Source organism: Halichoerus grypus, chromosome 5 (genome assembly GCF_964656455.1).
Source record: "Halichoerus grypus chromosome 5, mHalGry1.hap1.1, whole genome shotgun sequence".
Lineage (NCBI taxonomy): Eukaryota > Metazoa > Chordata > Mammalia > Carnivora > Phocidae > Halichoerus > Halichoerus grypus.
In genome coordinates, this window is record NC_135716.1 from 74,866,771 (window position 1) to 75,098,659 (window position 231,889).

General features: G+C 39.7%; 5 protein-coding genes and 3 long non-coding RNA genes across 15 annotated transcripts; 4 read left to right on the forward strand and 4 right to left on the reverse strand.

The window, feature by feature from the left end:
* Window positions 1-34,596: 34,596 nt before the first annotated feature.
* Window positions 34,597-40,416, reverse strand: MRPL15 (mitochondrial ribosomal protein L15). Its single transcript, XM_036068671.2, has 5 exons — window positions 40,226-40,416; window positions 39,059-39,213; window positions 38,300-38,465; window positions 35,580-35,703; window positions 34,597-35,124 (listed from the first exon to the last, which is right to left on the reverse strand). The coding sequence occupies exons 1-5, from the start codon at window positions 40,331-40,333 to the stop codon at window positions 34,787-34,789; spliced, it is 891 nt and encodes a 296-aa protein (XP_035924564.1). The 5' UTR covers window positions 40,334-40,416; the 3' UTR covers window positions 34,597-34,786.
* A 10,684-nt stretch (window positions 40,417-51,100) lies between these two features.
* LOC144381741 (uncharacterized) lies at window positions 51,101-52,009 on the reverse strand. Its single transcript, XR_013447523.1, has 2 exons — window positions 51,888-52,009; window positions 51,101-51,383 (listed from the first exon to the last, which is right to left on the reverse strand). It is a non-coding gene; the product is annotated as an uncharacterized LOC144381741 (long non-coding RNA).
* A 2,902-nt stretch (window positions 52,010-54,911) lies between these two features.
* Window positions 54,912-85,518, forward strand: LYPLA1 (lysophospholipase 1). Of its 2 annotated transcripts, XM_036068672.2 has the most exons (9): window positions 54,912-55,164; window positions 56,218-56,249; window positions 69,434-69,499; window positions 71,076-71,123; window positions 73,244-73,314; window positions 76,073-76,146; window positions 78,380-78,481; window positions 80,085-80,261; window positions 83,737-85,518. In XM_036068672.2, the coding sequence occupies exons 1-9, from the start codon at window positions 55,096-55,098 to the stop codon at window positions 83,788-83,790; spliced, it is 693 nt and encodes a 230-aa protein (XP_035924565.1). In that variant the 5' UTR covers window positions 54,912-55,095; the 3' UTR covers window positions 83,791-85,518. The 2 variants fall into 2 exon arrangements, with proteins under 2 accessions (XP_035924565.1, XP_035924568.1); XM_036068675.2 differs by lacking the exons at window positions 54,912-55,164; window positions 56,218-56,249; window positions 69,434-69,499 and adding an exon at window positions 70,862-70,970.
* Window positions 85,519-85,851: 333 nt separating this feature from the next.
* LOC118520577 (large ribosomal subunit protein eL42-like) lies at window positions 85,852-86,252 on the reverse strand. Its single transcript, XM_078072382.1, has one exon. The coding sequence runs from the start codon at window positions 86,250-86,252 to the stop codon at window positions 85,938-85,940; it is 315 nt and encodes a 104-aa protein (XP_077928508.1). The 3' UTR covers window positions 85,852-85,937.
* A 20,443-nt stretch (window positions 86,253-106,695) lies between these two features.
* Window positions 106,696-152,884, forward strand: TCEA1 (transcription elongation factor A1). The gene is made up of 10 exons (XM_078072381.1): window positions 106,696-106,963; window positions 116,384-116,446; window positions 121,491-121,596; window positions 133,787-133,874; window positions 136,908-137,053; window positions 138,496-138,552; window positions 139,548-139,702; window positions 142,720-142,866; window positions 149,509-149,580; window positions 151,292-152,884. The coding sequence occupies exons 1-10, from the start codon at window positions 106,901-106,903 to the stop codon at window positions 151,298-151,300; spliced, it is 906 nt and encodes a 301-aa protein (XP_077928507.1). The 5' UTR covers window positions 106,696-106,900; the 3' UTR covers window positions 151,301-152,884.
* A 9,030-nt stretch (window positions 152,885-161,914) lies between these two features.
* Window positions 161,915-208,322, reverse strand: RGS20 (regulator of G protein signaling 20). Of its 5 annotated transcripts, XM_036106270.2 has the most exons (6): window positions 206,710-207,445; window positions 178,989-179,154; window positions 176,518-176,666; window positions 168,901-168,987; window positions 165,797-166,031; window positions 161,915-162,930 (listed from the first exon to the last, which is right to left on the reverse strand). In XM_036106270.2, the coding sequence occupies exons 3-6, from the start codon at window positions 176,661-176,663 to the stop codon at window positions 162,742-162,744; spliced, it is 657 nt and encodes a 218-aa protein (XP_035962163.1). In that variant the 5' UTR covers window positions 176,664-176,666; window positions 178,989-179,154; window positions 206,710-207,445; the 3' UTR covers window positions 161,915-162,741. The 5 variants fall into 5 exon arrangements, with proteins under 5 accessions (XP_035962163.1, XP_077928510.1, XP_035962144.1 ...); XM_078072384.1 differs by lacking the exons at window positions 178,989-179,154; window positions 206,710-207,445 and adding an exon at window positions 208,237-208,322; XM_036106251.2 differs by lacking the exon at window positions 178,989-179,154 and having other exon boundaries at window positions 206,710-207,440.
* On the forward strand, window positions 168,792-191,620 carry LOC144381860 (uncharacterized). Its single transcript, XR_013447895.1, has 4 exons — window positions 168,792-169,069; window positions 170,058-170,172; window positions 190,403-190,512; window positions 190,814-191,620. It is a non-coding gene; the product is annotated as an uncharacterized LOC144381860 (long non-coding RNA).
* Window positions 208,323-208,343: 21 nt separating the features above from the next.
* LOC118544465 (uncharacterized) lies at window positions 208,344-227,617 on the forward strand. 3 transcript variants are annotated; one of them, XR_004921616.2, is made up of 3 exons: window positions 208,344-208,461; window positions 226,273-226,498; window positions 227,526-227,617. It is a non-coding gene; the product is annotated as an uncharacterized LOC118544465 (long non-coding RNA). The 3 variants fall into 3 exon arrangements; XR_004921612.2 differs by having other exon boundaries at window positions 208,449-208,574; XR_004921617.2 differs by lacking the exon at window positions 208,344-208,461 and adding an exon at window positions 208,568-208,699.
* The last annotated feature ends 4,272 nt before the right edge of the window (window positions 227,618-231,889 follow it).

Below are 231,889 nucleotides of genomic sequence, written 5' to 3' on the forward strand. Positions count from 1 at the left end.
AGAAGTATAGTTTAGCTGGGCAGGTGACCCTTACCTCCACCCCAGATTTAGTCAGAAACTTCATTTCATCACCATTATTAATAGCTGGGTGTGCTAATGTTTCCTGAACATGATAAGAACCACAGACTCAGAAGGAAACAAATCCATGACTCGGCACTTTTCCCTCCTGTTCGGCTGCATTAGAAAGGTTTCTACTGGACCTACAGATAGCTGTGGGGCCCTGGACTCTTGGCCAATGCCTGCTTGAAGATCTAACACTGTGTGATAAGGATGTGCAGCCACTAAAATTGAGAAAAATAGTAGATAGTCTCTGTGTAATACTACTCTCTCCCCCTCTGGCTACCTAAAGGTGATGAGCAGAACTGCTTAACTTAATTACAGTGCCAGTTTCTGTTTCCTGAATTCCAATTGGTTTGCCAAAGGGATGGAACCTAATGTTTATACTGTGAATTGTGTACAAGGTGTGTGTGTGTGTGTGTGTGTGTGTGTGTGTGTATCTCAGATTAGCCTCTATTTCTCCCTGTGAGATAAGAAATATTCCCCTATTTTAAAGATGGGGAGGCTGTGTTTCAGAGAGGTGAATAATTAGCCCAAGATCACACAGCTAATTAGAGAGAGCCAAAATCCAAACCCTGATCCATCGGTCTTCTAGTGCCAAACTGCCACCCAGGCAATATGTGTGCCTGGAAGCAGGGCACCCACTGTTATGGACCGAGTTGTGTCCTCCAAGACGTATATGTTGAAGCTCTAACCCCTAAAATGAGTGTATTTGGAGATGTGGCCTTTAGAGAGGTAGTTAAGGTTAAATGAGGTCATAAGGGTGGGGCTCTAACCAGATAGGACTGATGTTCTTTTAGGAAGAGAAAGAGACATTGAAGATCCCTCTCTTTCCAAGCACACAGAGAAGAAGCCATGAAAACACAGAAGAGAGTTGTCTACGAGCCAGAATCCAACCCTGTGGGCACCTGATCTCAGACCTCCAGCCTCCAGAACTGTGAGAAAATAAATGGCTGTTGTTCAAGCCCCCTGGGCTGTGGTTCTTTATTATGGCCACCCTAGCAGACTAACAAGCCCAGCTTGGGGCCTCCAAGACTTTCTCTTCAAAACTCCTCATGTAACACTCAGAAAGATATCATACCCTAAACCCATATCCCACAACGCCTTCCTTATCACCTACCTGTCCTCCAGCGGGGTCAGAGCTAAGGTGAGGAGGGTGAGGCACTTTCCCCAGGCACAAAAAAAAACCCAGTAATTTCCCAGAGACACCAAAAAACTCAGTAATTAAGACAAATAACATGTTTTAAATCAGTTAGTGCAAAAAAGCCATGATGCTTTTGTTACCTTGCACATTCGCTCACAGCTAGCCATGGTTGAGAGATATTTGTCCCTGGCTTTTCAATATAAGTGGTACCCCTGTGAGTGAATCCCAAACTCCATTTTGAGATAAAGGAACTACCCTTTTTTTCCATGATAGATTTTTTTAAATTATTTTTTTAAGTTTTTATTTATTTGAGAGAGAGAAAGAATGAAAGAGCACAAGCGGGGAAGGGGCAGAGGGAGAGGGAAAAAAAGACTCCCTGCTGAGTGAGCCCCACACGAGGCTCCACCCCAGGACCCTGAGATCATGACTTGAGCTGAAGTCAGATGCTTAACCAACTGAGCCGCCCAGGCGCCCCATGACAGATGATTATTAAGCTGTCAATAATAGTCAAGTTTGGGCTCATTGTTGACTATGTTGCAGACTTTGTCCTGGGTGCAGTGTGTTCAATAATGAGCAAGGGAGATGAAGCCAGCTCATAGGGAGGGCAGTTGGCAGGGGCACAGAAACAAGTAAGGGACAGTATCAGTCTACAGTGCTTGGGCTGCAAGGAGGCATATGCGAAGGAGAGCGATGATGGAAACACATAGAAGACTCCAAAGCCTGACGGAGGGCATCAGGAAAGAATCGTGAGGGAAAGAGACATCTCAGTTTGCCAAATGACAAGGGCAAGGAAATCTGGCTCCAGGCATAGGAGAAACGTGTATAAATCCTCCGAGAGGCTGCTGTTGACAAGTGACAAGCATCATGGCATCAAAAGCTCATGACATCGTGTAAGGCGGGTGTGCTTCTTTCTTGCATACTAATCCATCAACAAATTCTGTGGGTTCCACGTCAGAACAGATAGTCCAACTACCTTTTTTTAAATTTTATTATGTTATGTTAATCACCATACATTACATCATTAGTTTTTGATGTAGTGTTCCATGATTCATTGGTCCAACTACTTTTGACAAGTCCATTCCTACCCCCCAGCCTGAGACTCCTGATAAATCTGATCATGCCACTTCTCTGGCCCAAACCTTCCACCTGCTTCTCATTCTTACTTGGAGTAAAGTCAAATAAGTCAAATAATCTGCCCTGCAAGGCCCCCTTCCCATTAGCTCTCTCACCTCATCTCTTGATAACAACTCTATAATTTATTGTTTATTGTTTGTAACCCTAATTGACTGCCCAAACAACCACCAGAAAAACTGGATGGTCAAGTCAGGTTTATTAGACTTAATGCAGTAAGGGAGCAGACCACCTTGACAGAATATAAGTAGTATTTAAAAATGAAAAGTTAAAGCAGGGTATTTATAACGGTTTCAGGCCTGAGCTAGGTGATGTCAAATATGATCTTGCAAGGTGGTAAATTGGCTAGAAGTGGGCAATTTATGACATATTAGCCTAGACCACATGGCTGAGGACCAGATGGCTTTACTGGGAAAAGCAAAGTGAGAGTCTCATAGGACTTGGTAAATGAACTATTAGTCTTGATAAATAAGCCACTATTTCCTAGTACTGTTTAACACATGAACTGAGAATTATTTCTGTTTCAGTTCTCACACCACAGAATGTAAGCTCCATGAGGGCATAGATTTATTTCTCTGTTTGTTCATTTCTATCCTATCTTCTATAAGAATGCCTGGCACTGAGTAGGTATCAATAAGTATTTATTGTATGAAAGGATGAATGTTATTATTCTGATTTTTAAAATAAGGAAACTGAGGAGTGCTTGGGTGGCTCAGTTGGTGAAGTGTTAGACTCTTAGTTTCAGCTCAGGTCATGATCTCAGGGTCATGAGATCAAGCCCCACATCAGGCAGAGCTGAAATATTATTCAGCCTTCAAAAGGAATGACATTCTGATACATACCACAACATAGATGAACCTTGAAAATGTATGCTACATGAGGCAAGCCACACACAAAAGGACAAATATTGTGTGAGTCCATTTATATGCAGTACCTAGAATAGTCAAATTCATAAAGACAGAAAGTAGAATAGTGGTTACCAGGGGCTGGAGGGAGAGGAGAATGGGAAATTATTGTTTCATGGGTACAGAGTCTCTGTTTGGGATGATGAAAAAGTTCTGGAAAAGGATAGTGGTAATGGTTGCACAACATAATGCATGTACTTAATGTCAATGAACTGTACACTCTAAAGTGGTTGAAATGGTAAATTTTATGTTTTTTGTATATTTTACCCACAATAAAATAAACACCCTAAGTGCCTTAGTCTTTTATTAATGTTATCCTAGCCCCCAAATAAAATCTTGCAATCACCAATCACTATTGAGCCTGTTCATGGCGAGCCCAGATGGGCACCTGCACACACAGCAACTTGCATTACAATACAAAAGAGAATCCTGAGTTTAGGGAATCCTTTATACTGAGCAGTAGGCCTGCCTGCCCTTTGCTCCCCAGGGAGACATTATCTCTATCATCCAAGGATATCTGCTACGTAACTATCCTTGAAAAGACAATCTGGAACATAGGGCAGTTAATACTTCTGCAGGCAAGATTTGCAGGAACTCGAGATCCATGGAAAACTGTTTCCCCATAATATTCACTCCTCATTTCTGTACCATCTTGGTTTCTGGTAAGTTTTCCCGTAAATATGCCGCTCTGTCATCCTCTCCAATTTATCTGACCAACAGAGGCTGGGATAAAACCCATTCAATTTATCTCATATGGCATTTCGTTAAAACTAATGCCTACAGGACTCTAAGCAGCAGGATGAAGCCAGTACTGACCTCAACCATGCCCCTTAGGGTCTTGGATCCAATGAGTCTGAACAAATCCCATATACCACCTGGGTCTTCCATCCAAGTGGCTTTCTCTTTAACTTACTATATTGATCTTTTAACTTGGCCCAAGGCATTAATCCAGGTACAGAAGGAGGAAATCTATGGTAATTCTGTCAATCATAACAATCTTGGCCAATGAGTTTAGACTGGGTTTCAAGGATGAGGTCATATCATTATTCACTCCAGCTAAAATCAGGGGCGGATCCCTTGCCACTTCTAATTGGATGTCTCCCATCATAGGAAAAACTGCTTGTGGGGTGCATATAAATAACAAGCAAAATATCCTCCAAGACACTCCCTTGAGAACCAAGTATGGCTGTTTTGGGAGAGATCTCCCCAATTGTTTGAGGGCTACATGACCCCCTGATGATATTTCCTTAAATACTGGAAAGTGTCTTATGACCGCCCTTAGATGTGAAGTCCCCGTGTTTTCATGAGAAAGGCAAATTAACACCTGGCTTCCAGACTAGATGTACAATACTAAGAGTGCACATAGTGCCCCCAGAAAGAAAGTTTATCATTGTTGGGGCCATTCACATGAGACCTACATCATCGGGGTGTATGTGAACATTTTGACAATGCCAATGACACAGCCTTCTGGGCAGCTCATATGGGTCTCAGTTCAGTTTGAATAATTGAGTCCAGTCATTATTTTTAAAACGAAACTTGTCCTGTTTGTACATGACACCAGAAGAGCAGTATTCATTCACCCCACAGAATGATGGAACAATGGCTCCAGGAAATGGGATGCGAAAGCAACCCACTGGTGCCAGCAAGTGTTTTGCATGAGAGAGTCTTCCTCTCCTGCTCCCAATAAAGTTCTCAGTAAGATTAAAGTAAATGATGATCAATCGTGTCAGAATCACCTGGAGGAAGGTGTCAGACCCAACAGTCTTAAATTTAAGTAAGTTGCAACAGTACAAAGAAGCTGCACCAGGACATTTTCCTTTTTGAGAGAGCCTCCAGAGAACAATCACTAATGTCACTCATCCCCCCTCAGGAGGTTTCAGGTGTTCCCTCCCCCAAGCGCCCGGGTTTTTGCTCTCCCTCTATCATTACCACAAAATCAGTGTGGACTCATTCTAGTACCTATAACTTCACCCTTTTTTCAGATATTTCACCATTCAAACCAAGATGATTCTCTGGAAAAGTCAAGTACAAGAGGGACACGGCACTTTTATAAAATGTACAAGAATACTTGCATTAGTCTGCTAGGGCTGCCATAACAAAATACCACAGACTGTGTGGCTTATACAACAGACATTTAGTTTCTCCCAATTCTGGAAGCTGAAAAGTCCAAGATCAAGGTGCCAAGGTTGTTTGCTGGTGAGGCCTCTCTTCCCGACTCACAGACAGCCACCATTTCAATGTGTCTTTACATGGTCTTTCCTCTGTGCTTGAGCAGAGACAGATCTTTGGTGTCTCTTCCTCTTCTTATAAGGACACCAGTCCTATTGGATTAAGGCCCACCCTTATGACCTCATTTAACGTTAATTACGTATGTAAAGGCCATATCTAAAAATAGAGTCACACTGAGGGTGAGGATGTCAACATATGACCTGGGGGGGTGCAGGGTGACACAATTCAGCCCATAACAACACTTATTCCCCAACTTTGGTCTGGATGGGCCACTATAGGAAGAATTGGTAAGCAGCGTACTCAATCATGTGACCATTATCTTTATCATCTAGGGCTGTGTTAATCCAACAAGAGAATCCAGGTGGAGGAACCAGAATTATGTGTGTATAAGGTCTTCCTTTTGGCTGGCCTGCCCCCAGGAAGTGTGCCACCAGGCCAGCCTAGAACTGCCAATAGGTAAAAGGAAGGAGCATGATACCCAGTTATGATAGGGGAAGTATCCCAAATTTTTAAAAATAGGTCTATATAACTATTGGGAGGCATCTCCCTAGGGTGTCTCTCTGCACACTTTGTGAGCAAAGGCACTGGCTCTCTTTGTTCTGGATTCTTTTGTCCAGAACATTTCTCTAGCATACAGCTCTGGAGGATGAAGATCATGTCTCCCTCCAGAGCAAAGGACAGCTATGTTAACTTTCCAGTATAATAATGCTTCTCTCTAGGGCAAATATCAGGCAGTCTCATTGCCCATTATTAAAGACTGGGGCTCCTTGAACTTGGGATTCTTTTCATGTATGCAACCCATTGCATGTGCAGATTTCACCTGCCCCTCATCACATTGTGGGAATTGGGCTCAGGTACTCTGACAACTGCAATTGCCATAAGAAGTAAGTCCTTCCCCTCTGGGACCCACGAGTCTCACATCTTCTGCCAGCATCACTAAAGTGAAAGCAGGCTAAGTTTTTAGTTTGCAAGTAGGATAAACCCTTCACAGTTCTTGATGGTCACCCCCACTACCTTTTTGTCCTGATCATTACCCAGGAAGCAGCCGAGGAGAAGACCACTCCTCTCTGGGGACTGCCAAATTCAGTGACCAGACTGTCTCACTAAGGTGTGTGGACCAGGTAAAGGGGAGGGAGCAGAGTCAAAAATGTTTTCTGTCGATTTTTGAGGAGGCTCTTTCAATACTCAGCCACACAGGATGCCTATGAGTGGTGGAAAGCACAGGAGGTCCGACAAATCCTTGACTGGAAGCACGGTGTTGAGCAGCTTTTGCAATAAAAGGCTCACCATTGTCCCAATGCAAATGGTCCATAAAGCCAAACACAGGGCATGGATCAGTTTCACAGGCCACAATGCTCTGGCAGGGGTTGATGACCGGACTAGAACAAAAACATCATAACCTCAAAAAGTATCAACGGCAGTGAGGCACCACCAACAGCCCTGAGAGGGCTCAAGCTTCCAGTGTAGTCTATCTGCCAGGAGCAGTCAAGGGCAAAGGTCCCGCATGATACAGTCTCTTTGTAAGGGGAGAAAAGTCGGGTGGTTAAAGGGTGGAAGACTGAAGGTTATTCTGGAAAAGTTTCAGCAAGGCTGACAGCGAGTCCTAGAGGCAAAGTAACCCATCAGAGGCAACCCAGGAATGGGTCTTAGAATCCCTGGTGTGCTCAGCCATTGGCTGAAAGCAGCCATGGCCATTGCCTTCTGTGCGAATGTAGACATGAATAGCAGAGCTCAGCAAATAAGGCTGTGTCCAACCACACTCTCTGCAAGTAGAAAACCTAAGAGGTGTATTTTTATAGCCACCACAACCAGTTATGGTTAATAAAAAGGATTCCACATTAAATCACATTATAAGGGAAAAGGGGACTAAGACTCTGAAATAGAAAAAATTGAATAGCAAAACTGCAGATGCATATCAATATCTATATGAGTATTGTGAATATGTAAAAGGAAAAGAACTAGACAGATTGTCATATATAGTGTCAATCTATAATACATAAATGCTTATACTTTAAGAAGATTCCATGAGAAACTAAAAACCATCTTTAAAGCTCCAGAGAGAAAGGTACATTAATATGTCTGTAAGTTTTTTCAATGTGATAGATTACTTTTTTGGTTTCTTGGTAACCACAAATAGCCCAAGGGATTTCTTTTGGTCTTTTCTATTTCTGGGACTCAGACAAGTAGAAAGAAGGAGCAGGAAAACACAGCCCCTCCCCTTCTCACGGCCCAGCTGGAAAAGGCCTCCCTTGGGTTGCCTGGGACCAGGATCTGGTGGAGGGAGAAAAGGGGAGCAGGGGGCACAGCAGACCCAGAGAGTGCAGGCACATCATAATATCTTATCACATACCCAACTACGTGTCAATTATTTTAAAGACCTATTGAGATATAATTCATATATCATAAAATTCACCTATGTGAAGTATACAATTCCATGATTTTAGTATACTCACAGAGCCGTACAATATTACCATGGTCTGAATTTAGGATAATCACATCACCCCAAATATTGAAACCCATTAGCAATCATTCCTCCAACTGCCCTCACTAGCCCCAGCCCTAGAAAACTACTAATGTACTTTCTGTCTCTATAGATGTGCCCATTGCGGACATTCCCTATAAATGGAATCATAGGATATGTGGTCTTTTGCACCTGACTTCTCTCATTTAACACAATGTTTTCATGGTTCATCCATAGCGTGGCATGCATCAATATGTTGTTCTGTTTTATGGCCAAATAACATTGCATTGTATGCTATATTTGGGTACACCACATTATGTTTGTCCGTTCATTAATTAGCGGACATTTGGGTTGTTTTCATGTTTTGGCTATCATGAATAACGCTGTTATGAATGTTTATGTACAAGTTTACATATGCTTCGAATTTTCTTGGGCATATACCTAGGAGTGGAATTGTGGGCTCATATGGCAACCCTATGTTTAACATTTTGAGGAACCACCAAACTAATTTCCACACCAGCTGCATCAGGTTACATACCCACCAGCAGTATAGGAAAGTTCCAGTTTCTCCACATCTTTGCTAACACTTGGTACTGTTGTCTTTTTTATTACTGTTATCCTGGTGGGTTTGAAGTGGTATTTCTTTGTGGTTTTAATTTGCATTTTCTTAATGGTTAATGATGTTGAGCATATTGTCATGTGCTTATTGGCCAGTTATATATCTTCTTTGGAGAAATGTCTATTCAAATCCTTTGCCCATGTTCTTAATTGGGTTACTTGTGTTTTTGTTGTTGACCTGTAAGAGTTCTTTATATATTTTAGATACCAGTTTCTTATTAGATATGTGATTTCTAAATATTTTCTCCCATTCTGTGGGTTGTCTTTTCACCTTCTTGATATATCATTTGCAGCACAAAAAGTTTAAATTTTGATATAGTCAAATTTATTTTTTCTTTGGTTCCTTATGCTTTTGGTGTCATATCTACACAACTATTGACTAACTCAAGATCACAGAAATTCATTCATGTTTTCTTCTAAAAATGTAATCATTTTAGCTCTTACACTCAGGTCTGTGGTCTGTTCTCAATTAATTTTGTGTATGATATAAGGAAGCGATTCGATTTCATTCTTTTGCTTGTGGGTATCCACTTCTTCCAGCACCTCCTGTTGAAAAGATTATTTTTACCCTCATTGAACTATATGTCAATTTTAAGCAGAAAACAATGTTCTGTTTCTATACGACCACAATCTGAGAGGAGGACAATCAGGCTCATTAATTCAGTCTTCTCACATTCCAGAATTCCTAGTACTTGGTATTCTGTGGGACAAACCTCCTCCAAATACATTTGTTAACTAAACAAATACAAGAACCATACTTAACCTTGCTGAACTACCTAAGAACTTGAACCACTTCTGTTTGCTATAAATACTCAGTGCTGTGAAGGAGGCTGCTGGTTTCTATTGAAACTCGATCCCAGAGTATTTGTCTGGGAAGCTGGGGGACTGATTTTCCTGTTTTACCCATGACCTCTCCCAATAAATGCATTTATTAATTTCCATGAATTGTTGCGGCTGGTGGGAGGTGTGTAGCAGCCACCAGTTGTGTGGCTAGAAAATGCCAACTGCCAACAGAAGGCCACAAAGACTATTGAATCGCTCCTTCCCAACTTCATCAATGCCTTGGCTCCTATGAATTTATGGCACTTTTTGGCCTTCTATCTTGCCACAGAGAGAATAATGAAGGCATCTAAGTGTTCTTTGGGCCAATCCTACTGCGGCAGGGCAAACACATCAAATGAGATTTTTGCCATCAAGATGGACCAACTCAAGCAAGCTATTTGGCACGTTGAAGGCACTCAAAACATATTGATAGAGAACATTAAAGCTGTAATCCAAAGCCTACATCTGTACCATGGGACTCCAGAAAAAATAGCTAGAGAAGTGCTCTTCAAAGAGCCCAGATTCAGCCTCAAATGGAGGGTCATAATTATTTTTGGGAAGTCAATTTTTTTTCCTTTTTTTGAGATTTATTTATTTATTTATTTATTTATTTATTTATTTAGAGAGTGCAAACAGGGGGGAGGGGCAGAGGGAGAGGGAGAGAGGGAATCTCAAGCAGACTCCACTCCGCTCATGGAGCCCGATGTGGGGCTCGATCCCAGGACCCTGAGATCAAGATCTGAGCCAAAATCAAGAGTCAGATGCTCAACCCACTGAGCCACCCAGGCACCCCTAGGGAAGTCAATTTCTAATTCAATCTGTACTGTTCTTTCAGTGTTGCTCATTCTAATTCCTATACCCCAGTTGGAGTCACAGATATTCCGGGAAAAGAACACTTGCACTACAACATTCTCAAGTCCTGGGCATGACCCAGAGAAACACAGTTCAGGCTCTGCACCAAGTTAGCACAGCAGTTGCTACCCGTTCCTCCCCTAGCAAGAGACGTGGGAAGGCTTAGATCACAGGATCTTCACTCTGAAAGAGCCCTTAGAGATTCATGACACTCACTTTGTTACAGATGAGACAACTCAGGCCCAGAGAATTTAGGGATTTGGCCTGTGTCATGCCGTGAATTGAGGTTGATGGAGAACTACCCATCAAGTATTTGGGGCAGGTTGACGTTTTGAGTCAAAATCACTGATGGAAAATAGTTTTTCGTTCAAAATCTGATGCTTCAAACATGTCACTGTTTTATCAAAATTTTCAAGCTAAGGTTTTGATAATTAACATCAAGTGTTAGGTAAGGGTGGGGAGCAGTTACTACAGTTTCAAAGAAGCCAAATCTAAATATAATTCCCCCACTACCTTGTTAGGATACAAAAGACATCCTCCAGTACCTTTTTCTCTGCATTAAATGCATTACAATGAGAGGTCAGTTGACCTTTGTTCCTTGGATTATTTTGACATTGTTCAAAGAGCCTCCAGTGTGCATTTCACAGAGCCCAGGTGCTGGGCCACCCTTGAACATGGGTCCCCAGACCTTACTGTCAAATTCAGCAATTATTTTCTCTCTCTCTGCAGCTGTGCTCAGAAGACTGCTTTTGTGGACCACCAGGAATTTCCTGTGATAGAATATCAGAAAGCTACTGGTGACTCGGAGGAGGTGACTTCACAGGGCAAAAGTTCCCTTTCTACAATAAACATTCTCAGTGTGGCCATGTAGGAGACTTCCTACACAGACCCCACACCTACGAGCCACTTGTCTTCTTGACACCAAATGGGCAGAGAAAGAGACAGAACCCTTTGTAAGAGATTATCTTTTTTTTCCAAAGTGAACTTGCCTACAGGTTCCTAGTATATCAGCATCATCATAAAAAGCGGTGAAGAGAAAGCTCACCTAGAAAGGGTTTTAAGAGATGAGAGTTTTATAAAGCCAGCAGGCAAGCCAGTTCACAGTTCCTAGGCGAGGGATGGAGGCTTTGTCAAACGACTCTAAGGCCCTTCAGGATTTGGAAGGGGGAGGAGAAGGGCACCTCCCCGGCACACTGACCAGCCTTGGGCCCCACGGGAGGCCTGGGAGCAAGAAGTCTACCTCTTCAGCAGCCATAGCAAAAGCCACCGTTCAGAAGAGAGTTACTAAAGAAAAAAGCCAGACCTGCTCAGTCAGAGCAGGTGCACACCTAAGACCTATCTGATCTTCTATGTATCTGGGGAGACAGCGGTCCAAGGGAAGGGGGCAACCAGACATCTACCACAAGGGGAGGTGGCCCTGCAAGCCAAGCTTCCTTGACATTTCCTCTTCTATCTCTCAAAGACTGTACTCTCCTCCCTAACTTGCCTTTTGTGACGGATTCTCACCCACAAAAATCTCATTCTTAGGAGCCATTAGTATTATCCCTGGTAAATGAGAAAAAATGGCTTGCTGGCATGGTAGAGGATGGATCCATCAAGAGCTGAAGGTGAGGGGCTCTTGGGTGGCTCAGTCGGTTAAGCGTCTGCCTTCGGCTCGGGTCATGATCCCAGGGTCCTGGGATGGAGCCTGGCGTCCGCATCGGGCTCCCTGCTCAGTGGGAGTCTGCTTCTCCCTCTCCTCTGCCCCTCCCCCTCCTCATGCTCTCATTCAAATAAATAAAATCTTTAAAAAAAAAAAAAAAAGAAAGAAGGCTGAAGGTGAGCTTTGGAGGGTCTTTTACAACAATCCATATTCTTAGCAAGGACGCTTGCCCTCACACTAAGCTGCTTCCAGCTAGTTGACAGGGTTGACTTCCCACTTTCACTGGTTTCCAGTGGTTAATATTTCCCGTTCATATGATTCGTCTCCTCGGGTAGCTATTATAGGCTCCTCTCCTCTTTGTAAAATAGGACTTCATCGTTTGATCAGTTCGTGTTTTCCTAGGCATGCCCACACGACAGTGGGGGGTCTAGAGGCCTCACTGGGCTTTCTGTGAAAAGGTTGATTGCCGGTGGAGTGAGCAGCCACACTGGCCGCCTCCTCCAATTCCTGTCCCGAGCATCCCTGAGGCCCCATCTCCGCCAAGGGCCGAGGAGAGGGCAGTCCAACCCCTTTATCTTCATGGGGCTGGATTCATTAGTTCTCCTAAAGGTTTCCAAGTGTAAGAGAAGAGCTTAATCCATTTCTTTCTTTTTCCCCTGTTTCTGTATGAAGTGGAATCACAGCAGGACTTTGTGCACCTCTCACACCTTTCCTGAGGCAAAATACAGTTTGCCTTTGGTGTCACTTCCACTGACTCCTTGGAAGGATTCGACAGCGGCTGCCTTCCAGACCACAAGTGTGGGTGACCCAGGCTCCCTGTGACCACCATGCCTGGGCATCATGGTCCAGCTGACATCCTGGGCAGAGGGCACATCTGCCCGGGGGTGGGGACTCCAGGGACACGGTCCAGGAAAAGGAGCTAGCAGGTACATGCACGACAGGACCCCGGACTCCATCTGTATCCAAGGGCCTCATAAATCTTCAGAGGTGTCTCTGTGAGCGATCCCCACATTCAGTAGGCAGCCCAGTCAGAACTGTCTCTGGCAAGGGAACAAAGTGCATATTGTAAGGTTTAGGGAACAGTGCAAAGAGGCACACTAGTCTCCCCGCTTCTCAGAAGCTACTTAAGTCACTCTCTGAGGTTGCTTTGTCCTGAAACACAGGCTCCTGCCCAGTTCTGGGGAGGCTCCGCTCCTGAGCTGCCCCTCCATTTCTTACTGCTGTTTCTCCTTTCCCAGGATGCCAGGGTTCAACCTTGACTTTCATCCATTGTTTTGCTTCCTTCTAGCCCATCTCCTAACCCATGGCTGAACCACTGCACATTACCATTTACAAACACATTTGTTTAGGTATAATAAACTGGCATGACTTCTCCTCTATAGAATATGCAGGAAGGATATATACAATGGGACCCAGACAGAGACCAGGCCTGGAGGACTGAAGGAGGAACTAGGAGTGATGTAATCTCTATCCAGGGCAGACGGCCCCTCCCCCTCTGTGACAGAGAACAAGGTGCATCATCTCGCCAGACCTCAGCCGGCTCCTCATTTGTAAACTAACAGTATATAATCAGAGGGTCTCTCAGGCCTCAGGCTCTAAAAGTTCAGGTCAGTAAGATGATTTCTGAGCACTTACCTAATACCAGGCATAACATGGCCCAGATCCTTATCCCCATGAGCTTAGCATAATGGGAAGGGCAGATATCAAAAAAAAAAAATAATTATAAACAATAAACCTACAAGTGTCTAAATTACTACAGAAGAAAACTGAAAGTGCTCTAAAGGCAAATAATCCAGTCTGGGTATTGTGATGGCATAAATTTTTGCAACTACCCCGTAGCACTCACTTGATTAAGGAAATGGCTTCAATGTACATGTGAAGGAAATGTACAGAAAATCACAAGTTTCAGTGGGAAATATGGAAGGCCTAATGATATCACCAAGACCTTAGAACTTGAAGAAAAAAAGATGAAAGCAAAGGAGCCCATTTAGGTTCTTACTCCCCATGCCCACAGGGCCCGTTCATTCTCAACAAACTGAACATCCCCCTGGGCATGGTCACTTTGTGGTGCAATTTATCTATAGGTGATCTTTTAAAGGGAGTGGTCATCAGCAAAAGAAACTGAGGGTGGCTGATTCAAACAGAAGGAGGCACACTGAATTGCTCAGTGTGGAGGCTGGAGAACTGGGTTCACAAAATGGACAGGAACAAAGACAAGCCAGGCCAGAGGAGGCCAGCCAAAATCACAGCACTGAACCGGGCCCAGGTGGATAATGAGCACATACCTTGGGAGTCAGGGTTCACATCCTAGAGGCAGACTGTTTTGTTCTCATCCTACTACCAACTAGCTGTGCAGCCTTGAGCAAATTGTTTAGCGTCGATTCCTTGTCTGTAAAATTAAACTAAATAATTCCAGGGGCACCTGGCTCAAACGGTTAAGGGACCGACTCTTGATTTCAGCTCAAGTCACGATCTCAGGGTCATGAGACTGAGACCCGGGTCTGGTTCTGTGCTCAGTGTGGAGTCTGCTTGAGATTCTCTCTCCCTTGCCCTCTGCCCCTCCCTCCTTCCCCTCCACCCACCCCCAGCATGCTTTCACTCTCTCTCTCTCTCAAATAAATAAATAAATCTTAAAAATAAATTCCATATTTTAACAAGTCTAAAATGTTGTCGGTTGTAAGATAATACTGCTTTTTTATAAGCCACTAAGAGAAAACGCTGCCAATTAAACTATGCCACAGGGCTTTCTCATCACTTCAAATTTTTTGTTTTATGTTTCATTAAAAATCCTTATTAGATCTATTTAGATACAGGTTTTTATTGTGTCACTCTTATACGTACATAAAAAGGAAAATATAACAAAAATACATTAGGATACTTCTAGATCTTTCTCAACCCAGAGCCCAACTCTCCCAAATGGCTCGTTGGTCTGGTCATTTTTGTTTTGTTTTGTTTTGTTTTCATTTCAAGTGGGCTTCACGCCCAGCGTGGAACCTAACTTGGGGCTTGAACTCACGACCCTGAGATCAAGACCTGAGCTGAGACCAAGAGTCAGCCGCTTCACTGACCCAGCTGCCCCAGGCACCCCTGGGCTGGTCATTGTTGTCCACATGTGTCCACCACTGGCTGCTGATCTCTGGGCCTTCACGGTCACTGGTAGCATTTCTTCCAAGACCACTCCCCCGTTTCCTCCTGGAGCTGCGGCAAGCCTCCCGCACCCCTTCTCCAAGGTGTGACGCGACTGCTTTCTTGACCTTCACAGAGGCGTCAAGAGGCTTTCAGAACACACACACACAGTCCTTTCCAAATGCTCCTCCAGGGGTTTGTTGCCTGAAACAGCAAGGATCTGTGGGCATCTTCTTATGCCACCGAAGACAAGTAGGTGTGTGCTGTCGGACGAGCATAACCACCACCAGCAGGCATGACCTGAACTCCCACCCCCTCACGATGCCTCAGAGCTCACGATCAACAGCCGACAGTCCGCCCAGGAGGCAGCCTTGAGACTCGTGTTCATTTACAGGAAGAACTTAGCCCTGCTCCAGCATGTTGTCAGCATTCCACAAATGTCAGTTATTTTCTACCTTTAAGAAATAGTTGTAGTGGGGCACCTGGGTGGTTCAGTCAGTGAAGCGTCTGCCTTCAGCTCAAGTCATGATCCTGGGGTCCTGGGATGGAGCCCCAAGTGGGGCTCCCTGTTCAGTGGGGAGCCTTCTTCTTCCTCTTCCTCTGCTCCTCCCCCTGCTTGTGCTCTCTCTCTCTCTCTGACAAATAAATAAATAAAATTTTTTAAAAAAAGAAATACTTGTAGCAAATTAGGAGTGTTTTATAAAGGTGCACCTGTTTATCTTAGCTTGAACAGGGCACCTGGAAGACAGGATAAAATGAACCACTCTCCCATTTGCAAGCTTTCAAAAGAAATCTGTGAGGGAGTCCGTAACTATCAGGAGCGGGATGAATAAGTGAAACAGATTTTCTTTTTTTTTTTTTTTAAGATTTTATTTATTTATTTGAGAGAGAGAGAGAGAGCACAGTGGGAGAGGGACAAGCAGACTCCCCACTGAGTGCAGGGCTCAATCCCAGGACCCCAGGATCATGACCTGAGCCGAAGGCAGACGTTTAATGGCTGAGCCACCCCCAGGCGCCCCTGAAACAGATTTTCTTTAGTAGTGCCAGGGAGCCTGAGATCTGCTCTCCTCTTGATGACAAAGTGTATAGCCACTTAGCTAGGATTCAGACCAGCAAAAAGGGCTGGTGGCAGCAAGGGAGGGACATTCCTTATGGTTCACTGCAAGTAAATAGCTTTTTTTTCATCTCTATTTAAACTTAGCTCATTAGTATGTTGTGTACTTGGGAACCCCAAACAGCCTCATTGGTTTTCTTTTGTGTTATAAGACTTGGAACACTGAATTCTATTTCTGGCCGCGACACCTAATACACCTTTCTCACCCAGGGAGAGCTGGAGCTGGGGGGGGGGAGGCGGGGGGGAGGGGAGGAGGATGGAAAAGGTTCTGGCTGTGAAGGAGCTGTCAGAGGAGGGCGTGGAACAAAGACCAGGAACCCCTTTCCAGTTCTGACCACGTGCCACATGCATCGTCAGAGAGCAGGCGAGAGACAGTGGCGGTGGGGGGGAGGGCAGTCAGCTGGCTGATGGGGTTACTCCACCCAGCTGGAAAAGCCTTTATTTCACAATCAAAATGTATATATATATATATATATATACCATCAGTCCCATTCCTTTGCATTTGCTTTTGGTGCAATTTGGTATTTCTAAGGGAAATATCTGAAGAATATTTTGAATCTTGATGTGACAGTTCATTGGCTCCAGGGACTAAAATTCTGCTCTCCTTGGTTTTATCTATATAATGAGAACAAATAGCTTAGATCTGGGTGGCAGGCGCACAGGCAAACAAAAGTAATTGGGGGCCCTTGCCTTCTCCCTGCATTTGTAGGCCAACATGTCAGGCTCCTAGTGGTAGAACACCATTTCTAGCTTAGTATATTTGGCTTTGAGCGAAAAAGTATGACTATTTTTTATCTTGGCAAATACTCTAAAACACTGTGCCAAAATACAGCCCCAACAGAGAGAGAGAGACCAAGAGAACCCAGCTCTACACATTATCACCAACACTGGATTCTTTGGGGATTATATTTCCTCATTGATAAGCTTATGGAGGTTTCAGACTTAAGAACTTCTTCTCCAGGGCGCCTGGGTGGCTCAGTCGTTAAGCGTCTGCCTTCGGCTCAGGTCATGATCCCGGGGTCCTGGAATCGAGCCCCACATCAGGCTCCCTTCTCCTCAGGAAGCCTGCTTCTCCCTCTCCCACTCCCCCTGCTTGTGTTCCCTCTCTCGCTATCTCTCTGTCAAATAAATAAATAAAATCTTTAAAAAAAAAAAAAAGAACTTCTTCTCTGAATTTCTCACGTCTCTATCCGATGGCTTCATGAATTGACAGTCATGCATACCTTACCATAGTAACTTAGGAGACGAGTATCCATGCTAACCGACCGGGGTGGGGAGCACACAAGCTAATAAACTGATGTCATAGACAAGATTCTCTGAATGCTCCAAGTGCGCTGAGGCCCAACACAAGCTGGGAACCTCTTCCCAAGAAGCCTGCTCCTGAAGTCTGGAGGCAGAGAAGACAAAAGTGCCTCAAGGAGCTACTACAGTGTTTCAGCCTCCCTAAAAAGGTAGGGCAGCCCTCACTGGGTGAAGACTGAAGCCAGGGGAGCATGGCCCTTGGCAATATGCTATGTGGCCCCGGGGTGCAGGGCGAGCAGTTATTACAAGCTCTCTATTTGGTCCCTTAGCCTCGCCTTACAGTTCCCTGTGGCTGGTAAGCCTGAAGTCTCAATTTATAGATTTCTTTGTTTATTCTAAAGGAAAGAAGCAGGAAGTTCATTTTTACCGGTGACCTTGAACTAGATGTCTTTGATGATGAAGTTTAATGGGTTAAAGGTTCATTGTAGTTTATTTATGTCATTATAAAATGACGCCATCCTTGTTTTTATATTTTTTCACATTTAATGAGCGTACTTCTTGTAATAAGTTATACCATACACACACACACACACACACATTTAAAGCAAAAATTTTTCCATTTACTTTTTTTTTTTAGTTTTTAGTTTTTTAGGTCTTTTTTTTTTTTTAAGTTTTTCCATTTACTCATTTTTATTGTCGCTCCGCCCCAACCTATAGTACAAATAGTGTCATATTATTTGCAAATATTTGCCAGAACTTTTAGAACAGTAATTGATTTTAGTCTTTCTAAAGTGTTTTAGACTTGAATAGAGGTTTAAAATATGTCCTCTCTACAGTCATTCATCAGATACAACTTGTATGTCATACATAACATCTTTTGTATCAGCTTTGTTTTGTCTTCGTTTAAAGAGCAAAATGTTATTCCAATGGGGAAAAAATGCAGGAACCACCGACAGTGACGGTTCTTAAGTCACGCTTTAGAAACCCTAGGAAATATGAAGAAATGGGTCTCCCTAGCGTTCTGCGTGTGCTACTGCAATATGCCGGCGCCCTAACTCGTAGCAGAGCTTCTCCAACTTTAAAGCTCACAGACACTATCTGGGGATCTTGTTAAGATGCAGATTCTTACGCAGAAGGTGAGGGGTGAGGAGTGGGATTCTGCATTGCTAACAAGCTCGCAGAGGATGCCAATGCTGCTGGCTCGCGGAATTTCCATGAGTGACGGTGTCGAGTTGTGTCAATAGAATCAGGAAGTTGTAATTACATGTAAAGATCTTTTTAGATGTTAAAAATTCAGAAGTCAAACTCATTTTCCCCTTTTACCAGAGGCCATATATTAGTTGAAATTGGTGAAATTAGTTGAATTGGTGATGTTGAATTACGAATTTCAGAGCAGCTAATTGCCCTAAATGAAATTCCTTTAATGATCGACCATTACTTTCATAACTACAACATCTAAGAACATGCCCGCTTACTGATTTGCCCATGCTTTCCTATTAACAGTTCTAAAAGCAATGTTCCCATGTTCTATTTTGTCCCCCTAGCAGCTGGCAATGGCTAAATTATAGCGGATGCCCGGCCTATTGGTCTAGAGAGATGAATTTTCCAGGTGAGAGAACAAAAAGCAGGTGGGCACGAAATGCCTCACTGCTGGCCATACGATCGCAGGGACATCTAGCCCAAGCAGAGCTTATTATGAGAGTCACGTAAGGGAAGAAGTCTGTGTTGTTAGGGACTGTCTTCCCTGAAGCCATCCGTATGATGGCTTCACCAGAGTGATGAGTGTTCATGCTTATGGGACCTTCGCTCTGCTCAGCACTTACTAAATGATCTCTGTCCCTTCTCCATCATACTGAGCACCACAGCTGTACGAGGAATTCACTACTGCTCCTACCACTTTGTCAAGGAAGCTGCTGAGGCTTAGAGCTTGAACAGCCCTCCCGGCTAAGCTGCTGACTCAGGACACACACCCAGGACCACCTCATTCGAAAACTCTTGCTTTAAGCCACTTTGTTACCACATTTAACACTAGCTTGTGAATGCACAACTTCTGGGCTTCTCTTCCTTAGAGAGTTTGCAGCTGGATTTCAAATATGTATGCATAATATATAATCTCAAAAACTAAGAGTTTATCTATTCTGTATCCTTAAAGTGCTAGGAGGTACTGTAAATGTCAGTCTTGGAAACTTGGGAAAGTCAACATCTAAACAGCTTTATAGTATCTCTGGGAGACGTAAGTGAAAATCAGTGTAAAAGCCATTGTTGCTACTTTTGGTTTGCTTCCCCCTGCATCCCCTCCCTGTGCCTCTCCCCCTCCTCCTCCTTTTTATGGTCACTAACTACAAGCAAGGAAGAATTTAGGCTTGCCTAAGACTGAGGTTCCAATTCCTTTAAAATTAAAGGCGAACCAGAGTGTTGCAAGTAAGCCACTTACAGCATTTACCGCACTGCAATTTAATTATTCATTCATTTAGTTATCTGTTCCCTCCTACAGGTCTGTGTGTGCCTGTAGGACAATAACTCTGCCTGTCTGATTTTAGTATTCCAGTGCTTAGCATTGTGTCTGGTGTGAGCACTTCATGCTTGTTGAATAATTAATGAGTAATTAAGTCAGGCCAAGGTCAAACGGGGAAATTCCCCGAGAAATGCTCATATTTGGTCACTAGGTGGCAGCCTTGCCTAATCTTGGATGGCTAAATTGATTTTTTTTTTTTTTTTTTTTTTTTTTAATGATGTTGAGTCTCCACTTGAGGAAAGGAGAACCATTTGGAGCCACTTAGAGCTGCAAAGAGCTTCAGAGGTCATTGTTCATTACTTCTGTGGGTCCTTCACTCCGTTTGTCAAAGTAGAAGGCTAACATCTCACTCTCAATAGCTATGGCATACACGTGGCCAAGAGATTGTTAGATAAATGAGGAAAAAAGCATGGACAACCCATTCAGCTCAACATTTGAGAACTGACACCAGCTTCTCCAACTTCAAACAATCTCTCCAGCAACATCTCATCCTTTCTCTGAAATTCTTCCTTCTCATTCTTCAGTCAATACAATGAAATTACAGGGATGCTACAAATGACATTCACAAATGAGAAACAGTAAGTGTACATTAGCATGACTCCCCACCCCCACCCCCCACCCACATCCCTCTCAGGAGTTAGTTTTGTTCACGTCAATGTGACTCTACAGGGACACTAGCCTCGGTACCAGCGTCACTGCATGGCAGGTGGACTGTGCCCAAATTCTCATCAGCTGTAATTCCTGACGCAAGGCAGAGTGAATTCCTACCTCTCCCTTAAGCAACTTCTCTGCCCACGGGACAAGAATGATAATCATGACCTATTTCCGGGGCAGCTCCTACCTGAGGTGTTGTCCCTACCTATACTGGAGAGGGAATAAAAAGAGACCCACCTCCCTAAGAACTTCCCTGAACCACAGTCATGCTTTATGTTCAAGATAAACAACTGACTACATTATAACACCTACTACATTACGAGTCTTTGGCCCTTGAGACCTATGGTCTTGTGTTATAAAATCGTCTCTGAGTGATGACTTGATGTTGACATAATACTGGAGGCAGAGAAGAGAAAGACCAATAAGCTTCTGGTTGATATGAGAAGGCATCGCTAAGAAAAAGTTTTAAGACTTGTAGGAAGTACACAAGAAAAAGAATTCTTACACTTTAGCAAACTGGATGCAATTTTATGGCATTGCATGTAGTATGTCTACTATTCTCATTTTAAATGTATTTTACACTGAAAAATGTCTTGATTTTAAAATATTCCAGCACAGTCAGTACAGCATGCGACTCCTGATCTTTGGGTCATGAGTTTGAGCCCCGTGTTGCGCATAGAGATTACTTAAATAATATTACTCAAAATAATAGGAAAGGTAATTTTTGCCACATGCTGAGTAAACTACTAAATCAGAAATGAATAAAAGACATTAATGCCAACCTTACAGAAATAAGAAGGATTATAAGAGAACACTGTAAACAATAGTATGCCAACAAATTAGGTAATCTAGATGAAATGGATAAACAGCTAGAAAGACAAACTACCAAAATGGATTCAAAACGAATAGAAAATTTGAAAAGATGCCTAACAAGTAAAGAAATTGAATTAATAATTTTTAAAACTTCCAAATTAATTAATTAATTAAATTTAAATTTAATTTAAAAACTTCCCACAAATGAAAAGCCCAGGATCAGATGACTTCACTAGTGAATTCTATCAAAGATTTAAAGAATTACCACCAATTCTTCATAAACTCTTCAAAAAAAAAAAAAAAAAACAGAGGCGGGAACACTTTCAAATCATTCCATTTGCCCAGTATTACACTAATACTAAACCAGATCAAGACATCAAAGAAAAACATCAGACAAATATAATTATATATGCAAAAATAATCAACAAAATACTAGCAAACTAAATCCAACAACATATAAAAAGGATTATATACCATGACCAAGTGGAATTTATCCCAGATACACAAGGTTTGTTTAATATATCTGAAAATCAATCAAAGTAATATACCACATTAATAGAATAAATGACAAAAACCACATGATCATTTCAAAGAACAAAAAAAGCATTTGGCAAAATCCAACACCCATTCATGATAAAAGATGATAAATCCAACACCCATTCATGATAAAAACACTCCAACAAAATAGGAATAGAGGGGATTTCCTCAACCTGATAGAGGGCATGTATAAAAAACCCATATTCATTGTCAATGGGGAAAGATTAAAAGCTTTACTCAAGATCAGGACCAAGGCTGACTGAACCCACCACTGCTGTTCAACATTGTCCTGGAAGTTGTAGTAAGGACAATTAGAGGAAGGAAAGGAGAGGAGAGGAGAGGAAGAAGGAGGAGGGAGGGAGAGAGGGAGGAAGGAAAGAGAAGGAAGGAAGGAAGGAAAGAAAGAAAGAAAAAAAGAAAGAAAGAAAGAAAGAAAGAAAAGAAAGAAAGAAAGAAAGAAAGAAAGAAAGAAAGAAAGAAAAAGGGAGAGAGAGAGAGGAGGGAAGGAAGGAAGGAAGGGAGGGAGGAAAAGGGGGAGAAGGGGGAGGAAAGGAAGGAAGGAAGGAAAGGGAGGGAGGGATGAAGGAAGGAAGGGAGGAAGAAGGAAAGAAAGGGAAAAGGAAGAAATACGAGGCATCCAATTTGTAAAGAGAAGTCAAAGTATTCATAAAGGATATCATCCTGTATATGGAAAATCCAGGGGTGCCTAGGTGGCCAGTCAGTTAAGCATTCAGCTCAGGTCATGATCTCAGGGTCATGAGATCGAGCCCCACATTGGGCTCCTAGCTCAGTGGGGAGTCTGCTTGAGATTCTCTCCCTCTCCCTCTGTCCTTCCCCCAACTCATGTTTTTTCTCTCTCTCTCTCAAATAAATAAATCTTTAAAAAACAAAAAAAAGAAAATCCAAAAGAATCCACAACAACAACAAATCAAAGCTAATGAATGAATTCAGCAAGCTTGCAAGATAACAAGAGCAATATACAAAGGTCAAGTGTATTTCTATATACTACCAATAAACAATTCAACAATGAAATTAAGAAAACAATTTAATTTACTATGGCTTTAAAAATAGCAAGATACTTAGGAATAAATTTATCCAAAAAGTATAAAACTTGTACAAAATATTAAAAGGAATTAAAGAAAATTTAAATAAAAGACATTCCATATTCATGGATTAGAAGTTTTAATATTGCTTGAGGTGGAAATATTACCAAATTGATCTACAAATTTAATGCAATTGCTATCAAAATCCAAGCTGTCTTTTTGCAGAAAGTGACAAGTCAATTTTCAAATGTATATGGAAATAGAAGGGACTCAGAAGAGCCAAAAGAACCTTGAAAAGGAACAAAGTTGAAATTTCTGGACTTCAAAACTACTATAAAATTATAGTAATTAAGACTGTGTGGTATTAGCACAAAATTACACATGTAGCTTAATGGAATAGAATTCAGAAGCCAGAAATAAACCCTCACATTTACAGTCAATTGATTTTCAACAAATACCCTTGTCAATGAATGGTGCTGAGACAACTGATATCCACATGCAAAACAATAAAGGTGGACTTTTACCTCACACATATTTTGAGTCAATATACAAATGTCAGCTTAAAATAAGTCAAATACCTAAATGTGAAAACCAAAACTATAAAACTCATAGAAGAAAACCTAGGATTAAATCATGATCTCAGATTAGGAGATCATTAAATATGACACCAAAACACAACAACAAAAATAGATAATTTGGACTTCAGCAAAATTAAAAACTTTTTGTGCATGGAAGGATACTCTCAAAAATGTGAAACAATAACCCACAGAATGAGAGAAAACATTTGCAAATCATATATCCAATAAGGATTTGTATCTTCAGTATATAAAGAACAGTTACAAGTCAACGATAAAAAGACAAATAATCCAATTTTAAAAATTGGCAAAGGACATGAATAGATATTTCTCCAAAGAAGATATATAAGTGGCAAATAAACCAATGAAGGTGATGATTAACATCACTAGGTATTAGGGAAATGCACATCAAAACCACAATGAGAGATTATGTCACACTCACTAGAAAGGCTACAACTAAAAAAAAAAAAACAGACAATAACAGTCTTGGCAAGGATGTGGAAAATTGGAACCCTGGTACATGGCTGGTGGGAATGTAAAATGGTACAGTTAACGTGGACAACAGTTTGGCAGTTCCTCAAAAATTTAAACATAGAATTAACAGATGACCCAGCAATTTGATTCCTAAGTATATACCCAAGAGAACTGCAGAACAGATACTCAAACAAATCCTTGCACATGAATGTTCATAATAGCACTAACCACAATAGCCAAAAGGTGGAAACAGCCCAAATGTTCATCAGCGGATGAATGGATAAATAAATTGTGGTATATATGTATAATGGAATATTATTCAGCCATAAAGAGGAAGGAGGTTCTGATATATGCTACTACATGAATGAACTTTGGAAACCTCATGCTAAGTGAAAGAAGCCAGACACAAAAGACCACATATTGTATGATTCCATTTATATGACATATCCAGAATAGATAATTCCATAGTGATAGAAAGATTGGTGGTTGCCAGGGACAGGGAGAATGGATAGTGACAGCTTAACAGGCGCAGGTTTTAGAGGGATGAAAATGCTCTGGAACTAGACAGAGGTAGTAGTCACACAACATTGTGAATGTACTAAATTGCACTGAATTGTTTAAAGTCGTTAATTTTGTTATGTGAATTAACCTCAATTTTAAAAACTGCTGTGAAGGGGCACCTGGGTGGCTCAGTCAGTTAAGCATCTGACTCTTGATTTCAGCTCAGGTCATGATCTAGGGTCATGAGATCGAGCTCCATGTGGGGTCCACACTGGGCATGAAGTCTGCTTAAGATCTCTCTCTCCTCCTCCCCTCACATAAGTGTGTGAGCATGTGCGCTCACAAGTGCATGCGCTCTCTCTAAAAAAAAGTAAAATGAAACAAAATAAAATAATAAAAATACAAAACTGCTGTGAAGACAAAATGGAAGAACAAGTATTCTCTGCAGTATCCATCCCTTACCTCATTTCCTATGACCTTCCCTTGCTTCTTTGCTCCAACAAGAGTTCACAAGGTCTTGGGAGAGCTTTATAAATGCAATACTTCCTTCCATGATGGCAACGCAATGCCCGCTGCTACCTTTGCATGAGAGGATTGCTCTCATGGCCTCACTTCGTTCACTCCTCACAGGGAAGCCTTCCCTGACCTCCCTGATGAAATTAAATACTTTTTATATGTTGTCACTGTCCCACATAATTCTCATTTCCAGCATTTATTACCACTATGATGTAAAATTAATTTCTGTCAATTAGACTATAAATTGCAGGAAGGCAAAGATTATGTTTGATTCAGCATGGCCATACTCAGGGTTCATTACTTAGCAGGTGTTCAATAAACAATTAAGCATTTGAATGTTCAATAGAATAAATGAATTTTTGAAAATTCATTTGAAAATTGCACAGTGCCTTGCATATATGAGGTTCTTTACCTGTAAAAAAATCATTTTAGGAAAACAGTTTGGTGCTTCCTCAAAACTTAAAGAATTATCATATGATCCAGCAATTTCACTTGTACGTATGCACCCCCCAAAAAAATGAAAGCAGGGACTGAAGCAGATTCTTGTACACCAATGTTAATAGCAGCATCATAAAAGGTGAGGTCAACCCAAATGTCCATCAACAGATGAGTGAATAAACAAATGTGGTATATCCATAAAATGGAATATTACTCAGCAATAAAAAGGATGAACTACTGCAGCATGCTACAATGTGAATGAACCTCAAAAATATTATGCCAAGTGAAAGAAATGACACACAGAAGATCACATCTTTATGATACAATTTATGTGAAATTTTCAGAATGGGCAAATCTACAGAGACGGGAAATAGATTGGTAGTTGTTTCAGGATGCGATGGGGAGAAAAGAATGGGTGGTGGCTGCTAACGGGCATGGTTTCCTTTTGTGATGATGGGAATGTCCTGTAATTAGATTGTGACGATGGTTATATAACTTTGTAAGTATACCAAAAACTATTACACACTGAGAATCGGTAAATATTATGATATATAAATTACCTCAATAAAGTTGTTTTTAAAAAATAAGAATACCGTATACTAGTAAAAGAACAAATTAAATCCATTATAGGCAGAAGAAAGGAAACAATAATGATAAGCAAAAATCAAGAAAATTAAAAACAAAAAAATAGAGAAAAATCAATGAAACAAAAAATTCATCCTTTGAGATGATCAGTAAAACTGATAAACTTCTATTAGTTTGATCAAAAAAAGTGGGGGAAGATGAAAATTACAATCAGGAACTAGGGAGAGACATCTCTATAGATCCTACAGAACAAAAAGAATATTAAAGGTATATTAATAACTCTATACCCATAAATTTGACAAGGTGGATGAATGACCAAAACCTTAAAAGGTACAAATTAACAAAGCTTATTTAAGAAAAAATAAATAACCTGAATAGTCCTGTATCTATTAAAGAAATTGAATTTGTAGTTAAAAACCTTATCACAAAGAGAACTACAGACTCAGATAGTTTCACTAGCAAACTGTATAAGATATTTAATATCAATTTTATACAGTCTTCCAGACAATAAAAGATGAGAGAATTCCTCCCAATTCATTTTTTTTAAGATTTTATTTATTTATTTGACAGAGAGAGACACAGCAAGACCAGGAACACAAGCAGGGGGAGTGGGAGAGGGAGAAGCAGGCCTCCCGCCAAGCAGGGAGCCCGATGCAGGTCTCCATCCCAGGACCCTGGGATCATGACCTGAGCCAAAGGCAGACGCCCAATGACTGAGCCACCCAGGCGCCCCTCCTCCCAATTCATTTTATGAGACAACATTATCCTGACACCAAAACCAGAAAAGAAAAAAAAAAACAGTACAAGAAAAAAAATTACAAATTGATATCTTTCATGGACAGAGTGAAAAAAATCCTAATAAAATATTAGGGATCTTGGGATTGAAAGATTAGTTCAACATTAGAAAATCAATGTACTTCATCATATCAAGAAACTAAAGAAAAAAAAATGATCTCAATAAATATAGAGAAAGCAATTGACAAAATTCAACTAACATTCATGACAAAAACTCTCAGCAAACGAAGGATTAAAAAAGAATTTTAAAGAAGTTCCTCAAATTCACAAAGGTTATGCACAAATAATTTATAGCTTGCATCATCTTTAATAGTGAAAGACTAAATGCTTTCTCCCTAAGATCTGGAACAAGGCAAGGATGTATGTTCTCATCACTTCCATTCATCATCATACTGGTGGCCCTAACTAGTGCAATAATACAAAAGGGTGGGGGGGACATACAAACCGGAAAAGAAGAAATAAAGTTGTCACTATCTGCAGATGACATGACTGTCTATAAAGAAAACACACACACACACACACACTACCAAAAAGCTGCTAGAACTAATAATTGATTTTAGCCTGGTTGCAGGATAAGAGGTCAACATTTTATAGAATCAATTTTATTAATATATTTTAAAAATAAACAGCAATTGAAATTTGAAAGTGACATCCTTTATATTAACACCAAAAAAATCATATACTTTGATATCAATATAACAAAACAGGTCCAAGACCTCTACACTGAAAAATACAAAACACTGATGGAAGAAATCAAGATCTAAATATAAAAGGAGAGGTATACCATATATGTAGTCGGAAGCCTCAATAGTGTGAAGATGTCACATCTCCTCAAACTTGTCTATAGAATCGAACACAAACCAAATCAAAATCCCAGAAGATTGTTTTTAATAGAAACTGACAAGCTGATCCTAAAATTTATAAAGAAAACAAAAGGAATTAGAATACCCAAAACAATTATGGAAAGACAAAAGTTAGAACTCATACTGCCTGATTTAAAGACCTACTGTAAGATAGTTCTAGTCATCAACACCATGTATATTGATAAAAGGATAGACACATAGATCAATGAAACAGAAGAGTCCAGAAATAGACTCAAACACATTTGATCAATTGATTTTTGCCAAAGGTGCAAAGGGGTTGTCATTTCAACAAATGATGCTGGAACAATAGGAAATCCATGTGTCAAAAAAAAAATTTTTTTTAATAACTTTGATGCATTCTCACACCCTAAACCAAAATTAACTTGACAAGCGTCATAGAACTAAAAAGTAAAACCTAGAATTAAGGAAACTTCTGGAAGAAAAATAGGAAAAAAAATCTTTGTGACCTTGGGTTGAGCAAAGATACCTTAGATACATACCAAAAGCATGATCCATTAAAGAAAAAATTGATAAACTGGACTGTATCAAAATTAAAAGCTCCTCTTCAAAAAGCATTGTTAAGAAACTGAAGACAAGTCTCAGACAGAAAATATTTGCAAATACAAACCTGATAAGGGACTAGTATGCAATATATATTAAAAACACTCAAAAGTCAATAATAGGAAAACAATCCAATGTAAAAATGGACAAAAATAGGAGGATACTTCATCCAAGATATTTGAATGGTACTAAGCACATGAAAGATGTTAGAATCATTAGTCATTAGGGAAATACAATTCAAAACCATGCATGCCTATTACAATAGCTGAAATGGAAAAAGATGGTCCACCAAGTGCTGGTAAGAATGAGAAGCTTCTGGAATTCTCTTACATTGTTGGTGGGAATGTAAAATGGCACACCCACTTTAGAAAACAGTTTGCTATATGATCTACGCATTTATCCACAAGAGGAGAAAGCATGTATCTATACAAAGACTCACACACAAGGGCGCCTGGGTGGCTCAGCTGGTTAAACCTCTGCCTTTGACTCAGGTCATGATCCTGGAGTCCCAAGATCAAACCCCTATTTGGGCTCCCTGCTCAGCAGGGGGTCTGCTTCTCCCTCTGCCCCTCCCCTTGTGCTCTCTCTCTCTCTCACTTTCTATCTCTCTCTCAAATAAATAAAATCTTTAAAAAAGAAAATAAAAGACTCATACACAAATGTTCATAGCAGCTTTCCTTCTGATAGACAAAAACTATAAACAATTCAAATGCCTATCAACAGGTGGATGAATAAACAAATTTCTTAAAGGAACACATACTCCATAATAAAAAAGAATGAATTACGTATTTACACATCGACATGGACAAATCTGAAATTATCTATAATTATAGTGGCTTTACTAACAACCACTAAAAACTGGAAACAACCCGAATGCAAAGAGATGAACAAACTGTGGTACATCCATAAAATGGAACACTACTCAGCAAGAAAAAGGAAAGAACTACCTATAGGAGCAACAACATGAATAAATCTTTCAAATGCACTGTGCTAAGTGAAGAAAGCTAGACTCAAAAAGCTCTAAGCTGTATGATTCCATCTATAGGCAATTCTAGAAAAGGCAAAACGATAGGGACAGGAATCAAATCTCTGGCTGCTCGTTGCTAGGATTTGGACGAAGACACTGACTACAAAAGAACAAGAGGCGTCTGTAAAGGTGACAGAAATAGTCTGTCCTCACTGTGGTGGTGATGGTGTTGGTTGTAGGACTGTAGAGTTGTTACAATTCAGGTGTACACCCAAAGGCCTTTACTAGATGCAAATCACACCTCGATGAACCTGACCTTTTAAAAAGAGGGGTATCAATGCTTCCTGGAGAGGCCAGGCCTTAGCCAGGCCAAGGACACAGAGCCTCTTTGAAGAGGGTGGAATCATCTTTACCATGGACTGGGGCTGCAGCGGAAATGGTTTGCCGGCGGATCAACAAACGTGGAGGCTGCAGGGAAGAGGAGAGAGGCAGACCAAAAGTACAAAGCTGTGAAGCTATAAAATGAGAGATCTGACAATAATGACACATAAACAGCTCCTACTGACCTCTTCACTTAGGAAATAAGAATTCCTTTCTTGGGACGCCTCGGTGGCTCAGACGGTTAAGCGTCTGCCTTCAGATCAGGTCATGATCCTGGGATTCTGCCACTGCCCCAGCTCGTGCTCTCTCATTCTCTTCTCTCTCAAGTAAAAAAATAAAATCTTAAGAAAACTTTTTTTTCTTCCCCTTTTGTAGTTTCCAGATTTTTTATTTTTCCTCTCAATTTCAGTACCTTTTCCAGATGGGTAGATGCCTTTTATAAATTAATGGCAGAGCAAATCAGTGGCTACATCACTGAAATTCAACTTAATCCTCCTGGTTCTGGGTCTAATTCCTACCATGCTGACTCTTCAAAATGTACTTATTTCAGCAGATCCTGACACAAATAAAGTTCAGCAAGCCTTTCATTAAGAAGATACTGACCCTACATGAAAATCTTAAGGAGAAAAGGAAGTAACATGTACAGAGTGGCTCCCACATCAGAGGGGCTGTAAGAGACTGAATTCACTAACCCAGCCGCTCATGTGCCAGGCGTTGTGTTAAGTGCTTTACAAGTAGTGATTTCTTTCAACCCTCATCGTAACCATGTGTTCGGATCTATCATTACCCCCATTTTTCAGGGGAATCTGAGGCATGAGAGGTTAAATCGTGGCCACAAGGATGTTACTGGGATCTGAGCCCAAGTAAACCACTCCTGGTGGCTCTGCAAACCAGCTCTGTGTGCTTGGTGCCTCTCCACAGGTAAGCTGGTTGAGCCCCCAAGCACAGAAAGAGATGGGTATTATGGGGCACCCGGCTGGCTCAGTCAGGTGAGCGTCTGCCTTCAGCTCGGGTTGTGATCCCAGTGTCCTGGGATGGAGTCCCACATTGGGCTCCCTGCTCCACAGGGAGCCTGCTTCTCCCTCTGCCTCTCTTTCTCTCTGTCTCTCATGAAAAAATAAACAAAATCTTTAAAAAAAAAAAAAAAAAAAGAGGTGGATATTATGATCCCAGCTTCACACCTCAGACAACTGAACACCCATGTCAGCCTGTTGTAGGAGCCTGGATTCCAGGCCCATACTAGACAGAGAAAGTGGTGCTAACTTCCACCATACTATATGGCTCTCCAGCAAAGCATCTAGAGACACAGCCAGTCTGGGATTTGTATTAACATTAGCATACTTTATTCTCTGACACAAAGTTGGGTTACTCTGCTGTTAGCTGACATTTTTTTCTACTATTCCAGAGCCACTCCATTTTCCAATAAATGAAGAGTAACATTTAAAAAAGAAAACTCGGGAACTCAATAGTAACAGGAAATCCATAGTAATTATTTGAGGTATCAAAAAAAAAATCTTTTTTAATGCATATTAGCTCCAACTTTTCTATAGTCTTGCGTGCAAATAGGCCATCCTATATACTGAAAACAGGCTGAAGCCACACACCAGGTAAGGACTTCAATCTAGACGCAAGGCTTCTTGTTTTTCTACTTAAGATTTCCAAGTGATGTGATCTTAACCAGATAAAGCTACTAGCATCTGCCACTGTGTTCTTGCCCTCATAATCCTTGTAAATGACCAGCAGTAGACAGGACCTGGGAATCCAGCGTTGTTACATAATTAAAATAAACTTGTGTCTCCCTGCTATACAGCAATTTAGAGATTGCCTTGAACAGATTTTGTGGAACGTGCCTGTTTGGGCTGAGAATTATCTGCACAGTTATAATATTAAGATCAGGATACAGCTGTTTGTGACTAAGCGCAGGCTCAGTGAATAAGTACTATCCAAGCATTACATCACCAGACATCTGTTTCCTGTTTTCATTCTTCCCTCTATCGTTCTATCCCGATTTCCCTTCACCTGTAGGCCATAGCCACAATTAAGCAAGTCTTGTGTTTGCCTGTCTCCTTTTCCATCTTTAACTCAGGGTGACTTAGTCATTGTGCACGGACGGGGAGGGGAAGGAGAAGAGAACCTAAGGGCCCTCAAAAGTGCATTCTGAGACTGGAGTGCTTTTGCCCAGGGAATTCATCTTTACATGACTAACTTCTAATTATTTCTAATTACAAACTTTTCCTGTTGAAGCAATACCAGCCCCTCCAAAAGGGCAGTTGTGAACTGAATCACAAAAGGAAAACATCCAGCAGCACAAATAAGTTGAGGCACCAACTTACCTAGAGCAATGTCCCTACACTCTGGTACACAAAAAATGGTATCTCTTGGCTTTGTTTCCGTATCTCATGCCCAGATACAGAACAGGATGTGTTTAAATTTAAGGAAGTTCATTTCTTTTTTTTTTTTAAGATTTATGTATTTATTTATTTGAGAGAGTTCGGGGAGGAGAGAAGCAGACTCCCCGCTGAGCCTGGAGCCAGATAGAGCCGATCTCAGGACCCTGAGCCAAAATCAAGTCAGACACCCAACCGACTGAGCCACCCAGGCGCCCCTAGGGAAGTTCATTTCATTTTTTTTTTTTAACATTTTATTTATTTGAGAGAGAGCGAGAGCACAAGCAGGGGAGGGGAGCAGAGGGAAAGGGAGAAGCAGACTCCCCACTGAACAGGGAGCCCAACAGGACCCTGGGTTTATGACCTGAGCCAAAGGCAGACACTTAACAGCTTAACCAACTGAGCCACCCAGGCATCCCATCAAAGCAACATCTTTATCATCAGGGCATTAGAGCTGAAAGAGACCTTAGAGGCCACTTTACACATCTCTTGGATTATACAGATTGTCATTGCATTTTACAGTTAAGAAAGGCAAAGTGACTCCTCTAATGGACCCTATTTCAAATGGCTTAAGAATAAAGGTACAAGTTTGAATACCCTAATGGAAAATACTCAGAAAAAGTGTTTTTGAAATTTTTGTACCTTGCTATCTTTCCTTGCAACCTATCATCTCTTCCTCCATACATTATATTCAAATATAACTGTTTAGATACCTAACATGGCAAGTGTAAGATAGCTTTATTGTTAAAATGTTTAGAAAAAGCAGGCACAGAGAAAAAGTAAATGACTCCTTGGACGCTTTCTGGTGCTTTGTCATCATTCCTTTGAAAACATTGTCCTTACCAAGGTTGATGAATTAATCAACTTATTGACTTTAAATACTTCTTACCGAACTCAGCATTCCAGAATGGTGAATATACTATTAAAGAATTTAAGAATTCTGAGTTTTATGTTGTCTAAGTCTGTTAACCTTGGGGTTGAAGTTTGGTCAATTCCAAAACAGGTGTCAACCCCCTGCTGGTTGTCCAACACATCCACTCTTAGTCACCCATCCTAAAGGAATTTTTCAGCTAAGGACATAAGCTACCAAAGTAAAAAGTTCAGGCTCCCTTGCAGAAGAGAACTGTATCCAAGTTCTGGCCAATGGGATGTATACAGAAGTTTTGTGTGGCAGCTATCAGGACTCTTTCTTAGGAAAAGCTGGCTCTTATTGATCCCTATTTGGATCATGAAGATGTACAACTCACTCTAGGGATGGGAAAGCTACACAGGGAGAAGCCATAGGCTCTGAGATTGTGGAGCAGAGCCAGCAATCAGCTCTGAACAGGTCTCAGCACTTCAGTGAAAAAAATAAAACCTTTATCTCATTCAAGCCACTGTGCTTTGTGGTTCCTATCAATGGAGCCAAAAGTAATCCTAAAAACCCAGCTCACTTGGAGTATCTGAAAAATAAAAAAGTTCTTAAAATTTTTGCCTGTCCCTTGAAATTCACATGTGATTATCATAGAAGATGGTCCTAACAGTGATTCTTAAAAGTTCTGGTTTATTAAGAAATGGTTCAATAAGCCAAATTATATAATCCTGGATAGAAATTTAAATATACATACTCTTGGTACATAAATTACTTTATAAATTCAATCTCAGATCAGCAATATAGAAGGCAGGTAAGTTAACAAAATAAAATATTGCATCATTTAGGCTTTTAAATTTTTTATTTTAAGAAAATAAACAGCCAGGAATAATTTATTTTTCCTGTGGAAAAATTATCATGAATTATTCAAGATTTAATTGCAGCAGGATAAAGTGAGCTTTTGTATGGTTCAGGTACAACACATCTTTGCAAAGCTAAATAAGCTGACCGCTGAACCTTTTACATTAACTGAGTTAAAGTTTCCCATTACCAGTTGTTTTTATGGCTTATATAATCACTGAACAATTTTTCAAAAATCATTTAAAATGACTGAAAAACAAAGGTCTCCAATATCTATGAAATAAGTAAAATATCAGAATTAGAACACTTCTTCAAGAAGATGGTTAATGGCTTAATTATCATTGTCTACTCTTATCAGATGAGTTGAGAAAATGAATTCACTTGGAATTTTTGCTTGTTTTTCTAGTAAATACTGTACTACTTATTTACTGTATTGAAACCTTAAGCTCAAACCCCACATCTTAATAATCCAGAGTTGAAGGCTTTCCACCTTGACACTGGATAGCAGAGCTTCCTGAGGCTATTAAGATGGGCCACCATTAGTAACTGCTTTAACCTTGACTGAGCAGGCTTAGCAATCAATCCCATTCCAGGGACGCTTGGGTGGCTCAGTCAGTTAAGCATCTGCCTTCAGCTCAGGTCATGATCTCAGGGTCCTGGGATCGAGCCCCACATCGGGCTCCCTGCTCAGCGGCCAGTCTGCTTCTCCCTCTCCCTCTGTGATCTCTTTTGCTCTCATTCTAATAAATAAATATCTTTAAAAAAAAGTCAATTCCATTCCACCTGCATATTCATTCTGATTTGCAACAATGATAACACAAGACCTGGACAAGAAGATCATGAGAAAACGAACAAGAAATACCCTAAAAGTTACCATCTTCCTCTGGCAGAAAACCAGGGAGTCTGTTTCTTTGAGAAAAAACCCGCACAGATTCAGTTCCCCTATGCAGCCCTTGCTTATTCCATTTTTTATTTCAATTTTAGATAAAAATGGATATAGGGCTACATGGAAAATTAACATCAACATCTAGAGAATCACAAATCAAGACAAGATGATGAGAAATAAGCATGTTTCAGTCTGTTTTCTTCCAGAACTCTTTTACAACTCTGCTTTCCTGGAAGGGAATTCATGAGCTATAATACTTGATGAGATTTTCATCTGTAGGTTTGAGGATTTTCTTATCTGCCATATTCACCACCCATCCAGGGGCAAGACCAAAGAAAATCTGCCTTGGATCCTTTCGAGTACTAAGCATTTTGAAGAGTTCATCTTTAGTGATATCAGGTAAAATATAGCCATACTTCTTGGCAAGCTCAAGTCTTGCTTCAGGAAATTTGGCAGGATCGGCCAGGTAACCACGATTCTTTGCATCAGTATAATACGGTACCAGTGCTTCAGGCGGAAGCATTCGTTTTGGAATGGGTTGTCCACGCAGAAAGAATGGAACGGGTTTACACAGAATTTCTGAAAAAATTTTAAATAAAAAAGAGAGATACAAATAATAGCTATATACATGATTTTCTTTTAATTAATAATTTTTAAATACTCCCAAGCTGAGCACTTCAATCCAAGAACTTTTTTTTATTAAATATATTTATCTTAAGTAAGCAAATGGATACACTTCATTTTCAAAAATTTGCATCTTGAAAATCCAAGTTATCCCTGGGTTACCAATAATTAGTGAATTTCTAAACATAGGTAACATCATATGTAAGCCCCATGTTTAAAAACAAAAAACCTTCTTATACATACTGACTGAGGTATATTACAAGAGGTCACACCACTAACAGGAAGCCCTAAAACAGAAAACTGACGCGTCCAAACTGCCAAGTCAGAGAGCTAGGAGGACTTTTAAAATCCTCATATGGCAGCCAGTAGGAGACAAAGAGGGAAAAGAAAGGGACTGCAGGACATCTTACCTAGACTTCTTGGGTCATAGAAGGCCGTAGTAACAACACCACCGTTTTTTTCAATTGCAGCAATGGCTAGTTCTGAAGCCAACTGTACTTCAATATTAACTTTTGCCTTAAAGGTGTCAGCACCCTGTAATAGGTCAAAGCAAAGCCCGTTTGTAGATAGCTTGGCTAAAAGTAGTCATGGCAAGCTTCCTTTTTACATTGTATTTTCTCCTCCAAAATGCTTATAATGCAACAGTAATTCCAACTCTAAATACCTCTGCATTGAGGTCCTATCAAACAACATGCAATTTTTTTTATGCTTTTAGGCCACTTTGTTTTACCAATTTTATTCTCTGTAAGCAGGGATGACTACATTTTCATTTTATATATTTATTAAACAGCAATATAAGCATCCATCCCCAATACTTCATTAATAGACTGTTTAATCCTCCTAACAACCCTATGACAAAATTACTGCTATGCCAACTTCATAGATGGGGACACCAAAGCACAGAGAAGTTAAGTAACTTGTCAAGATCACACAGCTAGGATTTTTTTTTTAAGATTTATTTATTTATTTTAAAGAGAGAGTCTTGAGCAGACTCTGTACTGAGAGCCAAGCCCCACACAGGGCTCAATCCCACGACCCCAAGACCAGGAGGACCCAAGCCAAAACCAAGAGTCAGGAGGCTTAACAGACTGCACCACCCAGGTGCCCCTCACACAGCTAGGATTCTAACCCAGGGAGTCTAGTCACAGCACCTGTGTTCTTAAACACAACATTCTGCCATATTGAGATGGAAAAAAACTTATCTTCCTTATCCTTAAGTTAGCAAAAGACCAAGAGATTGTTAACAAGGGAACAAATGTGCTGGAACCTTCGGGAGAACAAAATATCTGACAACAGGGGCACCTGGCTGGCTCAGTCGGTAGAGCATGTGATTCTTGATCTTGGGGTTGTAAGTTCGAGCCCTGTTTTGGGTATAGGGATTACTTAAAAATAAAATGTTTTAAAAAAAAAATCTGACCTTGGAGGGATCAGCCCACTCTAGGAAAAAAGGCAGAAGAGCACAACAGAGGTTCACTTTACATTTACTATTGATTTTATTACAGCCTCTAAAAGGACAAAAATATAAGTCTACTCTTCCCTAGTATAGTCAATACTAAAAAATGTAGAACTGAACTTTCTAAAGTTCTGTTTTTGGTCACTTTTATTAGGATGTACTACATTTTACTCTTATTTCAAAACAGATTCTGAATTAAAAGATGCTGGTATTACCATTCTTTTTGTAGTGATAGAATTTTTCTGCTATTTTGGTGTGGTTGAAACAAGCTGGCTCCTAATCAAGTTCCTTTTATTAAGTTTTCATGTATTTCAAAAATATTCCATCAATTCTAAGACACATTTTCTCACATTTTTTCGATCTATGAAACTGGTCTACATTTTTATAATCAATGGCAACTTTGACTCAATAAGGTCTTGCCATATTATTTGTGAATTTTAATTACTATTCCAGATTGCCCAACTATTTCCCTATTCTTGGGCAGTAGAGTTAGTTCCAGCATTTTCAGTATTATAAATAGCATTTTTAGGAATGTCTTTGTATCAGATAGGTTTCTTTTATTTTATTATTCCTTAAAAACATATATTCCAAAATTGGTAATTTTGTGCTGAAGGATTAAAACAGTCTTACTACCCATTACTTATTACAAATCTGAAATCCAGAAAAGGTCAACCAATTTACAGAGCTACAAATGATGTGTAACTAACTGTACTTACTCAACTGTTGCCCTGGTGTAGTTTTCAGGATTATTTTCCTTGTTTAATATAGACATATGCCTGAAAACTGTTGGAATGTGCCATTTATTGGCTGATAAAGTCAAAGATTTTTCCATATTAATTTACATGTGTATTCCCTTATATACCCAGAATAGAATACTGAGACTTGAAAGTGTATTTTGTATTCTCTTTCCAAATCATTTTATTTGGAAAACTTTTATCCATGAGGTTCACTTTTTTAAAGGAAACTAAAAGGTTTTTCCATAAACACATGCTTCCCTCTAGTGGACACTAAGTTACTTACATAGCTGTATTACTGACAAGAAACAAAAGTATTAATGAACAAGTTTAATTGTTGATGAAACTCTTGGCCAATTTCTATAAATAGAAAACTTTGCTGCAACTGGAATTGGATTTGATTCATTCCTTTTCTCCATAACTAATTATCATGAGCCAATACTTCCAACACTGAAAATATAGCAATGAACCAAAGTACTTGTCCTCAAAGAACTTACATTATAGTGAAGGAGAGAGTGAAAAAATAAATGCACTACTTGGTAATAAAGGTCAGGTGTTCATATATTCAAAGAAAAATACTTTGGGCAGGTTAAAGCAGACAGGAGTATGACTGTTGGTGGGGCGGGGGGGCGGTGAGTATTCTTTTATAAAAGGATGTCAAAAAAGATCTTCCTGATAAGACATTGGAGCAGAGTATCAAAGGGAGTGAGGGAGCAAGATGAATGGATACACTGAAGACCACCCCAGAACCAGGATACAAAGGCCCCTCAATACAGCATGCCAACTTCCTCAAACTACAACTGACTATAACACAATTAATCGCCACTATGTAATAGTTATATGACAACTCAAAAGAAATAAAAATTACAAAGGCAGAGTGTTGATTATATGGAATTCAGATATAGCCTTCTATGTAACACTAAAAAATGTAGTCCAGACTTACCTCCTCTACCAGCTGGACACCATAATCCCTTTTAAGTGGCTGGATGGTCACACCTCTTCCATTGACCAGCTGAGTTAAGTCAATAGGTTGAGTAGGATCCACTCGACCCAAATCAATAAGATACTGCAATCTATTGAGACTCAAAGGCTGATACTGGCGTCTGAAGCTACAAAACAAAGTAATAATTGGAAAACTCAGTCAAGCTTATCTTCCTGTAAATTCTTCAAATCAACTCAAAGCTCTGTCCTGTATTTTCCTCCATCAATTTAGGTGACTTAACAAAATAAAACTCTCCTGAGTACAACAGAAACATAATATTGCTTGACTTTTGCTAATGAAACAAAACTAGTACTTCATTTCATTAAAATAATTTGCCTCTCTAAGCATTTACTTCACTCACTTAAACAAATATGTCAAAAATGTAACCCTTTATTTAAATGATGCATTAATGGAGCTCAAAGTAACAAGATAGTTTTCCTTTACTAAGTGACTATAATTGTCCAGATTTTCATATATATTATTGCTCAGCCTCTAACCAACCATAAGAGCAGGCATTATTATCTCCATTTGCAGGTATGAATACAAAGTCTGGGCTTTTTTCCCTACTAATCCAGCCTAAATTTCATTACCAAAAATGTTTCAGAGAAGCAGCAACAAAAGTTTGCTTCAGAGTGAATTCAAATTTCTACCACGCTACTTTTTTAGGTGACTGTCAGTGAAAATTAGAGATTTTTACTTTAGAAAGCAAAGCAACCTTACCTATGACCTTCATTAAACCCGTATTTTGGGATTCGAATGTAAAATGGAGTCTGGCCTCCCTCAAAGCCCAGTCTGGGCCGGGTTCCTCTCTGACGCTCTCCTTTATGGCCTCGGCCACATTTTCTACCTCTTCTCCGACCTCTTCGCCGTCTTTCCTAGGACAGAAGAGAGTTTTATGATCTGCAGGTGCATTTTTTTTAAATTATATTTCATCTTTTCGCTGTATATTTTTTGTGATGCCATTCATTTATCCAACCAACCAGTACTGGCTAACACTGCTATATGTCAAGCACTGTTCTAGTTGCTCTAACCCCCAAACACTCTTCAATTAGCATCTTTGCTTCTGAAGATGTAGTGAATTCTTCTAACTGTGAAGTCCAAGCTGTGTTTCAAAGACAAAGTGGATTCTGTGATGGACTGGAATTGAAAGAAAATCCTAGAATCAAACATCCCCAACAAACAAGGTTTATACCATATTCCGGAACATTTATTTTGGAATTGTAAATACATTAGCGTTATGCATTAATTTGTAAAGACATTTACAAATTTGTAAATACATTAATTTGTAAAGAAAGTATTTTTCTTAAATTAACTTCCTCTCACTTCTTGAAAACAAGGAACTGATTTCTTAAAATGACAGTATATCCCCGTGCCTGGCTGGTTCAGTGGGCCAAGTAAGCGACTCCTGATCTCAGGGTTGTAAATTAGAGCCCCCACAATGGGTGTAGAGATTACTTAAAAATAAAATCTTTCAAAAATTAGATAAATAAGTAATATGACAGTATATCAACAGCTTTTCTAGCTGTATTCAGTGATTTGCAGAGGAGACATCTATCATAATCAATTAAAATCTTTCCCACGAAAATAAAAATACTGAGAAAGTGCTTCATTTTAAATACAATTTTCATTGAGACTATCATTTTGTAGTTTCTGTGACTTCACTCCTCCGCCCTAACATAATTATGCTTTAAAATATAAAACTTACTAAGAATCGGGACCATATGGGAAGACTCTCCTCCGTGCAGTTAAGGAGAACAAGGGCTCGGCAACCCTAGTTCATCCCAACACCCTTCTGGAAAAAGGTGTCCCCGAAAACGACGGGGCGTGAATGGCCGCTTCCATCGCCCCATCCCCCAGCGTTTCCCCGCACCGCCACCAGCTATTTACCAGTTTCCTGGAGCCTGGATTCGGCTTTAGGTTGGCCAAGCTCACACGGGGCAGGGCCCGGAGCAGGTCCAGAGCCCTTGCCCCACCGCCCTGCACGGGACCGGTCATTACCCGCAGAGCCAAGACCCTCCAAGGGCGCCGGGAGTGGCCTCAGAGCCCACGTGGTCTCGCGGCGCTGCTTTACGGCCGCGGCACCGGCCCTGTCGTACCGCAGGAACTGCTGAACTTTCTGTCGCGGGGCGCGCTTGTGTCCGGGAGTAACCCGATAGCGTCGGAAATTTTTCTACATTGTTGTCTCGGTGTAGCTCAACATTTTTCTCTTGTTTTTAGTTCACTGGGGATGTGAGCATAGTTAGAGGTCGTGCGTTGACCCCGTCTCTGAACGTACAACGTTTTCTCCCGCTTCGTGAAAGCACGCATTGGGAAAACGCTGTGCGGTAGGGAATCTGAGTCAGTGTTTGGCCTGACATGTTTTGTCCTGAGGTCTTGCAGTCCTTATGAGGTAGTGTGTTCTCTGAGCATATGATGAAGCATAATGAATAAAATAACGTGAGCGCTAAACCATTTGTTTTAAGCTTCGTTTAATTACACGCCATGAGATACGAAAATAATACCCAGGGTCCAGCTTTTTAAATGCCTGGCTGGGGGCGCCTGGGTGGCTCTGTAGGTGGAGCACGGGACTGGTGGTTTTGGCTCAGGTCACGAAATCCGGGTCCTGGGGTGAGCACCGCCCCCCACCCCACCTTGGGCTCCGTGCTTAGCGGGGTGTCTGCTTGATTTTCTCTCTCCCTCTGCCCCTTCCCCCGCTTGAGCGCGAGTCCTCTCTCTCTTGAATAAATAAATCTTTAAAAAAAGAAAATGCCTGGCTAATACCAACCTGTGAAAAAGACTCAAAACTATGCGTTCTCTTCCCTGTGTATCTACAGCTATTGCTTTGCCGGAACCACTGAGATAACTACACTTAGTTCACTTAATAATGTTAGCGCCTATGGGCGCTCTGTATATGTCAGACGCGTTGAGTCAGCCTGATTAGATTTCTCTAAACCATCAGTCCTAGAGGTAGCTGTTTGTATTTTTTACGGTCCGAGAAGGTAAGGCTCGGCAAAGTCAAGTAGTTGGACCAAGGTCTGACAACAAACTGCAGAGCCAGGATTCACTTATACTGCCTTACAAAGTAGTATTTTTTTTTAAATATAAAATTGAATATCTACAGCACGAAACACACACCATTATTTTCACTCAAAAAATATCAGCTTCCCTATTTTTGCCTTAAGGGAGTATAATATAGAAGACCATATTCCTTTTTCTTTCTTTTATTCTTTTTACATTTCACTGTCTTGCTGTGGAGTTGTTCTTCCTGATTCCTGTTAGTGATACAAATAGTGAAGGTGAGAAATAAACTTTTTGAGGTTCCTACTATGTTTGACTAAACCTTTTTGAAGTTATTTTAAATCAAATATAAAAGAAAGAAGGTGCATTTATTCCTTTAAGCAATATTTATGAGCAAGTCACTAACTTGTTACTAAGAAATATACATAGATGAAGTCAAATAGGATCTTGCTCCCAGGTTTTTTTAAATCTAGGAGAGGAAACTTAACAAAATTGAGTATTTTTGTAAAGATTTTATTTGTAAGTAATCTCTACACTGAACATGGGGCTTGAATCCACAATCCTGAGATGAAGAGTTGCTGGCTCCACCAACTAAGCCAGCCAGGCGCCCCAAAATTGAGTATTTTTTAAAAGGTAAAGGAGCACCGGGGTAGCTCAGTTGGTTAAACCTCTTCCTTCTGCTCAGATCATAATCCCAGGGTCCTGGGATTGAGCCTCAGGTAGGCTCCCTGCTCAGCAGGGAGTCTACTTTTCCCTCTCCCTCTTCCCCTCCACCTTCCCCTCCCCTGCTCATTCTCTCTCTCTCAAAAAAATAAAATCTTTTTTTAAATGAAAATAAATTTAAAGAAAAATACAAATATGACTATAAAACAATACACAGTACAGACTCTATATGGAGGTACAAAAGAAAATACAGAAAAAAAAATAAAGCTAGTTCCTGACTTTAAGGGTTTCAATTCAATATATTTCATCATTTTTTGCTAGAAATTTCATACACTTCTGGGAAGAAAATTGAAAAATATGTTGCACAACATGCCCTAATCACAATTTTTTTCTCTACCTAGAAAATCATTGCTTGCATTAAGTAATGAATTTCTGGATGAGTGTTAATACTAATAGCATTTTTTAATCAGACAAAAACTTTTATTGAATAAATGAGATACAGGAAACATAAAACAATGTGCTGCATTTCTTGGAAGTAGATGTTCTTCATTGTGTAGGTTACATAATGTTATTATTAGGCATCAGTTGGTAGTGGAAATAATTGTCATTAATTGTAGGCTACCTGTTTATCCCATATCCAACATGTTGATGAAGCATATAAAACTGTCAATTTGATGAGTATCATCTGTGTTGTAAAAAACATAAATTAAGGTTGTGTATTAAATAAGTCATTCATCCTTACCTCAAGCCTATATAAGTTTTACAGCATCATTATTGCATGAGAACATTTGTTAAGCACCTGCAAGACTATACTTTCAGGAATCATTTCTATAGTTTGTTAAGCACCTGCATGATTGGGATATTACACTATACCCTGTTTACATCTTTAAGTAGACCTTGTAATAAGAAAACATCTCAATAACTATCCTGATTCCAGCCTGGGTTAATAATGACTACTGAATCATTATATAAAAAGAATGAAATGAACCCTGTAAAGATGGTATAATTTGAAATCCCTTGGGAAGGGCTTTTTCCCACACTTCTAAATAATCTTCCCCCCACTTATCCAAGTGCCTTTAACAGTCCAATACAGATTAATGCCTTTGAACTCATTTAAAATGAAAATTCTCCAAGTGAGTAGAGAATAAGAGTAGGGGGTGAAAATAAAATGGGATAAATTCATCATGCAAGGTACTTTATATGAGCCCATAATGTAATATACTATGAAGTGAAGAGTTTGATCCACTTAACTTACCTTTCTGAGATTAAAAAGCAACAAAATAAAAACATGCACATAAAATTCTCTTCCTGAATGAGATCACACATTAAAGAATATTTTGGTGGGGATGGAAACAGGAGGAAAAGAATTTAGTTATTAGATTATTACTGATTTGTACCATGAGCCATGAACAAGTCATTTTTAGAATGAGCCCAAGAATAGGCTTATTTTGTGTTTACCAAAGTTGAGAACCGGAAAACAACTGGAGACGAGATTTTCCTTAGTGAAGAGGGGAGGAAGTCAGGGCAGGAGAGCAGTATATCCCTTTGATATTGGGAGGAAACAGTACCCAGAGGGATAAGAAGAGGGCATGGGAAGGGGATAGAAAAAAATGTCACTTTGATAAACCTACCTACTTTTATCAAAGGTTGATCCAGACATAGATCTTCATTCACACTTGAATAGTTTTTGTTTTAATTTTATTAAAGTATAGTAAGGCATACATTTGTTATGAGAAAAATCAAATAGTAGAGTCTCTAATGAAAAACCATAGGCAATCACTTTTAACTTTCTGTTTTTATTTCATCTGGTGATTGCCTCCATATTTATAATTTAAAATATCTCTATCATTAATTGATCAATTTTTGACATTGTATATTCACCTGTCTTTAAGATAGATGAAGATTTAGATCATTTAAACTACTTTCTAGTATTTCAGTGCTCTCATGGTAAATGTGTAATTCTTTTTTAAGATTTTATTTATTAGAGTGGTGCCTAGATGGCTTGGTTGTTGGGCGTCTGCCTTTGGCTCAGGTCATGATCCCGGGGTCCTGGCTCAGCAGGAAGACTGCTTCTCCCTCTCCCACTCCCCCTGCTTGTGTTCCCTCTCTTGCTGTGTCCTCTCTGTCAGATAAATGAATAAAATCTTAAAAAAAAAAAAAAAGATTTTATTTATTAGAGAGAAAGAGAGCGAGCATGAGCGGGAGGGGCAGAGAGAGACTCTCAAGCAGACTCCACGCTGAGTGTGGAGCCTGATTCGGGGCTTGATCCCAGGACCCTGAAATCATGACCTGAGAGGAAACCAAGAGTTGGACACTTAACCGACTGTGCACCCAGGTGCCCCAGTAAATGTGTAATTTAAATAATGTGTGTACTTAAATATCTATTTCTTGAATTTTCAACTATCAAAAGTATACAGTAGCTTCTCACTCTATGTAAGATGAAGATACTGACACATCTAACCTCTCACACCTTTTTGCCCCCTCTACTTATAACTTCTTTTAGCCATATATTTCCTTTAACATTGTCATGGATATAAACAAGAAGCCACAATTACTGTACTTGCTCTCTCTCTAGAGCAATTTTCAGTATTTCTCTCTTTCAGGGCCACAAAGAACTGGCTTTCAGGTTGACAGGCTTTCTTTAAATTCAAGATCACAGACCCCTAATTGGTCATCTTATTCCAGTGTTCTAGAAAACTTACTTTTTCACTCTCCACAATGACTATTTTGTACCTTCTTTCTCAGCCAATGATTTTCCCTTCTACTTCAAAAAAAGAAGTCATGAGGTAAGGCATTTTTCCGCATCCCGCTGCTAAATTTAAAATCCTTCCTATCATTGCATACATCCTCTATATATTAATTATACCTCAATAACGCTGAAAAAAATTGAAATTCTCTGTTCTCTTAAATGAGTGCTGTGGCGCCTGGGTGGCGCAGTTGTTTTAAGCACCCAACTATTGGTTTCGGCTCAGGTCATGATCTCAGGGTCCCAGGATCTAGCCCCGAGTCAGGCGGAGTCTGCATGAGATTCTCTCTTCCTCTCCCTCTTCTCCTCCTGCTTGTGTTTCTTCTCTCTCTCTCAAATAAATAAATATTTTTTTTAAAAAAATGAGTGCTTAGAAGCATTCAAGGCAGTTGACCACTTTGTCCTTGAAATATTTTCTTTGTTGGTTTTCTGGATAGCCCACATTTTTGGTTTTCTTCTTCCATCCTGTTTGATCTTTTTCACTTTTACTGGGTCCTCCTAAACTATCTGCCCTCTAAATGTTTAAATTTATATTTTCTATGCAGATATTCTCTCAAGGTGATCTTAAATGGTTTATAAATTCTCAGATTTATATCTGCATCTCAAATATGAGTTCAACCTGTATGTATCCAGCTGATTAATTGATACCTTGACTAAGATGTCAAAAGGGGATTCTAGATTTCCAACTCTCTGCCACAATCTCCCCCAAACTTCTTTTCCCTTATATTCCCCACCTCAAAAATGGCACCTCCATTTCCCTTGTTATTAAAGCCAAGAACCTCAGAGTCATTCTTTATGCCTATTTCTGTATCTCCCACATTAACAAGACCAATCTCTTTGACCCACAAACACCATGATGATTCAACCCACCACCATCTTGCCTAGAATAATGCTACAGTCTACTGATGATCTCTTTTTACTTCCACTGCCACCCCCTTCAGTCCATTCTCCAAAAGTAGTCAGAATGTCATTACTTTTCAGTGGCTTTACATTGCACCTGAGTAAAATACAAACGTCTTACCATGGCCTATGAGAATCAGGCTGATCTGATTCCTTCTTGTCACTCTATCCTCAAAGTGCTGGGTATACTTCAGTGAATGAAATAGGCAACTTATGGAGTATTCTGGGGTTTTTGAGGGGGGATACAATATATAAGTACAAATAAATAAAACTATTTCTGAGAATAAGGAGTACCATGGAGACAATTAAACAGGGGAATGTGTTACAGATTAACTGGTATTTGTGGTGTCTTTTAGACTGAATGCTCAAAAATTGCCTCTCTGAAGGGACACTTGAACTGAATGACACAAAACAATTTTTAACATTTTCTAAGCAAAGGTTTATTTCTTGGTTATATTATAATCTTACTGAAGATCAGCTGGGGTCTCTGCTCCTTATCTATGTAATTCTAGGACTCAGGGTGAGACAGCAGTCACATCCTGAAACTTGCAGGTTGCTGTGACAAATGGAAAGAGGATTCTGGAGGGTCTCACATCAGGAATGGAAAACTCTAGTCTGGAAGTGATACTTGTCTCTTCCACCTATTGATGTATGACTGGAACTACTCACATGACCTCACCCAAAAAAAAATCTGGGAAGTGCAATCCGACCATGTCCTAGAACATAGAGAATCATAAATATTTGTTATTTATTTATTTATAGCATGAGCGGAGGGAGGGGCAGAAGGAAAGGAGAGAAAAAAGTCTCCAGCAGACTCTGAACTGAGTGTGGAGCCCGACTCGAGACTCAATCCCAGACCCCGAGATCACGACCTGAGCCGAAATCAAGAGTTGGATGCCCAACAAACTGAACCATCCAGGCACCCCCAGAAATATTTGAAAAAAACGTTAACAACTACCATAGGCTTTCATGTTCACAAAAGAAAATAAAAAAGAGGGAAAGGCACAGATGCATGCTTGGTAGTAGCAAGAATTCTCCTACAACTATAAATGCCATGGTATTGTTAGGTCTGGTCCCTCTGTAGGTGTAGAATAGAAACAGAAGATGGTTTGGTGAGACTTTCCAAATCTTGCTGGTATCCAATCCTAAGACTGAGGAAATGGTTTCCTACTATTTTATAGAGCTGGAAGAATGAGCCCATAGAATGTTACCTAATTCTCCCTACTAATGATTCCAGTTTGCTCAGCTTCAGTCAAGCTGCCTTAAACTATTCTAAAAGTCAAGAACAGTCTGGAAATATGTATACTCTCCATACCAACATTTCAGAGCAAAAATCAAATAAATGGGCACAAGACTGGCTCACTGATTTTTTATGACTATTTAATTTCAAGAGTATTTCTTGCATATTACACATACATTTGGAAAGAGAACAAAAGGTTCATTCAAGGTTATAGATGCCACTAAGACATACATGTTGTTTCTTCTAATTTTTTCATGGTTTCTTTGTCTTAAAAAAAAAAAAAAGACCTTAACCCTTTGTCCTGTTTGAACTCTTTCTATTGTGAAATATTTCAAGACTGATGTTAAATATAACAGTAAGCTGAATACCTATGTACACACCACCCACCTTATGAAATAAAATAGTATATATATATATATATAGTTGTCTCTTTTTATAGTCACATTCCTCTTTCTGCAAGCTTCCCCAGAAATAGTCACTATTCTGAATTTAGAAGTTATCCTTCCTATGCATTTCTTTGTACTTTTACTATATCTCTATATATCCATTATCAATATATAATATTTTGAGATTTTGGCTTCTGGAAATGATGGGGTAAAAACAACTGAATAATAATTTTAAAAAAGAACAAGATTTATCCTCCCAGCACATACAACTAAGCAACCAGACAAAATACACAGCATAATGGTTTTCAGATATTAGACAACAGGCACTTCTCTGAGGAAAATGAAACAAAAGATTTGAACTATGTTATTGCTCCAACGTATAGCCTGGAAAGAATTTGCAGGGAGGAAGTACCCAAATAGAGCCCCTGGGTCTCCCAGAGGTGAAGAGACAGAGTTCGTACAGGGAAAGCCCACTAGCATTTATAGAATCAAGTATGAGAGAAGAGAAAGCTGCACAGGGAGAGCTCCAAATGAGTATTGGTCACACATATGTTTGAAGAAACTACTTAAGACCAGTAAGAAAACAGGAGAAAGATTCAAGCAGAGCCTTTCCTGAACTCAGACAGGGCTAGGAAAACTTTATGTTATCACTAGCACACACACACACACACACACAAATCTCCTCCCACAAGGACTTTCTCAAAATGGTATTGCCTAAGTGTTGGGACCGAATTAGTCCTACACTGTAGTGGACCCAACTAGCAAAGCAAAAAAGCAAGCCTCAAACATACCAACTGAACAAGTGGCTTAACTGCATTCCAAAACAAAGACTAAAAATATTTTAGGTAAAAAAATGCAGAAACTCCAACAACTAACAAAATAACAAAAGTAAAATCCATAATATTCGGCATTTTGTAAAAAAAAAAAAATTACCAGATATGCAAAGAGGCAAGAAAGAAATGAAATTTAAAAACCAATCAATATAAATAGATCCAGAAATGACAGAGATGATAGAAATAGTTGGCAAGGGGCACCTGAGTGGCTCAGTCGTTAAGTGTCTGCCTTTGGCTCAGGTCTGAAACCAGGGTCCTGGGATTGAGCCCCGCATCGGGATCCCTGCTCTGCAGGGGGCGGGGGGGCTGCTTCTCCCTCTTCCGCTCCCCCTGCTTGTGTTCCCTCTCTCATTATCTCTCTCTCTCTGTCAAAAAATAAATAAAATATTAAAAAAAAAGAAATAGTTGGCAAGAATGTTTAAACAGTTAGAATAAATATCTTTCGTACGTCCAAGAAGGAGGAAGGATGAGCATTTTAAGGAGATACGAAAGATGTTAAAAAAATCTATTGTCCAACAATGTAAATATACTTAACCCTACTGAACTGTACACATACAAATGGTTAAGATGGTAAATTTTATGTTATGTGTTTCACCACAGTTAAAAACTTTGCTAATCTAAAAGACAACAAACAAAACCGCAAATAAATGTCTAGAGGTGAAAAATATAATGTTTGAAAAGAAAATGGTATGGATAACATTACCAACAAGTTATACACTGTAGAAAAAGATTAACAAACTTAAAGCTTTAATAGAAATCATCTAAAATGAAACAGAGGAAAGACAGGGAAAAAATATATCAGTGAGCTGTAGAACAACAACAAGTATCCTAACATTAGATATAATTGCATTCCCAGAAAGGAGAGATGATGGGAAAAGAAATTTTGAAGAACTAATGGATGAAATTTTTCCAAATTTAATTAAAATGATTAACTCATATGTCCAAGAAGCACAATAAGCCCCAAGCAGAACAAACTAGAAAACAACCACCAAGGTACCTGATAATTATATTGCTGATAAAAATATATAAATATATTATATTGATATATATATAATTACATATATATATCAGTGATAAGGAAAAAACTTAAAAGCAGCCAGAAAAACAAGACATGTACAGAAAAATGAAGGTAGGAATGACAACAGATTTCTCATTGGAAGGAATGAGAACCAGAAGACAATGAGGCAACACCTTTAAAATGCTGAAAGAAACACCATAGCCACCTAAAATTCTATATACGGTAAATACACATTTCAGGAATGAAAGTGAAATAACGACTATTTCAGACATATCAAAGCTTTAATTCATTTGAGTAAATGTTTGTACATGATGTGAGATAGCTGTCCAACTTCATTCTTTTGTGTGTGGATATCTAGTGGACAACTAATTTTTGACAAAGATACCAAGGGACTTCAAAGAGGAAATTATAATATTTTCAGTGAATGATGATGGACAATCAGCCATATGCAAAAAAAGTCTCAGTCATCATTTCATACCACATGACAATATTAGTTCAAGATTGATCATAATAAATATCCTAAATATAAGAGCTAAAATTATAAATCTTCTAGAAGAAAACATAGGAGAAAATCTTAGTGATTTGGGGTTAAGCAAAAATTTCTTAAAGCATAAACTAAAATAAAATGCATAAACTATAAAAGAAAAATTGATAAATTTGACTTCATGAAAATTTAAAACTTCTACTCTTTAAAAGACACTTAAGAATGAAAAGTTCAGTCACAGATTGGGAGAAAGTATTTTTAAAATATGTATCTGACAAAGTATTTGTATCTAGAATAAATATATAATTCTTACAACACAATAATGTTGAGACAACCCAGTTAAAACATGAACAAAAGATTTGATCAGATATGTAAAATAACTATTTTGGAAAATATTTTGCCAAGTTTTTAAAGACTTTAAGGCTTCACCTTCCACATGATTCAGCAGTCCCACTCCTAGAGAAATGTGAGCTTATGTTCACATGAAAACTTGTACAGGATTGGTAAGATAGTAGCTTTCTTTGTAATAGCACCAAACTGGAAACAGCTCAAATGTCCATCAACGGGTGAACAGATAAACAAATCATGGTGTGTAATGGAATGTTAGTCGGCAATTTAAAAATGAACAATTGATGCAACAATATGGATAGATCTCTAAATAGTGATGCTGAGTGAAAGAAGTGCTAGAAAATGCAAATGAATCTATTATGACAAAATAATCAGAGGTTTCCTGGGGATGTGCCACAGAGGGAAGAGACAAGAACAGATTATAAACTGGCCCAAGAGAACTTTTTTTTAATAATTTTTTTAAAGATTTTATTTATTTGAGAGAGAGCGAGCACGAGAAGGAAGGAGGTGCAGAGGGAGAGGGAGAAGTAGACTCACCCATGAGCAGGGAAGTCTGACGCAGAGCCCAGGACCCTGAGATTGTGAACTGAGCTGAAGGCAGACACTTAACCAACTGAGCCACGCAGGTGCCCTGAGCCCAAGAGAACTTCTGTGTGCAATGGGTATGTTCATTATTTTGATTGTAGTGATAGTTTCAGGAGTATATAATAAAACAAAACTCATTAAATTGTACACTTTATATATGTGCAGTTCATTGTAAGTCACTTTAGATCTCAATAAAACTGCTGAAAGAAACAATACATGGTATCTTAATGTGTTTTTTAAACTTTGTGTGAAGTTTTATTTTTTGTTTGTAGTTTGTTCTTTAAAAATTCAACATTGTTTTTGAAATCTGCTCATGTTGCTGTATTTACCTATCATTCATACATTTTCACCTCTGTATAACATTTCATCGTATGAATATAATAGTATATTCATCTATTTTCCTGTCAATGAGTGTTTAGGTAACTATTGGTTTTTCACTTTATGAAGTGATGCTTTTAATATTCCTATATGTCTCCCTGTGCACATATATGTGAGGTCTCCAAGGTATGCCCGGAAGTAGTTTTGGGTCATACCTACTGTTAACCTTAAAAATAAAAACTGGTTATTTTACCAGCAAAAGATGGATTTATTCAGGAATAAAAGAGAATTATAATCTGGGAAAAATAAGCAATGGCAAAACCATAGGCAAGTCTGGGGAACAAAGGAGAGGTACCTTTTTTTAAGGAGAAAAGGGGTAAGTTGGGAAGGTTGCTATAAACTGAAAGTCCATTGGAGTAAATTGGGAATTTGATTTCCGGGGACTTCTTGTTGTCTGAGCTGTTGTGTGGGCGGGGCAGGAAGGTAAAGAAAGTGGCTCTTCCATAGGCTGGGATAGGAGTATCCACCTGCAAGATGAAGTTCTGGTAAGTTCACATCTGTCTCTTCCTATTGGGTCTGCAACTGACTAGGAGTGGTAGCGCAGAGCTTCCCCTGCCAAAACCTACCCATTCCATTTTAGTGAGGTTTCGTGTTACCAGTTTTCACACTACACACATCTGCAGCTTCACTAGATCTTTCCAAATTGTTCTGCAGTTTCATTCAAGTTTGTACTTTCATTAGCAATGAACAAAGTTGAACCATGTTCTGTTCTTTCTAACATCACTGGTCTAAAGTAGTAAATTGTTTTAATTTGCATTTCTTTAATGATTAGAAAAGTTGGGCACTTCCCTGCGTTAGTCATTTGGATTTCCTCTTCTGGATATTGCCTACAATTTGGTGGGAAGAATAAGAGGAATAATGGAGGAGCCATCTGAATTTTCTCTCAAATGTAGTCAGTTATTCTGATATCATTTGCTGAAAAACTGTCATTTTTCTACTGATTTGAAATGTCACCCTTAACATATACTTACTTCTCCTGTGTGTTTCGGTTTTTTTCTTGGATTTTAATTCTGTTGTAGAAATAAATCTGAGCAGGGCACCTGGGTAGCTCAGTCAGTTAAGCAGGTAAGCATCTGCCTTTGGCTCCAATCATGATCTCAGGGTCCTTGGATTGAGCCCCACGTTGGGCTCCCTACTCAGTGGGGAGTTTGCTTTTCCCTCTCCTGCTTCCCCTGCTTGTGCTCTTTCTGTCAAATAAATAAATAAAATCTTAAAAAAAAGAAAGGAAGAAATCCCAGCAAGTAAGGGAATGTAAATGATCCAATCTATTCGTTCCTTCTTATATTGGTAATTTACTACTATAACTTCTAGATGATGTTGATGGGGGGATAAACTTTTTCTCTATACTCTTAGGTTCAATAACTGAAGCCTTTTAAGTTGAATTGACAAAAGACAGATTAACAGGAGAAGAAGGCTTATTTCATATGTATATGTGGGGGGGGGCCTCACAGAAACTATGAGAAAACTCTAAAGAGTTGGAACACCTGGCTGGCTCAGTCAATGGAACATGCAACTCTTGATCTTGGGGTCATTGAGAGCGAGCCCCACATTGGTCTTAGAAATCACTTAAGGAAAAAACAAAACAAAACTCTGAAGAGGCAGTCAGACAAGGAGGCTTATGTACAATCTAAAGAAAGGGAAATAAATTTGTGGAGAAATAACAAGACAAAGGAAAAGGGTTTTGAGCTTCTAGGTGTAGTAAATTGGGAAATGTAAACTTGTGGGGGAACTAATAGAAGGTAAAACTTATTTTGCAAAGTTTGTGAAATTCCACTTTGGTTCCAACTTTCTTCTTTGTGGCCATAAAACTCCCCCAGAAGAGATTTATGGCAGTCTTTCTTTCGTTCTTTCTTTCTTTCTTCCTTCCTTCCTTCCTTTTTTTTTTTTTTGGAAAATTTTATTTATTTAGAGCAAGAGAGCATACACATGCCAGTGTGAGCCGGGGGAGGGGCTGAGGAAGAGAGGGAATCTCAAGCAGCAGACTGTGTGCTGAGCATGGAGCCCAAGACAGGGCTCAATCTCATGACCCTGATATCCTGACCTGTGCTGAAACCAAGAGTCAAACACTGAATCAATTGAGCCACCCAGGTACCTCAGCTGTCCTCATTTCTTAGAAGTTTCTGTTCTTAGATAAAGGAAACTCCTAGAGGGCTTCTTTCTTCCTCTATTGATTCTCAGTGGCCTTAACACAAAATAATCATATGACCAAATGGCATAATTTGAGGTGGTATATTCTGATCCCCTTCAATGTCATACATTTGGTAGGGCTGGTACCTTCAATTACTGTATTTCTTTTTTAATATTCCTGGATTTTCCTGCATGTCTATTCTCCCATGTTTATGAATTTTAGACTAATTTTATAAAATTAGGAAATTTGAGTTATTAAAAAATAATTATTACAGTGTAAGTTATTGGGATTTTAATTGGGAGTACATTGTATTGGTAGTAATTCTGAGCAAATTAATAAACTTATAATAGTGCATCTTCCTATCCACTTACTTGAATTTTTTGTATGTTGGTGGCTTCATGCTTTGCTGATATAGTTGATATATTCTTGCTAAGTTTTGCCTGAATATATTTTTTAAAACTTCTACTGTAAATATTTTTTTCCATTACTTATTCTAACCAGCTATTTGTAGCTAGAAAAACTATTCATTTTTGTATATTGATTTAGTAATTAGCTATATTATAGCCTAATTTTCTTGTAATTTTTAAATAGCTTTTGTTAAATTTTCCCTTTGTGTAACTGATGTGGGAAACAAAGGCAAAGAAAACAATTAAATTTCCTTACTGCCTACAGCCCATTGACAAGTCCTGGAAACAGGTATAGTGACTTTCCTCTGGGAGTTCAGCTGCCTCCATGTTAAAATTTTAGCTTAACATTACCCAACCCCCCAGGATCCTGTAAGTCTACTTTAACATATAAAAATTCCTTTGGAAACTTCGTTCATCTCTATGCCCCTTGATACATGTTAGCAATCATCTCCCAAGCATATGACCCACTGATATACATCTGAAGGGTCTCATGACTAGGGTTTTACTATACAGTAATAAATGACATTTTCCTAACAAATGATACATACTAGGGAATATGTCACGTTCACAGTAAGAACCACAGATAGTTTTTCTCTATTTATATCACAACCAAATACTTAAAAGCCTGACATAAGCACGTGTACTCCAACGTGAAATGAGTCACATTACCATTTTCAATAAATCAGCATCAACTTAACATTTCTGAATTCTCAGCACTCAAAACCACGATGTCATAAAAAACAGTACGAATAAGATTCCCCAATCCTTCAGCATTCTGGTGATCATGTGAATTAAAGTGGAGTGGGTTTTTTAAAGCCTTTTGTTCACCAACTTCCTTCCCTATCTTAGACTACTCCCTAAATATCGTATACATCCTTTAAGTTTCTCCACTGAATTGTGACCTTCTGAAGGTCAGGGCATTTTGCCTTTAAGTGTTTCAGTCCCTTATCCCCTCCCAGATCCTACCAAGCGTTTGATATGCTTTGAGCTCCCCTCAAACCCATGACACGAAAGAGGCCCGTCCAGTCTCGTGCTTAAATCAGTACAGTGTCAATATCCGTCAGTCATAATTGTGGATCCTCGATGCAACTGTCTTCCTTTCCCGCTGAGGTTTAAAGGAGGAGGGGAATCAACCCCCAAACTACACACTGGCATAGCCCCGAATGGAAATAAGGCAAAACCTTACGAACGAGTACACTCCGGCCTTAGGAAATAAAGGAGTATCTGGGGCTGGATACTACTGGCTTTGGGGATAATTCTTTTCACTACGGGGCCCCGAGGCCGGCAGCGTGGTGCCTGGAGCCTTCCCTAGGGTGGCCATCCGCACAGAGCACGCGCGGGCCACGGGTTACGAGGCACGAGAAGGTCAGCTCCGTTCGCTTCTCGGTCGCAGCCAATTGGGCGTAGCTGGGCATTGTGACACGCCGAGGGAAAGAGCGGCGGGGGAGGGGCAGGCTGACAGGACCCTCTGAGCGCCCGGGCGCGGAGCCGGCGCAGGGCGGCGCGGCGCCTCTTTGGCGCGCACGCGCCTCAGCGCGCGCCCGGAGGGGCGGGCCGGGACTTGGCGCTCGCACGCCCTTGGGCAGCGGCCGGGCGCCCGTTGTCCGCTTTGCTTCCGACGCGCGCAGTCAGTGGAGCTGGTGTATGTGCGGCAATAACATGTCTGCCCCGCTTCCCGCCACCGTGCCCGCCGTCCGGAAAGCCACCGCTGCGGTGAGTGGCGGCGGCCAGGGTCCGGAGGGGCCCGCTCGGCCCGCTGCAGGCTACCGCCTCTGGCGCGGGGTTGGCATCGCAGGCCGGTAGGCGACCGGTGGGTGGGGGCCCTCTGCCCTGCCCGGTGTGGAGGGAGTGGGGTGCGGTGGGGATGGTCGGCTCGGCCCGGGCCCGTATTGCGGCCGGGGTGGAGGATCCGCGTCCCACTCCCCGCCCCCCAAGCAGCCCCCGAACCCGAGTCCTCTGCATTGCGGAGCGAGTGCGGCCCGCGGGACCCCCGGACCTTCCCCACCCCCCTCCCCCGGTCCCAGCGTGGAGGCGTTGGCGTTAGTGGAGAGGCGCCCTAACACGAGGTGACTCTATAGCATGTTTCTGTCGCGTTTGTAGATGAGAGAATCATTTTCTTACCTTGCATTCTTGTTCTAAATTAAAGAAGTTGGAAGATTGCGTGTCTCACAAAATCAGAGGTTTTTTTTTTTTTTTTTAAGGAAACTTGTGTATGAGGATCTCAAACTTATTTTTATCCCCCCCCCCCCCCGCTCCTTTTTGCGATGGAAAAATTTACAGCATTTGTGAGAGATTTTCATGGTTTGACTCGAAAGAGACAAACTCTTTTTCTTAGAATGTGGTTGGTGATCATTTGCACTTCAGAATGTCTAACTGGTGGGCGCCTGGGTGGCTCAGTTGGTTAGGCGACTACCTTCGGCTCAGGTCATGATCTCGGGATCTGCTTCTCCCTCTGACCCTCCTCCCTCTCATGCTCTCTGTCTCTCATTCTCTCTCTCTCAAATAAATAAATAAAATCTTAAAAAAAAAAAAAAGAATGTCTAACTGGGACCTCCTTAAGTGCTAAAACGGCACATTAATTATCTTAGGAACTCAAGGAGAGAAGTTAAGGATTTTTGTCATTTAAGAGGTCTGGAGAGATTAATTAACTTGCTGAGGGCAGTATTCTGTAATTCTGGCATCCACCTTAACCAAAGCTTCAGTGTATAACAATTCTGTGTGGGTTTATTTTGGCATTGCTTATTAATTTTTCCTCTTCTCTTATAGGTGATTTTCCTTCATGGATTGGGAGATACAGGGTAGGTACCCTTATTAGTAACAGTAATGAAATGGGGTTATGCAACTCTATACCATGAAATGTTTATTTAAGAACTCTAGGAATGTGTAAAAGAAGATTGGTAGTCCTAATTACAGTCCAGGAATAGGGTACAACCTTTTCATTTTTGAAAACTCCCAGAATTTTTCTCTCATCATCTTAAATTTCTCATTTTCAACTCATGTTTCTGGAACATGTTAAAATTGCAAACTCCTTGAGTTGCTGTGGGTATTAGATGCCAGAGATGGGTGGAATGTTGCACACAGAGACAGTTTGCAATTGAGAGCTCTCTACAGCAGTTAAAATTTCAGGGCAGGTTGAGAAGTAGTTCATTTTGATAAGGAAGTAATAGTAATGTGAGGTATACAGCGTTCTGATTGAGTACTTCGATATTCCCTTAGAAGAAAAAATCAGTTGAAGTGCAGGGGAGGCCACTCGAAGATTTATTTGGAGTCTGATCAAACAAATTTTGTTGTGCTAACTTTAGATAATATGACTTATCTTTCCCTTAGGCTTTTTCTCTGTTGAGATGTTTTCTTTTTAATTTAAAGCCGTAATTATCAGAGCGCCTAGCTGGTGAGCTCAGTCCGTAGAGTGTATAGCTCTTGATCTCAGGGTTGTGAGTTCAAGCCCCACATTGGGTATGGAGCAGTAACAAGCAGTGATTTTCTATTTGAAACTTGGGCAAAAGTGTTGTTACAAAATTACAGAACTGGAGGAAAACTGCGGATAAATAAATTTTGATAAAGTAGCCAAAAAACTATTAAATCTTCTTTACAAGGAGGCATTGGGCTAGATTGTTAAAAGTGATTCCTAATATTCTTTAATGTCTAAGTAGAAGTATATGACATACCTTGTATGGAGTTAGGGAAAAGGTTGCAGGACTCTTTTGGCAATCAGGTACTCCTGTGAAAATAACAGACCTGGGGCGTCTGGGTGGCTCAGTTGGTTAAGCGTCTGCCTTTGGCTCAGGTCATGATCTCGGGATCTTGGGATTGAGTCCCGCATCGGGCTCTCTGCTCTGCAGAGAGCCTGCTTCTCCCTCTCCCCCTGCTGCTCCCGCTGCTCTTCTCTCTCTCTGTCAAATAAATAAATAAAATCCTGAAAAAAAAAAATGACAGACCTATTTCACTATTTATTTAACTAAAAAGAGACTTAGCAAAGCTCTCTTTTGCAACCAAGCCCTTCTTAATGCTGAGAGTTAGGGAGGAACTTGCTACCCTGTAACTTTCCCATCAAGGAGATCCAGGCCTGAATAATCAGTCTAGGAGAAGCAAGCTTCAGTGTAGGAAGGTTCTTTCTGGACCCCAAATTAGCCAGATTCCATGGACTGAAATTGAAGAGTGAACGTGATGAAGGAAATGAACAATGTGAGATTAAAAATACCAAGAGCATCCATGGCTTCTTGACTAAGAATTAAGTTTATATAAAAAATTAAAGGTGTCCAATTCTAAAAATACTTTGTGAGATAGTACTAAAGAAAAGCTGACTCGGGGTTCCTGGGTCGCTCAGTTGGTTGAGCATCTGAATCTTGATTTCCACCTCAGGTCATGATCTCAGGCTGGTGAGATGGAGCCCTGCATTGGGCTCCACACTGGGCATGGAGCCTGCTTAAGATTCTCTCCCTCTCCCTCTGCTCCCCACCCATCTTTCTCTCTTTCTTTCTCTCCCCCTCTCTTTAAAAAAAAAAAAAAAAAAAAAAGGCAAGAAAAAAAGAAAAGCTGATTCTAAATTTGTTCTGTCAATACATGTTGAAATTCAGAACCAATCCGACAAGTGGCAATTTTATGTTTATATTTGTCAGGTTAACTTGGAGGATGATGGGGATTAAGTGATTCAGTTTGTTGCTATTAAAATGGACAGCTTTTGCCGTTTTTTTGGTTAAGGTTCTTTTTTGTAGAACTAGCCAGGGTGTACTGTCTGGTAACTTAGGTCTTGAGGTCTGTGTCTTAGATTCCTCATGAAAAAAGTGGTGGCCAAATAAAATTGAGAGACCTGTATAATTCTATATTATCAATTCTAATATGTAATTTTCCTCATATTTTTATGTTTCTGAGATTGGTACTCATTTTACTACATGTATGTTTATTGTGGTGGTGATTTTTTTTTCCTTAACCTATTTTTTCAGTGGTTCCCCTCATATTATGTCTTAGTGTCTAGGAAATATGATATGGCATATTCTCCTCTTCAAAAATTTACAGCATATGCACTAGCATGTTTAAAGTTCTGAAAAGTTCTATTGTAAAGAAACATGACAACCAGAGTGTTCCTAATAACATGTATAATAAGCTATGAAACTAATATTCAAATAAGCATATTTTAGACTATACTGTATGGCATGAGATCACAGTTTTCCTTCTAAACTAAAACTGGCTTTTGTTAGGATTATGAAAATGTTATATTTGTATTGTAAAAAAATTCAAACTGTGAATATGAGAATGATAATTAGTTGAAATCCTAGGACCCAGAGATACTTGTTTTTGATAGCATTTTAAAAAATTTTATTTTGAAATATTTTCAAATTTATGGAAGAGTTGCAAGAATAGAGATTCCTCAATACCTTTTACCCAGATCCACTAATCTCTTTGTTTATTGAATATGTTACTATGTTTGCTGAAATCCTTGAGAGTAAATTGCAGTTACCTTGATTTTTCATTACCACACTTTAGCGTGCATTGACATTTTTGCAGAGGTTAAGCTAGTCCCTAAGTTTAGGTTTGTTTGCCATTTCCTCATGATTAGATTCATTAGATTAGTTTATGCATTTTTGGTACAAATACCGTATAGGCTATTTGTCCTGTTCAGGGCATCATGTCATCAGACAGATGATAGCCTTTGTCCCATTATTGTTGCTAACTTGAATCACTTGATTAAGGTGGTATTTTCCAGGTTTCTCTACTGCAGTTTTTCTCCCTTTGTGGTTAAAAAGCAAGTTGTAGGGAGATAACTTTGAGACTTTGCAAATTGTATGTTAAACTTTTACCCGGTATTTTCAGCATCCATTGATGATTCTTGCTTGACTCAATTGTTAATATGATGTGATTTTCTAAGTCTGTCACACTTTATTAGTTTGCCCCTCCCCACTTAATACAGACTATAGATTTATGGAATGGGTTATATTCCATCATTGTTACTGTGTTTTAAAATTTTTAACTTTTTCTTTTAAAATAACTTCAAATTTGCATAAATATTGCAGAAATAGTATTTAGATCTCCTCATACCCTTTCCTATTACCCAGATGTGAAACATTTGGGCATATTGTAGAAATATTGCCTCATTACTCCATAAAATTTTATTTTATTTTACTTATTTTTTTTTTTAAGATTTTATTTATTTATTCATGAGAGACAGAGAGAGAGGCAGAGGGAGAAGCAGGCTCCCAAGGAGCAGGGAGCCCGATGCGGGACTCGATCCCAGAACCCTGGGATCATGACCTGAGCCGAAGGCAGACGCTTAACCATCTGAGCCACCCAGGCGCCCACTCCATAAAATTTTAGTGTGTGTTTTGTAAGCACAAGGACATTCCCCCATGACCACTGTCGTCAGATTTCTTGGTTCTGTCACATTTTCTTGGTTTGACCCAATCATGTCCTTTATGGGCCCAGGATCCAAACCAGGATCACACGTTGCATTTAGTTATCTTTCGTGGCCTTAGTCTCCTTCAGTCTAGAGCAGTCTTTCCTTGTCTTTAATGACCTTGAGACTTTTTGAGAATACAGGCCAATTACTTTGTAGACTTTCCCTCAGTTTGGGTTTGTGTGATGTCTCCTTCTGACTTAAGCCTTTTTGACAGGAATATCACAGGGATGTTGCCATGTTCCTCTCAGAGGATTGTATCAGGTGCACACTATGTTGATTTTTGTTCCTTTACTGGTGATGTTACATTTTTTCACCTGGTTAAGATGGTGTTTGCCCCAGGGGCGTCTGGGTGGCTCAGTTGGTTAAGCAACTGCCTTCGGCTCAGGTCATGATCCTGGAGTCCCGGGATCGAGTCCCGCATCGGACTCCCTGCTCAGCGGGGAGTCTGCTTCTCCCTCTGATCCTCCCCCTCTCATGCTCTCTGTCTCCCATTCTCTCTCTCAGATAAATAAATAAAAAATCTTTAAAAAAAAAAAAAAAAGATGGTGTTTGCCCTGTTTCTCCCCAGTAAAATAAATAAGGGTATTTACTTAAAAATATTTTGTGGGGAGATGCTTTGATATTATGAAAACATGTTTCTCACCAAATTTTCACCCATAGATTTAGCGTCCATTAATTATTTTTATCTATATCTATTATTGTGATAGTTCCAGATAATCTTTTTAAAAAATCCTTCATTCTAGATTTATTCATTGGCCACTCTCCCTTCTCCCTTATTTATTATGTATGTATGTATTCATTTATTCATTTTAAAGTGTCAAATCAGGACAGACTCTTGGATTGCTCTTTTACTCTGAGGGTTACAAATTGTTAAATCTGTCATATTTTTGATGGTCACATCATCCTACACTTGGCTATCAGAAGCCCCTCCAAGCTGCTCTTATGTCTTTGAGACATGCCCCATCATTCCTTGAGCACTTTCTTGCTTTCTGATGCAGTGAGATCTTTTCCGGATCATCTTAGGTTTTTTCTGCTTCAGTCCTGGGACTCAGCCTTTTTTTTTTTCAAGAGCCCTGGTTCCTTTTAGTAGAGAATATTTAGGAACCAAGATCTGAGTGCTTTATGTGCTTATTGCTAGAATCATTACTTCTAGATCCTTTCAGTGGACAGAGCCGGGAGTGTAGCTACATTAACATACATGTGTAGATACACATCTATATCAATTTTGATATCTACCTATATTAAAATTAGGAGGTATATACTGATTCCTCCAGTTCCACTCAGCACCAGTGGGTTTATTCTAGCTTTCCCCCTTTCTGTATTTGTAATTCTATCAGAAACCTGGCTTCTGTTCTGGCAGTTCTGGCCAGTAGTGCACTTTGGCATTGCCCCCCAACTTACCCCCCTCCCAGCTGAATGTGACACCTGAACGCTCAGTTCCAGTTAAGGGGAGCGGGAAGGAGAAAAGGCGAGGTGGAAAGGTTGGCCCTCTTCATGTAAACTTACCCTTCCCTTCATATATTCCAGGAGTTACTGGTCTGTGTTACCAATCTATGTGAGATTTTTCTAGGCTGTGGAGATTGTAAAGCTTAGAAGAGAAAGGTTCATAAGAAAAAAAAAAAAAAGACTAAAAAACACCAAAAGTTTCAAAGACAGAAACTGGTTAAGTAGATTAAACCTTACTGAGAGGGGTGCCTGGGTGGCTCAGTCGTTAAGCGTCTGCCTTCAGCTCAGGTTATGATCCCAGGGTCCTGGGATCGAGCCCTGCATCGGGCTCCCTGCTCCGCAGGAAGCCTGCTTCTCCCTCTCCCACTCCCCCTACTTGTGTTCCCTCTCTCGCTGTGTCTTTCTCTGTCAAATAAATAAATAAAATCTTTTTAAAAAAAATAAAGAAAAAAACCTTAATGAGAGATCAAATAAAGAGAGGATTGAAAATAATATTGAATTGGCAACATGGGTATATTTTATGACTGTTCATTTGCAAGTCCTTCTATAATCAAGAACTAAGAATTATAGGATGTGATTTGGGGATCATTTAGGTATAAGGACTAGGGAACTGTTCAACTAGTTTAGGCAAAAAGCGGTATTTGTGGAAGGATACAAGGATAGCTCTCTTGTATATAAACTCCATGAAGGAAAAGATTTTTTTTTTTAAATTTTCTTCATATATAATTCACATGCTATAAAATTGACCTGAGAACACAGATATTTTCTATTTAACTTAATACTGCATCCCCAGGACTTGGACAGTACTGGATATGTAGAACAACTAAGTATCTGTTGAGTAAATAAATGAATGAATGAGGAATTCATGGGGAAAACATATAATGGGAATTAGTCACCAAGTATATTAGTTTCCTAGGGCTGCCATAGTAAAAAAAAACATAAACTAGATGGCTTCAAGCAACAGAAATTTATTCTCACAGTTAAATAGGCTAGCAGTCCAAAATCAAGGTGTCAGAAAGACTATATGCACTCCCTCCAAAGGCTCTAGGGGAGAATCCTTTGCCTCTTCCAGGTTTAATGGCTCCTGGCATTCCTCGGCTTGTGGCAATATACTTCCAATCTCTGCCTCCCTCTTCAAATGAAGAAATTTTGCCATTTATCTGGGTTCTCTCATTTCTTTTCTTTTTTTTTTTTCTCTCATTTCTAATAAGGACACCAATTACTAGATTTAGGAGCCATCCTAATCCTAGCAAATCTCATCTTAATCCTTAAAGATTACATCTGCAAAGAGCCTCTTTCCAAATAAGATCACATTCTGAGGTTCCAGGTGGACATGAATCTTGTGGGGACTATCTAATCAACTACACCAAAGCTATTCTCTCTGCCTTTTGTGCCTTTGTGGTCTCTCACTTTTCCTTCTTTCTATATATTTGCAGTTTTCTCTGCTGACACAAAAACTTTCCTTATCACCCAAAAATGGACCACCCCAGCTCTGACGTTATATCACCCCTAGTTCTGGTGTTCATTTAAGAATTTGACCCATCTTCAGGGCGCCTGGGTGGCCCAGTTGGTTAAGCGACTGCCTTCGGCTCAGGTCATGATCCTGGAGTCCCAGGATCAAGTCCCGCATCGGGCTCCCTGCTCAGCAGGGAGTCTGCTTCTCCCTCTGACCCTCCCCCTTCTCATGCTCTCTCTCTATCTCATTCTCTCTCAAATAAATAAATAAAATCTTTAAAAAAAAAAAAAAAGAATCTGACCCATCTTGGATGCCTGTGTGGCTCAGTTGTTAAGGGTCCTTCTTCTGCTCAGGTCATGATCCCAGGGTCCTGGGATTGAGTCCTGTATTGGGCTCCCTGCTCTGCAGGGAGTCTGCTTCTCCTTCTGCCCCTCCTCCCCCTCGTTCTCTCAATCTCTCTCTCTCTCTCTCTCTCAAATAAATAATCTTAAAAAAAAAAAAAAAAGAATCTTACCTATCTTGGGTCATTTTGCTCTTAGCCAGGTAGTTGGTAAGACTCATTAGGACAGGTAGGGGAGATTCCATGACAGTGATATGCTACTGGGACACAGATGGTGATGAGTTGTGTTTCTTGTGGAATCTTTGAGTTTTTAGTTCCACAGCATATTACTTTGGAGTAGTGAACATAATGAAAATAGACTTTAGTTACTTTGTAGTCTTTTTCTAAAAGCACAACTGAGAAGTAAAATAGAGTGGATTTGTAGTATTTTTGGGGATATGCCTTGAAATTCACTTTTTGAACCCATAAAACCTTTGTGTGTGTGTGTGTGTGTCTGTTTCGTTTTCTTTTTCTGTTTCTTATAATTAAGTGAAATATATTCTCATTGATGTAGGTTTCTGAACATTAGATTCCTTTTACTGAAGCTTTGTGTAGACTTCTTAAATCTTGAGGTTTCCACTGACTTTGACAATTATCAAAAGGACAAGTTGGCCATATTTTGTATAATTCAGTTATAGTCAAAGATTTTTATAATCTGTGGGGAGCTTTGAAATCATCCAGTACGACCAGCACAAATTATGGATGGGAAAACTGCGGACTGGAAAGACATTGATTCTCATACTGTAGCATGCAAAAAAGTCACCTGGAAGGCTTGATTATTGGTCCCCACCACCAGAGTTTCTGATTCAGTGGGTCTGGGATGGGGCCCAGGAATTTGCATTTCTAACAAGTTCCCAGATGATACTACTGGTCCAGGGGCCACACTTTTAAAAGCCACTAGACTGAACTGTCTTGAGACCATACTTCTAGATAAAGGCACAGTTGGGACTAGAACTCAAGATTCCTATTCCTTTTTCTTATATAAGAGTTCTTAGTATTTTTTTGTAGAAGAGTAGTTGGCAAACAGTAGGCAGGAGTTCAATTCTGGCCTGCCACTTTTTAGAAACTTATATAATGTTATTTATTGATATATAATTCACATCCATAAAGGTCAACCCTTTTAAAGTGAACAATTCCATAGTTTTTAGTATATTTACAAAGTTGTGGAACCATCACTACTTGTTAATTCCAGAATATTTCAACATCCCAAAAAGAAATGGCATACCCGTTAGCAGATACTCCTCGTTCCCTTCACAGGCAACCACTAATCTCCTTTCAGTTTCTATGGATTTGCCTGTTCTGGGTATTTCATATAAATGGAATCAGATGATATATGCTCTTTTCTGTCTAAATTCTTTCACATAGCATGTTTCTCAGGTTCATTCATGTTGTAATGTGTACCAGTACTTTATTACTTTTATTGCCAAATAATATTCTGTGGAGGGATATCCATATATTGATCTTATGGATATACCATGTTTCTTTAATTCATCAGTTGATGAACATTTGAATTGTTTCCACTTTTTGACTGTTAGGAGTAGTGCTACTCTGAACATCCTTTTGCAAGATTTTACATAAACATAGGCTTTCAGTTCACTTGAGTAGTTGCTGAGTCAGTGGTAACTGTTTAAACCTTTGAGGAACTCCCAGACTGTTGTCCCCCGTGGCCGTATGTAGAAATTTTACATTTCTACCAACAGTGTATGAGGGTTCTGATTTCTCCAAATTCTCACCAATATTTGTTATTATCTTTCTTTTTGAAGAAAATGATTGACTATCTAATGACTAATCATGTTGATCATCTTTTCATGTGCTTATTAGTGATTTATATATCTTCATTAGAGAAATATCTGTTCAATACCTTTGCCCATTTTTATTTTATTTTATTTTTTTTAAAGATTTTGTTTATTTATTTGACAGAGCGAGAGAAGGGAGCACAAGCAGGGGGAGTGGGAGAGGGAGAAGCAGGCTCCCCACTAAGCAAGGAGCTCGACACGGGGCTCTATCCCAGGACTCTGGGATCATGACCTGAGCCAAAGGCAGAAGCTTAACCATCTGAGCCACCCAGACACCCCAAAGCACAACAGTTTTTAATCCTGATGAGTTCCAGTTTATCTTTTTTTCTTTAGTTGCTTGTGCTTTTGGTGTTATTATCTAAGAAATCATTCCATATCATTGGTACCAAGCTTCCCCAGTTGTTAATCTTTTACTACATTGTGTATTTGTGCATGCACTCAAGGTCTTTGTCTGTCTCCATAAGTGTATGTATATACATATACTCATTACCTAGTGATCAAAGTCTTTTTTTTTTTTAATTCTTTGACATCAGCCCGAAGCATGATCTTCCATCATCTCTAAATACTCTGGTGTTTCCCATACATGAGGATACTGTACATGACCAGCATACAACACTCCAAAGTAGGAAATCAGCATTGATCCAACACTACCATCCAGTCCAAAGAATCCATTCAAATTTTGCCAGCTTTCCCAATTATGTGTTTCCTTCCTGATCCAAGATCCTTTCTAGTAATTTGTGTTTCATTATGAAATAGTTTATTAGCCTCTCATATCCTTTATATTTTTAAAATGTGGAGCTTTACCTCTGTACATTCTGTAGAATGACTGTCAGCTTAGGTTTAATGTCTCCTCATGACTGGACTCAGGTCATTTATTCCTTTTTAATTCTTTTGGTGATAGTTTCATTGGGATATAATTTGATTACCACACAATTCACCCATTTGAATTCTGCAGTTAAGTCTTTAATGTATTCACAAAGCTGTGCAACCATTTTTATCCCTCCAAAAGGAAACCCTGTACTCTTTTTTACCCCCAGATCCCCCTTACTCGCAACCCTAGATAATCACTAATCTACTTTCTATCTCTATAGAGTGACCTATCCTGGATATTTCATATAAATGGAATCATATAATATATGGCCTTTTGTAATTGGCTTTCTTTACTTAACATAATGTTGTTAAAGTTCATCCATGTTGTAATATATATTAGTACTTCATTTCTTTTTATTGTTCATCATATTCCTTTGAGTAGAATTGCTGGGGCATATGGTAACTCCATGTTACTAGCAGTATATGAAAATTCTGGTTTCTCCCCATCCTCATGAGCACTTACTGTCCTTTTGATTATAGCCATCCTAGTGGGTGTAAAGTGGTATCTCATTGTGGTTTTATTTGCATTTATGTAATGACTAATAATGTTGAGCATCTTTTCCTGACCACGTTGGCCATTTGTGTATCTTTGGAGAAATGTCTGTTCAGGTCCTTTACCTATTTATTTTTAGGTTGTCTTTTTTGTTTGTGGGTTTTAAGAGTTCTTTATATGTTATGTATACTAGACCCTTATTGAATATGGTTTGCAAATAATTTTCCATTCTGTAGTTTGTCTTTTCACTTTCTTCATAGTGCCCTCTGAAGCATAATAGTTTTTAATTTTGATGATTAAATTTCTTTGTTGTTTGTGCTTTTGGTATCTAAGAAACCATGGCCAAATCCAATATCACAAGATTTTCATATATTTTCTTCTAGGAGTTTTATAGTTTTATCTCTTACATTTAAGTCTTTGCTACATTTTGAGTTAATTTTTGTGTATGGTGTGAGGTAGAAGTCCAACTTCATCCTATTATATCCCAGCTACTTCTGTTGAAAATATTATTGGGGCGCCTGGGTGGCTCAGTTGGTTGGGCGACTGCCTTCGGCTCAGGTCATGATCCTGGAGTCCCGGGATCGAGTCCCGCATCGGGCTTCCTGCTCAGCGGGGAGTCTGCTTCTCCCTCTGACCCTCCTCCCTCTCATATGCTCTCTCTCTCTCTCTCATTCTCGCTCTCTCAAATAAATAAATAAAATCTTAAAAAAAAAAAAAGAAAAAAAATATTATTCCTTCCCCATTGATTTTTTTGGAGGTACCCTTTTCAGAGATAAGTTAATCATAAATGGAGGGTTTATTTTTGTATTTTCAAATCTGTTGATTTGTAGGTCTTTCCTTATTTCAGTACCACTCTGTCTTTATTACTATTGCTTTGTAGTAACTTTCGAAATTGGGAAGTGAGTCCTCCAGCCTTACTCTCTTTTAAGATTGTTTTGACCTCTTCTGGGTCTCTTATATGTCCAACTGAATTTTAGATTTGGTTTGTCAATTTCTGCAAAGCCAGCTGTGATTCTCATAGAGATTGCATTGACTCTATATCAGTTTGGGAGTACTGCCACCTTAAGAATATTAAGTATTGGGCGCCTGGTGGCTCAGTTGATTGAGCAGCCAACTTTTGATTTCTGCTCAGGTTATGATCTCAGGGTTGTGAGATGAGCCCCTTGTTGGGCTCCACACTCAGCAGGGAATCTGCTTGAAGATTCTCTCCCTCTGCCCTTCCCGCCACTTGCGCACACTCTTTTTCTCTAAAATAAATAAATAAATGTTTAAAAAGAAGAATATTAAGTCTTTTGGTCTGTGAACATGGGATGTCCATTTATATAGGTCGTCTTTAATTTCTTTCAACATTTTTGTAGTTTTCCTAATGAAGTCTCATATATATATCTCTCATGTATCTATATACACACACAAGACACACACATGAACTCACATATAAACACACATGTACACATGCAAAGCACATATACAACTCTAGAATAGTGCCTGGCTCACAGCTAGTGTTATATAAGTGTTAAAATTACTTCTCTGTTATTAATTTTTCTATATGTCTTTAACATTTTGGGGAAGGTGGATTAAAATAGAGAAATAATAGAAAATCATTTAATGTTTATTTAATTACTAAAAAAGATTTGTTTAGATGTTTATTTTATTTATTTATTTATTTTTAATTTTATTATGTTAGTCACCATACAATACATCATTAGTTTTTGATGTGGGGATCCACGATCCATTGTTTTCGTATAACACCCGGTGCTCTATGCAGTACGTGCCCTCCTTAATACCCATCACCGGGCTAACCAATCCTCCCTCCCCCCTCCCCCCTAAAACCCTGTTTGTCTCTCAGATTTGTTTATTTTAGAGAGAGAGTGTGCATGTGCGTGTGTGAGTGGGGAAAGGGGCAGAGGGAAAAGAATCTTCAAGCAGACTCCTCACTGAGCACGGAGCCCGTCACAGGGCTTGATCCCACAGCCCATGAGATCATGACCTGAGCCAGAACCAAGAGTCTGATGCTAACTGACTGAGCCACCCAGGTACCACGTTATTTATTTAATTTTAATTAATTTTAAATTTTAAGGTTTTTAAAATATTTAATTATTTTTAAAACTTAAATTGACTCCATGCCCAACATGGGGCTTGAACTCACGACCAGTAGAGGTCACATCCTCTACCAACTGAGCCAGCCAGGCACCCTTTAAGTTACCTTTACTTTATCCTTTAATAGAAGTAACATGTAGGGGATCCTAGGTGGCTCAGTTGGTTAAGCAGCTGACTCTTGATTTCTGCCCAGGTCCTGATCTCAGGGTCGTGGGATCGAGCTCCGTGTTGGCTCTGTGCTGGGCATGGAGTCTGCTTAAGATTCTTTTTCTCCCTCTCCCTCTGCCCCCCCCAAAAAAATAAAAAAATTAAAAAAAAATAACATGTAAAAAGTATCGGTTTTAATGTCAAGTGTAAACAAGCAGGAAACTATGTATGTATAGTATCCCATTTTTGTAAAATCTGTATCTGTTTCTTAAGTGATATACATGAAAAAATTGGGAGGAAATACATCAGAAGATTAACTGCTTATTTCTAGCTTGAAGGATTATCATGATTTTCAGTTTTTCTAGTATTCCATTTTTAACATGTATATGTACATAACACACACAAGTAAAGAATATTAAATAAAGTTATTTTTAGTAGTACAGTAAGCATGTAGTTTATATTTATTTATTAGCATATAGAGTTTAAGATAACTGATCTACTCCTGAGGCAACTTTTATCATTATATGAGAATTCACATTATGTGAATTCTATTATCTGTCTTGCCTACTTTGTTAGGCACGTTGTTGTAAGATTATAAAGAGATAAATATATCTATATTTTGTAAATTGTAAAGCCCTGTGGAGATATATGAAAGAAAACACACTGCTCTTCAGAAATCCGGAGACATCATCTTTATTTGTAGGTAAAGCTTGAGTAGTAGTAGCCTTTGGGTTGTTTCTGCATTGGTAGTGGTGTTTTAATAGCATTGATGGTCCACACTTTTAAGATTTTATAAGGAGTTAACATTTATCATTGCAAGTTTTTTAAAGTTACCATTCTGGTACTAACTTATTGGGATTTAAAATGGTATCTAATGGCATCATTCAAATAATTTCTCTACCAGGCATGGATGGGCAGAAGCCTTTGCAGGTATCAGAAGTTCACATATCAAATACATCTGCCCACATGCGTAAGTATTTTACTCTTTACATTTGTGATTCAGAATCTGGAGAGGAATAATTGTGATAGCTTTATTTTCCTAGAAAAGCATTTGAATATAATTAGTTTTTATCCTTTTAAAAAATTCAGTTTAAAAATAAAGATTAGTAAATTCTTTAAAACTAAACTGGTAACTTGGCTACATAGAATTTTTTTTCTTTTTTGTTGGGAAATTTAAAATAATGCTTTCTTGGAGGTCAATTGAACTCAGAGCTAGAAAAATTCCTTTAGATATACAAACATCTGAGATCTAAGGATATCCATGAGGTATCTCTGAAGGGGATTTATTTACTTGTCAGGTTTGTGAGACATCTTTATTTACTATGTTGAAAACACTCCTAAATTTTCTCAGCTAAAGGCCATGTGTGTGCTGTGGAAAGAACACAGGTTTTAAAGTCTTACAGATTTGGTTTTGAATTCTGAAAATGTTTGTGGATGTCAGAAACTATAAAGTTTTGAGCAAACTCAGAAAATTGCTGAGATTGGCAAGGTTTTAGGTCAAAAGGTTGCTGAGAAACAATAGCTGTGGAAAAGACAAATGGGATTAGATATGTGCTCAGAGGTTAGTAATCCATCCTCAGAAGTGGTAGTAGCAGTAGAGCTGATAAATGTGAAAGAGGAAATGGAAAGAGGAAAAATATCTGATGAGGTAAGAAAACTTCTTTCCCCTTTTTATCCTGAAATAGAAGGTTTATCTGACCTCTGTAGGCTACAGCTGAATACTATGGCAAGAATGGCTGTGTCCTCTATTATTCTGATTCATGTATGAGACAGAATTCTTGATTATATTAGAATTTCTGCTGTATTGTTATTGGCCCCAGGATTGATTTGATTTAAAGCTATTTCCCAGTCTAGGGAAGTACGTGTTCTCAAAGAAATTTTGATAAGATTTTGTGACCTCTAAGGTAGACTTGTTTTATGAGTTAGGAGGTTAGTGGTAAGATGTAGTTCTAGTGTATTTATTTTTCTTTTCTTTTGTACCTAGCTGTATTCAGGTTATCCAGCAGATTTTTCATCACAGACCTGAATTGGGTGTAGTGGACACTTAGGCAAAACTTATATTTCCCGTATTTATTTAGAGGTCTCTTAAATAACCAAGTACATAGATAAAACTTAGACTATAAGCAAAAATGTAATCTGACCATATGGGAATTGATGTACTATATCTGTGCGGTAAATTGCTCATTTCCTAAGCCCTTAGCCAGAGTCTCATATTTTATACATTTCTAACTCTCTTGGTTACTTGTTTTCCTTGTCATGTCTGGTTTGAAAGTGTTAAATAAGGGAGTTGAGAAAGGAAAATGTTTTTTATTTGCCAAGCTTAGTCCTTTCCAGCTGCTGTTCCATCTTCAGAACACATTTGGAGGATACGTAGAAAAAATGACACAGGTGTGGATGCAGTGACACAGTTCATATGTTAAAATTGTGGAATACAGTTTTGTGTAAGCCTCAAGTAATTATCTATTCTTAATTGATGAAATTTATCAGGTTTTATGCCTTGTCACATTACTCTTATTTTGCTGTTTTTTTTTTTCTTTCCCGTGTAGACCAATTATGCCTGTAACATTGAATATGAACATGGCTATGCCTTCTTGGTAAGTATCAGTAAGAACTTATTTATACTTAGTTTTTGTCTTTTCTTTCTTTTTTCTTTTTTTTTTTTTTAACTGGAAGTGTTTTTCCATGTGGCAATTTTTAATTAGCTATTTTTAGGTTGTAAAGTTATATAATTAAATTTAACCTTAAACCTTTAAGCTTAATCTTAAAGTTTTGTATTTTAGACTCAGGGGTAAACTTAAGGAGCTGCACCAACAGGTAGAGAAACAGGAGAAAATGGGTAGACAGAAATACTGTAGAAAATATCTCTTATTGCTTGATAAACCTTTGCTGGTTTCAGTGACCAACATTTAAATGACCCGATGTGGCATACACTCTAATTAAGCAACAGCCTTTCACCCTTCCAATATCTTGCCTTCCTGGAGAGTTGACAGGTTTTTAAGGAAACCACTTCCTCTTCCACCCTCTCAAGATATTTTCACATTCCCTTGTATTTCTTTTTTAATTAATTTATTTTTTTAAATCTCTCAGGGGTCTTGTTTCAGTTTCTACCATGGAAGCAGGACAATAAAAGCAGCAGATTGGTAAAAGCCATTCTTTCTCATCAAAATCTAGTTCAGTGATGCTTAGTGTCATTTTATTGATTTTTAAAATTTTTTTAAATTTTTTATTTTTTTAATTAACATATAATGTATTATTTGTTTCAGGGGTACAGGTCTGTGATTCATCAGTCTTACACAATACCTAGCGCTCACCACAACACATATCCTCCCCAATGTCCATCACCCAGCCACCCCATTCCCCCACCCGCCTCCCCTCCAGTAACCCTTAGTTTGTTTCCTGAGATTAAGAGTCTCTTATGGTTTGTCTCCCTCTCTGGTTTCGTCTTGTTTAATTTTTTTCCTCTCTTCCCCTATGATCCTCTGCCTTGTTTCTTAAATTCCGCATATCAGTGAGATCATATGATAATTGTCTTTCTCTGATTGACTTATTTCACTTAGCATAATACCATCTAGTTCCATCCATGTCATTGCAAATGGCGAGATTTCATTTTTTTTATGGCTGCATAATAATCCATTGTATGTATATGTGTGTATGTGTGTGTGTGTACACCACATCTTTTCTGGACATCTGAGCTCTTTCCATAGTTTGGCTGTTGTGGACATTGCTGCTATAAACATTGGGGTACAGGTGCCCCTTCAGATCACTACATTTGTATCTTTGGGGTAAATACCCGGTAGTGCAATTGCTGGGTCATAGGGTAGTTCTATTTTCAACTTTTTGAGGAACCTCCGTACTGTTTTCCAGAGTGGCTGCACTGGCTTGCATTTTCACCCTTGTGTGTTTTATAGTCAGGAAGTAGAGTCAGTTCTTTGTTCCTCTAAGCTACTTCCAGTCTATTGTCATCTTGTCCTCTCTTCTTGTTCCTACCCATTTCTTATCCACCCCTTCACTTCCTTTTTCTCTCTTCTGGATTCCTTAGAAGCTTTCACAAGTTCCTGCCTACTTTGCTCATTGGTTCTTTCATCTTCCCTCTCTGGCAAAATTCTCATCCAGAACCAAAATTTTTAGCTAATGTGGCTAGAGACCATAATGAAAGGATGTAACTTGATACAGAAATGGAAAGGGCCAGAGGAAAGCTTCCCTTGGGTCTCTAGTTGGAGGTATCTACTATGTGTGATGAAAATGTTTTGCAGAATGTGGATAGAGCTCAGTATAATTCCTCTGCTCAATACGTATGAAGGTAGTGCATGCGAGAATGACATGGTAAAGTAGTTCTGTTCTGTTGGATTGACTTATGATGCAATAGAAGGGAAAGGAATGGCTGGAATTTATTGCAAACTTTTTAGAGGAGTGTGCGATGAGATTCCTGCTTGGCTGTAAGATTGGACTAGGTATTTTCTTAGATGTTCTTACCCTAAAATTATGTGGCATTGTGATTTTTTAACATCAGAATCTGTATCTAGTTGGTGAAAGGAACATGTAGAATGTCAGAATCATAACAGAATTTAAGTTAATTTTTTGGCCTCTTGTAGACATTTTATTTTGAGTTTCATGTGCATGGTTAGCCCTTTTTATCCTGAATTTAGTGAAACATACCATGAGTACATATTTTTAGAATCAAATAGCTCTTTTAAGATTTTGCCTTATTTTCCAGGTTTGATATTACTGGGCTTTCACCAGATTCACAGGAGGATGAACCTGGAATTAAACAGGCAGCAGAAAATGGTAAGTACAGAAACATTTTACAAAGACAAAAGCATTCTTATTTTAGTAGGTTCAATAGTTTTATTGATGTTGATGAAATAATACACAATTATCTGAACTTAGGAGGTGATGCTATTTCCTTCCTTTCTGATCAGTCTCTAACTTGTTTGCCACGATGGCCCCATGGACTCCCTTAACTATAAATGAAGATGAGGTGAATGGGGAAGAATGGCCTTTATCAAACTTCATCTCTATTGGATACATAATTTTGCTTTGATTTACATAGACTAATGGAGAGAATAGCAATTTAATAGTTGTGGCCAGTTATCTTCATTAAGGAGACTTGAAATAAGGATAGGTATAGTGATACAATCATATATAACACAATTTATGTTGGTTAATTTTAGTGTGGTAATAATAGATGCCACTGATTGAACACTTAGCTATTAAAGAAGCCAGGTAATTCTTATAAATCATCTCATTTAACACTTCTATGACATAAGTCTTAGCTCTACTTTACAGAATCTCCAAAGTGTGTTCTCTGGTTGGTATTCCATGTTCCTTATGGACATGATAATTCCGTTTATTTTTAGGGTGCAAGCATAAAGAACACTAGCTTATTGGGAGAAATCTAGTTTTAGAAAATGTATAGAGGTATCCTTTTATGTATGTACTGAAGTATTTACAAATAGATGGGATCACTGGGATTGACTTGAGAATAATTGGGTGGTGGCGCAGCAGGTATTGATGACACAAGCCTGGCTGTGAATTGATAGTTGCAGAAGTGAGGTGATACGTACCTGGGAGTTACTGCACACTCTTTCTATTTTTAGATTTGTTTGAAAATTTCCAAAATAGCTTAAAAACCAGTAGGATCCTTTTTAAAAATGTTTTTAAAGAACTCTTAAAAACTTTAAAACAGGGAAGATACACTCAAAATGCAGTGGAGATTTGAGACTATCAAACCAAGAACACTGGCTTTTTTAGGATCATCAATAAGTAGGTCAAATCGAGAATCCTAGAGCTAGGATTTTTTCAAACAGTAATAAATGACAAAAATAGGTATTGGGTTTGGGAGTGAGTTGTGAGATAGGGAGGGGCAGGGCCTTGTGGAGAAGACTGGTAAGCCTGGTGAGTTCCAGAGTGAAAAGTTCCATCCTAGTGATAGAGTTGGCCTGTGACATACGAGCCATTTCTTTCCTTTCCAAGGTGATGTATTATTGGAGAAAGTGAGGCTCAGACTCAGAGCTAGGAAAGAATGGAGCCTCTGTTTGAGGCCTACAGGAGTAAGCTCCTGAACAAAGAAGAGAGTGCTCAGGTTAGGTCCAGGGAGCACAGTGGTGCCCTCGCCCGTATGCAAAAGGTGATTGAAATTGGAACGCACTGCTCCACCGCTGAAGTCTTTGTAGTTTGTCAACATTATCTCAGCGCTTGGTGTAACCTTGAGGGGTAAAGCTTTGTGAAACTCAGGGGAAGTAGTCCCAATAGCTTGCCAAGTGGCAAGTGAAGCAGAGGGAGAGGGACAAGCAGACTCTGTGCTGAGCACGGAGCCTAACGCTGGGCTTGATCTCACAACCCTGAGACCATGACCTGAGCTGAAATCAAGAGTTGCCACCTAACCTACTGAGCCACCCAGGCTCAGTCCTGCCACTTCCGCAGTCTCCATCTGACTGAGGCTGTGCCGTCTCCCCTAAATAAATCCCTCACATTTCTCAGCACTCCTTCTATTTCTTAAGCCCCCTTTGCTGTTCTCTAGCCCATTCTTCCATGCCATAGTCAGGGCATTACTTTTCATACTCACTCTAACTCAATACTAAACTTTATATAAAAAGAAAATAATTTTTCATTTGGGCATTTGTTTTTTGCAGTGTTTTAGAAAAAACAGATTTTTATTTTTTGATAAGGAAGAAATATGAACTTGGAAATTTTACTCTTGAAAAATGAAACTCTTGGGGCATCTAGGTGGCTCAGTTGGTAAAGCATCTGCCTTTGGCTCAGATCATGATCCTGGGGTCCTGGGATGGAGCCATGTGTCGGACTCCCTACTCAGCGGGGAGTCTGCTTCTCCCTCTCCCTCTGACCATCATCCCTGCTCGTGCTCTCAGTTGTGCTCTCTCGCTCAATAAATAAAAAATCTTTAAAAAAAAAAATGAAACTCTTGCACATATGTAAAAATGAAAGGACATAGTTTGTGTAGTTACTAAAAAACTGGACAGATTATAAAGAAAAAGGAAATTCTAGGAGTCATCAAGTTTTATAGTTAATGATCTGTGTCAAAATATTTTGCAGAAACAAAAGAACTCATTTGATTTTTTTCCCTGCATCATTTACTGGCTATAGGAAAAATTAGTACTACAGTTTTTAAAAATAATAGAATGAACTTTTTAAACACTATAAATCACAAACTGTGTAATATACTTTATTTATATTTTAAAATGGTAACTTTTAGGTACAAATCCTGTGATTCATTGGAGAGAAATATAAATGTATATGAGCAGAATTGACCATAGATAAAAGAATATCCGTTGATTGATAAGAGAAAGAACTGTTTATAAATTATGTAAGAAATAATGGAACAGTTTAAGCAACACCTGCAAAATGAGTTTTATAATGAAAATACATTCTAGGTTTGTATTTTAGTAGAGTGCTTCAAGCTTTTCACTTGTTTCGACCTTTAATATACTTCGTGCTTTTCTATAATTAATTTTATCCTATTTAAAATGGTATCTTTAGGCTTAACATTGAAAGTATTAGTGATTTAATTTTATGTTGTTTTTAGTAAAAGCTTTGATAGAGCAAGAGGTGAAGAATGGCATTCCTTCTAACAGAATTGTTTTGGGAGGATTTTCTCAGGTAAGATGAAGTTTGGGTGATACGTCATTGGTATATTTATCTAGGAGTCTGGGTTCTGTCCTTTTCTATGGAGGAGTCTTTTTTTCAGTACATGTTACAGAATCTGATAGACTGTTTTTTTTTAATATATATATACTGTTACCTTTAATGCTGAATTAAGTTTGAATGGACTAGATATAGTTAATTATGATAATATACTCTTTTGCTTTTCTAGTTTTCTCTCTAGCAATTGCCTTCAACTTCTAGATTATGTCTTGAAAATCAATTTATTAATAAGTAAATTGATTAGAACTTGGAATATATTTTCTTAAAATAATTAGGACACATGTAGTTTAGGTATCTAAGTTGATGCTGTGTACCCCTTTAAACAAAATTCTAATTTGATAAACACAAGTATAATTCCCCTGTCCTAGGAGGAGACTACTGATAGGAACAGTAAAGTAGAAAACAAGAGAATTTCTTCCCTCTTTTTGTCACAGATTCCCAGTGGTTGAGCCCCACAAACTCCCCCCTTGGGGCAAAATCCAAGTAGGGGCTCCCACAAAGTGTCCCACAATGCTGGAGGTTGCTGGTTGTTCGCCCTGGGTTCTCTTCTCCCACAACAGGAACCAGACACTCCGGGGATACTCTCCAGGTGGCGCTGCACTGGCTTGGGAGAGGGGCAATGCAGTCAGCGTGTAGCCATTTCTCTTACCTTTCAGTGTGGTCTCTCTTGGTCTCTGTGGTGCAGGGGGTGCCCAGCCTCACCCTCTCCCCGCCATGTGCTAAGATTCTCTCAGTGGTGTCCTGTCCATGATTAGATGTTAGTTCTTTTAAGAGGGAGCAAAGTTAGGAATGACCTGTGTCCCATCATGCTGATGTCACTCTATCATCTTTACTCTTTTTGTCTTATAAAATAGATTGTAGATTTAAATATGTGATGTTTATTTTTGGCATCTTTCTTCTTCTGTCTGTACTTTTTCTTCTACCTTCTATACTTTTTCTGCAGACGTAGTTACCTCGTATTGACCTTATATCTTTCTTTCAGCTTATCACATGTTCACCTTTTCACCCATCCCAAATTGCTCTAGCTTCTAATCGGTAAAGCTTCTAAATCAACAACTTAGTGTTCAGACTACCTGAATTAGGACAATGTCAGAATTATGGAATTCTTTAGAAGTTAGAATTCAGTAGGAAGATAGGTTGTCAATACAATATAGTAAAAAGATGTTACTGGTTTGGTATTTGTTGAAGTCAAGACAATGTCTATTGTAATGCACATCGTGATGTAAATGTAGGTACAGAAATGAATACTTGATTCGAATACAAAAGCTAACATAGGAGACTGTATAGTTGAGATTCGTTGATTACAATTTACAGAAAGGAATTCCTCTTACCTTAAGCAAGAAAGAGCAGGTTATGAGTCTGTGGGATCACATCAGGAAAACCAAGGATGAGAATGAATCAGAGCCTCAGGAAATAGCTAAGATTTGGAAAGCCCTCATGGCTTTCTCTCCATCTCCTTTGTTTTTTCTGCTCGTCTGCTTCATTTGCCTCTTCATCTACAGTTGGCGCTCTCCACCTTTGCAGCCTATAGCTTTTCCAGTTCTTGAATTTACAGGTTACCGTTCCAGCCATCCAAAGAGACAGACTGACAGTCACTGAATCCCAATTTCAAAATCTTGAGAAAAGGAACATGACTATCTTGGATGAGAAAGAATCTCATGTTCTCATGGGGCCCAGTGACCCACAGGCATGGTCAGAGTGACGTGGCATCCAGATAACTAATGGGAATGCTCTTCCCAGAGCGCCGGGTATTGTAAGCTGGGTAGACAGATACTCTGAAGGTGTCTGCTACAGAGTCCTTATTATCTTGACTTTTTGTTGTAGAAAAGATTACCAGCTTAAAGACTAGGTTTGATTTTATACCTAAGACTTTTCAGAGGAGCAAATAAGTATGTTTAGAATGTTCCTAAGGCAGTTGTAAGTGCATTTAAATATACAGTTAACTGTTTCTTAACTGATTGGGTGGTTGCTATGTTCTCACAGTGGTCTTCAGTGTAGAGAATCATGTCCTTTAGGACATGGTGGGGTGGAGTATGTATGTATTTCTGCTAGCTTGCCTGATTTGATTTGACATCAACCACACAGGTTGATTTTTTTCTTTAATGGACATCATTAATAACAAGAAATCTCTTAAGTTGCTGCTAGCAGAGGATGTGTTCCACTGACTTTTCTCTGCTTGTCTTTCCAGGGAGGAGCTTTATCTTTATACACTGCTCTCACCACACAGCAGAAACTGGCTGGTGTCACTGCACTCAGTTGCTGGCTTCCACTCCAGGCTTCATTTCCACAGGTAGCCTGACTGATACCTATAACATTACTGATAATGTTGGGGAGAGGTTCATTTTTTTTTTTTTAATTAATCAACTATATATTTTTAGAGAAGTTTAAGTTCATAGCAAAGTTGAGCAGAAAGCACAGTAAGTTCCTATCGGTGCACAGGCTATGGACACCCTGCAACCCTGTGGTACGTTTGTTAGAATGTGTCAGGTCATCACCCAAAGCCCATAGTTTACATCAGTCATCCTTCTTAAAAAATAATTTTCCTGGACTTTTGTGATGTACTAGTAGGCTTTATCTGAATACTATATTGTCTTTATTGTGGATTGCAGAGACTGGAGTAAGAAATAAGTCCTTTTGTCATAAATCTTATATTTGAAGTGTTTGATATATTTTAAAATGTATATATAAATTAGGACAGTGTTTTACACATCATATTTTCAAAAGTTCAATATTTTTACTGCTTGATAGCAGATTTTACCATAGAATAGAATTTCTAAGTACTCAGTAGTGTAAAGCAATATATAATAAACATGGGAGAAGTAGACATTTATTTTCAAATTCACTTTTAAATCTAGGATTTTGGGCTCCTGGATGGGTCAGATGGTTAAGCGTCTGCCTTTGGCTCAGGTCATGATCCCAGAGTCCTGGGATCCCTGCTCCTTGGGAGCCTGCTTCTCCCTCTGCCTCTCTCTCTCTCTCTCTCTCTCTCTCTGTCTCTCATGAATAAACAAATAAAATTTAAAAAAATAAATAAATAAATCTAGGATTTTTTCCCTCATCACTATATAGTAATTCTTTGGTGTCTTATACATACTAAGTGCTGTTTATTAACCATCTTTTTTTTTTTTTAAAGATTTTTTATTTATTTATTTGACAGAGAGAGACACAGCAAGAGAGGGAACACAAGCAGGGGGAGTGGGAGAGGGAGAAGCAGGCTTCCCACCGAGCAGGGAGCCCGACGCAGGGCTCGATCCCAGGACCCTGAGATCATGACCTGAAGGCAGACGCTTAACAACTGAGCCACCCAGGCGCCCCTATTAACCATCTTATTTAAATCAATTAAATAAGAACTGAGAAGAACATGATTCAGTTAAAACATACCTCTCATCTCAAGACACTGTGAACATATAAAGAATAATTAAGAAAGAGTCTTCTTCAAGGAACCACTTCATTGGGAAACAGTAATACGAGACAGGGTAGGGGCACCTGGGTGGCTCATTTGGTTAAGCGTCTGACTCTTGATTCCAGCTCAGGTCATGATCTCAGGGTCATGAGATCAAGCCCCATGTCAGGCTCTGTGCTCAGCTGGGAGTCTACTTGAGATTCTTTCTCTCCCTCTCCCTCTGCCCCTCTCCCTGCTTGCGTGCTCTCTAAATAAATAAATAAAATCTTAAAAAAAAAAGCAAGACAGGGTAATCATATGTCCTATAAAAGTTTAACTAAAGAGTTGTGGGGAGTATAGGGATAGAAGGAATTTTAGTTCCGTGGCCGAATAGAACCTATGATGTAAGTAACATACTGTATGTGCATATCTGTCTATAGTTGTAAATGCCTGGCATATAATACTCTATACATTTGAATAAATAATACTAGTTTTCTTTTATTTTTTGCAGGGGCCTATCAGTGGCATTAATAGAGATATTTCTATTCTTCAGTGCCATGGAGATTGCGATCCTTTAGTTCCCCTAATGTTTGCTTCTCTTACTGCCGAAAAGCTAAAAACATTAGTAAATCCAGCCAATGTAACCTTCAAAACCTATGAAGGCATGAAGCACAGTTCATGTCAACAGGTAATTGGAAGCAGTGATTACAGACACATATTTGCAACTTTTTTCATGTGATATTTTTTTTTTTTAATTTTTTTATTGTTATGTTAATCCCCATACATTACATCATCAGTTTTAGATATAGTGTTCCATTCATGTGATATTTTTAACATAAGTAACATTTGATTGCTTGGGGATTTAAAGGAGTTAATGAATTCACATAGAATCCTAAGTTGGCAGGATTTAGATCAGCATTTATTCAATTTAATTCAACAAACATTCAGTGTTTTCCTATTACATGCAAGCTTTGTACATAACTCAAAGTCAAATAAAAAACAGTCCTTTTTTATTAAAATTTAAGCTAAATTAATAAAATTTAAAATTTAATAGGGGAGGATATATATCCAAATAATTGTGTAGAAAACAGAATGTGATAAGTTATATTAGAAGTTTTTAAAGTTCCCTAAAACACTGAGAAGAGTGAGATTAATTTTATCTTGAGAAGTACTGAGATCATGAAGAAAAAGCTAGATTTAGAAGAATGGGTAGGATTTTGATAGCAAGTGTTCAGAGAAAGGAAAAGGGAAAGCAAGCTGTCCAGTTGGGCCATAGTCTTATGAAAAGCTGGCTGTCCTAGAGCAGGATGCCATTCATAAAGTAGGTACAAGGAACAGTTTTAGGGTAATAGGAAGGAGATAGTACTGAGTTTAGTGAACATACTGAGATTGATGTACCCCCCATGATAACAAAATGGGATGTTGGAAATATTTGTCTGAGGCTCAAGCCTGTAATAGAGATTTAGAATAATTGCCAATATTATTAATCACTGAAGAATTACCATGGGAGAATATCATGAGAAAAAAGCCGAGGGATAGAACTTGGGAGGGGAATAGAAGGAGTTAAATGTGGAACGAGAGCACAGGAGGAGAGAATTTCAGTACAGCACCTGACTGGCTCAGTCGGAAGAGCGTGCAACTCTTGATCTTGGGGTTGTGAGTTTGAGCCCCACGTTGGGTGTAGAGATTACATACATACATACACAAACTTCTTTAAAAATTGGTTAGGTTATTTAAGAAAAAAAAGAAAAGGGGTTCCCGGGTGGCTCAGTCAGTTAAGCATCTGCCTTTGGCTCAGGTCATGATCCCAGGGTCCTGAGATTGAGTCCCACTCGGGCTCCCTGCTCTGTGGGGAGCCTGCTTCTCCCTCTCCTGCCTCCCCTCCGCTTGTGCTCTCCCTTGCTCTCTCTCACTCTATGTCAAATAAATAAAATCTTAAAAAAAAAAAAAAGAAAAAGAATTTTAGAGTGGGAGGGAACAGTGTGCCATGATTCAGAGAATGATTGAGGAAAAATAGGCCAGGAAGAAACTACCCAATAGTAAGCCATCTGTGACCTTGGATGTTTGGGGAGATGGAGCCTGCAGTGGATTATATAAAGTGGATAGAGAAATGGGAAAAGTAGAGGCAACATGTATAAACCTTTATTAAAAATTAGGTTTTTGTGAAGGGGGAAAAAAGTAAAAAAAACTCTCTTTAGTGGATGGGAGAAAAAGACTCCCTTGGCGGGGGAGGGAGGAAGAAAATGCGATGAAGAGAAGATAATAATCTAATGGAGGAATCTTAGGGAGATCTAATAATGTAAATAAGCCCTAAAATGGGTAGTGCTTGCCTTCAAAGAGGAGAACAACACTTAAGAATCTAGAAGAGGGTGGATGAATATGAACAAGGATTGCTGAGGTAGTACTAGTTGAGAGTTCACATTAGATCCTCTTTGTCTTTTCAGTAAAGTAGGAGATACGGTCACTTGATAAGAATGAAGGAGGCCTGCATCGGTTTGGAGGCTTGAAAAGGCCTAAAATAAAAATTAATTGCCAAGCATTGAGGTAGTCCCTAACAAAACTGTTTTGTAACCACTTAGCCTGGCAGAATCATTTGTTTTACGGACAGAAAAAAGTGTTAGTAATATGATTTATCCAGAAAGATAAGGGGGCTGGGATTCTAGCCTGTTACTGAGAACATAGTTGAAACCATCAGCAAGTGTTGAATCCAGAAAACAGGTAGGCTGGCACTCTGAGTATCCAGGAGGGACTGAGGGTCTAGAGCATTGGTTTCCAAAGTAGGCTTTATATCACAAATACCCTGGAGCTTAATTAACATTCAGACACCAGAACTCCAAACTCCGCAATTCTGATTCAGCACATTGGGGGTTAGCAGGTAAACTCAGGTATTTGTGTTTATATGGATGTGTTTTTAAAATAAAAGTTCCAGGGACACCTCGGTGGCTCAATGGGTTAAGCAGCTACCTTCGGCTCAGGTCATGATCCCAGGGTCCTGGGATTGAGTCCCACATCGGGGTTTTTAGCAGGGAGCTTGCTTCTCCCTCTGCTTGCTGCTCCCCCTGCTTGTGCTCTCTCTCTCTCTGACAAATAAATAAATAAAGTCTTAAAAAAAAAAAAAAAAAAGATGCTGTTTACCTAATCTCTACACTCAGTGTGGGGCTGGAACTTAAAAACCTGAGATCAAGGGTTGCACACTGTTTGCACACCCCAAGCATGTAACTTTTGATCTCAGGGTTGTGTGATCAAGCCCCAAGTTGGGCACAGAGCTTACATAAAAAGAAAAAAAAAAAGGTAAAATAAAAGCTGAGGATTCTTTGTGCAATCACATTGGAGAACATTGGACTGGATGATGAGCAGAAAGTGAGAAGAGGTAAAATGGTAGGAGGTATCGTCACCAGGAAACTTCCAGGACTTTAGAACATTGTAAAATAGAGCACTTCTGTGCTGTGGCTATATTTTCTGAGTGACTAAATTATAAGGGTGAAGATTCTTTGCATGGCTAATTTGTGGGTCTGTGGGGTTAAACTTTGAAATACTAGAGATTATAGTAGGAAATTATTTGAGGGGAGTGAGAAAACCGAACCACATGGCAGGAGTCTTATAGAAACGTTTCTTTTATAATAAATACTTGATATATTCTTTTTCATCTTTCCAGGCCTATCATAGGTACATGCTGTCTTTTAAATGGTTGGTTGTATGTAAATCCTTGTGAAAGGCACAAAATATTTTCTGCTACGAATTTAGCATTTCATTCTAATGAGGGAAAGTTAAAAGCTAGGTTTTTCTACCCATGCTTAGTTGACCGTAATTGTATCCTTACTGATATTTCTCTGGATAGGTTTTGTTACTTCTAAGCCCCCTTCTCTCCACCCAACCCCTGTGTTTTATTTTGTTCAGGTATAGCAAAGTGCAGACCATTATCATGGGCCTGCATAATAGTTGGGAGCTATCATTTGAATGTACAATAATAATCCTAGTCACAGGAGATGTTCTGAAATTTCTATTGAAGCCTCATTTCTCTGTTACAATTTTTCATTTAATTGAAGTAGTAAAAATATGGTTTCACCTTACCTAGGCACACCACAAATTTAGTTGGTGGTATTTTAGTGGGGATTTAATTTCTGATTTTGTAACTGCTTATTAAATCACTTTATTCCAAACAGGAAATGATGGATATCAAGCAGTTCATTGATAAACTTCTACCTCCAGTTGATTGATGTCACTAAGAGGCCTTCTGTAGAAGTGCACACCAGCATCATTGTAGTAGCGTATAAACCTTTTCCCGTGCCCAGTCTTGAAACTTCTAATGTTTGCAGTGTTAAGATGTTTTGCAAATACACACCAATGATACAGACTACATGATACTATCTCCTTGTGGGAAAGATGGTCTTCTTTTAGGTTTCTATACATGTATTTGTATAATATGATTCAGAATATACTAGTATTAAAATAGGTGAAGCACCTAAGCTTCTTTTTCCCAAATGTAATTCAGCAAAATAATAAAATACTGTAACCAGATTTTTTATTACATCATTTGACAATTATTAGTATGCTTAATGAAAATTTGTTTAGGTATAAATGAGCAGTTAAGATATAAATGATTTATGCATGCTGTGACTTAGTCTATGGACTTATTCCAGAATTACTTAGTCACCATGCATTATCCGTATTTTTATATATGTATTCATTATATACTTAATGATTGTAATACATAATGAGAATGAGGTGTTACTACATTATTCCCGATAATAGGGATAATGCTTCTAAGGTCAATAAAGAGTAATATTCCTCTGTTCAGTTAATGGCCCTTTTATTTTGGGGACCAGGCTTTATTTTCCTTGGTATCATTTCTATTTAGTATTTTTTTTTTTCATCTCTAGAAATCTGTTCTTTCTTTTTTATCCTTCATAATAGACCAAATATTGCCTCCTTGCCATAGACATCTGCTGCCAATACATGCTGTAATTTGACATTCTGAATCACAGGTTTGATGGTATTTAAAATGTATTTACACTTGTATAAAGAAACCTTTAAACTTCCTACACTACTTATTTCTTAAACTGTACCTTAGTCCAAAGTTAGACCTATATAGTTATTAGACTCTTCAGTCTAGATAATGGGAATAATTCTGTGGTTGTATGTTTCTGTAATTAACTGAAAGAATATGTAGGTCATATTCTAGTATGTTCTGGAATATTTAAGACAGATCTTAAAAACTAATTTCTAAGATGATTTGCTCTAAGATGATTCTCCTCGAGTGTAGTTTTAGTTTACTTGTTTTGTACATATGTTTGAAACCAACTACTGTAGAAAATGAACAGTCCATTAGAAAATTTTGCTTTATTTTTATCTGCCAGTGAACTTTTTTGAAAACTTCACTTTAGTCAGATGGGTTTTTTTTTTTTTTTAATTAGTTTTTGTGCAAACATAAAAGTAGCAATTATTTGACTTTAAGTAGTTGAATTTTTCAGATTATTGGTAAAAATTATTGGAAAACAAATTTATGGGTGATAAAGATTAATTGCAACTCAATACATAGGGTGTAGTTACCACAGTTTAATATGTAGCAAAAATGTATACTTGATATTTCTGAACTGTTGTTAATTTTTCTGCTGTATTCCAACTGACTAAAACAATGTTAGGAATGCATCTTTATAAATGGGTGCTAATTGATAATGGAAATAATTTAGTAATGACTGTACAGAATGTTAATAATGAAGCCATATGTTTATGTCTGGATTTAAAATTTTTAAACAATCATTTACTAAGTCATTTTGCTTTACCTTGAAGAATATAAATTGTTGTTTCAATTATACAAATCAGCAAGATCTAATTTATGGCAAGAAATATTCCGTTGAAATGTTGTGCTCTAATGTGGGAAAATGTAAATCTTTTTCATGGTTTCTACCAATGTGAAATAAAATTTCATTCTGACTTTTCTGTGACTGCTTTCTCAAATACTATTTTTAATATTTGGGTTTGCTTTCGAATGGCTGTCTATACTGAAAAGGGGGAAAATGGCAATGCAATCATAACATACATTCAGGAGAGAATTTTGATGATGGTATGGTTGACTTGGAATAGAACGAGGCATGAGAAAAGCTTCTCCTGTTACTCAATTTGAATAAACTAAAAAAAATTGTTAAATTTGGTTTTCAGTGTTTCTAATGTGTTTAAGAAGTTTAGTTTGGTGTTTCCAAGCCTCCTCCTTTCATGCAGTATTCATGGGATTTTTAAATTAGTGTCATGAGGCAGTATCCAAATAGTTTTTTCTCCTTTTATTTCACTGTTGACTTTTTTTTTTTTTGAAGTGAACATAACCTCAAGATTTTATTGTCTTCATAATATTAACAAAATATGAAGCTTAGAACTGGATCACTTGGCCCTTTCTCTTCTTATCTCCTCCCAGTTCAAAATGCTTGCATCTCTTAATAGCCAGCATTCTCTTAGATCTGCAATTGGGCTCAACACATTCAAGCCTCAGCACAATCTTCTTTGTAGTTTTAGCCTTTTTCCAGAAAATCGGCTTAGTCTGCCCACCATAGCCACTCTGCTTCCTGTCATAACGCTGCTTTCCCTGGGCATAAAGAGAATCTTTGCCCTTCTTGTACTGTGTCACTTTGTGGGGCTGGTGCTTGCCACACTTTTTTTTTTTTTTTTTTTTAGGAACGTTCACCATGTTTGCGAGAGCGCTATTGGCATGGAAAAAAAGCTCACTGTTGACTTCTAGCATTTCCCAGTAAAGGAATCCTTTCTATCCCATCTCTTAAACAGTCCTTCACTTTCTGCTTCTGAGTGCTTAAAATTGACCAGCTCATCTTTTTGTGAGGGAGCTTGTTCCATTTTTGGATCACCCTAATGGTAAGGGAGTTCTGTATACCAAAATATTGTCTGCAACTTCTAGACTTCACAACAGCACCTTATTTCATATGATAATCTTTTATTTCATCATCCTTTTTCAATTATTGTGTTCATGGTTAGATGTGGTCAGGGTATGGTATTGTTAATCTCAGTTGACAGCAGCAGTGTCTTATGTATATATAAGTAATTGGGAAATTTGTCTCTTGAGATCAGTGTTACGGCTATTTTAAAAGTAGATTCACAATGAGCTCTTGGCTAGTTCAGTCAGTAGAGCATGCGACTCTTGATCTCGAGGTCATGAGTTCAAGCCCCATGTTGGGCATAGAGTTTAATTAAAAAAAAAAAAAAAGGTAAAAGTAGGGGCGCCTGGGTGGCTCAGTCGTTAAGCGTCTGCCTTCAGCTCAGGTCATGGTCCCAGGGTCCTGGGATCCAGCCCCGCCTCGGGCTCCCTGCTCAGTGGAAAGCCTGCTTCTCCCTCTCCCATTCCCCCTGCTTGTGTTCCCTCTCTCACTGTGTCTCTCTCTGTCAAATAAATAAAATCTTAAAAAAAAAAAGGTAGATACATGACATATTTCCACCCTCCTAACAACATACCATTTTATTTTGTAAAAATTACTAAAAAGTGAAAAGTAAGTAGTTGAGATATTCTAGGCACTATACTAAGCATTTTATATACTTTATTAATATAATCCTTACATCAACTTTATCTTTTGTTTTATAGGAGAAACTGATAGCTAGAGAGATGAACTGTTTGCCTATAGTTACAGAGCTATTATGTGTAATAGCCAGGATTCAGAGTGATGTGCCTGACTCCATGGTCTGCCCCTGTGAGGTAATTTAAATGCTGTAAACAAAAAAGCTTATTCCATATAATTCAGAACACTTAGAAGTGCCAGATAAACTAGGGTAAAAACCAGCTTACCATAAAGAATTACAATCTCCAGTGCCCAGAGAGAACTGAAAAGGAAACTAAAAACCCATATGGTACCCCTAACTTTGGGGCTCAGAAAATAACTCACTGGCGAATAGCCAGGACCCTTATAAGGGCTGCACTCTGTGCCACAAAGTGAACTAGAAAAACATTCTGCCACCTCAGGAAGGAAAGGGGAAAACTTACCTAATCTGGCCAGGGCCCTGGATTGGAAGAGGGAGCTCTTCTCTTGAAAATGTTTAACTATGAGCTTCTATTCATCTATATTTGGATTTTGAATTTATACTATTTCTGTGGCCTGGAAAACATAAGCTCCTAAGTTAACATCAAGAATCTCCTTGGACTGGCTCTGCCTCTTGAGCACCTGGAAGAAGTAAGTTCTTTATGGAGATGACATCTCAACGTAGGCAGCATAAATTGCTGAAAGTGAGCTCAACTCCCCCAAAGTACAAACCAGAGGAGGGAACAGTCTACCTGCCACAAATGATTCCAGGTGACACAAAAGCTAGAAAGATCATTAGACTCTCGGGAACTTAAGAAACAGGAAGTATGAGTATTAAGTGGAGACAAAAGAATAAACAAGTGTAAACACAGTATCAGAAATTGCAAGTTGGAAAAAATTTTTCTAGAAATGAACAACAGCCACTCAAGTAAAAAATATTTCAAATGAGAAGCACTACTTATGACAATAAAGTATTTGAAATAACGCAATGTGGAATTACAAAGACCATCAAAATAAACTATCCTACATCTATACAATTGGAACGTTATACAGCTATAAAGAAGGAATGAGGATGCACTGTACTAATTTGGAAAGGATTCAGAATACATTATTGATGAAAAAATAGTGTAAAAAACTAAAAGGGGTACAGGAAATAAGACCTATATTTGACTTGGTTAGAATTTACATTTTAAAAACCAAAATGCTAGAAGGACATTAAACATCCAATAAAAGTGGTTATAGAGCATGAATGGGGAAGGAATGAAGTGGGTAAAGACTGGAGAGGAATAAGCCTGCCCTGGGTATCCTTTTTTTGTTCTTCAGATTTTTTATTGTGGTAAAATATAACAAAATTTTACCATTTTAACCATTTTAAGTATATAGTTCAGGGGCATTAAGTATATTCACATTGCTGTGCAACCATCACCATCCTCCATCTCCAGACTTTATCAGTTTCTCAGAGTGAAACCCCATACTCCTTATTGTTCAGATTTTTAATTGTGTTATGACCTCCACAGAATATTTAAATGGATGAGTTAGCTGTATTGGACACAACAGAATTGGTCTGAAATGGTGTGTGAAAGCTCTGAGGAATTTACTCAGGAAAAATCCCAGCAAGGAAAAGGAAGGGTAAGAAACTAGAAAAATAAAATTCAGAGGTCCAAAATAAAGCTAATGGAAGTTGCAGAAGGAGAGAACAGAATGAGAGAGAAGCAACATTTGAGGATAAAACGGCTGAAATTTTTCCAGACCTCAGGAAGGGTAAGAAACCTCAGATTCAGGAAGCAAAATGAGTTACTAACAGGATAAACTACCTACCTAATGAGACATTTCATGATAGCACAACTGACCACCATAGAAAAAGATCATAATAGCAGCTAGGAAGAGCCTACTTAAACTGTCATACACAGTACACTTAAAAAGAATGCCAGAGTCAGAATAATAGAATAATATCAGTTGTAGAGAAAATGGCAATTTGAAACTTTCTACATAGGTAAACTCATTTAAAAGAAGGGCAAAAGAAAACCATTTTTTAAAGATTTTATGTATGTATTTGAGAGAGCGAGCATGAGCGGGGGGGGGGTCAGTGGGGAGAGGGGCAAAGGGAGAGGGAGAAGCAGACTCCCCACTGAGCAGGGAGACCCCACACAGGGTTTGATTTCAGGACCCTGAGATCATGACTTGAGCCGAAGGCAGATGCTTAACTGACTGGGCCACCCAGGCGCCCCAATAGAAAACCATTTATAAGTAAGTAGAAAGTTTATAAGGAAGAGTGTACTGACAGAACCTTTAAAAGATGTTCTTTCAGAGGAAGGAAAAGGATCCAGAGGAAAGGAGAGCTACAAGCAATGGTAACTAGAGAAGCATTGATTGCATAAAACTAATACTAATTTGGGAGCTGAAACACTAGATAAAAATGCAAAAGTACATGCAAAAGAATATAAAATATATAAGAAAATATCAAATATAAAAGAATATAAAATTGTATTTTATATACCAGCAATATTTATAATTGCTCAACAGAAAAAAGATATACGTGTAAATCTAACAAATCATGGACAAGATTTGGAGGCTGAAAACTACAAAAGGCTGATGAAAGACATCAAAGGAGATCTAAATAAATGGGAATCTATATCATGTCCGTGGATTAAAGGACTTAACATAGTGAAGATGTTAATTCTCCCCAAATTGATAGTTTGACGCAATTCCTATTAGAAACCCAGCAAGATTGTTATAGCTGTACACAAGATTATTCTAAAATTGATATGGAAAGGCCAAGGAGCTAGAATACTTAAACTATTGAAAAAGAAAGTGGGAGGGGAGCCTGGATGGCTCAGTTGTTTGAGTGTCTGACTCTTGGTTTCGGCTCAGGTCATGATCTCATGGGTCTTGAGATCAAGCCCTGCTTAGGGCTCTGCACTCAGCGGGGAGCCTGCTTGAGATTCTCTTTCTCTGGCCCTGCCCCTGCTTGCTCTCTCACTTTCTCTCTCTAAAAATAAATAAAAAAATAAATCTTCTTTAAAGAGAAAAGAAAGTGGGAGAAATCTATCAGATTTCAAGACATTATATAGTAATAAAACTATGTGGTATTGGCAGAGAGGTAGACACAAGATGAACTGAACAAAATAAAGCAGAAATAGCCCCACACGAGAGCAGCCAAGTGATTTTTGACAGAGGTACAAAAGCAACTCAATAGAGGAATGATAATCTTTTAACAAATCGTACTGGAGCAATTGGATATCCATAGACCAAAAAAGTGAACCTAAATCCCATACCATATACAGAAGTTAACTCTGTATAATGAATTATGGATTTAAATGTCAAATATAAAACTATAAAAACTCTAGAAGAAAACACAGGAGAAAATATTGGGATGTAGGGCTCGAAGTGTTTCTAAATAAGACACCAAAGTAAAGACAACTAAAAGAAAAAAATTTACTTGGACTTCATCAAAATTTAAAACATTTTTGCTCTTTCAAAGCCCCTGTTAAGAGGATGAAAAGACAACCTAAGACTGGGAGAAAGTATCTCCAAACCACAAATCCACATGCCCAGTTTGTAGAATACATAAAAGAACTCTCAAAACTCAACTGCAGCCATCAAAAGCAATGAGATCTTGACATTTGCAACGACGTGGATGGAACTGGAGGGTATTATGCTGAGCGAAATAAGTCAAACAGAGAAAGACATGTATCATATGACCTCACTGATATGAGGAATTCTTAATCTCAGGAAACAAACTGAGGGTTGCTGGAGTGGGGGGTGGGGTGGGAGGGATGGGGTGACTGGGTGATAGACACTGGGGAGGGTATGTGCTCGTAAGCGCTGTGAATTGTGCAAGACTGTTGAATCTCAGATCTGTACCTCTGAAACAAATAATGCAATATATGTTAAGAAAAAAAAAAAGCAGGAGGGGAAGAATGAAGGGGGGAAATCGGAGGGGGAGACGAACCATGAGAGACAATGGACTCTGAAAAACAAACTGAGGGTTCTAGACGGGAGGGGGTTGGGAGGATGGGTTAGCCTGGTGTTGGGTATTAAAGAAGGCACGTTCTGCATGGAGCACTGGGTATTATGCACAAACAATGAATCATGGAACACTACATCTAAAATTAATGATGTAATGTATGGTGATTAACATAACAATAAAAAATTAAAAAACAAGAAAAACAACAACAATTAGAAAACAGGCAAAAAACACGAAGAGATATTGAAGATGCTACATAGATGGCAAACAAGCACATGAAATATATTCAACATTACTAAGCCATTAAGGAAATGAAAAATTAAAACCACAACGAGATTATCACTATATACCTATTAGAACAGCTAAAATTAAAAATAGCAATGCCAAATGCCTGTGATGCAGAGAACTCAGATCTCTCGTATGTGGCTGGTGGGAACGTAAAATGGCATAGACACCTTGAAAAAGTTTGGTAGTTTCTTTAAAATCTAAATATAATAGCTATCATATGACCCAGTAGTTGTACTCTTGGGCATTTATGCCAGAGAAAGAAAAACTTACATCCACACAAAAACCCATACATGATTATTTATAACAATTTTATTCATAATAGCCAAAAAGTAGAAACAAAATTATGGTGCAACCATACCATCGAATACTACTTGGCAATAAAAAGGAATGAATTACTGATGTACACAACAATTTTGCTGGATCTCAATGGCATTATGCTGAGTAAAAATGGCTAATCTCCAAAGTTCACATATGGTCTGATTTTATATAACTTTGTCAAAATGACAAAATTATCTAAACAGAAAACAGATTAGTGGGTGCCAGGGGTTAGAGATGGCTGGGGAGAAGGTAGTAGGTGTGACTATAAAGGGACATCATGAATGAGATCTTTGTGGTGATGGAATACTTCTGTATCTTGATTATGGTGGTAGTTATATGAATTTATACGTGTGATAAAATGAGAGGACTATGCACACAAAAGCATCAATTTCTGGGTTTTGATATTGTATTATAATTATGAAAGATGTAACTATCTCTACAATTTCCTTTCAGCCTGTGAATGTTTCAAAAGAAGTTGTTTTTAAATGTACAATGGGAGGGATGATAGAATTTGAAATATTCTATGGTTCTTCTATTTTCTGAGAGTAGATAAGAAATATTTATTCCCTTTAGATTAGATATTCACAATGTAAAGCTAACTAAAAAAAAAACAACAACCCCCCCCAAAAAAACAAAACAAATGTATGTAACTTCCAAACTAGTGGGGATGGGGATGAAATAAAGAAAGCTCAATTTAAAAGACAAGGTAGGAGAGGAAACATGTAAAATGTAGAACAAGATATTTCATGGTATGATAGATATAAATCCAAAAATAATAGTAATTACAATTGTGAATGGACTAAATTTGCCAGTGAAATGATGGAAGTTATCATATTGGACAAAAGAATCACATGAAGCTACATCATAATTACAAGAGATTCTGTTTAATTACAGAAAGATTGAAAGTAAAGGGATGGGAAAATATAAGCAAATATTCCCTAAAGTAAGCTGGCTTATCCTATATTAGTATGGTGTAAAGTAAGTTTTAAGGCAATGAACACATGTCCACACAAACATGGATGTTCATAGCATTATTATTCATAATACCCAAAATGTGGAAAGAACCTAGATGTCTGTAACTGATGAATGGGTAAATAAAATGGGGCATATCCTTACAATAGAGTAGTATGCAGCAATAAAAAAGAGTGTTATAACACGGATGAATCCTGAAAACATACTGCTAAGTGATAGAAACTAGGACAAATGACTTCATATTGTATGATTTCTTTCATATGAAAAAACAGAATAGGCAAAGCTGTTTTTAAAAATAGACTTTAATGCAAAGGGTATTATTAGAGATAAAAATGATCACTACATCACGATAAAAGTGGTAATTCTCCAGGAAGATATGCTAATTTTTAACATGTATGTACCCAATATAGTCTCAAAGCAGGTAAAACAAAAATGATGGTGACATCAGTGATAGAGGTGGGGTAGGGAATTCCAAAGTCCTATCCTTCCACACAAATACCAAAAACAAAACAAAACAAAACTGGCCCAAACTGTCAGAATCAGCTTTATGGATCTCTGGAAAATAGTCAAAGGTTTCCAATAACCAAGTGAATGCTTAAGAAAAACTTGATTGAAACCCCATACAAAAGTTTTGCATCATTTTAACTTACTCTTGCTTAATCCCCCACTTCTAGGTCTTGAAGATGGAAGTCCATATTCCCAACGTAGGTTCCAGATATTGGAGAAAGCAAAGCAGATTTTTGTTTCCAAAAAATTGTGGTTGACTCTTAGGTGGCTCCTTGAAGGACTAACACAAAGGCCTCCCGTCCCCCTTTATTTTCCTTTTTTAGAATTTTTTTCTGGCCTAACTCAGAATTCTCAGGTTGGAGAAATAGCTACAAGAAGGTGATTCCTCAAAAAAATATTTAAATGCAAAGGAACCATCCACTGTCACCTGGGGAAAAGGATATAAGTTGGGGCAAAAATAGATACACTGAAAACCTTGGGAAGAAAAGGGTAGGGAATGAGATGCCTTGGGGAATAAAGGCTTTGAAAAGCTTGCACACATTCTGGTAAGTCTAGAAGGCCATGTGCATGTATGGGCAGTATGCATGCTTAAAAAGACCTGAGAATGCTCTATGCGCTCATCTCTGGCTGATCTTGAAGCCCTGGGCAAGCAAGATATGAAAGTAAAGGCAAAGTTTTAAGCTTCCCAGCTGAATATTATAGGCATGCCCCAACACACATGGAGCCCAGATGCAAACACTGGGAGTTGCTGCTGTCTTGTCTCCAGGCATTGAAGGAAATCTCTGAAATCACTAGGTGGACAGTAAGCTAACAGAGACTTAGGGATCACACATGACAATAAATTTAGTCTTTACTAAAAAGAGCTTAGAAAAGTCACTAAACCAAACACAACAACTAAACAAAAACTATAACCCACAACCAACAACAACTCTGATTTCCAAAGTTACATTATAATATTCAAAATGTTAAGTTTTCAACAAGAAACAAAGCATGCAAAGAAACAAGAAATTCTAGCCCATTCACATATAAAAGAATATTAACATAAACTGCCTCTGAAGAAGCTGAAATGTTGGAGTCACTAGACAAACACCTTAAGTCAACTGTCTTAAATATGTTCAAAGAACTAAAGTAAACATTGGACAAAGAATTAAAAGAAACCAAGGTGGGTGGGGGTATGGGGTAACTGGGTGATGGACATTAAGGAGGACACTTGATGTAATGAGCCCTGGGTATTACAGGCAACTGATGAATCATGAAACTCTACCTCTGAAACTAACAATACACTATTTGTTAATTAGTTGAATTTAAATAAAAGAAAAAAATTAAAAAATAAAGAAATCAGGAGAGGGGAGGAGTTAAGATGGCAGAGGAATAGGGGCCCTAAGTTCATCTGGTCCCTGGAATTCAGCTAGTTAGTTATCAAATCATTCTAAACATGTACAAAATAAATCAGAGATCTGAGAAAAGAAATGCTGCAATTCTACAAATAGAAAAGCTACCACTTTTTGGAAGGTAGGAGGTGCAGAGAGCGAGATGTGAATCCGGGGCAATATATTGGAGGATACCATATGGGGAGGAGCCTGCTTAAGGAGGCTACCACGAAGTATTATATACAGTGAAGCCCAAAATCAACTTTTAGAAGTCTACTGTGGTAGGGACCTTCCTGGCTTAAAGGTGTTCAGGTGGCAAAGTGGGGCAGAATCCCAGGTGGGACAGCATGGTCTCAGGATACCCGAGGTCACAAGAAGAATGGGGGTGCCTGAGTGCAGCAGAGTTCCCAGGCATTGGAGCAGGGAAGCCGGCTGAAAATAGTCTAGGCACCAGCTTTCTTCTCAATGTTGCCATAAATTGCGAACCACTGCACAGTTGGTGACCGCTCTCTGGGCAGGGGCCCAGCAAAAGGTAGAAGAGTGGTGAGACCAACTTCCTCCCCCAGGAGGAGGGTGAGAGTTCACACCACAGGAGTCTGTAAAATTTGGAGACTGGAAACTGGGTTGCATGCCAGAGATAAAAATGCTTGGTCACAGGCTGGGTGAACAGAGAGTTTGGATGGAAATCAGGGAGACAAGAGTGATTGACTGCTTTTCTGTAAGGGCTCACTGAAGAGTGGGGGGCACAAACTTTCAGCTCTGGGGCTAGACATGGGGCGCTTCCATTTTCATCCCTCCCATTGGTGCTAAAAAACCGCAGGGAGCAAAACAGCGCCACATAGTGGAATCCTGAGCCATTTACACTGACCCTGGCCCTCTGGCAAGGGGAGTGCAATTCCCCAGGGCAAAGACACCTGAGAATCAGCACAACAGGCCCCTCCCCAAGAAGACCAGCAGGAACATCTGGCTAATACCAACTTTACTGATCACACAAAACTGCAAAACTCCAGGGCTAGGGGAAAACAGAATATAGCATTCATGTTTTTGTTTGTTTTTTGTTTTAGCATTCATTTTTTTAAATTATTCTTTAGTCTTTATTTTTTTTCAGCTATCACTTTTTTCAAATCTTTTTTAATTTTTATATAGTGTTACATATATATGTACTTTATATATGTATATTTTATAATATAAATACATATATTTTATGCATTATAAAATTATTATGTTTATATGTATTATAAAATACATGTATTTATAAATTATATTCTACAAATATATATAAATATAAATACATATAAATATATAAAATATATTTTATAGATGTATTTTATAATATATATATATTAGTTTTGATTTCCATTCATTGTATTTTATTGTATTTTTGTATATACATATTTTTATTTCTTCCCTATTTTGAGATCTAGTCTCTTTAACAAACAGACCAAAATATACCGAGGATCTAGTTTATTGTTTCGTTCTGTTTTACTTCTTGTTTGATTTTTTCTTATTTTGTTTTGTTTCTCTTTTCTTCTGTTTTTTTTTTTTTTTTTTTTTTTTTCTGGTGCTGTTATTTTTGTCTTTTCTCTCAATTTCTTCTATTCTTTTCTGGACATAATGACAAGACAGAGAAACTCACCCTAAAAGAAAGAACAGGAGGAAGTACTCCCTGCCAGGGATTTAATCAATATGGATATAAGTAAGATATTGGAACTAGAATTCAAAACAACGATTATAAAGATACTAGCTGGGCTTGAAAAAAAAGCATAGAAGACACTAGAGAAACCTTTATTGTAGAAATAAAAGAACTAAAATCTAATCAGGTGGAAGTTAAAAATGCTATTACTGAGATGCAAAAAGAAATGGAGGCTCTAACAGCTAGGATTAATGAGGCAGAAGAGAGAGTCAGTGATATAGAAGACAAAATGATGGCGAATAAGGAAGGTGAGAAAAAGAGAGAAAAACAACTACTGTATCATGAAAGGAGACTTCAAAATCAGTGATATCATAAAGCAAAATAAAATTTGAGTAATAGGGGTCCCAGAAGGTGAACAGAGAGAGAGGGGCAGAAGGTTTATTTGAACAAATTATAGCTGAGAACTTCCCTAATCTGGGGAAGGAAACAGGCATTCAAGTCCAGGAGGCACAGAGAATCCCCCTCAAAATCAATAAAAATAGGTCAATGCCTCAATATATAATAGTGAAGCTTGCAGATTTCAGAGATAAAGAGAAAATCTGAAAGCAGCTCAGGACAAGAGGTCCTTAAACTACAAGGATAGAAACATAAGGTTGGCAGCAGACTTGTCCACAGAGACCTGGCAGGCCAGAAAGGACTGGCAGGATATAGTCAACGTGCTAAATGGGAAAAATATGGAGCCAAGAATACTTTATCCAGCAAGGCTGTCATTCAGAATAGAAGAAGAGATAAAGACTTTCCAGGACAAACAAAAGCTAAAGGAACTCATGAACACTAAACCAGCCCTGCAAGAAATATTAAAGGAGATCCTTTGAGGGAAGAGACAGCCCAAAAGTAACAAAGATCAGAAAGTAACAGAGACAATCTACAGGAACAGTGACTTTTTAAAAAAGATTTTATGTGTTTGAGAGAGAGTGAGGGAGAATGAGAGAGCACAAGCAGGGGGAGGGGCAGAGGGAGAAGCAGGCTTCCTGCTGAGCAGGGAGCCTGATGTGGGGCTCAATCCTGGGACCCCAGAATCATGACCTGAGCCGAAGGCAGATGCTTAACCAACTGAGCCACCCAGCAGCCCCAGGAACAGTGACTTTACAGGTAGTACAATGGCATTAAATTCATATCTTTCAATAATTACTCTGAATGTCAATGGACTAAATGCCCCAATCAAAAGACACAGGGTGTATCAGATTGGATAAAAAAAAAAAAAAAAAAAAACAAGACCCATTGATATACTGCTTACAAGAGACTCATTTTAGATTGAAAGACACCTCCAGATTGAAAGCGAAGGGGTGGAGAACCATTTATCATGCTAATGGATATCAGTAGAAAGCTGGGGTAGTAATCCTTCTCTCAGACAAACTAGATTTTAAACCAAAGACTGTAATAAGAGATGAAGAAGGACACTATACCACAATAAAGTGGTCTATCCAACAAGAAGATCTAACAATTGTAAATATTTATGCCCCTAACTTGGGAGCAGCCAATTATATAAACCAATAAATAACAAAAATAAAGAAACACATTGATAATAGTACAATAATAGGGGAATTTAACACCCCACTCACAACAATGGACATCATCTAAGCAGAAGGTCAATAAGGAAACAAGAGCTTTAAAGGACACACTGGACCAGATGGACTTAACAGATTTATTCAGAGCATTTCATCCTACAGCAGTAGAGTACACATTCTTCTCGAGTGCACACAGAACATTCTCCAGAATAGATCACATACTGGGTTACAAATCAGGTCTCAACTGGTACAAAAAGACTGAGATTATACCATGTATATTTTCAGACCATGATGCTTTAAAACTTGAACTCAATCACAAGAGAAAATTTGGAAGGAACACAAATACATGGAGGTTAAAGAGCATCCCACTAAAGAATGAATGGGTCAACCAGGAAATTAAAGAAGAATTTAAAAAATACATGGAAGCAAAAGAAAGTGAAAACAATAGTTCAGAACCTCGGGGATGTGGCAATGGCAGTCCTAAGAGGGATGTACATAGCAATACAGGCCTTTCTTAAGAAACAAAGGTCTCATACACAACTTAAACTTACACCTAAAGGAGCTGGAAAAAGAATAGTAAATAAAGCCTAAATCCAGCAGGAGAAGAAAAATAAAGACAGAGTTGAGAGCAGAAATCAATGATATAGAAATCAGAAAAACAGGAGAACAGATCAACAAAACTAGGAACTGGTTCTTTGAAAGAATAAGATCAATAAACCCCTAGCCAGACATATCAAAAAGAGAGAGAGAGAGAGAGGGAAAGAGAGAGAGAGAAAGGACCCAAATGAATATAATCCTGAATGAAAGAGGAGAGATCACAACCAACACTGAAGAAATACAAATAATTATAAGAGAATATTATGAGCAATTATATGCCAACAAATTAGGCATATAATCTTTCTGGAAGAAATGGATAAATTCCTAGAAACAACTAACTATCAAAACTCACACAGGAAGAAATAGAAAACCTGAACAGACCCATAACCAGCAAAGAAATTGAAGCAGTAATCAAAAATCATCCAACAGGGGCACCTGGGTGGCTCAGTTGGTTAGGTGTCTGTCTTTGGCTCAAATCATGATCTCAGGGTCCTGGGATCGGGCCCCACATCAGGCTCCCTGCTCAACGGGGTATCTACTTCTCCCTCTCCCTCTGCTTTCACCCTGCTCATGCTCTCTCTGTCTCTCTCTCTCTCTGTCAAATAAATAAATAAAATCTTAAAAAAAATTTTCCCAAAAAACAAGAGTCCAGAGCCAGATGGCCTCCCAGTAGAATTCTACCAAACATTTAAAGAAGAATTAATACCTATTCTTCTGAAATTGTTTTTAAAAATAGAAATGGAAAGAAAACTTCCAAAATCATTCTATGAGGCCAGCATAACCTTGATCCCCAAACCAGACAAATATCCCACCAAAATGGAGAATTACAGACCGATATCCCTGATGAACATGGATGCAAAAATTCTCACCAAGATACTATTAGGATCCAACAATACATTGAAAGGATTATTCACCACGATCAAGTGGAATTTATTCCTGGGCTGTAAGTGTGGTTCAATATCCACAAATCAGTTGATGTGATATACCAGATTAATAAAAGAAAGGAGAAGAACCATATGATCCTCTCAATAGATGCAGAAAAAAAATTTGACAAAGTACAGCATCCTTTCTTGATAAAAACTCTGCAGTGTAGGGCTAGAAGGAACATACCTCTATATCATAAAAGCCATATATGAAAAAGCCACAGTGAATATCATCCTCAAAGGTGAAAAACTGAGAGTCTGTCCTCTAAGGTCAGGAATACAACAGGGATGTCCACTCTCACCACTGTTGTTGGTGGACAGAGTACTGGAAGTCTTAGCCTCAGCAATCAGACAACAAAAAGAAATAAAAGGCATCCGAATTGGCACTCTTCACAGATGACATGATACTCTATGTAGAACACCCAAAAGACTCCACCCCCAAAGTGGTAGGACTCATACAGGAATTCAGCAAAGTGGCAGGATATAAAATCAATGCACAGAAGTCAGTTGCATTTCTATACACTAACAATAAGGCAGAAGAAAGAGAAATCAGGGAATTGATCCCATTTATAATTGCACCAAAAACCATAAGATACCTAGGAATAAACCTAACCAAAGACATAAAGCATCTGTACTCTGAAAAGTACAGTATACTTATGAAAAGAATTGAAGAAGACACAAAGAAATGGAAAAACACTCCATGTTCATGGATTGGAAGAACAAATATTGTGAAAATGTCTATGCTACCCAAAGTAATCTTCACATTCAATGCAATCCCTATCAAAATGCCATCAGCATTTTTCACAGAGGTGGAACAAACAATCCTAAAATCTGTATGGAACCACAAAAGACACTGAATAGCGAAAGTAAAGTTGAAAAAGAAAACAAAACTGGAGGCATCACCATTCTGGACTTCCAGCTGGATTACAGAGCTTTAATCATCAAGACAGTATGGTACTGTCAGAAAAACAAACACACAGATCAATGGAACAGAATAGAGAGCCCAGAAATGGACCCTCAACTCTATGGTCAACTAATCTTCGACAAAGCAGGCAAGAATGTCCAACAGAAAAAAGACAGTCTCTTCAACAAATGGTGTTGGGAAAATTGGACAGCCACATGCAGAAGAATGAAACTGGACCAATTTCTTACACCATACACAAAAATAAACTCAAAATGGATGAAAGACCTAAATGTGAGATAGAAATCCATCAAAATCCTTGAGTAGAACACAGGCAACAGCCTCTTTGACCTCAGCCACAGCAACTTCTTACTAGACACATCTCCAAAGACGAAGGAAACAAAAGCAAACATGAACTATTAGGACTTCATCAGAACAAAAAGCTTTTCCAAAGCAAAGGAAATAGTCAACAAAACTAAAAGGTAACCTACAGAATGGGAGGAGATATTTGCAAATGTCTTATCAAATAAAGGGCTGGTATCCAAAATCTTTAAAGAACTTAACAAACTCAACACCCAAAAAACAAAAAAATCTAGTCAAGAAATGGGCAGAAGACATGAACAGACATTTCTCCAAGAAAGACATCCAAATGGCCAACAGCTACATGAAAAAAATGCTCCACATCACTCATCATCAAGGAAATACAAATCAAAACCACAATGAGATACCACCTCACACCAGTCAGCATGGCTAAAATTAACAACTCAGGAAACAACAGAGTTGGCGAGGATGTGGGGGAACGGGAACCCTCTTACACTGTTGGTGAGAATGCAAACTGGTGCAGCCACTCTGGAAAACAGTGTGGCAGTTCCTCAAAAAGTTAAAAATGGAGCTACCGTATGACCCAGCAATTGCACTACTAGGTATTTATCCAAAAGATACAAACATAGTGATTCGAAGGGACACATGCACCCCAATGTTTATAGCAGCAATGTCCACAATAGCCAAACTATGGAAAGAGCCCAGATGTCCCTTGACAGATGAATGGGTAAAGAAGATGTGTTATGGGCACCTGGGTGGCTCAGTTGGTTGAGAAACTGCCTTCGGTGCAGGTCATGATCCTGGAGTCCTGGGATCGAGTCCTGCATCAGGCTCCCTGCTCAGCGGGGAGTCTGCTTCTCCCTCTGACCCTCCCCCCTCTCGTGCTCTCTCTCTCTCAAATAAATAAATAAAAATATTAAAAAAAAAAAGAAGATTTGTTATATATATACAATGGAATATTACTCAACCATCCAAAAGAATGAAATCTTGCCATTTTTAAAGATGTGGATGGAACTAGAGGGTATTATGCTAAGTGAAATAAGTCAGTCAGAGAAAGAGAAATATAAGATTTCACTCATATGTGGAATTTGAGAAATAAAACAGGTGAACATAGGGGAAGGGAAGGAAAAATGAACTAATATGAAAACAGAGAGGGAGACAGACCATAAGAGACTCTTAACTATAGAAAAGAAACAGGGGGGACGCCTGGGTGGTTCAGTCATTAAGCATCTGCCTTCGGCTCAGGTCATGATCGCAGGGTCCTGGGATCGAGCCCCGCATCGGGCTCCCTGCTCAGCGGGAAGCCTGCTTCTCCCTCTCCCACTCCCCCTGCTTGTGTTCCCTTTCTCGCTGTGTCTCTCTCTGTCAAATAAATAAATAAAATCTTTAAAAAAAAAAAAATAAAATAAAACAAAAAAGAAAAGAAACAGGGTTGCTGGAGGGGAGGTAGGTGGGGGGATGGGATAACTGGGTGATACACATTAAGGAGGGCACTTGATGGAATAAGCACTGGGTGTTATATGCAACTGATGAATCACTAAACTCTACCTTTGAAACTAATAATACACTATATGTTAATTAAATTAAATTTAAATAAAAAATTTAAAAAAAAGAAACCAGGAGAACAATATCTCAATATGAATAGAGAGTGTCAACAATAAAGAGATAAAAATTATGAAAAGTTACCAAATAGATATCTGGAGCTGGAAGAACAATAATTGAAATGAAAATTCACTAGAGGGAATCTACAGCAAATTGGAGCAGTCAGAAGAATCAGTAGACTTGAATTTAGGACAACTGAAATTAGCCAGTCTGAGGAGCAGAAAAAAGAATGAAAAAAAAGAAACAGAGCCTAAGTAATTTGTGGAAAACCATAAGTGTACCAACATACACATGATGGGAGTCCTAGAAGGAGAAAAGAGAGTCAGAAAGAATCCATGAAGGAATGAATGGCAACTTCCTCCACCCCTGACACCCACCAAATTTAATGGAAGTTATGAATCTGCACATCCAAGAAGCTTATTGAACTCCAAGTAGAATAAACTCAAAACATATACACACTCAGCCAACCGAAATCAAACTGTCAAAAGACAGAATTTTGAACTCATTAAGAATGAAGCAACTCATCATGTCCAAGTTTCCTCAATAAGATTAACAGCCAATTTCTCAGCATAAATTATGGAGGCTAGAAAGCAGTAGGATGTTATATTTAAAGTGTTGAAAGAAAAAAATTTCAATGAACAATTCTATCTAGCAAAACCATTCTTCAAAAATGGAGAAATAAAAACATTCACATAAACAAAAGGTAAGGGAGTTCAATGCCAGTATACTTGCCATTAAAGAAATCCTAAAGGAAGTCCTTCAGGCTGAAATGACATTAGACAGTAACTTGAAGCCGTATGAAGAAATAAAGGAATAAAGAAATAAAGATACTTACTTGGGTTAATATAAATGCCCGTATTATTGTATTTTTGGCTTGTGACTTCTTTCTTTTCTACCTCATGTAAAAGACATGCATAAAATATTAATTATAAGTCTATGTTACTGGGCATGAATTTTGTAAAGATTTAATTTGTGACAACAACTCCATAAAGGGGGAAGGACAGAGTTGTATAGTAGCAAAGCATTTGTATACTACTGAAGCTGAATTGGGGTTATTAAAACGAGAATGCTATAATTTTAAAATGTTAATTGTACTTTCAGAGATTATGAACTTGGGCAGATCCTGGCCAGGCTGAGGATATCAGATCTCATTGTCCTCTTAGCCCTTTGACCCTTCCCTGAAGCAGAAAAGGAAGTGAGAATGGAGTAAAAATGGTATACTGGAAGAAATCAATCACAGAAGAAGGCTGGAATGGAGAAACTGAGGAACAAAAAAGGTATAAGATATAGGAAAAAAGTAGCAAAATGGCAGAAGTATGTTCTTAACTAATAATTATCTTAAAAGGATTAAATTATTCAATTTATGAATAATTGAATTTAATAATAATTTAACAATAATTTAAATAAAAATTTTTAAATAAGAAATCAGGAGAACAATATCTCAATATCAATAGAGAATATCAACAATACAGAGATAACAATTATAAAAAGTTACCAAAATAGATATCTGGAGCTGAAAGAACAGTAACTGAAATGAAAATTCACTGTAGTTGAATTACTCCATTCTCACTTCCTTCTTTGCATATTTTGTTATTTTCTTAGTGGTTACTCTGGGGATTACAATTAACTTTATCAACCCATTTTATTGAGGGGCTTCAGGTAAGGGTTGAAGGATTACACTCCATGACCAAATGAGACTTATGTCAGGAATTCAAGAATGGTTCACCATAAGTAAATCACACAATGTAATCCACTATGTTAATACAATGAGGGAACACTTTGATGTGATCATGTCAGTTGACACAAAAAAACCTTTGACAAAATTTAATAACTATTCAAGATAGAAATGCTCAACAAACTAGGACTAAGGAAACTTCCTCAACATGATAAAAAGCACCTATGAAAACCCCACAGCTAACATTACACTCAATGTTGAAAGACTGAAAGCTTTCCTTCTAAGATCAGGAACAAGAGAATGATTTCTGCTTTCACTATTCTATTCAACATTGTATTGGAAGTTTTGTCAGAGGAACTAAGTGAGAAAAAGAAGTAGGGGTACCTGGCTGGCTCAGTCAGTAGAGCATGCAACTCTTGATTTTAGGGTCATGAGTTCAAGCCCCATGTTGGGGGTGGAGCTTACTAAAAAAGAAAGAAAGAAAGAAAAAGAAATTTAAAAAAGCATGAAAATTGGAAAGGAAGAAGTAAAAGTCCTTCCCAGATGAAGTAATTTTATTATGTAGAAAATCCTAAAGAATTAAAAAAAAATTAGAGCTAATAAACCCAGCCAATTTGCAGGATACAAAATCAACATACAAAAATATATTGTATTTATAAACACTAGCAATGAACAATTTGAAAAGGAAATTCAGAAAACAATTCCATTTTCAATAGCATTCAAAAGAATAAAATATCTAGGAATAAATTTAACCAAGGTAAAAGATTTGTACACTAAAATCTACAAAATATTGTGAAAAGCACTTAAAGTAGATCTAATTTAGGAAAGACATTCAATTTTTTAAAAGATTTTTAAAATTTTTTTTATTTTTAAGTAATCTCTACACCCATCATGGGGCCTAACTCTGGGGGCTGCCCCTGTGGCTCGGTCTAAGTCACAAACCTAAGCCTGCACTAAAGGGAAACACCTGTCAGGGAAACCTAACACACACCAATCACAATTCTCCAACTCAGCTTTAGCTAGCCTACTTTACCCTAGAAAACAGGACCTGCTATGTTTATAAGGAAATTCCCTGCCTCCTAGCCAATCGTGCCTTTTTCCCTCTTTGTCTCTTCATTGCTCTATAAATCTCGCTCTTGCCCCAAATCCCTCGTGATTGGTGCTCCACTGCTTGTGAGTTGTTGTACTCCCCCAATCCAGAATTGTTTTCACTAGGATAAAGGATATCAAACTCGTTACTAAATTGTTTTAGTTTTGTCATTGGATAACATGCGTATTTAACACAGTAAAACAAACAGGGACGCCTGGGTGGCTCAGCGGATTAAGTGACTGACTCTTGATACTGGGTCAGGTTATGAATCTCAGGGTCCTGAGATAGAACCCCACATTGGGTTCCAAGCTGAGTATGGAGCCTGCTTAAGATTCTCTCTCTCTCTGCCTCTCCCCTGCTTGCGCACTCTCTTTAAAACAAACAAGCAAAACAAACTGATTCTTTGGGGGAAAAAAACAAAAATCACAATTATTAGAGTAAATGTACACATCCATAATCATAAAGGAAGATTTTTACACACTCATTAATAGAACGCAACAAAGTGAGATATAAGTATTTGAACAATAAAATTAATTTGTGGCTAATGAGCCTATATGGAACCTCCTATCTGCTATTACAGAGTACAAATTATTTTCTCTTTCTTTCTTTCTTTTTTTTTTTTTTTTAAGATTTATTCATTTGAGAGAGGGAACAAGCGTGCGGGGGCGGGAGGGGGGGATTGACAGAGGGAGAGGGAGAGAGAGAATCCCAAGCAGACTTCCCACCCAACCCAGAGTCATGAGGGGCTCCAACCCGGGACCCCTGAGATCATGACCTCGGCGGAAACCAAGAGTCAGAAGCTCAGCCGACTGACACACCCAGGCGCCCCTAGAATACAAGTTCTTTTTCAGTACACTAGTATATTTATAAAAATTGACAAAACAGATCTCAACAACTACCTTAGAACCAGTTACTTCCCAATCATACAGTCTCACTATAAGTTGGAAATCAATAATAAAAAGATAATTTAAAAATGAAACAAAATACATGAAATAAAGAGAAGGGGAAAAGGACAAAATTCCTCTTCCTCCCAAATAACTGACTAAAAGTAGGAAAAATTTGTCATCTTAGTACAGAAAAAACATTATTAGGTGGTGAATTTTGATTAATGATAGCTAAATATGGTGTGGGGATACGTTCGCAAATAGCATGGGATATGTCTGCAAACAGCATGAGTTGGTAGTAAAATGTATAATTGGGCAAAGACCTATTGAAGGAGACTATACTCTCCAGTATTAATAATACAGCTATTTCAATTTTCTACTTTGGCTTAGGCACAACCCTTAAATTAAAGATGTCAACTTCCTCACTGGTCTTCAGAAGCAGTTGAGGTGCTTATTTCTTTGAGAACGTTTCTCTCAACTATTATTCAACTGTATTCAAATACTGTGTTCGACATTCTGAGTCAGGAAACAAACCAGATTGAGTCTTGGTTCTCGAGGAGCTTACAAACGATTTGACTTTTAAAAAAGGCACGCTTAAAGCCATCAAATCCATATTATAATGAACTATTTAAGGGGGAGTGGGGTGGTGCTGATTTTCACGGTAGCCGCCTCCCATGGAAAAAAGTGTCGGGTTTTGACTGCCTTTAAAAACCGCCAATGTTTCGCTCTCCAAACCCCGCTCGGTTCAGAGCTCCGTGGGTCCCTGCGGATGTAAAACACCCTGGGCAGAGACTGGGCCGGAGGCGCACGCGCGGCAAAACTCGGCCCCGCCTCCTACAGACTTACAACGGCCTGGCGGGAAGCCCGGCCGCCCAGTTTGCGTGTCAACTCATTGACAGCGCCTCGGTCGACGCCCGTCTGGCGGGCGCCTTGGCGCGCGGTTTCCCAGCTATCCGCTGTCGATTGGCAGTGCCTGCACGGTGCGCGCGAAGCTCGATTGGCGCTGCCTGTGGGGGCGGAGTCGCTGTCGCAAGCCGCCGCCGCCGCTGCGGGCTTGGCTGTGAGGAAGGGCCTAGGCCCGGGCCTGCTGTGGTGGGCTAGTCCAGCGCCTGGCTCTCGTCCTGCCGTCCCCTCAGCTCCAGCTTCGCCCACTTCCCGACCCAAACGGGCTGGGCGCGGGGAAGACCTGCGGGAGCCATGGAGGACGAGGTGGTCCGCATTGCCAAGAAGATGGACAAGATGGTGCAGAAGAAGAACGCGGTGAGCGCGGCGGGCGACGCGGGCCGGGAGGGAGGCTGGGCGACCGGCCGGGGCCGTACGCGGCTGGCTTCGGGCCGGGCCCTCGCGGGCTCCCGGCCCGCCCACGCCAGCCCTCCCTGCGCGGGAAGCCGGCGTGGACCGTGTCCGCGTCCTGGGGAAGGCGTCCGGGAGGAGGTAGCGCGGCCCCACGGCCGCCGGCGTCAGTACCCGTTCTTGGTACTCCAAGTCTCTCGTTAGTACAGCGTAGTAAACCTGATCGGGGCATACTCTTTATTTTAAACTTGAGGAATAGATTTACTCGCTAATTACCTCTTCAGTTTAGCTTAAGAATTGAAGAGTGTAGAAAGCCCTTCACAGTTTGAAAGAATTCGTTCTCTTTTCCGTGATCGCTGGCTAACGACTAGAAATAACATCACATAGAGGTTTGTGATATGTTTTGGACATCAAATTGGTAAGTTAAAATTTTTGGATTTTTTTTGAAGAATGCTAAACATTCACTTGATCTCGTCTACGCTACAGGTTTGTTTAGCAATTAAAAAGGTAGAGTATGCTACTGTACTTGGCAAGTCGCTAAACGTTCTTTAAAAAGTGGATATTGTCAGGTGGTAGTATGTAAAGAGCTATGATTAAAACGCACACACTAAGGTGTGCTGGTAGACGCATTTGACCAAATGTCATTGCTGGGTACTCTGAAGTGGTTTACAGTTAATACCAGTGGCATTATCTTGTTACTGATAAAAGTGTTTATATAAACATGTTTTCTTTGTGGTTTGTATGAAGTCTTCCAATTTCTGCATTTTTGTCCACCAGTGTGTTCTACTTTCAGTCCTCTGATTCAGAGTCAACTGTTTTCAGCTTCAGCTCCATGATTGTCTTCACCTGAATTTGTTCCACCCTGCTCAGTACATTTTCAGTATCAGTGTACCTGAAATAACTTATTCATATCTATGAAATAAATTCCGTGTCAAACTAATGTGAAGGAGAAAAGGGATGTTCTGATTTGTACAGCACTTTAGAGTTAAAAAGCATCTGTGTAAAATTCCTTTGAGACTCAACACAACTATTGTGTACCCATTTTGCAGAATAAGAAGCTGAGAGAGATTAAGTAGTTCACCCACTTAAATTAAGTACTGTGCAATTTGGATTAAGCCAGGACCCAGGTTTTCTACTGGACAGCATTCTAGAGCAGAAAATAGTGTTGAAACAGTGAATTCTTAAGACTTCGTACATAGTCTGTTCCTCTTTCCTTTAACAGGTGCGTTGCCTAGCATGTAATTTCATACCCTGTTAACCCGTATTTGCAATTTTCGCCTTTTAAAGTATTTCCTGTTTGTTTTCTGGTCCAGACATTACCTTTGCCATTTATTTTTCTCATTGATATAGCCCAGTGCAAGTGATGAGATCTGATTATTTGATAGGCTGAACATTTCTGTTATTTTGTTTAAAGTGGGAAGTTTTTTTCTTTACCTGGAGACATCCCTAGATTCGCACAGTAGATGATCTGGGGGAAAAAGGCATTTTGTTGGGTAATTTTTTTTCTCTAACTCAGGCTATAATGTGTATCCATTAATGATGTAATACATTAGCGGCTTGTTTCCTTTCCTTGTAATAGGTGTTTCCTAAAAATGAGTAATTCCTTAGTGGATAAGGATGGAGAAGACCAGTTTGTATTTACCTGTAGTTCTCAAGGTATAAAGGAATAATGATGAGTCTGGGGGAGAATGAGTATAAACTCCATAGATACTCCTCAAATCTCATTTTTCTGATAGTTCAAAACTTGACCAATATGGAAACTTGCTCCTCAAAAAGAAAGATAAAATTGACTGGCTCTTTTATGTTTTTTCCTTCTCCCTTTTCCTGTATATCTTACAGAAATTCAAATTGGCAAATGAAATAAAGAGAAAGGGAAGTGGTCTGAATGACTCTCCCTCTTTGCCCTCCAAAGCACATCAACCCACAGATAGCTTTTTAAGAGGTCAGTAATTTCGCAGAAGTTGTTCTGGGGGTTGTAGGATTATGGTAGATTTGTTTCTCCCTCTCTCTCTCTCTCTCTGTGTGTGTGTGTGTGTGGTTTCCAGATTTTCTCTGTGAGCTTTTTAAAATATTATTTTTATACTATGAAAAAGTAAACTTTACTTGAAAAATAGTAGTTTTCCTCTTAAATTGGCAAGTTTAAGTGTTGTTATTGGATATTTAATTTAATAAAGCGTAGGTGTCACATTTAAGTAATAATAATAACAGCTACCATTTATTGAACTATTACTCTGAGCCAGGCATTCGGCTAAGTACTTATCCCTGGGAGAGTTTTGCATGATAAGTAATACCCCATTCTAAAATAAGGAAACTATTTGGAAAGTTAAGTGAATTGTCCTAAGCCAAATAGCTAGAAAGTGGGCAGGTGAAGACATGAATCTAAATGTTTTGCTCAAAGTCTGTACTACTCTCTTAAGGTGCAACATCTCTCTAAAAGACCCCTTTTTTGAACCTTGTGTGGGTACAATTAGGTGAATATAAGACCAAGAAGTAAGGGTATTTGCTGTTCTGGGGGAGGCAGGTTTCCCTAATATCCAGTCAATATCCTGACCCTAGTACTATCCAAAATGTTGCGCCATGTGTGTACTTGATCTTAAACAATATTAGCAGTTTTACAAGTGTATACTTTGAGGCCTTGGTGAACCACATAAGTTAGTTCCAAATTTTCAGGTATTAGCTGTTTTTTTTTATGTCATTTTAACTTTTTTTTTTTTTAAATGTCATTTTGACTTGATGTCAATAAGCAAGTCTGACTCCTAATCTGAGTTTAAATCTTGGCTCTTCTGAACTTTAGCGTTGTGATCTTAGGCAAGATCCTTAACATCTCTAAAACCATTTTAGGTGTTTTTTTTTTTTTTTTTTTTTTGGTGGTAAATTGGAGGTAATATAGTAAAGATTAGATGAATTAAAAATCTTGGCAGTCCCTAAGATATGGTAAGGGCTAAAAAACCTGTGTATTCTTTTTTTTTTTTTTTTAAGATTTTATTTATTTATTCATGAGAGAGAGAGAGGCAGAGGGAGAAGCAGGCTCCCCGCTGAGCCGGGAACCCTACGCAGGACTCGATCCCAGCACCCCGGGATCATGACCCGAGCCGAAGGCAGACGCTTAACCATCTGAGCCACCCAGGTGCCCTGTGTATTCTTTTTGTAAAGGATTTATTACATGACTCTAGAAGAAGGAGTGAGGTAACTTAGAATTTTCAAATTCATAGATTTTGTCAGTGGTGTTGAGCTTTGTTTAGTATTTCTTCATTGAAGGCTCAGGGCTGAGTAGAATTAAATTGTTGGGAGAGAAATTGAAATTAGATGTTAGAATATCCTAGGAACTGCAATACTTGGAATGTGTAAATTTCTAAGTTTTATACCTGGGTTGAAGAAAAAAACTTTGGTTTTCATATCAGGGTTAGATTAATTAATATAAATTGAAATTTAGAATGACTACACAATTTTTTATAGCAGCCTTATTGAAATACACAATACAATTCTCCCTTTTAAAGTGTACAATTCATTCACAGATTTGTACAGCTGTCACCACACTATCTAATTTAAGAGCACTTTCATCACTCCAAAGAAGCCGCCTGTGCCCATTAAGTAGTCATCGTATATCTCCCCCCCCCAATATGTTTTCTGTCTCTATGGATTTGCTATTCTGGACATTTCATATAAATGGAATTATACAACATGTGTTTATATAAATGGAATCATACAATATGTGTTCTTTTGTGATGGGCCTCTTTCACTTAGTGTTTTCAGGATTCATCTATGTTACAGCAGGTATCAGTACTTCATTCCTTTGTATTACTGAATAGCACTACTGTACTGGTGGATATACTGCATTTTGTTTTTTCATCATTTGATGGACATTTTTGGCTGTTTCCACTTTTTGGTTATTAATAATGCTGCTAAGAATATTCTTGTGCAGGTGTTTGTGTGGACATATTTTTTTTTCTCTCTTGGGTATATACCTAGGAGTAGAATTGCTAGGTCATATGATAGCTGTGTTTAACTTTTTGAGGAATTGCCAAACTGTTTTCCAAAGTTGCTGCACCATTTTACATTCTTACCAGCAATGGATGAGGGTTCCAATTTTACCATGTCTTCATCAACACTTGTTATTTTGTCTTTTTTGATTATAGCCATCACAGTGGATGTGAAGAGGTATCTCGTTGTGATTTTGATTTGCATTTCTCTGATGACTGATGATGGTGAACATTTTTCATTGTTGCTGGCTATTTCTTTATCTTTGGAGAAATGTTCAGATCCTTTGCCCATTTTTTAACTGAATATTTGTATTATTGAATTGTAAGAATTCTTTACATTCTGAATACTAGACTCTTATCAGAGACAGGATTTGTATATACTGTCTCCCATTCTCTGGGTTATCTTTTTACTCTCTTGATCGTGTCTTTTGAAGTTCAAAACCTTTCATTTTTTATGAAGTCAAATTTATGTATTTTTCCTCTCATTGCTTGTGCATTTGGTTGAGAATAATTACAAATTTGAGATGACATAGTAAAATTATAATTCCTAGTATATTGTGATGTTGCTGAGCCATAATGTAAATATTTACAGTGTTTCCTTTTTTTTTTTTTTAAGATTTTATTCATTTATTTGACAGAGAGCATGGGCACAAACAGAGGGAGCGGGAGGGAGAGGGAGAAGCTGGCTCCCCTCTGAGCAGAGAGCCCAACATGGGGCTTGATCCCAGGACTCTGAGCCAAAGGCAGACGCTTAACCAACTGAGCCACCCAGGCGTCCCTGGAGCTTTTATTTTAAAAACACATGCATACAAAAAAAAAAAATACCACATAGGTAACCCTCCTTTTTTTCTTTTCTTTTTTTGTTTTTAAAGATTTCATTTATTTGAGAGAGAGAGACAGCAGGAGAAGAGGGAGGGTCAGAGGGAGAAGCCAACTCCCCGCTGAGTGGGGAGCCTGATCTAGGATTCGATCCTGGGACCTTGGGATCATGACCTGAGCCAAAGGCAGTCAAAGTCGCTTAACCGACTGAGCCACACAGGTGCCCCAGTGTTTCCTTTTTTTTAAATAGCACCTTAATTTTTTAAACCTTGGGATCTCATAATTCTAAGAGGTGTTTGAGTTGATTGAGCTTAAATAATACTTAAAATGCTGGCTTATGGCTCTTTGAGAATATTGTTATGATGGAAGTAGATAAATTTTTTTATTTCTTTGTACCCCTTATCAACCATCTCCTATGTGTCAGGCACTCTATTTCAACACCTCTTAGTGTTATATTACTCCATTTGACCATTTTAACTGTTTTAGGTCAGTGTATTGTGCTCTCCTATATATAAAGAAGCTGAAGTTTGAAAAGGACAAATAACATTCCTAGGATCTTATAATTAGGAAATGGCAGTGCATGGATTTGAATTTAGATCTGTTATATATATAGCCCATGTTCTTCATTGTATATTCTGTGTTGCTTCCTCCTCCTTACATCTCCTTGAGGAGAAGGATGTTTGTATCCTATACAAGCTCGTATATGCTGGGTGCTCAATATAAATTTGAATACCATATTTTGTAAAAGTACTTGTTTCTGATGACAGTACCAGCCATGTAATAAAGTCATGTGATAGCTGTTATTTATTATTCAGCCAGTAATGTGAACTAAATTTGACTCTGGAAGATAAGGTAGAATCTTTCTTTCTCTTGCATCATTATCTGTAGGAGATGCTGCAATCTAATAGACTTGACCTTTAGAGGCAGGTGATGATTGGGGAAGGATGGAATATAGTTTCTTGTTTGGCAGTGCTATTCACCCCAGTTCACTGATTAGAACTGCTACCAGTGGACCTATGAAATGGAGAGAACAGTAGTGTGAGGGTCAGGAGATTATAGTTCTTGTCCTTTTATATTACCTATCAGTTGGCCAAGTCACTTTCCTTTTCTGAGTTTGTTTCTTTGTATAATTGAGGGTTTGAAGTAGATGTTCAAAGATTTATGTTTATTTTTAAATTCCCTGTAGTCAGAAAGGATTTCTCTCTTGCTCATTGCTGGATTCCTCAGAGTTTCGTACACAGTTAACAAGTATTTGTTGAGAAGTCTAAGTGTAATTTGACAGAACTGGGTAGGTCTCACCTGTTTTAGTTAGTAATAATCATATGACAGCACAAGTTCCTAAATTATCTGGGTTTTCAATTCCTTTTATGTAAAATGGGGATAAAAAGATTACCTGCTTCTATAGGGTTTATTGTGAAGATGAAATAATACATATATAAAGTATTTAACAAAGTTCTTGGCACATACTATTATTCAAAGAAGCTTTTGTCACTGAATTAATATATGATCATTTGTTTTCACCTTTTTGCTCATTCACATCATCATAGTTGTTTATTTCTTAAAGAACTTTAATTGAAATATTCATCTTATTTGGCTAGAGCATAGTATAATTATGAGAAAGGTCATAGTTTCATCCCATGAATGGTATTTAGCTTTTTCTTCTTCCATAGCTTGTATCTCTGACTCCAGTCTCACCAAAGAGATCTGAGTAAAAAAGGAGAGTGTGGTGAAAATAATGCAAATCTGTCTATTGCTTCTACTTGGAAAACAGCTTATGCCACATTGCTGATGTGTTAGAAGAATCAACTTTATATGTGGCAGCACTGTTTAAGTCTAAGGACTCCTACAAGTGTGATTCCTTCTCTTCCTTTCTAATTGATCCTAGGTCAGAAATGGATCAGAAAGTCCATGGAGACATGGGTAGAAGAAAAATGTCTATGGTAGTTATAAGATACAAGTCCACAATCTCTTAATGAAAACCTTTTGGAGTCTGATATATTTGAGAATTCCTCAATTTTCAGATTTTATTAAGATAATATGATACACACATCATATATCCTCAGCAGATCTGGGCAGTTCCCATTAATCAGACATTAACATTTCTATAGTGAAATGTAGTACTCTCACATGAAGTGGGATATATAGAACATAAATGGCTTTACATATGTTGAGATTAGGTGTTGCTGGCAGATGAGTTTATTGAAAATCTTTAAGAAATCTTGATTTTTTTTTAAGATTTTATTTATTTATTTGAAAGAGAGAGAGAGTGAGCACGCACAAACAGAGTGGGAGAGGGAGAAGCAGGCTCCCCGCTGAGCAGGAGCCTGAGGCGGGGCTTGATCCCAAGACCCTGAGATCATGACCTGAGCTGAAGGCAGATGCTTAACCGACTGAGCCACCCAGGTGCCCCATGAAATCTTGATTTTCAAAGGGTTTTGGTTTTGGGATTTGCAGATGGGGGATTGAAGACCCCATTTGCTCACAGAGATGTCATTCCTGTAGAAATTCCTGATTACTTGTAAATTTAAAGTCAATGTTAGTTTTCTTACCTAACAACTATAATGTGCACTGTTTTTGGTTACCTTTAAATGAAAAGAATTTATAGAATCTTAAAATCAGAAGGGATCTTTAAGCAGTAAATCATTAAAATCCTTCATAATAACCTGTTTCATAGTTGCTATTGAACTTAAGTTTTTATTGATGAGGTATTGGGTGAAATTAAAATGATATATATGTTTGTTACCAGAAGAAAACTTAATACTTTTTTATTCTCCACAGTCAAGTCTGATGTCTCAACTTTAAATGGAAAATTACATGACTGGAAGCCTTTACTCGATTTTATATTTAAGAAATGTGATACCATAAGGTTCCATGCTTGTTTTTTCCTTTGGGTGCATAATGAGGGACATGCTCTAGGGTTTTCTATTTTCCTGGAATATGCTGTGTTTCATTGATTCATAGGGTGCCTAGTTTTCATATTTTAACATTTGAGAAAGCAGAATGAGTTACACATATATTGTCAACCAGATGGCTGTTGGGATGTAGTTTCACAGGCAGAATATCAAACCCAGTGTCAACATTTGCAGAGTGGGTGTCAGTGGCTTGGAAGAAACTCTGAAAAACATTAGTAGAGTGCTCTTTGAACCTCAAGGAACCAAATGGTTGAAGAGCAGTGGGGATGAAAAACATCTAGCTCTACACAGTACAAAGCCAGCTAAGAGCTAAAGGCTTTAGCTCTTTGATGGATTCTTTTATAAAATGCTGCATTACTAGTGTTTTTTTTTTTTTTTTAAGATTTTATTTATTTGACACAGAGAGACATAGCGAGAGAGGGAACACAAGCAGGGGGAGTGGGAGAGGGAGAAGCAGGCTTCCCGCGGAGCAGGGAGCCCGATGCGGGGCTCCATCCCAGAACCCTGGGATCCTGACCTGAGCCGAAGGCAGATGCCTAACGACTGAGCCACCCAGGCGCCCCCATTACTAGTGTTTTGACACAACTTTTTGTGGGATAAAAAAAGATTTTATTGAATCTGAGTCAATAAGTTATTCATAAGCATTGGGGACTCTGAATGTGACATAGTTTTAGAAACACCTTAGCCAATTTATTTTGCTTATATTTTTCTTTTATATATGTAAAAGGTGATACATGATAAAAATTTCAAGTCTAAAAGAGTTACAAAAGTAAAACAAATGATAAGGAAATACTATGCCATAGTTTAATATTTTTTCTTTATTAGTGGCATATAGACTAATGATGTGTCTAAATATAGTACAGTAAGTGAATATTAAACTAAATATGACTAAGTGAATGTATCATATGAAATATACATTAAATGAGTATCAAATTGGAATATATGGCCATAAGGTGTAGGTGGTGCTGTTGCTTCTCATTTCATTCCTTTTTTAACCTTAGGTGGTTTATGTAATTCTTCCAGGAGCCTTATTTTGTTCCCTCTTCATTATCAACATGTTAGCCTTTGATTCTAGATGGCAGTGGACAGGCCTATGAGCTTAACATCTTAATTCTGAGTTTTGTCTCAGAATTTGCTTTTTCCTACTTTGTAAGAATCAGGTAGACTGCAGTTTTTGTGACAGACCAGGAAGATACAGAGAGACCTCAAAGGAATTCTAGTAAAGATATGCCCTTTCCCACTCTTCCTGTGTGTGAGTGAATGCTAGAGGTGCTGAAGCATCTTCTGACCCCCATTCCCACTTTCTCAGGGTTGGCTCCTTAATCAGATAGATGTTCTCTATGGAAATCTGGGGTGTGTTATGCCACCACAGTAAGAAACACATTTCACATTTCTAATTGGGACACATAAACAAATACTATATTTAAAATGAACTTTAACAAAGCAGGACTTAATAAGTGCTGGTCATAACCCAGTAAATGGATTTTATATTTCTTTAATGAGTTGCAGCCATAATTTGGAAAACTCTTTCCCTTTCCCCCTTTTATATATATACTATTCCCACACAAATAAATGAGCCATAGTGAGTTGTGGATAGGAAAACATAAATTTAAATCTCTAGTTAGTCCTTGCTTTATCATTTGGGAAGTTCAATATGTAATTATTTTATTTTATAGGCTGGAGCATTGGATTTACTGAAGGAGCTTAAGAATATTCCCATGACCCTGGAATTATTACAGGTATGTGCCAATATGTCATGATTTGAATAGATAATTGTCATAAAATACCAAAACATTTTTAATACTATTAAGTTTTTTGTATTGTCCTGTTATGGAGTAAACCATTATTAACTTCTGGGGTTTTTTTAAGATGGTAACGTAAATCAATACTCTACTAAGTTACCATTATAGAAAAATGTTGCCTTCCTCAAGAGGAATAAAACCTGAATCTCCAAGTTTGAAATCTGTGAAAGGAAAAGAAGTTGGACTCTTGGCCCTGATTTGATCTCCCTAGATCTCACTTTCTTGGTCTGGCATTGACAGCTGCTGCCAGCATGAAGCTAGCCTCTGGGGTACCTTTTAGTTGTCATTCCTTATTTCTCTCCAGTTGAACCACCTCTTCTGCCCTCGGCAAGCACGAATCAATGTACCTTTTGTCTCTTTAGATTTACCTATTCCAGAGATTTCATATAAATGAAGTCATACAATACCTGACCTTTTGGTTCTGGCTGCCTTTTTTTTTAGATTTTTTTTTTTAGTTTTAAGTACAGTCTGCCCCTCAACGTGGGGCTTGAACTCATGACTCCAAGATCAAGACTCACAAGCTCTACCAACTGAGTTAGCCAGGTGCCTCTCCGGCTTCTTTTACTTAGCATAATCTTCAAGGTTCATCCATGTTGTAGCATGCATCAGTACTTCATTCCTTTTAAGGCTGAATAATACCACATTTTGTTTATTCATTTGTCAGTTGATGGACATTTGGGTTATTTCTACTTTTTTGGTTGTTATGACTCCTGCTTTGCACATTCATGTATAGGTTTGTGTGTTTTTGTTTCGCTTGGGTAGAGATCTGAAAAAATGGAAATGATGAGTCATAGATAACCTTATGTTGAGTATTTGAGGACCTGCCAGAGTGTTTTCCCAAGTGACTTTACCATTTTACATTTCCAACAGCAAGTAAACAAAGGTTCCAGTTTATCCACATTCTTGCCAACACTTGTTATTATCTTTGATTATAGCCATCTTGGTGGGTGTGAAGTGATACCTCATTGTGGAATTGATTTCCATTTCCCTAATGACTAATTATGTTGAACATCTTTTCATGTACTTCTTAACCATTCATATGTTTTCTTTGGAGAAATGTCATTTCAGATCTTTTGCCTGTTTTTAAGTTGGATAGTTTTTTTTTATTAACATATAATGTATTATTTCTACTAGGGGTACAGATCTGTGATTCATCAGTCTTAACACAATTCACAGTGCTCACCATAGTACATACCCTCCCCAGTGTCCATCACCCAGCCACCCCATCCCTCCTGGATAGTTTGTTTTTTATTACTAATTTGTAATAGTTCTTTATATATTCTAGATACAAGTCCCTTAATCATATACAGGATTATCTCCCATTCTGTGGGTTATTTTTACTTTCTTAGTGGTGTTCTTTTGTTGTAGTCTGATTTATCTCTTTTTCTTTGGTTGCTTGTGCTTTAGGTGTCAAATCTCGGTTACCTAATTCAAGGTTATGAAAATTTATTCTTTTTTTTTGGCTCTTTTATTTAGTTCTGTGATTCATTTTGAGTTAATTTTCATGTGTGGTATAAAGAAGAGGTCCAATTTCATTCTTTTATATATGGATATCTACTTGTTTACTTTTTAATATTCTCTCTAATGAATTATCTTGACATCCTTATTGAAAATGACAAAAAAATGTAGGAGTTTATTCCTGGATTCTTAAGTCTATTCCATTAATCTGCATGTCTCTCCTTATATAGGACCATATTGTCTTGATTATTGTAGTTTTGTAGTAAGTTTTGAATTTGGGACTTTTGAGTCCTTCAACTTTATTCTTCTTTTTCAAGATTGTTTTGGCTATTCTTGTATTTCCATATGAACTTTAGGATAAGCTTATCAGTTTCTGTACAAAAGGCAGCTGGGATTTTAATAGGGATTGCATTGAATCTGTAGCTCGATTTTATTAGTGTTGCAATCTTTAATGTTTAAGTCTTATGATCCATGAATAGGGGATGCCTTTCTATTTATTTAGGTCTTTAGTTTCTTTCAACAGTGTTTTTAGTAGCTTTATATTTTTTACTTTAAGATTTAGTGGCTATCTTAAATTATCTTGGCAAAAACTCATGAGTGATCATAAAGGTGACTTTTCTTCTAGAACATACAAGTCTGCTTAGTTCCTTTGATGCTGACAGTGTCTCTTAATCTCACTACTCATTCTTTTCTGCCTTACCACCAATGCGCAGCTGATTCCCTAAGTCTGCTTAATGCCCTCCCCATCTTTCCAAGGTAGTGTCTTTCTAATTGCATAGCTGGTATTCTATAGAAACCAGATGGCCAGACATGGGCAAAGGCGGCATACATTTTCTGTCTAGAATTTCACAGTGTATAGTGGATCTCAAAAACCTTCATTAGTTCTGCAGTCAAGAAGCTTGTTTAACTCTCCGGTCCTTTTTTAAAAAAATTATTTATTTATTTTTAAAGATTTTATTTATTTGAGAGAAAGAGAGCACGGGGGAGGGGCAGAGGGAGAATGAGAAGCAGACTCTCTGCCGAGCAGGAAGCCCAATGCGGGGGCTCAATCCCAGGACCTGAGCCAAAGGCAGACACTTAACCTACTGAGCTACCCAGGCACCCCTAACTCTACAATTCTTTTTTTTTTTTTTTTAAAGATTTTATTTATTTATTTGAGACAGAGAGAATGAGAGAGAGAGAGAGAGCACATGAGATGGGGGAGGGTCAGAGGGAGAAGCAGGCTCCCTGCCGAGCAGGGAGCCCGATGCGGGACTCGATCCAGGGACTCCAGGATCATGACCTGAGCCGAAGGCAGTCGCTTAACCAACTGAGCCACCCAGGCGCCCCTAACTCTACAATTCTTAATGTTATTTGTGCACACAACACTTTTTTTATAGGCCACCTGTTACATCTTGTAAATTATAGTGTACTGGTTTTAGGAAAAATCCAGAGTCTAGAGAATTCTTAGAGGTACATCTAGACTTGGTTATCAAAGTAAAATAGCTTCATAATCCTTTCCTCTGTCTAGTTTTACTCTTCCCCAAATACCCTCTTTAAAGGAGAGGGAAAAAACCTCCCCAGGTCTTTCTTTGTCAGTCTACCTTAGCAACCTCATTTCTTATTTTTGACTAGACAGTCTCTTCCTTAAATAAGCATGTTACAGATGCCTAATCTCCATAGGGGTTTTCGTGGGTTTTAAGCAGGTAATTATTGACTCTTTAGTGATGAAAACATCCTATGGTAATTAAAAAGCAATCATCCACAGCACACGATTTGTTCATGCTCTCCTTGTATCTTTGCTTGCCTCTGACTACGTCCTAAAATTCCATTTTCTTTGCCAGTCTGTGTCAGTTGTAGCTTCAGAACTATACTAGTAACTCAATGACTTCCACCACTCATTCCAAAAGTAGGTTTTCTTCTAGGTTGGTGGGGTGGGTTGTGGGGTGGTAGTAAGGAAGAGCTGTGAATGGGTGCTGAAGAAGGAGTGCTGAAGGCATCGGGATAAGGAAGTCAGACTTGACACTTGGTACGGTGGCTGCAAGTGCAAGCCTGGCTTCTAAGCAGTTAGCTACATCCAGTCGGACAGCTCTGGGTCCACACGGTTGTAGGCTATGCCATCCAGCCCAGGCACTTGCTTCTGGAAAATTTTCTATATTGAAGTGTTTTAGAAAAGTTCTAAAAAGTTTTAAAGTTCTCAAAGTATTTTCTTCTCTAAAAAAAATTCTGAGGGGGCGCCTGGCTGGCTTAGCTGGTTAAGCGTCTGCCTTCAGCTCAGGTTATAATCCCAGGGTCCTGGGATCGAGCCCTGCATCGGGCTCACTGCTCAGTGGGGAGCCTGCTTCTCCCTCTCCCTATGCCTGCCTCTCTGCCTATTCTCTCTCTCTCTCTCTCTCTGTCAAATAAATAAATAAATAAAATCTTTAAAAAAAAAAAATTTCTGAGAGCATTTTATTAAAGCAATAAACTTCTTTCTTTGGGGGAAAACCCTCCCAAAACATAAATCTCAAAATATTTTTGGATTTTAGAATTGTGGAGTCCCCTTTATCTTTCTGCTATGGAACCTTACCTGCCTTGCATAGCCTTCCATAGGTAAGCCATTCCAGCCAAACCCATATTCTAAATTCTTGAACCAAATTTCTCTCCTGAATCTCTTTGTTGAGAAGATTAAATAATTTAGCAGGAAAAACCATAAGTACCCATTTATTATTCTGCCTTAAAGTTTACAGCAGGGGTTCACCTCTTTTTTTTGCCACTAACAATTCCTTTTGTTGTTTTTTTTCTTCCCATTGACCGTATGTTTTGAAAGATTGTCTACTAACAACTTGAACTTACTAAATAATTTACCATTTTTTTATTTATCTTCCTTAATTGGCTTGTCATAGCTTTTGTATTCTTTGAGCACAATTTGAAAACCATTGATGTGCTGGAAGGAGCATGGACTTTGGAGGTGGGCAGACCTGCATTAAAATCCCAGTTTCGCCAATTAGGAATGGTGTATTGCTGGACAAATAGGGATAATGATCTCAACTTTATTTATTTACTTATTTTTAAGATTTTATTTATTTGACAGAGAGAGACACAGCGAGAGAGGGAACACAAGCAGGGGGAGTGGGAGAGGGAGAAGCAGGCTTCCTGCTGAGCAGGGAGCCTAATGCGGAGCTTGATCCCAGGACCCTGGGATCATGACCTGAGCTGAAGGCAGATGCTTAACGACTGAGTCACCCAGACGCCCCGATCTCAACTTTAAAGTGTTGTTAGGAAGATTAATGAATATGGATGCTCCCAGCATAATCCTGGGCATAATAATAATAATAAATAATAATATTACTACATGATATATTACATATATATTACATATATTATATATGACATATAATATATGCGTGTATCTTAATTCTGTAGTATACTATTATAAGAATTCAAATAACTGAGATTTTTTTCTGTTCTACAGTAGAAACGAAAATGGGAAAGAAGAAAATGAAACACTAAAATGTCTGAAATAAAACAGCTTGTACAAATTTTTTTTGTCATTGCCTTGCAGTCCACAAGAATTGGAATGTCAGTAAATGCTATTCGGAAGCAGAGTACAGATGAAGAAGTTACATCTTTAGCAAAGTCTCTCATCAAATCCTGGAAAAAGTTATTAGGTATATTGATCTTCCCTTATATATATTTATGATCTGGTTTATTCAAACGTTTGGTGTTTGCATTTTTTATGTTTACAATTATAAATGTATTGAAATCAATGTCTTATATTAAGAGGGAGTGGCATTAGTTTGACCTCCTTGAAGGTTTTGCTTTTTAAGTTAGTCAAATTTAGCTTTTTTTGTCTTTCAGCACTTATAACTGGACTGCCTCTTTAAAAAGAAATTTTCCCCCCATGGGGAAGTTGTCATACTTTTTAAAAAGGTTTTTGAAATAATTTTCTAACTTACAGAAAGTTTACAAGAATAATAAAAATAACTCATGTATCTTTTTCTAGATCATTAATTTTTAATATTTGCCATATTTGTTTTGTCATATTTCTGTCTTCTCTGTCTTTGTATGTTTATACTCATAAAAGCACAAGTTATCTTTGCTGAACCATTTGAGAATAGTTGTATCTATCGTGCTTTACCCTTTAATACTTAAGTGTGTATTTCCTTGGAACAAGTATATTTTCTTATGTAATCATAATATAGGGAATTCAGGAAATTTAACATTGGTATAGTACTGTAATCTACAGTGCAGGTTCCTGTTTTGTCAGGCGTCCCAGTGATGTTCTCTATAGCTTTTTTTTCCCTCTCAGAACAAGATCTAGTCTAGGATCACAGACATAATCTTCTGATCTGGAATAGTTCTTAAGCCTTCATACGTTATTTATGACATTGACAATTTGAATAATATAAGCACTCATCTTTGTTTTTATTTTATTTGTTTATTTATTTATCCATCTATTTTTCATCTTTGTTTTTAATAGCAGATTAAAATAGTCCTGATTTGGACTTTATCTGTTATTTTCTCATGATTAGATGTGAATCCGTAGTTGGAATACTACTTAAGTGTGTTGTGTCCTTCTGAGGTTATCACATCCAGAGGCATTGATGATGATGTTAATTTTGATAATCAAGTCAAGGCATACACTGTATAGTTTATCATTTTTCTTATTGTATCTAATAGACATTCTGTGAGAGACACTTTAAGACCCTGAAACTATCTTGCTTCTCATCAGACCTCCCCCCGCCCCACATTTAGTATCCACCAATTCTTGCCCAAACCGCCCTATAAAGGCAGTTTTGGTAGTTGCAAAATTGTGATTCTCTAACTCTTCCACTTCTTCAGTATTTATAAATCATTCTACTACTACAAGAAAGAACCCTCCTTTTACTTCCCAGCTATTTTTCTATTAGTGGATTCCTATTTTATAACATGGATTATAATCCATTACTGTTAATATTATTTTGATATTTATATTATCCCAGATTTGACCAGTGGGCACCCATTCAAACTGGCTCTTGTGTCCGCTTGACAAACCCCTTCAATTTTATCTCTTTTATATCCTGGAACCAAAAAATGTGTTGGGTTCTTCTGTCTTCCCTTCCCCAGCCTGGAATCAGCCATTTCTCTAAGCAGTTATTAGCCTTACATGGAAGAGAAAAATAGAAAAAGTTGAACCTTTTAAAATTTCAAAGGAAACAGTAATAATAACAAAAAACCTATTACTTCCAAGAGCTTGGAAACTAGGAACTAAAAATTGTAAGGCCCCTAAAAGTTAAAAAGTTTAGTCTTAAGAAAATGAAATCAGATCTTCCTGTATTGGATTCTGGACCAGAAAAGAAAAATTGCTATAAAGATCATTATTGGGAAAATTGACAGAATTTTTGTAAGGGCTGTAGGTAAGTAAACAGTATCGTATCATTATTAAATTTACTAAGTATTTACTGTGGTTATATAAGTGAATTTCTTTTTTCTTGGGGAATACATAGTGAAGTATTTTGGAATTAAGGAGCCTGATATCTGCTACTGATTTTCAAATGGTTCAAAAGAAATATGTGTGCACACAATAGTGTACGTGTTTGTGTACATGCAGCACACATGTATGTGTATAGTAGGGGGCAATGAATGAATGAGGAAACAAGTATACCAAACATTAACACTTGGGGAATCTGAGTGAAGTTTTTTTTTAAAGTTTTATTTATTAGAGAGAGTGCAGGGGGAGGGACAGAGGGAGAGGAGAGAGAAACTCAAGCTGACCCCACGCTGAGAATAGAGCCCGATGTGGGTCTCAATCCCAGGACCTGGAGATCACTACCTGAGCCAAAACCAAGAGTCAGACTGTTAACCAACTGCGCCACCCAGGTGCCCCTGAGTAAAGTTTTTTGCACCATTCTAAAACATTTGTGCAAGCTTCAGATTATTTCAAAATAAAAAGCTTTTAAAAAAAATCTAGTCTTTAAAGGTAAACTGAAACTTTATGTTTATAATTCATTTAAATTTTAAATCTAGGGGTGCCTGGGTGGCTCAGTCGTTAAGCGTCTGCCTTCAGCTCAGGTCATGATCCTAGAGTCCTGGGATCGAGCCCCACATCGGGCTCCCTGCCCCGTGGGAAGCCTGCTTCTCCCTCTCCCACTGCCCCTGCTTATGTTCCCTCTCTCACTGTGTCTCTCTCTGTCAAATAAATAAATAAAATCTTAAAAAATTTTTTTAAAAAATCTAATTCCATATTCTAAAGTAATTAGAATTTGCCATAGAAACTTGACTGAGGGAGGGAGGAGCAAGATGGTGGAGGCATAGGAGACCTAAATTTCTTCTGACCCCAGGAATTCAGCTAGATAGGGATCAGACCATTCAGAACACCTACAAACTCAACAGGAGATCAAAGAAAAGAATAGCAGCAACTCTCTGAACAGAAAAGCGACCACTTTCTGGAAGGTAGGACGTGCGGAGAAGTGAATCCGAGGCGATATTCGGGAAGATAGACTGCAGAGGAGGGAGCCTCTATCACTGGCTACCGGCAAGTGACAGAGCACCGGAGCACAAAATTGGAACTTTTAGAAGTTTGCTCTGGTGAGGGACGTCACTCCAGTGGCTAGGTGGGGGGTGAAACCCTCGGTGGGACAGTGTGGTCTCAGGACCCCCAGAGTCACAGAAAGACTGGGGGTGCCTGAGTGTGGCAGAGCTCCCAGGTATCAGAGCAGAGAAGCTGGTTGCAAAGACAGAGCCGAGGAGTGGATTCGTAGCTCGGGGTTGCCATAAACCATGATCTGTGGCACAGTCAGGCCACTGCTCTTTGAGCAGGGACACAACAAGCAGCAGATCCGGGGAGACCCCGTCCTCCTCCCCCTGGAGGAGCGGCACGGGAGCGCACCGCAGGGATCTGCTGGGTTTGGAGACTCCAAACGGGGTCGTGTGCCAGAGATAGAAATGCTCGGTCACAGGCTGGGTGAGTACGGAGTGCGGCCAGAGACCAGGAAGACAGGAGCAATTGACTGCTTTTCACTGAGGTCGCACTGAGGAGTGAGGCCCCGAGTTCTCGGCTCCTCTGGGACCAGAGATTGGGAGGCTGCCATTTTCACTCTCATCCTCCAAAGCTATACGGAAAGCTTTCAGGGAGCTAAAGCTACCGAGAGCAAATCTGAGCAGATGATTTAGCCTGGCCCCTGGCAAGGGTGTTGCAATTCCGCCTCAGGCAAAGACATTTGAGAATCACTGCAACGGGCCCCTCCCCCAGAAGATCAGTAAGAACATCCAGCCAAGACCAAATTTACCAATCAATGAGAACGGCAAAACCCCAACGCTAGGGGAATACAGCACATAGAATTTACGGCTTTTTTCCCATGATGCTTTAGACTTTCAAAGTTAATTTTTTAAACTTTCTTTATTTTTTTCTTTTTCTATTTTTTAGTTGAATTTTTCTTCTTTTTCAGCCAACATCTTATCAGTTCCTTTTTTAAAAATCTTCTTAAATTTTTCATTTTTATAGTCATATTCTATCTCTTCATTGTATTTAACCTTATTTTTTGTATATATAGAAGTTTTTCTTTCTTTAAAATTTTGGGATACAGTTTCTTCTAACAGACCAAAATATACCCTAAATCTAGTGTATGACATTGTCCTAGTCTCCCACCTGATCACATTCTCTCTTTTTTAAAAATTTTTTTCCTTTCTTTTTTCAACCAACTTCTTATCATCAATTCCTTTTTAAAAATCTTTTTTTTTTTTTTTAAAGATTTTATTTATTTGACAGAGAGAGCATAAGCAGAGGGAGAGAGAGGGAGAAGCAGGCTCCCTGCTGAGCAAGGAGCCCGATGTGAGACTCAATCCCAGGACCCTGGGATCATGACCCGGGCTGAAGGTAGCCGCTTAACTGACTGAGCCACCCAGGCGTCCCTAAAATCTTTTTTAATTGTCATCTTTACAGTCATATTTCATCCCTTTATTGTATTTACCCTTATTTTTGTATATATATGTTTTCTTTTCTTTAAAATTTTGGGAGGCAATTTCTTCTAACAAACCAAAATACACCAAAAATCTAGTGTGCGGCTCTGTTCTACTCACCAGCCTGATCATATTGCCCCCTCCCCCCCCCCCCCGGTTTTGGGTCTCTTCTATTTCTTTATATTTTTCTGGGGTCGGTGTTAGCATTTTAGCATTTTTTTAGCATTTTGTTCTCTCATTCATCTACTCTCTTCTGGACAAAATGACAACATGGAAGCACTCACCTCAAAAAAAAGAACAAGAGGCAGTACCGACTGCCAGGGACCTAATCAATACAGACATTAGTAAGATGTCTGAACTAGAGTTCAGAATGAGGACTGTAAAGATACTAGCTGGGCTTGAAAAAAGTATAGAAGATACTAGAGAATCCCTTTCTGGAGAAATAAAAGAACTAAAATCTAACCAAGTCAAAATCAAGAAGGCTATTAATGAGGTGCAATCATAACGGAGGCTCTAACTGCTAGGATAAATGAGGCAGAAGAGAGAATCAGTGATATAGAAGACCAAATGATGGAGAATAAAGAAGCTGAGAAAAAGAGAGTTAAACAACTACTGGATCACGAGGGCAGAATTAGGTAAGTGATACCATAAAGCGAAACAACATTAGAATAATTGGGATCCCAGGGGGCGCCTGGGTGGCTCAGTTGGTTAAGCGACTGCCTTCGGCTCAGGTCATGATCCTGGAGTCCCTGGATCGAGTCCCACCTCGGGCTCCCTGCTCAGCAGGGAGTCTGCTTCTCCCTGACCCTCCCCCCTCTCATGTGTTCTCTCTCATTCTCTCTCTCTCAAATAAATAAATAAAATCTTTAAAAAAAAAAAAAAAAAAAAGAATAATTGGGATCCCAGAAGAAGAATGAGAGAGAGAGGCAGAAGGTATATTGGAGCAAATTATAGCAGAGAACTTTCAGAATTTGGGGAAGGAAACAGGCATCAAAATCCAGGAGGCACAGAGAACCCCCCCCTCAAAATCAATAAAAATAGGTCAACACCCCGACATCTAATAGTAAAACTTCGAGTCTCAGAGACAAAGAGAAAATCCTGAAAGCAGCTCGGGACAAGAGGTCTGTAACCTACAACAGTAGAAACATTAGATTTGCAGCAGACCTATCCACAAGAGACGTGGCAGCCCAGAAAGGACTGGCATGATATATTCAGAGCACTAAACGAGAAAAATATGCAGCCAAGAATACTATATCCAGCTAGGCTGTCATTGAAAATGGAAGGAGAGATTAAAAGCCTCCAGGACAAACAAAAACTAAAGGAATTTGCAAACACGAAACCAGCCCTACAAGAAATATTGAAAGGGGTCCTCTAAGCAAGAGAGAGCGTAAAAGTAACATAGACCAGAAAGGAACAGAGACAATATACAGTAACAGTCACCTTACAGGCAATACAGTGGCACTAAATTCCTATCTTTCAATAGTTACCCTGAATGTAAATGGGCTAAATGCCCCAATCAAAAGGCACAGGGTATCAGATTGGACAAAAAAGCAAGACCTGTCAATATGCTGCCTGCAGGAGACTCATTTTAGACCCGAAGAGACCTCCATATTTGAAGTGAGAGGGTAGAACACCGCTTACCATGCTAATGGTCATCAAAAGAAAGCTGGGGTGGCAATCCTTATATCAGATAAATTAGATTTTAAACCAAAGACTATAATAAGAGATGAGGAAGGACACTATATCTTACTTAAAGGGTTTATCCAACAAGAAGAGGTAACAATTTTAAATATCTATGCCCCTAACATGGGAGCAGCCAATTATATAAGCCAATTAATAACAAAATCGGAGAAATACATCGACAATAATACAATAGTAGTAGGGGACGTTAACAGCCCCCTCACTGAAATGGACAGATCATCTAAGCAAAAGATCAACAAGGAAATAAAGGCTGTAAATGACACACTGGACCAGATGGACTTCACAGATATATTCAGAACATTCTATCCCAAAGCAACAGAATACATGTTATTCTCTAGTGCCCATGGAACATTCTCCAGAATAGATCACATCCTAGGTCACAAATCAGGTCTCAACTGGTACCAAAAGATTGGGATCATTCTGTGCATATTTTTGGACCACAGTGCTTTGAAACTAGAACTCAATCACAAGAGGAAAGTTGGAAAGAACTCAAATACATGGAGGCTAAAGAGCATCCTACTAAAGAATGAATGGTCATCCAGGAAATTAAGAATTTGAAAAATGCATGGAAACAAATGAAAATGAAAACACAACTGTTCAGAATCTCAGGGATGCAGCAAAGGCGGTCCTACGAGGAAAGTATATAGCCATACAAGCCTTTCTGAAGAAACAAGAAAGGTCTCAAATATACAACCTAACCCTACACCTAAAGGAGCTGGAGAAAGAACAGCTTAATAAAGCCTAAATCCAGTAGGAGAAGAGGAATATTAAAGATCAGAGCAGAAATCAATGAAATAGAAACCAAAAGAACAGTAGAATAGATCAACGAAACTAGGAGCTGGTTCTTTGAAAGAATAAATAAGATTGGTAAACCCCTGGCCAGACTTATCCAAAAGAAAAGAGAAAGGACCCAAATAAATAAAATCATGAATGAAAGAGGAGAGATCACAACCAACAGCAAAGAAGTACAAACAATTATAAGAACATATTATGAGCAACTATATGCCAGCAAATTAGACAATCTGGAAGAAATGGATGCATTCCTTAGAGACGTATAAAGTACCAAAACTGAACCAGGAAGAAATAGAAAACCTGAACAGACCCATAACCACTAAGGAAATTGAAGCAGTCATCAAAAATCTCCCCAAAATAAGCTCATGGCCACATGGCTTCCCAGGGGAATTCTGCCAAACATTTAGAGAAGAATTAATACCTATTCTTCTGAAGCTGTTTCAAAGAATAGAAATGGAAGGAAAACTTCCAAACTCGTTTTATGAGGCCAGCATTACCTTGATTCCCAAACGAGACAAAGACCCCATCAAAAAGGAGAACTACAGACCAATATCCCTGATGAACATGGATGCAAAAATTCTCACCAAAATCCTAGCCAGTAGGATCCAACAGTACATTAAAAGGATTATTCACCACGACCAAGTGGGATTTATCCCTGGGCTGCAAGGTTGGTTCACCATCTGCAAATCAATGTGATACAATACATGAGTAAAAGAAAGAACAAGAATCATATGATCCTCTTACTAGATGCAGAAAAAAGCATTTGACAAAGTACAGCATTCTTTCTTGATTAAAATGTTTCAGACTGTAGGGGTAGAGGGTACATACCTCAATATCATAAAAGCCATCTATGAAAAACCCACAGCAAATATCATAGTCAATGGGGAAAAACTGAGAGCTTTTCCCCTAAGGTCAGGAACATGACAGGCATGTCCACTCTCACCACTGCTGCTCAATATAGTACTAGAAGTCCTAGCCTCAGCAATAAGACAACAAAAAGAAATAAAATGCATCCGAATCAGCAAAGAAGAAGTTAAACTCTCACTTTTTGCCAATGATACGATATTTTATGTGGAAAACCTAAAAGACTCCACCCCAAAACTGCTAGAACTCATGCAGGAATTCAGTAAAGTGGCCGGATATAAAATCAATGCACAGAAATCAGTTGCATTTCTATACACCAACAATAAGACAGAAGAAAGAGAAAATAAGGAGTCGATCCCATTTACAGTTGCACCCAAAACCATAAGATACCTAGGAATAAATCTAACCAAGGAAGCAAAGGATCTGTACTCAGAAAATTATAGAATACTCCTGAAAGAAATTGAGGAAGACAAAGAAATGGAAAAACGTTCCATGCTCTTGGATTGGAAGAACAAATACTGTGAAAATGTCAATGCTCCCTAGAGCAGTCTACACATTTAATGCAATCCCTATCAAAATACCATCTACTTTTTTCAAAGAAATGGAACAAATAATCCTAAAATTTGTATGGAACCAGAAAAGACCCCGAATAGCCAGAGGAATGTTGAAAAAGAAAAGCAAAGCCAGTGGCATCACAATTCCGGACTTCAAGCTCTATTATAAAACTGTAATTAATCATGAAGACAGTATGGTACTGGCACAAAAACAGACACATAGATCAATGGAACAGAATAGAGAGCCCAGAAATGGACCCTCAACTCTATGGTCAGCTAATCTTCAACAAGGCAGGAAAGAATGTCCAGTGGAAAAAAGACAGTCTCTTTAACAAATGGTGTTGGGAAAATTGGACAGCCACATGCAGAAGAATGAAACTGGACCATTTCCTTACACCACACACAAAAATAGACTCAAAATGGATGGAAGACCTGATGTGAGACAGGAATCCATTAAAATCCTTGAGAACACAGGCAGCAACCTCTTCGACCTCAGCCACACCAACTTCTTCCTAGACACATTGCCAAAGGGAGGGAAAGCAAGGGTAAAAATGAAGTATTGGGACTTCATCAAGATAAAAACCTTTTGCTCAGCAAAGGAAACAGTCAACAAAACCAAAAGACAACTGATAGAATGGGAGAAGATATTTGCAAATGACATATCAGATAAAGAGCTAGTATCCAAAATCTATAAAGATCTTACCAAACTCAACACCCAAAGAACAAAGAATCCAATCAAGAAATGGGCAGAAGACATAAACAGACATTTCTGCAAAGAAGATGGCCAACAGACACATGAAAAAGTGCTCAACATCACTTGGCATCAGGGAAATACAAATCAAAACCTCAATGAGATACCAGTCAGAATGGCTAAAATTTACAAGTCAGGAAACGAGAGATGTTGGCGAGGATTCGGAGAAAGGGGAACCCTCCTACACTGTTGGTGGGAATGCACGCTGGTGCAGCTACTCTGGAATACAGTATGGAGATTCCTCAAAAAGTTGAAAATGACCCAGCAATTCCACTACTGGCTATTTACCCGAAGGATACAAATGTAGTGATCCGATTGGGCACATGCATCCTAATGTTTATAGCAGTAATGTCCACAATAGCCAAACTATGGAAAGAGCCTAGATGTCCATCGACAGATGAATGAATATAGAATGTGTTGAATATATATATATAATGGAATATAATGCAGCCATCAAAAAGATGAATTCTTGCCATTTGCAATGATGTGGATGGAACTAGAGGGTATTATGCTACGTGAAGTAAGTCAGAGAAAGACAAGTATCATATGATCTCACTGATATGAGGAATTTGAGAAACAAGACAGGATCATAGGGGAAGGGAGGGAAAAATGAAAAGAGGAAACCAGAGGGGGAGACAAACCATAAGAGACTCTTAATCTCAAGAAACAAACTGAGGGTTGCTGCTGGGGAGAGGGGTGGGAGGCATGGCATGACTGGGTGATGGACATTGGGGAGGGTATGTACTATGGTGAGCACTGTGAATTGTGTAAGACTGATGAATCACAGACCTGTACCCCTGAAACAAATAATACATTATATGTTAATTAAAAAAATTAAAAAGTTGACTGAGAACCATATATATGTGTTTTTGTTTCTGGAAAGATGGTTTACATTTTGTCGGACATTGTAGTTATGTTTATTTAATCTTTAAAGAAGTTGTACTCTTTTATACTTACTGGAGGTATCTGATCTCATTATAAGTTCTTTAAAAACTTTTTTTTTAATATTGACAGGTTTCCATGTTCATTAAATATGGAGAATTGGAGGAGGAAAAGAAATAATTCTTAAGTCTTTCTTTAAATACAACTATCAGTTAATATCTTGTTGCGTTTCTTGTCTTTTTTTCTTTGTGTATGGATTTTGTTTCAACTGTAATTCTTTTTATGCTGTATGTATATTTACTTATATTACCTTTTTTAATGAAAAAATTTTTGTATTTTTATATCATCATTAACTCAATTTTATTGGCTTCAGAATAATCCACTGGGTGATTATGCCATAATTTAATCGCTTACCTGTTAGATAATGTTTTTTTCTTAACTTTGTAGCTATTATAAAGAATATCTTGATGACTATCTCTCTGCCTAAAGATTTTTCTTTAGATTATTAGCTAGATTTCCAGATTTACTACTACTGCTACACTGGAGCATAGTTTTGAATACTTAACATATGAATGCATTTAACCCTCCCAGGAGCCCAGTGTGTTAGGTGTCATTATATTTCCCATTTTCTAATGCGAATGGAGACACAGAGATTAAGCATCTTGTGCACAGTTGGATTGGTTGTGGAGTGTGATCTGCAGATAGTCTCAGTCCAGAGCTGGACCACTTCTCTGTGGGTCTGCTGTATTGCCCATGACACTATGTTCAGATAGTAGGAATGCTTTTAAGGCTGTTTACACCTCTTACTGCTCTGCTTCCTCAAAGGACTGCACCAGTTCACACTGCTAGAGCGGTATGTGGGATCTGTATGATGCGTTGGATCCTGGTTAGATAGTATTGCATTGTTAGATCACCTTTCACATGCTTTCTACCCTCTTAATTTTGGAGTATTTCCTAGTCCTTGTTATATTCTTTAGTGTTGTTATTAATCTTTGTTTTCTACCATCTTTAGGCTTTGGGGCCTTCCAAATGAATTGTAGAGAATAAAAGGGGGCAATAAAATTAGTATGTGAAGACTAACACATTATCATAGGGGACTTGAATTGTATTTTGGATTTGGTAACCCTAACGTTTACAAGATGAGTTCTAGAATTGTGATTTAGACCATTCTCTATCAGTTAGCCTCATCTAGATTAGCATATTAGAGTCATCTGGGGAACTTTTAAAGATTTTGATGCTCATGCTTCACTGACAGAGATTTGGATTGAATGGATCAGAATAGGAGCTTGAGCATAAGGATGAGCTTGAGCATAAGGATGTGCTAGGTGGTCCTGATGAACAGTCGAATATATATACGTTCTTTTATATGCTATACAGAGGGATATGGAGAAGTAAAGTATTTATGTAGCTCTTATTACTTATGTAGGGATCAAAATATAGATAGATAAGTGGGATAATTTGTGCAGTAGATCCAAACATTTTCTGAACCCAGCTTCAGAAGGCTGTTCTGGTTGATTTAAACACGTATGTTTCTTTTCATTGTTAAACAATTGCATTGGCCCAATCTATTTTACACCTCCTTACCTCTTGAATTTAAGCTTGTGCACTCTATATTACTTTACAGATTATTTAAGATAGAGGAGGTGTTAGGCAGGCCTTACTAATCCTGAAGTCTTTTCTATGAAAATGTTCTTTGTTTACTATCCCTGAAATATTTATATACATTTTGAATACTACCTTAAATTTTTTGACTTCGTGAAAAATTGTTAAAATAATATATATGCTTTGCACTTTCATTTTTAAAATGACAGTACTGATGTTATTTCTGCATTCTTTCCTTTCCTTTGTTCTACAGATTTTTCTCCATTTCATTTATCTATTATTTTTTTTAAAGATTTTATTTTTTAAAGATTTTATTTATTATTTATTTGAGAGAGAGAATGAGATAGAGAGAGCATGAGAGGGTCAGAGGGAGAAGCAGACTCCCTGCTGAGCAGGGAGCCCAATGTGGGACTTGATCCCAGGACTCCAGGATCATGACCTGAGCCGAAGGCAGTCGCTTAACCAACTGAGCCACCCAGGCGCCCCTAAAGATTTTATTTTTAAACATATTTTTCGCCATTTTAGCTTCTCACTGGCGTACGAATTTGTGCTTCCCACTAAATGAGGGAGTTTATTTGGGAATGCTAAGCATGCATTGTGAAAAATACCCAAGTACATATGCTAATAGAATAGATTATATAAACTTCATTTACTGTTGAAAATTTAGGATTTTTGTTTTTTTGTTGTTGCATCAATAGCCTGATAACATGCAGTAGTTCCATTTTGTAATTTTTTTAACAAATGCTAACAACTGAGGGATTTCATAATTTTCAGATGGACCATCAACAGATAAAGACCCTGAAGAAAAGAAAAAAGATACTGCAATTACATCACAGAATAGCCCTGAAGCGAGAGAAGAAAGGTATGTCACTTTATGGAAATTCATTTCTATTGGAAGTCATAGTTGTATTTGACTGTCACTTCCTCCATGGTCTTATTTATGGTCTCTTATCTCCTATCTGTACTCCTTTTTCTATTTTCTTTTTTTTTTTTTTTTTAAAGATTTTATTTATTTTCTTGACAGAGAGAGACATAGCGAGAGCAGGAACACAAGCAGGGGGAGTGGGAGAGGGAGAAGCAGGCTTCCCGCAGAGCAGGGAGCCCGATGTGGGACTCGATCCCAGGACCCTGGGACCATGACCTGAGCCGAAGGCAGACGCTTAACGACTGAGCCACCCAGGCGCCCTCCTTTTTCTATTTTCTAACCAGACAGAATTAGTAAATGTATATAGCCCAATAGAATATTCTAAGGTTTCTTACAGGATTTTCGTGGAAATTTAAAAGAGACTTAGAAGACACTACATAAATAAGGAGAAATTACTTACACTGTATTCAACAAGCTTAATTGAATGGAATCCCTGGGATAGCACTAATAGAATTGATAATGAAGGTACTGATTAAGGATTCAAGTGGTTACTTCCCTTATTTACCACATTTCTTTTTTAGATTTTTTTTTTGGCCCTGGATCTGTTTCCCTTTTTATGCAAATTTTTTCCTTCTCAATTTAGCTATCTTTCGTAAGAACTTAAAATGTGGAGTTCAGTAATGAAGGGTTCAAATTGTTTCTCAGCTTTCGTGAGGCCTTTGCATTTATTCTTTCCTGTCACATATAATGAGTGAACTGTGTAATATCCAGCATGTTGATGTGGTAGGTGACATGTCTAGTAGGTTAAATACAGTTCCTCTGTTCTTGGGAAGCTTGTATTTTAACACTTGACTCTGATGTAGAGCAATAGTTCTCAAAGTGTGGTCCCTTTAAGAGCAGAGAACCTGGCAACTTGTTAGCAAAGCAAATTCTTGGGCTCCACCCTCGAACTACTGAATCAGGAATTATGATGGTGGGGCCCCGAAATAGGTTTTAACAAGCTTTTTAAGTGATTCTGATGTGATAATGATGTGATAATGCACTCAAGTTTTAGGCTACCTATTTTAACTTCATTTATTTCTTAGTATTTTCCCCAAAGTGATAATGTACCCCTCATTGGTTCAGTAACAGTAATTAATATCCCATACACTATTGTCTTATGCATTAGAACTAACTAAACTTGATGATAAAAGAGGTAAGCTTAAGAAAGGGTAAACATCAGTTGTTAATAAAATGTATTCAGTGTTTTCTAACTCTTCTGAGATAGTTTTAGACTTTTAGAAAATTGTAAGAACAGAACAGAGAACTCCCAGTTGCCACTATGTGTGTATATGCATATATATATGTGTGTGTACATATTCAGACACATGAATAATTTTATTTTGAACCAAATGAGAGTCCTTTATATCCGTAAATACATCAGTGTGTATTTTCTGAGAGCAAGGACGCTTTCTCACATCTAAGCACAATACAGATACCAATGTCCAGAAGTTAGGATTAATACAGTACTTTTTTCCTAATCTGTAGGGCTTATTCATATGTTAGCAGTTCTTCCAATAGAGTATTTTATTGGAGAGGAAAAAGATTTTTCCATAATATCATCCAGGATCACATACTGCATTTAGCTATCATCTCTGGTTTCCTTTAATCTGGAGTAATTCTTCAATCTGTCATGACCATAATATTTTTGAAAAGTATAGGCTATGATTTATGACTTTTTTTTTTTTAAAGATTTTATTTATTTATTTGACAGAGACACAGTGAGAGAGGGAACACAAGCAGGGGGAGAGGGAGAGGGAGAAGCAGGCTTCCTGCTGAGCAGGGAGCCCGATGCGGGGCTCGATCCCAGGACCCTGGGACCATGACCTGAGGCAAAGGCAGACGCTTAACGACTGAGCCACCCAGGTGCCCCAGTTTATGACATTTTTAACAAATGCTTTCAGTTGTGTTATATTCAAAGTCGCTGACTTCGTGCCTTGAATATAAAATATAAAAGTATAGGCAGATATTTTAAGTAGATATTGGAGTAGGAATAAGTTCCTAGTATATTTTTATCTGTTTTATGTAATTGAAGTTTAGGGAGCGAGCCTATTGACAAACGCATAGAATTATCACATACGAAGTCTGACAGAGTGGTTGGTATCTATCCATACACACGCACAGTTACTCACACTCTCTCTCTCTGAAGAAGACAAGGCTTCAGGAAGGAGGTGATTAAACGTAGAAGGTATACAGAAGGACTGTTCTGTCCTTGGGGATCTTTTTGTGCAGTTTGATAGTGGGTTATGTGGAGGGAGAGGAGGAGGTATCTCCCTGGAGCAGTTCAGCAAGTTACTCCGTGGCGGGTGAATGGTGTCTTTGGAAAGGTTTGTGGCAGATATCTTCAATGTGATAAACATTAATTGAAACCCTGCAGAAAATATTTTGGTGAGACTCTAAGAAGTTAGAAGCAATTGGAATGATTAGGTTGACTGGAAAACTGTTAAGCTGTCCTGATTGAGTTGATGTTTCTAGGGAGGAATTAGACATTTTCATATTCTTATAACTCATTTCTCACTACACATGTTTTTTATCCAGAAGGGAGTGTTTTAAATATAAACGTCATTGGTTGTCTAATTGGAACAAGGTTTTTCAAACATTGTTTTTCCCCCTCTGGTCTTGGTTGAGAGTTGTCGTATTCTCTGGTATCATCCCCTTGCCCCTCTCATAACCAAGATCCTTGTTTTCATTTATTGTATTGAGCTGTAATGTGTATTTTATTTATCAAAAATATTGTTTAATGTTTAAAAGGATAATCAAGGTGTTTAATTGGTTAAAAAAACATGAAACGTGTCTCAGATTTCCTGAAATTTTAACTTTTTAGAAATCTATATGCATGCAATTTCTTTTTTCATTTAAGAGTCACTGAATATGATCCCATTTATTTAGTCCAAGAATTTTTGTTTTTAGAGAGTGATAGTAATGATGTTACTTTAAGAGAACTTTTCCTGTTTTCTTTTTGGTGTGTGTGTGTGTGTATGTGTATTTTAGTAGTTCCAGTGGCAACGTAAGCAGCAGAAAGGATGAGACAAATGCTCGAGATACTTATGTTTCATCTTTTCCTCGGGCACCAAGCACTTCTGATTCTGTACGGTTAAAGTGTAGGGAGATGCTTGCCGCAGCTCTCCGAACGGGAGGTAAGTTTAGTGTACCCTGTGTCATTGCCCAGTTCTTTGTTCCTCACCACCGCCGCCGCCATGTCTACCTCCATGATTCTGTTTCACCAGCGGCATCCTGGTGATAACTGCTTGCACTGCTTAGTTCAGGAAGACGTTGTGGCAAATAGGGGTTACTGATGGCAGAGAGCACTAGGCATGCTGGGGCCTCTGCTCACTACTATATAGTTCCAAGAAGGAGATTCCTTCTAATATATGGATGTTTCCCTTGATTCAGAGTAACTTAAAGGCTTTTCACAAATCTTTTTTTCCCCCACTTTAATCCAAGTTGACCCTTGAATAATGAGTTTAAACTGCTTGGGTTTACTTATAATGTAGATTTTTTCCCAACAAAAACAGTACAATAATGTAAATCTGTTTTCTCTTATGATTTTCTTAATAACATTTTTTCTTTAGCTTACTCTAAGAATACAATGTATATTGTATAAGTATATATAACATATAAAATATGTGTTAATTGTTTATGTTATTGGTAAGGCTTTTGGTCAACAGTAGGCTATTACTAGTTAAAGTTTTTGGGGGGGTCAAAGGTTAAATGTGGATTTTTGACTGCACAGGGAGTTGGCATCCTTAACCCCTGTGTCGTTCAAGGGTCAACTGTAATTACTCTGCTCCCCAGATTGAGCGTTAATGGTAATGTATTTGGGTCCTGTTGTTAAATGTTAGTATGACAATTAGTATTTGTTTTATATTCATAATTCCATTTTTTACTTTTTTTAAGTGGAAAAGAGATCTTGATTTATATATATATATGGGAACCTTAATCTAATTTGGTTATTCATTCTTAAAGTATCATATACAGGAATATTTATCATCTTATACAAATTCACTCCTTTTCTATTATACTGAACCATAGTTAGTATGACCTATTTTTCTCTTTACTCTGCCCTTTCTATTTTGATTCCCTTACTGTTTCTTTATATATTTTTTCTTTTTCTTCCTAGTTTCTTTTTATTTCCTTCTATCCATTTGAATATTTGCATAGGAGTCTTGTGAGTGTGTCCGTATATGTGATTGGCAGGTGAAATGAATGGTTTCTTTGCATTGAAGCCTGAGTCACAGGAGACAAGACAGTTCTTTCTATAACTTTCTCTACTCTCTGCTGGAGCAACCAGAATTTATGGAGTTGTGAAATGAGGAATTGCCTGCTAGATCAATTACTTCCCCACTCCTGAGGGATAAGGAGTCATCAATGCAGGACCACTGTGGACATTAGGTGAATCCAGAGGAGGAGTCTAGTGGGTAGGAAAGAGAACAGATTCTAATGAAACTAAATAAAAAGGACTCTATTATTAGGGCAGTGGGGTTGAAATAGAAATACAGTTTAATTTACTCTGTATTGAAATTTTTTTTCAATATGTCATAATCACTTATTTTTGACAATTCTTTGTGCCTGTATTTAGATGACTACGTCGCTATTGGAGCTGATGAGGAAGAATTAGGATCTCAAATTGAGGAAGATATCCTTTGTGTGTATATTCATGATTGTTTAAATAATCTGCTAGATTATATTTTTCTTCCTCCTGTATAGAATTTGGAGTTTCATTTTTCAGTTTCTATCTTCATTGTATTATTTTGCAAGAAAAGGATAGGGCCATCCATATCATTTTGTTCTTGTTTTCTTGTTATTCAAAAGTAAAACGTGTTGATAGTATTTTTATTTTTCTGCCTTGCAAGTTGAGAATGTGGCATCTCAATTGAACTTGTGCAAAAGAACATGGAAGACACACACACACTATACGTGTGAAGTAGGGTTTCACGTTTGGGGGAATCTCAGCAAAGCATGCGAGGTCCCCTGAGTTCATTACCCAGGAGGGAAGTGTGTTTGTCCTGGGCACCATGGAAGGGGCTTTGGAATAGGTGTTGTGCACATCTGGGTGACCATGTGACCATGGAACTCTCCTAGTTTTGGAAATGGCCTTGTTGGAAAAAAGTGTGCTGCTCTTCAGGCTCGCCTGAAGTTTTTTTTCTGTTGAGAAGAAAAACTGCTAAACTAGCTTCTTGCTGAGCTGGGGGAGGAAATGAACCTTTGGGCCACCATGAATGGTTTCGTCCCAGAGGGCGCCCAAAGGAACTGTGTAGTCATCAAGCCTTTTAGGATCCTTTGTAGAATTCAGATTTGGGCAAGTGAAAGTTTATATAAATGCAGTCTTCTTTTCACAAGTTTTCTCACTCAGACGGAGTACCTAAGTTACTTTTTGAAATGTCTTTAATTTGTGTGCTCCTGGCATTAAACATTAAGAAGAAAGCATTGCTCATTCATAGTGTAAAAGTAGGATCACTGTTACTTGCCAGTTACAGATCAAGTAATGAGGTAGACACACTGCCTTGTTAGCTTAATCTAAATTGGAGACCATTTTGGAGAACTGCTTAGAAACTTCAGGAATTCTTACTTCGGTGAAATGGGAAAAAAATACCTCTGTATTTTAACTTATTTTCCTTAATGGCCTAGTACCTATATATCAAGAAATAAGGAATACAGACATGAAATACAAAAATAGAGTACGAAGTAGAATATCAAATCTTAAAGATGCTAAGAATCCAAATTTAAGGAAAAATGTACTGTGTGGAAATATTCCTCCTGACTTATTCGCTAGAATGACAGCAGAGGTGAGTATATGTGAATATTATGTTTCCATGATGTGATTATATGATGTCAAGTCAAAAGTCTGTGTAAATCATGAAGTACTGTATAAGTACTACATTTATAATAAATCATTATTAGCTATTCTGATATATTTATATGTATAATATACTAGACAAATACTTAAGGTGATTGAATCTGTTGGTGTCAATACTTTGTCTCTTCCACAACTATACCATAATCTTTGGTTGATTGATTAAATCATTGTCTAAAAATGAAATTGTTTTTACTTATTTTGGATTCATGTGGAATTGAAGATTTGAATATATAATTGCAAATGGACTTAGTAACCTCCCAAGTTCTTTTCATGGTTAAACCCCATAAAATTGGTCACATCTTACTGACTATTCCTTAAATTTTAGGGAATGATGGAGAAAATGAAATTCAGAGCTTGCTGTTTATAGACACAGCTGTTCAGTCTGCAGTCTCATTATTTTATTACACATCCAAGAGAGTCTATTTGTCTTTCTATATAGCTAAATAAAAATGATTGTATTTTTAACATTCACTTTTTTAAAACCTCATTAAAATAACCTAAAACTTTAAATTAGAGACCATAGTGTAATGAACTCCTATATATCTATCACCCAAGCTTCAGGTAGTTTCAAGAATTTGTCACCCTTGGGGCGCCTGGGTGGCTCAGTTGGTTAAGTGTCTGCCTTTAGCTCAGGTCATGATCCCAGGGTCCTGGGGTTGAGCCCCACGTTGGGCTCCCTGCTCTGTGGGGAGTCTGCTTCTCTCTCCCTTTACCCCCCTCCCCAACTCATGCTCTCTCTCTCTCCAAATAAATAAAATCTTAAAAAAAAAAAATTGTGACCCTTTTCAGTCTATCCCTTTTTTCTTTTTTCTTTTTCCTTCTTTTCCCCTGAATTGTTTTCAAACAAATTGCAGACATTATATCTTTTTACCTTTTTTCTATAAGCTTTTTTTAAAAAGATTTTATTTATTTATTTGACAGAGCCTGAGAGAGTACAAGCAGGGGGAGCGGCAGGCAGAGGGAGAGGGAGAAGCAGAATCCCTGCTGAGCAGAGAGCCTGACGTGGGGCTTGATCCCAGGACCCTGGGATCATGACCTGAGCCGAAGGCAGACACTTAACCATCTGAGCCACCCAGGCACCCCTCTTTTTACCTTTATAAACCTAAGAGCGATACCTTTAAAAATTTGATGATTTTAAAAAATAGTTTTCTTACATAACTACATTGTCATCACTACATCCAACAAAGCTAAAAGCAATTCCTAATTTATATATTCATATTTTCCTGATTGTACATTTCTTTGTATCAGGATCCAAGTCTGCACATTACCTTTAGTTAGGTCTCTAAAGATTTTGTATATATATGTATTTAAATCCCTTGCAGTCTCTTTCCTGCCCCTGACCCCTTTTTTATTCATGACACTGACCTGTTGAAGAAACCAATTTATTTCTTCTGTATCCCACAGTATGAATTGTCTCTTTCTTCCTCAGGATGTTATTTAACTTTTCTGTCCCCTCTCTTGTCTGTGAACTGGAAGCTAGTTCTATAGGCTCGATTACATACAAATTCAACTGTGTTTCCCCACATAAATACTTGTAATTGGTGCTTTTTACTTCGTATTGCATTAGGAGACACATAATGTCTTGTTGCTTTACTGTTAGCATGCTGAGATTGATCAGTGGGTTTGGATATTAACAGTCTGATTCCTCCATTGTAAAGTTCTCCTTTGACCTTTCATCTAATGTATTCATCCACTGATTTCCTTACCTGAATTGGTTAAATTATTAGGAGTTGCAAAATAGTGATTTCTAAAGTTCTGTCCTTCCTTTCACATTTATTAGCTAGATTCTTTAATAAAGAAGCATTTTCCTTTGTAAATTCAGGCACTTGGTGACCCCTTTGGTTTGGATAGGAAAGGCAGGTAAATGTTGTCTATTGTCTGAAACTCTTTCCCTTTAGTTAACAGTTAGCAGAATGAGCAGTTGGTGCCCTAGTAACTGCCAGGGGGGGCTTTGTTGCTTTTTTTGCATGCTTGTGCTCTTCTTTTTCAGTATCATGGACTTGTGACTTTTTTTTTTTTTAAAGAGAGAGACACAGAGAGGGAACACAAGCAGGGGGAGTGGGAGAGGGAGAAGCAGGCTTCCCGCCAAGCAGGGAGCCTGATGTGGGGCTCAATCCCGAGACCCTGGGATCATGACCTGAGCCGAAGGCAGACACTTAACAACTGAGTCACCCAGGCGCCCCAGGACTTGTGACATTTTCATCTATCCAGTGGGGATTGGTTCTTTACAGTAATTTATTTTGATAGCTGAAGAAATTGTCCTATCTTTGGCTAATGGGAGGTCCTTCATGGTAGCCCCTCGTCCATATGACTCAACCAACAAAAAAGTCTTTGGTAGCTTCCATGCTTCTCTGGCACAAGAGGATGACCTTGGCTTATCCTGTACATTTCTTTTCTTTTTTTTTTTTTTTCTTTAAGAGTGTGAGCGGGGGGGCGGGGGTGGGCAGAGGGAGAAGGAGAGAGAGAATCCTAAGCTGACTCCGCATTGAGCAGAGTTAATGTGGGGCTGGATTTCACAGCCCTGAGATCATGACCTGAGCCAAAATCAAGAGTTGGATGCTCAACTGACTGAGCCACCCAGGCACTCCAAATCCTCTGCATTTCTTGATTCAAAATGGGAACCAGATATTCCTCCAAAGATCCCTGGTTCCTTTTTGGGGAGGGCAATGGTACAGACAACAATCTGGATACTAGAGGTGCTCATTGCTACAGTATTATTACATTGTTTATAAACCTTTAAGAGGTAATTAAATCTAATTTTCACATAGAAACTTACAAGTATTTGATGAAATTTTAAAAGAAAGCAAACTCTGAGTTCTTTGAGGAAAAATTTTTCACTTTTAAAACTTTAAAAGTTGGTTTATTGAGCTTATAGAACATAAAAAAACATTCAGGATATATATAGAAAATGCCTATAACTGAGTGGTATTGCCACCTCCCTGACAGGAAATGGCTAGTGATGAACTCAAAGAGATGCGGAAAAACTTGACCAAAGAAGCCATCAGAGAGCATCAGATGGCCAAGACAGGTGGAACCCAGACTGACTTATTCACATGTGGCAAATGTAAAAAGAAGAATTGTACTTACACACAGGTTGGTGATTATTTATAGATTCTTACTTTCACGTAAGGATACTTGAGGGTATTGTGCTAGTAAGTCAAGTAAGTCAGAGAAAGACAAATACCATATGATCTCACTTATATGTAGAATCTAAAAAGAAAAAAAATGACTCATCTGAGCACAAACCTGGTGGTGGTTGTGGTTGTTGGAGAAGAGGGGTGGGGGGGATGCATGAAATAAATGAAGGGGATTAAGAGGTACAGACTTGCCAGTTATAAGTCACAAGGATGTAATATACAAGATAGAAAATATAGTCAGTAATGTAGTAACTTTGTATAGTGACAGAGGGTAACTAAACCTATAAAGATAATCATTTTGTAATGTATAAAAATACCAAATCACTATGTAGTACACCTGAAACTGATATAATATTGTATGTCAATTATAATCCAATTAAAACTAACTACATTAAGTAGAATGCTTGCAACTCCTGTTTCAAAACCAGTGGTAAAGATAATTACCAGTACTTTGATAATGCTTTCTTAATACACACATTCCAGTTAATTGAAAATAAGTTGATATATTTATACTTTCATGGAAGTTGTTACTGTGAAAGCTGTATCAATTAAATAAAATTTATAAAAATCATTGTAGGATTTAATGAAATGGCCACATTCTAAGAGTTGAGCAGTTGATTATTGGTTAGTATATAAACAGGTTATAATTCTTTTTATTTGGCAGGATCATATAATTTAAGGAAAGTTCTTTACTCTTCCTCACTTGGGTGTAGGTACTTTTTGCTTAATTGCTTTCCAGATACTGATTTCCTTTCCTGCAGCGTATTGATGACTTTTCACATATGATGCGACTAACTTTCCTTTTTGTTCTTGGACAAAAAGAAAGCTGGAAAGAGCCACATATGTGAAAATGGTTTATCACTGTCATTAATTTCATTTGTCAAGTAGGTATTTTTGTGCTGTGTCTGTAATCTACTAAACTCAAAATTTTCTCCTTAAAGAACAACTTACAGTTAATGTTTTAGGGTAATGGATTTAGGGAATCGAATTTTCTGATAGACAGAAAATTAGGCAGAAGTTAAGGAAGTAGTATTACTAAATTGTATATAAGTTGTAGAAAGGAACCTTTTTTTTTTTTTTTTAAGTTTTAGAAGGTGTCATTCTCAAGGTTAAAAATTCAAAAGGTACAAAAGATTGTGAGTGGAAAATTCCCCTCCCACTTTTACCTGCAGCCACTTGGTCCCACCTCCCTGGAGGTAAACTAGGTTATTTGTTGTGTGGCTTTCTACGTGTTTTATGCATATACATGCAAATATGAATATATTTTTGTTTTCCCTTTTTTTACATTTGTTTTTTATATTTTTTAGTAATCTCTACACCCAACATGGGGTTCAAACTTAAAACCCCGAGATCAAGAATTGCATGCTCTTCTGATGGAGCCAGCCAGGCGCCCCTGTTTCCCCATTTCCTAAACACATGTGGTAGCACATTATATAAACTTCTGCCTCTTTTAGTTTTTAAAGGTACATAACACTCCCATTTTCAGATATGCTCTATTTAACCAATCCAAAGTCCTCTTTTTGAAGTCTTTCATTTAATCATAGTTATAGATCTGATATTTCAGTATTTTGTTTTGTGGAACTATTACTACCGATAGTCACTAAAATATATTAACATATGAAAGTGGCTTCAGAAATTTCTAAGTTTGGATTGCTCTGTTTTCTTTCGATTAGGCAGAAAAGTCTAAGCAATAAAAATTCTCTCCTGAAAATGCTGCATAGTAGGAAGTATTAAGTATAAATAGAAAGGTATTTAAAGCCAAAGCATCTTTTATTTTTTTTAAAGATTTTTATTTATTTATTGAGAGAGAGAATGATAGAGCATGAGGGGGGAAGGATCAGAGGAAGAAGCAGACTCCCTGCTGAGCAGGGAGCCTGATGCAGGACTTGATCCTAGGACTCCAGGATCATGACCTGCACCAAAGGCAGTCGCATAACCAACTGAGCCACCCAGGCGCCTGCCAAAGCTTCTTTAAAACATTTGAAGCCAGGGCGCCTGGGTGGCTCGGTTGAGCGTCTGACTCTTGATTTCAGCTCCCATCATGATCTCAGGGTCCTGGGATCAAGCCCCATGTCGAGCTCGCGCTCAGTGTGGAGTCTAGTTGAGGTTCTCTCTCCCTATCCTTCTATCCCTCTCCTCTTGTGCGCGTGCGTGCTCTCTCTAAATAAATAAATTAAAAAAAAAAAACATACGAAGAAGTGATATATTTACATAATCAGCTACAATAAAAAACGTTTCTTTTAATAGAAAGAACCTAGTCTAAAGAGGAAGTCAGTATGATTTTCTTAGAATCAATTCTGTCAATAGATAGAAAATTTCCAAAGTTGGCAGAATAACAGATATAAAAGACTGAAGTTTGACTCTTGGTTAACATGTACCTACCAGGAGATGAACATTTTTCCCAGAGGGCAAAAATTCCTCCTATCTATGTACTTTTAGGGCCCTAGTTAGCAAGTATCTAGATATAAATACATGAGAATATTTCAGAAGGATTTTTCAAACCATTTTTATCTGAAGGCCTTAAATAAGCAGAATGCTATTCTTTTGAGAATGCCTCTTCTTTTTCTCCCTTTGGGCTTTTGAGTTAAAAATCATGTTGATAGTTGACAAGTATTGTGTGCTTCTCATCTTTGAGGCAGTAATATACTGGATTTCATCATCCCACACTAAATTTAAATAGACCTTATTCAGAATGCAATATTGTTGGTAGTCAGGTTCTTGCCTTCTCCCATCTTCTCATCTCCCCCGTAACTTAAACCTAAAAATAACTTACAACTTTATTTTTTTTGAGAACTTTGGAAGTCTATTATCTTATGTTGATAAAGTTTAAAAAAATCATATTAGCTTATTTATTATTATTTTTTCCTGAGTTCTCTTTTGTTTTAAAATTTTTAGTTGTGGCAAAATACACATAACCTAAAATTTACCACCTTCACCATGTTTAAGTATATAATTGAGTAGTAGTACATTCATAATATTGTGGCAATCTCCAGGATTCTTTTTCTCTTGCAAGACTGAAACCCTATACCCATTAGATAGTAACTGTACATTTCTCTAGCTCCTGGCATCCACCAGTCTCTGAATTTGACTACTCTAGGTAGTCAAAGGGATAAATGGTACCACATAACAGTATTTGTCCTTTTTTTGTCCCTGGCTTATTTCTGATACCTGATCTATTCTAAGTTAGTAATTAGAAACGCAAATGTGTGTACAGATCAACATCACTAATCATCAGGGAAATACAAATTAAAACCATGTAATGTTCATAAATGATCATCCATATTATAGCATATATCAGAATTTCCTTCCCTTTTTTTTTTTTTTTAAGATTTTATTTATTTATTTAACTGACAGAGACCACGAGAGAGGGAACACAAGAAGGGGGGAGTGGGAGAGGGAGAAGCAGGCTTCCCGCCGAGCAGGGAGCCCGATGCGGGGCTCGATCCCAGGGCCCTGAAATCATGACCTGAGCCGAAGGTAGTCGCTTAACCAACTGAGCCACCCAGGCGCCCCCAGAATTGCCTTCCTTTTTAAGGCTGAATAATCACTGTATGTATATACCACATTCTGTTTATCTATTCATCTGTTGATGGACACTGGGTTGCTTCCACCTTTTGGGCTATTATAAATAATGCTGCTATGAACTTCTGTGTACAAATACCTCTTTGAGACCCTGCTTTCCATTCTTTTGGGTATTTTCTCAGGAGTTGCATTTCTGTGTCGAATGAGCTTTTTTTTTCTTTTTTTTTTAAGTTTTATTTTTTATTTTTAAAGAGAGGGTTGGTGAGGAGAGGCAGAGGGAAGGGGAGAGAGAGAGAATCTTAAGCAGGCTCCACGCCCAGATCCCATAATCCAAGCCAAAATCGAGTCAGATGCTTAACCAACTGAGCCACTGAGGTGCCCCTACATTAGCTGTTTTAAAGCAATGTAAAGGACCTATTTATAGAAAAATTGGAAAATGCAGAAAAATATGAACAAAAAATTTAAAATCATCCATTAATCTGCATTTAGAAAGAACAGTGGTCAGTATTTTGGTGCCTGCAGTATTTTGTGAAGTTTTTCTAGTTTAGTTGTAGCTAAATAATGTAAACCATTTTTTTAATGATTTTATTTATTAGAGAGAGAGAGCATGAGCAGTAGGGTGAGGCAGAGTGAGAGGGAGAAGCAGACTCCCCGCTGAGCAGGGAGCCCGGTGTAGGGCTCGATCCCAGGACCCTGAGATCATGACCTGAGCTTAAGGCAGACACTTAACTGACTGAGCCACCCATACACCCCTGTAAACCATTTTATGTACAGTTGAACCTTGAACAACATGGGTTTGAACTGCATGAGTCCACTTAACACACAAATTTTTTTCAACAAATACATGTCTAGTACTGTAAATGTATTTTCCTTATGATTTTATTAATCACGTTTTCTTTTCTGTAGCTTGCTTTAAGAATTCAGTATATGGGGTGCCTGGGTGGCTCAGTTGGTTGGGCGACTGCCTTCGGCTCAGGTCATGATCCTGGAGTCCCAGGATTGGGTCCCGCATCGGGCTCCCTGATCAGCAGGGAGTCTGGTTCTCCCTCTGACTCTCCCCCCTCTCATGTGCTCTCTCTCTCATTCTCTCTCTCAAATAAATAAAATCTTTAAAAAAAAAAAAAAAGAATTCAGTATATGGTAGGTATAACATACAAAATATGTATTAATCGACAGTTTGTGTTGTTGGTAAGGCTTGTAGTTCACAGTAGACTATTAGCAGTTGCGTTTTAGAGGAGTTAGATGTGGATATTCAACTGCATGAGGAGTTGGTGCTCTTAACCTCCACATTGTTCGAGGCAGAACTGTACTTCTTTTCACTTAGCTACTATAATGTAAGTATTTTCCTTTAATTATTAAAAAAAACAACAAGCCCAAACCTTTGTAAACATCTTAATAGCTGTATAATATTCCATCAGATGGGTATGCTCTTATTTCATTATTTCCTTGTTGGATATTTAAGTTGTTTCCAGTGTTTGCACTATTATAAAATTACACTTCAAACATCCCTGTACACAGATCTCCCACACCCAACTTTATGAGGAATAATTGACATATAATTGAATGTTTTTAAAGTGTACAGTGAGATGATTTGATGTATATATACATTGTGGAATGATTACCAAGATCAAGATAATTAACATATCCATTATCTCACATAGTTAACTCTTTTTTTTGTGTGTGTGTGAGAATGCTTAAGATCGACTCTTTAGTCACTGTGCTGTATTTTAGATCCTCAGAAATTACTGTTTTTATACCTGAAAGTTTTTATCCTTTGACCTTCATCTCTCCATTTCCCCCTTCTCCCAGCCCCTACAACTACCATCTGTTCTCTGTTTCTATGAAATCCACATTTATTTATTTATTTTATTTATTAAGATGCCACATATAAGTGATACCATATAGTATTTGTCATTCTCTGGCATATTTTATTTAGCATTCCTTCCAGGTCCATCCGTGTTGTCTCAAATAGTAGGATTTCCTTCTTTTTTATGGCTGAATAATGTTCCATTGTGTATATATATCACTTTTCTTTATCCATTCTTCAGCTGAAGGACATTTAGATTGTTTTCATATCTTGGCTATTGTGAATAATGCAGTCAATATGGGTGTGTAGATAACTTTTTGAGGTATTGATTTCATTTCCTTCAGATATATATGCAGAATGGGATTGCTGGATCATAAGGTAGTTGATTTTATTTTATTTTTTATGCTGGCTCTACCATTTTTTTTTTTTTTAAAGTAAAGTCTACCCCCCAGCGTGGGGCTCAAACTCATGACCCCGAGATCAAGAGTTGCATGCTCTACCAACTGAGCCAGCCAGGCATCCCTGTGTGGTAGTTTAATTTTTAATTTTTTGAGGATCTGCCATCCTGTTTTCCATAATGGATATACCAGTTTACATTCCTACCAACAGTGTACACAGGAGTTCCCTTTTCTCCACATCTTCAGCAATATTTGTTCTTGTCTTTTTGATAATAGCCATTCTAACAGGTGTGAGGTGATAATTCCTTGTGGTTTGCATTTCCCTAATGATCAGTGATGTTGATCTGTACACAGGTCTTTATTTTTGTTTCTAATTACCGTCTTAGAGTAGATCAGATGTCAAGTTCCTAGGTCAGAGAGAATGGATGTTTGAGGCTCTTACCTTGTTGCTGCCTAAAGTTTAGAAAGGTTGTGACAGTATTTTTCAGAATGAAATTCGTAATTTTTACATCTCTGCTAATTTATAAGAGAAAATTGACGTATCTTTTAATTAACATTTCTAATGCTTCTTATGATGAAATTTTTAAATATTTATTAGCCATTTATAAAAAGTATGTGTGACTTTAGATGGTTTTCCCACTTACCTGGAATAAATTAAACATGAAAAGACAAGGAATGACTTAGAAAAAGAAGTTTTGAAATATGTATCCTTTTGACATTACTTAGCTTATTTGAACTTGTTTCAGGCTCTTATACATTTTATTGTGGTACCGCTGTGGTTACTGTATATCTTAATGTAGAATGTTCTTATTTAGGTCAGACTTTTTATAGTATTGTAAAAAGTAATATTTTTCACTTGATTTTGCTGCAGGTACAAACCCGTAGTGCTGATGAACCGATGACAACATTTGTTGTCTGCAATGAATGTGGAAATCGATGGAAGGTATATGACTTTTTCTTATATTCATATTTTACCCATTTATAAAAGATTTCTTCACGTCTTTTCATAAGGCTACCGAGGTATCTAAATATATACATTTGCTCATGCTGTCCAGTACTACAGAAGTCCATGACGAACCATTTGTAAAGGAATATAATATATTGTACTCTATTAGAAATTAAGAATGTTAACTTAATTTTCCTATTTTCATATTGTTTTGGTGCAGGAGTAACAGGATTGAATCTTAACTGCAATTACTGTATCATAGTCCTATATATACTATACTCATTTAATTGCTTTGACTCTTGTACTTCCAGAAAATCTGTCTTCATAGATTTTGGGTATTACTTGTCTTCATAGATTTTGATTCTGGAAAGATTACTTTACCTTGTTGAAATCCAGCAGGATGGTTTTAGTGTTTATTTTAGGAATTAACAGATGAGTACTGTCATGGTTTGGTAGGCTTTTCACTGAGCCTTCATATCACCTATGTGCTCTTGAATGAGCCCCACACAGGCAAGTGTATGTTATTTAAATGATCCCTTCTTGAGTATTTTTGTGAGCCACAGAAATATAATTTAAACTTGGGAGAAGAATTACACATCACTTCTGAGACCATTTTTATTGTTACCATAGATGGGGCTGCTAGGGGTGTGTGGTTGGGGAGGCTCACGTAGTAGGAATATAGTCTTTGGAGCCAAATAGGCTTTGAACTCTGCTGCTTATCATTAGTGAACTGTGATTTTCTCACATATTACATGTAAATAATATCTACAACACAGGCTGTGGTGAAGAGTACAGATAATATATTTAAAAAGTGCCTGATAATTGTTGGTATTCCAAAAATGCTGGTTGCATTTATTGGTTTTTGTGAAGCTTGTGTGATTCTTCTTCTTTTTTTTTTAAGCTATACTTAGCTTTAGCTCTTTAATGCTTATTTTGAATTACTCACCCAAGTTAAAGCATTTTCTGAAAATCAGAAGTGAATTAAAAGCTAGACAATGGAATATTCTACGCAAATATGGTATAGGACTTTGGCCCTAGACATTATTTTAGGGGTTGAGACCAGTACCCATTTTATTATACACAAAGGACTTAGTTCTGAGCTGGGAAGGTTACTGGTATTGAGAGTGTCATCATGATTTGAAACAGAGTCTCCTATCCTGAGGGACATTCATTTTTTAATTATTTATTTTCGGTCCTCTTGAGCAAGTCTGGCTTTTCCAGCTAGCTCTTAGATTTATTTTACATAATGGATGATGATGATGTTGATGATGATTTCTATATTATTGGGCATATTGCAGTTTGTTTTGAATATAGGCAGTTTGCAGCATAGTTCTGACAGTACTTCTTGGATTTAAGAAAGTTCAATTTAATGTAGAAAGCTGATGCCTAAGGATGGGTTACTCTAGAAGTTCAGGTTTGGAATTCATTTTTTTTAATTCATTTTTTTAACCTAAAAACATTAAGAAGAGGGGTAGTTAATAAAATATTTTATACTATTTCTTCAGTTATATATTGCTACTGATTCCAAATTGGAAAAGTCAAACACTTAGGATAGCTGTCTGTTCATGTTTGAGAAATACAGCATCTTTTTCAAAAATGCCTCTTTCTTTAGCAGTATAAGGTGTATACTGTGTTAAATGGGGGCGGGATACACCCCATTGTATGTATTTAAAGGTCTCACGAAATACTTCTTTTTTTTTTTTGACAGTTCTGTTGAGTTGGAAGAAATGGCAAAGTGTCTGGACCATTAAAAAATGGATTTTGTAATTAGCTTTAAAACTAGGCCAAGCATCTAGTTTTCCTGCAAATCAGATTTTTAAAGTAACATACATCCCTTGGGTTAGTCTTGGTTTTTGACATAGCATTCCTTCCTTAAATGCCTTCTGTAGTTTCAGATCAGTAGGGAGACCACATAATAATTGTATGGTATTTGTTTAAAAACTTTTTTTTCATTTTTATAGTAAGTTGATATTAAACTTTTATCAGTTAAACTTTTGGCAATTTATTTTTACCTTTTTTTTCTTTTAAAAGAAAAATGTACCTTAACTTTTTTAGAGTCCAAACATACACAGTAGAAATACTATTCTTCTCAGTTAATATATAAATGGAAATTACATTTTCCCCCCCATATTGGCACATACCTGCAAATAGTAAAAGAGGAGAAGAGGTAATATAAGTTTATCACATGTGGTGTGTATTCAGATACTACTTGAGCAACTTATCTAAATTGTATATAATATTTGAACTAGCCTATGAGATTGATCTTAATTATTATGTTCACAAGTCTGGGATAATTAGATATTATTTTGCATTTGTAACTAATCGTGATAATCATTTCTTGTAATTTCTTGTACGTGTTTATGACTTGTTCTTAATAGATTTTACTTTTGGAAACATGACTTTGTTGAAATCAGTTTGGTTTTGTTGTTTATTTACCCGTTTGACTCTGTAGTGTATTTTAGTTTTGCAGAACACTGTTGTAGTTTAGTAGGTTTTTCATAAATCCCAGCATAGGCAAAGAATGAAAGCTTCTGACCATTTTTCCCCTCATAGGAAGACATACCTGGGAAGAAAATATTAGCATTTTAGTACAGTATAGTTACTATAAACAGTTATGACTTGATTTTGATTTGGAAATCTTTGCTGACCAAGGATTAAGTTTAAGGACTATATAAATCATTAAAGCTGTGGTCTTTCCATATGGAGGTTGATAGAACATATTTTTGTCCTGAATCAAATTTGCTCTTTTTCTGTTACACAATGAATGAGGTTGTTCAGCAAAATATATGGGCTATAATGTAATTGGTTTTACAATACAAATCTTATAATTAAATTTTTTTACATGTGTACCATTTGTTTTGTTAGGAATAAGAAAAAATGATTTTCACATGGTTTCCTTAGAGTACACTTGCTCTAGCACATCTTAAAGGCCACTTTTACAAAAGCCACATTTTATTATGCTGAATCTGTATTCTATCAGACTCCTATAGGAAGACTTCAGTACACGTTTTGCACTCCCCTTTGCTCCCTTTTCCCATTTTTTTAAATGCAAATCAATTTGATGTAATATAGAAAGCAACATTAAAGGTCCATGTTATGACCTTATATATGAGCATTGGCCCACTGGTACCATCCTGTCTCTACTTTGTCATTTCACAGATTAACCTTTATCACTTGAAAAATAAAGTGCATTTTTGGAAGAATGAGTTTTGGAAGAATAAAACTAAAATAGTCCCACTTTTAAATTAAGTGATCCATTTTTAAATTTGTAATTCAATAAAGTTTCTTGTTATTAAACATGTATCACATTTTGTCATTTTATTTAGATACTGACACCCGCTCTACCTTTTGTTTCAAAAGTCTCTCCCACTACTAAGGTGGTTTTTAATTTATTTATTTATTTTAGAGTGTGTGTGCATGCGTGTGCGAGCAGGGAGAGGTGTGAGGGGGAGAGAGAGAGAATCCCAAGCAGCCTCCACGCTGAGTGCAGAGCCCAAAGCAGGGCTCAATCCCATGACAGATCATGACCAGTCGGACGCTTAACTGACTGAGCCACCCAGGTGTCCCCAACTACTAAGGTGTTTTTTTAAAGGATAGTTTTAATTAGGTGATGCCTGCCTAGTTTTAAGTAAAGACTAGTATTGAGCAGTAGTACGGAACATGTTTTTCTCTTCTCTTTTCCTGGACACCTGGTGAGGGAGGCAGGAGTGGTTCTCAGTAGAGCATCAAGCACATCCTGTGTGTGCACATAACATTAATATGAGAGACCACATAGTCTTAGTAAAAAATACTAGCCAGTTGTTAACTAATGGGAAATAAAAATAACTGTGTTAAATGAATATACGTATATGATTATACATTAAATGAATATACAGAAGAATTAAATGAGACATATGCAGTGGGAATTAATTAAGAACCATCCTGGGAAAGCAGAAAATAACGATCTTGGTTTTCTAGCTCAGAGGTGATGAGCACTGGTTTACAAGTTTTGCTAAGGCATGGCAAAAGTTCTGAAATACTTCTTTTTAAAGATTTATTTAGTAGAGAGAGAGTGAGTGGGGGGCGCACAGGGAGAGAATCCTCAAGCAGACTCCCCACTGAGTGCAGAGCCTGATGCGGGGCTTGATCCCACGACCCATGAGATCATGACCTGAGCTGAAACCAAGAGTCGGACACTTAACTGACTGAGCCATCCAGGCACTCCTGAAGTATTTATATATACCCAAACATTGAAATTTGTATATAACAAATGGAGAATAAAGTATTAACAAGATACCAAGAGAAATAACAGGCTATACTTTGAAGTTTTATAGGTACACAGTGATTGTTCTTAGAGGTCGAAGTGTAATTCAGGGATTTGAATTGAATTTACTTCTCAAAATAAAAACTGCAATTAGAGTGTTGTGGTTTAAAGAGTTTTAATCAACAATTACTCTTCTCCCTCCAGCCCCGCTCACACACACACACATTTAGCTATAGAAAATTAGCCATTTAAGAAGAGTTGAATATTCCACTGGGAAATATGATGTGAATAGTCACTGACATAAAAGCCACATATTTTCGTCAGTTTCAAAAATAAGAAAAGTGCCAACATTGAAGATGCTGCTTCATGGTAAACAGAAGAGAATTACTGATTGACAAGTTCCTAGGCAGTAATGGAAGAATTATGTTGCAGGAAGGTTAAGTTAACTGAAGTCAGTCAAAAGTAGTAAGAGTCGTGTATTGGAAGAATCTCATCGTGGCTTTACTAGATAACCAATAGCTGTAACTTAGTAAAGATGGAGTCGGTAAGTTTTTATGGGAAACTTATTCACTGCTGTATTTTTAACACCTAGAAGCATACTTGTCACATAGTAGATACTCATGAGGTAGTTTTTCCTGGTTATCTTTGTGTTTGTGCATTACATTTGTTCTTGACCGTATAGGAGCTGAGATGTAAAGAGTATTCCACGTGTTGAGGACCAGCAGAAGCAGGATAGATAACTACTGGTTGTCAATGTTTTATTTTATTTATTTTTAAAGATTTTATTTATTTGACAGAGAAAGAGTGAGAGAGGGAACACAAGCAGGGGAAGTGGGAGAGGGAAAAGCAGGCTCCCTGCAGAGCAGGGAGCCCGATGCGGGGCTTGATCCCAGGACCCTGAGATCATGACCTGAGCCAAAGACAGACGCTTAACGACTGAGCCACCCAGGTGCCCCAGGTTGTCAATGTTTTAGACTCCTAACCTTAAAGGAAGAAATGTAATGAGCTAGAGTCTTGGGAGATCTCTTTGACACCTTAATTCTGCAAAGTGAAGCAACAGTTTTATTTATTTTTTTTAAGATTTTATTTATTTATTTGACAGAGAGAAACACAGCGAGAGAGGGAACACAAGCAGGGGGAGTGGGAGAGGGAGAAGCAGGCTTCCCGCGGAGCAGGGAGCCCGATGCGGGGCTCGACCCCAGGACCCTAGGACCATGACCCGAGCTGAAGGCAGACGCCCAACGATTGAGCCACCCAGGTGCCCCAACAACAGTTTTATTATTAATTGAAAAAAGGTTTTTTGTTTTTTTGTTTTTTTTTCCCTCCAAATGGACCTGTGTACTCTTATACTTCTTTACCCAACTGGTGGATGGAAAATGAAAGCACAGATGACTACCTCAAATGACTTGTTCTGATTCCTCTCCCTAGGTGCCATAAAAAGAGCTTATTATTATTATTTTTTTCCCTTAATGCATGACTGCAAAGATAGCGACATTTCATATGTGACCTGCCATATAGTCCAGCTAAATTAGCCCAAGTGTTTCCAAAATTGGAGGACTGAGCTGTTTTGAAATAAAAGTTTTTTTTAAACCCTTAAATATGGTTTACAGTATGTATCCAAATTATTTTTGTAATAATTCCATTTGAAAGTATAGCTGATGTACAATACAAAAGCAAAAACCATGAGAGCACTGAACGGAATGGCTTAGCTCTACCTTTCGTCTTTTTGGCAGTCATTTCCAAACATCTTGTCTGATTCATTTAGGGGATGCCTTCTCACTTCCGTATGACCTTGGGGGTCTGTCACTGACTGTCCCACTCCATATCATGCCCCTTCCCTGGGATTGCTGTCTGAAAGATGAGAAACACTGTCTCTACTGGAATAGCTAAATTCGCAGGGGGCTGCATCTGGGCCTTGCTGTACCATTTTGCCGACAATTTGCAGAGTCCCTCTGTGTGTGAAGCAGCCAAAGGCAGTAGAAATGGAGAGAAGGTCTGGATCCGATCTTGCTGCAGCTAGGACTACCCTGGACTTGCTGCTTATGAAAGCCAATCCGTTTCCTTTGTGTTTAAGCTAGTTTGAGATAGACTCCTGTAACAAGCAGCCGAAAAAAAATTTTAAATCCTAAATTGTTTTGGATGAATATTTGAATTGGGTAAATGTAAAATGATTCTAAATAAAAGTACTGCTATCAGAATATCAAAACCTTTGAGAGTACTACTAAGATTTCCAAGATATTGCAGAAGTAGTGTAAGTGATCTAGAAGGGCAATTAAAGTCACAGGTTCTTTATCAGCCTGATTTATCTCAGGATTGTTTCGCTAATCTGTCCATTATTTCTCTTCTTAATGATTGTAGTCCTAATCCTGTTTTAAAATTGATCAGAACATGTCCATAAGACCAAATGCTCAAGCCTCTCCCTGTTAAAAACTTTATTTATTTATAATTTCTTTGGGGGGGGGTGGGAGGGTCAGAGAGAGAGGGAGAGAGAATTATTTTAAGCAGGCTCCATGCCCGTTATGGAACCCGACGCAGGGCTTGATCTCATGACCCTGAGATCATGACCTGAGCGAAAATCAAGAGTCGGACACCTAACTGAGCTGCCCAGGTATCCCACTCCTCATTAAAAACTTAAAAATTTGAAATATAATGGACATATAATATTGTATTAATTTTAGGTGTACAACATAATGACTCAATATATGTATATTTTGCAAAATGATTGTCACAATAAGTAGTTAATATCTCTCACCACACATAATTACAGTATTTTTTTTCTTCTGATGAGAACTTTTAAGATCTTTCTTAACAACTTTCCAAATATATAATACAGCATTGGTAACTATAGTCACCATACTGTTAATTTTTAAAATTTTTATGCTTAAGTAGATAATTCTCTTTTACTCAGACTTCTCATTCTTAGGCTAATCAAGTTTTAACTTTTCCTTTTCTTATAGTTAATATTTTGATTATTTGCTTTTCCAGTGTATTCCACTGGGACAGTTAATTCAAGTCGATAGTTTATAACGCCAAGGCCACAACTTCATCTCCCATGAGATTAAGTTGACATTACTCAGGAAAAATCCTGTTTGGTGACTGTTGTACTTTAGATGACTCAAAACAGAAGTTTTTGCTTATGCACCTGCCAGGAAAGAAAGCTTAGATGGTTTAGCTCCAAATTCAGTAACCAGTGGAGAAAAAAAGACCTGACTTGTCTAAGACAGTAGTAGTATTTTTATATATGAAGGCTGATTTTTATTTTTTTTTAAAAATTTTTATGAAGGCTGATTTTTAATAAATGTTTGTCATGTTATGTTTAATAAAAACTCCAGAGCCTTCATGAGTCATGAGGGCAGAGGAGATTGGTCAAGGCTACTTTTAACTACCACCTATGAAACTAGTTTTATTACCTTTGTCTTTTAGGTCAAAATCATGAACTAAAGAAAATGATCTCCCTGGCTCTGTAATTTTCTCTATGTCTCTGTGTTTGTGTGTATGTGCTCATACTGGGCTTTCTAGTCCTCTTTCGTAGGGAATCGGCATTGCATAGTGGTTAAGAGCTGTGAGACTTGGAACAAGGAACTTAACCTCTGTAAAGGGGAACACCATCCTACCTTAGAATTGTGAGTAAGAAGGGCCAAACAATAATTTGTAAATACCTTGAAACAGTACCCAGCTCAGTCAATGAGGGAATTTTTTTAGGATGGCCATTTAAAAAAATACATTTTTTCATTAAGTAGTCTCTGTGCCCAACATGGAACTCGAACTCATGACCCCAAGATCAGGAGTTGAATGCTCCACTGACTGAGACAGCCAGGCGCCCCTCAAATGGCCATAATGTTAACATAAATAGGCACACATACATATCCTACAATTTGTTTTTTTCCTTTAACAGTTGACCTGAGAACACTCCTTGTGAGTGCATATAGATGTATGGGATTCATTTTCACCAGAGAGCAGTCTATGCGCATATATAACATTTCCTTTAAAGACTGTTTCCCTGTAGGTAGTTTTTGTTTTGATGTTTTGTAGGATAGATTCTTAAAAGTTTAGCTGGCTAGCTAATGGATATGTACATTCAGAATAATAGATATTGCCAGATAGCTTTCCAAAAAGTCAAACTAGTTTACCTGTCAACAGGATATAAAGGCCCATTTCTTGACACTTTTGCTAATACCAGATATTATCAAACCTTTTGGTTTGGGCAAATCTAGGGAGCAAATAGTAACCAGTATCCTCTCATTTTAATTCAAGTTCATATGATTATCTTTTTGTATTTATTATGCTCATCTTTTTTTGTTTATAGCCAGTTGATCTTCTGTTAATTGTTTTTATTGTCTTTCCTTTTTAGTCTATAGAGTTGTCTTGTTAGTTTGTAGGCACTCCTAATGCATGCTGCATAGTAATTTTTAGTGTGTTTTATAGCCTGATATTTGTGTTTTAATTCTTTTTATGTTGTCTTTGTGGCACAGAATTTAAATTTTTTTCATATAATCCAGTCTATTAGTATTTTATAGTTTCTGGGTTTTATGTTTTGCTTAGGAAGACCTTTTCCATCTGAAGTTATAAAAATATTGCCTACGTTTTCTTCCAATATTCTTATAATGTTCTCTTTTTTAAAATCTTTTGAACGGTTTGGAACTTATATTTGTTTATATATCCATTTTTTTTTTTTTCCAAAAGGAGCGCCGTCCATCCCAACAAAATAAGCTTTTCAAAGTTTACTTAAGAATTCTTAAAAACCTTAGAATTGCATTGAATTTGTAGGATCCTTTTGGGGCTGCTTCAGGATTCTTTCATATACGTAGAAGTCACTAGCGATTTACCCACCGGACGGATATGTAGTGGTAGTGAGCTCCATAGCCACGTGGGCTGTAATGATCTCTTTCTGAGATGTGACACATTGTGAAACAAATTTTGAATGGAATTTTTGTTCCATAATTACATCTCTATATTTATATAATGAGGGATGAGGTATATTTTCAATGACTCCGGAGCTTATAGTCTAATGGAAAGACAGGTATGTCAACATAATTTGTAAACTCAGATGATAAGTATTCTACTGGAAAATCCTGGAATACCTGAGAATGGCACCCAATGCAATGGAAGTATGAATCAGGAGGTCAGGTAAGGTTTCTTGGAGGCAGTGATGTGTGAGGTAAATCTTAAAGGAATGACAGGAGTTCGCTGAGTGAAGGGTGGCATTGTGGGTAGCAGAAAGTATGAACAGTATGAGCAGTTATGAAAGGATGAATATATACTTATCTATAAGTATATATTCTAGAGTCTAAACCCTGTGTGGGGTTGGCTAGGAAGCCAGTAGCCTGACTATGTATATAGAGGCCCTTGCTTGTATCCCATACCAAGAATTTGGTATTTGTACTCTGGGCAGTCAGGAATTACTGAAGATTCTAAGGAGCGGATGGAGGGTGACGAGCAGATTTGCGCGTGAGAAAGGTCACCTTGTGGCATTTTGAAAGGTGGATTTGAAATGCTGAGATGGGGGCAGGGAGACCAGTTAGGAGGCTCTTGGCAATGATACTGGCAGGTGTGAGGTAATGGGGATCAGAAGGAGAGACACATGAGAAATATTTCAGAGTTAAGATCAGCAGGGCTCGGTGACTGTGTCTGCAAGGAGAAAGAAGGGAGAAATTAGCACCTAGAGAAGAGCTTAGGTGACTGGCTGAGTGACTGGGGACTTAGGCAGGGGTGGGGCTTGGAGGGAAGGGGGCAGTGGGATGACAAGTCAGAATTTAGATGAATCCCACTCCTCTATGGGATATGCAAGGGGAGATGTCAACCTGGCAGCTGATTATGAAAAGCGGCAGGAAGTGTACCCCAGGTCCTGATCTGGGAGCCATGAGCGTGTTGGCTCCATCCCAGGACCCCGAGATCATGACCTGAGCCAAAGGCAGACACTTAACTGGCTGAGCCACCCAGGCGCCCCTAAAGATTTTATTTTTAAATAATCTCTCCACCCAACACGTGGCTCAAACTCACACCCCTGAGATCACAAATCGCATACCCTGCTGACTGAGCCAGCCAGGTGCCCCCATGTGCGTTAGTTTGAATCTGCACAGCAAGCCAGCAGTCTCTCTTTGGCTGTCCTGCCCGCCGCTCCCTTTCACTGTACTCCCTGAACTTCTGCCTCCTTTGGGGGACAAATCTGCACAGCAATGCTAGGGATAAGGTACCATTATTATCCCCGTTTGTATAGATGAGGAAACAGGCCCATGAAGACTACGTACCTACCATCAGGCCGTGAGCAGGAGTCAGTCTGGCTCCAGAGCCCAAACCCTTAGCTGCTGTGCCCCACTGGCTGGGAAGGGAGCGGAGGGAGAGGAGGAGGACACGGAGAACAGCAAGAGCAGCACGGAAGACAAAGTAGTGTTTCCGGTGAGGCAGGGTCAGTGTCAGGGAGCTGGGCCGTCAACCCCAAACGCGGTGGTGTCAGGCTTGGGCTTGTGGAGACCCCGCCACGGGGGGTGGAGACCCCGCCACGGGGGATGGGTGCGCTGCCAAGGTTCAAGGAGCGCCTGCGGAGATGAGCAAATAGAGACAGCAGGAGTGCCGAGTCTGCTGAGAGAGGAAGGGGAGTCAGCAATTAATGTGACACAGGCTTGTTTTTAGTTGGGGAATCCGAGGATGCACATGGTATGGGAAAAACCCAAGGTGAAGTTGAGGACACAGGAGCGTGGTGGGGGTATAGAGGGAACGGAGTTCCAGGTAAGAGCGTTTAACTGACCACTATGTGCCCCCGACCCGTTCATTTGCTGCCATATCCCCACTTTCTTACCCGAACCGAGAAGGCAAATCCTTCTAAATTTTCTTTGGAAACTCTTTGTTTCTTGGTCCATTGATGCCAGGATTTACTTTCAGCTCTTTTCATGCTGGAACTCTCCCGGCAATCTTACTTATCTGTGTTGAAAAAATCCCAAATACTCCAGCCTAAAATCTCGGCCACCCAGGTCCCTCCGTCCAACTGATGTCTTGACATCTTTTATCTGTCTTACAGACACTTCATACGCTGCATGTCTGCAACTAGACTCATCTGGGGTTGCTTCAATTACAAATGCCTTCCCTACACCCCCACCCCCCACCGCCCCCCACCCCCACCCCCTGCCACACCCTCTGCCAAAATCTGTGGCCCCTCAAGACTTCTCCTCTGGCTCAGTTCCTCCCTGTTACAGTACTTGCTAAGTATACTGTAGCGGCCATGGACACCTGTCATCCTTACTTAAATGTAAACCAGAGGGCAGAGTTTATAACCTCAATCACAATTATGTCCTCTGTCTAGTGAAAAAATGAGCTGTAGACTATGGCATTAAAAGCACATGTAAGGGGTTGATGCCTTGAAAAGGAGGAAAGAGCACGTTATTCCCTGGGACTGGACTGATGGAGGTGAGAACAGATGCCCATCCAGACATATTTGTAGTTTACATGGGAAGATGAAGCTGGTGGGGACCCATTTTCACCATAAAGTAGGAAGTAAGATGTTTCACTGAGAATGAAGGCGAGGGGCTTAGTCTGGGGCTTGAAGAGAGTAATGAAGTAATCGTCAGGCCAGGTGAGGGTAACCAGGAGGAAAAAGGCCCCCCCCAATAGGGTGAAGCCTGCTGTGGACCCCTTGCATGTAATTTCTAACCCACTACTCAAACCGTTCCAGATTTTGGATGTCTTTCCCATTCACTGCAGTGATGGGTTTCTTCAGGATGACTCAGGGATACAAACCACTAGTTTTACCTGGAAGCTGTTAAAGTTATTCCGTTTGCCTACAATTAAAAATAGTGGGATCTAGGGACGCCTGGGTGGCTTCGTCGGTTGGGCGTCTGCCTTCGGCTCTGGTCATGATCCTGGGGTTCTGGGATTCAGTCCCACGTCAGGCTCATTGCTCGTGGGGAGCCTGCTTCTCCCTCTGCCTGTGCTTGTGTTCTTTCTTTCTCTCTGACAAATGAATGAATAAAATCTTTAAAAAAAAATAGTGGGATCTAAAATCAGAATCCTAGTCTGGGAGCTAAAATGATACCTTGCATATCTCCCTACTTACTTCATCTTATAGTCCCCAATATTTAACATGTGGAATAAAAATTGAGATAAAACTCTTGTGCTTTATTTTTTTAGACTGAAAATGCCCATATTTCTTTGAATAATAAAAATGGAAATATGCTCATTTGAAAGTTCTGTTATGAACGCGACTAAGTTGTGAATTAAAAATTCATTCTTTAGGTTGGCAGATTCTGATAATAAAATCATGCTAACTTTTCAACAAAAGAATTTTCTAAACACTACTTCTCTTACCAAACAGGTGCGACCGATCCACTTAAGAGCACAGGACTTTCATTAACCGTTACAGACACACGTGCACATACATACACGGATTCTAAGATAAAAGTGAAATTCCATTTTTATGAGTAGTGGTGACACATCTTTATAAAATGGGAATTTGGGTCCTGTGATGGCACTGAGAAGCAAAATACTCAAAACAGCTGGATGGAAGGAAGGAGTAGCTAAGAAACACTTGAACGCCTTTTCCTTGGGAGGAGAGTCATCAGATAACTGCACTCATGCAAAACAAAGGCGGTCTGGTTGGCTCCAGAGGACGTGCATGCCCCAGGCAGTAGAGAGTCTTCTAGAGTATCCTTTGCCATTGACAACATGCTCGGTGACCGTAAATGTAAATATCCTATCTTTTTCTAAGACAGCCATACCCCGTTTTTTTTTTCAAAAGTATCACTACAGGTGGCCACGGTTTACATTGTGAATATATAGTCTTCTGTAAAAGCAAGCATCTGTTTATTAAAACAGCCCAAGTATTACTCTAGCAGAAGGTACTACTACCTCTAAGTTCCCTGTACTAGATGTAGTCCATCAGTTCTTTTATTATTTTATTAATAATAAATATATTTGATAACATCCTATGCTTCAACCGATTTCTCAGCTAAGGACTGAAGCAGATCTTTATAGAGGGCAGAGTTCATGAACCGGGGATAGGAGTCTCTGTGCATTAAGGTATAGATCTGGAGTTGTGCATCATCAAATATGTGTTGGGATGGCTCCACCATGTTCCTGTTGATGACTTCTCTTACTCGGGAGTCCAAGCTGACCTGTCAGTAGACACACATAAGAGTGGTATTAGACATACTTCTCTTTGGAAATCCACCCCCAACGCACCATGGCTTGTTCTGTTTTTTAAAAATCCCAAACCAAACAAAGTCATCCAAAAATCTAAATTGCTGAAAAAGAAACTGAAAACATAATGAGCAGGGGGTTCTCAAATTTCAGCACTGTCAGAAGGCCCTGGAATGCCTGTTAAACAGATTGCTGGCCCCCACCTGCAGAGTTTCCTACTCAGTGGGTCTGGGGAGGGGCCTGAAAATGTGTATTTGTCACAAGTTCTGGGTAGCGCTGGTGGGGATCACACTGCTTTAGAAAACCACAACATTGTTTTCCCTCTTTAAAGTGATTGTACTGTGTCCTTTGAAGAAAAAAGTAGCGTGCACAGACTTACCGCTTGCTAATTTCCTAATAGCATTAGGGCTAAACCCCGGAGGTCCCAGGCTGTAGCCAGCTAGAACACAGTCACAGATTTCTGGGAATGAGCGTCAGGCTGGCTGGTGAGTGGACGCCAACCGTGGCGCCGTGGAAGAGTTAAGAGCACAGGGCCCGTGTTTAAGTCCCAGCTATGTCACTGCTTAGTTGTGGGGCTTGGGGCAAAAAGTAAGCTGCACCCTAATGAACTCCTCCATAAAGGGGATAATGGAGATGGTAGTTGGTGGGGATTTAATGAGAATTAATTTAAAGTCCTTGGAGTTCATTAAGTTCCTTAAGAAGTTGGTTTTTTTTTCTTTGATGTTTTGCTCATCCTAGAAAAGGCTGTCTCAGACCAGAGCAAGCTCCTGGGCTCAGACTCTCCCCGTAGGATGCCAGATAAACAAGACTACAGGCTGCAGAGATGCACACATAGACATCTTCTCTTCTGTGCGAAGAACCTTAGCTGGACCAGCTCGGCCCCAGGAGGCCATGACAGTGTCGATGCTGTACAATGCACACACTCTTCTTTCGTATAAACCTGAAAATATGACTAGCTAGATCAGTAAATATTGACTTCAGTGATCTATCTTTCCAGATGCATACACCCACTTTCCTCCTGGTAAGCCCCTTGTGCCCACACACAGGTAATTCAATACAGCTGACCTTGAACAACATGCGTTTGTATTGCATGGGTCCATTTATAGTGGATTTTTTTTTTTTGATAAATACTGTAAGTGCATTTTTCTCTTACGATTTCTGAGTAACCACTCTTTTCTGTAACTTTATTGTAAGTACAGTACAGAATACATATACAAAGCACGTGTTAATTGACGGCTGATGTTGTCAGTAAGGCTTCTGGTCAAGAGTAAGCTCTTTTTTTTTTTTTAAGATTTTATTTATTTTTTGACAGAGACACAGCGAGAGAGGGAACACAAGCAGGGGGAGTGGGAGAGGGAGAAGCAGGCTTCCCGCTGAGCAGGGAGCCCGATGTGGGGCTTGATCCCAGCACCCTGGGATCATGACCTGAGCTGAAGGCAGACGCTTAACGACTGAGCCACCCAGGTGCCTCAACAGTAAGCTCTTAGTAGTTAAGTTTTCGGGGAGTCAAAGTTATTAGTACACTATCGACTGTGTGGGGTCAGTGCCCGCAACCCCGTGCTGTCCAAAGGCTAACTCTACATTCAACACAGATTGCATCTCCAGATCTCTTTCTTGTGTAGCTTGTGAAGGAAGAGAACTATTTATTTCCATCCAATTCCAAGTCCTTCTCATCCTTCCTTTTCCCTCTGGTTCTGTAGTCAGTCACAAAGTCTCGGGGACCCTGCCTCTTTAACCCCTCTCAGGTCTCTCCACCTAGTCCCTCTTCTCTGCCAAGCCCGTTGGGGAGGTCACTCACCATTTCCTGCTGGATTGGTTCACTGGCCTCCTAACTGGTCTCCTGCCTCCTGAGTGCCCCTCAAAATCACCCCACTAGTTGGTCAGAGGGCTCTTTCTAAAGTACAAACCCCATTCTGACACTCCAACTTCAGACCTGGCACTGACTTGGCCATGCACTCAGGGTAAGTCCAAAGTTTAAACTTAGGAGGTCTTTATGATCTGCTTCCATGAATAACCCTGGTCTACCTTACTATTCCACTCAAGAATGTAAAGAATTTGGAATTCTACTTGGAATTTAAAGAAAGAAGGAGCTAGGGTTGCCTGGATGGCGCAGTCAGTTGAGCTTCTGACTCTTGGTTTTGGCTCAGGTCATGATCTCAGGGTCGTGAGATCGAGCCCCGTGTCGGGCTCCATGCTTAGCAGGGAGTCTGCTGGAGATTCTCTCTCTCTCTCTCTCCCTCTGCCCCTCCCCCCACTCACTCGCACCATTGCTCTCAAATAAATAAATCTCCAAAAAATGTAAGAAAAAAGGAGCTTGGTTTTGAGATCACCCTGACCCCATAGATTTTAGATTTGAAGGAACAAAAACTGGGGGGTGGAAGCTTGACTGATGTCCCCCGACAGTCTCTCTGCTCTAAGGGAAGGACAACCCAGGTAAAACCTCTGTGTCATATTAGCGAGGCTATTTCTATTCAAATAAAAATACCTGTAAAAAATATTGGTGCTCAGAATAAAAGGATAATTTTGTTTAAAGAAATGCTTACAGGGTATAATGTTTTTAAACAGTGTTTACAATAAAATGCATAGACTCCCCCTTCTGGAGAATCTAGTGAAAGTCAGGAATACTTTCTCCAGAAAGAGGCACAAAAGCTTTCACAGATTTCAGGGGCCACCGAGAGCCCGCTTGTGAGACCACGATCCCCGGCATCTGGATACTACGAGCGCAGGCGGAGTGGTCATCTCTGTTGTGGAATAGCTGTCACTGTGCCTGGGTGACCCAACACTGACGGGGTTCACTTTACCAATGGCCTCCGGGGAGGAAGCCCCTTGCGGGGTACGTACCTCTTTAGGAGAAAGAACAGAAATGTAGTCTTCATAGATTATCCTTGCTTTCTCTTCAATGATAGTTTTATTAGCTTCTTTTTTCAGTTCCTCACATGCCATCCAGAAAAGCATATTTTCTTCACTGAATTCTGTCCGGAGGAATTCCCGGAAAGCATTCCTTCCCGCTGGAGTAAGCATTACCTTGTCGAAGGACTGAGCCCAGGCGTTGACCTCCTCCAGAGTGGGACTTGGGCTGAGTGGAGACGGAAAGGAAGGGGCGAGAGGGAGCTAGGTTATCGGTAGTTACTTTGCATTTCCTCACTAGAAACAAACCCTTTTCCCTTCTGAGGATGAAAATGTGCACCTTGGCCCTTTTAGGAAGGGAGAGGGCTGTGCCCATTTCCATCGGCCTTTGGCAAAAACACACGAGTGCGATCCCTTCAGGTTGTTTAGCTGGAGTGCATGGCTGCTGGCCAAATGCTCGCAGGCCAATCTCTAGAAGAACTGCCAAGAGCGTACTTGTTCACGTCTCAATGAGTCCTGGCAAAGCTTTACAACTGTAACAGTGAAGAAAAATCCTAGAAGCATCTGACCAAGGCTTCCCAGTCACTTGTGACAGAAGTACGTCAGACCTCAGCACACCACCTTCCAGAGCAGCCACGCGGCTGTGTCTCTTTCGTGATTTTTTAAAACTTGAAAGAGAATTTTAAAGAGAAAGGGGAAAGATTATGTTATATAACTGCAAGCTATAAAGGGTGATAATAAACACACACTATAGTTCAGCACTCACCGTGAGAACCAGCTGGTCACCACCAGCCGCGCCTACCGTGGTCCTATGGCCGCACCCCACTCTCTCTGACTCCCCCACCCTGAGGGACTGCTAGGCTTGACTTTGGACTCACCCTGGTTTAGTTTATTTTTACTTATATTTTAATTATATTGAGGTCAGAAAGCTTCGTCTGTTCAACAATGATCGCTATTAAATGATTTCTTCCCCCTACCTTTCTTTTCGTTGTTTTTATGTAGGTAGATATCCCTGAAGAATATCTGTCCTTCAGTGGTTTTTTTTTCTTCACTTTTAAAATGGCTAACTCCATGTTGTCTTCTGCCACTTGCTTTCATCACCCAACACTGTCTAAGATTCACCCACGTGGCTGTATGTGGCCAGAGTTCCTGAGCACGCAGGATTTATCTCCAACTTTCCATTCTTGTACTGTCCTCATCTGGTTTTGGTATCCCTACTGAATTGATTTCTTAGACGTTTGGGTAGTTATACACGACCTATATAACCTTGGACTGATTAATTCCAGAATTGCTTTGTGGAACCAAACTGTAAAATCCATTGCATCTAGTGTTTATTTTGCAGGAGGGTGCTGTGAGTTGAATAATGTCCCCCAAAAAGATATGCTGATGTCCTAACTCTAGTACCTCAGAATGTGACTAGATTTGGAAATACAGTCTTTGTAGATTTAACTAAGTTAAGATGAGGTGATTAAGATGAGCCCTGATCCAGTAGGACTGATATTCTTTTTTTTTTTTAAGATTTTATTTATTTATTTGACACAGAGAGATAGTGAGAGAGGGAACACAAGCAGGGCGAGTGGGAGAGGGACAAACAGACTCACTGCTGAGCAGGGAGCCCGATGCGGAGCTCGATCCCAGGACCCTGAGATCATGACCTGAGCAGAAGGCAGATGCTTAACGACTGAGCCACCCAGGCGCCCCTAGGACTGATAATCTTATACAAAGGGGAATCTGGGGGGCGCCTGAGTGGCTCAGTCGGTTAAGTGTCTGCCGTGGGCTCAGGTCATGATCCTGGGGTGCCCAAGGTCCCACTGGCAGGATGGTTAGAGTCAGGCCTCAATGAGGCATTCTGGTTTCAGATACTAGAGCCTCAAAGCTTTAGTACAGAATACAATATACCGGAATATGTAAGATAAAAACCATTTTTAAAAAATTTTATTTATTTTTTTTAGTAATCTCTACACCCAACATAGGGCTTGAACTCACAACCTTGAGATCAAGAGTTGCATGCTCTTCCAATTGAGCCAGCCAGGTGCCTCAAGATAAAAGCTATTTAAAAAAAATTTTTTTTTAATTTTTAATTTTATTTGAGATTTATTTATTTATTTGAGAGAGAAAGAGAGAGTGAGCCAGAGTTGGGGGAGGAGCAGAGGGAGAAGCAGACTCCCCACCATGACCTGAGTCTAAGGCAGATGCTTAACCCACTGAGCCACCTAGATGCCCCTTGATAAAAGCTATTTTTAAACAAGCTCATAAATTGTGGAAGATTTTTTAAAAGTTTTTATTTTTTTTAGAAATCTCTACACCCAACATGGGGCTTGAACTCATGACCCTGAGGATCAAGAGTCTCATGCTCCTCCAATGGAGCATGCCAGGCGTCCCAAATTGTGGAAGATTTTAATATGCTTCCCAGAGTTTGAAAAATCTGGGTAAGGATAAATAAGATAAAGAATGAAAAAGAAACACTTAAGTAACCTTTTCGGCTACTTGTTTTTTTCCCCTCAAAAATTAGCAGTTTAATACAAGGCCTATTTGAACAATGTTTTTAGGATATTTGTCCAGTATCTGTAATTATATAGATATAATACCAAGAAAAGATATTAGAATAGGTAAGTGAAAGTAAGCCAACTGATACTACAGGAACAAGAAGAGATTAATTTTAAAATCTGACATTATGGAAAGTAATTTATGTGTTTTCTTCCCAACTTTTTTTTCCAAAAATACTTAAATTAAGACAATACTACAATTAGCTAGAGTATATAGTTAAGAAAAAAAATGGACTTTTAAAACTTTCTGAAAACCAAACATGTATGTTTCATTATGGTCTTTTATTTTAAGAAGTCTATCATATGAAAATAGGATAACGCCATATTTTGTCAGGAAGCATCAATTTATGTTTGTGATTAGCAGGGATGAAATTAATAATGAAACTAATTTTTCTCCCTGTCACACAGTGAACTCTACAGAGTGGAAAGGGGGCGCCGCATTATGATTTGATATTATGAAACTGCAGTTAGAGAAACTGTTACAATGATGAAAAATCAAAACAATAAGGCTGGCATTCCTGTCAATTTAGTGAGCTAAACACCGAGATTTACCTTTCTTCACAGGCTGGAAGCTCTCCTCGTCTGAGCTCATGGGAGGGCCTCCTGGGTCTCTGTTCTTTTTGGTTTCTAACAGTGAGACTGCAGGAAACAAAACATTTACATGTCAGCCGAGATCATTCTGCATCAGGGGCTATTTTAAAGGGAACTCCAGATTACCAAGGTGAATTTCTTTCTTTTCTTGAAAAAAATGGACCCTGACTGGTTTTCTTGAGAAAACCAAAATTAGGGGCGCCTGGGTGGCTCAGTCAGTTAAGCATCTGCCTTGAGCTCAGGTCATGATCCCGGGGTCCTGGGATGGAGCCCCGCTGGGCTGCCTGCTCAGCGGGGAGCCTGCTTCTCCCTCTCTCTCTGCCTCTGCCCCCAACTCATGCTCACTCACTCTCAAATAAATAAAAAAATCCTAAAAAAAAAGAAAACTAAAAGTATGATGCTAAAGTATTAGCAAAATAAATTATAATATTGTGGTCTACACTAGTTGAGGGAGAGTTTACATTTAGATTAATAGTTTTTTTTTTTTAAGATTTTATTTATTTGACAGAGAGAGCGAGAGAGCACAAGCAGGGGGTGTGGCAGGCAGAGGGAGAAGCAGGCTCCCCCCTGAGCAGGGAGCCCGACGCGGGGCTCGATCCCAGGACCCTGGGATCATGACCTGAGCTGAAGGCAGACGCTTAACCATCTGAGCCACCCAGGTGCCCTAAGTTATTTGCACTTTTTGGCTATTATAATTCTGCAGTGCATGTTCATGTACAGGTTTTTTCTGTGGATGTTTGTTTTTATTTCTCTTGGGTAGACACTTAGGAGTGGAAATGCCTTCCTATGGTAACTCTATTTTTAACATTTTGAGGAAGTCGCAAACTGTTTTCCAAAGCAGCCACGCCGTTTTATACTCCTACCAGCGATGCTGGAGGGACTCAGGTTTCTCCACATCCTTGCCAACACTTGTTAGTGTCTGTCTTTTTTATTCTCACCATCTCGGGGGGTAGGAAGTACTACCTCATTGTGGTTTTGACTTGCATTTTGCTAATGGCTGATGAGATGGAGTATTTTTTCATGTATTTATTAGCTCTTTGTATGTCTTCTTTGGAGACTGTCTACTCAGATATTTTGCCTACTTTATTTTTTATTTAACGATTTTATTTATTTGACAGAGAGAGCGAGCACAAGCACAAGCAGTGGGAGCGGTAGGCAGAGTGAAGGAGAAGCAGGCTCCGTGGGACCATGACCTGAGCCGAAAGCAGATGCTTAACCGACAGAGCCACCCAGGTGCCCCCCTACTTTTACTTTTTTATTTGACTTAATTTATTTTTATTTAAATATCTTTTAAAAATTTTTTTAAAAGATTTTGAGAGAGACAGAGAGACAGAGATAGCAAGAGAGAACACAGGCAGGGAGGAGAGGGAGAAGCAGGTTCTCCACTGAGCAGGGAGCCCAATGCGGGACTCTATCCCAGGACCCTGGGATCATGACCTGCGCCAAAGGCAGACGCTTAACGACTGAGCCACCCAGGTGCCCCTAAATGTGTGTGTTTTTTTAAAGATATATCTATTTTAGAGAGAGAGAGTGGGGGCAGGGGACAGAGGGAGAGGGAGAGAGGATCTTAAGCAGACTCCCTGCTGCGCGCAGAGCCCAACTTGGGGCTCGATCTCACAACCCTGAGATCATGACCTGAGCCAAAATCAAGAGTTGGATCCTCCACTGACTAAGCCATCCAGGCATCCCTCTTTTGCCTACTTATAAATTGGTTTGTCTTTTTATTTTTGAATTGTAAGAGTTCTTTATATTCTGAAGGCTATTCTTTTTTTACACTAATTCTGTATCTTTCTTCCTATTGAATTATTTTGTGTTTGCATTAGTTTAGCAACCATTCTCTTGGGATTTCCAGGTATACTCTCATATCTTCTGCAGATAGGGAGAGTCTTAACACTTCTCTTCTGATTCTTAGGCCTCACATTGTTTTCTCTTGTCCAGCTGCATCAACTGATAGCTAAAATACAATGTTAGACAGGAGGGGAAAGCACAGACATCCTTGCCTTGTTCTTGCTTTCAGGAGGAATGCTTTTAGTTCCCCACTGATTTCAAAGTGGATTTTTTATATTGGTTATTTGAGTTTGCTTTATCTATTGCTCCTGTACTCTTCTATTTCTTTTATTATAGCTTTCCTTTCCACTCTTTCCACCATTTTAGAAGAGTAATTCAGCCTAGTTTTAGCACATTTGCTTTATGGATTTTCAGTAATTGTGCGTGTGTGTGTGCAGCTCTGTTTTTCGTTAATGCAAAGTCATTAGAAATGCAGGAACTCTTCTGACTTGTTGCTTTCATGATGCCAGTTTCAGTAAATAATGGTTTTTTGAAACAAAAATAACTTAAGAGGCATCTGGAGGGTGTTCTCGCTGCAGGAGCATTAATACTGCCTGACTTCTTAGGCTTCTTTTGTAAGCAGAAAACATCAGTACACAATGGGTAAGAAAAATCAAAGAGAACAAGAAAGGATGAATTTGACACAAGATTCTAAGAGAACTGGAAATTACATTGTGAATTAAATAATACAATCTACATTTAAGCTTTGACATTTTTTCATGTCTTATTTTTTAAAAGTAAGAATATTTCTCAATGAGGTAATGTGTTCTTAAAAAAGTGAAAAATATATTTTGTGTCAATTTTTTAACCTGAGTGTATTGTTATTGTTATTGTTATAGTAGAACAAGAAAAGGTTGCTGGAAGCTAAAATAGTTGCTCACCATGTTTAAGAGCTAGTCAGTAAAAGGAGCCCCATGGTTAGATATATTTTGGTAAATTTTTGAGCTACAAAGAGGAAAAAATTCTTCAATCTTTTACAAAGGAAAAAAAGTTTATTTTTAAGAAATTCAGCATCAGCATGACTTCTTTGATAAAACGAAATGCCAGAAGACCATGAAGCAGAATTTTGAGAAAGATAATACAAGGGCTTAGAAAACATATTTCCTTTTTCTTTTCTTAAAAATTGCCTCTACTGGGCGCCTGGGTGGCTCAGATGGTTAAGCATCTGCCTTCGGCTCAGGTCATGATCCCAGGGTCCTGGGATCGAGTCCCGCATCGGGCTCTCTGCTCCTTGGGAGCCTGCTTCTCCCTCTGCCTCTCTCTCTCTCTCTCTCTCTCTCTCTGTCTCTCATGAATAAATAAATAAAATCTTTAAAAAAAAAAAAATTGCCTCTACTATGTATTATCGACACGGATAAGTCTCAAAAGCATACTGAGAAAAAAAAAATCAAAGAGGTTAAACATTGAAACAGTTAAAGTTTGCTGTGTACCTTTTTTTTTTTTTTTTTAAAGATTTTATTTATTTATTTGACAGAAAGAGACACAGCGAGAGCAGGATCACAAGCAGGGGGAGTGGGAGAGGGAGAAGCAGGCTTCCCGCTGAGCAGGGAGCCCGATGCGGGGCTCGATCCCAGGACCCTGGGATCATGACCTGAGCCGAAGGCAGATGCTTAACGACTGAGCCACCCAGGCGCCCCCCCCCCTTTTTTTTTTAAAGATTTTATTTATTTATTCATGAGAGACAGACAGAGAGAGAGACAGAAAGAGAGGCAGAGGTTCTCGAGAAGCAGGCTCACTGCGGAGCAAGGAGCCCAAGCGAGACTCGATCCCAGGACCCTTGGGATGATGACCTGAGCTGAAAGCAGACGCTTAACCGACTGAACCACCCAGGCGCCCTGTGTACCTTTTCTTTTTTTTTTTTAAGATTTTGTTTACTTATTTATTTGAGAGAGAGGGGCGGGGAGGGGGAGAGGGGAGAGAGAATCCCAAGCAGACTCCACGCTGAGCATGGAGCCCGACTTGGGACTCGATCCCACAATCCTGAGATCATGACCGGCCCAAATCAACAGTTAGATGCTTAACCAACTGAGCCACCCAAGTGCCCCACAATTTTTTTTTGCCCTCCAGCACATGCGCATTTAAATGCTGTGTGGTATTGCATTGTATAACTACACTGCAATATATTTATCCATTCTCTGTTCATGAACTTTAGAGATATTTTCAATTTTTCTTAATCAGATTAATGCTTCAGTGAATCCTCTCATACAGGTCTCTTTTTGCCTATGTGCAAGAGGTTTTTTTAGGGTAGAGTATTATATTTAGAAGGCTATATATTTAGCTTTCACATATCCGATCCTTGTTGGTAGGAGCACAAGTGGATTATGTTTTGTTTCATTTCATTTGTTTATTTTTCTTTTGGTTATTATATTCTTGTAAGTTCTTTCTTTATATGTTCTAGGTTTATGTTCTTTGTTTGCTAAATGCCTTGTAATTATCTTCTCCCAGTATGTTCTATCTGTTCATTTTACTTCTGATCTTTTGTTAAACACATTTTAAAAAGTTTTATTCAGATATAATTTGCACACCATAAACTCACAAATTAAATGGTACAAGTCAACGGTTTTAGTTTATTCATACAATTGTGCAACCATCACCATGATTTTAGAACAGTTTATCACTGCAAAATGAAACTGTACACATCAGCACCCATTTCCCCTAGGCCTAGGGAACTGCTAATCTACTTTCTGTCTCTGTGAATTTATCTGTTCTAGACATTTCACATAAATGGAATCATACAATATATGTTCTTTGGTGTCTGTCTCCTTTCACTTAGCATCATCTTTTCAAAGTTCATCTATGTTTTAGCAGTTTCAATACTTCACACCTTTTATGGTCAAATCATATTCCACTGTATGGATATACCACATTTTGTTTTTCCATTCATTAGTTGATAGACATTTGGGTTGCTTCTACTTTTTGGCTAGTACTAATCACACTGCTGTAAATATTCATGTTTAAGTCTTTATGTAGAATATGTTTCTATTTCTCGTTAGACACATTTTTATATTTTAATGTAGTCAGATTTATGAATCTTTTTAAAAAGTAGTTCTTCCCAATACCAAGATCAGAAAGATATATCCTGTATTTTATTCTTGGCTACCCACATTTAGGGCTTTAAACCATCTGGAATTGATCTTGGTTTCTTTTTTTTTTTTTTTTTTGTAGGGAGAGATTGGGTTTTGCATGAGCTGCAATATAGGAATAGAAGTATTTTTGTGGATTTGGATACCAGGTAGGGTGACCAATTTTCCCGGTTTGCCCGGGACTCATGGGTTTTCTGGGGCATAGGACTTTTCAGTGCTAAAACCAAGATAGTCCCAGGCAGCTGGGATGAGCTGGTCACCCTAATACCAAGTATCTTGGTATTTATAAAATAGTTCATTCTCTCTTTTGTTAAAATCACCTTTGTCCTATATTGATAGTTCTCTATATTTCTTTCTTTCTTTTTTTTAGTTCTCTATATTTCTTTTACTGTCTTCCATCGATGTGGAAACTGTCTGTTATACTTCTGACTAATCAAGAATACCATTAATTTGGAAAGAAAATGTAATTTTTTTTCCTAAGGAAGTCTGAAGTTACCTGATTTGTCTACCATGAACATGAGATTATTTGCTTACAATGTTGGATTCTTTTTGAAATTAAATATGTTTTATAACTATATTTGATCAGTTTGTGTCCATGATTGTTACTTGTTTCCCATGACGTGTCCTCTGGGTTCACTTTTTCTTCCTGAAGTACACCCTTTCTTGTTCTTTTAGGGTAGGTCTGAAGACAGTTAGCTCTCTTGGCCTTTGTATGTCTGAAAATGTCTTGTTTTACCCCCCGCTCTTGAATTATAGTTTGACTAAGTTTTCCATTACTTTTCTCCAGTTCTTTGAAGACATTTCTCTATTGTATTCTTTTAATTGAAGCATAATGAACATACAGTGTTATATGAGCTTCAGTGTACAATATAACAATTCAACATTGTTTCTCATTGCTCTATTGTCTGTTAAGTACACACACAATATGTGCTGCAGGAGTGTTGGCTATGATGATGATGATGTCTAAGCACAGCTCCATAATTTATTCACCCTAGCTGGTGCCAGTAGAAGGAGCCTGCTCTGGAAATGGCAGGCCACCATCTGCTATGCTCACACCATCAGTGCTGTACATTGTTCAGGCCACCATCTCGGCCTCCTGTGTCCCTCTGAGGCAACAGAGAAGGGAGGGTGACGGGGTCAACAGGAGTCTCCCCGCACCAGGATATCTCTGCCCAACTCTCAGACAATCATCTCTAATTACCTCACTGAAACTGATTAGTGGAGTGAAAGACTGGAAGAGGAGCTGAAATGAAACCCCGTCACCGCTGGTGGGTATCCTCCCAGTCTAGGGAGGGTCCTGGACACCCACGTGTGTACGGTGTGCGAACACGGGCCTCTCCTCCGGTTTCCTGCCGAGTCCTTCAGATGCCTACTCGGGGCTGAAGCCTTACTGGAGCGCCAGACTGCTTGGCTCCCACGTCCCTCATATCCCCACTTTCCGTCTGGGGTTTTGCTCTGAACAGGCCAAGCACCCACCATCATGACTCCAGCAGGCCTCAGAGTGTGGTATTGCTGGGTCCCATCCACCGGATGGGAACTTCTTGGAAGTTAACACTAGCTCAAATCAAGCAAGAGACCAAATTTTCCTGGACATTTACTATCAGCCTAGTCCTGTTACTGTTTTTGATAGCTGAACTATCACTTGGTCATGTTCTCTTCTGGGGAGTTAGGGCTTGGTCCAACTTGTGGTCAAGACTACATAAACATACAATAATTTAGTTGCCTAAAGTTAGGCACACATTTAGTGGGCATAAGCACTTCTTGTAGCCAAAATTTCTGAAACGCCACCTAACGTTCCTATGATTTCTAAGTGTAAACTCTATACATTTCTCCAGACCTTTGACAGTGACTCAAATGGTCAAGGATATTTTCCATTCAAGTTGTGTATCTCTCTTTTGAAGCAAAGATTGTGTATCTTACTGTACCAGTAAGTTAGCCTACATTTTTATATTCTTCTGTTAAGCATATATTTTGACATTTCTCTTTATGAAAACATGACATTCATGAAAGAAAAGCAGAAGATAAAATCCAGGCACCCTCTACGTAACCTTAACCTTTAAGACCCACCTTAAATTCTAACTCCTCTACAAAGCCTTTATTACCAAGTAGACTGCCTTGAGTTCACTCCTTTCTAACCATCTAGTTATTGTTTCTGCCCAAATATTAATATTTGATCACCAGCAGCCTTAGACTATTCTTTAGTTGTTTAACACACTAACCTGATTTCAGGGATTTGAATAGAAATCCCTTGAGCTGGCATACAGAGCCCCTTTGTGTGTGTGTGTGTGTGTATGTGTGTGTATGTGTGTGTTTGTTGTTGTCCTTCACAGATCCCAAATCAGTGTCAGGCATATAGTAGTTGTTTAAAAACATGTATGGGGGCACCTGGGTGGCTCAGTCAGTTAAGCGTCCAACTCGTGCTTTCGGCTCAGGTCATGATCTCAGGGTCGTGAGTCTGGCCCTACACTGGGCTCCACACTTAGTATGGAGTCTGCTTGAGATTCTCTCTCCCTCTCCCTCTGCCCCTCCCACTTGTGCTCGCTCCCTCTCTCAAATAAATATTAAAGAAATAACACCAAAAATGCCTAGAGAGTTAATCATAAGCTGGCACTACTCAGGGACACCATGTGCCCACCAGGAGGGCATGACGGAAGAGGCCCGACCTTACCAGGAACAGCTGCAGCAGCAGCACCAGCAGAAGCAGCAGGTGTTGGACCCGCGGTCCCCCGCCCCGGGCTGGCCTGGTGTGGAGTCCGTGGTCTCCTGGGCTGCAGGCATCTGCCGTTTCCGCATCTCCGTCTGCTCAGATCGCATGGGCTGCAACCGTGCAAGCAAAGGGGGGGCCAGTTACCACCACACAAGGCCAGAGAGTCAGTTGTCTGGACCGCTCAACAGACGCAATTATGACTCTCTCCAGGTCATTTCTGAGAATTCTGGCAAAATTTGGTGCTTATCATCCATTTCTAGAGCCAACGTTTCCTGTCTAGCATCTGCCAATCACTGTGAATAAAAGGACGAATGGCGGGGTCCCTGCTCTAAGGCGCTTCCAGGTCAGGAGAGGACTCAGACAAACACTGCATCACCTATGGGAAGCCATGGCAGTGACAGCTACGATGAGGGCATTTTGCAGCCCTGATGTCCCCTCTGGGCTGAACTGCCAGGGAGCAGTTCCAGGTGACAGCTGAATTAGGGATGCCCACAAGGCATGACTGTGTGAGCACTGTGGGCCAGAGCATACATGTGGGAGGAAGCCAGGCCAAGATGGCAGGCATGTTAACAAGGCAGTAAGAGGAAATGTCCCAAGAGGGAGGACAGAAGTCCTGGGAGGCCGTCGGGTTCTGAGACCCCACTAACTAACAGGTCCAAGTCTTAACTAGCTGTGAAACCTTGAAGAAGTTACGCCACTCCAATATGTGCAAAGCACCCAGACCCCCACCTGCTACTTAGTGTTGCTCAATTATTCCCAGGAAGCAAGGGAGGGCTGGGGACCCTAGCCTGCTCTGACCTGTCCTGCCATCTGCAGGGACAGTCCCCTTGGCCTGTCCCAGTGGACCGCAAGCCATTGCAAACAAGGTCTACGCCCTTCAACCTCCCCTTTTTCTGAAGACCAGGAGAATGGCTGAAGGAGAGAAGCATAAAAGCAACGTAAGAACGAGAAATTGCCGAGTGCACTTTTCTATTTGATGCTGTGATTCAAATGTTGATGAAGTAAAAGCAAAAAATACCAAAGCTACATTAAAGAACCTTAAATAGGACTTTGGGATTAAATTCTGGATGTGTTCTTCTATTCCAGCAGTAGATTTAGCTCTTCCTACTATTACCAATTCTTATATTCTATTGGACTTTTTGAAAGATTTTATTTGTCAGAGAGAGAGATAGAGAGCACAAGCAGGGGCGGGCGGGGGGTGGGGAGCGGCAGGCAGAGGGAGAAGCAGGCTCCTTGTTGAGCAGGGAGCCCAATGTGGGAGTTGATCCCAGGACCCTAGGATCATGACCTGAGCCAAAGGCAGACATATAACTGACTGAGCCACCCAGGTGCCCCTGGACTTTGTTTTAATGATTATAGTTTTAGTATATGTTTTTATATTGGGTAGGTGAAGTTCTCTTCACAAGTTTAAAAAAAATTGTTTTTGGCTGTTCATGTCTGTTTTCTCCTCCAGTTAAATTTTGGAATCAGCTTTTCTAGGTCCAGAAATACCACGTTGGGATTTCGAGTAGGACCACATTGAATTTATAGGTCTGTTTATGAGAAATGACATCCGTTTGAGTACCTGCCAAATCAGGATGAATCCTCTGGAGTAGCCCTTTTAATTATCCTAGGATGTAGCTCCAGGAGTGCAAGAGAGATGCGGTCAAGTGTTTAGCGTCCTTTCATCCACAGCCGGAACAACGCTCACAACTCCCGTCCCCAGTGCCCAGCCGGAGCAGTCCAGGATGCCCACACTGAGGCGGCTCCTTGTTCAAAGGGTGGAGACAGACATCTGTCCAGCTCACACCGCGGGGAGACAAGCCCCCTTTAATGCCCCTGGGGTGGAAACCTGGGGCTCCTCCAGGCATCTGCGCCACTGCAGCAGAGACACGATGGTTTCCCTTCATTCAGGACACTGAGGGGCAAGGATGAGCCAGCACAGGCTCCAAACAAAGGTGCTGGGAGCAGAAGATGCCCCAAGCAATTATTTTCTAAGAGATACTGATGCAACTGGTCTCATTAACAAGAAAAAAAAATCCCAATAGCTTCCCAGAAGGAAGGACTGTGACGTGGTAACATCAATGGGTTTCAAGGGACTACTTTTCCAACATCTTTGCAACACTGGGTCTTCCCAATCAGTACATGAAATACGTGTTCTTTGAGAGCCTCTCTTCAGTAGATTTTGAAGACTTTCCTAACAGGTCTTGCACATTTTTGATAGGTTTATTTCTGAGTATTTTATGGACCCGTTTTTGCATTGTAAATACTTCCCCACTTCAAGTTTCTAAGTAGTTATTTTGGTGCATAGGAAGGCTAAGGGTACTCTATCTGGCCTCCCTGCTGACTTCTCTCATTAATTCTAGTAGTCTTTCTACTGATCCTCTTGGGTTTTCTAGGCGGATGATCATATGGTCTATAAATAGTCACACTTGTCGGTTTACTTTTTGTACCTTTCCAAGTCCAAGATGCTTCCTCGCCTTGGTCTTATTTCATTGGCCAGGAAGATCTGTAAATACTGAAAAGTAGCAGTACTTGTAGGTACCTTTGACTTCTTCATGACTTTAATGAGAAGACTGATGGCACTTTGCCCATATGTGTAATGTGTGCTGGAGGTTTCTGGAAGAAGACAGTTTTACGGAGTTAAGCATATTTTCTTCTATTAGTTACATAGTACAAAATAAGTTGTGCCTGCTTATCTTATTATTTATTTATTTTACCAAGAGACAGAGAATGTGAGTGGGGGGGAGGGGCAGAAGGAGCAGGAGAAAGACTCTCAAGCTGACTCAAGCTCAGCGTGGCGTCCACTGCGGGGCTCGATCCCAGGACACCAAGATCATGACCTGAGCGAAACCAAGAGTCAGCTGCCCAACTGACTGAGCCACCCAGGCGCCACCCGCCCCCTCCTGCGTATCTTATTAGTTAACACATTTTATTTGCTTGTACACACCTCATGTTTGTAAATCCTGGGAAGACTTAATGATTTAGTGAGCAAACTCCTCTGAGAGAACATCGTAGGGTTGCTCATGACTAAAGACAGCCTTCAGAAATCAAAGGCAAATGACATCCAAGTCTGTTCTTACACATTTTTGAAAACAGCTCTATTAAGGTGGAACAAACATACAGTCTGCACATACTGTTTAAAGGGCATAATTTGGTAAGTTTTGGCACGCACAGACCAGTGAAACTACCACTACAATCATGACCGCATTATCCACCGCAAGCGTCCTCACACCCCTGAGGACTCCCTCCCGCAGGCCCCCCTCATCCGCTCCTGCCTGTTCTCAACAATCACTGATCTACTTTCTCCCACCATCTGTTAATTTGCATTTTTTAAGAATTTTATACAAATGGAATCTTTTTTGTCTGGCTTCCTTCACTCAGCCTGATTATTTCACGATGGTTATGTATATCAATCATTCATTCCTTTTTAAAAAATTTCTGAGCAGTATTCCATTGTCTAGATGTACACAATTTGCTTATCCATGCACCTATTGCAGGCCTTACACCTTACTGACGGTTCCTGAAAGGATTATATATATATATAAGGCATTGTCTTCTTTTGAACACGGAAGTCTTTTATCAGACAAGATGAGAGGTGCACGTGACTGACATTGTATTAAAATTTACAGCACTGTATACAGTTGTAATGTTTCTAGTTTGTTCTTCCACATTGAATAATGCTGGATGATTATGTTCTTTTCATATTTCTTGGACTAGTCATGGTTGTTAAGCATTTTCCTCACTTACAATTCTTCCTTTCTTTTCTCAGTGTTCCATGTTTCAGTTCATCTTCATAGAGTTTCAACTTAGCTTCATAATCTATTTAATTTTTCCTCTAACATTAGAATTTCTTGTATGGTTTCTTGGAAACCTTACACGTGGTTTAGTAACGCTGACATCTTCAATCATTTAGAACTTTGGATAAACAAGAAATGTATGCTATTCCTATAAAATCTCCGAGCAACCTATCTCCTCTCAGTGCTAAAATTTCTAAATGAATAACAATGGTTTTCACTCAATTACTAGGTGCTGGAATGTTCAGTGGAGGGTAGTTAGTCTTGACGATTTATGCCCTGCTGAGCCATGGTGGAATAGGAGAGTGTGAGAAAAGGCAAAAAGTGTTAATAAAATCTGAATATTAAGTATTAGCAAAATATCGATAATTGTTGGATTGTGTCATTAACACATGGACTTTGTTATACCTTCCTCTCTACAAAAAAAATTTTTTTTGATAGCAAGGATGCAAGCTGGTGGGAGGGACAGGGAGAGAGAATCTTAAGCCCAACCCCGGGCTCCATCTCACAACCCTGAGATCATGACCTGAGCTGAAATCAAGAGTTGGATGTTTAACTGATTGAGCCACCCAGGCGTCCCCTTCCTCTGTACACTTAAGTATGTTTGAAAATTTTCTTTAAAGTTTTAAAATGTTGAATTCTATCAGTTAAAAAATCTATTGAGAATATGAATCTATTAAGAATATGAATTTTCCCCTTTGAATAGTGAATGAAGTAAATTAGATTAATGAATTTCTTGATTTTGAATCAACTTTACCTTACTAAGTAAACTCTTCTTGGGTCTAAAAGATGGTTATTCTTTTATTATACCGCTGAGATTGATAAGGAGTTTTAAAAAACCAATCAATCTTTTTTTAAGATTAAAGACTTAATTAATTTATGTGCGTGAGGTGGGGGGGAGGGGCAGGGAAGGAGAAGGAGGGAGAGAATCTGAAGCAGACTCCATGGCGCCGACGTGGGGCTTGATCTCACGACCCGGAGATCACGACTTGAGCAGAAACCAAGAGCTGGATGCCCAACTGACTAAGCCAGCCAGGCACCCCTATCTATCTTTATTAGGAAATTATTTTTGTCCGTCGTGAAGATTTGCAGAATTTGCCTGTAAAATTACTGAAATCTCTCAAGAGTGGCTTGTTGACTATATTTTCAATTTCTTCTTTCATTTCTGTTCTTTTTCATTTTCTTCCTTTCTTTGAGTCAATATATTTTTCATCTCCTGTAAAAAAAATCCATCCATTTCATCTAGTTTGCAAATTTACTGAAACTCATTATTAATAGTCATCTTACCACTGTCAGAATGCAGTGCTTTAAGTTACTGCCTGCTTGTCTGAAAGACAAAAGTGTAATTGCTTCTGGGAGAGTTGTATATTTAGGGTCATAAAATATTTGTAGAGACTTAATTTTTCAATGTGATAGCTGATTAATATGAGGCCTAAAAACATGTATTATAAAGACTTTATTTATTTGTCAGAGAGAGAGCAAGTGCACAAGCAGGGGGAGCTGCAGAGGGAGGGGGAGAAGCAGATTCCTTGCTGAGCAGGGAGCCCGATGTGGGGCTTAATCCCAGGACCCTGGGATCATGACCTGAGCCGAAGGCAGACGCTTAATGACTGAGCCACCCAGGCGTCCCTAAAAACATATACTGAATGAATGCTACCTACTTACAAGATTTTTTAAATACACTATTGGTATGTATTAGCTCAGCTAGTCCGTTCAGATACTGGCATATGATCTGATTAGCCGAACTAGCTTCACGTATCTTTTTTCCTTTGCCTTTACCATATCTGTGGGAGAACTCTGTACACATTTCATTTCCATTAATTCTCTCTAAATACCATGGAGTCAGTGCTTCTTTATCTTTGCTATTGTTTTCCTCTTTAGGCACGTATATGGCATGGACTGCTGGGCATCATTTCAGTGTGTGTTGGGATGTCACAGGCATAATGCCCCAGTGACTGGCTGCCTTTGTTTGAGAAGTTCTATGAATGCAAAACCAATGTCAGTGACCTCAGAGGCTTTATTCTATAATTTATGGCATTTAAAGAGCAGCCTGAGGAAATAGGAATAACCTAGGTTGACAATTTAGTAAATAGTCAGATCTTAACCAAAAGATAATTCTACTCAAACATGGCTTTTCCCAATTCCTAGGAACCTGGCATTTAAGAGAATTCTTTCAAAGTTCAAGCAAAAGCCAAGGCAAACTCTTAATCTTGATCATACGCTTTTAGTAATTTGGAATCAAAAGTAGTATCTTGTTAGAAAAAAATATAACCTGACCTTAATTAGCGCAGAAAAGTTATTTATGGTAAACTTAAACTTGGTGCTTGGATGATCATCAACAGCTGTTTATTTTCATTATAGTTTCCAACCTCTGAAAACAGCCATTTTTGAATTACACATTGGGAATATGATGACACATCAAGTACTGTATGAAAAAAAACCTTCCTTCTTAAGGCCTAAGACCTGTTAGAATCATATACAAGGGTACAGACTCATAGACAAGATGCCAGTGAAGGAGAACCAAGAACCTTAGAGGGCATAAATTCAGAACCATCCTCAGCAATTCTTAGAAGATGATTTTACCATCAGGGGACAGTTCAGGGCCCTGAAAGTTAAACCAATGTATAAGGAAACTAGAGAGGCCAACTTCCCATGAAGGCAACCCAAATTTCAACTCCATCTATACAGCCTCTGAGTTCCTTTTTCTTTAACACACCTTGGCTTTTGAAGTATTTTCCCGTTGGGCAGTTCTCCATTGTGGATCATGAGTGTATGAAAATTAATAAAGGGAAACCTCACTAAAATGGAGTCGGGAGACCAGAAGGGGGAGCTCTCACCCCTTACCAGTTGATGTCAATTACAGGAAGAATTGCCAATTACACACCCCAACTGAAGAATCCCCAACAGGAAAGAATCATCAATTACAGGCCACAACAGGAAAAGATACACATTGCATCTCCTCCAAGAAATCAACTACCCCAGCAACCCAGCCAATGAGAAACCCTCATCACCCTGAACTCTTGCTTTTCTCAAATGGACATTTTTTTCCAAAACAACCCCTCCCTTAGCTTCCTCCTTCTCCATAAAACAACATTCCTCTCCTTTGTTGGGGACTAGCCTACCGTTTTTTTGCCATGGCTTGCCTGTCCTAAATTGCAATTCTCTGCTATTCTTGAATAAACCTGTTTTTGCTGGTAAAATAACTTATTTTTATCACTGTAAATTTCATGAACTTCTGTTTTCATTTCCATTATTCTTTATTTATCTAACTTTCTCGAAAACTACTTTGTTAGCTTTCTCCCTCACCTCTGGCACTAAATTCTTAGTTGATTTATTTTCCATCACTGCTGTTTTCTCAGTAATGCATTTTGGGCTACACATTTTTATCCAATTACTGCTTTGATCCTAACTATGAGTTTTGATATGTGGCACTACTGTTTAATCTGAAGAACTCATCAAATGTAAGCTCAGATTTCTTTTTATCCAAGGTTTTTCAGAAGTGTATTTTTAATTTCTTGACTAGCCTGTCATTAGCTTATATATATATTTTTGCACTGATTAGAAAATGTGGCCCCTATGACTTTCCCACTCTTGAATATATTGAGATTTGGGGGTAACTTTCAAGGTTTAAAAGGATGTAGCTTTGCTTACCTTTAGTTTTATGTTTTCCAGAATGTCGTATAAATGAAATCCTACAGTAGGTAGCCACCTCTAGAATTTTCCATTCATTTTCTAGGATCATGATGTCATTGGGATGCAAGAACCCATTAGCCTGGTCACTTGCCTCACAGTGGAATCATTACCTCCCAGACCAGTGGGGTCTCTCTGATTCTTTAAATATTTTGGAAAGATTCTTTAAATTGTAATACAGATAAGAAGGCTGTCGACACATTTAAAACATCAAATGTTTCACAAGAAAGATGGTTTATGAGTGGGAGGAATTGTTATGCAACCCTCTCATCTGAGATAAGGAAGAGTGGGAATGGGGTGGGCACAGAGCACAGGACGCCTTGCATCCTCGCTACCCATGAGCTCAGTCATTCCCACACCTTCCTTACCAGATGTTGCAGAAGTAACCGATTTGTGTTTTGCCCTTCCTCGGTTTTCACAATGAAGGAGTTACAAATGAAGTCCAGCCGGGGTGGGAGGTGAAGGCCGAAAACTATTTCTGGTGCTCTGTAGCTTTAGTAACTCCAAATATACCGACTCTCTAGGCTGACTACAAATGAGCGTGAGACCCTGAGCGTGAAGCTTCCTCTTGCACTACAATGGCGCACGCAAATTGTCCCTTCTTTCCCGTCATGCCCTGTAGCTCTCTCACCCTGTTCAAATGATTGGGTCTGTACCAGGAACAATGCTCCCTTCCTCGGAGCCACTTCTGTTCATCTGCCTTGCACTGCTTGCTGACCTCTCACTGTCAGTGGCGCCAAGCCCCACCAGAAGAGCGGCGGTGATACTCCAGGAATATTCTCTGTGCTGCAGCCTCAAGAGACATTCTCGTTTCCTTGTTCTGCAGTAACACTGCTGAGTATTTCACAGCATTTCTCCTAATTTTACCCTGATTTTGATCTTCCTGCCATTTAAGTTTCCCCAGCCTGGAAAAGCTTTTTCTAACATTATTTTGCCCTGGATGCACAATGAGTTTTCACAGATGCCACCTGTAGGTCTATATTCTACATTCTCCTCCACACTGCCACAGGGCAAGCACACCCAGGGTGTGCTCAGCAGCCACGTGGCAGACGGCTGAGTGTGAGCCTCCTGGAGGTGCTGCACACGTTTGTTCTTCAAGTTGGGCGCTCACTGGCCCGGGGCAGTGGAGGAAGCTAGGATCCAGGTCCCTCTCAGAGGGTGCGTAACTTCTGAAGAACTGGAAGAATTCAAGTAACCAGGCTGGGGAACTGGAAGTGTTCAAAGTCCTTACACAAGTTAGAGGGAGGTGCAAATTGGGTGTGATCAGCACTGGGCTTCCAGGACCTGAAGGGGGTCGCTTCTGAGGGTGTTTGGCTTTGAGGCTGGTTAACCCACAGGATGTCTCTCTCATTCAAGAATCTATACCATGAAGCTTGAAAAACAGACCAACTGAAATCAGCAGGGCCCATCCATTCACTCCTCAACGCTCCCTGGGTTCAGCTACTTAGTCTGAAGACACCAACATGTGAACGAAGCTTTCTCTGAGTCACAGAGTCCAAGCGTTAATACCAGATCACCTGATGCTAATTAAGTCACAACCAAGCCCACTGCCTGCCCAAGGCTTCCACCTGTTACTCTTAGCTGCTGGGAAATAAGCTGAACCCAGGTCAACAGTGATGTTTCCATTTTGTTTAGCTGGATCCTGAAATAAAACCATTTCAAGTTTGAGGGAATGTTGGCACATTACCCTGTGGTACAGTCACCACCAGAAAGAAGTCCAACTCACTCCAGCTCATGAAATATTAATGAGGAACTGGAAGTTACTTGCACTGACTTCTACATGGTCAAATGGACCAAAACTCCAATCAGAGCTGTATCTTCCACTTTATATGACACAGAGAGCTAACAGTTCTTAGGAGCTCATGGGTTAGTGGGAGATCTTAGCTCTTCCTCTGTGCAAAACTATGAGTCTTCAAAAATTTTTGTCTTTTTATTGTCTGAATAATTTGGGGGCTATTTTAAGAAAAAGCTAGTTCATTGTTCCAGGAGGGGAAGTCAACTGAAAGCTTACTAATAACAATAGACATTTTAGAATTAGAATTACTTCCAGATGGATGCTTACACATGTCCTCACCTCTTAAAAAAATACGTATGTTACCATCTGTTTTGCAGTGCCTCTGAATGGAAATCTTTACTCTCCTGTTTAAATAGCTGCCACCAAGTTTAAGACTATAATAGTAATGTCTTTCTTTTCTTTTCTGCTGTTATTAAATGGATGTATTGTACAGCTCAACTTTTATGATTGCCGATGGGAAATATTAGAAATAATAAGAGTATGATCTGAAGGGAATTAATCAATTATGCATGTTTTAACTTGTTCTTTCTTAATATCAACCAACAATTAAAGAACATTTTGCGAGTACTGACTGAAATCTTTATCCCGGGCTTTCCTTATCCCAAGAGACCACGGGGAATTTCTCAAGGAGAATGGAGATGGGTGCATTCCCAATGATAACCTAGGTCAGGAGCACCTTGGAAAGTACTAAACGCGTATTAAAATTTTTGTCTGTGGGGCTGCTTTAGGAAATCTTCAGATCATGAAGGAATGTGTCAGGCAGTCATTAATGGTTTGCTTGAGAATTTCTGCCAGCTTTTTTAGTGTTTCTCAGCAAGGAATAGGCTCTCTAACAAGAATATATGAGTGAATTGCTGCAAATTACAGAATTTAGCTTTTTCATTTTCATGGCAATCCATAACCTAACTACTAAAACAGGGAATGGCACACACATACCCCCAGAAGAGATAAAATAATGAAGAAAATGCCAAGTGTGGTGATCATACAGCACAACCTACATTGTTGATGGGAGTTCACACTGGTACGACCCTTTGGAACACTCACACAATCTACGAAAGCTGACCATATGCACACCCTCTGACCCAGCCATTTCAGTCCCTAGTATCCACTCCCCAGAGAGGTCGCACCAAAAGCATGCATTAGGATATTCTTGGATGTACTACACATAATCGCCTAAAACCACTCAAATGTTCCTCAATAGTAGAATGGATAAATTGTGGTATATTCATACAACGGACTATGATTCAGCAATGATTGATCTACAATTACCTCAAGATGTGGACGAATCTCACCAACAACGTTGAGTAAGAGAAGCCAGGCAAAACAGACAATCTACCGCATGGCTCCATTAAAAGAAAAATACAAGCCCTGGCAAAACTGTTGTCCACTGTTAGGAGTCAGAACAGCGCTTCACCTCAGTGAGGAGGTTTCTGGGAACCTATAATGTGCTGCCGCCACGGTGCGGTTGCGGGTGCGGGTTACAGGGCTGTGCTGAGGTGGTGAAGACGGATGAAATCGTATGTGCCCTTTTCTATTTGTATAGCATGGTCTTAAAGAAAGCTAAAATGAAGACAAGGCAGGCTAGAGACATGATAATGACAGACGGGTGGAAGAGAGGTTTCTAATTATCTGGATGACTGTCACCTGCCAGGGCATCTGACGTCATGAGCCTCCCAGGGATCATGAGGCAGGGGAACAACGCGCCTGGGAAGATTTGGCAGCACTAACAGCCTGCATGCCAGCCTCCACGTGCTGGCTTGCCTCCTCTCTCCTCTTTCAGCACTCCTTTTTGGTTTACTCTTACTGCAAGGTGTTTGCCTTGTGCTTTCAATGTTTTTGACCCTTCTGTCAGAGGGCCAGAAAGCATTATGGAGGAGGAACTTTTCAAAATGTGTACTAGTGATTGAGATGGTGTCCATTTCATACAGAAATCCTACCAAGTTCTTGGCATAAATCTGGAGCCCAATAAGCACAATCATGGCCTTGCGAAAGATTTTTGTGTGCTCCGGCATTGTTGGATATTGTCCACAAGACACTGTGGGAAATGGTGGCAGGGATATGCTCTTCACATCCTTCCTGGATGCTTCGTTTCACAGTTTCTCAAATGTGGAAAATATGCCGAGTCTTTGATGATGTTGCAGGAGGATCAGGCAAAGAATGACCTGATTAGGGGCGCCTGGGTGGCTCAGTGGGTTAAGCGTCTGCCTTCAGCTCAGGTCATGATCCCAGGGTCCTAGGATTGAGCCCCACGTGGGGCTCCCTGCTCAGCGGGGAGCCTGCTTCTCCCTCTGCCTGCTGCTCCCCCTGCTTGTGCTCTCTCTCTCTCAAATAAATAAACAGAATCTTAAAAAAAAAAAAAAAAAAAAGAATGACCAGATTATAAATCTAGGGTAAAAAGATTAAAAATATGACCATGTTGTTTGTTTTCAAAGGGTTTTCCTGCTCAACTGGTCACACATGTATTGAGCTCCAGCTGAAGCAGTCTGTGTTGCAGGTGGGGGGTGGGGTGGGGGAGCTGCGGGGTGAGCCTGCCTGTCTCTGCCAAGGGCTTATGTTCTAGGCAGAGAAGCACAAAACCGTGACAACAAATAGGTGAGATGCTAAAATGGTTGATACCCTATAGCATGATGAGGGGTCGTGGCCAGGGAGGGTCTCTGAGCAGGGGACACCTGAAGTGAGACCAACGATGTGGAGGCGGATGCACACAAATGTTGAGGGGGGGGATGCTTCTAAGAAGGAACTGCAAATACAAATGATACTGGCCCATCCCCGGAACATGCAGGAAGGGTGGTGAATGATGAAGGGATGGAGGGCGCTGAGGACACATGAGTCAGGGAGATGAGAATGGGCTGGAGGCCTCAGAGACCAGAGAATTTCTGGAGGGGAGCACCAGAGTGAGCCAATGGATGGGTCACAGGCATGGGTTTCAGGACGAGGTTTCTGAGGAGGTGCAGTGGGTCATGGCTGACCCTACGGATGGTCACGTGAGTGAGGGCTGAGGTGTGGGAGGGGAAAAGCCTTCTGGAACTGAGAAATCAAGAAGCTGAGAGACCAGAGGGGAGCACAGATCATTTACAGGGATGTTGAAGAAATAGGGAATGAAGACAGGGCCAATGCTGGAGAGGAGACGATACCCACGTGCTAGAGTCTTCTACCTGAGGGCAGGGGCCAGAGGGTGAGCAGATGACGGAGAGGAGCAGAAGCAGAGGTTCACTCTAAGGACATGCATTCGAAAGAAGTATTTTCTTTTTTTTTAGTTGTGGTAAATTTACATAACATAAAATTTATCATTTTAACCATTTTTAAGGGTACAGTTCAGTGACGCTAAACACACTCACACTGCTCTCCAACCATCACTACCATCTGTCTCCAGAACGTTTTCATCTCCAACTGAAACTCTGAATTCATGAAACACCAACTTCCCATCCCCACCTCCCCCCAGCCCCTGACAACCACCATTCATTCTTTGTCTCTAAAATTATGAGTCGTCTAGGTACCTCGAATAAGTGGGACCATACAGTATTTGTCGTTTCGCGTCTGACTTATTTCACCTAGCATCATGTCTTCAAGGTTCATTCATTTTGTAGCTCGTGTCGGAACTTAAGAGTAGGGTGTTGGAGGGAAGAATGTTTTGGAAGTGGCCACAGAGACACCCACCTAACTTCTAAGAGTGGAACTAAGTGGTAGAACTTCAGTGGAAAAACGTCTGCAATTACCAGGGCCATGGGGGAAAGTGCTGTCTTCCGAGAGTAGCCAGATTTCAGTGAGAGAAGGAAGGGATGGTGAGACACTTGTGAAAAACTGGGGCATTCATTCTGCTGGCAGACTGAGTTCCAGAGAGCACCGTGGGCAGGAGGCAGAGGGGCGTGTGATGGAGCCAGATCACGGAGGTGCGCATCCCTGTAGTGACCAGGATCAGAAGCCAAGTGGGAATACCAGGTTTATTTGGAGAAGTCCTGCAAGTCTTGGGCTGGCACTTAAAGAATAATCATTGAACAATAATGAGCAATTGAGGGGCGCCTGGGTGGCTCAGTCGGTTAAACATCTGCCTTCGGCTCAGGTCATGATCCCAGGGTCCTGGGTTGGAGTCCCACATCGGGCTCCCTGCTCAGCGGGGAGTCTGCTTCTCCCTCTGTGCTCTCCCACACCCTCTCAAATAAATAAATAAAATCTTAAAAAAATAAATTAATAAAAAAATAATGGGCAATTGATCCAGAATTTCTACAATGGTGTGTGGCGACCTGTGCCATGTAGGGAAGAGATCATGGGGCTTCAAGTTAGAGGGTCTACTTCTACTCTGACCTTTGCCATTCGTGTGGCGTGGACCAAACTACTTCATCCTCCTAAGCCTCCACCTCCTCATCCAGATATCAGCCACCTGGAGACTGGCTGAAAGTCGTAAATGAGAGAATGTATGTGAGAGGTCTCTGAAAACTAGTTAAGTGCTACTCTAATGCCGTTATTATTATTAGTTGAACTTAGTACTCACTGATGATATGTCATGTAAAAGACAGAATGACAAATATGGAAAGTCCTTAAATTGTGTGTGTATATGTGTTTTTTTTTTTTTTTTTCTTTAAAGTAGGCTCCACGCTGGGCATGGAGCCCAACCCCGGTGGAGCCTGAACTTTCGACCTTTGATCAAGACCTGAGCTGAGATCAAGAGTCAGACGCCCAACCAACTGTGCCACCCAGGTGTCCCTAAATTGTGTGTTTTTAAAAAAGGATTTTATTTATTTATTTTGAGAGAGAGAGCGTGAGCATGAGCAGGGGGAGGGGTAGGAGGAAGGAGGCGGATGGGGAGGGGCAGAAGGAGAAGGAGAAGCAGACTCCCTACTGAGCAGGGAGCTCCACTTGGGACTCGATCCCAGGACCCTGAGACCATGACCTGGGCTGAAGGCCAATGCTTAACCGACTGAGCCACCCAGGTGCCCCCCCTAAATTGTGTTTTAAGATCATAAGCAAATCCATCTTATACCTTTGTATCTATATTTAGCAGAGAGTGAAACAGCAGGGTCCCCACTTATCCACCCTCAGACATCTGGCCCCTGGACCATTCACAAACCTAGAAGAAACCTAAAATGCCTCCTCCTGCTTGCAAGTGGTAACAAAATAGCTGAGAAGAGGAAGAATGGGGAGACCTGCGAAGAGGAGTGTCATTGTGTTAGCTTGCCAACCAGAGCTAAGGAGCTTTTGCACATTCACCGGGGAAGCCTGGGGAGAAAACCTGCTTGAGCCCTGGGCAGGAAGAGGTCCGAATCCAGCCCTGACTTTTCCACTGTCAGGCTTTGTGACTTCAGCAATGGGCCACCTTCCCAGGCCTCAGTTTTCCTGTCTGCCAATTGAAGGATGATCACTAGCTTTTCTTCTTATTCTAAGATGCTATTAGACAGGTGAAGCATGCAAACATTGCTGAGTGAAAAAAAGCCAGATATAAAAGGCCACATACTGTAGGGCTCCTTTTACATGAAATATCTAAAAGAGGCAAAGCTGTAGAAACAGAAGGTACATCAGTGGTTGCTAGGGGCTGCAGGACACAGGGGCTTGGTGGGTGACAGCTGGGGGTGTTGGGTTTCTTCTCAATGATGCAATCATCTAATGTTCTAAAATGGATTATGGTGATTGCTACACACTCTGAATACATTAAAAGCCATTGAACTGTACACTTTAAATGGGTGAATTGTACGGTATTGTAAATTATCTTCCAATAAAATATTATTAAAATGCTGTTACTTTATATAGACTTGTCACCTGAAATGAATGTAACACTGTGTCAACTACAATTAAAGCAATTTTTTTTAGATGCCATTTTTCAATTTACTTTAAAGGCAGCATGTTGGGCTGCATGAGTCCAAAAGAGCAGGGATACTGGTTGTAAGTTCAGCTCTGGCCCTAACATGGTGACCCTACATAAGTCATTCGCCCGTGCTGGGCTTCTGGTGGCTGAGTCTTTCCTACTTGCTGTTTCGACAAGTTAACGGTCACTGGGCACGGTATTTAACTGGGCATTGTTAATTTTGTTAGGTATGACAAAGGAATTCCATGACTTAGAGCCAAGACACATGAAGACAAGGAAAGAAAAATACGGAGGGAAGAAGAATAGGGAGAGAGAACACGGGGTGGGGAGGAGCATGTGCTGTGCAGTGCGCTGGGAACAGCGACACACCAGTAACACAGGCTCGCAAGCGGCGATGGGGAGAGGGCTGTGGGCGCATCATAGGGCGCTGGGGTGTAGTCGGAGCGTGGACAAGCTGCCCGACTCCTGAAGGAAATGCTACACCATGGCCCAGAACTGTGTACAGTGCCTAATATTTAGAGTTTTTCAAGTCTGTATTTGAAAAAGGAAGTGTCATGAAAATAGTTCCCCAGGGGCACCTGGGTGGGTCAGTCGGCTAAGCGTCTGCCTTCAGTTCAGGTCATGATCCCGGGGTCCTGGGATGGAGTCCCGCATCAGGCTCCCTGCTCAGCGGGGAGTCTGCTTCTCCCTCTGCCTCTGTCCCTCCCCCTGGCTTGCATTCTCTCTTGCTCTAACAAATAAATAAAATCTTAAAAAAAAAAGAAAATACTTCCCCAAACATCATGTTACAGTGGGAAATTCAGATGAACATGCCAGTCGCCTTACATAGCATTTCAGTGCTCTCTTGTATATGGAAGTTGGTTGGTACAAAAATCCAGAATGCAAGCTCTTTCCCTGGTTAAAAGCACAACAAGTGCTCTTTCGCCCAGAGAATGATCACGTTTATAGTCTTTCCTACCAACAGTGGAGAAGTGGTTCCCAAAGTGCATGTGGAGAAACAGAAATGCGTGAAGCTTAACTAATTACATTTCAAATTTTATTTGATAGAGAAGATAGTGAATAAGTGCAATTAATGTTGCATTGGCCCTCACTGTGTTCAATCTTGTGCATATTTCATCTCTCTCTCTGGTGTTGAAATCTAAATAAATCTAGAGCCCAGAGGGTATCATGTATTATGCATGCTTCAATATAACCCTAAAAATGTGAACTGAAATTTGATGTGAATTTAAATCCTCTACAAACTCACACTTACGAAAGTGTCTAAAGTAAGGATGAAACATTAAGAGTGAAGCCAGTTTCTTCTTTGGTTCTGAGTGATATAAGGAATATACCCTCCCAACAAGAAAAGGGATAAAGCCTCTCTGTGGTCTCCTAATTGGCCCCCCTATTCTCAGGTACACTCTGGATACCTTTCCATACTAGGACAAGGGTCTGGAAACATCTGATATCCTCAGATGCATTTCTGGAGGTGATACAGTGTCCTCAACCCAGAGAGTTCTCCAAATTAACAATGTGGAGGGGAAATGCAACATTATCACCATCATCCTTGCTCAAGGCCAGCCAGGGAAGCTGCAGCTAGGAGGCTGTGAAAGGGCAGGGATGGGAGGGGTAAGAGGGGTGGAGGAAGTAGGGGTACGGGGGTGTGGAGGACTGCAGATCAAGGAGGCATTCCAGCCCTGCTGAGGGACAGGACATCAAAGGGCCGGCCTGGAGCACACACAGTCAAGATCTTTTGGCAAACAGAGGCTCCTGTTACCCTTGCTGCATATGCCCAGACATACCTTGTGCCTGTTAGCCACTCTGCAAATGTTGAACTGACCTACCAAGCTTTCGAAAGGCCCTTAGGAAATAATGTTCTTAGTATAACTAAAAGGGGCTGGTCATACAGACACGGTGCCCTTCTGATGCGATGCAGTAGGGAGTTCAAGCACCACCCAGGAAGTGGTTTGGTCAAGTCACTGAACCTAAGTCTATTCCAGGCTTTGGATCTGACATCTAGTTTGCAGAAATTTAGGAATTAGAGGAACAAGTTCAGCATCATGAGGAAGAAGTAAATAAATTCATGATATAGGACAATCCACGGGGCAGTGGCTCCAGTTTCTTCCCCAGGTTAGTGTGTGAAAAAGAAGATGGAGAGTAGACGAAGCAGACAGAGACTAAGGAGAAACGATGTGATATGGCTAGTGTTAGGGACTGAATTGGGTCCCCCTCATTTTATGTTGAAGTCCTAATCCCCAGTACTTCAGAATGTGACTGTATTTGGGCACAGGGTCTTTAAAAGCAGTGATTACAGTAAAATAAGGCCAATGAGGTGGGGCCACGATCATAACTGACTGGTGTCCTTATAAGAAGCAGAAATTTGGACACGAGAAAGACACGGAGGATGCACGTGCACACACAGGAGGAACATGTGAGGACAAAGAAGTGTATGTGCCAAGCCAAGGAGAGAGTCATCAGGAGGAACCAAACAGGCCAACACCTTGATCTTGAATTTGTAGCCTTCAAACTGTGAGCAAATAAATTTCTGTTGTTTAAGCCACCCAGATGGTGGTATTTTGTTACGGCAGCTCTAGCAAATGAATACAGATGTTAAGTGATGCTAAAATAGTGTTAATTTTGTTGGGTATGACAAAGGCATTGCTATTATTATATGGACATTATATTTTTAAATGCGCTGATTATAAGGTTATCAGGTTTCTTAAAAGTAACATTTTTATTTTAACTGTCTTTTAATGAGTAACATTTGTAATGCAGCTTCCTATCATTGTCCCAAAGCAATTAGCTAGAACTATGGAAACTCTTACGGACAAGGCCTCCTTCTTTGATCACAAGCAAGAGTTAAGTCCTCACCCAGGGCTGCAGAAGCCCCCCACCACTCTGGTCCAGTCTGCTGGGGTTCTCCTAACCATTCTGTTTATGCTGGCCACAGATCTTACAGACATTAGGCCTGGATGACTATTTGCTAGTTGAAGAACGAATTTTTCACCAATTACAGCAGATGGGTTGTGAAATGTGTTAATGTACATGCAAATTAAGGATAATGAAAGTGTACAAAAATCTGTGTTCCTAAGTAAGTAACTAGCCTTCTGGACTCCTTACAGGTCTGTCTGGGCAAATTTTTCTGCCGTGTCTCTTTTTCCACAAATTCTACCTTCTCCACGATCCCTCAGGGGATAGAAGCATTGGATCCTCAAACTTTGCCTCATGTCCATTATTAGGTGTTTTCATCTTGTGATGATAGCAAGCTCCCATCCTATTTAAAGCTTTTAGACTGTAAGTGATTTGAATCTCTGAAAGCCTCTAGCATCTGAGTTATACACACAGACTTTGTGCATATTATTTCCCTCTGGCCCTTCTTCCTTAGTACTTTTGGGGCTTGTTAAATGCCCTTAAGTTTTCCTGTTCACATGAAAATGATGAATGTTAAAGTGGTGGATACCAAAAGGAACCTTAAGTTAGATCCTCTGACTTCATTTCCTATAGGAGATTGTCTTTAATTGAATTTTTGGTCTTGTCTTTCTGAAAGTTTTTTCTTAAGAGTGCACAGTTTTTCTAAGAAATAACATTGCTAGTGGTTGAATGTCAGATTTACTTTCATACAGACGGTTTCCTACAAAAATGTAGTAATACTTCACACCTACGTTTAGGTTATAGATGAGAGGGAGGCAAACCTTTCCTGTAAAGGACCAGAGAGTCAATACTATAGCCCTTTCGGGGGCCTTATGGTCCCTATAGCAACATCTCAGCTCGGCCTCTGTTGGCACAAAAGCAGTCACAGACATCATGCCACTGAATGAATGTGGCGGGGTTCCAATAAAACCTATGGACATTGAAATTCAAATTTCATAACATTTTTCATATGTCATGAAATATTCTTTTGATTTTTTTTCCCCAGCAATTAAAAAATGTAAATATTGAGCTTCCTAACACATCTAAATGCTGGGAGGGTGGTGTTCCCACAGAGGGCATGGAAGCTCCACGCGCCTCCCCCCATGCCTGTCCTTGGTATCTCTTCCCTGGGCTGTTGCTGGGTTACTGACTTCCTCCATGCAAGAAGGAATGCTGCTAGCAGATTGCCTTTGGATTTGAACTATGATTCTTCCCTGAGTCCCCAACCTGCCAGCCCTAGCCCATCAAGATTTTGGATGTGCCAAGTTTCCACAATCATGTGAGCCAATTCCTCAAAATAAATCTCTCTCTCTCTGTCCATACACACACACACACACACACACACACACACACATACATAATTTTTAAAAAATGTAATAACCATTATTAGTGTGCAGGTCATACAAAAACAGGCAGCAGTCTGGATTTGGCCCATGCACCCTAGTTTGCTAACCTCTATAGTAAATATATAGAAACTCTCAGTAGATTGTTTACAGTTTTAGACAAGGAAGTGCAGATTCTAGGGCAGTAATATCCCATTGATTATGCCAAAGAATTTCCCACCATAACCTCACGAGAATGTAGTGTACCACAGCACAGCAAGCTACATATCATAAAGAGTCTAACAAATGCTCATTTCTGCCTCCAGCCCAGGCCAATCCCTTCATTTCAAAACACATCAAACCAACTGCCTACTCGCCGCCACGGTTGGAGGTTTTGTGGACATCTAAGACTTTAGGGTTTAGAGGAGACTCTTGAGTCTCCTCTTCTGCCCCGTTTCCTCTCCAATCTTCTCCAAGTCCATACATGGTGCCCCCATCCACCCACATCCGAGGAATCACCTTGATTCTTCTCTCTGCTGCTCAGTCATTGGCAAGCTTGCCATTCCAGACTGGACACAGGGTCTACTCACTTCTCTCCAATTCCACTGTCCACCCAGCCCAGGTGGGCACCATCTCTTGCATGGACCACTATAGAGAGCCCCAATACCCCTTGTACTTTATTGCCTGCAGATTTTCCACTACAGTGGCAAGAGTTGAGTAGTTGCAATAGAGACCACATGGCCCATAAAGTCTAAAATATTTACTGATTACAATAGAGTCCACATTTTGTGAGTCCCCTCCTGTGGCCTTCAGTGGCAATCTATGACACTGGAAGAAAATCTAAACTCTTTATCAGAGCCTACTTTTTCCACATATGGTTTCCAAATAACGCAATTTCTCCTTTATCTATATGAGCAAAGGTAGTAGTAATCACACCTTACATTTAATTCGTGAAATGATTCCATGGAGCAGATTTCAAGATCCCATTTTATTAGTGGGGAACTCACACTCACAGAGCTTGTGTGATATGCCCAATTTCCCAAAGTCAGTCCCCAAACAGACTTAAATCTAGATCATTTGGCTCTAGGCTCAGGTCTATCCCACCACCCCATAGTGCCTTGCTCTTCACACCACAGCTGTGCATGGGCCACAGTTAGGCAGGTTTTGGTTATTTTTGGATGCCCATCCGTAAATGTCTCTGGAGTCATTTTTCTAGCAGGGCTGCTTCTCATTAGAATGGAAACTCCAATGTACCACCAGTTCCATACTCCCGTAGTGTTCCCAAGACAGTCTCTGGGGGCTGAGCTGATGTAATGTTTTTGTCTGCTCTTCCCAGGGTATGTGTGGGAGAATCTCTGGTCCTCAAGGTTCTGGTTTTCTACAATTTGTGCCAAAATAGCTACTGAATTTTAGGTTCCCATCCCCCTTGGCATGAAGTGTTAAATAGATATGTAAAACAAACATCTAAAACTGAAAAAAGTTCAAAGAACTGAAATGTCTAATGGTTATGCATTTCGGCCTATCTGTAGTACCATAGTTACTTGATAATATTTTTGTGAGACGATATAAGGCAGTTAGATACAGAGACCCAGAAATAAAACCCCCATCCTAAGGGATACATGAAAAGGCTCAGAGAGTGTCTGACTCTTGATTTTGGCTCCAGTCATGATCTCAGGGTCCTGGGCTAGAGCCCTGTGTCGTTGGGCTCCGTACTCAGTGGGGAGTCTGCTTGAGGATTTCTCTCTCTCCCTCTGCCCCTTCCCCCAGCTCGTGCTTTCTCTCTCTCTCTAAAATAAGTAAATCTTAAAAAAAAAAAAAAAGGCTCAGAGACCAGTTTTTTTTTTTTTTTTCATTTATTTATTTGAGATAAAGAGAAAGAGCAGGATCAGGGGAGCAGAGGGAGAGGGAGAAGCAGTCTTCCCACCAAGGAGGGAGCCAGACACAGGGCTCGATCCCAGGACCCCGGGATCATGACCTAAGCCTAAGGCAGATGCTTAACCAACTGAGCCACCCAGGCACCCTGATGACCAGTTTCCATTAAGAAAATATAATCTAGGGGCACCTGGGTGGCTCAGTTGGTTAAGTGACTGCCTTCAGCTCAGGTCATGATCCTGGAGTCCCAGGATCCAGTCTGGCATCGGGCTCCCTGCTCAGCAGGGAGTCTGCTTCTCCCTCTGATGCTCCCCCCTCTCATGCTCTCTCTCTCAAATAAATAAAATCTTCAAAAAAAAAAAAAAGAAAATATAATCTATATGTAGCTCCTGATTCTCAGAATACATATGATATATTTTAAATAAATAAATGTTCTATCTAAATTAGTATTTATAGTTTTTTTAGGGGGATAGAGGAAGAGAGGGAGAGAATCTTAAGCGGGACGTGGGGCTCGATCTCATGACCCTGAGATCATGACCTGAGCCAAAATCAAGAGTTGGACGCTGAACTGACTGAGCCACCCAGGGGCTCCATAAATTAGTATTTATAATTTTAATACGTTCATGATTCTGAACACATCACGGAAAGATAAGGAAAAGAAATAAAGCCTTTTCTTTCATTTATGACATTTGTTTAATATGCCCAGGTGAGTTTTTCACTTTATTAGATTTTGCAGAATTTTACCTTTTTCATACCTTTTTGTACCCCTTCATTCACTGTTAACCCAAATTTATTCAACGTTGTCTGGTCATGATGTTCAGATGTTTTTGTTACGAAGTACTTGATTTCACCGAAACAATAGCACAGTCTAACTAGTCCTTTAAAGGGCCAGAAGTGACTTAACTTCAACAAAGCCTTAGCTCTAGTAGGAATTTGATAAATTCCAGTTTGTTTCATAACCAGATCCTATAATTCTTATGCTTTGACTTAAATCTGCCCACAAAACTGAATTTGGAGGTCAGGCCAGCGAAGCCCACTCTCACTGTGCTGAGGAACTAAAGCCTGAGATACATTGTGGCCTTGGGGACACAGACCTGAGGTGCTGTCGTGCTCTCTCGGGTTAGGAGATGCCTGTGTATCCCAGAAACACCCATCTGCCTCTAAGACTACTATTTTCACCTTCTATTTCACCTTCTATGTTTCCATATACTAATGTAGTCTTTTTTTTTTAAGATTTTATTTATTTGAGAGAGAGAGAGAGAGAGAGCATGTAAATGAGCGGGGGTGGGGGGTGGGCAGAGGGAGAAGCAAACTCCCCACTGAGCAGGGAGCCCAATGCTGGGCTTGATCCCAGGACCCTGAGATCATGACCTGAGCTGAAGGCAGATGCTTAATCGCTTAATCAATTGAGCCACCCAGGGGCCTCTAAAGCAGTCTTTTTTTTAAAGAAACAAATGCGTAAGTCAAAATAAAAGTGTGGCTTGTAACAGAAAATTTAATATGAAGATTAATTATATTTGAATCATTCATGGAGATAATGTTAAAATTACTCCTAGCCCCCACACAGACTCTCCTCTCAAAAATGAACCAGCTGTCCTTTCCAGAGAATACTGGCAGGCTTTTTAAAGTATTTCTTAATACTGTTTTCTTATTGGCAACATCTTATAATAAACCATATTGGTATGACACCAAGTAGTCAGTTGTGGATTTACAGAGAGCAAACTATTTTGAATATAATTCTTTCTGTTACTAAATTTTATTTATTTTGTGGTCTTATAAAACACAAAAATTTTGGCAAAATATGAATTCATAAACTTATTAATATTTTCATAGATATTAAGTCATAGGTATAGGCTTTTTATATATTACAAAAAACTTTTTCAGAACCTTGTTTGAATGGTAAAAATCTTAAAATCTGTACCAGATAGAAATATATCAGTATAAGTGTTTAAAATAAAATTATACATGTTCAGGGGCCTAAAATAATGATGGATAAATATTAGAGGAATAATGATAACAGGTTCCACTTACTGAATGCTCTCCTGAACCTTCTGCTGCACATTTTTTACTATAAAGTAAGTATAATTATTCCTATTATACATATTCAGAATTGGAGTCTCAGAAAACTAAGTGAGCAAAGTCAAAATTCAAACTTGGCTTTCTTTCATACCAGAGCTCATGCTTTTTACACTACGTACCTGCAATGTGAAGCATAAAGAGTTGCAGGGATCATACCATACTTCTTTTCCTTCTAGCATTTTTAAACTCATAAAACATATAGTACACTTTATAGTTGTAAATGGCAAGATTTTTTTAAAATAGCAAGATTTTTAATGTTAATTTTTTGAGTTATATTGGAAACAAATGACGTTATAGAAAGATAAAAATATGATCCAAAGATAGAAAGAAGGAAAAAGAAAAAAAAGAAACTTAATTCAGGAAAAATATCGTCAAGAAAAAAGACAAAAGGTCAGGGCAGACCACAGTTTCTTTGCACCAACCAAAAGGTCATATAAATAGAATCACATTTCTAAAGACATCAAAGAGCTGTGGAAGCAAGAAGATTAAATTAACTGAAATTTCTGAGAGACGGAGCTCTTCAAAAGCGAGCAGTCTGTCATCAGGTGTTTTTTCCCCTGAGGGCACTTGCTGACTCTAGGCTTGGGTTGAGAATATAAAGGAACTCCATAGTCATGTGGGAGAGCCAGTCCCCATGTGTAACAAGGCCATCCTCAAAACACATGCCTGGCCTCCTCAAGACATTTACCAGATATGTAAGCCACCTGGGGAAGGTGGGCACAGAAAGCAAGCTCAAAACCTCTGAAGGGGATATTAAGTTTCTCAGTCTTTCAAGACTGAGGAGTTAGAAACCCACTAGGCTCTAACTCTGAAGCCCAGGAGAAAACACTTGAAAAATAGGAAAAAGCCAGAGGCTACCTATGTCTTATTAAAATTGCAACTGGCCCAAAGTCATTCCAATACCTGTTAGTACTGAAGTGGTTAGCCCCTCATCCTCACACAGGAAACCCCTCCAAGGGAGAGTCCTTGCTGGTGGACGATATTATCTGAATCAACACAGTTTCTTTGTATATGATGTGTACATATAGTAAACATTAGGAGGTATGTGAAGAGACAGAAAAATATGACAGAAGAAACAAATAATAGATATAGACTCACAAACAATATCAATATTGGATTTAGTAGATGAGAATTCGATGGACAAAACTGATGAAAAGATGGGAGAATTTCATCAGAGAATTTAAATGTATTAAAAAGAATGAAATAGACTAATACATTGTGAACAAAACACTTTCTGAAACTAACAACTCCCTAGATAGCTTGACAGAAGCCTGGGCACAGCAGAAGACAGGTTAAATAAAATAATGCATAGGTCAAAATAAAGTATTCAAATGGAAGAAGAGAGAGAAAGACCAAAAAAAAAAAAAAAAAAAAAAAAAAAAAGATAAAACAGCACAGAATAAGAAACACAGGGGAAGAAAAGGAAAGTCTAACATATGTAGAATTTGAGTCCCAGAAGCAGGAGAGAAAGAGAGAAAACAGGCAAGAAGATGCTGAGTGAACATTTCCCAAAATTGATGAATGATATCAATCTACAGATAAAAAAGCTCAGCGCTTTGAAAGCAGGACAGATACAAAATCACACCACATTTATTCTAACTGTGGCAAGTTAAAAACAAAGAGAAGAATTTTAAATCAGTCGGAGGAAAAGCCGTGTTACCTTCAGAGAAGCAGGACTTTTCAACAGAAACTACAGAAGTCAAAAATAATGGTTTGAAAAGTAAAGGCAAGGCACAGCCTGGGATGTGCAATACACACAGACACATGCACATTTCTGACAATAACTTATACCCAGAATATATAAAGAACTCTTCTGAATGAAAAAGAAGACAAACAACACAATGGAAAAATAAGCCAAAGACTAGCAGAGCCAGTTTATTTATTTATTTATTTTTAAAAGATTTTATTTATTTATTCATGAGAGACAGAGAGAGAGAGAGAGAGAGGCAGAGGGAGAAGCAGGCTCCCAAGGAGCAGGGAGCCCGATGCGGGACTCGATCCCAGGACCCTGAGATCATGACCTGAGCCGAAGGCAGAATCTTAACCATCTGAGCCATCCAGGCACCCTAGCAGAGCCAGTTTATAATAGAAGATATACAAATGGCCAACAAAAAGATGCTCAACATCATTAGCAATCAGAGAAATAAAAATTTTAAAAAGATTTTATTTATTTGACAGGGGGAGAGAGAATGCACACAGGGGGAACAGGAGAGGGAGAAGCAGACTCCCCAGTGAACAGGGGGCCCGATGCGGGGCTCTATCACAGGACCCTGGGATCAGGACCTGAGCCAAAGGCAGATGCTTAACTGACTGAGCTACCCAGGAACCCCAAGAAATACAAACTAAAACCATAATGCATTACCACTACACTGCCACCAGAATGACTAAAATTAAATGGGTGGACAATGCTAAGTGTTGGTGAGGACATGAAACAATATATTGCTGGTAGGGTTGTAAATTAGTTTGGAGAACAAAAACAGTTTGAAAAACGGACAGTATCTAGTAAAGCTAAACATACACTGGATCTATTATCCAGCAATTTCACTCCTGGGCATCCAATGGAAATAGGGCTTATGTTTGTCAAAAGACATGAATAAGAATATTAATATTAGCATCACTCATAATAGCCCCATACTAGAAACAACTCAAACGTCCTTCAATAGTGAAATCGATAAATGAACTGTATTGTGTTAGCACAAAGGAACACTGGACAGCACTGAAACATCACAATATGTGCAACAATGAATGTCAAAAAAATAATGCTGAGCTAAAGAACCAGATGTAAAGAATATGTACTATAAACTTCTTTTTGAAGTTCAGAAAAGGCCCAGCTAATACAGTTGACCCTTGAACAACATGGGGGTTGGGGCGCTGACTGCCCCCATGCAGCTGAAAATTTGCCTATAAATTTTGACTGTCCCCACACTTAACTATACAGCGAATACTGTTCAGTTAGTGTTAGAGGTGACAGGCACAAACCGAGCCAAACCACAGAACAAGGTGTACCCCTCTACTTCACTGTTGTGCTGACCTGCTGTTGTACAGCCCAGGACCCCAGGAAGTCAAACTGCTAAGGAACTGCATGTGATGCGGTTGTCTAAATTCCAAATACTAAGATGTATTTTTAAAGGATTTTACAGTTTAGAGTAAAATGAAGTAATAAGTAGAAATCGAGCACATCCCAAACCAGAACAGTTAACTGGCTTTAAAAATCATTGAGGTAACTCAAGTAAAATATCACTGCTAGGCAATAGAGCATATTACTCCTATTTCACAAATGATTCCCCATGCAAATAGCTAGAATCTAATCATCGGGATTAGAATCAGGGCAATTTATTCTATGAATCCATCACCCTGTAATATTCCCTTGTGCTTTCAGTCACATCAAACTTTATTGTGAATGGCTGCCACAAAAGCCCATTCGATTGTACTATGAACTGACTCATCCCATGCAGCATTGTCCAGATTCTTGAGCTGCTCAAGGTAAAATGCAGGGACCATCTCAGATAGGTGCCAGGTAGTCAGTGACTCACACTTATTGTACTAAATGCTAAGCTCTGACTCAGAGTGAACCCTGTTAGTTGCTGACTGATGCTATACGTATTTGACTAGAAGAAGCTCACACGGTGACTCACCTGGTGGTACACTGAAAACCAATCTGAAATATTCCCAATTGGACAGTGATTCACATTCTAATCATACTGGGACTTGACTTAACACATGTGGTTTCAAAACTCGGTTCTGCTGAACTGGCTTGGGAGATTGCTACAAAGTTACTCCCTACTTAATGCCCTGTATTTCTGTCTAAAAACACCTGGTAAGTATGCAGAGGTGCAAAGTCAAAGGTAAGATACCCAGTTCATGCACTGGAGAGAACCATGGTTTCCTTTTTCAAGGAGGCAAGCACGGTTCCTAGAAGTGCTTTCTCTGGAGGACACATCATTCCTATAATCCTAAATAACTTTGTAAGGCCAAATGCTCACTTGAAAGGCTCTGCCACTGTCTACAATTCCTAAACTGCTCGTGTGAGGGCTGGACCTTGAAACTACCTGCTGTACCTGTCTGTGGAAGGTGAATGTCATTATACTGCTGCATGCAGAAATGAAAGAACTGTAGGATTTTAGGAACTGATATTCAAGTGCTTGGAATGGAAACCATTATTTACCAAGCCACTGTGTTAAAATAAGAAAGCTCCCCTCCCCCTGCCCCCGTTCACTCTTGCTTTTTCACAAAATCTGGCTTAATAAAATCTCCTTCTATGTAATTTTGAAGGCCTTTCCTAAAAAGCTCTCTTAGAGTCAGCAGGAAGGAGATTTTAAGAATTTAAGAAAAGCTCAAAAGTCATTTCTAAGGAAAAACTGCTACAAGGGATTAAGAGAATATGCAACCAAATGTGTACTCCAGTGGGACCCTGAATTCCAGTGCTGGCTCAGCCTCTTAGCTTAATCTGTAATCTTAGCCTACTTTACCTAAGTTATGCAGTCCTACCTTCTGCGTTGCGGGACCATGATGAAGCTGTGGGATAGTAGCCAAATTACTGTCTGGTCTTTCTTGTGTTGTATATAACACATGCTTGTATATTTTCCCTTATGTAATGACTTCTAGTTTCCTATTTGTTAAAGGTTAATAAACCTGTAGTAAACAGGAACACATCAGTGTGGTGTATAACAGCCTTGGGGGTCGAGTCAGAAGACCTAACTCTAATCCTATTTGGGGCCCTATTTAGCTGGAGATCTCCAGTAGGGACCTCTACCCTCTCTGAATGTTCCCTCAGCTGTAAAGTGAAGGAATCTGACTTCTATCATTCTATGTATTTCTTTATTTTTAAAGTGGTCTCTGTGCCCATTGTGGGGCTCGAACTCACAACCCGGAGATCAAGCATCTGAACCTGCCAGGCACCCCTATCTTTCTATATTCTTGATATTATGAGTATTTTGGCTGAAATGTTTACAATCATTTTAGAGAAGTTAGCATTTCTAGCTTCCAAGGTAAGTTTCCAGATTCTTTTAAATACAACTGACCTGGTGCAGTATTTTAATGTAAACCTTGGATTTTCTGTATATACCATGACCTGTGTATTTTTTATGCACATCTGTTTTACAAAGTGAAATATTTTTTGAAGGTTAGAGATAATTTTAAAAAATGCTGTTTGAAATGTGTATATAAGTATTTCATAATTATTTGAAATAAAAAGGGTCCAGATGGTGTAGAAATGCACTGTATTTAAAATGTACGTATCAACATAGAAAATATTTACTGTTTTTCTAATTTTGGTGATGGACATCTTCTACTTTATTATATATACTCTTTATAGCATACCCCAAAAATACATTTTGTTCCTGATCTTATACAGTATTTTGAAGGCTACTTAGCCAATTTTGCATAAATATACTAATAGTAATACCAGCTTTTGTTTGGTATGTAACAGAGCTCTTCATTTTACAGAAGATAAAACAAAGGCACCAAAACATTAAGTTACTTGCCTGAGGTCACACAGCTAGGCTGGGATTTGAATCCAGACAGTTACAGAACCCAGAGCTCTGACCTATCAGGCAATACTGCCTCTCAAATGACGAGCCATGGGCCTCCGCCAGGTTCAGAAAAGGAAAAGAAGGGAGGAGAGAGTTTCCCTCTAGCGCTCTCCTCCTCCTGGATAGAAACTGCATTCACTTTCACTCCTCTAACTGTCCGCTGCTGGCCGCGAGGCTGCTGCAGTAGCACCCAGGGCTCCCAGCCCGCGCCCGCGTCGCCGGCTCCGAGCACTATCCACCGCCGCGTCCCGCCCGCCGCTGGGGTCGCGCAGGGCCCTGGCTGCTCGCCCGGATTTTCTTCCGAAACTGGCGAGTCGGGGAAGCCCATTCCTGTCTCGGAGCGCCGCCTCCCGCAGGGCCCCTTCCCGCCCACTCACCACCCACGCTGGGTGGGCAGGTCGCGGAGCCGAGACTCCCCAGTGCCCACCGCTTCCCGCCCACTCCCCCGAACGTGGAGCACACAGATCCCGCCCGCAAAGGCCCACCCGCTCCGGCTAGCTCCTAGGCCCCTCCCCCCGCCCACTCCCCACAGCTAGGGGAGGGGAGTCGCCACGCACACCCATCCTAAAAGGTCCCCCGATCCCTTCCCGCTGGCGCGACGCCCCTCTTAGGTCCCCCGCGCGCCCACGCCCCCTTCCAGTCTCCGCAGCCTGGCCGCCGCGACACGTTCCAACTTACCGAGCGCAGCTCCGAGAGTGCGGAAGACTCAATCGCCCGGGTTTGTTCAAGAAAAACACCCGCGGCGCCTGCACCTTAACCAACTTGGCGCGGGCCAAGGGTGGGCGACAGTTCAGTCCATTAGGTTTTCAAGAGCGTAAATGCGGGCACCGAGTCAGATCCTCCAGGGCGCGTGTGCAGGCACTTCCCGGGTCCCCCGCCTGAGTTGCGCTTTTCTTAAAGGGAGGTTCTGCGATTCAGGGAGTGTCTCCTCTTCCTACCTGCGCTCAAACTGCCCGCCTCCGGCGCTCGGCCCGGTGAGAACGCCGACGTTTCCACCGCCTGGAGTTCCCCAGATCTACTTTGGGGGTCAGTACGCATTTTAGACTTTAAAGTCTAGGCTCTCGCTTCCCCTACCCACTCACTGACCCGAGGCCACAGAGGTTGAATCATGCGGACGCCCTGCTGGACCCGGCAGAAACTGATCCTGGTGGCTGGACGCCCCCCTTGACACCCAGTCACACCCTAAGCCCATACACCCCCACAATACGCACCGACTGACCTCCGGGGCTGAACCGGCGGATGAGGAAACCGACCTGCACCCACTCCCCCCATCGCGCCGACGACCAGAGCTCCAAGTGCTGCCCTGCGTGCGCGCCCCGCTTGGCCCCGGCCACCTCCCAGCCCGAGGCCTTGGAGTGAGTCCGAGAGGGGGAAAGGAGGATTGAAGATGCGGGGTACTCACGATTTCACCGTCCGCCGGGCGAGCAGCTCCGGCCAGCTCGCCTCCGTCGACCGTGCGCATGCGTCCCGCGTGTGCCTTATTTTTTTTTATTACAATACCAACTGGTGGCCTTACTACGCCCGCGATTGCTTTCCCCGGTTTTCCTCTTCTTCTGGCTCTCGGTCTTTCCTCTCACCTTCTTCTCCCTCTCTCACGCTCCCTCAGCTCTGCCTCCTCCCCGCCCCCTCACTCCCGCCTCCCCGGCCGGGCTATCCCGGTCTCGCCTCCCTCTGGCGGCGGCGCGCTCCACTGCGGCGGAGGCTGAGGGGGTCGCTCCAGGCGCCAAACTGGACCCAATCCGCTGCGGGACTGTAGCCCCTTCCTCCAGCCCGGAATTAGGCAGAATCCAGAGGGTGGGCCCTAAACCAGGCGAGCGCAGAGAGCGTCTGCAAGACCCCCTCTGCGCTCCCTCCCTTCGGCGCGCGGGGGCTGAGCGAGACTCGGCTGTGCTGGAATGCGTGCTCAGACCTTGTGAATGAAGGGGGGCGGAGGGAGGTGCAAGTGTGAGTGTACCGGGGGGTGCGCCGCGCGCGGAGGGCGTGCTCTATCCCTGGAGAGTCACGCCGTGGCCTACCCCGCCTCTGGAGGGCAGCCCCCTACCTTCTCTCTTTCCCCGGGTGCTTCTCCGAGCTCGGCACCCGTCCCACCCCGGTACTGCCTCTGCTGGTCCCTCACTGGAAAGGAGTTCCACGCCCTCTTCCTGCCGCCGGAGCCGGAGGCCCCACTAGGTTGGGGGTAGGGGTGGGGATGGGTGGCTAACTCCGGATTCCGGATCCCGCTGAGACCCTTGGCAGCTGCCTTCCGTCCCCAGGGGCTCCGAGGTCCAGGGCTAGGGAGAGACCTGGGGGTGGAGCGGAAAAACGCTGTCGCCCAGCTCCGCGGGCCCAGAGCACCGCGTATCCCTATAGATCCCGCCGTGTGCCCTCGGGAGCGAGATGCCGACCGACCGCCCGAGCCCGGCGCGGGAGCTTGGAGGGCTAAACTGAAGCTGGAAGCTGACCTGACACAAAAATAACATCACGTCATTTCCTCCCCGGCCTCCAGAGTCTGCAGACGCTGAGAGGGCAGGGGAGTGGGAGCGCGAGGAGGGGGCAGAGGCGGGGGAGGCTTGGTAGGAAGGGGGTTGAGCGACACGTTGAGAACGAGAGTTTGAGAAGAGACTCAGAAAGGGCGAGGACTCCCTCCCGCTTCCACAGTTTCCATTGACAGTGGAAGGAAATGGTCCGGGAAAAAGTAGCTTCGAGGGTCTACTGCGGAAAGGGGGTGTCAGGCTAGGCGCCGGCTCCTTTTCCTTGAACTAGCTCAAGCCTCTCTTGACCTTCCCACCAAAACTCTCTGCCCCTCCCCCGGCCCCTCCCGCCCTAGCCCCTTGCCGGCGGGAGCCCCGCCTGGCCCGGGGCTCAGGTCAGTCGAGGTTAGGAAGGAGCAGGGGATGCTGGTGTCTGGGTGAGGGTGGCGGTGGGGCGTGGTGGAGACAACTGTACTCACGGGCATGGGCGAGCTCTGCCCAGCGCAGGCGTCCTCTTCCCTGGGCAGGCGTCCCACTGGGGGTCGGCTGGGCAGTGCCAGGGCTGCCCCCAGCAGGAGCGGGAGACGGCCTGGCCGCTGCCCGTGCCCCCGCGAGAGCCCAGCCGCTGGCAGGGAGCGAGCGGGAAGCAGGAGGGACAAGTCCGGGCGCCGCTGGGGAGCCTCAGAAGGGGGTCGCCGGAGAAGGTGAGAGAAGAATCGCGCGAGGCCAGAGAGCGTGCTAGAAAGGAGGCTGAGCAGCTTCAGGGCAGCGGGCGAGTCTGGGAGCTGTGCAGAGCCGGCGGCAGGAAGGGCAAGAGGTAGGGGGAGAGAAATAAAACAAACACACCATTACTGTTGGGTCTAGCTGCAGACTGAAGAAAATGTGCATTTAGTATCATTTACTACAGCATTTTGAGGCTGTACTTTGGAGTTGCAAGAGAAGGTAGGTGAGAGCAAAAGGAAAGGCCTTTGGTTGGATTCTCCTTCCCCTTTCTTTCCTTTCCCCCCTCTTTTCCCTCCCCCTCCCCTCCTCTCTTTCTAATTCTGTGCTTCTCATTGTGGTTCTTGGACCAGCAGCTTTAATAACAACCAGGAGCTTGTCAGAAATACAGAATCTGGGACCCTATCCTGAGCTACGGCACCAGAATCTGAATGTTAACATTCCCAGGGGGGGTTCACATGCACCTTAAATGTGAGATACAGTGTATAGAAGCATCTTTATTCATACTTCTTGGTTCTTTAGGATTTCCTAGTGAATGAACATCTTCTAGTTCACTTTTGCAACTCTTGCTCTTCTCCTGCTTTCCTTCTGACATTTCCCACCTCCTAAAGTGCCTAGAGCTCTCCCTGCTGAGACACTGAAGTTGGACTTGGTTACTAGGTTCTGTTGTGAGAGGTGTCTGGGGGGAGAATTGATTAGTGTCAGAAGACTGAGCAATCCCAGACCCAGGCTGGGTGGAAGAAGGGACTGGCTGATATGACTTGGGTTGTGCTGGTTGGCGTAGTGGGATACCAGGACTGTGTTGGGTCTCATGAGTGCACACTATGCAGGACCCTTTTCTGCACTCTATGTGTCCATCTTATTCTCAGGAACACAGGTCCTTCCACCTTCCACTTGTTGCTTAGGATATCTAAATGGCCAGTAGAAGGGTAAGATTATTGTTATTATTTTCTTTGAAAGTAGAGGGAAGCATTACTTTAGAAGTCAGAAGCCCAAGGTTCTAAACTGAGCCTTGCAACTAACTCCACCGCTAACCTTGGGAAAGTCTCTTTATTCTTTGAATTTATCTGCTTCATTTATAAAGGGATTGAACTCAGTGGCTTCTTAAGGTCACCTGCCTCCTCAGGCTCTCATTTTTGAGCTCTTAGAGCTTCTTGGTCCACTAACATTTAGAGAAGCTACAATCCAGAACCTAACTCAGCCAATCCAAACAGCTCCCTCAAGCAAAACAAAAAGACAATTTAATCTGTTTGTGAAAAACAAGAGTGGTGGTTGCCAAGAAAATTGAAGGTGGAGGCGGGAAGCAGCGAATGCAAGTGACAGGGTGGCGAGGCGCGGGAGGGGTTTAGGCGAGCGGGGTGGGAACCGAGTCCCAAGGGCGCGGCGGCCGCTCTCCAGGGTCCTGAAGGCGGGAGCGGCCACGGGCGGCCTCCGCGGGCTTGGCTAGGTTCCCCCGCGCTGCAGTTGCCAGGCCCAGCTTGTTTTCTTTGGGCGGTGGAAGTCTTGTGGGAAGCGATTGTCGGGAGGCAGGGAGGAAACCTAGCAACCCATTCTCATTCATGAGGCCCTTTCTGGGAAGTCGCCGAGCGTGTTGGCTGATTTGTCTTTCGGTCGTTTGTATGCGCTCGGGGAAAGAGTGGAGCTTGGTTTGCATTTCCGAGTGAGTTCACACTGTTTCGCTTCCCCTTATTACCTTTTCCTGGAGAATTGGGTCTTTCTCCTAGTATTTTTATTCTCCCCGTTCATATGCTTCTCTCCCCTCCCCCGCTTTCTGGCACCGTGAGTTTATTTTAGGGATCGGAGCTGAGAGCCGGGGAGGCTTCTGGAGAAGTGCCAACAGCTCATTCGGGCCGGGGGAATGAGAGATTCAGAAAACGCTCGGAGCGGGCCTTGGCGCCGGGGAGGAGGACAGGGGACCACGCCCTCGGTCTGGGGTTGGGGTGGGTGCTCCGCCGGCGCCAATAGAATTCGGATGCCGCGGGAAGCTGGGCTTGGGTGGGTCACAGCTAACTTCGTGCGCACCTGCCGGTGATGGTGGGCCGCGGCCGCGTCTGTCCGGAGAGCGCTGCTCGATGGCAGCAGAAACCGAAGGGGATGCGAGCCCCGGGGCCTTGAAGGACCCCATGCAAAGGAAGTCAGGAAAGAACCGGTTCAGCCCCTGGCGACCCAGAGCTTGACTAAGACCACCCGCGACCTCTCCCGACCAGCCTTCATTCGAGGGCTTGAGCAAAGCTTAAATCGCTGAAAATGAGCTGCAGGCACACTTCGGCGTCGCATGCCCCACTCCTAGGGGCCCGAGGGAAGCTTCATGGGACTTCCGTGGGTCCCAGAATTTGCCTCTCCAGCTCATATTTTCAAATGGTTTTGTGAGAATGTGTGAACCGGTAACCTGACCCTCCTCTCTTCTTCCCTCACAAGTCCTTCTTCCCAAGTCACTTGCAGCCCCTTCCCCCCGTCACGCTTCATTAGGCATTTTGCTTCGGTCCTTTGCTTCAAGACAGAGACGCTTGTGAGGAAAATAGTGGAAATGTTCAGGCAGAATAAAAGTCTCAAACTCAGCCCCAGAAACACAAAGCTCTGGCTCCACTGCTCCTTTGGATACATTCAGCTTTTACCCTTCCCTACATTGGTCTTTTTCTCTCAGGATCAGCAGCCTGCTCTCCAATTCTGGCTGGTGTCTGGACACACTCCATAGTCAGAGCAAGTCTGGGCAGGGACCATAGGCTTCCCTAACAAGCAGGGGTGTGAAGCATGATAGGTGCAGTGTGCTGAAATCTGATTTCCTCTGTTCCTCCTGGTAAGGGCAGAGCCCTGGGAGTATCAGTGTAGTCACAAAATTCGATCTGAGAAAGTTATCTGAGGAAAGACCTTCAGCTGCCCGCAGTGCTCCAGGGATCCCTGTCTTCCTTTTAGGCCAGATTCTAGATGACAGTCTTGAGGGTTTCATTAATACTAGCCACAAAACAGAATCATCTTGGAATCTGTATTCCTAAAAGCACCACTCCTTAGGGATCTAGAAGACTTAGGCAATACTTACAAAGATCGAATATCCACTTCCTTAATGAATCATATTGGCTATTGAACCATGCAGAGGAAAAACAATCACCACACCCAAATAAATATACACAAAATCTCATCTCTTTAAAAGGCAAATTGAAAATTTTCATTCACCCCTAAATAGTATCATTTCGTAAAAGAAACATCCATGACAGAATTAAACTACTTTTAACCAAAAATTTCTCAGAGCTTTTAGAATTAAAATCACAGTTAGAATGGAATTTGAAATTAGATTTAATTTTATGAGATGACCTATTTTTTTCCTGGACTCTTTTTTATTTTTATTTTTTTAATAATTTTTTTATTATGTTATGTTTCCTGGACTCTTTTTTTTTAAAATTCTGTTTGGTTTGGTTTAGCTATATTATACATTTTATTTTCCATTATTTGGAGAAGCAATTCCTCCACTTGGATCTAAGAACCTAATTGGCAGTGATTTAAAACTCTAATGGCAAGTCTTTGCTTGTGCTGACTATAAAGCATGCAGATTGGAAAATGGCAAGATATAAAATAGACAGATCATGGATATTAGAGTCACAGGTTAATATTAATTTGAGGCCAACCAAACTATTAATTACTTGTTTCTATTAGGGTTCACTTCAAATCTTGATGTTCATAGTGAAAGTACAACTGTTAAAAAGAATATCTCTGTAGCTCATAATTAGTTCTGACTTCATTCTTTTAATAACTTTTTAAGTGGATCTATGCCTAGGACCTATATGGAGGTGTTATAAGTAGATGTTACATAATGAAACATTGATACTGAGGAAGGTGGGGCTAGGAACAGAAGTGGAGGGGACCAGAAATAAGGGCTACTTAGGTGACATGTATGTCTGGGGAAGGGAAACACTGCAGGTTCTCTCTGCTCAGTTCTTTCAGAGATAACCAGGTTCTTTGCCCTCCTGCTGGTGTTGTTAACTGAGTGAGGAGTTTAAGATAGGAGGTGGGTCTTTATTTGAATATATATATATACATATATTTATTTGAATTATATGCAACACTGAACTCTTAATTTTACCCTCCAGACTTTCTCCTCCATCTCAGTGAATGGCAACTTGATCATTTCTGTTCAAGTCAAAAACACTGGAGTATCCCTGCTTCTTATATTCACAGCTATCACTCTAAATAGTGATATAGGCTGAAGTGGGTCTCTCCCAAAATCATATGTTGAAGTCCTAACCCCCAGTACTTCAGAATATGGCCTTATTTAAAAATAGGATGGTAGCAGATATAATTAGTTAAGATGAGTCATGTTAGAATAGCATGAGCCCCTAATCCCATATGACTGGTGTCCTTATAAAAAGGAGAAATTTGGACACAGACACACGCACCAGAAGAGCGTCATATGAAAATGAAAACAGAGATGGAGGTGATGCATCCACAAGCCAAGGAATGCCAAAGATTGCCAACAAATCATCAGAAATGAGGAAGAGGCATAACAGATTCTCCCTCTGAAGAAATCCGGCTACAAGACTGAAACATAGAAACCCTGCCTCAGTTTCCAGACTGTTGACCTACCCTGCAGATTTTAGATCAAGACTGAAACATCAATTCTAACCTGAATTTCCAACCTGCTGACTTGCCCTACAGATTTGAGACTTGCCAGCCAACACAATCGAATGAGTCAATTCCCTAAAATAAATCTCCCTCTCCATCTTCCCACCCCTCCTTCTCTCCCCTCCCCAATTCTCTCTCTCTCTCATCATCATCTACCTATCACATATATATCCTATAGGTTCTGGTTCTCTAGAAAACCTTGGCTAATTCTCTCTGGTACAGGTCTTTTTTTTTTTTTTTTTTAAAGATTTTTTTATTTGACAGAGAGAGGCACAGCGAGAGAGGGAACACAAGCAGGGGGGGGTGGGAGAGGGAGAAGCAGGCTTCCCGCCGAGTAGGGAGCCCAATGTGGGGCTCGATCCCAGGACCCTGAGATCATGACCTGAGCCGAAGGCAGACGCTTAACGACTGAGCCACCCAGGCGCCCCTCTGGTACAGGTCTTATCATCATTCACCTGGACTATTGGATTATCCTCCTAGCTGGTATTTCTACTTCCCTTTTGCCTCATTTTCCCTTAATATTGAAGCCAGGATATTTCTTTAAAATGTAGGTCAGGCTATGTCACTCTGAAACCCCAAACTTTCTATTGGCTTCTTGTTTCAGAGTAAAATCCAAAGTCCTTACATTAGCCCTCAAGGCACAACATGAATGGTCCGATCCTACCACGAAGATCTCTTCCTATACAGCTATTCTTGCAATACTGGTTTTGCATAGCACTTTTTACTACTTGGCATGCTATGTATTTACTTCTTTGTTTGTATGATGAAAGTGGTAACTTTTTCTCTTTTGTTCATTGCTATGTCAGTAGTGTCTAGAACACTGCTTGGCCCTTAACAATGTGCTCAATAAATATTTGTGGGACAAATGAATGCAAAACCAAGCTCAAATATTAATCATTCATAAAAAGGAATAGAATTCTGGTACATGCTACAACATGGATGAACCTTGAAAACATGTTAAGTGAAAGAAGCTGGACACAAAAGGTCAAATATTATATGATTCCACTTACATGAGTTACCGAAAATAGGCAAATTCATGCAGATAGAAAGTAGAATAGTGGTTACCAGGGGCTGGTGGGAGAAAAGAATGGAGATTTACTATTTAATGGATGCAGAGTGTATGGGTTGATGGAACAGTTCAGGAAATAGACAGTGGTGATGGTTCTACAACCTTGTGAATGTATTTATTGTCACTGAATGATACACTTAAAAATGGTTAAAATGGTAATTTATTTTGTGTTATTTATATTTTCCCACAGTTTAAAAAAACATTAAAAACTGTTCAAGGTGTGCGCTCAGAAGAGCCTGAGAATGTCCACCCAGTGGGGAAAAACAGCTGAGTAAATCATTCCTAATTCTGCCAGAATCTCTTGGGGTTCCCTCACTTTGATTTTTGCTGCCACCAGCTAAAAGTGTTTGCAAGATAGACATTGTCAAATCCCATTCTATTCTAGAATGTACTGGGACATACATTGTGGTATGTAGAAGTAGAAAGAGAAGAGCTGAAGCAGGGTCCAAGAAAGGTCTTGTAGGCCACTCATTTCTTCATTCTTTCAACAAACATTTATCGCATGTCTCTTAAGTATCAGGCACTGCTCTAGATGCTCTGGATTCAAAGTGAGTGAGGAAGAAAATGATCTGCTCTTATGGTGTGGTGAAGGAGGGGGTAGTAAGAATCTATGTAGACTGAATAGGGTAAGTAAGTCATGGCAAGGATTTTGTATTTTATTTTGAAAGCAATCAGAAGTCACTGGAAGGTTTTAAGCAAGAAAGTGACATGATCTGATTTATATTTTTAAAAGACTACTTTGGTGCTTTGTATTGGAGTGAATTGGAAGGGGGCACGCATGGGAATAGTGAAAACAAGAGGCTTTGTAATGGTCCAAGTGAGAGAAGATGATGACTTGGACAGTAATGGGCATAAAATATAGAGAAATGGACAGACTGAGATATGTTTTAGAGAGAATTAGTGGCATTTCAGGTGGATTGGATGTGCATGCTGAGAAAAAGGGAATCAAAGATAATACCCAGGTGTTCTGAGATGAGCACTTGGGTGGCTTGCTGAAATGAAGAAGATGAGGAGGGAAATCAAGAATCCTGGTAAACACATTTCGCAGATGCCTATGAGTCATTCAAATGGAGCTCCTAAATAGGCTGTTGTAAAAGAGCCTTGAGCTTAAGGTAGAGGTCTGGGTGGGAGTCTAGGAGATGTACATTTAGGAGTTATTAGCATAAAATGGTATTTAAAGCTATTGAAATTGGGTAAGATTCCTAGAAAGAGATGAAAAGATAGAAATAGATTGAATCAATTTAAGGAGTTTGAACCACATCCAGATGGGAATGGGAACCACTGACAAAACTTAATCAGGGAATTAACAGGATCAGGTTTGTCCTTTAGAAAGATCTCTCTGTCCTCTGGTGTTACTTAAAGGCAGGCATGACTGGAAAGGGGGACCAGGGAATAGGCTGTTGCAATAATTTTTGGGGAGATGACTTGATCTAGAAAAGTATTAAATGGAATGGCAATAACTAAATGAACAGATCAAGAAATATTTTTGAATAGTGTGAACAAAATGTGGGGATTGATTAGAGGTGTGAAATGAGGACAAGAGCAAGGTCAAGGGTTATGCCTCCCAAATTGCTAGTTCAAAACCAGGTGGATGATGGTACCCATTTTTAGTGAGATAGAGAACTTAGGAGAAGAAGAGTTTGGGCAAAGGTAAAGACAATTGCTAATTTTGAAGTGCCTGTTAGACACATAAATCTAGATGGTCAGTAGACTTTTGTAAACTCATGTGTGGACTGCAGGAGACAGAGCCTGAGTGGAGTCATCAATCCATAAGCTGTCTCAGAGCCTTTGACACTGCCCAGATTAGCCAGGGAGAATGAGTCCAGTGAGAAGAGAAAAGGACCAAGGATGAAAACTTAGAGAACTTCCAGTATTTCAGAGTCAGTAAAGGGGGAGGAATTTTTAAATGAGGCTGAAAGGGAGCAGCCAGAGAAGTAGAAGCAAATAAGACAAAAGGGACATCATCTGTTATGTTCCAGACTCTGATTAGATGTTAAGTCATTTATTTCTTTTTGCAATCCTGCAAGCAGATATTGATCTCTCCATTTTACGGAAGACTGTATTGAGACTCAAGTGAAATAATTTGGCCAAAGACACTTATCCAGAAAATAACAGAACAAGTCTGAAGGAATTTAAAAAAACTTGGACTATAAAGTTTCTACCCTTGGATTTTTAGCAAAAGGAATGGATTGTGTGTGTGTGCGCGGGCGGGCCTGTGTACATATATTTGTATATACATAGACTATCTCTAAGGAGGATACAAAGAAGCTGGTAAGACTGAAGAGTGGTTGCCTTGGGTGGATCAGGGAGTAGAGATTGGCGACTGGCCAGATGGAGACTTACTATATTGTATACACTGTTATGCTCTGTATTACTGTAATAGAGTCTGTAATAAAGAGTTGGCTCCTTTATTTTTTTTTAATGCTTGACTGCTGACAGCTTTCGGTCCCCACTACTCTCCTTTCCCTTCTGCCCCACATCCGGGCAAACTGATAGGACAGCCTAGATGCTTTCTCCTTTAGCACCTGCAGGAAGTTCAAGCCATGCAAGTCTTGGCTCTTGCAGAGGAGAACCCTCAATTCCAGCCCCACCATAAAATCCCAAACCACTCTCCTTCTTCTGTTCTCTCCAGCCATTTTTGGACCTGTTAGCAAGCATCTTGCCTTGCTCTCCTCACAGGGCCTCATTATGGGAGTAATACACCTCTCTATGCTCTCTTGGTATTTGTGTGGCCTCATTGGTCTGGACAACTGAACCAAACTGGGGTGTGTGTGGGAAGGTCTATTCTGCCTTTGTAAGGGTGACCACAGGAATTGTATTAGGTCATAACTGTAAGGCTGGACTAATCTAATTTTGAATATTCCAATTCAAAAATAAAATAAACTAGAACATTTTTAAATGGTAAGAATAAAAAAAAGGTCCATGTACCAAAATCCTAAGATTTCAAGATCCATATGGGCCTTCTCCTCCATATTTCTTATCTGCTAGCTCATTAAAAAGGCTGAAAACACAAGGCTAAACTAAAATGAACTAAAATCTGTTCTCTTTCTTCCATACTATTCTATATCTCCAGAGATCAGGAAGGGACTTATTATTACGTAAAATATCAGAAAATTGAAAAGGAAATTTCAAAATGAATTTTTGAAGCCTTATGGATGTTTTTCTGGAATCTCCAGCTCTATAAAAATTGCATTTGTCCAGACTACCATATTTTTAAAAATCATGGATTCTTACAATTAAAAAATATTTATGTATGTGTGTGTGTATATATATATAAATATACATCTCCAAGCAAGCTATTCTTGGGTTATGGTAAGCAGTACTCTAACAAAATCCCCACTATATTTTGCATACTTATTTTTATCATATTTTTGACATTATTTTACCCTGATGTGCAAACACTTACAAAATGTTCTCGTACATGGATCTCACTACTCACCACCCCCTTCCTTACCACTATTTGGTGAGGAAGCTATGGACCAGTGAGCTCAGATAATTTCTGTTAGGCTGGCAAGGAGCAGAACCAGGCCACTGACCAGTGCTTCCTGACTGTGGTGCTTCTTGACCCACATCCAGGGGATGTGGTCATTATTTACTGATATCAGTAATGAGGATTGACAGTGACAGTAATCAAGGACAACGATATTGTTGATCCATATCTCTGAATGCCTCTGATGGCTGCTAAATGTAGTTCAGTGCATTCGACCACATTATTTCTCTTAGACCAAAATTCCAATTTCCCTTCCTTCTTACACGCAGCAAGTAATGAGAATTCCATGACTAGCTTGCTTCCAAACTGCCACTGGAGATTGAATTTCTGACTTCAACTCTGTAGGCGCTGGGTCAGTTAATCACATGGCTGCTCATTCTCTACTTTCCTTGGTAATACAGTTACTTCTCTGAGGTCCTAAAAGGACAATACAGCTTTTATAATAGCCTGATTTACCTAAAACTAAAGAACAGTATTTTAAGCACTAACAGAGAAGCCCCTAACATTTTAGATAGTAAAGAATACACACCAAAGTGAAGGCTCTAGGAGAATCTGCCTCACATGGTGTCAGACACCATGTTAAATCCATGGAGTGCAGAATATTATTATTCTAAATGAAATACAATATAGTGGAAACTGTGTATAATTTATAAAGTTCCTATTTAATTAATTATTTTTTTTCAAGAAAGCTTCTAGTCTTAGCACAGCCAAGCTTTGCACAGTGACTGACAGGGTCTAATATAATTGTAAATCATACATTTATTTTTCAGTTCATATGCAGCTTCTCTTAAGAAGATAGGGGACAGGTCAACAAGGGTTCATATCATAATGTTTCATCCTAAGGCTTTTCAAGGATTGATGATTGATGAGAAATGAAAAACCCTGTCATCAAAATCCTAAGAGCCAGTGAAAGCAAACAGAAGCTTGAACAATGCAAGTGTGAGAAATGCAGGGGACAGGGCTGCTCACATAATCAGAAGCCTTCTTTTTCTTAAGTTGTCTGTCTATAAAAGTTTCTAGCACTGCTGTCATTTGAATCCCAACATTTTCCGGGGACTCTTGCTCCCCTGGGGTGCCTAGCGGGAAGAAGGGAGAAGGTTGGCAAAAGCATAGAGCAGTGGAAAAGCCGCAGATGGAGGAAGGGGTGGCAGAGTCAGGAGGTGGAGGCCCTACCAGCCACATCCCTTGTGACTTTGGGTAAGTGTGTACTCACCTGGGCTGCAGTTTCCTTTTCTGCACAGAGGGATTTAGTGAAGATGGTCTCTAGGGCTTCCAAAGAGCTGATTTCTGGGTTCAGTGGGGCCCATTCTCTGATACATAATCACTTTCCATTGTCCTCTCTTGGGACTCCCTCCCCAACACATGGAAACGTGTGCACGCGTGTGCGTGTGCACACACACACACACACACACACACACTAACCCTGTACCTTAGAGCAGAGAAGCAGAGCAGAATCCAGAGGGAGCTGTGCGGCCCAGCATGCCTCCCCAGGCAAGCACTTATCAACAGCCCCACTGTGACTTCCCCAGCTCGCTTAATTAAATTACAGCATCCTCCTAAACAATTTCCACCTCGGAGCTTGCACAGCGTGTCAGTCCACTCTAACCTGTTCCTCACCCTGCAGAAGAAGGGATCTTTCTAAAAGGCAAATGTGATCATGTTACCCCCCTTCCTCTAACCATTCACTGGCTCTTCATTTCTCTATAGGCCCTAATATAGCATGTAGATCTTTTGCGATTTGATCTGTACTCTTACCCACTTTTCTTTCTAACTATTACTTTGTACTTAAAGCTCTAATCATTGGGACGCCTGGGTGGCTCAGTCGGTTAAGCGTCTGCCTTCAGCTCAGGTCATGATCCCAGGGTCCTGAGGTCGAGTCCCACATTGGGCTCTTTGCTCAGCAAGGAGCCTGCTTCTCCCTCTGCCTGACTCTCTCTCTCTCTGACAAATAAATAAATAAAATCTTAAAAAAAAAAGCTCCAATCATATTAAGGTTCCTCAGTTCCTAAAATCCCCTTGTTCATGTTCATTCCTGGCTCTTTGTATAAATTCTCCTGCTGAATCATTATCCATTCCCAATCTGCTTCTCCTCTTCTCTCCTAGGGCAGTCTCTTACTTAGCCTTCAAGTCTCAGCTTAGGTGCCATTTCCTCCAGGAAGCTCTCCCAGGTTGGGTTAGCTGCCCGTATATTTTCTCTTGTCACAGCATTTCCTGCACTGAATTGTGATAGTTTGTGAGGGTCAGGACTTTGCCCTTATACAGACCTGTGTCTCAGAAAACCTAAAGCAGTAACTGAGGCATAATGCGTGTTCAATCAATATTTGTTAAATGAATGAACTTATACATCACGTGATCTGGAGTTGATAATTGTTGAAGCTGGGTACCGTGTACATCGGGTTCTGTTATGCTATTATTTACTACGCTATTTTATCTGCTTTTATGTATATTTGACATTTGTCGTAATAAAAAGATTTTTTTCAAGATTTTATTTATTTGACAGAGAGAGACACAGCGAGAGAGGGAACACAAGCAGGGGGAGTGGGAGAGGGAGAAGCAGGCTCCCCACAGAGCAGGGAGCCCAATGCGGGGCTCAATCCCAGGACCCTGGGATCATGAACTGAGCCGAAGGCAGATGCTGAATGACTGAGCCACCCGGGCGCCCCTAGAAAGATTTTTTAAAAAAGATTTTATTTATTTATTTGGGAGGGGAGAGAGAGAGAGACAGAGAGAGCACAAGCGGGGAGAGGGACAGAGGAAGAAGCAGGCTCCCCGGGATCATGACCTGACCTGAAGGCAGACGCTCAACTGACTGAGCCACCCAGGCGCGCCATAATAAAAAGATTTTTTTAAAGACATGATTTTTAACTTCTAAACAGCATATCTCAAATCTTCTTAAATTGCAATAGACAAGAGAGACAGCAGGGTAGGACCTGCCACAATTCCATGCACAAGCCTCCTGGGCATGAGGTTTATCAAAATGCCTGTTCAGAGAAGGTGTGATGTGAAAGGGAACACAGGCAGGTCTTCCTAGAGGAGCCTGCCCTCCATTTGGCCCCATGGTCCCAGCCGGATCCACCAATTTCACACTGGTGGAGCTCAAAAATCAACAAGCAAGATGGCAAGAACAAGGGAAGACGTTGTTCCATCCAAAGTGGAAATTTGTGACAGGGCTCAGGAAGGCTGTATGAGCTTTGTAGCTTTTCCAGTTGTTCCTAATAAGCCAGGCTTTGTGTGAGTCTCACTCAGGCTGCACAGGGCCCTGGCCCAAGGCTTTCTCTCTCTTCTGGCTTGGCTGCCAGGAGAACTTGTTAGCCCTCATTGATTTCTTTGAATTGGACTCCACTGAATTGGATTGCTTCTTTGCATTTTAAAAGGGGTATTTTTCTTGAGGAAGCTGGAATTTGGCACGGACTTGAAATTTCATATTTTGAGACCATTCAGGATCCATAACTATCATAAATGTCCTTCATGGCACTTGGGACATTTGGCTGAAGAAAGATTCTAACAACAGCCTTAGCTTGAAGAGGTAGAGAAAACTCAGTATTTCACCCAAGTGGTGGGAACAAAGTAGGAAAATAATACATTTCTATCTACTAATCAATTGGCAAATCAGTATTGACTGGGCTCTTGGCATGTGCCCGGTACGTGTAAGGTTCTACCTGTAGATGGGAATAATTAGATTAACTGTTGTGGGGGGCGGGAAACTGGGTACAAATCAAGCAGGGGTTCCCCAGGATAGCAGCGCAGGACCAATGGGAAGCCTGCACCTCTGGGTGCAGATTGTCTTTTAAAAGTCAAAGTATCTGATTAAAAAAAAACCCTAATAAAATTACATGCGCGAGGTATGATTGTCTTGATTTTATAGATGATAAAACCAAGACAAAGAGAATTAAACCCGACTTAGACCTGAATTCAAAAACCAGTTCTTGCCAGTACAAAGACATTGCTTTTATGCCATCCTATTGCCTGGTTTGTACACCAAAAAGATGCACATAACTGAACTTCTTCAGCTGGGATAAAGGATGTTTTCAAGGAATCAGACTTCCATCAGTTACAACTGAGCCTCAAGTTTTACTAGTTTGAGATCCTGCAAAGCTGTGACGTCCACCAGATGTCAGCATTTACCTGTTCTTTCACTCCCTTGGGTCTTGTTACAAAGTTAAAAAGTATTAGGACCGAAGAGCCTGTCTTGCTATTGGGTTCTTCAAAATGGTCTTTGCATCTGGGCACGAGGTGAAGGGCTGTGTGCCCTGAGGTGAGGGTGCTGCTGATCACTGAATCTTGACTCAGTGAGAAGGAATTTGAAAATGTCACGAGCTCTTTTTTCTCCTCTCCTTTGTGGTTTCGTCTATCTAAAAACCAGCTCATTTGTGATGGATGAGCCAAGCAAAGTTATAACCTGGCCTTTGGCCAAGACTGCACAGAAAAAGAGGAGGTTTTGAAAGTGCCAGCAGGACGCCTGGAATGCCACGGCTTCTCTGTAATCAGCAGCAGAAATCAGTGCCAGATGCGTCTGGGATTTGGACCAGGCTGGAGTGTGGCTTCTGAGAAGGGGCCAGAAATAGCCCCAAACACCAGGTCTCTCTTCTGCTCAGCTTCTACATGCCTCAGATTACACTACTGCAAGTTCATTGTGGATCTAATATTACCATTCCCCATAGATTTCGTGACTACGAACAATCTGAGAATTCATTCACATCTAAGTGCAAATGAATTTGAACTTTATTTTTTTTCTAATGGGAGAGACCAGGCCAGAACGAGACAGTGAGGTGCCTCAGGGATGCCTGGAAATGTGGGGGAAGGGTCTAAGGTGAGGGGTAGGGGAAGAGCGAGGGTGGCAAACTTCTGTGATCTCCCCGGGTTGGCCCAGGTTAATGGACATGGTGCCTGGGAGACCTTCTTCTGCTTTCTGTCCCTCATATCCTCCACATCTTCACCTTGCCCATCTCAAAGGTTGCGAAGAATGCACAGAAGACAATGATTGGTCCCCCAAAGCCTGGAACCCCTTAGGGGCCAACAAATGATGGAAGATGCCTGCCTTTCTTTTCCAAAATTGCCACTTTGGCAAAGGGGAAGCTTACTGACCTTAATGACACCAGCAAGTTGTTAAAAATAGTTAGTTTGCAGCTATTTTTAAAGAGAAGACAAACATGGAAAAAAGGAAGCTATAGTAGCTGGCTTTTATTTGCTAATCATATGCTTATTTTTCAATCTAGCAAACTTGTTCTGTAACAGAAGTGTCTCTATAATTAAGTACATGTCCTCCTTGGATGATGCTGATGGTAGTAAAGCTCTCTCCTCAAGCGAAAACTTCAAAAAATATACCCTTCAGAACATGTGACATTCTGGGCAAATGGTCACAGATGAAAGTCTTAAATTAATGGGGTTCAGTCAAACTTGCAGAAGCAGAGAGAGCAGATTTATTACAAAACGCAGAAATGTGCGAAATTGGTAATATCAAATGCTTTGATCATTTCTTTCTAGTAATGTTTTATTCATTCCATTTGGTCATTTCTGCTCAACTATTCTTATAAAACCTCGGGCAACCACTAATGATAATTTATAGGTAAAAATATTCAGGTAGCAGTGTGTCTGGGTTACTGGATGACCCGCACTGACTCGAGGGAGCACAGAGGATCACACGAAAACCTCACAGTCCCTCATGTCTGGTGAAGGCGGGGGTTTGTCTGGTGACTCTAGACTTCAGTTGCTGTGGGGCCTGCCCACAGATCTTTGCTAAATTGGGGATAAATGGAGGAGATGTGTGGATTTTATAAAGCCTGCAAGTGATAGATACAAAAATGCCAGATCTCAAACGTCTAAATTAGCACAGTCTCCTTCGAGTGTCAAGGTTACTTTGGGAGGCCATACACTGGTTCAAAGTTGCAGTCACTCAAAACGTGCTGGTCAGCTCCTCTAAGATTGTCTCTCAGCCTATGGAAGGGCCAGACAAACTCATCGAGGGGTAGATACCAGACCCATACTGGGCCAGATTCTCTCTCTTGGGAATTGGAAATGAGAACATGGAGATGCAATGATGGGAATCTGCTTTTTGGTGCTGAGCTGTCTTTCTAGCACCTTCCAAAGACTCCTAGGCTCAGGTGGCTGAGCTGCCAGGCTCCTGCCTTCCTGCTATTTCCTTTTATCTTCTGGTCATACACAGTTTGAACAGGCAGTTACCAAAATGTGTTGAGACTATGCTTATTATATTTTACTCTTATTTCAAATAAAAGTCCTTAGAATGCTCTATCACTGGAAAATGAATCCTTAGAATTTTTAGTGCTGAGAATTCAAAATTATGTAAGCACAATATATTCTTATGGAAAAACATACTTGGTTACATCATTGATGTCAAATTTGATTACTTATGTAGTCTGCAATTTGGGTTTCATTCTTGACTATTTGAAATATATTCCAATAGACACTGCAGGGTTTAAACTAAATATTATCTGTCAGCGTATGTGCTTCATTTTAAAATTTAGTTTTTCAGTCATTTTATATGCAATAATTATGAAACCAGTCTATGGACATTTCTAAAATAAACTCCCACATGACACAAGCCTAATCTGAATTGCTTTTACCCACAGAATGGAAGTACATGGTTCATACAGAACCTATGACAACAAGTTTACTATAAGAGGTTCCCAGTAAAGTTCATCTACATCTTTGCCTTCCAAGAAGGCAAAACTTCAATGTAAATTTCTAAGATATTTGCAGTGATTTTATGGTTTTGTGAAGGCTGGCTTGATTTCTTTTTTAAGTTTATTTATTTTTTTAGTAATCTCTACACCTAATGTGGGGCTCAAACTCACAACCCTGAGATCCAGAGTGGCATGCTCTTTTGACTGAGCCAGCCAGGCGCCCCAAGGCTGGCTTGATTTTGACAGGAAAGCCGAATAACATGGTTCTGTGAGATCTTTTGAGTAGAGGAAATGACACTTAGATATATTTTTTCCTAACCATTAATTTAAAATCTGAGCATTATAAGATTTATGAAAAAAAGCCCAAACTGTATAATGAGGCCAACCAGGACTTTTACAGTATGTTTTTAATACTTCCAGACAGGATCTTTTGCCATTTTTATTTTTATTTTATTTTTAATTTTTACTTATTTATTATTATTATTTTTTTAGGAGCTTTTGCCCTTTTTAAAGGTTTTTCTGAAAGGTCAAGATCAGTTGTGCTATCCAGTGAATGTGTGAAGTGCGTGCTAACAGCTCCCACTGTGGCCTAAATAGATATATGGGAAGTCGCATTTATGTATTTATGTGTCTATTTATTGTTTAATTTCAAAAGGTAAATTCTAAGCTCCAGTCTTTGAGATTAAAAAAAAAATCTTTTCAAATAAAAAAAACCCCAGAGCAAATATACTCATGAACTCTCATATCCATCACTCAGTATCAACATATTGCCAATTCTGTTTCATCTCTTACTCCTCCTTACTCCCCACTTCCCCTGTTATTTTAAAGGAAGTTGAAGGTCATATGTCATTTCTTCTGAAAACATTTCCACTTGCCTCTTTGGGACTTAAAAAAAAAAAAAGCATAACCACAGTCTCTTCTGACTTCCTTTTACCGGACATGAGGAGTAGGACCGTTGTTTCTTCTCTTCTCCCTTCCTCTCTTTGTATCTGCGAATTTAATTTGGAGTTGTAAGCCTCTTCCCTCATTCATTTCTCCTTTCTTTTTATAATATAACCAAACTTTTAAAGAACAATCACATTTTGCAGTTACTTTTTACGTCTAATATCTCCATCTGAGCGGCTGTTTCAATAATTACCATCAGTCCTTCCCAACTGTGACTTCCATATTTTTCACGGTTCTGAAACATATTTCCATGTGACTCATACATGAAGTGTGGCTGTGTCATAATCTGTATATTTTCATATCTTAAAATGTCTTTCTCTTGAGTTAGGGCACGAATGACACTTGCTTATGAATAATTCTTGGGACGTAAAGTTTTTTTCTTCAAAGCTCTCTTGCTATAATTCAATTGTCTTCAGTTGTTTAGTCAGAGAATTATAAGGTGAAGGTCCTTCTTGTTTCCTTCTAGGCAATCTTATTTTTTTCCCCTCTGGATATATACTGGAATGTTGTCTTAATTTTGAAATTTGAACATTCTATGAGGATAGTTCTAGGGTTAGTTCTATTTTCATTAAATTTGTTTGTAAGACAGTATGTCTTCTTAGATTATTGTCTGAAATCTTTATTACATCAGGAATATAAAATTATGTTTAAAGAAAACTTGATTATTGCTGTTTCATCTACTCAGATCCCACTTTTATCTGTTCCCTTTATCTGTCCTTAAAGTGAATTTCCAAGATATGACCTCCCTATCTATTATGTCTTCATAATTTTAATTTCTTCATCTTTCTCCTCTGTGTTGTGACCGACTTTCTCAAATATATTTTTCTATTTTGATGATCTTAATTTTTGTGGTATCCAGTCGGCTGTTAAATCTCCCTCCCTTTTTAATTAATGACTGAATGTCTTATCTCCATTAAAACTTACTTTTCTTTTTTTGTGACGCCTCAGTAGCTTCAGAAATGCAACATCTGCTTGAATATTATAATGAATATAACACAGGTATATATTATTAAAATACTTCCTCTGTTTTCTACAGGAGTATGCCATGGTGATGCAGTCAACACCAGCCTACAGCCAAAGCCACCTCTAGCCCCAGAAAACACGCTGGCTCAGGAGGCAGACTCTCCCGGCAATGATGCAGACGTGGGGCTGCAGTGACACTTGGTTATGAATAATTCTTGGGACATAACTTTTTTTTCTTCAAAGCTCTCTTGCTATAAATCAATTGTCTTCAGTTATTTAGTGCTTCAGAAAATTGTAAGGTAAGAAGAGAAGCACTATGTGGGTTTTCCACTGAAGCGGTAGCGTCCCGCCCTTGCATAATTAGGACTCTCTGTGGCCACACCACAGTACCCGGGAAGTTAAGAAGTATAATGCTAAGTGAAATAAGTCAGTCAGAGAAAGTCAGAGAAAGAAAGATACCATATGATTTCACTCATAGGTGGAACTTAAGAAAGAACAACAAAAAAATGAACAACAATAATAATATTAATAATAATAGAAAATAGCTATCCTCCTTTTGCGTCATCTAGAACACCCTGCAGCAGGTACGGGAGGATTGCCCATTAACATTTGCATGCTAACTGTGGAAGATATAATCACAATAAACTTCCAAATGAACCTTTTTCTGAAGAGGCTTTTGAGCATCTCAGGTGTGAAACTAATTACTACAGAATTCTTTTCAGAGGGCCTTCAAAAAAAAAAAAAAAAGAACCAATTTTATCCTTCTTATTGAACTTACTCTTTCACAGATAGAGGCAGGACAAACTAATTTTCTCTTCTGAATACATTAATGTTAAGGTATTGGATACCAGAGGCATAATTCCTTTTTACTAAGATTTTTTTTCTTCTTTTCTGTATTCTTTTCATCCACAAGCGCCATTGTCTTTGTAGCTACCTTTTGGGGTCTTGACATTTATTTTTTTCCTTTTAGTGCATAACATCTCAAAATAAGTGCTTTGATCAGCTGCTCAAGAGATCACACGTCTGGAATGGGGGGCACTTAGAAGCCTGTGTTCTTAGAGGTGCATTGATGTTGGAATGATATGAAAAATAATTTTGTGGAGGGGCGCCTGCCTGGCTTAGTCCATAAAGCATGAGACTCTTAATCTCTGGGTTAAAAAAAATGATTTTGTGGGGAAACAACTTTCTTGCCTAAGCTCTGACCATGTTTATTACTGAAGAAGAATGCATTGACACATATACATATAAATCTATATCGGTAGATAGATTTGACTTCTTGCCAGTGTGGCTTTAATGCTTTCTTTCTTTCTCATGTCTGTTACTTAGGAAGAGTGATTGGCCCAGGGGATACCCTGCCTCCCACTTGCACTCCTTGCCCTAAAAGAAAGGAAGCAAAACTCCTGATGGAGAAAAAAAATTCTGCTGAAGACAGGTGTGTGATTATGTGGGTGGGGGTATGAATTTATTTTGTAGGAAATTACTGGCCCATGTTGGGGTACTTTGGACTGAATGCACAGAGAAAACACTATTAAGAAGTCTGGCTTCAAGCCTATGAAATTATAGCCTACTTTCTAAATCACTATCAGAAGTTATTGAATTAGTAATAAAACCAGTGCCAAAAAAACCCCCCAGGTTCAAATCACCACTTAGATGACTTCACACATGTAACCAACAGTATTTCCAAACTTGTTTTCTCATCTCTGAAACAGATCTAATGACGCCAGTGCTCCTGACCCAGTGAAATTGGCTAAGGATCCAAATGAAAGAACAACTAGGAGAACCACAACAATAAATGTAGGCAGTAGTGTGTTGGTATCATCAGTCTAACTACCCTTGTTTTCTTTTAACTTTTTATTTTGAGATGATTAGAGATTCATAGTAAATTCCAAAAGAGAATGTGCAAAGTGGTCCCAGGCACTTTTGGCTCAGTTTTCCTAATGGAACCTGCATGACTCTTATACAGTATCAGAGCCAGGAAACTGACATGGGTGCAATTCATAGAGCTTGTTTAGATTTCCCAAGGTTTACAAGCACTCGTGTGTGTGTGTAGTTCTAAAGACTTTTATCGCATTTGTAGGTTTGTGTAGCCACCACTGAAATCAAGGTAAAGAACTGTCCCAGCACCACAAAGTTCCCCCATTCTACCCCTTTGCATTTACATCCACCACCTTCTCTGCATCCTAATCTTTGGCAACCACAAATCTGTTCTCGATCTCTATAATTTTATCTCAAGAATGTTATATAAATGGAATCACACAGTATTTGGCTTTCTGGGATTATTATTTTTTCACTCCGCATCATTCCCCTGAGATTTATCCAAGGGACATGTGTCAATAGTTCATTCCTTTTGTATATCAACAATTGATTCTTTTTTGTTGCTTCATAGTATTCCATAGTATGGATGTACCACAGTCCTTCATTCATCCCTTGAAGGACTTTGGGTTGTTTCTGTTTTTGGTTGTTGTGAATGAAGCTGCTGTGGACATTGGTGGACAGATTTTGTGTGAATGTGGGTTTTCATTTCTACTTCTTTAAAGATTTTATTTATTTATTTGACAGAGAGAGAGAGACAGTGAGAGAGGGAACACAAGCAGAGGGAGTGTGAGAGGGAGAACAGGCTTCCCGCTGAGCAGGGAGCCCGATGGGATCATGACCTGAGCCGAAGGCACACGCTTAATGACTGAGCCACTCAGGAGCCCCATGAACGTGGGTTTTCATTCCTCTGGGATAAATGCCCAATAGTGAAATAGCTGGGCCATAGGATCCTTGCATGTTTGATTTTGTAAGACACTGCCAAATTGTTTTCCTGACGGGTGGTACCATTGTGCATTCTTACTAGGAACGTATGGGTGATCTAATTTCTCTATAGACTTGCCAGCACAAGGTTTTTGTCAAAATTTTTTTAAGTGGAGCCCAGTGCAGGGTTCGAACTCATGACCCTGAGATCAAGACCTGAGCTGGGATCAAGAGTTTGACACTTAACCGAATGAGTCACCCAGGCACCCCTCACTGTTTTTCATTACAGCCATTCTGATAGGTGTGTAGTGATATTTTATTGTTTTTAGTTTGCATTTTCCTAATGGCTTTGATGTTGACGATCTTTTCATGTATTTATTTGCCATCTGTATATGCTCTTTGATGGAATGCTTGTTCATTTTCTTTGCCCATATTCTAGTTGGATTGTTTGTTATTTTATTCTTGAGTCTTGTGACTTCTTGATATATTCTAATACAAGGTCTTTGTCAGATACAGGGTTTGCAAATATTTTCTCAAACTCTGTAGTTTGTCTTTTTAGCCTCTTAATAGGGTTTTGGCAAAGCAAAAGTTTATTTTTGATATTCTGAGGTTCAACTTATTAATTTTTCCTTTATGGACTATACTTTTGGTGTCTAAGAACTCTGCTTAGCCTTGTCATAAAGATTTAAAATTTTTTTTCCTAAAAGTTTTATAGTTTTACTTACAGTTGTACATTTTATAAGTCCATGATGCACTTTGAGTAGATTTCTGTATAATGTGTGAGGCTCAGGTTGAGGATTTTTGAAGGTTTTTATAACTGGCCTCTGGACATGCTCTCCCTGTCTACTTTTCTATATTTCTAGACATTATTTCATGTCTACCTTAAATTTCATCTCTTTCACTCTTTCATTAGGCCATTTTTAGTTGTTTTACTCCATAGCAGTCATATACTGCCCCTAACTTCTTACCACCTTCCTGATCAAAGAATGTAATTACATAGATATCCTCTACTATTGACATAAGTCATGCTGATAATATGATAATTTGATAATATGTTGATAGGTTTGTCTTTCCCAGTATATTGTAAGTCTGCAAAGAGGAAGGAGCATATCTTTCTCTTTCTCAAAACTTAGCCCAGATTTTGCAGATAGTAAGGATGCTGTGCTATTTGTAGAATTAAAACGAGTTGAGTTCTACCATCCTTACATATGTTAGCAGAGGGACATGTTCACCTATATGTCTATCTACATTCAGATGCGACATAAAAAGATTTTTTTGAGGAGGCACAACTGAGTGGAGAGGCCAGTAGCAACCCAGCTGGATCACTCCGGACTGCTCGAACCTGACTGCACCGGCTGGAGCTTGTTGACTTGGGTGAATGAGGTCAGGATCGCAGGTAGGATTGCCCAGTGCTGGCTGTGCATTTGATTCCAGGATGCTGTGGGAAGATGTACTGCTGATTCATAAATACCTTTCCAATGGATTTGCCCATGATTCTGCTTAAAGCATACCCCTCGATACAGTTAAACTTTGAAATTATATGTGTGTGCACATAATATATATATGCACACATAAAACATACCTATGTTGTTGTTGCTGTCTGTTTCCCCAGAGTAGCCTCCAAATTCTACCTTTCAGAAATCTCTTTTGCATGGGTTCTCTACATTTAGATTTAGATGCCTGTTAATTAAGGACTTCCAGCCAGTATATCCATTTCATTTGTTTCCCAAAGACCTAGTGCTCAGGTGATAATAGGAGCTGTGGAATAACCCTTATTATTTGTTCACATCTGTCTCAAAAGTGAAGGTCAGTACATTCCTACATTTTTCCTCTTCCTGTGCCAATTAGTTAAAATAAGATGTCTGACAATAAATTATGATTATTATCAGGATACGAGCCATGGCACAAGGATAGATCAATTTTTTGGTGTTAAAGTATTTGGATAGGTTTGCTGCAATATGATTGCAACGTTTAATTCTGAGCTCTAATTATTGGTAGGAATTAACACAAGCCCATCCCCCTTCACTCCGAATAACCTTTTACGAGATGATTCTATTCATAGTTAAGAGGATTTACAGACTTAAACTGCAAAGATACAACACTGAGCAGGGACATTGTCACTCTTCAGGGAAATAATGTTATCTACTGGTAGAAATTCATGCTTAGAAAATTCACCATAGGAAACTATGAATTTAGGAAAAACATCCCTTAGCTTCTTAATGTTCTAATGTTCCTGTATTATTTTACCAGTTTTTTTCTTGAGCAATTTTTGTAGAAAACAGTCTATAATTTTTCTTTCATTACTATATGGGATATAATTTTTATTTCAGAGAAAAATATCCAAGCCACAACAGCTACAAAACCTCAAAGTCAGAAAAATCTATGGCTATGTTTCCTGCTTTTTAAAACATTGACTCCTGAAACAAACAAACGATAAGTAAATAAGCATTTGCCTTGGCAAGGGGAAGCTGTTTAGATTGGAGAACACTGGACAGATCTGGTAATTATTATCAAGGTTCTAATTTTTCTCTTGGGGTTGGCTTGAAAATATTTTGATAAATCCTCAATAAGATAAAGTGAACAATACTATGAAAGCTTGCTATGGTTTTATATTCTTTCCGGATAAACCTTTTCTTTGTCAAGAAAGGATCATGGATTGTGGAGATCATCTTACCTTGACATCATGCACAGCCTTGCTGCTGCCTTCATTTTCCATGGTTTGATGAATGTTTGCTTTATATCCCTGAGCCCTGGGCAGGGGCAGAAATTGCTTCCACATAGATGGCCTGGAGAAATGTTTCTGGAGGCACTCTTGGTTGTCTTGAGAAGGACTGGGCATGTTTTTACAATAAAGTTCCAAATGAGTCCTGCAGCCTGATTTTAACAATACTAGCCCAGGATCCACTCTATTTCTCTTTGTTTGGCCGATGCTGGGCCATCTGTCAGTCAGCTGG

Excerpts from the sequence above, each read along its gene's own strand:
- RGS20 (XM_036106251.2), bottom strand. The coding sequence starts at position 206,769 with ATGCGCACGGTCGACGGAGGCGAGCTGGCCGGAGCTGCTCGCCCGGCG. Across the intron at positions 168,988-176,517 it reads TGCTGCTGCAGCTGTTCCTG|TCTCACTGTTAGAAACCAAA; the intron begins GTAAGGTCGGGC and ends TGTTTCCTGCAG. Across the intron at positions 166,032-168,900 it reads CTTCCAGCCTGTGAAGAAAG|CCCAAGTCCCACTCTGGAGG; the intron begins GTAAATCTCGGT and ends GTCTCCACTCAG.
- TCEA1 (XM_078072381.1), top strand. The coding sequence starts at position 106,901 with ATGGAGGACGAGGTGGTCCGCATTGCCAAGAAGATGGACAAGATGGTG. Across the intron at positions 133,875-136,907 it reads CCTGAAGCGAGAGAAGAAAG|TAGTTCCAGTGGCAACGTAA; the intron begins GTATGTCACTTT and ends TGTGTATTTTAG. Across the intron at positions 142,867-149,508 it reads AGAATTGTACTTACACACAG|GTACAAACCCGTAGTGCTGA; the intron begins GTTGGTGATTAT and ends ATTTTGCTGCAG.
- LYPLA1 (XM_036068672.2), top strand. The coding sequence starts at position 55,096 with ATGTGCGGCAATAACATGTCTGCCCCGCTTCCCGCCACCGTGCCCGCC. Across the intron at positions 71,124-73,243 it reads AACATGGCTATGCCTTCTTG|GTTTGATATTACTGGGCTTT; the intron begins GTAAGTATCAGT and ends CTTATTTTCCAG. Across the intron at positions 73,315-76,072 it reads TAAACAGGCAGCAGAAAATG|TAAAAGCTTTGATAGAGCAA; the intron begins GTAAGTACAGAA and ends TGTTGTTTTTAG.
- LOC118520577 (XM_078072382.1), bottom strand. The coding sequence starts at position 86,252 with ATGGTGAACGTTCCTAAAAAAAAAAAAAAAAAAAAGTGTGGCAAGCAC.
- MRPL15 (XM_036068671.2), bottom strand. The coding sequence starts at position 40,333 with ATGACCGGTCCCGTGCAGGGCGGTGGGGCAAGGGCTCTGGACCTGCTC. Across the intron at positions 35,704-38,299 it reads GTGTCCAGCTGGTAGAGGAG|GGTGCTGACACCTTTAAGGC; the intron begins GTAAGTCTGGAC and ends GACCTATTACAG. Across the intron at positions 35,125-35,579 it reads CTATGACCCAAGAAGTCTAG|AAATTCTGTGTAAACCCGTT; the intron begins GTAAGATGTCCT and ends AAATTTTTTCAG.